This window comes from Felis catus, chromosome B4, assembly GCF_018350175.1.
Source record: "Felis catus isolate Fca126 chromosome B4, F.catus_Fca126_mat1.0, whole genome shotgun sequence".
In the NCBI taxonomy this organism is placed as follows: domain Eukaryota; kingdom Metazoa; phylum Chordata; class Mammalia; order Carnivora; family Felidae; genus Felis; species Felis catus.
In genome coordinates, this window is record NC_058374.1 from 86,362,044 (window position 1) to 86,650,401 (window position 288,358).

The window sequence follows — 288,358 nt, forward strand, 5'->3', positions numbered from 1 at the left end:
TGATTCTCTTTGGTTCATTCATGCCTGGAATATTCATAAAAGTGGAGAGTTCGAGGTACATGCTTCAGGAAGACTTATGCTTGGGACATAAGGATCTTTGTAAAGCTAAACGCACTTTGTTGGATACACCATGCATCACCTCCAACCTTGCAACGGAAAAAAACCTGGTAAAAAGCAAGTTCACAACTTATCTTGAACCCATCAGAGTTCTGGCTGACATACCAAAACAAGATGCGGTCAGGTACCAACAAGGTGAGAGGAGCTAGGATTACTGACATGTTGGTGAAGGATGGTCAAATGCAAGGGTAGAGGGGCATCCGGGAGGGTCAGTCAGTTAAGCGTCCAACTTCAGCTCAGGTCATGATCTTGCAGTTCGTGAGTTCAAGCCCTGCATTGAGCTCTGTGCTGACAGCTGAGTCTGGAGCCTACTTCAGATTCTGTGTCTCCCTCCCTCTCTGCCCTCCCACACTCATGCTCCCCCCCCCATCAAAAATAAATAAACATTAAAAAATACAAAAACAAAAAAACAAATGCAAGGGTAGAGCCTCTGGGGCTACAAATACACTCGGGAGTCTACCATCTTACAGCTTCTTACAGGCTCTTTCACCATAATCCTCCCTAGAAATACAAAGCGAGAAAATAGAACAAGTCTCTCCTGCAGTATAGAATTAGGGGAAGGGACGAAATGCAGATGCATAGGAACAAACACTTAAAAAATTCGTGGCACCCTTCCATCTTATTTCCTGTCTGGAACAAAACTTAATTTGGGAGGGAAGGTCAACAAACTCATGGCAGTTAGAAGGGAAGAGCAGGGGAAACAACTTCAAATGCTGGGGTAGCGTTAGTATGTTCAGAGGTCAGAAATATGCAAGAAACAGTGGCATGCTATCTCTAAAGCACCGAAAGAAATCAACTCAGAATTTTATGACCAGAAACAATATTCTGCAAAAATGAGGATAAACATTTAGTTTTTTCAGGCAAACACAAACTGCAGGAATAAATGTTACAAAAAGTTCTTTAGGAAGAAGACATATGGTATCAAGCTGAATCTTGGATCTACACAAAGAAGTAAGGAACACTGAAAATGAAACAAGTAAACATAAAATAAAATTCTTTTTCTTTTTTACAAGTTTTTGATTGATCGGAAAGATCATTATCAGTCTGTGATAACAACAAAAAAAACAGTAATGTGTGTTTGTCACATATGTGAAAGTGACAAGTATGACAACAATTATACAAATGATGAGAGGGAGGCAGTTGGGAATATGCTGTTGTAAAGCTTACACTACATATAAAGTAAGACAAAACTATTTGAAAGTACACTGAGTAATTAAATACATATAATCTAAATCCTAGAGCAGCTAACCGCCCTCCCCCTCAAATCGAGGAAACAAAATCACATCATAAAGAAAACTCAGTTAAAATCAGATAAGGCCAATGATGCCCGTGAAATGTATTTTTTTTTTCCAGGTTGGCAGGTGTGAATGCTTAGAAGTGTTCTATAATCTTTTCAAACACATTTCTTCCCCATTCATAGATAGTTTCCTCACATGCACGTGCTTCTAGCACTCTGGTGAATTCTCCCACAACTCCCTCTTCAGATTTCTGACCTGTCCCCTCCCATTGTGCATCTTTCTCCTCTCCAGTACTCTGTCTTGTAAACTCTAGCCTTATATTCCCCAAACTCTTAGCTCCGTTTCCTCAGCTCAAGGAGTCCCCCCTACCTCTATTTGCAGCAGGGAATAAGCTAGAGCAATCATAGTGCCTGTGATTAGTTTCTTTCTCAACTCTCAGAGATCATGATCCTTTGTTGCCTAATATCCAGTGTCTTGAAATCTGTTGTTTCATATATTTTTTTTTGTAAATTTTGATTGTTTCGGAAAGGAATGCATATTGATATATACCACCAATGAACAACCAGAAATTAGGGTGAACAGACATTTCACCAAAGAAGATACAAGTATAGCAAATAAGCACATGAAAACATTATCAACATCATTAGGTATTAGAGAAATGCAAATTAAAAACATAGTGGCTTACCTCTAAACACAAAGAGAATCATTAAAATTAAGAAGTGCACCAAGTATTGGCAAAGATGTGGAAGAAATGGAATACTTATACATTATTGTTGGGAATGTAAATTACACAAACACTTTGGAAAACATTCTTTTCAATTTTTAAATAGTGAAACATACACCTACCATAATATCCATTCATTACATTTAGCTATTTAAGGAGATACGACATGAATATCTAAATGTAATGTGAGGTCCTGGATTAAATCCTGGTGTTGAAAAAATTATTATTGGAAACTGGTGAAAACTGAAGAGCGTCTGTAGTTTAGTTAGTAGCATTATAGCAACGTTAATTTCTTCATTTTTATCATTGTACCATTGTTGTATAAGATGCTAACCTTAGGGTAAGTTAGATGAAGGGTAGGTGAGAATCTTCTGTACCTTCTTTGAAACTTTTCTATAAATCTACAAAAAATTTTAAATTAAAGTAAGTTTTAAAAACCTATTGAATAAACATCCTACAACAACACTTCTTTTGAGAAATTCAGTGAAACAAAAGTGTTGACATCATACTAGGAATGGCAGAAGAACATGAAATTCTAAGTGAACTGATCAGATTAGGGCATAAAATGTTAAGACCACATTTCTCCTGGGGACTCTAACTTATATGCAGGCAAAATTTCTGAAAAAATACCCAAATGTAATTAAAATCTGGCTTTCATTGTGTTCATGATTATAATTAGCCTACATATTGCAAAGAAAATATTAAGAACATTGGGTCAATATCAGTGTTACTTGGAATTTTCTGTTTTTGTTTCCTCTGTTGATAATGTTGATTTTGTTTATTCCTTTTTTCTCTTTCTGAGATAATATATCCCACAATTGCAATTTAATAATGAAACATTTTTACGTTTTAAACACTGTGTAATTAGTTAATAATGCATGCCATTACTAAGGAGAACATAATGTTTGTTACTTGGTTTGTACGTGTATGTGTTTATACATGTTTTGTTATGTTTGTACTGTTATTAATTATAAATACCTTATAGTGTGTTTTTAATGGTCACATAATTTTAATGTAATCTAATTCTAGGTCAGATATGTGAATTTCCAAATCTTTATAGGAATGTATGGGCCTTTGTAGTCCAGGATTTCCATGACTTGCTACTTGGATTTATCTCTTATAAACTTACACTGACAGTATAAGAAAAATACTCTAGTATAGAATAAATTTATTTCATTGATTCTCATTTTAAATTCTGAACACTAATATAGTTCAGTATTAGGGAAGAACCAACCTCATTTAAGACTAGAAACATTCTTGTAAAGCTGTTAATCACTTTCTTTGTTTTCTTTGAAGGGTAAAACTTTGGAAGTCTATTAAATGTAGAAAATGTTCCACTGTTGACTAAGATTAAATGCCAAATCGTGAATGTTCTTGTGATAAACATATTAAGAGAGTCTTATAGTTAATATTCTTGAAATCCACAGTTACCCATCGATTGTAGTCAGCCTAGTATAAATGAATCAGATTTTAATTTATAGCTATGAGAAACACTCACCAGGTTAGGAGCCACTGAACAAGATGATTTAAAAGAAAGAGCCTTTTGTTAAGTGTTATTGACCCTGAATTTGAAGGAAGAGAATTACCAACTTGTCATTTGACTCTGCACTTGAGAAGAAGCTCTAAATTTCCATTGTAGGACCAGTGAAACATAAGCCTGGATGTTAGAATTCAACATTACTCACTGTAGTAAGAGAGGCTTCATTAATTAAACATCCACAGTGTGCTAAGTGCTGCAGAGGGCAATAAAGACAGGTTCCTTGTCAGTGTGGAGAATGAAAGTCATTTCCTCTTGAGACCTCTGTTGCTGAGGTAAGTGCTACCCACCAAAGAAATAAACACGCCTCATCATGCATAAAAAAGAGTATAGTTTCCTCTGTTCTAATTCAAGGACCTTTCCTAGCTGCTTACCTATTCTTGAAGGACAGGGAATAGGCATGGACATCTTTGGAAGTCACACTCTGACTTATGATTTAATGTGTTTTATGACTTAATGATAGCAAAACCCCATGAACAAAGAATAGCCACCTAGCATGCCAAATGGGTTTATTCAGTTCTAGCATTGAGCTTCACCAACAGCACACTGCCACCTTACTGCCCACTTTGCTCTTCAACTCTGGCAAAATTCTACTCAACAGTCAAGTTCCAACTCACAAATCACTTCCTTTGTGAAGACTTCTCAATTCCCTTAAGAGCTGACTTGCTTTTGTCTGTAGTCTAAAAGAAAGTTTTCATACTCTACTAAGAGCTCTTTGTTGCTCTGGATTTTTATTTATCTGTTTACTCTTTTGCTCGCACGAAACTGTGAATTCCTTGAACAAAGTGACATTTCTTGTTTTCCAGCAGCCATCAACAGTACAATAGAGAAAGAAAATGAAGGAAAGAGCCAAATGGTGTCTAGGTAATAGAACATTTTAAAAGAGAAAGCAAGGAGAAAGGTTCTGTTTCATAGTATCAGTGTTTAAATTTTGGATCAAGACAATACCTGTACTCCCTAGTGCTATCCCTTAAAGGAGGTTTGGAACTTAAAGTGAGGTACAGCCTTATTCTATTTAATAATGGTTCTCACTATAGTACCTGGAAGAGAACATTTTTTGTCAGTTGCTGAATCACTGATTCTATCCACTTCTCTCATTTTTTAGTTTTTTTTTTAATTTCTAAATTTTGGATAGTGTGTGAGTGGGGACAGGGGCAGAGGGAGAGAGAGAGTCTTAAGCAGGCTCCATGCTCAGTGCAGAGCCCAATATGGGGCTCTTATCCCATGACCCTGATATCGTGACCTGAGCCGAAGTGAAGAGTTCAACACCCAACCAACTGACCCACCCTGGTGCCCCCTCTCATTTTTTAGTTTTGATCACAGTGTAGATTTGGAGACAGAGAACTAGTTCTTTCAAGCTCTGAAAGGAAACATTTATGTTTCCTATAGAAACAAATTTGGGGAAATGTTTTGTTTTGTTTTTTAATGTTTATTTTATTTATTTTGAGGGGGAGGGTCAGAGAGAGAGGGAAAGAGAGAATCTTAGGCAGGCTCCACACTCAGTGCAGAGCCCCACATGGGGCTTGATCTCAAGATCGTAAGATCATGACCTGAGCTGAAATCAAGAGCCAGAGGCTGACCTGACTGAATCACTCAGGCGCCTCTGGAAAAAAACTGCTTTTCTCTCTGTTTTAGTTCAGTTTCCATAAAACAAAGGGTTTAAATGTTTTTACTCTTGTTAAATCTCAGCTACTAGAAATCATTGTTCCAAGCTTCTCTTTTTTTTCTTCAAAATTCCATTTTTCTGCTTAAGCCAAGAGAACAGTAGAAGTCACCTAGAAGTATGGTTGATGAAGATAGCATTGAATACCAATGTGTGGTTTTTATACATGTGGGAAGGTGATCTCAAGAAATCACTTTCTTCTATTAGTGATAGCCCTTCTTCAGTGTAAGGTGGTATGGCATTTTATGGATTTAATTAGAGAGAGAAAACTTCAAACTTTGTGAGAGACACCTTTACAAAAATGTTTACCTATGTGTGAATGTTTGTGTATGTTTCCTTTCTTGGCATTTAAATGAAAACTGGTAGATTCTATAGTATTTAAAAATATCTGAGAGCTTTTTATTTATGTTCCATGATTCCTCACACATCAACTGAATATATTCTTCCTCACGGTAACATTTTATTACACATACAGTGATATAACATTAGTAGTGGTTGTTTAATGTGTTCAAGTCCAAAGTGAATTTATCATAAAAGTTAAAAATGGATAGGCTCTTGCTTACCTGGGATGTTAACATCACTCCTGGATAAATAATGCAATCTTATTAGCCTTGTTCAGAAACAAATCAATAAAAATTTCAGAAACCTTCTGGCTGAAGTAAGACCCTAGGCTTGCTTTTCTTGCAATGAATCTGCTTTATCATGAAGTGGTTGCAACTGGCATTCTTTCAAGTACTTGAAATTGTGTAGTGGATAGAATTCATACTAGACCCTAAGTACGAAAGCTGTTATGAGATAGGTTTGAGCTCATAAACAGCATTTGAAGTGTGGGAAGCTTAAAAAAAAAGTTGGAGGGAGAAAGGAAAAGGAAGAAAAAAGAAATAGCCTAGTATACTATAATTTTAGTTAGTGAAACAGAACTGAAATAAGATGATTTCAACTCTAGCTTTAAGTGCCGATTAGTTGTCTTCATATAAAAACAGATTTAAAAGAACCCTAAAACAAGCTCTTACCTATAGAGAACAAAGTGAGGGTTGCTGGAGGGGAGGTGGGCAGAGGGATGGGCTAAGTGGATGAACTGCTGGGATGAGCATTGTCTGTTCTATGTAGGTGATGAATCACTAAATCCTAATCCTGAAACTAATATCACACTATGTGTTACGTAACTAGTATTAAACTAAAAACTTGAAACAGATGAACAAGAAGAGATAATGTAAGAATGTCCTGCCCACACTATACTCTGAACATTACCCACAGGGTAAATATTTTCACTTTGCTTTTGTTGTATGATTAAAATTTTACTAACTATAAAATACACACGTTATTTTCCTCTTGTAAATGCAAATATACCAGAGTATTGAGGACATAGTAAGACTGGGCCATTCAGGTATTGAAATGAATTTGTTGAATGAAAATCTTGTTAATTTTATACCTGGGTGAACTCAGTTGTCATGAAAGAATGGGGATTTGATAGGGTAAAGAATTGGTCTCAAAAAGACATCGAAAAAATTAGCACTTTCCACCATGCTTACCACTCCCTTGTGATATGTGAGAAAGGAACTATGATGGTATAGATTTTATTGTAGAATTTTCCCAAATCATGCATTTTGTAAATAAACTAGGGATCAAATACTTGGCTCCAAGTGCCTGTCTTAATTACTACACATCAGTATAATAATCAGTCAGTTTTTCTCATTGATTATCTTATAAGGTCATGATTTATGTCATACATTTAATTTCAGGAAGGCTTCACCACAAAACAATTTCTTTTTTTTTATTTCCTTGCCATCAGTTAGTGTGTGCTTCAAGAATATAAACTGGTGTGTGTATAGATAGATAGATAGATAGATAGATAGATAGATAGATATAGATATATATATTAATGTTTATATTATTTTTGAGAGAGAGACAGAGCACAAGAGGGGGAAGTGTAGAGAGAGGGAAACACAGAATCTGAAACAGGCTACAGGCTCTGAACTGTCAGCACAGACCCCAACATTGGGCTCAAACCCACGAACTGTGGGATCATAACCTGAGTTGAAGTTGGACATTTAACTGACTGAGCCACCCAGGCTCCCCAAGAATATAAACTGGTTTTTAACACCCCCTTAAATGTAGAGTTCATAGCAAGCTATAAATGTAAACATAACTCATAACATTGAAAAGTCAGTGTATGTGGTTTTCATATTTCTTTTGTTTAGGGGCTATCTGTGCTACTTCTGGCTTCCATTCAGGCAGATAATTTTGATTTGACTAAATCCCTGCTAGGAAAATAATGCTTTCACCTACCTGTGAAAGAGAATATGGAAGAATTTATGAATATGTCTTTTTTATTTATATAAAAATATATTTACATATACTATGAAAAATGAAAAAAATTGTTCATGCATGATAAGGATCAAAGAATATATTTATGATGTGTTCATTTGTAATGCATTACAACTTTTTGGGAAACTAAGTGTCTATTCTATCAAAGAAACATAAAACACCAAATCTATTTATGCTTACATCCTCTTTAAAATGCTTTTTCTTTTATTTTGCATTGCTTCCTGAATGAATGCCACCATTATCACCATTATCATTATCGTATTATCATTGCTAGGCCATATTTGACAATAAGTCATTGGTTATTTTAAATAAAAATGAAATAACTATGTTGAGATTTAGGAAAATATTATTTTACCTTACTTAATTTATAATTTAATGGAAAGATCTATCAGGTGAAATATTTTATTGATAACAGCATGAAAATTGTGATAAAATTAAGAGGAAACCGATGTTCATAAATGATATAATGAAATTATACATACATAACTTCAATGTATCTCTCTTCTAGTGCTTCCCACATAGAAACTGATTTTTTCTGATATGAAACTCAGGAAATCTGAGTTTAGCTGCATCACCCTCAAAATCAGTGGATCCTAGGTTTGTCTTACACTGAGATTTTTTACTGGGATATCTGGAGACATAGAAATGTATGCCTTCAGAAACAACTCAACTCCTGATAAACAATTTTAGCTTACGCAAATAGGCTTTGAACAGATTACCCTCTTATCAGTCCACCTGGCTTTAATTATTATTTTACCCCTGATATAAGATCTAGATCTAGGTAGATATATGATAGTATGTGTGTGTGTGTGTGTATGTGTGTGCACGTGAGCACGTGTGTGTGTGTGTGTGTGTGTGTGAGTGTGTGTGTGAGGGAGAGAGAGGAGGGAGGGAGGGAGAGAGAGAGAGAGAGAGAGAGAGAGAGCGAGCACAGAATTTTGGATTTGCATTCTGGTAAATATGAACTCCTGGTCAGTGCTGATTCATTCTGGACCCAAAACTCTACTCATGAATGTGCCTTCATGATTTGTTTCTTGTCCATGGACAAGACAAGAGGTATGGACTTTTAATCTCATTTATATCATTTTGAGTATTTTTATTTTTTTAATATTTTATATGCCACAGTTACATGTTTAAAGGAGAAATTCAAATTGTTACCTTGATCAGAAGCCTAAAAGTTCTTATTTGGTTACATTTGTGATTGAGCCTGGCCACTAAGGCATTGTCTTGATAGTTATTAAAACTGTTCCACAAGAGATGAATTATATAAATATAGAAAAGGATAATTTTTAACATGGTTGTAGAGATATTGTATTTTATCTAGTGTTTATCATTTTGAGTGTTTATCATTTTTTCATAGCTTCTTCATTCTATTGTTTGGTTTTTAGAATGCCAGAGTCCTGGGGTACCTGCGTGGCTCAGTCGGTTAAGCATCTGACTTCAGCTTAAGTCATGATCTCATGGTTAGTGAGTTTGAACCCCACATTGGGCTCTGTGCTGACAGCTCAGAGCCTGGAGCCTGCTTCAGATTCTGTGTCTCCCTCTCTCTCTGCCCCTCCCCAGCTCACATTCTGTCTCTCTCTCTCTCTCAAAAATAAATAAATAAACATTGAAAAAGATTAGAATGCCAGAGTCCTAAACTATAGCTATGTGACCTTGGAAATGTCATATAATCCCTCTGATCCTTTGCTACCAAATCTGGACAAGGATCATTTAGAACACTTTATATACAATGCTGTCATGAAAAATAAATGAGAAACTTAAGTAAAAACCACCTGTAACCTTTCAAATATTAACTACAAGGTAACTAAAGTTGTTGTCATTACCAGCAAGCTCCCAGATTACAAGGGAAGAAAGTGACTTTTCTCATAGCACAGGCATGATCTTGTTTCTTTTCAATCAGTTGGTATGATTTACAGGGGTTTCAAACTCATATTCTTACAGAAAGTAGACACTGACATAAAATGTGTGAAACGGAAGGATGTTAAGATTATGGACAGCAGAGGAGTTTCACTCATGAAGATTGCGTGTTCCAGGAGGTATTTACTTTTCATTTTTAGTGGAACATGGCTAGGAAAGCCTGTCTTACAGACAACTAGTTTGAGATCTGGTTTACAGTGTGTTTATATAATATTTTGCCTTAAAACTATAGCGGTTGGGGTGCCTGGGTGGCTCCCTCAGCTGAGCATCTGACTTCATCTCTGGTCATGATCTCGTGGTTCGTGGGTTTGAATCCCGCATGGGGCTCTGTGCTGATAGCGCAGAGCCTGGAGGCTGCTTTGGATTCTGTGTCTCCCTCTCTCTCTGCCCTCCCCTTCTCTCTCTCTCTCTCTCCTCTCTCAAAAATAAACATTAAAATTCTTTTTTAAAACTATGGTGGTCTTAAGCTCACAAATAGGACTAGGAGAGATATCAGTTTCCTCATAACATTGATACTTATGTTTTCAAACCCTTTTGTACCTCTTTTGTACCTCGCTTTTATTCTAAACACTTGCTTTTCTACTCTAAAGATCCACGTAGTGTTCACTATGTATTTTTCCTGTTTAATACTTCTTGACCTACTCAAGCAACATAGTTTGAGGGCATATTTAGAAGGGTGAAGGGTCAATGCCAATAAACAACATAACAGAACAACAAATTAAAGGACTTGAAAATTTGGCATGGGCATATACAAAAGAATTCCTTCTGTGAACTCGAAAGCTAGAGAATTTAGTGAATGAGCCAATGGATTCAGTAGTCTGTAAAGGGTTTTAAATATTTGAAGTTAGAATATAATGACATGTACAAGAAATTTTCAACAGCCATTATTCTCATTCCCTGACAGAATAATGAGCCAACAGCTTCAGAAGCATTACATCTTTATTGTGAATTATTACTTAGCTATTATATATATGAAATAATCATGCTGAATTTGTTTTATTTATTCTCATTTGAATAAATGTGTTTTTATTCCAGTATTGATCTAATTAGTGAAGACCTAGCTTTGTGCTCTTAGGTAAATTGCAAATGCTTCAGAAAAATGTTAATTTTTCAATGGTGAATTGTAGGTGTTTTACAATTATTGGAACAGTGAAAAACCTTTTAATAAGTATGAACTATTTAGGCATATGCTTATGACTTTTATTAGAGGAATTAAACTGTACACATAAAATTTTGAAATGGTCTGTTTAATTTAATTAAAATCATTAATTACTACCAATTGATACAAGTGATCAAAGCAGATGAAATGCAACCAGTTGTAGTTTGTGACCAAATGAGATAATTGTGTCTATATGTTAATATTTTAAAATAATCATTTATGTAAATATTTAAATAATTTTTTTCTTAATTGACTATGGTATATTCACATATGCCTATGTTTTGTGATGGCTTCCTTTAACTCTAAATGTGATTGAAGAAACATTGGCTTAAAGATTAGAAACATGTTAAATTGAGGGGCGCATTCTGTTAAGGGTCCAACTCTTAATCTCTGCTCAGGTCATGGTCTCACAGTTTGTAAGTTAGAACCCCACATTGAGCTCTGCCCTCAGGGTGCAAAGCCTGGTTGGGATTTTGTCTTCCTTTCTCTCTGCCCCTCCCCAGCTTATTCTCTCTAAGTAAGTAAATAAACAAATACACTTAAAAAAAAAGAAATATGTTAAATTGATATCAAATAACATCTTAATAAATCTTAGTACTCATATCTTTCAAATTAATGCTTTTATAAATCCTGAGTATCCTTTGTCATGCTGCCATTTAGTGTAATTGCAGAATTATTCTGTAATTTAGTATAATTACAGAAGTTTTTAAAAACTTCTGTAATCTGGTTTGATTCTTCAGTATATTTAAGAGATCATTACGTAAGCTGAGAGAAATAATATCTCAGGAAGTAAGTAGAAAAGTAGATAAACATACAAGAAAATTGCAGTCACTAGCTTACTTAGAACAAATACACATATGCATACACATAAAATTTATGGACTGGAATATATATATATATATATATATATATATATGTATATATATATACACACACATACATACAGATATCTATGTCTATATTTATATCATGTGTCTCAATTTTGAATTGATATGAATGCATATATACACATTGAGTGACTTTTGAGATATTTGTAGAGACAGGTAATCACAACCATGACTGGAATACAGAAGAGTTCTTTCACCACAAAAAAAAATCTCTTTTCCTCAATTTCTCCCCCTATCTCTTTCCACCACTAATTATTTTCCTTCCTGATAGCTTTGACTTTCCCAGAATGTCGAATAAATGAAATCACACAGTGTGATACAGTATGTAACCTTTTCATTTTGGCTTCTTTCGGGAAGCATGATACATTTGAGACTTATCTACATTGCTGCTTGTAAGAGCATTTCCTTTTTATTACTGAGTGGCACACTATTGTACGAGAGCACACCCATAGGACATCTGTTTGTAGGTTTTGACAATTATAAATTACACGGCTACAAACATTCACATGCAGGTTAGTTTGTCAACAGAAGTTTTTATTTCTCTGAGAAAAACACCTGGGAATGGAGTTGCTGGAGTATATTTTAAGAGTATATTTAGGTTTGTAAAAAATATGATTTCGCATTCCCTCCCACAATGAATGAGACTTACATTTGCTCAGATCCTCAATACTTACTATTGTTATTAAAAAAATTAGCCGCTCAAATAGTTATCCAGTGGTTATATTTTTGTCAAGTTTTTGTTTAAATTCTAGTTAGTTAACATATATGGTAAAATTGGTTTCAGATGTAGAATTTAGTGATTCATCACTTACATATAAATACCCAGTGTTCATCACAAGTGCCCCCTTGATAGCCATCCCCCATTAAGGTTATTGCCTTGAGTTTTTAATTTCTACTTTTCCATGTCTAATGATGTTAAGCATCTTTTATTGTGCATATTTGCCATCAGTATATCTTCAGTGGTAAATTATTATGCAAATATTCAAATTAATTCAAATATTTTACACATTGCCCTTCAACAGATATGGAGAAAATGTTTTCTTCAGTCTTTAGCTTCTCTATGTATTCTATTAACAATATCTTTCTCACAGAAAAAATTTTTAATTTTGATGAAGCCCAATTACCAATTTTTTTAAAATCATGCTTTTGATGTTTTAACAAAGAGCAGTTGGGTTAATCTGAGGTCATGAGGATTTTCTCATAAGTTTTCTTGTAAAAATATCATTTTACATTTCCATTTAGATTTAGTATTCATTTTGAATTAACTTTTGTATGAAATATAAGGTGAGAGATACCAGAATATGGCATCCCCAAATATGCCTCTTTGGCATACAAATTATTTTGAGCTAAAGGCCACTGAGAACCACCAGACATGAGAAAAGCCCTGGAAACAGTGTGCAAATTTTCCTTTTTAGAGAAATTTACATTTATGAAATAAATGTTCACTTATAGAGATTCCTATCAGGAAAACTAAACAACCCCTGTTTATCATTATTGTCCTGGTGACTGTCCCATAACTTGCCTTTTTTTGTCCAGAAGCCCCAAATCTCAGTCTCTCTCTCTCTCTCTCTCTCTCTCTCTCTCTCTCTCTCTCTCCTCTCTCTCTTTTGTTTTTGTTTTAGCCTGAGATGATTTAAGCACCCAAGATCTAACCAAATTTTGTTACTCATCTCTAGGTACTCCCACTTGTTGGTGCTATGCACATGTTATTAACCTTCTGTTTATTTCTCTGCCGTTAATCTGTCTTTAGCCAGTCTCATGTAAAGGGCTCCAGCTGGGTAACCTAAGATGGGTAGAGGAAAAGATTTTTCTCCCCTACAAAGGCAGAGATCATGTTCAATTGTTTTTTGTATATTGATATTCAGTTGTTATGCCACAATTTGTTGCAGAGACTATCCTTTTTCCATTGAATTATCTTTGCACCTTTGTGAAAATCAATTGACTATGTTTCTACGTGTCTATTTCTGGACTCTATTCTATTTTGCATATCAGTATGTCTATCCTCTCACAAAGATTACACTAGTTTTGTTAGGTAGAAGCTAGACAAGAGCAGTGGAACAAGGCCCGAGTCAGTGTCCCAAGTCCATGAAGGGGAATTAGAGAGACAAGAGCTGGAGGCAATGCTGCTGCTGATAAATTAGCAAAACATTGTAAGTCCCTGAGCCCAACATCCTGACCTTCTGGCTTCCGAGACCTTGGGCCTGACAGACCAAGAGCTTCAGATGCAGAACATGCTCTCTCCTCTTCCACCTCTGCCCCATGGGAACCCCTAGAGTCACTATAATACATTTGCATTGCGGGAGCAGCCCAACCAGATGGAGAAAGGCTGCTTGACCCCCCTGCTACAAAGCTTGTAGCATCAAAAACTCCCCATCCCCACCTGTATGACAACTTTCCCAAAGGATTAGAGACCACCCCACTGTATGTCTTAGCCCAGAGAGACCCAATAATATCCAATTCCAAAACGACCTAGGGGCCTGTTCTGTATCACAGAACCTGCCGGCTCTCTGGCCTTGAAAGTGTACTTTCTCTTTAATAAGCTACTTTGTGCTTGCTACTTCCTTTGGCTGTCTTTATTCTGAGAGTGGATCTCACCTAAATCTTCTCGGTGGGGAATCCAAGGACCTCTATTCATACAATGCAGACTCTTTCTCACCCTTAACAGTTTGATTACTGTAGATAAATATAGTTTAGTTAAAATCAGATATAGAGATTTCCAGCTTTATTCTTTTTTAAAATCATTTTAGCTATAACAGTAACTTTGTGTTCCATAAACAACTTAGATCCAGATAGTAGATATCTACACAAAGTCCTGCTAGGATTTCATTGGGATTTCTTTAATCTATGGAACAATTTGAGAGAATTAGTATCATAATTACATCCAGGTTTCAAGTCCAAGAGCATGATATGTCTCTCCATTTACTTATGTATTTTATTTCTTTTATCAGCTTTGTATAATTTTCAATGTACTAATCCTACACATGTTAGAATTTTGACCAAAGTATCTAACTTTTGGAGCAATTTAAAGGTAACCCTTTATTTAAGCTTTCAATTCATCTTTGCTAATAAATACAACAAATATAATCAACATATAGACCTTGTATTCTGTTAATACAGAATTTATTAAGAGAATGTTATAAATGTCTGTTGGACGATGTTTTTTATTCCTAGGAACTTTGGGGTACATTTCTTAGTATTTTCTGTGTAAACAAGCATGTCTTTTGTGAATATAACAGTCTTAATTTTTCCTTTTAAATCTAAATGCATTTTAATTACTTAATTTATTTTGCTTATAGTATTGGCTAGGACTTCTAGTGAAATCTTAAATAAGAAGAGTGACACTAGGTGTCCATGAACTGTTTCAAATTACAAGGAAGAAGCTCTTTAGTCTTCTTTTAAGTGTGAAGTTAGGTGTAAGTTTTGTTGATGTTATTTGTCAGATTAAGGATGTTTTCTTCCATTCTGAAATTTCTGAGAGATTTTTATCATTAATGCATATTGAATTATCTTAAATGCCTTTTAAGCATATGTTGATATCATTTGCTTTTGCTTCTTTATTCTATAAATATGAAAGATTCTATTGACTCATTTTTAAAAATAGCTTTATTTAGGTATAATTTAACTACCATAATACTCATCTATTTAAGTGTACATTTTAGTTATTTCAGAAAATGTATATAGGTGTGCAACCATGATGAAAATTTGGTTTCAGAATATTATCACCACCCCAAAGTGTTGCCTTTATGTTCATTCACAATTATTTCCTTCTTCCATTTTTAGCAAGTGGGGCAGGGGCAGAGAGAGAGAGAGAGAGAGGGAGGGAGAGAGAGACTATCTCAAGAAGGCTCTGTACTGTCAGCACAGAGCCTGATGGGAGGTGGAGCTTGATCCCACAAATTTTGAGATCATGACCTGAGCCAAAATCAAGTCACCCACTCAATCAACTGAGCCACCCAGGTGTCCCAGATTAAAATTTTTAAGTTGAAAAGCTTTAGAAGTTTTAAAGGCATCCATGTAAAGAATATATTTGTGATTTCAGGGAAGGGGGATTTTTAAAACAAGAAGATAAAAAGCATAAGCCACCATGGAAAAGCTGATAAAGTTGATTTACTTATTATTAAAACCTTCTTTGTATCAAAATATGATAAAAAATATTTTTAATGCATACAAGCAATTAATATTCAAAATTTATGAAGATATTCAGTAAATCATTTAAAATAAAATAAAAATTAATACACAAATAATTATATAAGGTTACTTTCAATTATACTAGTAATCACCAAATTTCAAAATTATGATTTATCATTCTATTATTGTGACCAAAATTAAACACGCACAAACAACAAACAAACAAAACAAACAAAAGACTTAACACTATCAAGGCTGGCAAGAATACACAATATCAGAATCCCTTATCCACTAATCCTAGAAATGCAAACTAAATTGTTACAACTACTTTGAATAACTATTTGGCAAAATAGTTATTTAATAAAACTGAATAGACTTAAACCCTCACAGTTCCACTACCAAGGGCTTACAATATGACAGTTTTTACCTGAGTGTAGGAAAACATTACAATACTATCAGAATGGGATTAAAACAAAATGGAAGTAGAGTAAATGGTGATATTGAGTAAGAACAAATCTTTTATTTGTAAAAAGAGAGATGTATTCAACATTTTTTTTTTTTGAGAGAGAGTGTGTGAGGGAGAGGGGTAGGTGGAGAGAGAGAGAGAATCTTAAGCAGGCTCCATGCATGGAGCAGAACACGAGGCTCAATCTTCGACTGTGAGATCATGACCTAAGTTGAAATTAAGAGTGGGACACTTAACTGACTGAGCCACCCAGGCACCCCTCAGAATATTTTTCAGACTAGAGAAATACCTTCAGATTTATATGCTGAGTGCAATGATCCAGTTGACATGTATGAGATTCAAATGGTGGTAAGTAAGTAGATGTGGTGGTGAATGTCAATAGAAATTCTATGGAAATCCAGTGTTTTAGGAGATCATAGAATATCCTTATGGGAATAAAATAACCTCTCCTCCTGACTTCCTATCTCTATCTCCACGACACTTTACACTTTGCAAAAGATGTGCCTCCTCAAGCAATGGTTCTATAGTAAGTTAATAATGACAATAACATTGACCAACAGTATTCAAGCCTTTATTATTTGGCAAGGCCTGTGCCCTATAAGACATGTTGAGTGGCTAAATGATTTGCCCTAGATCATTCAGCTTAGGAACACAAGTGTAGAATTTAAAGCAGCATCTACTAACTACAACATTCAACTTAAACCACTGTCATACTGCCCATCTGACAATCTATACACCCGATCTTCAACATGCAACTACTGCTCAAGTATTCTCCATATCTTCATATAAGCTTTGTAATGTGGAATTTCCAATCATATCAACTCTTTGAGATAGCAACCCTCAAGATTTACATTTTCTATTAGATTGCAATAGACTGTTTGACAATAAAGCAAAGAGAAGGAATCTGAGCTGAGATAGTTTTGTTTCTTTTATGTTTCTAGATCCATCCTTGTCCAGACTATACTTAGTCTGATTTTTTTTATCTTTGCAGTTATATGAGCCAAGAGTATTTTTTTTCCTTAAAATAATTTGAGTTGGACTTCTTACACTTTCACCAAAAGGGACCAGTGTAATCCAAATCCCTTTCTTATATTTTCATTACAGTTTCTTCAGATATGACATTTAGGAAACTAGTATTGAACATTTTTGCATGCTTTTTCTATTTTTTTTAAACTGGAAGGTAAGGATTATGTCTTTTTCAGTTCTGGAGCATTGCTTTCCTTGATAATATGCTTTCTAAATACTTATTTTAGAAAAATTATTAATATACTAAAAATGAATAAAAATTGTGGCAGGAATTCTGGTGCTTCAATAATTGAGTTCTTCTAAGACTGATATACTATGTTTTAATTTTTCCACTGGCATAATAGAGATTAAATAGCCCTAAAGTGTTAATTAGAGTCTAATATTTTTAGCATATGCAGATTAATTATATTGAGGGTTGTACATATATGGCTTCTCCATTTCTGCATGAAAATGTATTTCTGTCTAAATATGGGGTAAAGGTTTTTGTTTTTTACATTAGTAATCAGAGTGATATATTAATTGCTAAAATCAATTACCATTCACAGAAATAATTTCCCAGTTTTTTAACCTACCAAAATATATTGTATTTCCATGTTATACACAATTTTAAGCAACAAGAATACCCATGCCATTTACTAATAAAATTCACATTTATTGAGGAAATATTTATGGTTATGCCAAAAATAAAATATGATTTTCTTCACAAATCAAGTTAATTTTTTTTTATTTAAAAAAATTTTTTTTCAACGTTTATTTATTTTTGGGACAGAGAGAGACAGAGCATGAACGGGGGAGGGGCAGAGAGAGAGGGAGACACAGAATCGGAAACAGGCTCCAGGCTCTGAGCCATCAGCTCAGAGCCCGACGCGGGGCTCGAACTCACAGACCGCGAGATCGTGACCTGGCTGAAGTCGGACGCTTAACTGACTGCGCCACCCAGGCGCCCCATCAAGTTAATTTTTTTTTAACTGGAAACAAATTTTTATTACCCAAGTATTGTCACATAATTGAATATTTCTCTACCTTGCACACAACTGTTATTCTCCACAGAAAGGCTGTTTCTTAACTTCTCATGTGATGGCAAGTGTTAAAATCCTGATTTTAACAGAAGAGTTAAGTGTAGTAAAAATGCCTCAGCAATTTCAATTGAAAGGGGTACATTGGAACATGGCTTTTTCACTCAGTTATTAGGAATGTATAAATGTCTTTTTATTAAAAATGCAAAATAAATTATTTTTCAGCATGGAAGATGACAGCAGCAAACCATTATTGACTGTCAATTGAAACCAGTAACTCATGGCTATAGAGATTTTCTTCAACATCAGCCAGCCTTTTCTTCAGTCATTTTCTTCAATTGACTTCCCTGAAGTTATTGGTGAGGGGCACTGCCTTGAGCTTTCTCTTTTAGTTCACTAATAGCAGCAATGAACTACTCTAGGAATTAGAACATGCTACCTGCTGTTCCACCCATTCCACCTACTCCAGGATCCTTCCCTTTGAGAATTTCTGTGACGACAATTTCTGCTATAGTTAACAGAGTGGCACTCCAGCAGCATCCACTAAAACAGTTTTTTCAACCACAGTTGGATCCATGATTCATTTTTCCATCATATTCACATCATCTCCAAACATGGTGTCATAACTAACTTCTGAGGAACGTTGAATAATTTTCTCAGTTATCAATGATCCTTCAACACCTATCTTCTTAGCAATGGTCATTGCAGGGATTTTGAGTGTTATTTTAGTAATTTCTATATTGATTTTTGATCTTCATTAGCTGGAGTTATTGCGTCCGAGGCTGGAATGTACCAGAGCGGAGAATAAAACCCTCCTAGAACTATGCCTTCAACAGCAGCTCATAGCATTAAGGGCATCTGTAACTTTCTTTTCATTCATTTCAACACCATCTGTCCCACCAACTTTCAGCATAGCCACTCCATCTGAGAATTTTGCCAGATGGTCATTTCGTTTTTCCTTTTCACATATACTAGTTGTGATATCTAACTGCTTAATGATTTATTGAATACAACTTTCAATTTGAGCCTTCCCACCTTTTCCTTTCACGAGCATAGCATCATCTTTGATCACAATGACTTCTCCAACTTTTCCTCAGTCCTGAGGCTTAATATCTTTAAGATTTAGTCAATCCTTCTCCAAACATAGTACTACCAGTAGCAGTAGCCATGTCTTTAATCTGGTTCTACTGTCACCCAAACCAAGAGCTTTGACCATTACACTCTGGAGACCAACTTTTAGCCTATTCAGAACTGATGTACTTAGACCTTCTCTATCAATATCTTTAGTGATTATGACCAAGGGCTTCTGGTGAGCATTGGCCATTTCAGAAGCAGATACAATTTACTGGATTCTAGAAATGTTCTATTCACTCAACAGAACATAGGCATCTTGGAATTCACATTTCTGATCTTTTGATGTATTCATAAAGTATGGAGAAATATAACCTCATGCCTTCAATAATCTCTACTCCACCATTTCGTACTTTCTCATCCTTTAATCTGGTAACACCCTTTCTTCTAGCCTTCTTCATGCATCAGAAATGTGTTATCAATTTCTTTGTCTCTGTTTTCAGGAATCATTGGAACTTGAGCAATTTCTTCCGGGGTCATCACAAGTTTAGACTGCTTCTTAAATTCAGCAATTACCACATCAAGAGATAACATCACACCTCTCTTTATTTACCCTAGATTGGCATCTTTGCTAACCTTCCAGAAGCTTTCCTTGGCAACCCAGCGTGTCAGTACACCAGCAGTAGTCGCGCCAGCCCCAGCCTCTTCATTTGCATTACTGGCAACATCTCAAACAAGTTTAGCACCAATATTTTTTATATTTAGCCTTTAAGTCAATGGATTTTGCGATGGTCACACCATCTTTTGCTGTTTGGGGACTTCCCCAGCTCTCTTCAATAATAGCTCATTATTTTACCTTTGGCTCACAGAAACAGCTGTAGCATGGGATAAAAGCTATACACTTTGAAGCATTATGAGTCGGGAATCTGCACCAAATTTTACATCCTTAGAATAAGCTGGAGTGAGATAAGGAGCTAGTGCCCTGGACTCTTGCCTTATCTGGCAAAGGTCTGCAGGTAATCAAAGTATTTCTGTGGTGTGCAGGCTGAGCTCAGGCCCTTTGTGGAGAGGGAAAAACTGCATTTTTTGCTATGTTATTCATTTAATCCTGAGCTATCCTGATTTAAATTTGAACACACTTAAAGAGAAGACCGAGATGAGTAAAATTCATCTCCTATTTATATTATAAACATTATTTCATGCCCTTAGAGTAGATCCATTTGAACACAATTTTCTATTGAGTAAAATAGGGTCAACGTTTACAGTTGCATATTAAGAACTGATGAAGCCTATAGATAAAATGTGCAAGTTATACTTTAGGCATTATTCCTGACTTATCAAGATGTCAGTAATTTATCTATCCTCAGTTTTCTGAGAACTGAATTGAAACTGACTTAATTTAAAAAATAGAGCAAAAAGTCTTCTGTGCACTCAACATTTGAGATATAAACTCACCCAAATAATATTCATTAAATTCACTAATCAGGAGATACTCTGACCTTAACTCAGACTACTGCTTTTTAGTGTATGAACAGTGTCCTTGTTCAAAAACCTTAAGAAGCCCTCTGTATTTTATTTCAAACAATATATTGTTAATAATTAATTTTGCTTTAACAAGTTTTTCCCATGGCAGAAAAGCATGCAATGCTTAACAATTTTAAGATGGCTTTATCTACCTTGTGTTATGGTAAAAGCTAGTTTCCTAATTAACTATTGTGTAAATGTTTCATATTTTTCTAATACCTATCTAACCCCAATGACGTTAAAACTTGTTTCCTAAAGTCCAAAGTGTCAATGTTTAATAAATGTGTTAATAAAGGTATGTATATGTACATGTAGGTGTAAATTATATATATATATATACACACACACACACACACACACACACATTTTAAACATCAAAGAAATTTTTCCATAATTTAAATTTTCTTTTTTCCCAAATCAAATGTAAGCATAAGAGAAAGATAGGAGTTGTGTTTTTTTGTTTGTTTTGTTTTTTTGGTTTTTTCACTGCTGCCTCCCCAGTGCTTACAGCCATAACTTCTACACAAAAGTTTGGTCAGAATCTATGTTACAGTGTATGAATAAAATGTTACCCACTAAAGATCATGCAATCTCTGCCAATGTAAGTGAGCAAACAAAAAAATACTTGGCTGAGAAATGCTCATTGCTCATTTATAGCCTTATACTCTATGAAGTTGGTTTTTGCTGTGGAATGTCAGCAGGGGCTTAAAAATCCATGCTTATCTCTTCATTCAGCTCTGGGCTAGAGGAACCCTCAGCTTTCGCAGCAATTAGCCAACAACAGGGGCAATTCGTCCAGATGCTACATGAGACCACTGGGGAGCCGGCAGATGTGGAGAGTGAAGTAGGTCCATAGACAAGGAGGCCCTGCAGATGAACTACCTCTAGGTGAAGCCACAGAAGGAAGCTATAAGGAGGTTGAAGGCCCTGGGCTTCTCAGGGAATCTGGTAATCCTGGTCTCTTTCTCTTGGGGGGTGGGGGGAAGGGAGGACTTGGCTGCCAATTTCCTCCTGAGTCAGAACTTTGATGAGGAGTGATGCTGGGAAGCCAGACTGCCCACAGATCAAGTGGATCTCCAACTCCACAAAAAAGTCGTGTGTGTGTGTGTGTGTGTGTGTGTGTTTATTTAAGAAGTGAAAGGAAATAAACTTTAAAACAAAGTTAAAAGTTAAAGTGGCCCCCATTCCCACCTTGGCCTGAGAAGATCCAGGCCAGACAGCTGTCCCCCATCTCTTGCCCCAGCCCAGCCACCTCAAGAAGCTGGCAGAACCAAAGGTGACAGATAGGCTCCTCTTGTCCTGTGTCCCTCCTCCCTGCAGCCAGATGGAGAAATGGGTGTTTGCTCCCTCTGCCCCCAAAGAGCAGCTGACACTTCCCTGCCCCTCTTTCAGGGTGAAGGAAAGCTGGAGAGGCCTAGACTTTGATCTTCCATTACAGTGAACCAAATCTTTTCTTCTGGGGTGAGCATTTGGAGGCCCAAGGTCCCCACCACAGTCAGGCCTTGACCTCCAGCTTGCAACTGGAGAAGGAGGTCTGGTTTGTCCTGCCTGAGGAAGGGATAAGATCAGAGCCACTCTGGATGTTGAGGGTTGAGGCCACCTTCTACCCCAGACTAGAACTGTCTCTAAGGTTTTGAAGTGACTATAAAGCTTGACAAGCCAGAAAAAAAAAAAAAAAGAAAGAAAGAAAGAAAGAAAGAAAAGGGAAGGAAGGAAAGAAAGAAAAGAAAGAAAGAAAGAAAGAAAGAAAGAAAGAAAGAAAGAAAGAAAGAAAGAAAGAAAGAAAGAAAGAAAGAAAGAAAAGGGAAGGAAGGAAAGAAAGAAAAGAAAGAAAGAAAAAGGAAGGAAGGAAAGAAAGAAGAAAGAAAGAAAGAAAGAAAGAAAGAAAGAAAGAAAGAAAGAAAGAAAGAAAGAAAAGAAAGAAAGAAAGAAAGAAAGAAAGAAAGAAAGAAAGAAAGAAAGAAAGAAAGAAGAAAGAAAAAGTGAAGGAGTCACCGCCCCCAGGTAAGACGCTGATGAGCTGATCCAGAAAGAGAGAATAATGCCCTGCAGCTGGTCTTCAAGGAAAAGGCTCCCATAACAGGCAATGGTGGTCTCGTGGGTCAAATTTTGGACACTTTACAGCTGCTGGGGAGAGCAAATGGCCCCGAAGACGTTCAGTTGGGAGGTTGCTGGTATTGCTACAGCTTTCGACCTCGGCAGGTGTCAAGTTGTCGCCCCAGGGTTGCACCCTGAAGCCCCTGCCCTCTCCCAATCCCCCTCCGGGCCCTGAGAGGGCCGCAGCTTTGCACTCCGGGCATGCGCAGTTCACCTCCTGGTTAAACCAGGTCAGGTGCTGCCTTTCCTGAAGGGGGCGCGGGCCTTGCTGGGCCTCTGGGGCGAGGAGCTGCTGCACTGTGAGTGTGATTGTGGGATTCTTTGTGGAGAGGTTGGGGGGGGGGGGGGGGACGGGCGGTGGTGGTTAGGTGTCGGGAGGATTGGTGTTTGCGGGATGGGTCGCGTGAGCCAGACTCCTTACAAATGAGCCTGGAAGGCAGGGACTCTGGAGCTAGGGGGCAAGCTGGCATTTCTGGGCCCAGGATTCTCCTCTGGATCCTGTAGAAATCCCGGCGTCCCTGGAGCTTCCTCTGGGAAGAGTGTTCAAGCTGTAGAGACTGGGGCCGGATTCTGCCGTTCTACGAGCTGCCTGCGAGGCTCAATGGGTCCCATCCTAAGCTTTCTGTGTGGGTCCATAGTACTTGCCTCACCCTGCCGCTCACACCGCTCACCCTGCGGGCTCCGACTGCGCCCTGTTTGCCTGCCTGGAAACTCCATCCACTGGCACCAGGCCTGGCCTTTGGCCCAGAGGATTAATTCAAACTACAGAAAATGGCATTCGAAACTTAAAAAATAAATTAAATAAATTAATTCTCATCTCTGGAAACAAATGAGTTAGAATTAAAAAGCCTTTTAGATGTTCATAGTTCAAAGGTTCATTCTGACTCTTAATTAAAAGGCGGATGGAGCTTGAAGAAAGAAAACAGGAAGGTTAGTGAAGGAAGGCAAAGGAGTGGGAATGCTAGGGGGAGAAAAAAAAGGTTTCTTCTGCTTTGATCAATAACCTGTGGTCTGGATCCAGTTTTATGGTATGGCACGAGGTAGGGAAGAAATTATTGCAGTTTTCATCATCAAATCATAGATGTGCTATGGCACACAGGAGGTTTGGTTATGCAGCCATCACTGGGTTTTCCAAACAAATCTACAAATTTGGAAACACCGGCCGGTTCTCCCACTGCATTGACTAATTAAACAGCCACTCCCAGAGACATACTTTCAAACTTTTGAAAAGAAATTGCTCTTGTAGATTTTGGATACCATTGTGTCCTAGGAACCCCAGGAAACAAGAATAGAATCCAAATGACACTACCTAGGATATAATAACTCAGGAGCGTACCTGCAGCAAATCATTTTCACCAAATTAAGGAGATGGATTTTTATTACTTTACAAGGTGGGGGTGGGGTGGTCAGAGGGAGTAGGTAACTCATTAGAACCTGTAGCACATAGCTGTTACCTGGAATGGGTCTTGAGTCATTTCTTCTTCTTCTTTTTTTTTTTTTTTTTTTTTTTTTTTTTTGTTAAATGAAATAGTGACCACAGGGTGCTGGGATACTCTGGGCTGTCTAGGCCACAGGTATTTACATTACACATGTCTCCTGATATAATAAAAATACCTTATTTTATCTCCCACCATCCCTTTAACATCTGTGTGGTGTGAGTCACTTGATGTTGCCCATGTGACAATTCAAGCAAGTGTGTGACTTTGATGGTTATAAAAACGTGTCATTCGTATCTCTTACTGTGGCAAACAGCTTTGTTTTCTGATGGTCCCCAGCTGTAGCCCTTTTGAATCCACCACTGATTTCCATAGGCTGCTCATAGCCAATGGCTGCATCCAACAGATATCCTATCTTTACGCAAGGTATAGGACTCCCCTAATAGGCAACTTTGACTCTAAGATGGTTCGTCTGTCTGGAAAAAACTTTCTTAGAGATGTTCTGCAGGCTGAGACACTTTCCACCCTGGTTCCTTCAGGGAGACCAGCATAACACCTTGCTTTCAAGTCTGAAAGCTCTCCCGGCCCTCTCTGGCCCCAACTCTTTTTCTTCATAGAAATTTGTCCAAATATGTATGTACAAGCTTAGTGTCTACTTCCTTGAGTCCCCAAACAATGTCTTTCCTAAAAATTACAAACATAATCTCAATTAAGAAATTGGAATTTTGAGGGGCACCTGGGTGGCTTAGGTCATGATCTCATGGTTTCTGAGTTAGAGCTCCGTGTCGGGCTTGCTATCAGTGCCGAGCCCACTTCAGATCCACGGTCTCTCTCTCTCTCTCTCGCTCTCTCTCGCTCTCTCTCTCTCTCTCTCTTTCCCTCTCTCCCTCTCTCTCTCTCTCTCCCTCCCCCTACCCTGCTAGCACTCTCTCTCTCAAAGATAAATAAAACATTAGAAAAAGATTTTTTTTTTTAGGAATTGGAATTTTGAGTACAAATTATTAGTCCAAACTCTGGACTCGTTTTATTAAAAAAATTTGTTTTGCAATGTTTATTTTTGAGACACAGACAGAATGTGAGCGGGGGAGGGGAGAGAGAGAGAGAGGGAGACACAGAATCTGAAGCAGGCTCCAGGCTCTGAGTTGTCAGCACAGAGCCCTACCCAGGGCTTGAACTCACAAACCATGAAATCATGACCTGAGCCGAAGTCAGCCACTTAACCAACTGAGCCACAGAGGTGTTCCTGAACTTTTTTTTTTTTTTTTCCCTGAACTTGTTTTAATGGCAAACCTCTCATCTAGCTCAAGCCTGCTGTCAATGGAGCCTTACTTGGAATGTTGTCTCTTTCTCTCCATTGTGCTTCTTCCTCCTTCTCCTGTTCTCTAATCTTATTAGCCAGTTTCTGTTTAGGGAATGTGGAAACGAAGTTTAAGAGAATAGCAAAGGAGCAGGAAAAGATTTTCCCCTGGAAGCTAGTTCTCAGTCTCTGGGACTGACAGATATTTAAGCTGACTGAGTTAAGGAGTTTTTCCTCCAGACATTCCTTATAGGCTCCTTTGTCTACAATTTCTATGACCTAGGCAGATGTTTATCCCCTGTCTTTAGAAATCTGCCATCATCCCAGCTCCTTTCTGTTGGAATTTGCCCAACCTTTGGTAGACACACACTGTGATAATGTGATTTATACTAAGAAATGCATATTTGGTCTTTGTTCCCATTTCTGGCATAGTGCTCCTGAAACCATTCTAATTCCCTAAGTGATAAGAGCAATGAAGATGTCTCAATATTCGTAACAAACTTCTTTCAACTACATCTTAGTTTATGTTAATGAGAATTTGGAAGGCCCCTAAGAATACCAAGGGGGACCCTAAGGATGGGGCTGGATGCCAGGGGAACCAACCATGTGATTAGAGGATTAGAACTTTCAGTCCAAGGAGGGGAGGGGCTAGAGTTTGATTCAGTTGCCAGGGGTCAGTGATTAATTAATCATGTCCATGTAGCCAAGCCTCCACAAAAAACCCCAAATGATGAGGCTCAGATAGAGGGGTTGGTGAACACAAGGAGATGCAGGGGGGATGGTGCTACCAGGAAGCAGGGAAGCTCTCTGCCCCTTATCACATACTTTCTCCTATGCATCTCTCCCATCTGGCTGTTCCCAAGTTATACTCTTTTATAATAAATTGGTAATCTAGTAAGTAAAATGTTTACCTCAGTTCTGTGAGTCACTCTGCAAATGAATCAAACCTGAGGAAGAGGTGGTGGGAACCTCCGATCTATACATTATTTCTCGTGTGGCTGAATCTGGTGTAGAGGAGATGCCGACCTGAGCTTTGTCCTGATGAATGTCAGAAATGCACTCCTCTCCTAATTCAGCCGTCTCTCTCAGGCTGGCACAGCCCACTTGAGCTTTTGCCGGCCTGAGTCAGGGACAGGTTCGCTTTGTCTTCCTGTGCAGAGTTACAGGGGAATCCTGTGAACCATTCCTCTGAGTTGGAGGTAAAGAGGCAGCCGACTGGACTCTGGGAGAGTTCTTGTCAATAAATCTTTCTTCCCAGTCGCGGCCTATTTCTGTGTGCATTAAACTGAGGGGTCTAATAATTGTGGAAATAGTTCCTTTGAAAATTTCCAAGAAGTGATTTCCCCCCCACATCTTCAAATTTAACATGTATCGTGTTTATATTTCTTTATAAGCACTTACAATAAATACACAATCATATTATTTGCAAATGATTTAAACTCACCTGGGGATAAAGGATAGGCAGGAGATTAGAGGCATGAGGTGGAGTTTCTTCTCTTATGTTCACAGAAAATTGCTAAAATTACTTAGCAATGTTTTGATGGGTAACCAGCCTTTCGAGATAAATGCATGGTGACAGATAAATACCTGAGTCAAATAGTTTTTTGGTAATTATATTATTATATTCCCATTGCAATGAATATTTTACCCATGATAGCTAATCATAATTAAAATTACACTTAATAATTTGGGAGTTTCACAAGCAGAGTATTTGGGGTTATTTGTATCCCAGTAGGTATTTGTATATTAATTAAGAAAAAAGGCAAAATGAGAGGAAAATAAAGTTGATTTAAAGGAAAGGATAATTAAGTAAGATGGGGAGAATGGTTGCAGATTATTAATAATAACATGGGAATTCCTGCATCTCAAGGAGTAATACTTTTGCTTTTGAATAAAACTGCTAAGTAAGTTTTTTAGCATCTCTTGTGATGCTATCATTTAAGCCTTATAAATCATATGATATATGGATATTTATTAGCCTAAGAATTCTGGAGTATACAACCCTCATCACTTCTCTAATGAATTGTTTTATATCAAAGAAAAAATTGAAATGTTGTGTTATGCGATATTTCCCAAGCTACATTTATATGTAAAAGTTGTGTTCTGAACGTGGTGAGAACCTTCCAATTATTGTTTGAAAATCCTCTGTACTTTCAGGTTGCATATTCTAGAAGCACTGTGCAGCATGCATATATGTATGATACAGTGAACTCAGCACAAGACTTTTCTTGGAAAACATTTCAGTTTTTTCTTAGTGTACTTGAGAGACTGGACAAATATTTTTCCAGTGTGTAGCTCCATCATGCCACTGAACCTGGTCTTGGCCTTCACTGAAATTAAACTCAGTTTTTCGTAGTCCTCATAATCCAACTGGTATAGGTTATTGACTTGACTTAGTAATGTTTACTCTCAGTCTCTAAGGCTCCTCTCCAAACATGTATCTTTTACACTGATTAATTGTACAAATTCTTACTCAACATTTTTTATGTTCTTGCTCTGGGTAAACAAGGGTCAATGTAACAACTCTTTTCCTAGAGGAGCATTTGTCTCATCACTAAGAGGAATGTCCAATACATCATTAATTATAATAAAGTATGATAAACATTCTACTGGGGAGGTCACCAACCCTTAGAGGAGTACATGAGAGGAGTGAGGATTCTCTCCTGTTGTTATATCTGAACAACATATATGCCAAGTATATATGGTAATAGTACTTACCATAATTTGTTATATACAGGTAATATATCTGAGGGGAAATTGCCATCTGAGGACAATTTCCCCTCAGAAATACTACCTGTATATAACAAATTTTGTTTCATAGGTACATATGTTGATTTGTGAGCTTGTTTGTCCTTAAGAAAACTCAAAAATTATTTGATCTATAGTATACCTTCAGTAGAATGAAAATAATGTAGTATGGTCTCAATAGTACCCATTAGTAGAAAGAAAGTAAAGTTGACTAATCTATTAAAATACATATAACATGTTTATCTTAAATGATAGCAAGTAAAATATAAAAAGGCCTAAAGGCAGAAGGATGGTTGGGGAATATAATTTAAAAAATAAACACATTGGACACCTGGCTGACTCAGTCAGTGGACCATGTGATTCTTGATCTTGGGGTTATTAATCTGAGCCCCATGTTGAGTGTAGAGATTACTTAAAAAATAAAATATTAAAGAAATAAAAAATAAAAATAAGCAAACACATAAAGAGGTAGTATGGGATAGTGTGTAAATATTCAGGCTCTGGAGATATTCTATAGCTTCAAATCCTATCGCTATAACTTACCAGCTTTTTTACTTTAGGGAAGTATCCTTTTTTTAATTTTATTTTTTTAAGTTTATTTATTTTGAGAGAGAGAGAGAGAGAGAGAGAGAGAGAGAGAGAGAGAGAGAGAATGAGAGAGAATATTCCAAGCAGGCTCTGCACTGTTGGCACAGAGCCCTATGAAGGGTTTGAATCCACGAAATGCGAGGTCATTACCTGAACCGAAATCAAGAGTTGATAGCTTAACCAACTGAGCCACTCAGGTGCCCCAAGAGAAGTACTTTATATCCCAGTCCTTTTGGTTCTTGTTCTGTGAAATGGAGATGGTAATAGGTTGAACCACATGAAATTGTTAGGTTTGGCTATTTTCTATAGCTTTATTGAAGTATAATTGATTTACAATAAACTGCATACATTTAAAGTGTACAACCTGATGAGTTTCCTAAGTAAATAAATACATGTAAGAAATGATTGCCATAATCAAGATATAAACTGAATACTCACTTCAAAGAGTTTTCTTGTGCCCCTTAAAAATCCATGTCTTCTTACCTCCCATCTCTAGGAAAGCACTGATTTGCTCTCTGTCTTTACAGTTTAGTTTGTCTTTTCAAGATTTTTTTTTTAATAAATGGAATCTATGCAGTATGTACCCTTTTAGTCCAACCTTCATTTCAGCATAATTATTTTTAGAGTCATTCATGTTTTTGAGTGTATCAAAAATAATTGCTGACTAGTATTTTATTGTATAGATATTCCATAATTTGTTTATTCATTCAACTCTTGGCAGACATTTGGATTGTCTTCTGTTTTAGGTGATTATATATAGTTGTTTTAAACTTTTGCATACAGAAAACAATAGAGAAAAATAAATGGTTGTTTCTTTGAAATGACCAATAAAATTAGGAAAGAGAGAAGACACAAATCTCCAGTATAAGGAACGACAGAGGTGACATTACTCCAGACCCTACATACATAATAAGAATAATAAGAGAATTATTAACACCCATCTACTAAGAAACCTGGTTAATTAAATACAGTGGCAAAAATCCTTGAAAGACAAAAATTACCAAAGCTCACTCAACCAAAAAAATAGATATATGAGTAGCCATATATCTGTTAAAGAAATTGCTTTCACAACAACCACAGAAACAGAACCTTCCATAAAAAGAAATTTGCCCCTAGATGGTTGATAAATAATAACCATACTACATAAACACTTCTAGAAAACTGAGGAGGAAAGAATACCGTGCAGTGTATTTTATGAGACTAGTATTACCCTGAAACCCTAACTAAATGAAGACATTACAAGAAAGAAGTCTGTGTAAGAACAAAATCTCCTATGGACCTAGACACAAAAGTTTTTTAACAAAAAACCATCAAATCCAGTGATATATTAAAAGATTAATGACAGTTGGGGATTATCCTGGTAATACAATAATTAGCTCCATATTAAAAATCAATCAGTGTAATTCACTGTGGCCATAGACTAAATAAAAAACATTATAATTGCCTTGGTAGAATGATTAAAAGCATTTGGCAAAACTTACCCTCCTTTCAGGATAAAAAACTCTCAACCTGATAAAAGATGTTTATGTAAAACTCACAACTAACTCATACTGGTAAAAGACTGCATGTGTTGACTTTGAGAGTGAGGCATGGATATCTATTCTAACCACATCTATTCAACATTTTACTGAAGGTCTTAGACCATGTGATACATTTAAAAAAATGACAGAAATACATATTGGAAAAGAAGGATTAAAACATTTTATTTGCAGGCAACCTGATTTTCTAAATACTAAATCTATAAAAAGGGCGTCATTTGACAGTTTTAGACTCCCAAAGAGCAATTCTCTTGTTTTATCTTAATAATAATAGAATATAATTAAAAGGTTATGGTGATTGACATGTTTGAATATGTTAATATACATATGGCATTTATCATTGTGTCTGTTTCAGAGGAAGTTATCTACAGCTGTTACCTAATGCTTTTTAAAATGCATAACATTGTCTTATTATCAGCAAAACTTGGAAACAGCAATACAATGGAATTTAAAATAAAAAAATAGAAGGGGCGCCTGGGTGGCGCAGTCGGTTAAGCGTCTGACTTCAGCCAGGTCACGATCTCGCGGTCTGTGAGTTCGAGCCCCGCGTCGGGCTCTGGGCTGATGGCTCAGAGCCTGGAGCCTGTTTCCGATTCTGTGTCTCCCTCTCTCTCTGCCCCTCCCCCGTTCATGCTCTGTCTCTCTCTGTCTGAAAAATAAATAAACGTTGAAAAAAAAATTTAAAATAAAAAAATAGAAATAATGAATAAGGACATCAATATCAGAAATGAAATATTCTAGCAGGTAAAGTGCTACCTTAAAAAAATGACCTCTGAGAGGAGTAAAAACTTTGGCTGTGAGTTGCCTAGCACTTAATACTAAAAAGTAAACACTCACTGTTATCACATGTTTATCAATATCCATACCATTTAAAAACATTTTTTAAAACAGATAAAGATGTTCATTAGAAGCGCATTTTGTTACTGTGACCAAATAGAACATTTTAGGTTATCGTATTAAGGACACAGTGCAACTTAGTGACCACAACCCAAGCATTTTTAATACTAAATAAAATGACAAAATTTTAAGTATATTACATGAAGCTTATAGGGTTTTTCCATTTTACAAAGTGAATCTCAGTAAGCTATTTCTACATTGAGTAATAATGTGTATGGACCAATAACGAGTGGTAATAATGTCAATAGTTATAATTCAGATAGTGCTACGTACCAGGCCCTGCTATATACCTTACATATATTAATTCATTTACTATTTATGATCATATCATGAGGTAGTTACTGTTATATTTTAAAGATAAACTGATGCACAGAGAGGTTGAGTGGTTTGGCTAAGGTCACACAATTTACAAATAGCAGAGAGAGAATTCAAACATGGGTTGTTTAGTTCCAAAGGCTGCAATCTATCTTTACTGCCTGACATTTTCTTCTTTTTCATGATTTAGTAACTGCCATAATAGTGCTATAGTGTTTTCATTGTTGATGCAATTGCATATGTCTAATATTCTCAGGTAGACTTTTTTGCTTATTCTGATCATGCTTGTTCTGATCATTCAGAATGGAAAAACCTGCTTCTCTGAGTTGTCTACCCTAAGTTGATGTAGGTAAAATTGATGAATCTGATGATTTGAGGGAAAGAAAGTGTAATGTTTAAAAATTTTTTTAATGTTTTTTATTTATTTTTGAGAGAGAGAGAGAGAGAGAGAGAGAGAGAGAGAGAGAGAGAGACAGAGCATGACCACAGGTGGTGGGAGGCAGGGGCAGGGCAGAGAGAGTGAGGGAGATACAGAATCTGAAGCTGGCTTCAGGCTCTGAGCAGTCCACACAGAATCCTACACGGGCCCCGAACTCAAGAATGGCGAGATCATGACCTGAGCCGAAGTTGGCCGCTTAACCAACTGAGTCACTGACATGCCCCAAGATAGTGTAATGTTAAACACACAGGATCTTGAGCTAGACTTTCTAAATATATGTTCTTATTCAACTACTTACTCACTCAGTAACATTATATGAAACACACAACCTCTGAATACTTTATTTTCTTCATTTGTAATTTTTGAAATAGTAACTATTCCATAAGATTTACATGAATCAAAACACAATTAAGATAATTAGGTACGTGTTAGTTGAAGTGGGTAGAGGGAAAGGGTGGCTGCTTAACTTTACTGGAGGTAAATACATAGAAAAAGAACTATAAAAATAATTTCTGCTCTCTTCTTATATTATTTCCCTCGGAATTAAGTAGCTTTATTTTTACATTCTTGTTTAGGGTAAGAGTTATTTTAAAATACTAATATTTTGTTTTTCAGTTTTCCATTACCAAATGATTCCTAAAATATATGCAATAGGGAATTTTTATGTAGGATAATCCATTTTATCAATGTGTTGTAATTCCTATACATTGGAAACCATTGAAAAACAGCAATTACTCCTGAATAGCAATTAACACGCTTTATTGTATTTTACCTGTTGTAGGGAAGTCACCTTAACTAGAACAATTGTTACAAATAAATTCCATGAGATATAACCTACAGAATTATACATGTGAAGAATTGGGAACCGTGTCTGGAACATAACTAAGTGTTGTGCGAGGAATAGTTTGTGGTAGTAGTAGCAGAATAGCAGTAAGGACAGTTTTTCCATTAGACTGCAGGGGGCATTCGAGACTAGAACAATGTGATTTACCCTGGAGTCTACAGGATCTAGTAGTTCCTTAAAAAGGTTGGTTAAATGAGTGGATACAGTATCTAATGAATGGACAAGAAATATTTAAATACGTAAAAAATGGTAGACCACCATTTTTCCATATCTCCTTCTGTGGAATATGCCAATTTTAAGAAAAACACAAATATGGTCAGGTTCAGTTTTCAACCTAATCTTCAAGAACATGATCATTTTTATGTCAAAAAACCGGAAGCAGTACAGATAATAGCATCCATGTCCATACATTCTGAGAGGTTATGGAAAATACAAAATAACTCAATATTGTCTTGTTAAAGGCTCAGAACTGGGAAAAGCTGTGAAAGTTCCCAGAATTACAATAGATATCAATTCTGATTCATCCTGTTTGTGATATAGGGACCCAAAACAAGGAAATGAACATTGTTTTTTTTTTAAAGATTCGTATCTATTCTGGTTATTAATTTATATTAAAAGTGGTCCTTAATATTTTTTCTATGAAACTGATATCACATGACTATCATTTAACTAAAATTCTCATTGATATGTGACTACTTCAGAATATATGTGGTGGCTGCCTTTGGATTTTCTCAGAATCTACATGGTGAAAAATGTGCTACATCTTTTCCCCTTTGTGGTTTTGCATAGATTAGTCAAGGAATAAAGAATATTTTAGTAATATGCTTTTCAAGTGATATGTATAGTAAAACATTCTAATAAGTTATAAAAAGCAGATTGAACTAGTTCTTGTGAGGTACCATTGAGGATCACTCTGATTAAAAAGTACTTTATCTACTGTTGTGTTTATATTATCAATGACAGAGCAACCAAACATTTGACGAAATGTAACCTGAAACCTCTTCAATGGTTTCTTTTGTAACACGCATGTCCAAATACTCTTGTAAAATTCTTGTAAGGGCAGTAAAATCTGGAAGGCCATTGTCAATGACTAAAAGTTCACAGAGGTAGTAATTTGTTACATTGCTGACTTAATCATAATGGGCACCTAGTGTTCATCTTTGGAGAAAACCTCTTTAAGGGTCAAAACATGGTCAGGTAATGGACTTTGTATAAGGACAAATCAATGAATAACTGTCTCTTAATATTTACAGATGGTTACAAAATGGTGGTTAAGTAGGAATCACAAATTCTATAATAAAAATCTCTCTACTAGTTTTTAATAGGGACAAAGAGGCCAAAATAGACACAGTGAAGAGCCTAACAATTTTAAGTATTTAGTTTATAAATTAAAGGAAGTATTTTCTTTGCTAATGTAGTACATACAGTTTTAGAAAGTTAATCAATATTGTGTAGAGTCACTCAAGATAAGGCACTTAGGAAGGCAGTTTCAAGGATATGGAGACGTAAATTCTTAAAATAGTATGTGCTTACATGACCTAAATATGCTTTTTAAAAATATAATTAAAAATAGGTAAACAACAATGATAAAACAATTGATTATTCATTGCATGCTTGGAATTGTATCATATTTAGATAGGCATCATTTTATCTAATCCTGATGAATTTCATTCATTAATTACTGTTTTTTAATTAGCAACCACTTAAATGTTTGATGAACTAAAAGAAGCTGGGACTTTTGAAAAAGAAGAGAAATAGCATGTGAAAAGATTGGGAAGGTAGATTATCGAAAGGATTTTCACATTGACCCTAAGTGCCAGAGGAAGTCCTTGGAGTGTTTTAAGAAGTTATATGATCTGATTTATGTTTTGAGATGATTACTCTGGCTATTGTGCTGAGTACTGAGACCTTCATTAATCCAGATCAGGAATAATGGTGGCTTGCAACAGGCAAATAGCAGTGGATATGGTGAGAAGGGATGGATGTTTTATTTTTCTAAAACAAAGGCAAAAGGATGTATAGAAACAGCACATGTAAGCTGTAAGAGAGACTGGAGTTGAGCATGTTGCTAAGGTTTTTGCTTGACAGGGTTTTTGTTAACTGAGAAGGGAAAAGTTGTGCAAAAAGCAGGTTAAAAGATGAAGAAGAATAGTTGTGTTCAAGGCATGTTGAGTTTCTGTCAGGTAGGAAATTGAATAAGTTTGGAAATATCTAGTGGGTAATTGGACAGATTAATCTGCTCAGAACTCAGAGGGGAGTCTGACTAGAGGTATAAATTTGAAATGTGCAAAAATAGACATAAAGATAGCACATAGATAAGGACATGTGACTGATGGAGCTCATCAAATAAGAGGTTATAAAGGTAAAAGAGAAGAAGTTAAGAGGCAGAGCCCTGGGGAATTGCAATGTTAAGGAAATGTTAAGGAAATAAAGAGAATCTATCAAAGGAGGCAAAGGAAAAGGCATTGCAGTAGGCAGATAATCAGGGGAGAAATCAAATTGAGAGCCATGTGAAGAACATGTTTCAAAAAGAAGAGAGTGATCAACTATTCAGGTAAATGGAATGTGAAATTTTGTGCCTACCTTTATCCAGAAATGATTTTAATCCTGTTCTCAAGTAATTAAAGATCTCTTTGGGGAGTCAAAGGTGATACACAGTCTGGATTATGGTAGACCAATAATGAGAGTCAACCATTCACTAGAAAAAGTATATGACACATATGCTTGGAGGCACCCGATACTTAACAAGAGAGTGGAGGGTTATAGGCCAAATCTGGACAGAAGTCCAGTGAGATGAGATTAGCAATTCATGCCCCTTTGCTCTGTCTTTGTTTTTTTTTTTTTTTTTTTTTTTTTTTTTTGTCAAAATTTTTAAGGAAAATGAGTAGGCTAAGAAGCCGAGCTGAAGTTTTAACTTTGTTGGGCCATGGCAGCAGAAATTGGTGTTAGGAACACAAGAGGGCACCCCAGTGAAGCCATTTGCCCAAATAATATCAATTCTTGAAATTGGATTAAGTGATTGCAGACTAAATGTGCCCCTTAGTACAGGGCAAAAGCAAAGATAAGTTCCTCGGAGATTAATATGATGTATTGCACATCAAGGTACTTCTACAATTTTGATGAATATTCTGTGCTCCATAAAAAACTAACCAGCCAGTAGGAGAGAAAGAACATGATCAAAACCAAAGAAAACTACCCAAAATAGAAATAGATTCATAGAAGCTTTAAATAATGGAGTCATCAGACTCATATATAAAATACCCATATTTAGTATTTTAGAAATATTAAAAAAGTTAAACATGTGGCAGAAAACTAGGAACTTCACAGCTGAAACGTATAATAACCAAATTTAAAAACTTAATGGATGGGTTGAATAGTCTGTTACTTACAACCAAAGAGATAATAATGAACAGGAAGACAGAGAAAGAGGAAGGAGGGAAAAGGACTCAAAAGAGACAGGCTGTATCCAGAGAATAGAGAGGAAAAGCAAACTCAACCCAAAAAAGCAGACAGAGGTAAGAGAAGAAATAGAAATTCATGAGAAAGAAAATACAATAACAAGAATAAAGATCAAATCCTAAGAATTTGGCAGGGGGTGGGGGAAGTTCTAGTAAAACTGATAAATCCAGCAAATTTTGGCAAGAAAATAAGAGAAAACTAATACAAAAAATGGACAAGGAACATCATTATGTATTATTATAAGAAAAGATATTAATAAATTTATGGAATTGCAGATTAAATAGATATTTTGGGGGGCACCTGGGTGGCTGAGTTGGTTAAGCATCCGACTTTGGCTCAGGTCATGATCTCACAATTCGTGAGTTCAGGATCCACATCGGGCTCTCTACTGTCAGCACAGAGCTTGCTTTAGATCCTCTCTCCCTGCCCCCTCTGCTACCCGCCCCCCCCCATTTTCTCTTTCTCTTTGTCTGCCCCTCCCCTGCTCACATGTACTCTCTCTCTCTCAAAAAAACATAAACATTAAAAAATGTTTTTTAAATAAAATTGCAGCTATGTGCTGTTTTAAATAGATAAATTTGAAGAAATTACCATTTATATAATCTTAAAGAATTAAAAAATATGTGTAGTTCTATAAATAATAAAGGAATTGAATTTATAATATATATTTTTCAATCCCACCACGTAAGATTTAGGCCACGAAAACTTCATTAATGAATTATACTAAGCACATAAGGAAAAATCAAGTCCAATCTCACATAAACCTTTCCGTATGCTTTTTTAAGGGAAAGTTCTATGAAGCCAGCCTAATTTTGACAATGAAAAGACAAGCATATTAAGAAAGAGAAACCCAGGTTAACTGATGAACATATAATTACAAATTGTAAACAAAATATTAACAAACCAAATTAAAGACTGCACTCAAGTGCATTACAAATTGCACTCAAGATTGGTTTTATTCTAGGAATGCAATATTGTTTTTACGTTTAGATACCAATTACTGTAATTCACCAGATTAGCAGAATGAGAAAATTTACACAATTATTTCAATAATGGAAGAAAAAGGACAGTTAAAGTACAAACTCAATTTTTGTTAAAATTTCTCAGCAAATTAAAAATACAAGAAAATTACATTAAGGTGTGAAATTTTATATAACAAATACTACATTAAAACTCCTACTAGAGGGGGCACCTGGGTGGCTCAATCGCTTAGGCATGCGTCTTTGGCTCAGATCATGATCTCATGGTTCGAGCCCCACTTCAGGCTCTCTGCTGTTGGTGCAGAACCCGCTTCTCATCCTCTGTTGTCCTTTCTCTCTGCACTTCCCCCTCTTTCTCTCTCTCTCTGTCTCAAAAATAAATAAAAAACAACTTGAAAAAAAAACAAAAACAAAAACTCCTACTAGATTGTGAAACGTTGAAAGGTTTCTCCTTGTTGGGACACTTGGGTGGCTTAGTCGGTTAAGCGTCCAACTTTAGTTCAGGTCATGAGCTCATAGTTCAGGAGTTCGAGCCCTATATCAGGCTTGCTGCTGTCAGCCTGTCAGTGCAGAGCCTCATTCTGATCCTCTGTCCCCCTCTCTCTGGCCCTCCTCCACTTGGGCTCTCTCAAAAATAAATATTAAAAAAATGATTTCTCTTTTTGATCATAAAAAAGGCATGAGGCTCAAAGTCAGTTTTATTATTGTACTGAAGATAGTAGCCAGCACAATAATAAAGACAAGTTAACAAAAATACAAAGACTAGATAGGAAGTAAAACTTTCATTGTTACCAGAATTTATTATTTTTATCTAGAAATATTTAAATGAATATAGGATTAAATAAAAGATTTCATAAGTTTGGTAGCTGCAAGTCTAAAATAATAATAATAATAATAATAATAATAATAATAATAATAATAAACAACTGATCAGAAACAACAAACTAACATATGAACAATTTTTACAATTACTCAAAATAACAAATATTTAGGAATAGATTCCGTACAGATTATTGCTCTACAGAGCAAACTGTAACATACTGTGAAGAGAAAACCCAAATAAATGGAGGAATATATCCTGCCCATTGGGGGAATATGTATATTGAGGAATTTATTGAAAGGACTTACCTACTTACCCGATTGTGAGGTCTGGCAAATACAAAATCTGCAGAGAGGATGGCAGGGTGGAAACTCTTGCAGGATTTTCTATTACAGCCTTGAAGCAGAATTTCTTCACTGGGGAAGCCCAGCTTTGGCCTTTTGACTGAATGAGGCCCACCAACATTATTAAAGGTAGACTGCTTTATTTAAAGTCAACTGATTGTAAATGTTAACCATATCTGCAAAATACCTCCACAGCAACCCCTACATTGTTGTTTGATGAAATTTACGGACTAGAACTAACCATATTGACACTTAAAAGTAACTGTAACCATATTGACACTTAAAAGTAACCAATCACAGAGCAATTCATAAAGTAGCTGTTATCTTTCCCATTTACCTATGAGAAAACAGAGAATCATTGATTTTATATAAGATCCCCAACTTCACTAAACTTACCTGTGGCTGAGCTAAGATTCTCATTCAGGTCTAGTAGGCTATCAAATTCAAAATCGTAACCATTATATTATAAAATCAAAAACAACAAAAATATTTTTAAAGCTAATTTGAAACAAAGTGGTATTTCTTTGGTTTACATTTGTGTCTCTTTCCCCACATGTGTGAGGTTGAGTAACAGAGTCAGATACAGTCAGAATTCTCCTGTGGAGAGCTAACTCTTCTGGTCACAGAGCAGGTAGAAGAAATGACTCTGGATGAGAATGTAAAGGTTGTCTTGTCAACATTCCATATCTGACAATCCTGTTTTCCTTTTGGTAATTGAAATCACTGGTTCAGTGCTATTAACATTTTTTTCTTGAAAGTATGAAATATAAATATTTGCTCTGAATTTGCTTTGATGAATGCTTAATATTTAGTGCCAATTGCATTTTAAGCTGCTAAATGTCAAGTTATTTGGAGATAATGAGATGACAAAAAGGTGTTTTACTTTATTGATAAAAAAGGTCGAAGGAAACAATTTTCATACTCTTTTTCACAAAGTAAACAACTCGTTGTGATTCAGCTTTTCAAATAAAATACATTTTTGTATTTTCAAATAAAATGCATTATCATATTGTAGGTAGTGAGGTCAATTAGTACATACCTCTGCAAAGTGTTCTCTTCTTAGCATCAAAGAAGATACTAGTAAAAGGTTGTGCTTATCAACTTCATTCATATTCAAGTCATCTAAATTATAGACATTCCATCTTAAAAGGTTTTATATTGTCTGAATTGCTCAATTATATTACATCTCTATCAAACTGTTGAATTTATATTACTTCAATCATACATTTTTTCCCTCAATCCGTCTTTGGCAACCCTTCTCAAACATGACTTAAAAAATATTTTAATCTATTTTAAATTTGTTAAGTGACACAGTGTATTACTTAAGTTTTGAATTATTTGAAAAGGTGCTTAAATTTCTTTTGACAACATTATGAAGCAGAGTTTGAGCGATGATATAGGATATGGGTAAATTCTTATTGTTATAAAGAAAATGATATTTCTTTGTTTTCTTCTAAAATATATTATTAAATAAATTATATATGGTATTTCCACATTATTTACCATTAGGTGAATATTACATGGAAGAGGTTGAGAATTAGGAACACATGAAAAGGAGAAAAGTCAGATTTTTTCCAGGAGCGTCCTTCCCTCCTGATCTAACTTCAATATTAGAAAACAGAAATGTTAAAAGTAAAAGGATAGGAAAACATAATTCATGCACTGTAAATATAATAAAGTCAATTTGGTAATACCAACATCACATAAAAGTTTCAGGCAAAAAATATTGCCCACTGCAAAATGTTATATCTATGTGTATGCATACATAGATATATATATATGCATTCATATATACATATACATATACATATACACATACATATACATATCCGAACACTGGTCCTATTTGTCAGTGATTAGTAGAGTTAGTGCAAAAATTTGCTAGATCACCAAATATGTGAGGAGCAATGACAATTTTGAATAACAGTTCTCAGTTCACCAGAGTTTTTTTGATTAATATTTTTTTTTCCTTGCAAGGGAGGGAAAAAAAATAGAAGATGAAAGAAGAATCAAGTGTTCTGTGGTAGTTCTAGAAATGCAGCTAAATTCTGTATTATCCTAGAAGCATAAGAGTGATACTTTCTTCTCTTCTTGGGTACTTAGGAGTTCAGAGTTCCAGACGTCAGGTGCAAGTGTAAGATATTCCTGTAGCAGTGATAGAAACATAATTGCTTGAGTTAGCCAATGCAGTCAAATGGCCAACTGTGAACAAGTGCTAACCAGCAGCTTAGCTAAGCTAATAAAGAATTTTTGTGGTGTGCTGTTATTTGTTTTGTTGTTGTTAAATCTTTAAAAAAGAAAAAAGTCATTTAGAGGCAGGGAGATTAGTGGTTTTGCTTTTGTTTTCAGCAACCGGTTGGGAGAAGTTCAGTTCTGCTCAAATCATTATGTTCAGAGAAGCATATTCTGCTTTGATTTAAGAGAGAGTTGCTTATTCAAGTTCTGATAGAGCCTGGTTGTATATCATGAGGCACCAGAGCATAGAGATTAAAGGAAGATGCTTAATAAACAGAAAGTCTTGATTTGAATTCTCAATTGTGACATGGGTTTGGAACAAAGCTCTCTGTATTGTAAGTTGATCATATATAGATGAAGATAATTAAAATGGCCTGTGGTGGTAGGAGGATTAAATGATACATGTATGGTGCTTAGGATGGTTCCTGGAATAGATACACAATGGATACAAGCTATCACTATATAGAGACTAGAATGACAGCAAAAGTTTCTGGGTAGAAGTGACTTTTTGCTGTCAGGCAGAGAGCCATGTGAGACTCTGGCGGGGGGGGGGGGGGCTCATAAAGAGCAAACATATTGTAAGCAGTGCCTTGAGGGTACAGTTAAATGGGTTCTAAATATGTAGGGAGAGACAATGTCAGTTACAGAAGGAGCCAGGTCCAGGCATTTCTTATTTTAAATTAGAGTTATTTCTGCTCCTTTTAGAATCTCACGCCCCCCCACCCCCGACAAAGTAAAGAGAATAGGTACAAATTAAAAAAAAATAGCAGGTATCTGTGACCCTAAATCAAAATATATGAGGGGGAACTACTAAATGAAGTTAACCACAAAATGGAGTGATTAAGATCAAGTTACCTACAGATAAAACTGATAGTAAAGTGTACTTCTCCAAAGCAGAACTTTGTTCTCTGAGGAATAAAGCTGACACTCCCTTATTGGGATCAATTAGGACTATTCATAGGTTGGTATTGTGAACTTCCTTAGACCATACATGTTATCACAAATTAGTTTGGGAAAGAATTCTGAACCAAGGATGCAAAAAAAAAAAAAGCCATATTTAGGTGAAAATACCCGTTTATGAGACAAATTGAGGAGAGTCTCAGTTACAAACAGCCCTCTAGTTTCTAATGCATGTATACTTGGAGAAAAAAAAAATATTTTTTTAAAGAAATAACATTTTGCAGTAGGTAGGCACCACCTTAACTGGGTCAAACTGATATTAGATATTTGTCAATATGATCCAATGAGAAGTAAGTAATATCACCTATGTAGTATTGTTCAGAACAGTTTTAAATTTACTCTAATCATGAAAATGATCAGACAAATTGGGGTTGTCAATAACCCGTAAGAAAACTGAACAATGTCAGTTCCACGAAAGACCAAAGTGTCAGGGGACTCTTCTGAGTTAAAGGAGATTAAACAAAAGACAGTCCAGGTTCAGTCACTGGATCCTGGAAAGAAAATAGCCACAAATGACATTTTGAGGAAATTGAAGCAATTTGAATATGGATTGAATAGTAGGTACTATTAGAGAATTCATGTGAAATTTATGTGTGGTAATGGTAGTTTTTCCAAAAATATATTGTGGTAAGAACAAGACCTCTACCCTATTAATGGATTTTTAAGTGTGTAATACAATATTGTCATCTATACGCACAGTGTGGTACAGCACATCCCTAGAACTTAAGCATCTTGCATAACTGGAATTGTATGCTCCTTGATTAGCAATTCTTGATTTCCACCTCTCCGAGCCTCTGGCAACCTCAATTCTATTCTTTGTTTCAATGAGTTTGACTATTTTAGATACCTTATATAAGAGGAAACATGTAGTATTTGTCTTTCTGTGACTGGCTTATTTCCCTTAGCATAATGGTCTCCAGGTTCGTCCATGTTGTTACATATTGCAGGATTTCCTCCCCCCCCCCTTTTTTTAAGACTGAGTAATAGTTCACTGAATGAATATTATATTTTTAAAAAATCCATTCATTCATCAATGGACATTTGGGTGGTTTCTTCATTTTGGCTATTATGAATAGTTGCACTGAACATAGGAGTGTTAATATCTCTTTGAGATTGTGATTTCAGGTCCTTTGGATAAATACCCAGAAGTGGTATTGATTGATTATATGGTAATTCTATTTTTAATTTTTTGAAGAACCTTTGGACGGGTTTCCATAGTAGCTGTACCATTTTGCATCCCCACTTCCACTGTACAAAAATTCTAATTTCTCTACAACCTTGCTAACACTGTTGTCCTTTGTTTTTTGATAATAAGAGGTGTGAAGTGATAATGTCATTGTGGTTTTGATTTACATTTCCTGATAATTAGGGATGTTGAGCATCCTGTTCATATACCTGTTAGCCATTTGTGTTTCTTCTTTACAAAAATTTCTGCTCAAGCCTTAGCCCATGTTTTAATTGGTCTATTAGTTATTTTTGCTATTGGGCTGTAGCAGTTCCTTACATAGTTTGGATATTAACCTGTAATCAGATGCATGGTTTGCAAATTTTTTCTCCCATTCCTTTATGCTCTGTTGATTTGTTTCCTTTTTAGTTTTATATAGACCCACTTGTCTATTTTTGCTTTTGTTGCCTGTGATATTCATGAAATCATTTCCAAGACCAATCTCCAGAAGATTTTCCTCTTTGTTTCCTTCTAGGAGTTTTATGGTTTCAGGTCTCACATTTAAATTTTTAATCCACTTTGAGTTGACTTTTGTGTGTGGCAGAAGATAAGGGTCCAACTTCATTCGTTTACGTGTGGATATCCAACATTCCCAGCACCAGTTGTTGAAGAGATTATTCTTTTCCCACTGTGTATTCAGACACTCTTGTTGACTATCCATTGACCATATATGTGTAGATTTATTTTGAGGCTCTACTCTCTGTTCACCAGTCTATTTTTCTGTCTTTATGCTAGGAATTGGTATTGTAGTTTATAAATATGTAAAACATTTAAATATTTAGCATGTAATGTGAAGATATAGGTGACATATTTTCTTGTGTTTGAACAAACGATAGCAATAATATGGAATGTGTGTGTGTGTGAGTGAGTGATATGTTATCACTGAAGTCTGGGAATTTTATCTCAGTGTCTACTATGGCATCTCTGTCTACTTAGCCTCATCTCTGTATCATGTTAGGACAACTGATTTATCATTGAGTCTCTCCCATCAATGGTCAGAAGTTTTGACTAGTATTAGCTGAATTGCCAGAAATCTGGATAGATCCATAATCCATCAGAGGTTACTGATATTTGAATAACTGTACCAAACCCAAAATTGGAGATGAGAGGCTGTATTTTGAATAAAATAAATTTGGACAGCAGAAACCCCTAATGAATAGTCATTTGATTCAGGAGTGACCAGAGGTATTGCATGAGAGGCTTTAACACTCCAGCCATCACCATCTTTTAAGTGGAAGATTTCAAGCAGTGCTTTGTTGGTTAACTGTTGACCATTTTCCAAGAGCTAATACAATTTTCTTTGCTTGTTTTATTCACTTTTATGATTAATGTATCCAAAAGTAGTTAGCACTTACTGTGCTGGAGACCCTGTTTTAAGAGCTTTACAAACAATAGATTATTTGGTTGAATTTCTATAATATTATGAAGTAGGTATGATTATTATCCCTGTTTTACAGAAGAGGAATCTGAGGCACAGAGAAATTAATTGTCTGGTGCAAGATCACACAGCTAGTAAGTGAGAAAACAAGGATTTAGCCTAAGTACTTTTGGACCTTATGGACAATATGGGCAGAATGCTTTGAATATGTATGCAATCTAGTTACTTTTGTAACAGATACCACATTACGGACAGTGTTCCCTTCCAGTTTAGTAACTCTCTTCAAACTCTCTTCAAACTTCAGACTTTCAAAAGCTTCTCAATGCTTACCATTCCTTAGCTTGGTCCTCAACGTCTTCAACATATATGCTTTAATTAATACTTAAGTCTTATCTCTAATCCTTCCTTACATTCTATGTCATAATCATTTCTTATTTTCTTTCATACACACACACATGCAGTTTTTATTAATTGTAATGCATTAAATCAATTATTTACTTGAGTAGTACTGAATATTGCTTTGATATTGAACTTCAAGTATCTCAGCTTCCTCTTTTCTATAGTTTTATGTACATGTGACTCTTGCATGTCTAACTTCTTTTTTTTTTTTAAGATTTAAAAAATTTATTTAATCTCTATACCCCACATGGGACTTGAACTCATGACCCCAAGATCAAGAGTTGCATTCTCTTCCAACTGAGCCAGCCTGGTGCCCCAAACTTATTTCTGACACATTATTCATATTCATATAGACCCTTTCTCTTTTCTTATCCCATGAACCTGGATTATCGTTAGTTAGCCTTCTGATTTAGTCTTGAATTTTACCCTAACCCTGTGTATTGTCAAGGTTAGTTTCTCTTTCTAGAGCATAACATCATCCTCAAGTTTCTGCTCTTCCTGTTCACTTTGCTGCAGAATGATGCAATTAGTGGTTTTTATTAGAGTGTAGCAAATATAATGAGAGACTATAGTAAAACTGTACTATCATTGGACTATACGAATAAAAGTAGTGCCATAGAGTAAATATTTGTGTATTCATTTACTAACCATTATCTATAATCACTAAGCAATAATGAAATAATCCCAGAAATGACACTTATTTTCTGTTAGAGACTTGTGTTTCTTTCGTTATCGCTTTTTTATTGTTGGTTTTGAAAGTAATGTACCATTAAAAATTTCAACTTTTGCTAAAGTGTTAACTGCTAACTAAAATTTGGTCAACTCTTATAATAAATGATTAAGTACATGGCAAATGATCCATTGTGTTGTATATCCAATGATATAAATCAACAATACTCAAATTATTTAAACTAGCATGTTTCATAGAGGGAAAATTGTATGCCTTGTGAGACTATTTATTTCAAATGCAAATTAGAAATGGTCAACCTGAAAATTAGTAATAAATGAATAATGATTAATAGTGTATAACTATTTTCTAATAAAAATATGCTGTTTTGTAGATACTATTTTTATTAAATTTGTATTTCAATTAAACCTTTTTTTCCTAATGGTATATATATGCTATATATATATAAGTATATATATATTTATATATAGTATATATATATTTATATAGTATAGTGTATATATCTATCTATCTATATATATATATGTCTCCCTCTCTGTCAAAAATAAATAAATATTTAAAAAAAAGTTTATTTATTTTTGACAGAGAGAGAGAGAGAGAGAGAGAGAGAGAAAAGAGTGTGAGTGGGGGAGAGGCAGAGAGAGAGGGAGACACAGGATCCGAAGTAGGCTCCAGGCTCTGAGCTGTCAGCACAGAGCGCGACACAGGGCTCAAACTCACAAACCGTGAGATTATGACCCAAGCCGAAGTTGGAGGCTCAACCGACTGAGCCACCACCTAGGCTCCCCAAGGAACTTTTATCATATATAATGTGATCTTGAAGAGGCCTATAGAAAGAAACACTTTACAAGAGTGTGTTTTGTGCGCTGGAGTCATAAATGTCCCTGGCAATCAGTATCAAGAAGTGTAATAATGCACAATATTCAAAAATTTTTGGTCAGTATACACAACATAATCCCTCTGCACATGATTTTTTTTCACTTACACACAAATACCACCTATTGCATAAATATTATATATTCACTCATAAAAATTATAAACCTTGACAAATATATTCATGTCAAATATTTCATTTTGAATTTTTGTTTCCAAGAGAATACTAAGAAACCCAGGGTAAACCAGAGGGGTGAAGCAACAGTGCGACTATGGACTGAATTGTTTGTGTCCTTGCATATTTCATGTTAAGTATGTCAGTCAGAGAAAGACAAATATCATATAATTTCACTCATATGTGGAATTTAAGACACAAAACATATGAACATAAGGGAAGGGAAGCAAAAATAATATATAAACAGACAGGGAGACCAACCATAAGAGATTTTTTTTTAACATTTATTTATTTTTGAGACAGAGAGAGATCAAGCATGAACAGGGGAGGCTCATAGAGAGAGGGAGACACAGAATCTGAAACAGGCTCCAGGCTCTGAACTGTCAGCACAGAGCCTGACACGGGGCTCAAACTCACGGACCGCGAGATCATGACCTGAGCCGAAGTCGGTTGCTTAACTGACTGAGCCACCCAGGCGCCCCATAAGAGATTCTTAAATACAGAGAACAAACTGAGGGTTGCGGGCAGGATGTTAGGTTGGTGGGGGAGGGGGACGGGCTATAAAGGGGTGATGGATATTAAGGAGGACACTTGTTGGGATGAGCACTGGATGTTATATGTAAGTGAGGAATCACTAAATTCTATTCCTGAAATTATTATTACACTATGTATTAACTAACTTGGATCTAAAAAAAAAAAATATCCTAACCATCAAGGTGATAGTATTAGAAGGTGGGGGCCCTTAATAGGTGGATCATGAGAGTGGAATCCATATGAATGGGATTAGTGCTCTTACAAAAGAGACTCTAGAGAGATCCTTCACTCTTTGTACCTGTTAGGATGTAGTGTAAAAGATGGCCATGACCAGGAAGCAGGTTCTCCCCAGACACTGAATTTGTTGATATCTTGGTCTTGGACTTCCCACCTTCAGAACTGTGACAAGTAAATGTTGCTTATAAGCCACCCAGTCTTTTGAATAGTAGCCTGAACAGACTAGGACATAGGAATAATGTAAGCCTCTTCCAAATGATTAAAAAAAACAAAGCAAAAACCAAAACCAAAACCAAAAAAACAAGTATTCCAATACATATTTTCTTCAAAAATAACTCAATATGTGGGGAAAAATGATGATGCATAACATTCTACTGTGACTTAATTTTTTTTTACTTTATTAGATGTAAATATGACTTTTAAGAAAGTTTATTTACTTATTGAGTGTAGTTGACACAAATGTTACATTAGTTTTAGGTGTACAGCATAGTGATTTGACAAGTTTATACGTTATGTTATACCCACCACAAGTATAGCTACCACGTGTCACCATTTAACACTATTACTGTATCATCGACTATATTTCTTGTGCTGTTCCATTCATCTCTGTGACTTACACATTCCATAACAGGAAGCCTGTACTTCCTATTCACCTTTACCCATCTTGCCCATCCCCCTACTCTCCTTCCCTCTGACATCCGTGGGTTTGTTCTGTATTTAGATCTGATTCTGCTTTTTGTTATTCATTTGTTTTAAATTCCACATACCAGTAAAATGGTATTTGTCTTAAGGAGATAAATTTAAATGCTTATATGTGTAGCTATACCTTATGACCTAATAGTACTACATTTACCAGAAATTCCATTCAAAGAAAATAATGTGATCTGCTTAATGGATTCCACATATGAGTAAAGTCCTATGTTATTTGTCTTAAGAAGGTAAATGTAAATGCTTAAATGTGTAGCTATGCCTTATGACCTAATAGTTATGAACTAGACTTACCAGAGATTCCATTCAAAAAAAAAAAAGTGATCTCCTTAATAGATTCCTTTGGGCAGAGTCTTGGAAATACCAATTAGAACAACATTTAAACGATAAATGCTTAATCTTTCAGATTTTGAATGAGTAGCTTAAAAAAGATTTTGCTGTCTCAAGTTTCAAAAACATATTATTTCTCTGCCGAGTGCATTTTAGAAATTAGGACACAATCTTTATCAATCAAGTGTTTTAACACATTTTGGTTTCATTAAAAATCAACCTAAGAATATATTCAAAATGTCTGATGTAATGTTTGGAGAGAAAAAGCAAAACTAAGCAACCGAAATATTAACAACAAAAACCTGTGTGACAGGTTGGTGGTATTAAATTTTGTCTTTGTTATCTTGGAATGATGTGAGAGAAATATCTCCATTTTCTAAAAAGAAGTGCCAGACCCATTCAGGAAAGATGTATGAAACAAACAAACAAACAAACAAAAAGGTCCTGATGCTATCTTCCTGATTACTCACTAACAGTCTATATAAGAAAAGAAAATAGAAAAGGACAAGTCTAGAATCTGTGATGTGTAGACATATCCATGGTCTTTTCTCCAGAAGATATTTCTGCCCCACTTTAAACAAAGTTGGTTAGGAGGAGAAGGTATTTTGCAAAGAAAAAACTAGTGTCTTATTGCCTGGCTAGATCTTTGCTGAAATGAGCAACTGAAAATTTTATAAGCACTTCAGTGTAACAGAGAGAGAGAGAGAGCGCGCATGCGCGAGAGAGAGAGTGTGAGAGAGCAGGCCTTAGTGAGTGAATTCTTTGGAGAAGTCACCATCTGTTCTCTGAAATTGAATGTCCTATGTAAAAAAACAAAAAAAAAAGGGGTGAATTTTGAGGGTAATGGCCAGCTGGAACTTCCGGTGATGGCTGGAGTGAAGAAGGAAATATTAGAGAAGTTTGTATCACCAGGAATTATTATGTCAAGAAAACATGAGCCTCTGGTAGGCAATGTGTGATCCAGAAAAGGAGCTGGGTGTCGGTTATCCTGATGGAGACCCAAATGAGGTGGTCTATTGGAACACAGTAACTGCAGCAGTGAGAGGTTGCAGCCTGTGTCATTGGATGGTGGCAGGCAAGAGCTGAGGAGGTTGAAGGAGTTCGGCGGAAAGTGTTTCAGAGTCTTGAAAGCTGGACTGTTCAGACGGTCCTGCAGGACCAATGAATGGCCCAACGTGACCTAAAGGAGGGCTACTGAGACTAGGCAGCATATGACCATGGAAAAATACAGAGAGCCACTTGGTGAAATGTGGTTGTACCAATATATGTAGTTGTTTTCTATATGTACCCTCACTGAATTCACTCACTCAAAAAGGTTACACTAGACATTAATCTGAGATATTTTCAGGCGAAAATAAATATATCTGCAGTGATAGGTCCATAAGATGCTTTCAGTGTTTCCCCCACAAACCTCCCTTGACTGGAAACAAATTTCATGGTTTGGAAAATAATCTGGAATACGCTTCATTACTAACACTAGGAATTTAAGTTAAATTATCTTTCTAGTTGCGCACATAAAGCATTTTTTAGCCTTTGTACATTAATATAACATAAATCTAGATCTATGAAAGTATAAAAGGATCCAATTACTTTGGCTCTTTTAACATGTTTTAATTCTTCATTTCCAATAAAATTGACTTCATTATGCTAATAGCCACAAAGACTACCATCCCCAGTCAGAATATTTTGGATCCCTCATATATTTGCATAATTGGTGGACTTGAAACATTTTTGAAGTGGGGAGATATTATTGAGTTTGTCCTAAAATGCAATATAACCAGATTATTTGGAAGTGGGAAATGTACACTCTTGCACAAACAAAATAATATATGTATACATATATTTCATACATAGGTATGTATAAATATTGAATGTTGTGTATTAAATCTGTTGTCACCAATTAGTCAAAACCCCACTGAATAATTATTCCCTGTGGTATGTACGATATGTGTGTGTGAATATATATATACATAATTTATACACGTGTATGTATAAAACATATTTACAAGCTTAATGACCTATTCAAGAAGAAGCTACTGTACTTGAGTGGGCTACTAGTATGCTGTCTTTGAGATTCATTTTACTTAAAATCATATTATTATTATGATATTTATACATATGTAAGATTTCTTTTCCCATGAAGGAAGTTGAGGATAGAAATTGAATTTCTTATCATGCTGAATCTTGTCATTTTACAGAGTGTGATTTCTTACTAAGCTTGCAGCATCCATTCTTTCTTCTTTTAGATAGGGGGTGAATACACTACAGTGACATTTAGTTTAAAGTCAGACTCCATACGGCAAGTGAGGCTTAAATGTCTACTTAATCCAACATATTTTAATGAAGTAAATAAATTACTGTAGTGAATGAATAAGCTGTTGTAGTATGAGATCACTTGGCACCATACTTTGTTAAAGGAAACATCACTTTAACTCCTAACCCAACTCTGTTGTGTACTCTAATTTATAAAATTTTTTTTTCAACGTTTATTTATTTTTGGGACAGAGAGAGACAGAGCATGAACGGGGGAGGGGCAGAGAGAGAGGGAGACACAGAATCGGAAACAGGCTCCAGGCTCTGAGCCATCAGCCCAGAGCCCGACGCGGGGCTCGAACTCACAGACCGCGAGATCGTGACCTGGCTGAAGTCGGACACTTAACCGACTGCGCCACCCAGGCGCCCCGTGTACTCTAATTTAAAAAGACCATAATTTGCAACTGCAAAAGTAGGTAAGAGACAAATGATCGAAATGCATATTTATGTGCTGTGTTCAGCTGAACATGCATCTGTTTTATTTACCTCTGGAATATTAGATACTAATTGGGACTGGGACGATCTCCTCTGTTCACTTATGAGGATAGTTTGGGGGAGGGTTAAAAGTAGAAATTGTTTTTATGGTGATTATCTTTTACAAAATGGTGACACTAATATAATTGGAGTCCAATTAATAATAAATTGAATACTTACAATAATTATCATTGTATTTTATATTAAACACTGGATTGTGGAGAGCTTGTCAAAATTACTCTTTTAGAGAGACCATTATTTTAATTACATTGTATTTAGATTGACCCAAATGAAATCGCCAATATTAAACCATCTTTTTCTTACATAAAAGGAAATTTCTTATGGTTCAATGTAATAAAGATAGTGAATTGAGGCAGTTTCAAATTTAGTAAATGACCCAAGCCTTTTACATTAGACAGTGAAATGAATGGGGGAATTGCATAATTTACTAATGATAGTTTAATGTTCATTTAGATTTTTAGATGTTGAATCACTTCTGGAAAACTTGATTCTGTAAAGATATGTAGAGTTGCATTGTGCTTTTATATATACTGTATGATCTACTAATAGTCTTACTCCCTTTTATATAAACTGAGTATTGTGGAAATTATATACTTTTATAATTTTAAAATTATACTACTTTTGTGGCCAGTTGATCATCATTCTCTCCCTCTCTGTCTCAGGTCCCTCTCACTCTCTTATATACGCACATGCACGCACACACATGTATGCATACATGCAAGACTGCAATAGCAAAGAGAGATCAGAATTCAGTCTGACCTTGACTCAGCTGAAACAAAGGATAGGAAGACTTTTAAGCAGTGGAATGAGAGGGGAAACACAGGGCATTTTTGTTTGCTAATTGGCTTTACCCAAAGGAAAAATCAAATTTCTCTTTGGGAAAGAAGGTGGTTTTACAACTTGGAACAAGGCACTACAAGTATGGCTCCTACCCTGTCACAGAGACTGGGAGACAGGGTGCTATTGCCCTTGAAGATTACGTTTCAAAGGGATAGTCCCAGCTCCTTAAGAAAAACATTTCTGGGTTGTAAAGCTAGCAAGAGGATTTTAAAATGATTTACATGTCTAAGGGAGAGAAGAAAATTTTACAGTGAGCTAAAGCAAAGTCTCTTTAAAAAAATGGAGGTCAGGGGACTAGAGTCAGAAAAAAGTCTATCAAAAGTTTGGTCAAGGGGAGGGGAACGTTAAGGCATATTGGTCACTAGTTCAAAAAAAAAATTTCTGGAGTTTTATTTAATAGTATACTAGACTTATATTCCAAACATGAATTTTGCAGACAATATTGATCTGTCTCTTCCTTCACCACATGCTCTTTCTTGTGAGTAGAGAGGAGGAAAATTGTTATTAAAACTACATTTGAAAGATTTCCAATTCCCACTCGAACATGTAAAGAACTTGTAAGGCATCACTTCAACCTTCACAACAGGAAGAAAGCTAAACAAACTGAAAATCAACAACATTTCTTAGATCCGTAAGAGAATTGGGGTCACAGTATAAACTGCCACCCTGGAAACTGGAGAGAAGTTAAATGCAGAGAATATAGAACAGTTTAGCAGAAGCAGAAGTCACTGCCGCCAGTGAAGAACACTTACAGAGGAACTTCCTAAACTGCTGGAGGCTGAATGTGGATCCAGTTTGTGGGTTAAAAGCTTCTGGGGATCCCCACCCCCATTTTGGGTGTTTTGCCTTCAGGAGCCCCACCAGGTTCCCATGGTAAAGATCAGAGAAAAATCCCCATGTGCTTGGCCAAGAGGAAGGGAAAGGTGATCATTCTGACGTACACCTAGAGGAAGTGTTTGGTGAAAAAAGGCTCTAGCAGCTTCTACAAAGGAAAAGACTTCCCTAAAGTCCTATCTGACTTAAGGGAGAGGAAATCATCTAATTCCAGCCCCTTTTAGACTTCCTGCCTCAAATAAGAGAGGAAAAATATTGAGAAGCTCTTGTGAAGCCATAACCCAGGTCCACTATAAGACTGGCACTTAAGCATAATAGAATGCTCCCTCTCCCACACATACTACACTTTGCCACCACTTAACAGGCCTCCTAAGGTATTTACTCAATTGAGATGGAAACTTTGCCACACAATATTCTGCACATGAATGTTTATAACAGCTTTACCCATAGTTACAACTGGAAACATGTCTTTCAGTAGCTGAAAGGGTAAACTGTGGTATGTATTCATAATGGGATACCATTCAGCCATAAAAAAGAGTGAGCGATCAAGCCATGAAAAGACATGGAGGAATGTTAAATGCATATTGATAAGTGAGAGAAGTCAATCTGATAAGGCTACATAATAAATGATTCCAACTATATACCATTATGGAAAAACCAAAACCATAGGGATAGTAAAAGGTACGTGATTACCAGCTGTTCTCTGGAAAGAAGTGGAGAGAAGGAAAAATAATTTTCTCTCTCCCCTCTAGCTTCTCGGTTAACTTCTCAACTAAGAAGACAGATTAACAGGAGAAAAACAAACAGGAGGTTAATAACATGTGTACCTCCTGTGTACATGGGGATACCCAGGAAAACTGAGTAACTACCTAAAATGCCCTAAACTATCACCTTATACACCATCTCGTTTATACCATCTAAAGACAAAAGGTGTTGGGCTGCGAAGGGAGGTGTAGCCAATTATGGGAGATTACTAAAAAAAGCACAGTGAATAAAGGTGAGGTTGTTATACAGATTCGAGTCTTTGTCTTCTCCATTGATAAGAGTTTCTAGAGACTTACAGTCATCCTCTTGTGGTATAGACAGGTGGACACCCTTACAAATAGAGATTTCCTTTATAAGTGTAAATGTCTTTTACAAATGGGTAACTTGCACTCAGTTTTCAGAGCTATTTTATCTGCAGTTCCGTAAAAATAATCAGCTAAGAATAATTAATATGCCAAAAAGACATATTTTTGGTTAGTATATTTCACTCCTCTTCAGAGGCAATTGCTGGGTGAGGCTCAGAGAATTTTTAGGGTGGTGACACCAGTCTTTACGAGACTGTAATGGTGGATACGTGGCAATATGCGTTTGCCAAAACTCAGAGAACTCTATAACACAGAGAGTGAGGTCTAATGTAAACTATAGATTATATTTAATAATAATGTTTCAATATGGATTCTGTAGTTGTAGCAGGTATACCACTATCTGGTCTATAATTCCATAAATCTAAAAGTATACTAAAATGTAAGAGTTATTAATTACAAAAATATACAAATACAAGAAAATTTGCTGTATATTTTATTTGGAAGTAACCACTTTTTAAGATATTTTAATTCCAGTTAGTTAACATACAGTATTATATTAGATTCAGGTGTACGATATAGTGATTCAATAATTCCATCCATCACTCTGTGCTCATCGTGTGCTTTGAGTATGCATAGCATTTCATTTTGAAAAAACCTTGATAATTGTGTTTGATTATAAAATCTATAGCTCATACAGCATAGCTTTACAGCGTAGCTTTTAAGAGAGCAGTAAAACAAAGCGATGGATAAAATGTTCTATATATGAAAAGAACAGAATTTGCAATATAACAGAAAAAAACATGCATGAATTTGAAAGATAAAGATAAAAAATGTGGGTGAACCTGTAAAATGACAGTTGAGGATAAAGAGGGTCTGCAGAGAAGCACTAGGGTGAGATTTGCAAAGGTATGAGTAAGTAAAAGAATCATGAAAACAGAGATGGTTAAGTTATTAGCGCCATGATGCTGTGAAGGACCACTTTGCATTCTCTTAAATTTTTAGCCAAATCTAGGCACAACTATACAGCCAATATTGGAGGCATATTTGAGTTACTTACCTATATTAGGCTATAGTTTATTTTATTGTTAAAACAAATCAGTTCCATTCCATTTAGTACGTCAACACTAAAGAGAATCCTGTTTGTTCTTTGATAGTTTATGGATACTGAAATAATCTGATATGAAAATTAAAGTTCCCAATATTATAAGGTTAACATTTTGTAAGTATAATGGCTTTTTTTATAAGGTGGCTTGCATTTGTAAACACTGCACACAGCTAACTTTTGGTACAAGGTGCATATTCTTTTTGTGCAATTTATTAATATTTCTATGTTTTATTATGGAGGAAAATCTAAATCTAGTTTCATTAAATTACAAGTGCAAAACTATTTGAGAATTTAATGAAATATTCTCAAATTATTCCAGAGATAACTGGTTTAGAAATAAACAAATATAAGTGGTTTATTTTCTCTTGAGGTGAACTAGAACATTTTGTTTCATTTGCTGGCTTCAAGAGTTACACATGGTTAAATGAAACTGGTGAGCGTCATGTGGGAAGGCAACATCAAGAACATTATTTATTCATTTAATACTTTGGGATTCTTTTTTCCCTAAAAAGAATAATTTTTTCCATTTTCATTTGTCACTAATCCTATGTTTTCTTTTTATTTAGACCCTGTTGTATATGAAACCAAATAAGAAATGAAACTGCAGACTTTAGGATTTAAAAAATAATTTCACTTATTTTATGTGGAATTTTCAACTCAGAGTAAAACCTCCTAAAAGATTTTCAGGTTTTGTAATTAGGTGACAGCTGGCTTATGAAGTATCCAATGCCAATTTTCAGATAAAACTTTCGTACTAGAACAGTTGTAATATATCTTGTAATTTCTAAGAGGATTTGATATACATACCTCCAAAAAGTGAAAAACAATTTTCTATCAAGTCAACTACAAGTTGATATGTTTACATACAATGAAGCTTCTTTCCCTGATGAAGCTTGAATTATTAATACCCCCATTAATGTGTGTGTATGTATTTATATGTATACATGCATGTATATGTATGCGTGTGGGGTTATTAAAAATTCAGGCTTAACTAGGGAAAGAAGCTTTCTTGTATTTTATATGTGTGCATGCATGTATGTGTATGTATATATTTATGTGTATGTGTTTGTAACCCCCTTTTAATTTCAAAATATGTACTATATGGCTGAGTTTCATTATTATGAGGCAGTCACATCTGCCATGTGGATGGATACAATATAAGTCATTTGTTCTTTTCTCAATAAAATTAAAATTTCTCTTGTGAGAGTATCTAAGTGAATATCAGGAAAAGAAGCGAAAGTCAGTGTATCTATGTCACAGAAAGAAATAGGGAGAGCAGTGGTACAAAATATATATGGCAAGATTGGCAGAACCTTCTAGGTCATGCTAAGGGTTAAGGACATGTGTCTTCCAAATACAACCTAAACCTACTAAAGGATTTTAAAATTTTTGATGCTTAGACTTTGAAAGATTGGTGAATTTTCCATGTAATGATATTTAATAGGAAGGTGGATAGAAAGATAAGTGCTCAGAAGGGATGACTTATCCATAATTATCTGGGTTCTTGGGAGTAATTAATGATACCCAAGGAGTAGTTTAAGTGTAAAACAAACAAACCCTCAGTGTAACTAGGCATGGTTTCCCTTCCCTTCCCTTCCCTTCCCTTCCCTTCCCTTCCCTTCCCTTCCCTTCCCTTCCCTTCCCTTCCCTTTCCTTTCCTTTCCTTTCCTTCACCCATTCATTCAAATTTTAGTTAACATTCAGTGCAATATTGGTTTCAGGAGTAGAATTCAGTGATTTATCACTTACATACAACACCTAGTGCTCATCATAACAAGTGGCCTCTTTAATACCCATCATCCATTGAACCCATCCCACACCCACCTCCCTTCGTCAGCCTTCAGTTCTCTGTAATAGTCTCTTGTGGTTTATTTCCCTCTCTCCTCTTATTTTCCTCCTTTCCCATATGTTCATCTGTTTTGTTTCTTAAATTCCACATGCGGTGAAATCATAGGGTATCTTTCTCTGATTGACTTATTTATCTTAACATAATATATTCTAGATCCATCCATGTTCTTGCAAATGGCAAAATTTCTTTTTTTTTTTTTTGATGGCTAATATTCCATTGTATGTATACCACACCTTGTATATCCATTCATCAGTCAATGGACATATGGACTCTTCCATAATTTGGCTAATGTTGATAATGTTATAAACAGCAGGGTGCATGTACCCCTTTGAATCTGTATTTTTGTATCTTTTGGGTAAATACTTAGTAGTGAAATTTCTGGATCATAGGGTAATTCTATTTTAGTTTTTTGAGGAACTTCCATACTGTTCTCCAGAGTGGCTGTACCAGTTTGCATTCCCAACAACAGTGCAGGAGGGTTCCCCTTTCTCTGCATCTTCTTCAATACCTATTGTTCCTTGTTTTGTTAATTTTAGCCATTTTGATGGATATGAGGTGGTATCTCATCATGGTTTTTATATGTATTTTCCCTGATGATGAGTAATGTTGAGCATCTTTTCATGTGTCTGTTAGCTCTCTGGATGTCATCTTTGGAAAAGTATCTATTCATGTCTTCTGCCTGTTTCTTAACTGGGTTGTTTGCTTTTTGAGTGCTTGGTAAGTACTTTATAGATATTAGGTACTAACCCTTTATCAGATATGTCATTTGAAAATATCTTCTCCCATTCTGTCAGTTGTCTTTTAGTTTTGTTGATTGTTTCCTTTACTGTGCAGAAGCTTTTTATCTTGATGAAGCCCCAATATTTCATTTTTGCTTTTATTTCCCTTGCCTCTGGCGATGTGTGTGGTAAGAAGTTGCTATAGTGGAGGTCAAAGAGGTTACTGCTTGTGTTATCCTCTAGGATTTTTTTGGTTTCCTGTTTCATATTTAGGTCTTTAATCCATTTTGAATTTATTTTTGGGTATGGTGTAAGACAGTGGTCCAGTTTCATTTTTCTACATGTTGCTGTCCAGTTTCCCAACATCATTTATTGAAGAGACTGTCTCCTCACTGAATATTCTTTCCTGCTTTTTTTTAAAAGATCAGTTGACCATATAGTTCATTTCTGGGTTTTCTATTCTGTTCCACTGATCTGTTTTTATGTCAGTACAGTATTGTCTTGATGACTACAGCTTTGTAATATAGCTTGAAATTCAGAATTGTGATGCCTACAGTTTTGTTTTTCTTTTTCAGGATTGCAACCTGGGGGTCTTTTAGGGTTCTGTAAACATTTTAGGATTATTTGTTCAAGCTCTGTGAAAAATGCTTGTGGTATTTTGATAGGGATTGCATTAAGTGTATAGATTTCTTTGGGTAGTATAGACATTTTAACAATGTTCTTCCAATCCATGATCATGGAATGCTTTTCTAAAGAATATCATCTACCATGCAAATTCTTATAGATGAGGAATGTTCAGGATATATGCAGTTTACTGCGTTAAATTTGTTAAGATCAAGATAGTACATTTTCTTTTAAGTTTTGAATATTGGGTTTAATTATTAAAAACTAGGTTTAAAGTTTTTTAATGATGGTAAGTAATAAGATGATAAGTAATACATTATGCTTTAAGGCACCTGCTTGAAACCAGTTAAGTACTGATTAGCCAAAAAGTGGGTCAAAGTCTAATAATGGTGTGGTAGACAGCCTCTGAAATGGCCCCCAGCAATTTCTACTTGCTGGTAATAACCTCCTTGTTTAATCCCCTCTTCTTAAATGTGGAGCAGACCTAATGATTGATGTCTAAAAAATAAAATACAGGGGCGCCTGGGTGGCACAGTCGGTTAAGCGTCCGACTTCAGCCAGGTCACGATCTCGCGCTCCGTGAGTTCGAGCCCCGCGTCGGGCTCTGGGCTGATGGCTCAGAGCCTGGAGCCTGTTTCCGATTCTGTGTCTCCCTCTCTCTCTGCCCCTCCCCCGTTCATGCTCTGTCTCTCTCTGTCCCAAAAATAAATAAACGTTGAAAAAAAATTAAAAAAAAATAAAATAAAATACAGCAAAAATATGTCACTTCTGTGATTAGGTTACAAAGCCTGTGACCTCTGCCTTACTTCTCTCATTGTCTTGCTTGCTTGCTCTGAAGGGAAGGCAGTTGCCATGTTGTGAGCTACCCTACAGAGAGGCCCATCAGGCAAGACACAGATGATCCTTGCCAACAGTCAACAAGGATTGACTGCAGTCTACAAACAGCGACATGAATTATCTTAGAGGTGGATCTTCCCAAGTCAAACCTTGAGAAGACCACAGCCCTTGATCAGAGCCCAGAGACAGAGGACACACTCCTGAATTCCTGGACCACAGACACTGTAAGGTAATATATTTTCACTATTTTAAATTGCTAAATTTTGGAGTTTGTTATGCAGCAATATATAACAGATACAATAGGAAAAACCCACTTGATTTCAAAAATATATTTCAGATGGTTATCAAAATATTCCATGAAGGAATGATTTCATCTGCTACAATTTATTTTTTAGGTTTATTTATTTATTTTGAGAGAGAGAGAGAGAGAGAGAGAGAGAGAGAGAGAGTCAGTCCATGAGTGTGACTGGAGGAGGGATAGAAAGAGGGAAAGAGAGAATCCCAAGTAGGCTCCATGCTATCAGCACAGAGCCCAATGTGGGGCTTTATCTCATGAACCATGAGATCATGACCTGAGCTGAAAGAGTTGGATGCTTAACCAACTGAGCAGCCTAGGTGCTCCCTCATCTGCTATAATTAAAAAAAAAAAAAAAAAAAAAAAAAAAACCTCAAACAAAGCACCGATGTATCTGTATTAAGAGAAATGGCTGTTTCCTTGACTTACTCTTGTATCATTCAGAATAGGCTAGGCATAGAGGTAGAAATGGAAACAGAGATCTAGAAATACAGAGATCTAGGCATAGTTAAGGATTTTCCTTCCATTATACCACTTGTACTGCAGGTTTGTGCAGACTGAGGGTTGGGTATCTGTGTATCATAGTCAGTAAGAAACCCAGGTTTTTAGAGGCGCCTGGGGGGCTCAGTCAGTTAAGTGTCCGACTTCGGCCCAGGTCATGATCCCACACTTCATGGGTTCAAGCCTCGTGTCAGGCTCTGTGCTGACAGCTCAGAGCCTGGAGCCTGCTTCAGATTCTGTGTCTTCTCCCTCACTCTGTCTGTCTCCCCAAAATCAATAAACATTAAAAAAAAAAAAGGAAACCCAGGTTTTTAATGAAACATCCACCAGTCTCAAACACACCTGGTCAGCATGTCAGAGAGAAAACACAGCTCTGGAAGCTGTTATGCTAGGAGTTGAGTATTTTAGCCCAGAAGTGGCACACAACTGATAAGAACTCACTGATGAGAAGTAGCAGTAGTAACTGCATTCAACCAGAAGGTGGACAAGATTCATAATTTTACCACAAACCAGGAATGGATTAGAGCTCCAAGTACTTCGCAGTATTATTGACTACCACTTTGTAAAAGCTTCTTGATCCTTTCCCATTGTACATTTTCTTTCTTTCTTTTAAAGATACATTGGAAGAAATCTGCCAGGCCTGTCTTGGAATACTATAAACATTAATTGAAATTAATTGAAAAGCTGTGGCACATTGAGCTGCACTATTCTTCACAGAATTTTTGTTGGTATTTTATATCATAGATGAGTAATCCTACAGTGCTGTCCAGCATGTACCTGTGTAGTTTAGTTTAATTTTTTTCTTAAGTAGTTCTGAAAGCAGTGAGTGTAGTGGGTAGAGGGGAGAGGGCATAGAGCATATCTGCAAAGTAGCCCTTTTTTTTTTCTTTTCATTTCATCTATGTAGATTTCCCAGAACTTAACATTATTATTTTTTTTTAATTTTTTTTCAACGTTTATTTATTTTTGGGACAGAGAGAGACAGAGCATGAACGGGGGAGGGGCAGAGAGAGAGGGAGACACAGAATCGGAAACAGGCTCCAGGCTCTGAGCCATCAGCCCAGAGCCCGACGCGGGGCTCGAACTCACAGAGCGCGAGATCGTGACCTGGCTGAAGTCGGACGCTTAACCGACTGCGCCACCCAGGTGCCCCTTGTCATTATTTTTATTCTTTGGTTGGTTTGGTTTGCTGATGGTCTCTGGACTTACCGTACTTGTTATTCCATCTGGATAGTGAAGACACCTGTTTATTTTGCTAATTAATTAATTCAACAAATATGTGTTGAGCCTTTCTGCTTTGGCAGCACTTTTATGGTATGTAACAGTGAATTTATGGTATATAACAGTGAACAGTGTAACTTTAAAAATTTCCTGCCCCCCATGGTGCACATCCTCATGAGGAAGATAGTAAACTGCTGAAAAGTAAAATGTACATGGTGTTAGGTAATGCTGAATCCAGTGAAGAAAAAATAAATAAGGAAGCATACAGGTAGCACTAAAGACTTCACTAATCTGCTGACATTTAAGCAGAAAGCTACAGAAGATGAAGCAATGAGTGGGGTCATGGAAATGAGAAGAAAGAACTTAGCCTGAGAGAATGGCAAATGCAAAGACCCTGTGGTGGGAACATCTTCACCATATTATTATTTTAAGGATATTTGGATACAAAAGAGTGTTTCAGGAAGAGAGTGGTAGTTGCTAAAATCTGACAGGCATAACATAAGACATTATATCTCACTGTATTCATCTTTATTCTACCATTTTATAAAAACTTTTGAGGATATTGAGAAGTTTGACATGCTTAACACTTACATTTTAAAAATAATAGTATGACTGTAACATTGAGAGTAGGTGGTGAGGATATGATGGTAGCTGGAACACATGGATAGAAGCAATGGAAAGTAGTATGTTGTTATATGATAGATTTATTTTGAAAGCAGATTTATTCTGAAAGATTGATGTAGACTGTGAGAGATAGGAAGAGACAAAGACTTCAATTTTTTTTTTTGCATATATTGAAAGAATTACAACTGACTGAAAAGGAAAACCAGGAGAATAGGTTTGGATTAAAAGTGAGAGTTTGAATTTGGTATGGTAGGTGTAAGAGGACAATTTGACATAAAAATAGAGATATTGAAAGCTTTGGATAAGTGCACCTGAAACAGAGGAGAGAGCTATAGCTGGAGACCTATATTTGAGAGTTACCTGTATATTAATGGTTTTTAAAGCCATAAGACTACTAAAGACTGAATTGAGTGAAGTCAGAGAAGTTAAGAACTCTAAAACCTGAGCCTCAGGGAATTCCAACATTTAAAGATCAAGGAGAAAAGAAGGAACTAAAAAAGGCACTGAGGAGAATGATTAATGAAGTTGGAATAAAATCAGAGTAGAATGTCCCTTAACCAAATAAAAAAAAAAATCAAGTAATCAATTGTGTTAATTGCTGCTGACCAAGTAAGATAAAGGCTGAGAATAGACAATTAGATGTAACATTGTTGAGATCACTGGTAACCTTGACAAGACTGATTTTGGGGAAGTTGTAGGTAGAGTCTGATTCAAATGGTGCAAGAGTGGGAAGAGATAAGGAGGGGTGAAGCATGTGGCTGGGAAAATACAGAATGATTATGATGGCCGTACTTAGGAAAACTCAAAGTGCTTATAAATCTACCGTGAGGATAGTTGGCATGTTCGTGAGTGCCAAAGCTTTTCTTTAGTGGCTGCGTTTTGATTTTGTTACTTCAATATAGGCACGTTATCCAATGTGATACACGTGCAGATGTCGTGCAGGAAGAGGATCGGAATTAATTGGTTTCGAGATTTTGCCAGGTAGATGTGATATGAGTAGACAGTTACAAAGAAGTTGAGGATATACTCAAAGGAGTGATTTAACAAAGGACTGTGGGATTTCAGCTTGCAAGGAAGGGAAGTCATGATATGAAACAGTGAAGCGATAGTTAAATTTTGGTATCATAAATGTTAATTTTGGTCCCAGAAGGTCACACACATTTTGAGACAGGATACTAGCAAGAGCAAGCTGTAAAGTTAAGAAGTACTATTTAGAGACTAGGATGCTTGCAATGAGAAGAGTGGAGTTATGGGTAAAGAGATCACTAGTGTATGAATATTGAAGCATGGCAGAGGGCATGATCCATGGAGCAGGAGAGGGGTTAGGGTACCAAGATGACATATCCAAATGTGACTACCAAAACAATGAGGGAAATCTGATGCATAATTTGTGTCCTTAACTGTAGGTTTTGTTTGAATATACCATAATGTTATAATGACCATGTGGACAGGCTTTTCTAAAATACATGGCATAGGTCTGAGGGACAACATGGGTCAGCCACTCAATCTTTCTGTATCTAACTTTTTTCGTCTATAAAACTGAGTTAAAAATAACACCTCAGGATGAGGGTGAGAAGTGTCAAAGCTAATGCCATTGCTCAGCACTTAGAAAGCTCTCAATAAATATTAATTATTATTTTTAGCATTGTTATGAGTTCTCAAATGAGCTCAGTTCATATAACAGACATTTTGAAAGGAAAGGATTTCTCCACAATGAGATAAAGCCTATTGGTGCTATTTTAAGTTCTCAAATTCAAACCCTTTCTAATGATCTTCAGTTTGAACAATTAGAAATATAACTTCAGAAAGATTTTAACGTTACTCTCATTGGCAAATGTTGAACAAATTAATTCTCTAGATTTGTTAATTTTTCCCATATGCCAAAGGCAACTCTAGAGCAAAGCTGAATAGCAAAAAAGGGAAAAGTTGGGTTTGGGTGTAAAGAATTATAGCTTTAAAACAAGAAAAAAAAAGAGAGTCTTCAGTGGGGATTAGGATAAAAGACAAACTTAGTGTCCAATTTGTGTGGGTTTCTTCAGTGTTCTAGTGATAAGGAATAACAATCCAGGGACACATCAAGGTGTGTTGTACATAGTTTATTATAGACTGCTTTATATAATAATAGATGAACATCCCATGTTTAGTAAATTTATGCATTTTCTATCATAGGCTTAATTTCTCTAAAATATTCTGTTGTGTTCATAAAGACAAAGTCTCTTTAGTTACATTAAAAGATGAGCACAGATTTAAAATGCTTCAGTATCCTAAATTGCATATTATTTAACAAAGGCGTCGCAATTCCAGAAATCCACTGGAGTCATCTAATTTGAATAAACAAGAAATTACATTTTATACAGTAAGTTTTAATATATGTTATGTTGATATATAAATTAGCAGCATGTAAGGAATTTTTTTCTGTAATATTTCCCTTGGGATCCAAGAACCGAAGCCCAGGATTGACACCAAAACCATATAAAGATTACTATTGTACTTTCTATTAATTGAAAAGTTTGAGTTGTTCCTAAAAATACATTTCATCCTCTCAAAGGGGAAAAAATTGTAATAATGAGAGTTTCCCTCCTGGAGAATCCCAAGCCTCCAGCATATTTTATATTAAATCTCAAGACCATGAAAAGGAAGGATCTGATTAATTTTAATTATTGTGAGCAGCAAAAAGATACGGATGATTCCTAAGGCAAACGGTGTTCTAATCAAACTGAAATAATCATATTAAATCTAATGCCTAGGAAACCAGAAAGCATGCAACACAGTTTGAGAAGTATGGAGGTAACTTTTGACAGTACCTCCAGGTATGATTTAGTAGAGGATACAAAGTAAATCAAGTTCTAAAAGTCTTTGAGTGGAAAAAACACAATCTGAGTTAAGATATGCAATTTATTGGCAACAGTAAATATTAAAGGTTTGGATTTCTTTAAGTACCAAAAAAAATGGAAGTCTTGAACATCTCAAAAGGTGTTGTATCTATTATCACCCAAGATAGTTGATGTTATAAATCAATATATGTATCAATCATTTGAACACTGTTTTCATTCCTATTAACCTGTTAACAGATCGATCAGCTGATATTAATGTTCTTGTTCCTGGGAAACTAAAACTAATCTCTTTACCTATGTATTGTTTTCATTTAGTAAGTATTAAGTCCAAAGCTTAACTCAGCACAGAGTTGGTTAGAAATAACAGAAGTCATTTTCATCATAATAATGTTGTTATTCATATCATCATCACCATGATCATATAAATCAGTAATCAGAGAATCACCTAGTCTTCTCCCATATTATAATGTATCATTTTTGTCTTCCTAAGTCTACTTCACATTTATTCTATACTGATAAACTCTTTATTTTTATATTACTTTGTTTTTATTTTCAGTTATTTAAGTACAGGTCATACGTATTCATATATAAAAGCTAAGTGATATTAAAAGGCAACGGTAAAAGGAACGATTCCTTTTATTTTTCCATTCCTACCCATAATTGTATTCTCCAAAGCAACAACTATCAATCCCTCTAGATATTTACTTTAGAATTAATCATATGGTTCTAAAATATTGTGCCTTTATACCTAACCAACCGTTGCCATTTTGGGGCATTTATTGTATTCCTAGTATGTTAAATGATGGATTAACTCAACTATACTACTATTATTACCTTTCCTCTCTCATTCCCTAGTAGACTTATTGAATAATATTTGGATAAATCAGTGGTGACTGCTTTATTTTCTAATTATGAAAATAGTGTATCATTTATGAGCCAGTTGGTGTTCTAAGTTAATAATTCCCCATTTTCTATATATTTCCATACTGTCAAGTACATTTTTTTGGTTGTATTACGCCTCTTCCATTTTGTATTCCAAACTGAACTAATTTATCAAAGCCTGTGGCATAGCTCTTGTCTTTCTGAGTTGGATTAACTTGCCAAAATCTTTGGTTTGTACCTTAATTTTGTTGAAGCTTATTTCTCAATTATTTCCTTTGAAATAATTTATGACTTTATATTTTGAGATTTTTGTGTGTCCAAGGATAATTTTATTGCATCCTTATTCTTGATTGATATTGGCTGCATATGGTTCACTCAGTTTTCTAGTATATAGTAGTGATACAGAGAAATCAGATACCTAACTGAATTCCATACCTTGAGATATTTATTCTTTCATGGCAATATACTCCACTATAGTTTTTATTTACTATGCAAGAACATTTTTGGAATTTTGAATAGTTTATGCTTCTCAGAATGCATTTATTAAATACTGGACTTTCTGGATTTATTTATTACATTATATATTTTGATCTTTTTTTATTTTTTTGGTGTATCGGTAATTTGACTTGTTTTCCAATAGCAAAACCAAACATGCACAGATATCTATGAGAAAACTATGTGAGACAAAAGTAGATAAGGGAACTGAGAACAGGGCATCTGATAGACTTGAGAACAGAATAGTAAATTTTCTAATAAGGGTTAACTGGAAAGTACCACAGGCCAATTTGAAAAAGCAGTGGAAACCGGGAGATGTTTTTGCAAACCACATTACATGTATGAGTGCAAAGGGTCTAAAGTGGTTTCCAGGAACTGGATCAGATCTAGCCCTGTAAACTCTTGAAATTAACAAATCAAAGTATCTTTCTGAAAAATGTCATTCTAAATGTCTAGAAATACACATTGAGCAGGACAGCAAAAATAAGAGCAAAGCAAAACAAAGATCTAGATAAAAGTAAGGTAACGGCAGGAGAAGATGCCATCTCAGAAAGTACAAGTGTATGTTATTTTTATCACTTTGTCAGGACATTAGAAAAAGGAGCATTCGAGTCAGGAAACTAGAAAAGCAATTCCCTATAGTGTGTCTTTTATTTCCATGACTTATTCATTAACTGGAATGCTATATCTCCCTCTCCCCTTCACCCATTTTTCTGATCCCCTCTTCCCTCTTGCAAATACCAGTTTGTTCTGTGTGCATAGATGTGATTCCACTTTTTTGTTTGTTTACTCATTTGTTTGTTTATTCATTTGTTGTGTTTTTAGATTCTATATAAGAGTGAAATCGTATAGTATTTGTCTTTCTCAGTCTGATTTATTTCACTTAGTATAATACCATCTAGGTCCATCCATTTTGTCACAAGTGGCAAGATCTCACCTTTTTTATGGCTGTGTAATATTACACACATACATATCACATCTTCCTTATCTGTCTATCGATGGACACGTTGCTTTCATATCTCGGCTACTGTAAATTATGCTGCAATAAACATAGGGGTGCACACACATTTTTGAATTAGTGTTTTTGTTTTCTTTGACTAAATACCCAGTAGTAGAATTATTAGATTATATGGCATTTCAATTTTTAATTTTTTGAGGAATCTCCATACTGTTTTCCACAGTGGCTGCACCAATTTATATCCCCACCAATAGTGCATGAGGGTTCCCTTTTCTCTACATCCTTGCCAACACTTGTTATTTCTCATCCTTTCAATTTTAGCCATTGTGATGGGTATAAGGTGACATCTCATTGTTTACTTCCCCAGTGATTAGTGATATTGACCATCTTCCAATGTACCTCTTGGCCATCTATATGTCTTCTGTGGAAAAATGTCTGTTCAAGTACTCTGCTCATTTTTTTAATTGCATCATTTTTTGTTGTTGAGTTATAGACGTTCTTTATATATTTTGCATGTCAACCCTTTATCAGATACATCATTTGTAAATATCTTCTCCCGTTTGGTAGGTTGCCTCTTTGTTTTGTTGATGGTTTCTTTTGCTGTGCAAAAGCTTTTTATTTTGGTGTAGTCCCAATAGCTTATTTTTGCTTTTGTTTCCCTTGCCTTAGGAGACATATAGACAAGAATTCTTACGTCAAAAGAAAATGCAGAAGTATATTTAAGATATACAAAATAAAAACTGTGTGTGAGCTAAAAATGCAATGAATTGGCTAAAAGTCAAGTGCAGGCTAGAATGACGTAGAAACCCTAGGACTCCCAGACACAAGGGAAGTTGCTCTTACTCTCAACTCTGATCCCTTTGGTGCCTACTCTAAGCATAAGGCAGTCCACTGCTAGAGGAATTGGAATGTTAGCGATGCAGCCTTAAACTGTTAGAAACTGTTAGTTACTGGTTTCATTAAGTCTTTATAGGCCCAAGTTCAGGCCTTGTCTAGAAAGGGCTCAGTGGAGCCTGGCTAAAGTTTGGTCAGAGAGAGAATCTTTGTTAGTATGTGTAGGAAATTCATATGTAAAAAAGAGAGCAAAATACAACAGTAAGGAAAGAATGGAAAATTCCATGAGAGGTGTTAGGAAGAGTGGAAATGTTTAAAACAAGAAAATAAGAGACTAACATCCTAATCTCCACTGAGAAAATTATAAACGTCCTAATCTAAATGAATGTATATAAAGTCAAAGCAAAATAGAGGAAAATATTTATTTGTAGGAATATAGAAAGATTTCTTAGAATAAATTCAAAGGAAAAATGCAAAATAAATGATGCATGAAGAAAAAAATAAAATATATAATTTATTATGCCAAAGAAAAAAATGAGTCAAAAATTATAAAAATATAAGAGAGTTAATTGATTTTTTACCATATAAGTAACAACTTTGGGAGATTAAAAAGATAAGTAACTTACAAAAAGTAAACCAACTAATAACATAATTAGTAATCAGAAAAATGAATAATTTTTTTTTGCCTTTTATATCAGCAACTATTTAAAGCAATAAAAAAAAAGTATTCAGTAATGATCAAAACTGGCTAAAATCCAGTGAAATGAAGAGCCAAACTGTGGTAGTAGAATTCTAAATTGTTTCAATTTTCTTTAAAACCTTTTTTTTTAATTTTAATTTTAATCTTTCCCCATTGATAGGGCAACTTTAACGTTTCATAATCTACTTCTCAAAATCTAGTTTGAGGAACTAATCATAGATAAGTTTTTCAAAGATGATCATTATAATCTTTACTGAGAAAATAGAAGCAATTTATCTATATTTTTATGTAACAAAATTGTCAAATGTATCACAATCATTTACTGCTGTGCTTTTTCTGTCATTGAAGACCATTCACTACCATTCTCTTCATGCCTTTCCTCTAGATAGTTACATGTCTAACTTTCAGTTCCTTTTTTTCTCTGCTAAAGACCACATTAGTAGAAAGACTTTTCTTGCTCACTCTCTGTATGAAAAACATAACCCTTTTCTAGTGCCCTTACCCCACTTTTTTTATAAAGAAAATGGAGGGGGCACCTGGATGGCTCAGTCGTTAAGTGGCCAGTTTTGGCTCAGGTCATGATCTCCTGGTTCAGGGGTTTGAACCCTGCATCAGGCTCTGCGCTGACAGCTCAGAGCCTGGAGTCTGCTTCAGATTCTGTGTCTCCCTCTCTCTCTACCCCTTCCCCACTCACGCTCCACCTCTCTCTCTCTCTCTCAGAAATGAATAAATGGTAAAAAATAAATAAATAAATAAATAAAAAGAAAATGGAATTTGGGGTGCCTGGGTGGCTCAGTCAGTTGTGTCTGACTTGGGCTCAGGTCATGATCTCACAGTTCATGGATTTGAGCCCCATATTGGGCTTTTCATGAAGCACAGAGAATCTGTCTCCCCACCCCACTCTCTCTCTGCCCCACCCCCACTTTCTCGCTCTCAAAAATAAACAATAAAAAAGACATCCTTATTAAAAAAAAAAGGAAATGGAACTTAACATTACATGTCAAGTTACTTTGTACGTTTAATTGTTTACTGTCTGTCTTCTCAAGCAGAATGTAAACCCCTTAAAAGTAGAGACAATTTGGGGCACCTGCATGGCTCAGTCATTTGAGTGTTGGACTCTTGATTTTGGCTCAGGTCATGATCCCAGGGTCATGGGATTGAGCTCCACGTCAGATTCTGTGCTGAGTATGGAGCGTGGTTAATATTCTTTCTCTCTCTCTCTCTCTCTCTCTCTCTCTCTCTCTCTCTGTCCCTATTCCCGAAGCAAGCACATGCAAGCATTTCCTCTCTCTCTAAAACAAAAAACAAAAAAACAAAAGCAGAGACCATTTTATTCAAAATTTTAATCCCATGCTGGTAATTATGCCCAATACCTGGTAGTTGCTCACTAAATATTAAGTGAATGGATACGGTAGAATTTCTTATTAATGGACATCCTTCCCCTTACTTTGTGCTTAAAAAAATCTGATAAATACTAAAAATATTATTATATCTCCAAGTTGAGATTAAAATCTCAAATATATTTTATTAACTAAAATTTAGGAAAATATATAAGTGGCTCTTGTTATAGTCTGCAAATAAACATGTTATCATATCCTGTATGTAGGGAAAACTGAAAAACAAAATATGTCATTACTACCTCAACTTCTAGGAAAATGGTGACTAACCCAGTCTTTTTTGATAGTTTTATTTCTCATTTAAGTGCAAGAAGTTGATATTCTGGATACTTTATCAGAGTTATGTTAAGTTTGGTTGATGTGAGTTATTCTTTCTGAATTTAGATCTCTCTAGGTATATTGAGAGAAACTTATCTGTTTTCAGATAAGGTACAACTGAGGCAAGGAGAGATAACTTCCAGGAAATAAGTTCATATTCACATACACATAGGGATAGGAATTACAAAGGGTTCTGAAAATGCATTATATTAATAACATATAGCACATGAATTTCAAGTAGTGTGCAACTCAAATATTTGTGCAAGATTTACATTTTAAATAAAGAATTTGTATTTTCATAGCATTAGTTCAGTGGTGCTATTGTATTTAACTTGAGAAGGAAGTTATAATCATTATTCATACTGTTTTGTGTGTGTGTGTGAATGCATTTTTTTAAGTATATTTACCTAATATATACACACATATTAGAAAAAACACAGTTGGATTCTTTCCCCTGAATTATAGTTATTCCTACAACCAACCCAAGAAATATATAGGTTTAAGATCCCTTGAATGAATAAATTTTATCTCCTGAATAGAGTCACCTGAAAACCAGGTATATTGGTTTTGACTAAATTGACTAAAGCATAGAGATACATTCCTCTTTTTTTAACTCCTTCAAGGTCAGCAAACATTGCATTCGCTTTTGGAAAATGTCATCTCTCAGAACAATCCTGCAAGTATATGAGGTTGACTTAATAGGGATATTATAACTGATTGATTCATAAATTGTCCTGTTGTATTCAGGTCAGTTTTGATTGCTCCGTACCTACTGTGTGAATCATGCAACCCTTCTTGTCAGTATGGCAGAATTATTGCTTCATGAAATTTACGGTAATAGAGAAGAGCTATACTCTTCATAACAATTTATAAATATTTTGACAGAAGCCATTCTTGTTTATTCTTCAAATCAATAGGTTCTGTATTCTTTTCTATGAAAACACCTGTGTACCAAGAATGCCTTTTAAAAAGCAGAAAACCAATTTACTAACCACTTAATTTACCAGCTTAAAGAAGACAGGTTTGGGTTTGTACCTCCATCAGTCTAAAAGGTTTGTGACCAGGCTCAGAGTAAGTTGCACAATAAACAAAGAACATCAGATGCCTGGATAATATTTTGATCTTTAATACAATTAGTCCTTGCTTTGAATATCTATAAATCCACATTTATTTAACATTAGGATAAACTTTGAGTGGGCGATACCATGTGTTTCCAATGGTGCAAATACCTGTTTGCGGAGTTGCCATGAGTCGGGGTCTCTGGGTCCTTTTGTAAAGTCCTTGCACTGGATATGCACCAGGAGTGCATCTGTTTGTCATGTAAACTGTTGAGATGAGAGGGTGAATTTGTGACTGCAGCATTTCCTAGCCTCTTCTGAAAAATATGAACATTTCAAGGACAAGTTGTCATCTACTCTTAAATGAATATGAAAGAGGGGTTAGTGGTACAAGCAATCCTCCTCATAAGACAGTCAAGATTTTATGATACATAAGGACATAAAGGAGTTTCTGCCATGCATTCCTGTTTGTATTGTCTGAATAAGTTTATCTAGCCTTCTTTTGTGAAGGACTTTCGATTTTGATTTCTGTGTCTAAAATACAGCCTCATCTTTGGAAATCTACTTATTATTGAAATTGTTTTAATAACACCATCTATCTTCCTTTTCCACTGAAAAATTAAATCTATATTCAATTACACGTGGTATTTTTCATTGTTTAACTGTGTCATTACCTATTTCCTCTTACTTATCTATTTGAAAATAAATATAGATCTTCTTATCTTAGGTCTATAGTGATCTCATCATGCTCAAATGAATTTCAGAAAGCTGATGGTTATCCTTTTCCTTTCATCAATAAACTGATACTTTAAAAAAATCACATTATTAAAGAATATAATTCACTTTAACTTTTCATTTCTCAAAGTTTTCATCCTATCCTCTTTCCATCTACTGATAACTTTTAATGTCCTGTAGCTATTTCTAAAGAGCTTAGAATTGAGGTTCTCTCTCTCTCTCTCTCTCTCTCTCTCTCTCTCTCTCTCTCTCTCTCCCCTATTTTTGTAGCATTGTTATACCACAGGAATGTAAGATCCTATATCTCCTAGAGTCATATTATTCAAGTCATAATATCATTTTTATGGGCATATCCATATGATAACTACATAATTATGGGAGTTATTCATCTCTTTCACATACATATTTGTTATAAAGTTTGTTTCTATACAAATATATTTACAGATATATATGTTAAATTTGTACATATATGTATGTGTGTGTGTGTGTGTGTGTGTATCTTGCTGTCTGCCCTAACACTGGACATAACACTAAATTCAGAACAAATTATTCATTAAAGTTGCTACATTATGTTTTTGTTTTTAAAATACACCAGAAATGTTTTTTATTAAGGTTACACTGCTATCTCTATAATAAAACTCAACATTCTGCTCAAGTGAGATTCTATTGTCTCCTTTACTACTTGGCATAATGGAACGTTTATTTAAGGTGGCATGTGAAGTATTTCAGAATTTCCCTTATTAGTTTCCTTGAATCTATCCATGTCTGTTCATAATTAGGACTGCTATACAGCTCTTCTAAAAACATAAATCATATCATGTCTCTACCTTGCTCAAATCATTTCAAGAGCTTTATATCATCCTTGGAATGAAATCCAAAACACTTATAATGGTTTTATATGGTAGGTTTTATATGATCTGATCTCTGCCAATTTTTCTAATTCCCAACTATGTTTCCCTGATGTATTTCAGATGCATTACATCTGAAATCTTTGCCAAATTTCTTTGTGCTACTTTTTAATTGGTTTCAAACATAGCTACCATTCATGCTTTATAACCTTGTCATTATTGTTTCCTCTACATGAAATTCTGCCTAGCTTCCCCTATCTCCTTACTTGCTCTTTTCTTCCCATAATTTTTATCGTTTTTTCATGTAAGCAGTAAACATAACGTTTTTTTTTGAGAGAGAGGTCTTCTTCACCACATGTCTTATCTGCTTGGGGTGCTATTACTGAATAAGTCTTATTATCATAAGACTGGGTGGGTTAACCAACAGAAATGCCTTTGTTCAATGTGCTGCTGGCAAATTTGGTTTCTGGTGATGAATCTTTTCATGGCTTATAGATGACTGCCTTCTTGCTATGTCTTTATATGGTCTTTCCTCAATTCCTTGGCACAGAGGAGGAGAGAGCAAACTCTGTTGTCTTTTTAATAAGGACACTAATTCTGTTGTATCAGGGCTCTGCACTTGTGAGTTCATTTAACCTTAATTAATTCCTTGGAGGCCCCATCTCCAAATATAGCCACACTGGAGGTTAAGATTTCAACATATGGATTTGGGAGAGATGCAAATATTCAGTCCATAAAACAACTAAAATAGTATACTTCATCTACAGTTCTGTACCCGTTATTCTTCTGTGATTCTCCTACTTAATTCAAAACTATTTAAATGGTACTGTTTATTAGTTTTCTTGTTTATGAAATCTCAGTGAAGGCAGGCATTTTGTCATATTTTAAACATTCATTTTCCTAGGATCTAGTACTTGACAAGCATTTTTATTGTAGAATAACTACAAGTTTCAAGGATAAATGAATCCATTACAGAATAATAAAGAGTCAATAAAATATAGGACCAGAGTGTCATGGTCTTTTTTGAACTTGGGTACCTCTTAAGCCTATGACTTTTCTCCTATTTCAAATTTGGAATAATAATATCTAAATCTCTGTTGGATTCCCCAAATAGAATGGAAGATTAGAGATATCATTATATAGTTTATGTTTAACAAAAAAAAAAACCTTTTTGTTTTGAAATAGTTGATATTTTAAAGCATTATGGAGATTTTACTCATTTTTTACTTATACATGAGACTTTATCAGAATAAGTGAGCCATGGAAGCTTCCCTCCCCTCACTCCTATTACAGACAATTTGTGTTACTCAAATTCCTATTAGGAAACTCTTCCAACTCTTTAAGCTATGTTTCTACATAATTCTATTTTGGGGAGTCAATAATATATCTGCCTAGATGATTATAGGATGCAAACATACTTTTATATAATTATAGAGTACTTAAAATGCAAGTACCCTTTGGAGAGAGGTAACTGAGTAAAATTAAATAAGAAGCCGTTTGTAAAACAGTTTCTGTCGAGTTTTATAGACCACAATATTAGTATATTCAAAGAATGCATTTTTATTTAGACCCATTTGACTGTTTCAGCACTGGGGTTACCTCTATTGCCATTGCTATGTATTGCCTACATGCCCAAGGAATAATGTTGTCTGTTGTTCACTTTTCTCCTCATGGAATGTAAACCAAATGAAGCAATGCAAAATATGCATATGTGAACCTATGTTTTCCTCCATGATCCTGCAGTGCACTCACTAGGGGGAGAAGTTGGTTGGGAAAAGGCGTTAGGATAGAATAATTAGTTCTGATATGATTATGTCATATCATTAAGGGTCACAAGATTAAGGGTAATCTTGTGACAGTTTTATCACTTAGTCCATTGATTTCAGGGAACAGCTTCTGGTACTTAAACAAAGCTACATTTTCAGTGGATATTGGAAATGATGTCAAGGAAAGCCACTCCTCTAAACATCACATCTAACCTTCAATACCTCATTATTGACCAGATGCTGGCTCATTCATTCAAATTACTTAATTGAACAATTCAAGTCCAAGCATGAAGTAGACAAATTAATTTAGTAACCGTCAATAAGCTGACATTCCCTGTGAAACTTTAGAAACTTTCCATACAATTTGCAATAGTATTCAGTTGACCCATTTTAAAAACTCATTATTTGAGTAAACATTACCTTAAATTCTGCTTTCAGATACCATTTGTATTTTGTGTTAGCTTATGTTTTCTTTTCCTTATTGATAAAGAGTTTTCCTCTTGTGTTCATATCTTGAATCAATTTATTTTATGAAAATTATTTTGCCTTTATTGTTTAGTAGTATGAGTTCAGCTTAACCTTCTAAACCAACAGTTTTACAGAAGTATTCAATTTAACCATAATATTAAAATTTCAGAGGATAGATAGGGCATAAAATACTTTCCATGTAAGAAATTTTGGAAAAAGAAAGAAAATTCTTTATTGCATATCTAACTGAAAGATAAAGTACCCTTCAGTTCCTCCCTATAAAAGGTCCAATCTGAACTACAGTAGTGGATTTACGAGCTCTTCCATACTGAAAACTGAGTACACAGGTTTATATCCCCCGTGTTGCTATCATCATCCATTTCTACATTTCTTTAATTTTTTTTACAAAGAATTCACAAAAATTCAAAACTTAAAAAAATTTCCTTCTTCAAAATAATTCATTCTTTAGAAAAGTGGTTAAAGCTAAAGGAAAATAATCCATTAAGGTTTTTTTCTTTTTTACATTTCAGTTTTATCTTAACTCTCAAAATCATTAAGTAATATGACCATGATAGGAAATAAAACCATTTCCTAAGAATATATACATGAATAAAATATTTTATATCAAGTATACATAGACCATATTTAAGAGAGTTCTTTGAGCTTTTAATAGGGCAATTATGGCATATGAATTAAGTTTGAAGTTATAAAATAAAAAATGTATTTAAATAATATGTTCATGAAACATCAATAAAAGAGAATCTAAGCAAATAACTGAAATTAAAATGACATCGTTTTAAGGTTGTTTGACTAAGTGAATTATAAACTGTGTTTAATAGTATATGAGAAATTTTATGTAAATCCCTGGCAATACAAAGAAATCTATAGTGGCAGAAATCTGTAGAGTGTCTGCTTGAACAACTAGAGTGGGGAGTTGGGGAAAGATAGGAGGGAGAAATTGCAAAGGGGCATGAGGAAACTTAGGAGTGAGCTACATGTTTATGATTTTGGTGATGGTTTTGTAGGTGCATGCATATGTCAAATTATCAAATTGTCCTCTAAAGTTAGTGCAGTTAATTGATATAAACTATATCTCAATGAAGTTGGAAAAATACATGTATAACAAAATTGACACGACTAAAAGGAGACATAAAGAAATCTATAAACAGATTGGGAGGCTTTAGCACCTCTCAGTAGTTAATAGAACAAGCAGATGATATATTAGTAAAGTATAATAAATTTAAAAAACATTTAACCAAAATAAGCTAATGGAAATACAAAAGGCATTGCACTTTAGGGGGAAAAAAGAATACATTTCCAATTACACATACAAGATTTATCAAAATTAAACATATATCTGTCCCATATTGCACCAACAGTGAACTCATTTAAGTATTTAAAAATTATTTTTCAATTTTACATAAATTATTTCAGAAAATAGAAGGTAAACACTTAACTAGTTATATGAAACAACTGTAACTTTAAATCAGCACCTGGCAATGATTTTTATCACAGAGGATTTTAAGACATCTATTTTTTCATGAATATAGTTCTTAAAATCCAGCCTTAAAAGTTACACAATCTAACTTCCATAGTATACTGTCAAAATATGTCAAAAGTTCAGCTTATATACAAGGAAAGAAGAAATATTCTCCTTCATTTGATGGGCTGGTTACATCTTGAGGTAGAATGTGAAATGAAAAATATTCTGACTACTCTAAACCTAGGTTGAGACCAAATCCGGTATGAGTAGTATCTTTGTAAGAAGAGACACAAGGAGAATACTATGCGACAATGGAAACAGAGATTGGCGAGTTATATCTAGAAGCAAAGAAATGCCAAGGACTGCCAGCAACTAAGAGAAGCTAGGAGAGGCATGGAAGTGATTCTTCTTGAGTGCCCAGAAAGAATCAACCCTGCTGACACCTTGATTTCAGCCCAATGGGCCAGGCAACTGTGAGAGCATAACTCATTGTTTTAAGCCACCAAATGTGTGGTGATGTGTTACAGTAGCTCTAGGAAACTAATAGCCCAATGCAGCCTCCCACCTGTTTTTATAGATAATGTTTTATTGCATGCAGCCAGTTCATTCATTTATGTACTCTCTGTGGCTGCTTTCATGCTATAATGGCAGAGGTGAATAGTTGCCACAGAAATCATATGACCTGCATAGGTGTCTGTGAGTGTGTATGTATATCACATATCATATCATGCATCTTCTCTGACCACACGGTATAAAACTAGAAATCAGTCATAAGAAAAAAAATCAGAAATAACATAGAAACATGGAGGTTAAATAGCATGATGGTAAACAGTAAATGGGTCAACCAGTAAATCGAAGAGAAAATAAAAAGTACATGGAGACAAATGAAAATGAAAACACAATAGTCCCAAATCTTTGGGATGCAGCAAAAACTGTTCTAAGAGGTAAATATATAGCAATACAGGCATATCTTAGAGGCAAGATAAAAGCAAAGCCCAAAGGCAGTAGAAGGAAGGAAATAATAGGGATTAGAGCAGAAATAAATGAAATAGTGACCAAAAAACAATAAAACATCAGTGAAACCAGGAGCTAGTTCTTTGAAAAGATCAACAAAATTGATAAACCTCTAGCAAGACTCATCAAGAAAAAGAGGACTTAAATAAATAAAATCAGAAATTATGGAGGAGAAATAACAACCAACACCAAAGAGTGTCAAAGGATTATAAGAGAATGTTATGAAAAATTATATGCTAATAAATTGGACAACTTAGAAGAAATTGATAAATTCCTAGAAACATAGAACCTTCCCACACCAAATCAGGAACAAATGGAAAATTTGAACAGACCAATTACCAGCAATGAAATTGAACAAGTAATCAAAAATGTCCATTAAACAAAAGCTCAGGACCACATGACTTCCCAAGTGAATTCTACCAAACACTTAAAGAAAAGTCAAAACATATTCTTCTCAAACTATTCCAAGAAACAGAAGAGGAAAAAACACTGCCAAGTTCATTCTACAAGTCCAGCATTAACCTGATACTAAAACCAAAGACACTACAAAAAAACAAAACAAAATTACAAGCCAATGACTTTTATGAATATTAGCAATATTAGCAAGCCAAATCAATTCCTCATGACCAAGTGGGATTTTTTTCCAGGGATACAAGAGTGGTTCAATATTCACAAACAAATGAACATGATAAGTATATCAATAAGAAGAAGGATAAAAAATATAATCATCTCAACAGATGCAAAAGAAAAGCACTTGACAAAGTACAGCATCCATTCATAATAAAAACTTTCAAGAAAGCAGATTTTGAAGGAACATACCTCAACATAATAAAGGCCATATATTAAAAACCCAGAGCTAACATCATCCTCAATGGTGAAAGACTGAGAGCTTTTCCTCTAAGACCAGGACAAGACAAGTGTACCCACTCTCACTTTTATTCAATATAGTACTGAAGTCCTAGGTGCAGCAATTAGACAAGAAAAAGAAATAAAAGGTATCTAAAGGTAAGGAAGAGTTAAAACTTCCAGTTTGCAGATGACATGCTACTATATATAGAAAACCCTAAAGACTTCACCAAAAACTAGAACTGATAAATGAATTCAGCAAAGTCACAGGATTCAAAATTAATGTACAGAAATATGTTGCATTTATGTACACTAATAATGAAGTGTTAGAGAAATTAAGGAAATCATACCATTTACATGAATGTATATAGATATACAGGTATATGCATTTATACATGCATGTAAACACATATACCTATATACCTATATAGATATGTAAAATTTAAAATTGTTTTTTGTGAAGATGTCGGAGATAAAAACAAAATATATTTGCAATATCTTCCTCTATAGCAAATACTACAGTAATAATACTGTTGTAATGGGGATACTTATCAATCATCTAGCAGTTAAATTATTTGCTTCCATAGAGATTCAGAGAGGAATAAATAGGATTTCTTAATATTACTTTGCTCTGAAAACATATTCAAATCATAGTCTTTATTCATGAGGATAATTTGAAGAAATTGTTTTGATTATTAAATAAGAGGATCAGTTGTTTTTATGGTTATCTCTCTACACATAGTGAAAAAAGAGCTAAAACCCTAGAGTGATTTTTAAATCATATTTGGAGTCAGTAAAATTTGAGTTAAACTTGTAAAATGGTGAATTTTGCTTGGTTCTGACTTAGTATCTCTAGATAATTAGAGAAAGTATTTTAACACAAATCTGTCGTTCCCACCAGAATTTCCTAAATATGTATATATTTAAAGAAATATGTTATATGACCTTAAAGTTAATCTTCATATGATTGAAATGGCCTCCACAGTAATGAAACATGGAAATTCTGATCAAACCATAAATTTTAGATCTTACAGAAGTTCATATCAACATATATAAGTTTTATATATTCTGCATATATATGCTCTGTGCACACCTCCAGATTTAAAAGTGTTCTTTTGAATTAATGCTTTCTTCCTAGTATGACTGATGTTAAAATATGTCCCTAGAGGAATCATCCTACAGAAATAGTTCTTTGACAGTGTGTTTTCCTTTCTGCCCTTTGACAGTAGTTTTTTGTCAAAAAAAAAGTAGAAAACAGCATCATCTCTGTATTTAGAATAAAGTGTGTATGTCTGTTGTGTGTGTGAGAAGAAATACAGACAGGTAACACAGAAAAAATAGGAAAGGAAAGGGAGGAAAATTCTGTAAGAGAAGTTTTGGCTATTATCTTTTAAAATGGTTATATTTTCCAAAATGCTATGATATTTACTCTATAAAGTAGTTTAATGAATGTCTGATAGCAATTGAGTTGCATACATATTGTCCATGGGCAATATTTAAAATAACTAATGGTGAATATTTGCAGATTATTCTATCAAAGAGTTTACACTTTCTTTATAAAGCAGGAATAAGATACTGGAGTGGGACTTTGACTGCCCAGCATTGGCAACTGGAAGTGCAAGTTTAAGGTTAAGAGGAATCAAGAAAGCTTCATTATAAAAGAATCTGGAAAAGAGGCAGCATATCAACAGGTGAATGAGCCAGCTCTGTTACCTCTAACTATCACCCTAGCCCCCTCTTCTCTTTTCTGCTGCCATAAACCTAGGACCAACAGGGAAAGTTTTCTTTGGATCACGAAGGAATACTGTTGTCTTCTTTTTCCGCCAGGAGGGAATTATGATGGTGCAGTCCTTTCAGGGAGGGTGATGATGTTTAAGAAATTAACTTCTAGAGATTGTGCCTCTCAGAGAAACGGGGTTTTACTTATGCAGTGCATTTAAGGAATATGGTTCTGTGGAAAGTGTCGGTATAACCTGTAAACAGTAAACAGTCTCAGTCTAAATAAAACAATGACAAAATAAGTAAATTATCTTTAGTGGATCAATGGAAACAAAGTTACCAAAATGTAAATATAGACTTGAGAGAATGTTGCATGTTATATAAACCGTAATTATTAAATACAAAAACAAGAAGCTCAAATTCAAGAAATAAAGCCAACAAGCTTTATTTGATTGATAATACTTCTACAACTCAAAGCAGTGGGTTATTCTTCAACCCTACTAATAGTCTACTATTAGACTAATAGGATTTTTCATTTTAGGAAGAACTGATCACTAAAATTCATGGTGAGCCTAATATATTTGAATCTTTGGAACAATTGACTTTCAAATGTTCCAGGACTGCACTGTCATAGACTAGTATTTTCAAACTGGATGGTTTTGGCTCAGCATCTTATTCCAAACCTTAATTGCAGTCTTAATCCTCTCTTACTGCTGCTCCTCTATTACTCTCATGGAGTTTTTTTCTTACTGTTTCCAAAAGCACATCTGAGTAAAAGCAAATATAAGTGTTTTGGATAAGAAAGGGTGAATACTTTCATAAAGAAAAAAAAAGAGTAAATTTTAGTGTCCCTTTTGGAAACAAAAGATGGTTGAACAGATTATCAATATTTAGTTTTAGCTAAGAATTCTCAGTTCTTAAAACACCTTGGAAAATAGTTTCAAGACAAATAAAAGTCTTGCACTTGTAGCCAGATGCCAGCTAGGGTGTCTTTGTCCCTTAATATTTAAAGTAAATCTTAAAATCCCTGGAGAGCAGAGCCCTGTCAAAGATTGTTATACATTCCCTGCAGCTAGCATTTTCACAATTATGGCTGGCTCTGAGCTCTTACGTTGCTAAATTTAGGAATCATATTGTATTTCAATTGTGTTGGCCTGCTTATACGTTAGTGAAATTCAGGCCTTTCTTTGTTTTAATGTTTGTTTATTTTCAGAGAGAGAAAGCACGTGCATGTGTACAAGCAGGGAAGGGGCAGAGAAAGAGGGAGAGAGAGAATCCCAAGCAGGCTTTGCACTTAAAGGGCAGAACCCAACGTAGGGCTTGAACTCATGAACCTTGAGATCATGACCTGGGACTAAGTCAAGAGTCAGACACTTAACCGACTGAGCCACCCAAGCACCCTGAGGTCTCTTTTTTCTCTTTGATACAACAAACAAAAACCACTCAACTTTCTCAAAAAGGGATAAGATATGAAAGACTTTCATCCAGGTTTTTAGTGTTGCCTTGAGTATATTCAGTTGAAATGCTTCTTTACTATTTTAGTTATTAACTTATGCACAGCAGTGGGAGGTCTAATCTTAACATACAGGCCAGGTTTCTCTGTCAGGGAAAGAGAATCTATTACAACACAGTGGTTTAGGAAGCCATATGAAAAGGACAGAAGGAAGCCAAAGGATTAAGAAGACTTGAGCAATGAACTTCGGGAGGAGATCAGTATTATTGTTGTATGAATATCAAACACATAAAGCTAAATTTATTTCTGTACTGAATTACATCATTTACCATTTAATGAAAGCATTATGATTGGATGTTTTAGGCAGATCTCTAGATAAATCCAGTATTCCTAATACTTTTATCATTGTCATGTATACTCACATTAAGTCATCTGAAACTTGCAAAACATGATAAACATAGGGAATGTTGGTTTTCTAAGGAAATTAAGAGGATATATATGCTCCAGTCCTCTTAGTATAAAATTAATAACTTAAACATAAATGATGACGTATCTTCAGCAAAACTACAGAGAAATGGCAAAGTTAGGAAGAGTCTTGATCATCTGCCACTGACCCTGGCAGTGACCCTAATACTACCTTAGTATTTTTTTTAGCTGAGGTTTAAAATAATATACAATTTGCTTATTTATACTGGAAAATGTATAATTTTTATTGATATTTATGTTTAGCACAAGTCATGTGTTGTCAGAAAGTTGCATGTCTGAGTTCTGGCTGCTATAGCAAAATATTATAGACAGAATGGCTTCAACAACAAATAGCTTCCCCACAATTCTGGAGGCTAGGAAGTCCAGGATGAAGGCACTGGAAGATGCTGTGTCTCATGAGACCTTGGGTTCTCCCTGTGTCCTCATGTGGCAGAAGGGGCAAGGGGGCTCTCTGACATCTCTTTCAATAAGTCATTAATCCCATTCATTGGGTCACCCTCATCCCTCAATCACCTCCTAACGACTCCACCTCCAAGTAACATCATATTGAGGATTGAGTTTGAACATAAGAGTTTTTTTTTTTTGGGGGGGGGTGGAAGGGAGGAAACACATATTTAGACCATAGCATTGTGTATGAAAGAAATATAAATACTTTAAGTTAAATCTGAAAAAACATTTGAAGGGATTTCTTTGTAAAACAAAGTATCTTTGGGCAAGGTGAAAAATTGTTTTAGCTTATCTGTTTAGTTGTTAAATATGATTATACCTACCTATCTGTGTTTAGATATAATTATATCCACCTATATAGGTATATTTTAGTATGCCCAAATAAAGTAATTCCTCTGAGTTAATTTTGTGTTCATTCAGCAGGAATGAAGTTTGAGGTATTCCTTAAAAAATATATAAACTTACTTTTTAAAAAATCTATTTTTGCAAACTCTGTATGGCAGATATTTAACAAGAAACTATATCAAATTAGTATGTTTCTCAACCCAAACAGATGTGTAAGAATAAATATTTAGATGTTGTTTAAAACCAAATTTCTGATCTTGTAAAGGCTTGTTTTTTTACCAAATTAAAATTAAGATGGTATCATTTTTTTGAAATGTATATCTAACATTTATACATATAGAAAATTTCTGTACACAAAATTACAATATGAATACTAATTATAATTTAAATAATTTTACTGCAAAATTTTAATATGCTGTCTTAATAAATGAATGATGTTAGGGGCATCTGGGTGGCTCAGTGGGTTAAGTGTCAGACTTCAGCTCAGGTCATGATCTCACGGTTCATGGGTTCAAGCCCCATGTCGGGATCTGTGCTGACGGCTCAGAGCCTGGAGCCTGCTTTGGATTCTGTGTCTCCCTCTCTGTTTGCCACTCCCCTGCTTGTGCTCTGTCTCTTTGTGTCTCTCAAAATTAAACAAATGGTAAAAAGAAAAATAAATAAATGATGTTAGATATGTTTGAAATGCATAAAAATAATATTTTCAGAGAAGACAAATAATAGACAATTTAAACAGTCAAAATTTATTTAATCACTATTAATCATACTAATAGACTGTAAACATGCAAAAACAGAATCTCACATCTTTTTGTTCAAATTTATCATAAAATTAAAATTTGGAAAGAAGTCTTAATCGTTTAGGTATTGAATTAGCTCAGTGTGAAAGATTAGTTTTTTTTTTGGTTTTTGTGTTTTGTTTTCCAGGTAGACTAGTACTGTGTCTGATCTGGGTATCAGTTTCAAGGCAGTGACTTTTCTCATACAAACCATAAGGAATTTAGGAAAATGAAATATTAGATGTCACTATATATGCATGAAAAACCAATTCAAGCATTAAGCATTCATCATTATTTTAAAATAAGTGTCCTTAAACATTTTAAGATTGAATTGTATTCATTCATTGATTTTTTAACTGACTGTATTTGGTGACCTTCATTTTGTGGACTTTTTTTCCTTCTGTGTTATAGTTTTAACATTGAATGCAAGAAGAAAATTGGAGAATTGGGTGATTATTTACATTTTATTTTCATAGAAGATAATTTATTTCAAACAAATATTCTACTTCCTAAGTAAAATTGGTCCTTTCAGTCAAAGAGAATGACATATCAGAGGAAATATAGAATATCATGTTTAAAAAGGAACAATGATGTATAACATGATTATAAGTGAATGAAAACCATGGTATGCAAGGAAGTAAAAAGAATTTAGTTTACTGTTTTAAGTAAGGTAATATATGGTTCTTCGTGTAACTAAATACTGAGGCACAAAAATGAGTAAGCTTAAGCCTACTGTAACTTTTGAGAAATAAATGGAAAATGGAAGTTGTGTCAGGATTTCGATGACAATTTTAGGTTTCGTCAAAAAGAGGAAAATAAAGTTTTAAACTGGAGAGCATGATAGTCATAGGTATAACACTAGGTTTTGTGATACTTTGAAATTTGTGCAATATTTTTATTTTCTTCTCATTAGATCTCTCCGGCCAGCCCTGTATACACTGTAAAGAATGCTTGTTACACGGTAGATTGGATGAAAATGTTTACCTCTGCTTCCATACTGAAATTTTGCTAATGTGATAGTATCAGAAAGAGAATGTACAAACTTGTATAAACAGATTCATGGGGAAAAAAGAGCCAATGATGAATAAATATTAACAGGTAGTAGAAATGAATAAAAAGATTTAGCAGACCTAAAGAAGCTAAACATCAAGAACCTTCAAAGGGGAATACTTATGACAAAAAAGATAATTCAAGCCTCATATTCCCAGAAAGCCTCAGGGAGCCAGCAGACAGGACAATAAAGGCAAAATGAGTGGATTGGCCAGAAACAAGGGAAACAGGTGAGAGCATTTATAAGAATTAGTGAGATCCTCACATCTTCTCCCTTGTTTGAATATTTGCATAAGATCTGTTGTTCCCACAAAGATTGTGTATTTTTTATACATAAATTGGAACATAAAGACTAAAGTCCTAGAGAAGTAAGACCGTGAAAAGCTGGGAGAGTGGTATGTGGAAACAGGAGAGTAAGTCTTGATTCCTGCACCCTCTTGCATTGTTAGGCTTCAAGAGTACTGAAATACAGCCAACCGTGTATTCCTCTGGAAGGGGTTGGGGAGATCCTTTGGAGAAATTGAGTAGCCTCAGAGGAAACACAGAAAATAAAAAACTGTAGATTCCAATGCATGAAGTTCTCCAATAATATGGTTGATGCTTTAGTTGATTACCATACAATGAAGCATATCAGGTGACTGGCTTTCCCCATTCACACTGCTTCCAAAGACTATATGACAGAACAACAAAGATTGCCAGACATCTGTACTCAACAGAAAAGTTACAGAAACCAAAAGCAAAATCAAAGAAAGAATATAGGTTACTTACCAAAGATCAGGAATTCAAATAGGAAAGAATCTCTCAATACCACTCATGCTAGAAGAAAATATAAAACTACTTTAAAATTCTCAGCAAAAATGTTAGCTAAAAATCTATACCCAGTCCTCCCCCCTAAGAGAAGTTGAATATAAAAGAAACAGGTAATTTATAAACAAAGAATTTCTTAAAACATCTAATTCTCTGTCTTAGGATACTTAGGAGAATGTGAAGCATTAAATAATAGTGTCAACCAGAAAAGGAATTAGCAAAGAACCTGGGAAACAGGATTTAATACAGAACTGGGACAGAGTCTCAGGAAGGTAACTGTCCATCAATTTAGACAGCAAACAGTACAGATTGGAGAAGGAAGATAATTTTGTGAGGGCTTCATGATTATAGAATGAGAAGGAAGAAATGACTTGAGTACCTCATGTGTAACATAATGTGGAGACTATTTTATAGAGAGGTTTGTAATTTCATTGGAAAAATTGTGATAGAGCATAGGAAACAAAAGATACGAAATCAGTTTCATTATTGACTCTAGAAAGTACAAAAAGTTACTGAATATAGGGAAAGTGATCATGAATCATTACTTGAATCAGCAGCAAACAACACATAAACGGTCAGAATAAGTATTAAATGGTGAGTTAATTATATGTATACACACACAGTTTTGAGAAAAATAGAGAAAAGAGAAGCAGGGACTTGGGTCATTTTTGAGGAAGAATTCAGGGATTTAGGCTCCAGCAATTATTTTTTCAATTTTTAAAGTGGCCCAAAACACTTAACATAAAATTTACCATATCAATTATTGTTTTCAATTTTTTAATGTTTGTTTATTTTTGAGAGAGAGAGAGAGAGAGACAGAGTGTGGGTGGGATAGGGGCAGGGAGAGAGAGGAAGACACAGAATCCAAAGCAGGCTCCAGGCTCTGAGCTGTCAGCGCAGAGCCTGACACGGGGCTTGAACCCACGACCTGCGAGATCATAACCTGAGCCAAGCCACCCAGGTGTCCCCTCTACCATCTCAATTATTTTTAAGTGTATAGTTCAGTAGTAGTTAAGTTCATTCACATTGTTGTGCAACCAACTTCCAGAACTCTTTCATCTTATGATTCCATATCCACTAAATAAACACCCATTTCTCCTTTTCCTCAGTCACTGGCAACCATGATTCTATTCTACTTTTTGTCCCTATGAATTTGACTTCTCTGTGTACTTCATGTAAGTTTAATCATAAAGTATTTGTCTTTTTGTGACTGGATTATTTCATTTAGCATAATGTCCTCAAGGTTTATCCGTGTTGTAGCATTCTTTAGAATTCCCTTTCTTTCTTAAAAGTAAGGCTATATAATTTGCATTGAATGTGTATAACATATTTTGCTTATTCATTTGTCTACCAGTGGACATTTAGATTATTTCTACCTTTTGGTTATTGGAAATGATGCTACTATGAAAGTAGCTGTACAAATAATTATTTTAGTGTCTTCTTTCATTTTTGGGGGGGGGGCACGTATCCCAACGTAGAATTGCTCGATCATGTGGTAATTCTTCAGTTTTTTGAGGGACTTGCATGCTGTTTTCCATAGTGGGTGCACCGTTTTATATTCCCATTAATAGTATGCAAGCATTCCAGTGTCTCCACATCCTCACCCAACACTTACTATTTTTTTAAATTTATTTCCTTATTTTGAGAGAGACAGTGTGCACATGAGCTTGGGAAGGGCAGAGAGAGAGGGAGAGACAGAACCCAAGCAGGCTCTTTGCTGTCAATCTGACACTGGGCTGGATCTCACAAACCATGAAATCATGACCTGAGCTGAAACCGAGTCAGACACTTAATGGACTGAGAGCCACCCGGGTGCACTTTTTGCTTTTTTGAAGGTATGTACCCTGATGGGTGTAAGGGTCTACTTCCTTCTTTTAAAACTTTAAATTTTATATGCTTTTATTATTGTTTGATTAAATATTTAAAAAAATTTAAAAGTAAGAGTTTTATATGGCACTATCTTATGCCAAAATCTAACAATTGGGAGTTTGAGTTACATGTATTTATAAATTGTTTAACAATGTTACATAGGATGTGCTGAATAATAAATTCCCAGGCTAAAGAATGTTTTTATAAGCATGCCATAAAGCTCTATTGTAATTCGTATATGGTTTAATATTGATAGTAGTTGCTTGGATTAAGACACAGGTGGCATATTACTATTTAGTATGCATTGTGCTTAATTGCAATAACAAAACACATTTCACTGTAGCTTAAAGAAATAGGAGTTTATTTTTCTTTTGAGAAATTTGGAGTTATGCATTTGCTAGAATGGTCTTTTTTTTTTTTTTTTGCTTTTTTTTTTGTCCTGTTTAAACTACTCATCTTTATTCGCATATCACAGAAAGGAAAATCCAGTAATTAATTTCTGCTGTAGGTAATACAGCATAAAATCAGAGATTGTACAGAAAATGATTTTGGCAACTGAGCATTCCAAAGTTTGCCTTATTTGTTCCCATTCTAAAGCTGAAAAGTTAATTTCTGGGTACAGACCCAGGAAGTCCGGTTCATACCCTATCCACTTCTGTATGTATAATTGAAACCATACGGCAGTGTATAAGGAAGAAACAGGCAGCTCTGGCTGTCTTTGCAACAGAGCAATGCAGATTTTGATGATCCCGGTGACTTTTGGCACTAATTCCCCCACAATAGCCTTTGGGTTTATTCTAAAAAATAATACAATAATACTAATTGCCATTAAGCTAGTGGCAAACAGGAGTAGTTTTTCAGCTTCGTTGGGATATAATTGACAAGATTGTGAGTTATCTAAAGTGTACGACATGATAATTGGTTATATGCATACATTGCAAAAGGATTCCCCTATCGAGTTAATACATTCTTCATCTTACATATTTACCTTAAGTTCTACTTTCTTAGCAGATTTCAATAATATAATATGGTGTTATCAATTACAGTCACCATATTATATATTACTGAGATCTTATTCAATCTTATAATTGAAACCTTGTACCCTTTTACTGACCTCTTTCAATTTCCTCTACCCCAGCTCCTGGCAAACACTTTTCTATTCTTTATTCATCTTCTATTCTTTCTTTCCTTTTTTCCCTTTTCCTTTCTCCCCTCCCCTCCTCTTCCTTTCCTTCTCTTCCTTCTTTTCTTTCTCATATAAGTGTTATCATGTGGTATCCATCTTTCTCTGTCTGGCTTCTTCCCTTCCCTTCCCTTCCCTTCCCTTCCCTTCCCTTCCCTCCCCTCCCCTCCCCTCCCCTCCCCTCCCCTCCCCTCCCCTCCCCTCCCCTTCCCTGTTTTCCTTCTCATATGAATATTACCATGTGGTATCTGTCTTTTTTTGTCTGGCTTATTTCACTTAGCATAACGCCCTCCAGGTTCATTCACGCTGTTGCAAATGACAGGATTTCCTTCTTTTTTAAGGCTGAATAATATTCCATATAAATATCACATTTTTATCCTTTCATCTATTGACAAATGCTTAGGTTGTTTCCATAACTTGCCTATTGTAAATGATGCCTATTGTAAATGATGCCTATTGTAAATGATGAAACATAGAAGTGTAGATATCTTTTCAAGATAATTATTTCATTTTCTTTGGGTATATAAATAGAAGTGGGATTACATGATTGTATGATATTTGTATTTTTAATTTGAGGAATTTCCATACTGTTTTCTATAGTGGCTACACCAGTTCAAGTGCAGTGCAAGAGGGTTCCCTTTTCTCTCCATCCATGCCAGCGCTTGTTATCTCTTATCTTTTTGGATGCTAGGGTTACCAGCAGGTGTGACGTGATACCCCATCATGGTCTTTTGTTTTTTGTTTTGTTTTTTGCTTTCTTTTGTATTTCCCTGATAATTAGTGATATTGAGTACCTTTAATCTACCTGTTGGCCATTTGTGTATCTTCTTTGGAAAAGTGTTTATTCAGGGCTTTTTTGCCAAGTTTTTAATTGACATATTACTAATTATTTTTATTTGCTATTGAGTTGTAGGAGTTCTCCTAAATTATGAATATTAATCTCCTGTCAAAAATGTGGCTTGCAAATCTTTTGTCCTATTGCATAGGTTGTCTTCATTTTGTTGGTGGTTTCTTCTGCTGACCAGAAGCTTGGTAAGTTTGGTGTAGGTCTACTTGTTTATTTTCTTTTGTTATCTTTGCTTTTGGTGTCAAATCCAAAAAAAAAATTTCAAAGACCAGTGTCTAGGAATTTATTCACTCTGTTTTCATCTAGGAGTGTTATGATTTCAGGTATTATATGCAAGTCTTTAATATATTTTGAGTTCATTTTTATGTGTAGTATAAGCTGGGACCCAATTTCATCCTTTTCCATCTGGCTATCCAGTTTTCCCACATGATTTACTCAAGAGACATTCCTTTCTCCATTGTATGTATATTCCTGGCTAATTTGGGAAAAACTTATTAATCCATGTATGCATGGATTTATTTCTGGGCTCTCTATTACATTTCATTGATTTGTGTGTTTTTATGCCAACACCATACTGTTTTGATTACTGTAGCTCTGTAATATAGTTTGACATCAGGAAGTGTGGTATATTTATTTAGCTTTGTTCTTTCTCAAGATTGATTTTGCTCTTTGGGTTCTTTTGTATTTCCATACAAATTTAGGACTTTGTTTTTTCTATATCTGTGAAAAGTGCACCAGAGTTTTTATAATTGTTCAGTTGGGTTACTAAGAACCGAGGCTCTGCCTTTCTCTATTCCATTTCCTGAAAATGTAATTTTGTTATCTATGCCATTATCAAAAGATGGCTGCTGCAGCTTCAGATATCAAATCTGTGTTCAATACAGGAATTAGAAATGGAAGGGGGGCAGGGGCGCCTGGGTGGCTCAGGTGGTTAAGCATCCGACTTCGGCTCAGGTCATGATCTCATGGTTTGTGAGTTCGAGCCTCGTGTAGGGCTCTGTGCTGATGGCTCGGAGCCTGGAACCTGCTTCACATTCTGTGTCTCCCTCTCTCTCTGCCCCTCCCGCACTCATGCTCTGTCTCTCTCACTCTCAAAAATGAATAAATGTTAAAAAAAAATTTAAAAAAAATGGAAGGGGGCCAACAGCAACAATAATCAGTGCCTCCTTTAATCAGGAAAGCAGAAGCTTTATCAAACACCCACACACCACTAATAAGGCTGCCCAGTGTCATGTGCTCATTCATTGCTGTAAGGGAGACTGGGAACACACATGTTAAGATGGGGCTGCCTTGAAACAATTTTAGTATTCCATCTTCAAGGGAAAATTAAAGAAATTAATAATGAGTAAACAAAACACTGATCATGTGCACTTATTTTATAGATTTAAAAGACCGATAACTAAAATAAAAACTCTCAAATATCTTGTGCTAATAAAGAATCAAATTTAAAATGGCCTGAAGAATGGAAAGGAGAAAGTAAAACAATATTTGTTTCATACAGAGTTGTCCAAGATAAGTTACATAATTTGCATAATATTTCTTTCTTTAAGTAACCAAGTGGGATTCAAACCCAGGTTTGTTGAATTCTAGTTCTCATGTGTTTTCCATGACATACCATGCAGGGGTTCTTTGTTTGTTCATTTTAATGGCCAGAGTGGGAAATATAAGCTCACATAATTATGTTTTTAAAAATATGCAAGTATGGATGCCTGAGTGGCTCAGTCAGTTGAGTGTCTTTTTTCGGCTCAGGTCATGATCCCAGGGTTGTGGGATTGAGCTCTGCACACGTACATATTGATCAATGAAACTGAATTGAGAGCCCAGAAAAAATCAGTGTGGAAACTGCTTAAGACTCTCTCTCTCTGCCCTTCTCCCTGGCTAGTGCTCTCTCTCTCTCTCTAAAAAAAATAAGCAAACAAACAAAAAATATATGAATACATGTAGAAGTTCTTGTTAAAAATCATTTGAAGAAAGTTTGGGGGATTAGCTTACTGTAAATTCACTAGAAGCCAAGGGCAGTAAGATTATTGGATATTCTATATGCACTCATGCTACCTCAGAATAACAGTTCAAAAGGTATTCATCATACTGCAACTAGCCAAGTCACATGCAGGGCTCAGTGTTTATAATTTTCATAAGCCACACATTCTGATGTGCAAAAATCAGAACTGTCTGCTTTGATTTATACTGGACTTCATATTTTTCTCACATTTGTTTCAACCTGCTGCCCAAAACTTTATTTAGTAATTTCCAGGAAAACTAAATCAAATTCCAGGATTCTTTTCAGTTTTTTTAGGTTTAAAAATTCCCAGCCCACTCTACCTTCTTCTCCCTGGGATCACTTCTGAGTGCCTGGCTTATACAATTCTCTGACACTGGGGGGCGGGGCGGGGGGTGGGGTGGGGGGGTACAGGGGGTTGTGAAATGGTTAGATTTAGATCAGTCTGTTCTCTGAGACATAAATTACTGGTTTGATTTTCAGGATTGCCTCCCCTTGTCTCTACTGAGAGAACAAATATCTTGCTGGCTTCTGATTTCGAATTCTAGTAAATTGTTGGCAGTGCTGTCCCTAGTCATTTTTGTGGACCAACCCTGTCACCTTCAGACCATGCCTTCTTTCTTTTAACTCCTTTCAAATAACTTCTCTGCCCTGTTTGGAGGAATAGGGAAGGTTGCCCCCCAATAAATCTTTAAATCTCAAGGGAAATTCAGAAATTCTCATCCTATGTAGGAATTCTTTGCTCATGACATTTATCTTCCACTGTAAGGTTGTTGATACCAGAGTATCAGATACTCTAGAATACATAACTACTTCTCTACTACTTGTAATGAATGAGAAATTGTTGCTGAAGGAACTCTTCAATGAATGTTAGGAAGCCATATCTTGGTGGATTCTCCAAACTGTCTACAATCGAAGGAAGGAAGGAAGGAAGGAAGGAAGGAAGGAAGGAAGGAAGGAAGGAAGGAAGGAAGGAAGGAAGGAAGGAAGGAAGGAAGGAAAAAGAAGGAAGGGAAAGGAAGGAAGAAAGAAAGAAAAAACAACAACAAAAACTTAGCAATGAGAATGGAGATATTTACCTTTGCAGGTGGGGGAGGTATTCGCAGACTTACCAAGTATGAATGTTTAATATTAATTAGCATATTAACCTTTTGGCATGTGAAAGCCAGCCAAAGCAGCCTTCAGGGTTTTGAGGAAGGAGAAAAAAGCAAAAGTAAGAACATTTGCACAAAATGGGTCAAGACAAACAAGGGTAGTAATCATGCTTTGGAGGACCTAAAATGTGGTTTTAGTAGATAACAGTGCTGAATGAAAGACAAACTTTTGTCTGCTTTTTGGCCCTTGCAATAAATTAATACTCTTTTAAAGGTTTTATTTTCAAATGAAAATGATAGGTAAGAAATTGAAATTCTTGTATCTCCTTTTAATGCTGAATTCTAGAGTGCTGAAGCTGAATTGTATGTATTCCTATGAATTAATTTAATGAAACTCCACCCATGTTTTGAAAAAGTACATTCAAGTCTGCACCATGTTTGCCTAAGGAAATGAGATTTGAAAATTTCTGTCCCCAAACTGTCTCTTTTGTGCTGATATAACACTCATGTCACCCACTTGCAAAAATATTCTATATAATGCCTTTTGTGAACATTGCTTGGGCTGGGAAGTTCTATTTACTCCAAGAAATCTCTTTAAGCTTTTGTAAATGCTGCATTCTACTATGCAAGAAGCAGTCCTCCAAGGAAACGATAAAATTTCTCTATTTGGGTGTCTAACAAAGACTAGGAACATGCATTCTTCGAAAGGAAATGTAATCATGGGATAGATCAGCTACAGCTGTAATGAACACCTGAGACCTGTAACTTTTAAGTCATGAAAGTTATTGATCTTTTCTTATAAGACTGTGAGAAATATGGCTTTCTTTGGATAAACTGTCTTGTACTTACTTGATAACTTCTAGGACATTTTAACCCACTAGAAGATACTATAAATTCTCTATTTTGTTTTCTTGCCATTTTAGAATATTTTTCTCACAATTCATAGGTTATTATTAAAAGATCACTTTAATCCACTTTGTCAATGCTCACCTCACCTCATCCACCAGTTTAAAGACCATATTAAATTTAGGCAATGTAGTGGGGTTCAAGGGTAAATGGTCATTTTCATGAATTGGGATATGTACTTTTCTGTATGCACAGTAGCAATATTTCTATTTTGAGGAGATAGTGTTGAATTTTAAGTTTCAGTCATTTAAACAAATTTTTAATGTTTATGTGTGAGAGAGAGCGTGAGTGAGGGAGGGGCAGAAAGAGAGGGAGACGCAGAATCCAAAGCAGGCTCCAGGCTCCGAGCTGTCAGCACAGAGCCCGACACAGGGCTCGAACTCACAAACCACGAGATTATGACCTGATCAAAGTCGGACGCTTAACAGACTGGGCCACTCAGGTGCCCCTTAAATTTTGGTCATATTTGTTCTTAAATTTTATTTTTTTTCAACTTAGGAGTTTTAAATATGTATTAAAAGAGATCTTTAGATTTAGACAGATTCTTGACATACCATTTTTATGCATGTATAAAAAGAAAAACATAGAGAAATCATTTTGGATAAGATATTTCTAAGGCAAAAACAACCACCTCACAACTGCTACATGCTAACAGTGATTGTAAGACCGTTCTGACTTTAGAGTTGTCAAAATGTGAACAAAAGTACAATAGTAAGTACCATCATCCCCATGACCTTGCTTCAGAAATAGAATAATTCCCAATAATGTTGGTATCCCTATTGCACACCTTCCTGATCACTTCTTCCTATTATCTATAAGAAATCAGTATCCTGAATTTTGTGTTGCTCATTCCCTTGTTTTTCTCTGCAAGTTTACCAAATACTTATCCTAAACAGCATGTTGTTTGGTTTTAACTGTTACATGGTTCTTTTGTGGCCTTTTTATTTAACCTAACATTATGTGATATTCATCCACACTAATGTGTATACCTACTATTAATTTTCAATGTTGTGTAGTATCCCACTATATGCATATGATAGAGTTTGTAAATTCTCCTCTTGATGGGCATTTGGGCAGTTTCTAGTATTTTCCCATTACAAACGCATCTGGTATAAACATTCTTATAGTTGTCTCTTGAATTATGTATGTGGGTTTCTCCAAGGTAGATGCCTGGGAATAGAATTGCTGTGTCTAGATGATAATGTTCAGTAGAACTTTCTGCAATGATATAAATATTCTGTACATCTGGGCTAACAGGTAGCCACTAGCTACATGTGCTGTTAAGTCCAGTTGACCCTTTAACAACTTGGGTTTGAATTATGTGGGTTCACTCATGCACAGATTTTTTTCCATAAATGTAGTATAGCACTGTAAATGTGTTTTCTCTTTCTTATGACTTTCTTAATAAGATTTTTTTCTGTAGCTTACATTCTTCATTGTAAGAATACAGTATATAATACATCTACAAAATATGTGTTAATTGATTGTTGATGCTATTGGTAAGCCTTCTGGCCAACTATAAGCCGTTAGTAATTAAGTTTTTGGGGAGTGAAGAAGCTGTATGTGGATTTTAGCTCAATAGGGGTCAGTGCCCCTAATGCTTACATTGTTCAAGAGTCAGCTGTTCAAGACTCAATTTTTAATTCTATAAAAATAATTAATTGAGGACTTCAATTTTTTATTCTATATGATTTCACTTAATGGAAATGTAAATAGCCACATGTGGTGTCAGGTGTCCTGTCCTTGCTTCCTTCCCTAAAGCGTTGGGGAACTAAGCCATAAAGTGGATGAGGCAAAAGCCAATTTTGTTGAATCTGTGGATTTCGAAGTCATTGTAGATGTGTTTCTACTTATTTATCCAGCTGCCCTAGACTCTTCAGGGGAAATTGGCTGGGACATTTTTAAGTGAAGGACCTATGTCTGTTGCTCCCTGAGCTGCTCTGCCTTTTATTTATTTTTTGTCAACCCTACGAGTTCCGTGTTTGGCTAAGGACTAAGGAAAGGATAATCTCCGTTTGTTGTGATGTCAGTTGATACTCTAGTCCCTTCCACTGCCTCTTCAGCAGGCTCTGGAGTTTTCATGACTGCAAACACAAAAGAATGTGTGTTTGGAGTGAACGCACTGGGATTTTATGAACACAGTAGATGTGGGGGGCAGGTTGGATTCTCTTGCCTCTTCTCTAAACCTAAGCAGAAAAGGTGAACTCAGATAGCTTGGAAATCACATAGAGGCTTTGATGCTAACTTTCTTACTTCCTTTTTCATGAAGCTCCATGTTCCCTGAGCTGTTCTTATTCTCTGCCACTAATACAGGGTGCCTGTTGTGTCCCCATCTGTTGCTCTTAAGAAATAGGTAAGTTTTTCCCATTAGATAAATTCATCTTTAGGCATGCTGCTCTCTCACAGAATTCTTAGATGGAGATGATTACAAACTTTAAAAGAAGTATCCTGGTTAGCTGTAAGATGTCTGCAGGCTTATACAACCTCTTTCCTTGGAGGCTTGACGACATCAAATAAAGAATCAGAAGAAGAGAACACTTAAGTAAACTGCCCAAGTGCACACAACTCAGAAGTGTCAAATCTGGGATTCAAATCTAGACCATATGGTTCCAGATTTTATGCTCTGTGAAGCTCACTATACTTTATACTAACGCTCTTTCAAGTCATTTGTCACGGTTTTACGTTTGTGCTTCGTTCAAGGTAAGCACTCAAGAAGGATTCATCGAATAAATAAATCACTAAATCTCTAAACAAGTAAGTGGAGTAAGGATGCAGGTGAATATAGTGGCAGATGGTATTTAAGGTGGGCAGGCAAGTGCATGTTGCTGTAATGGGTTGTCAAGTATAGAAGATATATAAAGATCCCAGTACCTAGGCAGTAAGTCAGTGTAAGTGAAACTGGGCAAAATATGATGCCATTTCAGCCATGGATCTGGAGTCTTGGGTAGAATTTCATTTTCTAGGAGGTCAGTAAGACTGACTGAAAATTGCAAGTAAGCCAATGTGGCTGGAAGCATTTGAAGATAAATACTTGGACTTAATGAAAACTATCAAGGATTGGGGCGCCTGGGTGGCGCAGTCGGTTGGGCGTCCGACTTCAGCCAGGTCACGATCTTGCGGTCCGTGAGTTCGAGCCCCGCGTCGGGCTCTGGGCTGATGGCTCAGAGCCTGGAGCCTGTTTCCGATTCTGTGTCTCCCTCTCTCTCTGCCCCTCCCCCATTCATGCTCTGTCTCTCTCTGTCCCAAAAATAAATAAACGTTGAAAAAAATTAAAAAAAAAAAAAAAAAAAGAAAACTATCAAGGATTTAATTGTGAAATGAGCTTATGAAGACAGAACCAGATAAAAAGGAATTTGTATTTGTTTCTGAGTTTCTAGTACTCTTAGTATTCACCTGCTAAGGAAATACATGTTCTGAAAGCCTAAGGGGCCAGGGAATTAGAGCAAGACATCAGTAATTTGTTAATGTATCATCTCAACTTTGCATTGCTGCTGAATTCTTACTTCAGTGCTTATGTAATGGAAAATTCTGGTGATTTGAGTTTCTGTTTAATTGCAAACACTTGCTTCAAACATTGTTGAACAGCTTTGTAGATTGTATCAAAAAATTTCATTCCTAATATCTCATGTTTTAAAAAATGAGTGCACTGTAATTTATTTCATTTTTTAAAAATACAGCTTATAAAAAATAACTGGGCTGAGTCCTCACTCATTGTTTAATTTATTTGATATTTAGCTTATTCACTGACCATTTAGTAAGCACGATGTTTTTAGCTTTTAGAATAAGATAATGAAAAATGTAGTTGCTATTGCTATCTTCACAGCGTGTATTACCTATTGAGAGAGATAGAATAGGATAGAATGTTGTAGTAATGTGTGACAATCACTGAAACAAGACCACATTGAGTGGTATAAGAATGTATACCAAGAGCACGTGACACAGTCAAAGGTGGTTATAAAAAAGTTCCAAAAGATATTAACACTTAGTGTATAATATGAAAGATGAGTAGGAATTTATTAAACAAAACTAGAGTATTTATGACAAGGAGGACAATATAAATCAGAGCCGAGGAATGAGTGTAATCTTCAGAAGTTTGGGAATCTAAAGGTCGTTCACCATGGGGACACCTGACTGGCTCAGTTGATAGAGCATGCAACCCTTGATCTCGGTGTCATAAGTTCAAGGCTCATGTTGGGTGTAGAGTTTACTTAAAACAAATCTTAACAGAATTAAAAGAAGTTCACTATGAAAAAATTATGGGTGACGAAGAAGCCAAGTTAAGGAGAAAGGGTGAAAGATGAGGCTGCATGAATAAGAAAAAACAGATGAAATTACTAATTAATTACGTATCAGCTTTACTGAAGATGATCTAAATGTCAAAGGATGCTACTAAAGGTGTTAAGCAAGGGAATGTTATCATTACATTTACCTTTTATAAAATTGATTCACACTTCTGTGTTGAAAAAACGTTAAAAGAGATAAACAAAATGTGCTATGTTCATATGATGGAATATTATTCAACCTTAAAAAGAAAGGACATGATATCACATTCTAAAATATGAATGACCCTTGAGGACATTATGTTAAGTGAAATAAGACAGTTACAAAAAGGTAAATACCATATGGTTCTACTTATCTGAAGTATCTAAAGTAGTCAGATTGATAGAAACAGTAGAGGAGGGGTTACCAGGGCCTGGGTTAGGGAGAAATGGAGAGTTGTTTAATGAGTAAGCAGAAGTTTCAATTTTCTAGGATGAAAAAGTTTTAGAGATCCTGTTGCACAACAATGTCACTGTATTTAACATTAATGAACTATGCACTTAAAAATAGTTAAGGATCATGAAGTTTATGTTATGTGATTTAAGGCTTTTATTTTTTAGAGCAGTTTTGTTTTCACAACAAAACTGAGAGGTAGAGAGATTTCCCATATATCCCCTGCCCACACATGTACATACCCTCCCCTTTTATCAACATCCCTTGTCAGAGAGAAGTATTTGTTACAATTCATGAATCTGCATGGATACATCATAATCACCCAAAGTCCATAGTTCACATTATGTTATACACTAGTGTTATACATCCTGTGAACTTGGACAAATGTATAATGACACATATCCATTGTCATATCATATAGAATATTTTCCCTATCCTAGAAATCCTCTATGCTCTGCCTATTCCCTATTCAATCCCTCACAACCATTGATCGTTTTACGGTTCCCATAGTTTTGCCATTTCAAGAATGTCATATAGTTATGATCATATAGTATGTAACCTTTTCAGATTGGCTTTTTTTCATTTAGTAATATGGATTTAAGTTTCCTCTATGTTTTTCTATGGCTTGATAGTTCATTTCTTTTTCGTGAGAAGCAATATTCCATTGTGTGAATGTAGCACAGTTTATTTATTTACCTAGCATAGGACATCTTGGTTACTTCCAAGTTTGGGCATTTATGAACAAGGCTGCTTTAAACTTCTGTGGGCAGTTTTCATGTGGAATGTTACATGTTTTTTTTTTTAGCATAATTAAACTAATTTAATATTTAAAGGATGATAGAACAATAAGACCTACAAAAATCCAAGTGAGCAACCTGACCTTGAGTAGCAGTGCTGCACGTGAAGATAGGTAATTATATGCAAAGTTTCTTAGGAAGTAGAATCAATTTGACCCAGTGCTATTCATTGTCCTAGGAATATAAGATGCAGAATTAATTTGGGTGAGAAAATACTATTTTTACTTCTGATATGTTGATTTTGAAGTATTTGTCAAATGTCCACAGACCAGTGGAAATCCATGTTTGGATGTCAGGAAAAGAGCTTTAGGCATAGAAACCCATTTGAGAGTCACCAGAATGCAACAGTTCCCAATGTTCTTTCTAAAATATCCCTTTCCATGGCTGTAACTCACAATAAAAATTATTCTCCATTAGAAAGAAAGAATCTGCTGTGGGTGAATATATTGAGTATTGGGCAGTGGGAAGGATCATGTAATTTGGAAATGCCCTTTGAAGGATTTGATGTAAGTTTACCCCTTCCCAGTAGAAGTTGTATCATCCTACCCCATTTAAAATAACTGATTGATAGTAACTGAAGGTACAGCAGTTTTGGTATGAAATAGTTTAGAGAGATTTTGTTGGGTGAGAAATGAGCCAAGGGAAGAATCCTGAGGCACAGAACACTTTGAAAAATGGGTAGAAGAAAAAATGTCCTTTGTTTTGAATAGAATTCCAGAGTCCCAATCATATTTCCTACCTTTCCTCTATAGCGGTTGGTTTTTTTTTTTTTAATTTTTTTTTTTCAACGTTTATTTTTTTGGGGACAGAGAGAGACAGAGCATGAACGGGGGAGGGGCAGAGAGAGAGGGAGACACAGAATCGGAAACAGGCTCCAGGCTCTGAGCCATCAGCCCAGAGCCTGACGCGGGGCTCGAACTCACGGACCGCGAGATCGTGACCTGGCTGAAGTCGGACGCTTAACCGACTGCGCCACCCAGGCGCCCCCTATAGCGGTTGGTTTTAAAACTGGGGTTAGGTGAGGTAAAATTTGAGAGAAAAGAGACAGGGAAGGGAATGGGAAGGGAGGTATTTTATGAAAATATTCTTATTTTTGTTTGTTTGTTTTACTATTCTTGCTTTTTCCTACTTCTTAGACCCATGATTAGATTAGAATGATGGTTTCCCAAGGTACACTGAGGTGTCCCCCAGGACACCTCATAGGTGTGCTGCCAAAGAGAAATGGCACCCAGTAAGTGTATAGAATACCACTGTAACAGGGGAGAGACTGAACTCAACTCTGCTGAAGCAAAATGCAGGAGAGTTTTTAACTGTTACGGTAAGCTAGTGGAAAGGTACTGAAGGACGTTAGTGGGGAGATTGGTCAATGTGATTAGGCCATCCATGTTTTCTAACTGATGGATAATGAAGTTAGGCTCTTCTCCCCCAGTGCAGCCTGGGAGATAGGGGTACTGTCTTTCTGATGATTACATTTTAAAAAGATGGCTTCCAGGTACTTGAGAAAGACATTCCTGGCTTATAAAACTGACAAGAGGCTGGGAGAAGATTTCTATCTTAAAGAGGCAGAAAAACCTTACCATTGCAAGTTTTCTAAAGTAAATGCTCCAAGTAAAGGGGAGTAAGACTCTATAGTCAGAAAGAAACCTGTCTTATGTCTAGTCAACCTGAGGGGAATGTTAAGACAGTCTTGGTCAGTACCTCCTAATATATTTTAGATATTCAAGAAAAGAACAGCAACATCTCTCATATACTACCCTGACTACTACTATTATATTGCTTTTACATAATTACTTTTGACTTAGGGCCTGCTGTGGAAAAATTACTAGGATTTTAAGGATACCATAAAATGAGAATTTGCGAATCTTTGGATTAGAGCAGATGATAAAAGGGTATATAGTCAGATGTTCTGTGTTTAGCAGGAGGGAACTCCAACTATCTTGGCAAAGTATCGGGATCACAGAGAGCTCTTTTAAAAGCTGGAGTTTAAAAAGTAATATATTTCTAGAACTAATTCTTTTTTTTATGAAATTTATTGTCAGATTAGTTTCCATACAACACCCAGCGCTCATCCCAAAAGATGCCTTCTTCAATGCCCATCACCTACCCTCCCCTCCCTCCCACCCCCCATCAACCCTCAGTTTGTTGTCAGTTTTTAAGAGTCTCTTATGCTTTGGCTCTCTCTCCCACTCTAACCTTTTTTTTGTTGTTGTTGTTGTTGTTTTCCTTCCCCTCTCTCATAGGTTTCTTTTAAGTTTCTCAGGATCCACGTAAGAGTGAAAACATATGAGGCAGAGTTGTATGAGAAGCTTTTCTGTCTTGGTTTTTGTTGACTCAGTCTTATAGCGAGGATATAAGGTAGTGATAGAAAGTTGGTCTGTCAGTCTACATAGATGAGTCAAGGGAGGATACTCTCTATTCACTTTCTCTCTATTTGTCATTTCCCTTGACTGATTTTTTAATTAAAGCATATGGATAATTTTACTAAGTGTCATCTCTGCTATCAAAGTATTCTTAGCTTCTTAACACTTTATAGAAATACTCTTTATGCTTGGGACACTGGATGGTTCAGGCGCATCTGACTGTGGCTCAGGTTATGATCTCATGGTTTGGTTCAAGAGTTTCAGCCCTGCATCGGGCTCTCTGCTCCCAGCACAGAGCCTGCTTCAGATCGTCTTTCCCCCCTCTGTCTCTGCCTCTCCCCTGCTCATGCTGTCTCTCTCAAAAATTAAATAAACATTTAAAAAACCTCCTTATGCCCAGGAAATATTCATTTCCTTACACTAACTAATGTAAATAACTTTTTAGTTTATGTTTTCAATAATAATCCATAGAAATCTATTTCTAAAGCACTTAAGGACTAGTAAAGTTGTCATAATTATGTTTTAATCACATACATAAAAGGATTTCAGCAAATGGAAATTTTCTACCAAGTATTTGTTTTATAAAAGGGATCAACAGCAACAACAAAAGAGACAGAATCCAAGTTCAGAGAATTAAATGGAAAAAAAAAAGAATATAGTATGGCATTATGGAATCAATGGAAGAAATCAAGCTAAATAAGATTATTTTACAAAGGATATATTCCTATCATTCATAAAAAATAACCAACTAATGATTGTGGTGAGAAGAATTTAATGGAATACTACGAACAGAAACGAAATTGCCATTGATGAGAAATAATGTGAAAAGAGGAAATAATGAGCGAAAAGTATGAATAATTCGTTCTGAAAGTTTGACTTGAAAGGTCAATTCTTAGCTAAAGCTTTAACTGAATAAAGAATTAGAATTAAGGGAAGCTGTGGGATATGAAGTGGGCATAATTAAATGTCAACTGGAAGAAACCAAAAGAAAAGAAAAAGTTGAAAGATAGTTACATACGTGTATGTAGCATATATTATATAATGTATCAATGTATCTTTAATAGCAGAAAATTGACTAGGGCTACATTTAATATATTTTATACATCTAACCAAGATTTATAAGATATTGGAATAGTCTAAGGTATTTAATTAAAGACATAGCAGAGGTAGAGTTTGGAAGTTTGATAAGAGTGCAGAAACTTAGGAAAATATACTCAATACACAATATTGAAACACAGAATGGAAAGTAAAGACACAAGAATTTAACACAAGTCTTTATAATTATCTATTTTTTCCCTAACAGGGCTCAGCAGCTCTATTATCTATTGCTATGTAACAAATTACCCTCACACTTACTGGCTTAAAGTAACAAGCTATTACTATGGATCGGTTATTTCTGAGCAGGTTAGCTTTATAGTTCTTGCTCAAGGTCTGTCATGAGGCTGCAATCAGGCTGTAATTTGTAAAGATGTCCTATGGGCTGAAGGATTCAACTCCAAGCTCACTGGCATGACTGTTAAAAGAGGCTCCAAAAAAAAAAAAAAAAAAAAAAAAAAAGAGGCTCCATATGGTTGCTCACAACATTGCTTCCCCTAGAGTAAGTCATGAGAGTGAGACACAGACAGAGAATCAGAAGTTAACAGTGTCTTCTATAACCTAATCTTGGAAGTTCCATACTACACCTTTACCATATTCTGTTTTGCACACTGGTCAATCCTGGTCCAGTGTAGGAGGCTGCATGCCAAAACCATGGATCATTGGAGGTCAGTTTGAGGCTGGCTGCTATAGTAACCTAGGGACAGAAAAGAGAACACAGTCAAATTCACAGATGAATGATATTTTTGTCCAAGTGGATGAATAGAAATATGTTGGAAAAGTGAGCTAAGAATATTGACAAGGTATTGGGTAAGCTGTTGGGTTATTAAATTTGATCTACAAATGAAAGAAATAAAGGGTCTGTTAGGTAAGAAGGAAGTAGAGGAATACTGGAAGTTGGATAATAACAGAGTTAGATAACTAAAAAGACAAGAGTCTGAAATTATTTCAAGTTATTATCAAGTCCCAGAATGAGAAGGAAGGAACACTGGTGGCCAAAATGTTATGAAGAGGAGATATTTGGAGATAATTGGAAAAGGAATTGCTGAGTCAGGATGGTAGGTGACATGTGTGGAAACACTATAAAAGCTAGAAAGTCTTTACTGTCTTAGAAGAAGTGACAGAGTTCAAGACAAAGATGGGGAAGGCGCATTGTCAGTACAGTGTACTAAGTCTCAGAAACCCAGCATTTAGCCACTTCCCACTATCAGTAAATAAGTGAAAGAGCTTGGAAGACATCAAAGTATAGAAATCTAGGTCACAAATTTAGTGTCCATTGGATGTAGGAGTTGAAAAGACTTCGTGGGAAGTCATTTCCTCATCAGCAAGCCATTTTTCAACTAAAAACAAGAATGAAGAGCCTGAGGATTTAGGGAAAATTGCTCTCCATAGAATGAAGTTTTCAGAGAGCATGAGTTATAGCGCAGGGAAAAAATAGGAGTAAGGGCAGAGGAGAGGAGCAAAGTGGAATATGATGATGACCTGAGGGCTGTCACATTGCAGGATGCTCAAAAAAGGCAAAGATGTAAGATAAATTGGCTATAAGATAACTGGCTATAAACTTAACAAGAAAATTAATTCCAGCATCCCACCAGTTCCCTGGTATCTGAGGGTGGGCTTTGTGGTAGCCTATGTAGGCTATAAATCTCTCTCTGAATTTCAACCCTCTTCTGATTTAACTATAACCCTGAAGTATTGGAGGATTCTTCTAAAGAGGATCAACCTGGTAGTGAATCAAAAGCCCTGACCTTTTAGGATATAAATGAAGTTACCATATAATGTTTGATAATTGACACAACTGACATTTCTGCAGCAATGGTTGAACCGGCATACTGTGACATTCTTCGAAATGGATGTGAAGCTTAGGAAAACAACATATTCTTTTTTTTTTTAATATATGAAATTTATTGACAAATTGGTTTCCATACAACACCCAGTGCTCATCCCAAAAGGTGCCCTCCTCAATACCCATCACCCACCCTCTCCTCCCTCCCACCCCCCATCAACCCTCAGTTTGAAAACAACATATTCTACAGAACAGGTGTTTGGGGTGGAGGCGTTTTGATATAGCATAGCAGTACCATGAAACGATAAGTCAGTTATGAAAAGTTAAAGATTTGTTGATTCTTCCATATGCAGTTCAAAGCAATTGCAGAATTTTTGGAAAGCCACTGGCTACTATTACACTTAATTTTTTACTCTCTGCTGTATTATTAAACCTTTGCTGAAGGTGGTGGTAAGGGAAAAATTAAGAGAAGAAATTGACTAATTATATTCATTTAAAGATAATTCAGTGTTCTATCTGTATTATAACACCCATTCTATAGAAAGCCATACAGTATTTAACATGTTTATAAACTGTGACTTTCTTAAGAACAGAAAATACATTCATATTTGCATTTTCAGTGCCTAATAAAGCACCTAGCCCATAGTAGGTGCAGAAGGGATATCATTTTTATTGTACAACTTAAGAAACAAAATTGAACTGAACCTTGCCCCAAGTTGCAATCGTCACTTTAAAAGCTGGAGAGAGAGAAGAGCTATTTATATGGTAGATTTTGCTGACTTGGTATTTATCCACTGTAGTTATATTTTTCTATGTATGGGTTTTTCTGTCAATTTAGCTTCATTATGCTTTGAAGATTAGATTCTACCAAAGCAATTGAGAACTGTTCCCACTTAATTAGGAAAGAGCTATTTGAATCCTGATCCCTACCTTGAAAATTGTCTCCTAATTTCTTTTAAGATAGATATAAAACACATCTGAAGATCTTATTACTACCATTTTGCTATTATCAGTAATTACTTACATTAGCAAAATAACCGAGTTCAGGTAAACTTGTATGCAAAAGGTTGGCAGTTTCCTAGGTTTATCTGTCTTCTATTAATTTTCCATGGTTCGTGAAAACTTCTAGTGTTGCAAATATAACAGTGATGTAAATTAAATGAAAATAGGTTGCTGAATGTTTGGGGACTTACATTTTTCAGTTCTTAATGGTCACAGAAACAAATGCACACTTATGCATTTCTCTTAACAAGCTGTTTTCAATGCATCAGTATTTCTATCCTTCCCACCACCCTCAATCCCCAGCTTGGAATTTCAATAGGAAAATAAAACCTACAAAATGAAAACGAAAATCAATCTTCTTTTATTTAGGAACAAATTAAATTCCCCTTCTAAAGTAATGATTTTTACCTTAAAGCAGTGATAACTATCTTGTTGCTCTGTCAAGGTTTCTCACCTCCTTATCTTACAACAGTTAACCTTAATAATCCCCTTACTTTCAAGCTCTTCCTGACTTATGGCTCTTTAAGCACTTCTGTTAAGCTTGATCCTTTACTTACACTTGGCCTCTAATGGAGTCAGTGTCACTTTGAGGATTGTAAATGGATTCTGCTGAAAATCAAGTTCTTCAGACACTCTAGAATTAATGTTTTGTTTTGTTTTTTTTCCTTCTGGTAATTGATATCTGTGTTAAATGGATTTTCACCCTGCGTTTGTAGCTTTCTCTGGCAAAATGAAAGGATACTAAATTCTGATTTTTTTTTTAGTCTTCCAATATTTGATAGCATCTAGTAAACATGTTGATAAATATATAAGTAAGAAGATATGGTATCATAATGCCAGACTTAAAACATATGTATTTCAATATGGAAATTACATTTTTAGGATCTCAAAGTAAGTTCTGTACTTAAATCATTTTATGTAAGTGGATGGGTCAGCTATTGCCCCAATTCTCTGTAATATTTCTAATATTCTGTAATAAACCCAAACATTAAAATTGTAGTACAATTTATGTGAATGACATTTATTTTAGAATACACATCTTTTTGTAAACAATAACACCCCTTCATTGTCATATGTGAAGATAAGAAAACCTCTAGACTAACTTTAAACTTTATAACTATCATTGGTTATTTATATTGTCATTAGCATAAGATAAAAAAAATACTTTTCTAGATTAACTTTAAACTTTATAACTATCATTGGTTATTTATTTATTTTGACTATATATTTATAAATGATTTCTTTGTCTTATTTTGGAAGGAAAATATCTTCCTCATTTTACCCAAAAGTTAGTGTCTGAGCAGGTTTTTAGATAGCCAAATCAAAAGAAGTATGATTGTAATAAGCTAAGAATTATTTTGTTTTTGTTTTTGATTTTGCCTTTGATTGGAGTAGCTGTTGATTAAAGTCATTTGAGACCTTACTGTGTCAAAAGCAAATAAAGTAGCATTTGCTGCCATATAAAATAGGGCAATATGTGCTAAGTACTCTACTAAATATTTTTAGTATTCTAACTTGTTTTCTTTTTGCAATTCTGTGAGGTAGGTAGTATAAATCTTATTACGAGAAGAGGAAATAAATTCTCAGAAATGTTAGATAATTTTCTCAGTATTACCATGACTAATAAATGTTAGAACAGGAATTTTGACTCAGATGCACTGCATGTTATATTTGTAAGTCTGTTCAAAAAGGGGAAGGTGATTATGAGGAAAAATACAAATCCTAAATAACAGAGAATCTTAGAAGAAGGCAAAGGCTTCTTTCCATCAAGCTCAAGGAGATTGTTACCTTGCTTTCAAATGATGAATTGGTGCAAGTTGAAAGCACAGCTTTTCTTAAATGTTGAATAAATATTTACTTTATAATTCATTCAGCATTCTTTGATGTTAGGAAAAAATATACTCTTATCAGTGCGTATATGACTTCTGGCTTTCGTTACATTGCACATTTCTTAAAAATACCAACTACTGCTACAGATTTATGAAAGGCATAGCAAAAGGGTGTATAACTGTTGTGCTGGAAATGGGATGGGAGAGAGGTCTGCCGTGAAAAATATCATATATAAACAAATGCCTATGCACTTATACAGGTACTGAAAAGGCACCCAACTTACCCTATCTGATTTCATAAATGATTTAAATAAGAGATCTTTAAGTATCTATAACATCAATTTTGATGTTACAAACGAAAAGGATTTTGAAGATATCAAGTGTATTCTAAGTCAAGGCTGGGAAATTAGAGTCAATGAAATATATTTAGAATCTGTTTCCTGTGGAGGGCAAAGTACAAAGGAGTGAAATTAAAGAATGAAAGTTTACTAAGCACTCTTTTGTTTCCTGTAACCTCACACACAGTCTGAATTACAGAGCCATACCATACTGTACAACAGAGCCTCATGTAAGGGAATAAGATAAGATTTACAATGAATAGAAATAGACGGAGTATTACCTTGTTTCACATTCTACAGTGTTGTCTGGTCTAGAGAATAACCTTCTTTGAAGTAAGGCTCATAAGCCGCTCTCGAAGATGTGAATTCTATCACAGTTCTCATCTCTGCTTTATGATGACAGAGCAAATAGGCCAAATGATATCAGTCTTTCAACTATGAATGAAAGTAACATTGACTTGCATCTCATTCATCTTTTTGCAAGACACAAAAAGAAGCTGCATAGAAGCTCAGCAGTGGCTTTTCCCATGACTAAGAGTGGGAAAAATTTCCTCAGAATTTGGAATTATTTTCAGTACTGACTATATGACAGTAAACTTTTATCTTTTCTAAGCTATTTAGCAAAAATGAATATAATAATGCTATAAATATATATATATATACACACACATATATAAATTATATCACTGATGTCATTGTAACTTCAGCTTCATTCAGCAGCTACGTATTCATCCTAAATTGAAGTTCATTAGGGATGATGAACATGAAACTTTATGTAAATTCCTCAATGTAGATATTAGTATTTTCATAGTTAATTGTTGTTTATGCCTAAAATATGTCTGCCATAGATCAGTGAAATGAGATTATATTTTCTAAATTATGCCATGGTATAGCATAACATTTAAGAGGACAAATGCTGGAGTCAAACTGCCTGAATTTGAATCTTAGCACCATAATTTATTTACTGAGAGACCTTGGCCAATTGACTTAATCTCCCTATTCTTAGATCTCCTCAGTTTTCATCCAGGTATGATAATAAGAATACTTGCCTTATAGAGTTTCTACTGCACTAAATTTCTGAATATATGTAAAGCACTTAAACCAAAGACCTGATTTAAAGAAAACACTCTTGAAGGTTTCTAATAATAATTCCATAATTAGGTCCATGTTACTCTACGCTACGTACATTTTTATGCATTTAACTATACACTGTACTCATTTATGCAATTCAGTTATATATTAGACATTTCTATATATCTGGTTATACTATCAATAGTCTATACTTTTACATATGTTGCTATATGATATGAGAGAGATTAAGTGTAGTATTTCTAAATCTGGCTTTACTATTGGAAAAGAGAACAGGAGCCAGAAGCATGCCTAGCATCCTTATGGTTATCATAGATTTAGGCTGATGTGATGATTCTATTATTAAATTAGTAAATTTCATTATTAAGACACACAGAAGATATTCAAAATTAATTTTTAAGCTGATTGACTATATGCGGTATTGGACTTTTGCATTTGTTAATCACAACCGTGTATCCCCATCCCCATAAACATGGGGAAACACAACCTTTATGCAGCAGATTAAAAGAGTAAACTACATGGAAAAGTTGAGATAGTTGCTACATAGAAATATATTTATTCCCAAACAAATAGATGTTAGATGAGTCTAGATTTTAAAGAGGTAAATGCAGGCCAGAAATCTAAGGAGAGATTGTAGGATTTATAAAATATTTATAAAAATAAATGAAACGTTGGAAAGAAATATGGACAGAACAGTAGTACAAAGATAAGAAGAAAACATAAAAGATTAAATTGAAAATTTGAACTGTTACAACAAATAACTAATTTAAAAACATTTAAAAAATAGATTTTTACTTGGCTAGAAAATAATTTTAACTGCAGACTGGCAATAAATAGTCTCTTCAGTATAAATGAGGTTCGTGGATTTAAATTCTGTACCTATGAATTCATCTATTAAATTAGAATTGAGAAATCAGGAATATCGGGGCACTTGGGTGGCTCAGTTGGTTGAGTATCCTATTTCAGCTCAAGTCATGATCCCAGGGTCATGGGATCAGCCCAGTGTCAGGCTCTGTGCTGAGCATGAAGCTTAAAATTCTCTCTTTTTCCCTCTGCCCCTTTCACCTGTGCTCTCTCTTTCCAAAAAAAAAAAAAAAAAAAAAAGAAAGAAATCAGGAATATCATTTAGCAAGTGTAGAATTCATATTTATTTAGTCAGTGACTTATTTACATACATAAGGTTTGTTGACCTTGAAAATAAAACAACCGTTTTACTAGCAAAATGGGTCTATTTAGGAATAGCAGAGGAATTGAAATTTGGGACAAACAAGCTATAGCAAAAGCCTTAGGCAAGTCCAGAGAACAAAGGACGGAAACACTCTTCTATAGAGGAAAGTGCAGTGTTGAGAGGGAAAGTTACAAACAGAAAGTCCATTGGAGAAAGTGGAAGTTCACAGAGTAGTGGTCTTTCATTGGCTGAGTTGTGACAATCTCTCATTGGCTGGGCAAAAAGAAAATCTCCCTTCCTTCTGCTGGAGTAGTAAATTAGGCCTCTTCCTGTTGGGTCTGCAAAGGACTGCAGTGAGTGCTACAAAGTGAGCACTCTCCCTTCTGGCCTCTGGGACTCCATTTTGTTATTTTTTTAATTTTACTTTTTGTTTGAGAGAGAGGAGGAGTATAGAGCAAGTGAGAGAGGGGCAGAGTGAGAGAGAGAGAAAGAATGAGAGGGAGGAAGGGGGGAAGAGAGAGAGAGAGGCGAGAGAGAGAGAATGAATCTTAAGTAGGCTCCATGCTAAGCTTGGTACTGGGCTTGATCCACATATTTTCTTTATTTGTTTTTATTAGTATATTTTTATGTTACTATATATAAATAAGAGCATCATTTGAGATGCAAAGCACTTTATAGAATAAGCATATGACATAATCTTTCATTTTGAAGATCTTATCTTTAAAAGCATTGAGTTCCAATATTTTGGAGTAGGGCAAAACGGTTTTAGAAGAGGAATAATAAGATTAAAACAGGTGATATAATCCACAGTGTGAAAAGATTATTAAAATGAGAGAGTTGGAAGTATACTGAAAATTATTCGGTATTTGTCATGTAGCATTTTCCAAGAATAAAACCATTGAAAATTTCAAAAAAAGTGAACTAACAAATATATGATTTTTCTTCTTCTTTTTTAATACTTAAAATTCAATTTATACCCTGGAATAAGTGTAATGACTTTAGAATGTGTTTTGTTGGTGGTTGGTGCACATGTGCCTGTGTGTGTGTGTGTTTGTGGGTGTGTGTGTAATTTAATTTCAGTAAAACATCAACCAAAAATGGAGTGCCTGTTTAGATTGTATGTCTTTTTTCATAAGTTTTTACTAATATATCAATAATCATGAGAATCTGCTGTTTACTTTGTGTTACTCTTTCAAAACATTTATTAAAACTCAAGAATAAGTATGTTTATTACCTACCTTACTTGCTAATGTGTAGTATTAACTTTTAAAAAATACTAAAATATTTTACATATCAGATTTCATACATATATAGGTATACAATACAATTTTTAGTTTTTAAAAATGTTTTTCTGTGAAGTAAAAAGCTTTTTGGTGGGCTATTTTTAGCAATATACTCAGTACCTTCATTGCCTTGCTTTTAACTCACAGAAAATTGACTTTTGCCTCTACTTTTTTAAAAATTAGGTGAAAACAAGTTATTGAGGTAATATATATTCAGAATAGCTCTAGGTACTGAGAAACAATGGAAGAAACATAGACAAGCTATGTTGTCACAGAATTATTATTTTAATAAACCAAGATAGATAATAAATAGGCAAAGAAATTGCCTACAACTAACAAAATGGTATGGAGTAATTAATGTTAATTTTGTTGACTATTTTGAGCAGGTGCCTCTGAAGTTGTAATTTTGTAATTTTTTTTTCACAGAAGCTAAAAACTCGATTATTGTGTGAAATATCCTGATTTTTAAATGTTGGATGCTATTTAGAAAGTTTTAAGAAACCATGCAGTTGAATACTTTAAAAGCCAAATGGAATGTGCATGTGGACATCTCCAACATGTGGCTCACTCTTTTTGTACCCACTTCTTCAAACCCTCTTTTGGAATGATAGATGCATTTGCTTATACTATCTAGATCCATAGATCCCCTTTACCTCTCTTAATTTGTACAGTATAATTGTCAAATGATTGATATGAATGTAATCCAGTGTGATACCGTGATTTATAATAAGCAGTATATATTTGGTCTTCATCCTTGTTCCTGGTGGACAGTTTTCTAAAATTCTTATAATTTCCTAAGTGGTAAGAGCAACAGGAGCATCTTTTCTTAATAATATTTGATCTGTTGTCCATGTTCCTGAAATAGCTCCAAAGCCATGAAGGTGAAAGTAGTGTCTCTTGTATACATAAAAAGCCTCTTTCAACCACACCTGTGTTTATGTTAATGAGATGATTTTTGGAAAGCCTCTAGACCATCATAGGATGTGGGCTGATTGCCCGAGGAAGTAACCTTGTGATTAGAGAGTTGTAATTTTCAGAACTTACCCCTGGCCTTTGGGGCCGGGTGAGGGCCAGGAGACTGAATCATCACTAATGGCTGATGATTTCATCGACTTTGCCTAAGTAATGAGGCCTCTGAAAAAATCCCTGAACTGTGAATTTGGAGAGCTTCTGGGTTGGGAAGCACATAGAGGCCCTAGAGGGTGATGAGCTGAGAAACGACAAGGAAGCCCAGTTTGCACCCTCCCATACCTGGCCTTGGGGATCTCTTTCATGTGGTTGTTAATAAGCTGAAGATGTAGTAAGTAAACTGTTTTCCTGAGTTCAGTAAACTGATCCCTCAAATCATCCAGCCTGAAAAGGAAATTTCTGATTTACACTTAAGCAGTCAGAGTCACAAATGACAGCCTGGTCTTGTGATTGGCATCTGAGACGGAGAGAATAGTCTTATGGGAATGCACCCTTAACCTGTAAGATCTGATGCTAACTCCAGGTAGATAGTTCAGAATTGAGTTATAGAGATGTCCATGGAGAACTACAGAGTTGTGTGTGGGGGAAAAAAAAAAAAAAATCCATGATCTGGTGTCAGAAATATTCTGTGAGTAGTGAGTGAAAGAAACAAGTGTTTTCCTTTCAGTTAGTGACCAGAAGTGTGGAGAGTAGAGTGGTAAGTAGAATAAAGAGAAAGAAAAATAGTGAGTTTTTCCTTTCATCGAGATACCTCGTAGATATCTGTAATTCAGTATGCCAAATATCTAGTTCACTCCTGCTTTTTTTACAAACAGCAGCTACAGATGTGGAACCAGATTGTTTCAGTTTGAAAAGTGATTCTATCAATTACTAGTTGTGTGAACTTAGGCAAATCAATTAACATTCCTGTGCCACAATTTACTCATAGTAAAATGGACCTATCAGTCAGAGTCCACTCAGGAGACAGAAGCCACATGTCAATATAAAGTTATGAACTATAACAGGAGGATTACCTGTAAAGGGTAAAGAGTGTTCTAAAGAACTAGGGCTGAGGAGAGTACCTAAGGAATGAATAAACTTGGAAGGAGTCTCCTTTGGACCCCACAGTTGTGATTCGGATCTCATTAGAAAAGGTATGGTTGTACGCAAATGGGCTCTAAAGAAGCTCTCTTAGTGGTCCCAGGCCAGAGTAGATCCACATTCTCTGGGAAGAAGCCAGGGAATGGAGAACTGCAGTTGGATCTAGCATGCAGTTAGTTCTATATTTACTAGAGAAGTGATCTTAAACTTGTTTCCCAATTTCTGAAATGGAGATATTTTATTTCATTTGACTTATACGCCAGGTAGTCCTATCCTGATTAGAGGTAAATTAAACCTTATAAACATTACATGACTTAGTCAATGTCACTTAATAAATGGTGGTGACATCATTAGTTTAGTCTTTGTTATATCGTTAAGTATTTCCACAACTAGCACTACTGTTTGTATTATTATCTTCATTAATTACATCATTGCCTTTAAAAAACACACATTAGAGATTTCTCTGTCTCTTTCATTTCCTTTATTCTCTCTTTTTAATTAATTAACAATTCTTGGAAACCTATCAATTACAAGAAACAGTTTCCTGAATTGGCTTTCTCTCCTAATTACCTCTGAAATTAGTGTTTTCTCTTTTTGTGCCTTTATAATACAATATGCTCTTAATTGGCCTCCCTAAATTTTGTGTCTCCTATCCCCATCTTTCTTCTACAAAGAAAAAATAATGTTTGTGAAACAGAGATTTATTGTGACTCTACTGTTACAAAGTTCCTTTGTGATTTTTATGTTTCTTCAGTATCTGGGGCCAAAGTATTTTGTAGCCTTATATTCTGACTACATAAAGTAAGCTGCTCCCACAGAGTAGTCCTAAATGATTTCTCCCAAAATATCATAAACACTGTGTATCTGTTCATAGAAGTTCCCCTTTCATATCATTTGGAGTTTAAATCCAGCTCAAATATCACCTCTTCTGTAAAATCTTATTCCAAAACTCAGACGTTAACTTTTATCTTATATGCTTAGACTAAGTGAGTGATCTTTGATTTCTCTACTAGCAACACCTGATTAATGAGATTATGAAACTAGAAACCTAGATTCTCTACTCTGGAGAGTATTTGGATGGTTCTCTATACTCTTCTATAAGATAGGAACATAAAAGAATGCTTTATGTTATGAAATGGCTAGATGACAAAGACTAAACAAAGTTTGCTTTTTTTTTTCAATTCAGAGTCCACAAGTTATAAATATTTATATGATTTATTGTATAAGAATAAAAGCACATGTAAGAAAACGTCAGTAGCTAATGCTAGTTAAAATTTAATTATTGTTATCCAGATATTAGAGCCTAAATTAGAGGGCCTAGAAATAGACATATTGAACAATTACATCAATTTAAACAAAAAAAAAACCCCATTAAATGGATATTAAAATAATACAAAATGACAGGCACTACATAAACTAATGCCCAGTATATTCATCACTTTGAACTCCCTGTTACTAAATCATACTCTTATTCTGGTATAGGGAAAACACAAAAAACAAAAAACTCAAAACACTGGAAGTGGATTTTGGGTATAATTATTCATTTCTGAGGTATGAGGCCCTATGGTTGTGAATATACATGTCTCTGAGATTTTCCTCCTTTGCTCCAAGGGCTGTCAGACTCACGGAAATGAATGGAAACCCAGGGCTGTTTGAGGGTTTTGCTAAAGAGAAATAAGGGATAGGGAGGAGGAATTGTACCACCCAGACTCAGAGAACTGACATTTCTCATAACTCTGTGGGAAACAAAGAAACAGCCAGTGAGAGACTGGCTGAGCTTGGCAAGGAAGATGATTGCCCAGCAGCAAAGCAGCAGGAAGGACATGGTTATATGTGAGATGGGCTTTACTGAAGAAAATTCCAATAAAAATGTATTGAGCACCTGCTCTGGAAAGTCATTGAGATGATATTGAGTGATCAGAATGAACAACTGCATGTGCATATGAGATGTTGATATGAGACTTTTAAAAGGATTCTTTTTAAAAGCATTCTTTATGTTCCATTATGTTATACAGACTGGATTATCTTGGTATGGAGAAGGTTTTACATAATATTGTTGATGGTATTATACACTTGGATAGAATAAGAAGTGTCATGTGATAAAATGTGTTATAAAAAGGTAAATGATAGACACTTTGCTAATCCCAGACACCTAGATAAAAGACTGTCTTTTTATTTAGCATTACAAAGTTGGGTTTTTTTGTTTGTTTTGCCAAAATGATCAACATAGCAATTGAGACAACTAAGTTCCTTTCTTCTCTGAATGGGCCATATGGGGAAGGAAGATAATAACATATAATAAATGTCATCCCTAATTCATTCCTCCTTTTTCTGATATGATGTGCTTGGCGAAAGTAGAGTTTTCTTGCTGTTGTGGCTAGAAAGCAACAGTGAGGAACACTGTAAAAAGCCGATAGTGCATTCCTTGAAGAATGGTTCCTTCTAAAATGATATCCTGAATTCCAAATACTTTTCTGTCTTATTCAGGACAAAGTTAAGTCTTAGTCTAAGTGACGAAGATACATTGCATCTTCAAATCTCCTCTTGCATTCTGAGAGAGGAAATTCCAATACTGTATTATATTCCTAGAGAAAATATGGAAGGTAGTTGCATGTTTTATTTCTTATCCTAAGTGGAAGTCTTTCCCCTTATAAGCGTTTTGGTTTTATGTCCTATTTCATTGTATACTTGTGGCTAAGTTAAAGAGATTTAAAATACATGATTTTTATTCCTCCAGCAGGAATACAGAGGGCATTTTGTCAAAACAACAGCACTGTTGCCAGCTTGGTTTTCTGGGACACAGACTTCTCTCACCTCGCACTACCAAGGAAGAAAAACCTTTTGAGTGAGACAGCTATATCCCAAAGTCAGGAATAGCTATAATGATGGCAGCAAAGCCTATAGTGGTTTGTAGGGCAGTTAGCCAAACATTAGTCTCCCCAGTAATCTGAAAGCCAAAAAATGAGAGACATAAAGAAGGTAGTTCTGGGTTGCCTCAATGTTCTGGGCATTTTGAACTAGAGGAGAATGGAACTGTAATTCTAGCAAAAAGCTCATGGGGACAGAACCACATGCTATTAATATTGTGTCAAAACTGGTGTAGCCCAGAGAAGTATATGTGCTGATGAGTCTTAGTCTTTAGTGTGTTAGTCTCTCATTTCCTCCAGTCTCTGTACAGAGATTATTGTATAATTCAAACCAAGAACCAATGCAACAAGTATGGGAAAGTCTGTTTATAATAAACTGTTAGATTCTTGTTTTTGTTTGTTTGCTTTGTGTTTTAACATCTCTCTCCTTTTCTCCTCCTCCTCCTCCTCCTCCTCCTCCTCCTCCTCCTCCTCCTCCTCCTTTTTTGGCTTTATCACAACACAGAATAATAGTGAAAATCAAAATTTACCATGATATTTCTATGTTGACCTAGGTATTAATGACTGAAAAATAAACAATGAATCATATTTTTATGCAAGCCCTTACACTCAACAATGTGTGAACTATAGAGTACAGAAGATAATGAAAAGCAGTTAGAATAACATTTCCCTTTTAACATACAGTGTTTGGGTGAAATGACATTGTAGGAAGTTAAATGGGAATTTAAGTAAAGGCCTTTTAAAGTTCTCCTTTAAATCCGTCCTGGGGGAAGAGAAGTGCCTGTCTTGAGACACAGTCTTCATTCATTACATGCTAACATTTCAATAGAAGAGGTATCATGGAGTTGCAGAAAGAGTTCTAAAGTAGCAACAGGAAATATCAGTTACAGTTTATGCTACAGTATTAATTAGTCTTTTGTGTTCCTAAAGAAAATTTACCTTATCTAAGCCACACCTTCCTAATTTATAAAAGTGAAAATGCTGGCCTAGATATGATTTGAATTCCCTTTCAAGTCTGGCATTCTGTGATTCTGAATGTAACAACATTTATATTTAAATGCATTGGCAACTGGGCTTGTGGCTCATCTCTGTTGAACATCCTGCAGAAAGAGATAGATATAAAAGATTTCAAAAATTAATTTTAAATTTGCCTTTGCCCCTTGGAAGAGTTCTGCTTCCATTGTATATTATTATAAAGGGACAATTTTTTTTTTCAAAGAAAGATCTTCTGTAATGTTTATTAATAACAAATGCTTATGAGTCACTCACAGATTTGTTCTATTTGTTGAGAGAAAACCTATCTAGAATTACTTATACATTAAAAATAAGCATTTTTAAAATGAGCAAGTTCAATAGAGGAGGGTTTTATCCTGAATTGTTAAAACTACGTTTAGTCCAGGTTCTTATAGAGGGCCCACCCACTTTGAAATTCATTTCCACCAACCAGCACCAGGTATTTCTGAGAAAGACTGGAGGCAGGACAAGAGACCAGAGAGAGCCTTCTATAGTGGAGCAAGTATACAGATGGGGAATGGCTGCCAACGAGTGAGTGACAGAAAAAACCTGGCCCAATTTTCTGGATTCTTCTCTGATACAAAGAAAATTTCTTAAACTGTTGGAGGAGGGACAGATAGATTTCCAGCCCCAGGGGAAGATCCAGTCCAGAGGGAGGACAGAAGCAAAGTACTCTGCCTCTAGTGTCTGCCTCAAGAATTCTTGCTTCAAACCCGCTGCTTCTAAGGAAAAGAGAGAGGTAAAAGTCATCTGTCCCAGGAAGATAACAAGATAATCCACTTGAACCCAAGATCCTGTAGAGAAAAGATGTGCTACTGTTGGGAGGGAGCAAGAAACTTTGTCTTACCTCAGAGTCCACAGATGTACAAGAGTCTAAAAGGCTCAGGCACACAGAGCCTGCCTAAAACTGAAGAGGGAATGAAACCCAGCTATCTGACTGGCCCATCATGAGCCTACCGTGGAGAAACCAGCAAGGGTAGTCTGCCTTTAAGGAACTGTAGAGAACCTGCAGAGAGACTGCCTCCTTGGAGCAGATAGGCACCAATAACTGGAGAAAGCTGCGTAAATGCTCACAATGACAGCAGCCCACCGATGAAAGAGGTTGAAGTTTCAGCAATAGGATCTTAGGTTTGAACCTGCAGAGTCCAGATTCTTAGGTTAGAAAGATCTGTAAATGCCCCCAAGACGACCGTAGAGTCAGCTTCAGCCAGCATTAAATTTTTCTGTTTCCACTTTATTTTACTTGAGGGGTTGGCACTGACTTTTCTAGAAAATCAGGTTTGGATCTGTATCAATTGGGGAGCTGGAACTGGGACTCCTACATAAACATGTGACTTTTAAACAGCCACATCAGTGTAAAAATAAAATATAAAATCTGACCTTAGGCATAGGAAGATAGCTCCTCCCAAAAATTTTTAGGAGAATTTATAAGAAAAGCTCTGCCTTCTTGAAATATTTTCATTTGGATTTAAATTCCCTATAAATGCAAGGAAATTAAGTTCAAAAAAGGAAGTTAACAAAAAAAATTAACAAAAAAAGGAATTAACAACAGATATTCCTGGATGCATGGTTCTTCAAGGAAGAAGCAACTTAAAGCACCTTGAAAAACACAATTTAAAACCAAAATTCTAACAGTTAAACCCTGCTGACTACAAATTAATAGTTTAACTTAAAACTCATAAGAAATAAGCAATCATGGAAGATGATAGGAAGGATCAAACAAAAATCCAGCAGCAAACTTTAAATCTTTAAGAACTTCAGATATTGGAAATCTCATATATAAAATATTAATGTCGTAAAATGGAAGTAGATATAAATAAATTAATCAAAATATGAGTAATAAAAATATATACTATACAATATCAGACAATTTGGAAAGAATAGATGAGAACTTCTAGAAATGAAAATAAATTGAATGCAATTAAAATCTATTTAAATAGATTAGATGTGGCTGAAAAAATGAGTTAACCACCTAGTAGATCTGAAGAAATTATTTGGAAACGCATTGTAATGACAAAGAGCTTTAAAAATATTTAAAAAGACAACTGAAAGGACATGGAGAAAGTTCTAGTTTCATGTAAATAGAATTCCAGAAAGAAAAACTTAAAGGGTGCCAGGAAATAAAGAAATAGAAAGTGAAAATTTTCAAAATTGATAAAAAATTTTGAGTTAGGATGCTAAAGAAAATATGGGCCCAATTAAGAAAAAAAAAATGATACCTAGACTTGTTACAATTAGACTACTGAACAGTTACCAAGGGAAGTTTTACAATTATCCAGACAGAAAAATGAGTCAGATTTCAGATTATCTAAGAATCAATTATAAATACAGTAACATTAGATTTATCAATACTAAAGATAGAAGCCTGAAATAAAGTGGAATGATCATTGTTAAAAGTTGTCTAATCAGAAAAGCTGCCTTTCTAGCATGAAAGCAAAATGAAACCATTTTCAGACAAACATATTTTCCATCCATAGAACCATACTGAAGAAATTTCTAAACATAACTGAGAAAGAAGGAATATGATCCCTGAAGAAATTGATGATATGCAAGAAGGGATGGTAGCAAATAAATTGATACACATGCTACATTGAAGTGAACTTTGAATTCATAACACATTAATAATATTGTCTTAATGTGAAAGTAAAAATAAATGGACAAAGATACTGAATAATAATAATGAATGAGGTAGGTAGGATTAATTGGAGTTAAGTGGTCCAAGATCTTTGCGTTGTTCTGGATGTAAGTAGAAATATTTATTTAGCTTTTTTAGATTTGATAAGTATACATGTAAACATTAAATTAAGAATGAAAGAATAAAATTAATTTTAAAGATTCTGAGATATATAGAAAAAAAGGAAGAAAAACTCAATTTAAAAGGTGACAGAGGGGCTCCTGGATGGCTCAGTCAGTTGAATGTCTGACTTTGGCTCAGGTTATGATCTCACGGTTCATGAGTTGGAACCCTGCGTCGGGCTCTGTGTTGACAGCTCAGAGCCTGGACCTGCTTCATATTCTTTCTGTGTCTCTGGTTCTCTCTACCACTCCCCTGCTCATGCTCTCTCTCTCTCTGTCTCTCTCGCTCACTCACTCTCTCTCACTCTCTCTCAAAAATAAATAAATATTAAAAAAAATTTTAAAAAGGTGATAGAAAAAAGGAGAAAGATAACTAAACTTAAATGGAAAGCAGCAAATAACACCTTAGAAATATTCCTTCATCAGCAACTGCATTAAGTGGTGTGGACTGACCATTTTAAAAGCAGAGATTTTTAAATTTGCTTTTGAATCAAAATATTTTATAATTTTAAGCTGTTAAATACTTTGATGCAGCATCATATTGTAACACAAAACTGATGATGAAATGATGAGAAATATTTTACTATTATATGAACAGATACCACATTTCTTAGCAAAATATAAAGGCAAAGGCATGTTTTTTTTCAAATTATTGAAAATGTGGAAAGAAATACTATTGACGAAATGCTTAAAACAAATAATGAATATTGCTTTCTGAGTTTAAAGAGTACTTATGCATGCCAAGCTTACATGATATATTCAGTGAAACTGACCCGACATTAGCCCTTAAAAGCATATCATATTATGGAAAGATATGCAATATAAAGTTCATATACTGCAGTCATAATGCAAGTTAATAACGAAAACAAAAAATGAAAAACTCGAAAGTGTGAAAATTAAAAGAAACACACTAATAGAGACTTCTAGGCAAGAGTAAGTAACAGGGACTAGATATACAACTAGAACAAGACAAAATACATATATAGGACTAAGGCTTTCAAAATTGGGTACCATGTAATACAGGATTATAATCTTTTAAAGAAGGGAGACAAATTACTTTGAGGATTGTGTCAGTTTATTACCTAGAGACCATTTTGGGGGTCCTAACATAGTAAAGATAGGCACAATTACAGCCATGTGGTCCTGCTGAATTATGTAGACAGAGATCAGTATCTGGGGATAAAAGATGGCTCTAATTCAGGGAAAAGAGGTTGTTACAGAGCAAGCCCTGGAGGTATATATAGGGAGTTCCTCTTGAGTCTTTGAGTACTGATAGCCACATGCATGTGAAGAAACTACACAAAACTGGGGAAAGAACAGAAACTCACCTGTATGTAGTAGGTAAAACAATTCTAGGAACTCACAGGAGTCTAGCTAGATTGTGTTCTCATGAGTCAGAAAGAGAGACATCATAAATAAATGGGACATGGGAAAGAATACGAAGAGTGTTGTCTTACTAGTGGTTTAAATTAGCCCTCATGACTGCTTTGGATTTACCATAACAAATCTTAAAATAAGCATCAAAAAAAAAAAAGATTCCATGAAACTTAACTGCATGCCAGAACAAAATGAAGCACCCCCAAATGTAAAACTCACAATGGCATGCTTCCAACACAAAATTAACAGGCATAAAAACAGGAAATTATAATGCATAACCAGAAGAAAAAAAACTGTGGAACTAGTAGAAGGTATTTTAAGGCAGTTATAAATATGCCCCAAAAGAATGTACAGGTGACTGAAACAAAGAGAAATAGATAATAAAATATGAGGGCATATGATTTAAAGTAGTTGGGACATGAGCAGTGGAGAGCCACTAGAGAAAGGGTTGCAAGACATGCACTGTCATTGAAGGGTAGCCACAATTTCCATAAAAATGAGGGAGTGAAGGAAATACTGAGAAAAGAGCTTAAGGGCTTAGATGGTATTGTTGATGATTGACAGTGTGTGAGTTACAGGGGGCATTGTGGAAAGGATTCATGAGATCCACTATGACAATGAGACTAGGCAAAACATCAGCATGCAGAGGCTGAAAAGAATAAAAGTGTTGGATTAGTGATGGAATATCAGGGAGACTTGGTTTTCTGGTTGTGAATGAGATAAAAATATATAAGACATGATAAAATTAGTTCTGACGGTCTTTTCAGAAAAGATGATTCATAATTTTGTGCTGTAAACTTTTCTCAGAAAAATGGTCAGCTAGGTACTTTTCCCTAGGTACAAGCTAGCATTTTAGCCTAGTGTGGGAAGTGAGGGGTAGGAATAATGTGTGGGTTCACCCCTGGGAACATGGAGGTTCCTTCAGCTTCCTTATCAGTGGGTGCTTTTGCATCTGGGAGAAGGACAGTGTTATAGAATACTGGGGAGTTGTATGAGCCTCCTTTAATTTCTCCTGCAGATATTCTTTCTGGTGAGAGTGGAGGAGTTTTCATAAGAAATACTTTAAATCAATGTGCAGGTGGTTGTATTTGGATGGTTCAGTCTCTTAATGTGAATAATATGAATAAACTCAAATTTAATATAAGAATGATCTAGAATATTTCCATGTATTCTCATATTAGAATAAAGGGTTTGGATTTGAAGATTTCTAAGTTCTTTTCCATCTCTCAGACTTTGTAGGATATATCTACTCTTTTTTCAGTGTTTGGGCAAAATGTTTCCTCCAATAACATAACACTGAAGATAATCTTCATTTGAGTAAGGAGATATTAAGATAAAATGTTGACTACACCAATGGTATGATTATTCTCCATACTGAAATGGGAACTGTATGTTCTCATGAATTGAGAAAATTTTAAAGTTTCCAAAGTTTTATACATATGCCATATACATAGAGATGTAATCCATTATCATTCTCAAAAATGTATTGATTTATTTTTTCCTTTGGTGCTTAACTGTATAATACTTATTGAGTACCAGCTATGTACTTGTCACTTGACTAATGCCATCAGTTAAAAAATCACATTACAATAGTGATGAAGAGGAAGCATGATAATAAATGACAAACTGCCTAATAGTACTGAAGATGACATTTCAGAGAGAGTGATTAATGAGTTTGATAATTGGATTACATGTCTAAGATGGACATGGAGGAAGGTATTTAACACAATGGAAAATTGCTGTTAAAAGCCATTGAGACATGAAAGGGACTAGTATGTACAGGAAGGTGGAAGTCTATTAGCAAAGGCCATTGTAATACAGAGTGCTTGTTGATGTGTGAGAGGGACAGAAGGTGTAGGAAAGAGGCAGACTATACAGAGATAGAACACTACTTCAGAAAGTTTAGATTTTATCTTATACCACTGGGAACTCACTGAATACTTTTAAGCAGAAAAAATGATGTGATCAAAATTCAGTTTTAATTTAGTTCCATGTAAATTATGGACTGCAAGTGATTAGACTGGAGAAATGCTGATGAGTAGAGCCATAACAGTATGTCAGGGGGAAAGGATGTGTTGAAATGACAAGTGATTGTAGGGTACAGAGGAATGAAGGAAAGAAATATTTATTTGAGTGTGGGGCATGGAAGAATTTTGGCAATGTGATGTGGGTAAAGGCAAGCTGTACAACTAGAATGGCATCAACATGTCAGGCTTCTCTAGAGTAGGGGGTAGCAGATTTGAAAGTGTTGTATATGAGGAATTCATTTGTTTATATTACTCAGTGTTTACTTTGTTCCTGCTAGATTTATGGAGCTGTGCTAGCCCTGGTGTTATACTCCAAGCCCTTGTAATGAGGGATTTTACAGTCCTGATAGGGCTGTAGGCAAAACCATACTCAACTAAATTACTGTATTATATGGGTCAGATTTCTCAGTTGCAAGCACTAGACACTAATTTTGATCCTTTTAATCCTAGAATAAATTTATCAGAAAGAATACTGAATAAACACTGAAGAATGAAAGAAAGGTGGAAATACAGGTTTGAGGTTACAAACACTGGAGGAGAAAAAAAAAAAGGCCCAGTAAGAGGGGGTTCTGCCTGAAGTCCTGTTACCTCCACATCTCTGCAAGAGCAAGTTGCTACCCTATATTGTGGCAACATCTGCAGGCTCCAGAGAGTTTTTATCAGCTCCCTATTTCTTTGTGTCACTAGCATCTGATGTCTTAGGAGGATGCTTCTGATTGTGAGAACCCCTGGGACACTACCTAATAAGCCTACAGTATTGCAAGAAGGACCTGGGAAAGTGAGAAACTGGCATTTACATTATATATGGTGCCAGTGGGCTGTTCCATACCAAGATTGATGATGGGAATAATGCCCCTACTCCCAATTAAAAAAATAATAATAAAGAAAAAGATATCTAGATTCTTGGTGGCCAACAATATGTATGCAAAATGGTAAGAAATTATAGGACTGGTACTTAATCTGGTTCTGTAGGATCACATATTGTTTGTGGAAGAAATGATGCCTGAATTGGTATGAAGGAAGAGTAAGTGAAAATAACAAGTCTTGGAGCTGAAGGATGTGGGAGGGGTCATTAAGCATTAGAACCGGAGATAACAGTAAAGTTTATGTTCAAAGAAAATTTTGTGTTTGCTTGTGTGTTTTGGACAGTTGACTACCAGAGTGCCAAGGGGCTGAGTTAAATCTGGGCAAAAGGTAAAGCTTCATAGTATGAGCAAAATTAGGAAGATTAGATATTTTTCATGAAAGCAGTGTGAAGTCAATGAAACATTTTATGCTGGAAAAGGGAGATAATATTGTTTTAATTTTACTTTAATTATGGATTCACCAAAAGTTGCAACAACAACATAAAAACCATAGAGAAGCTCCATGGGCTCTTCACCCATGGAGCTCTTGACGATTTCGCCGTTTTTATGTGTGTGTGTGTTTCTGGCAATTTTATCACATGTGTAGATTTATGTGATCACCACCACAGTCAAGATACAAAAGTGTTTCAACACACAGGTCCCCCAGTGCTATTCCTTTATAGCTACATCTGCCCCTTCTCCACCCCAACCATCCCTGAAATGTGACAACTACTAATCTGTTCTCCATTTTTATAATTTTGTTATTTTAAGAATGTTGCATAAATGGAATCGTATGTAATCTTTTAAATTTAAATTTTTTCAGTCATCATGCTTCCCTTAATATACATCTAAGTTGCTACTTTGGCCTTATTCATTCCTTATAATTGCTGATTAGTTTTCCATGGTGCAGATATACCAAAGTTTGTTTAACCTTTTACTCATTGAGGGGCATTTGGGTTATTTCCTATTTTGGCTGTTATGAATAAAGTTGCTATAAACATTTGTGCAAAGGTTTTTGCATGAATGTGATTGACTTTTCATTTTCTTGGGATAAATCCTGGGTCAGATGATACTTACCTGTGCAGTTTTAACAAAACTGCCTATTTTGCAGAATATCCACACCATTTTACATTCTCACCAACAATGTATGAGTTATCCAGTGTCTCTACATCCTTGCCAGCATTTGGTGTTGTCGCTGTTTTTTTTTTTTTTTTTTTTTAATTTTAGCTATTCTGTGATAGGTGTGTACTGATAATATATCAGTGTGATTTTAGCATTTCACTAATGGCTAATGGTATTGGATATCTTAAAAAAATTTTTTTAATGTTTATTTTTTTTGAGAGAGACAGAGCACAAATAGGGGGGGGGGAGCAGAGAGAGAGGGAGACACAGAATATGAAGTAGGCTCCAGGCTCTAAGTTGTCTGCACAGAGCCTGAAGTGGGGCGTGAACTCACGAGCTGTGAGATCATGACCTGAACTGAAGTCGGATATTTTACTGACTGAGCCACCCAGGTGCCCTGGAATTGGATATCTTTAAATGTGCTTATTTTGTATTTGTGTATATTTTGGTGAAGTGTCTGTTCATGTATTTTGCCCATTTTCTAATTGATGTGTTATATTTTTACTGTTGAACTTTGAAAGTTCTTTTTATATTCTGGATACTAACTTTTTGTCAGATACATGGTTTTCACATTTTTTCTCCAAGTCTGTAACTTGTCTTTTCATGCTCTTTAAATTACCTTTGACAAGAAGTTTTTAATTTTTGGACAGGTTCAAGGAATCAATATTTTTCCTTTTATAGGTAATGTTTTTAATGTTAAGTCTAAGAACTCTTCACCTAATTCTAGATCCTAAGGGTTATTTTCTATTTTTGACTCTAAATTCTTACAGTTTTATGTTTTACATTTAAGGCTATGATGGATATTGAATTAATTTTGTATAAAATGTAAGGTGAGATGTTTTTAACCTTTGGATGTCCAGTTGCTTTAGCATTATTTGATGAAAAAGTTATCTATCCTACATTGAATTGCTTTTACATCTTTATCAGAAATCAGTTTGGGCATATTGTGTGGACCTATTTCTATTTTGTTTCACTGATCTAGAGTAAAGTGGGAGGAATAATTCTTACTGATATTAAGGCTTACTATGTAGCTAACCAATACAGTGTGGTATTGGTAGAAGGAAACACATAGGCATAGGTCCTTTGCTTTTCCATATAAGTTTTAGAATAAACTAAAACAATTTTGAAAAAGAAGAGTGAAGTGAGAGGAGTCATTCTTACTGATGTTAAGGTTTACTATAGAAGACTAAATCTATAAATCAACTTGGGGATAATTGATATCTTTAGTGCACTGAGTTTCCAATACATGTACAGGTTATGACTCTTTCTATTAAATCTTCTTTAATTTCTTTCATAGTATTTTATTGTTTCTAGAATACAGATTCCATACAAGTCTTTGTGGATTTATACCAAGTATTTCATTTGCTTTGACATTATTATAAATTTTATTGTGTGAAAGAAATATTTTTGGCTTTAAGTTTTAGATAGGTTCTATTATATATAATGCAAAGAGAACATAAAGAAAAAGGTAGGGAATGGGAAACACTGGAGTTGGAAGGTCAGTAATAAGATACTTGAAATAGCCTAAGTGAGATTATTTGGCCTGAGTTACATTAGTAGTAGTAGAAGTAGAGATAAATTAATTTCACTGTCAGCATGTGAAATATCTAGGTAATTAAAATTGTTTACAATTAGGGGAGACAAGAGAAGTGAAGATAAAACTTTAAGTATCATTGGCACTTACAGAGGAGGTGAAACTATGGGCATACTTTTGCTTGTGGAGAATACATACAGTGGAGAGAGACAAGAACTAAGAAATGAATCATAGGAATATCTGTATTCAAAAACAGGCTGAAAGAGAAACAAGTCAAGATTAAACAGGAGTGGTATGAGGGAAGAACCAAGGAAGAATGATGTCACAAAAGCCAAGGAAAGGAATTTTAATAAGAAAGGTAGTGAACAAAGTCAACTCTTCCAGTGTAATGTAACATGCCACAGAATTTTTAGTTTTCAAGATGGTAGCCTTGGTGTTTGTAGCATTCAGAAGACTGCAGGTCCAGTTCTGTCACTTAATAGCTGTATGACCTTGGGCAAATTGCTTGTTCCTCTTCTATCTCATCTTCTCCATTTGTAAACTAGAATAATAGCTATACTTACCTTATAGGTTATTGTGAAGATCAAAGTACTTAACACAGTAAAGTGCTCAGAATGATGCTAGCAATATAGTAAATAGCTGGAAAACTTTATTAGTAATTATTGAGAAACTGTCAGGTGATAATTGGAGAAAATAAATCTTTCTCAGTGGAAGATGTAGACAAGGTCACTCTGTGACCTTGAAAGGAATAAGAGACATGGCCCTTCATATCTCTATAACAAGCCCTTCTAACCAAAATGAGTGATTACTGCTTCTTTACTGGTGATAACTCTAATCCCTTTTTAGTTATTTCCACCTCCTGGATAATTGTTAAAATACAAAATATCCAAATTGGCCACACTTCTTAACAGATCTTAACAGAATTCCCTAATTTCTCTTTATAACCATTGGAGAAAATCTCAAACCCTGTAAGAAGTCGCTTCAGACTCCCCCTTACGGGGAAATTTCCACATTTCCTTGAATTAAGTTCTTAACAGTACCAAGTGAAATGAAACTTAATTTGTTTGACTTCAAGTGTATTCCTAAAGATTTTGGGTAGATAACATCAACATTATCGTAATTATCATCATTATTATTCAACAATGCATATCCTTTACCTAACATAGTATTTTGCAACAAAATGTGCTCAAAATACTTGATGAATAGGTGAAAAAGGAACTGACAATTTGGAAGCACTTGGCTTCAAGTAGGGCAGTTTCAGTAGTGGAAAGGCAAATCAAGCTGCAGTGGGCTGAGATGTGACCAGAGGAAAAGATAATGAAGACTTCCAGCCCCCAACTGCCCATAGGCTAACCTCATGTACAGCTCCAGTACCCTATCTCAAAAACTCGGTTGTGCAAGGTAAGAGTATAATATAGAGACAGCTAATTGAAGTATGCCCTGTTGAGATATGTTAGGCAATTAACTTTCAAATAAAAGGACTTCAAAATCTCATGCCTTTTGAGATTATTGACTTGTTTTTCTCAAAAGTTAATTTTCTTCTATTAATGTAAGACTGTGTAACTTTTGGGTACCCAGTTATTGTGAGTCCTCCACCCTTTCATAATATGTAGCATCTAAGTTAATCTTCTCATGGAAATCAGAAAATCAAATTTGGCTGGCATGTATGTGAACTTGAGTGTATGCTGAAGGTAACTTTCTTTGAGGAAAATGCATGAGTATTAATGCATGATTGTATAGTTTTGATTCAAGCTCATGTTTAAACTCCTTGGATCTTGAAAGAGTTCCAAATAAAAATTCATTCTACATATCCAGCAGTTAAACGATTTGAAAAGAACAGATTGAGCAAACTTAAGGGACTAATCAAAACTCAGAATAATGAAATAATTAAAATAGATTTAATTAATCCAAATTAATTAATCCTAATAGTTGCCTTACATTTAGGGATTTTCTTACCCTCTCTTATTTCTGTTTCATCATCTGTAAAATACATATATACATATCTATTTCATATTGTTAACATAAGAATTAAAAGCAATAGTATACATTGAATATACTATATGTGGTATGTTCTTGCCAGTTAAGAGGCTCTCATTACATGCTAGTTAGCAGCATTCCATTTCCTGCCTAAAAAGTTACCAGGCTATGGTTATAGAGTCAAGTTTTAGCTCATTAAGCTGTGTTAACATTATACATTAAATATTTAAGTTGATAACTTTCTTTAATGCAATAAAATCTAGATTTCCACAAGCATTTAGACCGATTATTATTTAAAACTCAATTCTATCTCCAAATACTGTTACTGTGTTTAAGAAAATTTGTGCTGTATTTTTTCCTGATCTCCAGCAATTAGATGTTAATTGAGTACATATATGTGCATAATACTGGAAAATAAACTTTTTATTATAGACAGTAAAATAAATTTAGCATATATTTGTAATCTAAGCAAATTTCTTAAAACATGGGTCAACAAAAAGTCTAGTTTTTATAAAAGTGATGGTTTACATATTTTTTAATGTTTTTTTATGACTAGTATAGCATTTTCAATTTGATTCAGGCATATATATCATATTTTTTCACATAAAGCCAACAGTTTTAAAGGATTTTTTTTTAGCAAAGGCAACATAATAAACTATTTTTATTCTTTAGCTTGAAGGCAGGTTATTCTGTTTGCTTAAATTGTTCAATCACTCTTTAGAACTATCCAGCATTCTGCCTGTTTCTTCTGCCTAAAACAAGCAGTCAATTTTAATTAACTTGGTGCACAGAAGTCTTTGGCATTTGTGGAAACTGGGCACACAGCCAATCCTCAAAACACCACTGATCAATTTGCCTAGAACGAAGTAAAGAAATGGAAGATAGTGGCTTTGAAGAGCTATTGAGTGTTATCCTAAAATTGAACATATATAAATCCAAAATTAAAATTTAAAAACAATTTTGACTCAGGTAAAATGTAATGGAATGTTTAAAAATTACAGATTTAGCAATTATTTGGAAGTTTTTCATGTGAGCGAATGATGAGTGGTTAAAGGCCTAATTTTATTTTTTTATTTTTAGCATTTACTTAAACAGTGTCCCATGGGTATTAAGGCAACAGTTTAGGAGGAAGGTTGATGAGATTCTTGGACTGATTCTGTGAGGAGTCATTAAGGTGATAAAGTTATATATTGCGTTTCAAAGAATAGCAACACTTGCTATGATACAATCTCTGAAAAACAAACCTCCTGGTCTTTAAAATATTCAGCTTCTGTTATAAAGCAGGAAGCATACAACTAATAAGCCTGGTGTACATGCATAAATGTAAATTACCTTACCATTGCTCCCAAAATCACAGTTACATTTAGCTTTTTAAATACTTTACATGATAGCGTCTTAGAAATGGGAGATTTTCTCCATCTTTCCAAAATATATTCCTTTAGTCAACAAGAACCTTTCATTTTAAGGAGGAAATTTATTCTATTATATAAGAAGAAATCTTGTGATTCTCAAACAGATATATCATATACTAAGAATGGAAAAGTCAAAATTTCAACCTAAACAATGTTTTACGAAATAAAAATAACTTTGGTTTTCTTTTCCCTGTGAGTAAACTACACTGGAAGCTAGTGGATTTTGTTTTGTTTTGTTTCAGATTGCTTCTCCTTTTGTTATACATGCTTTCCAGTTTTATTGAGAAATAATTGACATATATCACTATGTAAGTTTAAGGCACACAGCATGATGGTTTGATTTATGTATATTGTGAAAAGATTACCATAATAAGTTCAGCCAACATCCATCTTCTCATACGGATAAAGTAAAAAGAAAAGAAAGAGAAAAACTATCTTTGAGATGAGAACTCTTGGGATCTACTCTCTTAATTACTTTCCTATATATTACACAGCAGTGTTAGCTATAGTTACCATGTTTTACATTACATCCCTAGTACTTGTTTATCTTGCAACTCGAACTTTGTACCTTTTGACCACCTTCCTTGAAATCTTCCCCCAACCTCTGATAACCACAGGTCTGATCTCCTTTCCTATGAGGTTTATAATTAGATGCCACATATAACTGAGATTATACAGTATCTGTCTTCCTCTGACTTATTTAGCACAATGCCTTTAAGTTCTATCCATGTTGTTGTTTGTGGTAGGATTTCTTCATTTTAATGGCTATATAATGTTTCATTTTATACACACATATACACATACACATCCCTCACAACTTCTTTATTTATTCATCCATTGATGGACACTTTTCTTGTTTCTGTATCTTTGCTATTGTAAATGATGGTGCTATGAACATGCGGTTACAAATATCTTTGTGAGTTGGAGTTTTCATTTCATTTAGATATATTCCCAGAAGGAGAATTGCTAACAATATTCTGATTTTAATTTTTTGAGAATCCTCCATACTGTTTTCCACAGTGGCTGTATCAATTTACAATCCCACCAGTAGTGCACAAAGTTCCCTGTTCTCCACATCTGTGCCAACATTTGTTATCTCTTGTTTTTTTCAGACTGATCATTCAAATAGGGATGAGGTGATGTTTCACTGTAGTTTTAATTGCATTTCCCCAATGACTAATGATGTTGAGCATCTTTTTACGTACCTATAAGACTCTTGTGCCTCCTATGGAGAAATGTCTGTTCAAGTCTTTTGCCCATTTTTTAGTTGGGTTATTTGTTTTTTATTACTGCATTGTATGAGGGTTTTTTATTTTTATTTTTTGATGTTAACCCTTATCAGATATATGGTTAGAAAATACTTATTTCTATTCTGTAGGCTATTGTTTTACTTTGTTGATGTTTTCTTTTGCTGTGCAGTGCTATATATTTTTGATAGTTCTATTAAATAAAAACAATTAAAAGCACATTAATAGTATAACATTGACTACTAATGAGAAAACTACATTTTCCCCTACAATTATTGCATAATATGACCTGATATTTCTCTGAGATTTCACAAATTAGAAAATGTGTGTCATCATGCATTTCATTCTTTCTGACCAAGTGCCAAGTTATACTACATGGTCAGAATTGAATGGAAAGAATTGAATTAAATTTGGTTTATTTGCTGTTACAACTGGTATGTAGCATGTGGAAAAGTGACGTGTCAGCATATTATAGAATAATTGGAATACAACAGAAACAAACATGGGAGTTACTTTAGCATTATACACAAACACATATTTGAGGTCCTATTATTGTCACTACTTAATTACTCAAAGGTAGTTAACAAAGTTCATTATAAAGTCCATATTCCTTGCTTGTATGTTAGTGTTAGAAATATTTTCAGTAATGTGTAATAATGGAGGAGGGTCCTCTCTGAAGACTAAAGCAAGTTCAAGCTTTGGAGATCATTGAATATTTATTTTTATGAAATCTTAAAAAGTGATATTAAAATGTAGAAGATAGATAAGAGGAGGGAGCACTTAAGTCAAAGATGAGGAGGCCAGAACTTACCAGCTCTCCCTGCCACCAATTATTCTCAGCATTGACTTTCCAAACACACTTGATAATTGTCTAGACTTGCAAAGATTAGTTTGAAGAGCAGTGGTCTAATCTATCGTATAGAATTTATATGAGCCATTTTTAAGAGAAATTAATTATTTTAGATTTAGTAGATGTTCAGATTTAAACAAATCATTAAACCTTAGGGCATTTTTCTTTCTTTTTTAGGTCAGTTATAATTCCTACTGCGTCCTTTCTCCCTCCCACCACATACACATTTGTAAGAACTACAAAGATAAAATAGATTTGAACATGCATTTGAACATGCGTGTCCTCCATTGAACTGGAGGACAAGAAGGGGTTAAAGGGATTGTAATTATTTGTGAATGGAGTCTCTAGTGGAGAACGGAATATATTTAGGTAAAAACTTGTGTCGGTGGACAGATCAGGTCAGCTTAAAACAGATGTTTTCTGTTGTGAGAACAGCGACGCATCGTCAGCATGATCTTATGTGGAAGCCTTTTCTGATCCACCAGGATGCACTGGTACCACTTTTCTTTACCCATATCCTATTCATTGTCCAACATACGGTATTATTACTGTTTGCTTTTGTGTCTTTCTAATCCAATAGACTTTGGAATAATTCATGACTGGAACTATTTTACTTATCTCTGTATAATCACATAGTATAACCCCTTTATATCAGCTCATAGCACAGAGTAGCTGCCCAATCTACGTTTGCTAAAAGACTTGCTAATTGAAAAAAAAAAAATGAATGACTTATGTAATGTAATCATGTCATTAAGAAAATCTCCTGCATTGCAAAACCTGATCAGTGACTCATGAAGCAAGAAAATGTAGTAACTTAATATTCCTTTTCTGCCTTGGCCTTTATCTTTTTGCATTTCCTTTCAACCAATAGTTGAAAGGTTTAAAAATTACTATCATTAATTAATAATTTTTAAGTAATAATCAAATAAATACTACTAAAATATTGCTAAATTATTGTTCAATCAATAGTTTAAAAACTATTAAAATTTTTAACTCTAACTCTGGGGTTACAGGAAGCTTATTAAGCTTGGAGTTTATAGGAAACAGCTGCTTCCTAGTTTTCTACATTTAACATCTTTACTGGCAATAGATAATCCTTTCCATTGTTCACATTCTCTCTCATAATTTACTTTCTTTTTTGATTCTTTTTTTATGTATTTCACTTACTGTTAATCACTAACTCAATCATTAATTCATTAAACATTTAGGAGCTATTATATGACAAGCACTGAAATGAGGTCTGGGAAAATGGAAACAGCTAAGACATTGACCCCATTCTTAAAGGCTCATAATCAACTGGAGAAGGCAGGAAAAACCACAGATGTGACTCCTTGTTTCTCGAACTCCTGGAACTAAGCACTAAAACTACAGTCATAATGAGAGTAGCAAGATTCTATTTCTGTTTTTAATCTATCCAACAATTATGGAAAGGTCAGGACCTCAGAGAGGTATTTTAGGGAAGGGAACCTGGGTGGCTCACTTGGTTGAGCTTCGGACTCTTGAATTCGGTTCAGGTCATGATCCCAGGGCCGTGGGTTCGAGCCCTGCATCACGCTTGGCACTGAGCATGGAGCTTGCTTAAGGTTCTCTCTCTCTTTCCCTTGCCCCTTTCCCCAGCTTGTGTGTGCTCTCTCTCTCTCTAAAGTAAATATTTTTAGGGACTCCTGGGTGGCTTAGTTGGTTAAGCCTCTGACTCTTGCTTTTGGCTCAGGTCATGATCTCACGGTTAGGTTTGTGAGTTTAAGCCCCGCATTGGGCTCTGCGCTGACAGTGCAGAGCCTACCTGGGATTCTCTCTCTGTCTCTCCCCCATTCACTCTCTCTGTTTCTCTCTCTGAAAAATAATTTTTTTTAAAAATTAAAAAATAAAATAAATACATATGTTTAAAGTATTTTAAGGAGTCCCTGGAACATTAAGTATGCTTATGAGGTCCGCTATTTAGCCTACAATACTGAAATGGACATTTTACTTCTTGATATATGATTTTTGTGGAGGAGCCAGGTGCCCACATGCAGGACTTTGCATATGTTGATATTGAATGTACCTGTGAGGCTGTGAGACAGCTGCTGTTGCCAGTGCAACACTGCCTTGGATCTGGCAAAAAGCCTTCTGAATCAGCCACTGCTGCCCTCTGCTCTCACTCTTCTTATAGAGAGAAGTGTTCAGTGGTGGCAAGATGCATGATAATTGAGGTGCAACTGAACTGAGGCCACACCTTGTCCCCTTCATTCAGAAAATTTTAAAAAGCCTTAAACATGTCTCCTTAACCTGTCTGAGTCTCAACTTGGTCATTTACGAAATTGATATGTCTACCTTGCTGTATTAGTATGCAGACTCAGTATGATACAGGACTACAAATGTTTAATTATAAAATTTTCTAAACTCCAGGATTACAAGGGTGTAATTTTCCTGTCAGGTTGGGTGCAGAAATTGTGTAGTATCTCAATAAATAAGCCTGATAAATCTAAATGAACTACTACTAAGTCACCACTGCTTTTCCTTGTATATCTTCCCTTAAAGTAGAGACAGCAGGTTTCTCTTCTATAGCCTTTGTCTTAATATCATGTTTTTTTTCTTTTTTTTAATGTTTATTAATTTTTGAGAGAGAGAGAGAGACAGAGCATGAACGGGGGAGGGTCAGAGAGAGAGGGAGACACAGAATCTGAAACAGGCTCCAGGCTCTGAGCAGTCAGCACAGAGCCCGATGCGGGGCTCGAACTCATGGACTGCGAAATCATGACCTGAGCCAAAGTCGGATGCTCAACTGACTGAGCCACCCAGGCACCCCATTTTTTTCTAATTCTAAAAAGTTACAGGGCTAAAGACAAAGTGAACTTCTATTGATTTCATTTTGGCTATTAGAGGACTTGGGACTATTCTGCTTAGAGGGTTAACATGGAAAAGGTAAAATGCAATAAAATATGTACTTAAAAGAATCACTAGCACATATGTATTTTCTTATGAACAAATATGATTTAGCTAGACATAGCTCACCCATACTAAGCTAATAATATCTCCATGGTGTCCCCCAAATCCAAAATGTGATACAATCATACCTCCTGTTTGTAACCCTAATGGTAAACTTTCCCTCCTTCTGGGCATTGACTGTCAAAACTATGAAGGTTCTGAAATGTTACTCTATTTTCTTTTTCAACATTTATTTTTTTTTTTGGGACAGAGAGAGACAGAGCATGAACGGGGGAGGGGCAGAGAGAGAGGGAGACACAGAATCGGAAACAGGCTCCAGGCTCTGAGATTTCAGCCCAGAGCCTGACGTGGGGCTCGAACTCATGGACCGCGAGATCGTATGTTACTCTATTTTCAAGCTGCCAAGTCAGACTGCCACATTCTCATAGGTGTGGATGGAAGATGTAGGACTCTTGGATCAAAGATGAAATCAAGTTTATTTACATAAATAACAATGGCCAAAATATCAGTGCTTTTGCATTGATTCTCTAAATTCTACTTCTTACAGCATAACCTGAAAAGGACCATGTGATGTCTGCATATATGATATGTTTCATTATAGGAGAGGAACACTAAGCTTAGAGAACCCAGAAATTATAATGGGCAGTAAGCCCTTTGGTCCAGAGGGGAAACATTGCTTTTAATACACTGTGCAGTAAGTAGCCTGTCCTTGGCTTGGAGAGGGACACTATCTCTATCTCCCAATGATGGTTGCTATATAAACATTCTTTGTTATTTATTTTATTTTTTATTTTATTTTTATTTTTGGGACAGAGAGAGACAGAGCATGAACGGGGGAGGGGCAGAGAGAGAGGGAGACACAGAATCGGAAACAGGCTCCAGGCTCTGAGCCATCAGCCCAGAGCCTGACGCGGGGCTCGAATTCCCGGACCGCGAGATCAGATCGTGACCTGGCTGAAGTCGGACGCTTAACCGACTGCGCCACCCAGGCGCCCCTATAAACATTCTTAAAGAGATAGTGAAGGACAAAATGTTTTGCTATAAAACATGGAGAAACACAGGAGACCAGTGAAGACTGGCCCAGTCCTTGAACCTTGTCTAGCCCTTTAACTTCTTTAATAATTTTAATAATTATAATAATATATTTGTCTATCAGTACACAAATACAAAGCAATACATCACAGCACGTTTTCTAGAGTCTTTAGGAAACCATAATTTTAAAATGTTCTATTGAAGTCAAAACAAATTTTACATACATGGTGAACAATCTGTTTTATGTCCTTTCCCCCCATTTTCCCTCCTTACGGATTTAAAAAAAATAAAGGAATTTTATCTCCTCTCTGAAAATGTATAGAGTTTATTTCTTTTACTTTCATTTTACCATGGTTCAACATAAACTATCCTATAATTATGAGGCAATATTTCCCATGTCTCAAGTAATCTTTTGGTAGTTGATTCATGTTTGTTTACATACTTCGGGCATCCTTTTACTAGATGCTCCTATATAATAGTGTATTGATTTTATTTCTAATCCATGATGCAGCTGCAAATAAGGATCAACAATTTAAATATCTGTTCATTTTCTTGTTTTAACCAAGCAATATTTTCAGGAGATTGCATCATAAAAAATAACTGTTGTGAATAACATAACCAGTTGCTGGAGGGAATGGGCATAGTATTCTTGTTAGGGAACAGAATGCCCATGATTATAACTAGAACAGATTGCTTACAGGAGCAGAATCTGCACAATGGCTCATTGGTAATAATGGATCAAGGGCTGTAGGGGAGGCAAAGGTATTGTCCAAGGTTGGTATTTTTTCTTACATGCACGGTGCTTCTAATAAGTGAGAACAGCTGTAGAGTAACACCCCTGTCCTTGCTTATCATAAATCATTCACACTTTGGCATTAGAAATATGAGTAGCCCCTACAGGAAAGAATGGATTCCAGTTCAACAATAGAGACCATTTGCAAATGAAGAAAAAAAATGTATGAAGCTATATTATTTCCAGGATTGGACTGTGTCACCAATTGGAAATGAGGAAAACATCTGCTACTGGTTTGTTTGGAAATTGTATTTTTTAAAAAAAATTTTTTATTAATGTTTATTCACTTTTCAGAGGCAGAGAGAGACAGAGTATGAGTGGGATAGGGGCAGAGAGAGAGGGAGACACAGAATCTGAAGCAGGCTCCACGCTCTGAGCTGTTAGCACAGAGCCCGAAGTGGGTCTCGAACCCATGAACCCTGAGATCATGACCTGAGCCAAAGTTGGATGCTTAACCTACTGAGCCACCCAAGTGCCCCAAATATAGCTGTTTCCTGATCAGATCTGTGGGTGCTTAAATTTGACATCCCAGTTAATCCAGTAACAATCATTTAATGTCATATTTAATATTAAATACAAGTTAGAGCATAGTGCAATGCACTTGATTTCAATTAAAAATATTATAGTATTTGAGAAATTACTTGAAAATAAAGTAGATTTTAAGCCCAATATAAACTTTCATGTCATATTGTATGTGTATGCATGCATGAGAGGAAAGGCAGCTGAACACATTTGAAATATTTATGTAACAGACATGTTTACTTCCTTCACCTTTACATGACTTCAGATAAACTATGTGTATCAGAATATCTGTAAGAATTTAAGATCATTGTTGGGCTATCTAGAAAGCCCATAGGATCTTTTTACAGGACAAAGAAACTTTAGGAAAGTGTTTTGTTTTGTTTTGTTCTTGTATATGATACCCTCTCACTACAATGTTGTTCTCATTTAGTGATTGTGGCAGATTCCAGTAGAGGCCATAAAATGTAAGAAAATTTTACTAAAAGCTCTCCAACCTTAGAAGCACAAAGAAATATTCTTTGACCCTTGCACGATAGGAAACGTTATGACTACAGCCAGGAAGTCAGTAGCCTGATCAATTGGCTCTGTATCATCACTGTGGCAACATCAGCAAACATTGTATGAAGGATAGCCTTGGTTTTCTTCTGCAAATTTGCTCCCAATCCTTTCTCAAAAGAGACTGACCTCTATTGACTGAATCATACAAGTTCCCTAGCCCCGCCCCCCCTTTTTCTTTTTGATTTGCTTTGGAATACCAGTTTCATACTGATAGACTACAATGCTAGCTAGAAATGTAGGCCCATGATTATGAGAATATGGATAAAAATTAAGACAATTCTATATATACCTATAAAATAATTTAGTAAGTTTTAAGCTTAGGAATAAAAACTAGAACATTTGAATTAGTACCTATGAAGTAAAATAGAATTTCAGCTAATCTTTTTGGGTTGAACATGACTTACATTTGAAGAACTATAGAAACAGAGCAATTGTGATTTTTTTTTTTTTGCTTGAAGGAAATAGCTTAACTGTTAAATGTCTATTTTAAATAACAGCAAAAATGTAAATTGCAAATACATACATATTTTTTCTCTAGTATCCAAAGTTTCATTTCAAACAGAATTGCAAAAATAATACTACCCCACTGTGTAATGGAAATGAGAAATGCAAAGGCCATTAAAGAGGATGGTGAATTTATACAGTGTATTAGCACCAGAGAATATAGCATGGATATTCCTTAAAAATTCAGTGTTTAATGACACTTGGATTTACACTACTATCTGTCTGAGCTGTTAAATCCATGATGAGATAATAGTGTACCTTATCTTGCCAAAGAATTGTGAGATGATTTTGTCCATAGTAGTGTCTCAATTTGTTTATTTAACAATGAAGAAATAGTTCACATTAAACACCCCGAACACAGGAAAAACAATAACACATTAGTTCTTGTCTAACTAAAACAGAGCAAAATCAGATAAAGCTCATCTATGTTGTTTGTGGGTGCTGGTTCCTGATGTTTTTGTTCAGCATTTAGTACTGAGGAGTCAATGAAGGCAATAGAGCTCTGTCCTCTGTACCCCTTCCCCATTCATATCACCTTGCCTCCTCCCCACCCCCGAAAAGAGGAGCCTGAACCGGTGCACTAATGAATATATACGCATATTCAAATGTATATTTTATATACATCTCTGTGAATTTTAAGCATATAAATATATGACCTATATTCAAATGTGAGTTTTATACCTCTTTTCAAGCTTTATTATGAAAATGATGCTTTTTTGTGTGTGTTTGTGTTTGAAGCTTTCAGTATTCAGTTATTAGGATTTCAAATATTAGTAAAACATGGCCTTCAGTAGATTTTTCAAAGTAAATGATATTTTGTGAATAGCAGCTCTAAATTCAAATAAAAATGTCAGATCTTATTCATAAATTTCTTTCACTTTCCTTTTTTTTTTTTTCAACGTTTATTTATTTTTTTGGGGACAGAGAGAGACAGAGCATGAACGGGGGAGGGGCAGAGAGAGAGGGAGACACAGAATCGGAAACAGGCTCCAGGCTCTGAGCCATCAGCCCAGAGCCTGACGCGGGGCTCGAACTCCCGGACCGCGAGATCGTGACGTGGCTGAAGTCGGACGCTTAACCGACTGCACCACCCAGGCGCCCCTCTTTCACTTTTCTTAATATGACGGTTAGGGGCGCCTGGGTGGCTCAGTCGGTTGAGCGTCCCACTTTGGCTCAGGTCATGATCTCATGGTCTGTGAGTTCAAGCCCCGCGTCGGGCTCTGTTCTGACAGCTCAGAGCCTGCAACCTGCTTCAGATTCTGTGTCTCCCTCTCTCTCTGCCCCTCCCCCACTCATGCCCTGTCTGTCAAAAGTAAATAAACATTTAAAAAAAAAAAAAAAAATATATATATATATATATATATATATATATATATATATATGTATGATGGTGAAACTCTGTTTTTTACTGTGTGTGAGGTGACTGGTGCTCAGGATTTTTCCATTTTTACTTCTTTTTTCATTTTTAAGGAAGTATATTGGTATTTACATCCATTATAAGGGGGGAAGTTACCTATTTCCAAAAGTTTTCATTAAAGTGCTGGTTTTAAACTGGTCCTGTGTGCATTTTTACCCCTTACATAATTAACAGTAATTTCATCAGGTTTTATGGCAAAAACCAATAAAGATCTCCTTGTAACTCTGGCAAGAGAATAAGAAAAGCATATCTTGTTGAAACCTGGAGAAGACATATAAGGTAGTAGGAACTGAGATAAAGAGACACTTAGTATGAGGTTTTATGTTGATCAGGCCAGGATTTGGGTTATGTTCAATTTTTTTTTGGTTTTGTAGCTGCTGGAGGCTTGAAATTCTTCTAATGTCTTTCTGTCTTTTCTTTTGACCTTCAGATTTTCTAATAACTCCTCTGCAGATGTAATCTTGAACTCTTTTATCGGCAACCCACTCTTTATTCTGGAATTCTGTTGATGTGCTGATAAGGTGTGTGGAGAGAGAAGTGTTCTCTAATCTTTTGATTAAATATCAGCCGTTTCATGGGCCTCAGTATATGTACTGTGCCCTTTGCAAATGTTTCTTAGCTTTATTTCCTTCCCTTCCTGAGGTGAGATTGGAAAGTGAGAGGGGCTAGCATAAGAGAAATGTCTTCCCCAGAAGGGATAAGAATCTGTGAGGTATTTTTCCTGGAGTGTAGCCCTTTGCTATAGAGGACAGTCTGGGTATATTTAATAATGGAATAATTAATGCAATTCATAAAAAGAAGTGAGATATCCACGAAGACATAACAATCCCAAACAGGTATCAGTGCTTTATATATTAAATAATTTTTATTTTTCTTTTGCTGTGATTGTCATGTATTATAAATAAGCTTATTGCAGCACATAACATAACCTAGGAACTTGAGATTTCATAAGTGATCTCTTGACAAAGAGGAGCTTCAAGTGCTGCTGGGATGTAGAGAACTTGGAAGCCTTATGCATTTCTGGTGGGAATTTAAAATGGTGCAGCCACCTTGGAAAACAGTTTGTCCGTTCCTCTATATGTTAAACATAGGCTTTCCATATGACCCATCAATTCTACTCCTAGGTATATAACCAAAATACATGAAAACAGGTGTTCAATTAAAATGTTAAAAGATGTTCATAGCAACACTATTTACAATAGCCAAAAGATGGCAACCCAAATTCCATAAACTGGTGAATGGATCAATAATAGATAGTATATCCATGTAATAGAATATTATTTAACCATACAAATGAATGAAGTACTGGTGAATGTAAACATAGATAAACCTTCAAAACATCATGGCAAGTGAAAGAAGGCAGACACAAAAGTTCACATACTATATAATTTAACTTACATGAAGCATATAAAATACGCAGATCCCCAAGACAGAAATGAATCAGGACTTGCCGGATGCTAGGGGATAGGGGAATAGATAGAGCGTGACTGCTTAATAACAGATTTTTTTTTTGGAGTGAAGAAAAATTTCTTAATGAGATAGTGGTGAAGCTTGGAGAGCATAGCGAATGTCCTAAACACCACTGAATTTAACTCTTTAAAATGACTAACTTTATATTATGTGTTTTTATTACAGTGTAAAAAGCAATTGCATTTATGAAGAAAATACAGTTCAGTATGAAATATTTTACGGGTCTCCATTCTCCATATGATCCAGTAGTATGCTTTATTTTATTTATTTATTTATTTATTTTGTGAGAGACAGAGACAGCACGAGTGGGGAGGGGCAGAGAGAGAGAGATTCCCAAGAAGGCTCCACATTGCCAGCATGGAGCCTGACGTGGGGCTTGAACCCATGAAACCATGAGATAATGACCTGAGCTGAAAACAAGAGTCGGATGGCTCAGCCACCCAGGTGCACACAGTAGTATGTTTTAAAGTCCTGTTTAGATTCAACACTAAACAACAATTGACTATACACTAATTAACCTAAATTATTATCTTTTTTCTTGCCTTCATGTTATATGTGAACACAGTGCTTACATACAATATCCCTTTTGAAGCAGGCTTAATTAGTATAGGCTTATAAAGTCAAACCCAATTATGTATTCTAACTATTTTGTTCAGAAACACACACACACACACACACACACACACACACATTTGGCTTCATAGTTGTTCAGATTTCATGAAACAAAGATATTTAAAGGGGCAAGTGAAAAAAATCAACAACTTTCCTCCAGTTCTCTTCAATAAGGGCCATAACTTTTTGTGGTATAGGGTTTTAAAAGAATTGTCGTTTGGCTGGTTATGTGATTATCAGGATCACTTTTTTAACTTACCCTTTGAATGTAGCTTTCCACAGTGATCATGATGGGAAGGCCAGTCCCCACAGTCAGACGACCTCCTAAAATAGGGCAAATGAAATAAACGAATAGCCTGTAATGGAATGAAAAGCTGTACTCATTCTGGGTCCAAAGAGAGTTTAGTTAATTATATTCAACCCACTGTGTAATTTTTCAGTGTCTGTAATACTAGTCCCAACATTTATTTACAAAGGTAAATAAAATGCATTTTGATTAGGGATTTGTATTCCTCTAGAAATTGGTTTTCCTTATAAATATTCACATTTGTTAAGTATTTCCATATATTTTTATGAAATGTTGGTCATTTCAGTTCACGCATTTCACATTTACATACCTCTCTTACCTCCCCTTTTTAAACTTGGCTTCTACGTTTGGTACAATTTCCAATTGTTACCTACATCTAATTTTTTTTTAAAAAAGATTTTTTTAATGTTTATTTTTGAGAGAGAGACAGAGGGAGAGAGACAGAGCATGAGCAGGGGAGGGGCAGAGAGGGAGACACAGAATCTGAAACAGGTTCCAGGCTCTGAGCCGTCAGCCCAGAGCCCGAGGCGGGGCTCCAACTCAGGAGCTATGAGATCATGACGTGAGCTGAAGTTGGACACTTAACCAACTGAGCCACCCAGCGCCCCTACCTAGGTCTAATCTTAAAGTCAGGAATATTTTCCACAGTATTCACTTGCCCCAAGGCCTTTACAAACCATCTGGATGTTCCCTAGTACAAAAGGGCATCTCTCCCTGGCTCCACCTTAGAAGAGGGATTGGAACACCACAACCAGTCAAAATGGATTCTAAATATCTTCTGAGGTATCACTATTTTCTTTTTTCTAACGTCACACCATACATGCTTTCTTCAGAATATTGCAGTGACATCTTTACGGACAACTTTCCCTTACGGAACCAGCATCCTGCAATTTATCCTCCTCACTAAAAGTGTTCTTTAGGATGAAAAATTTGATAATACCACACTCCTGACAAAATTTCTGTAATGGCTCCACAAAGTCTACATAAATTCCACATCATTAAGTCTGGCGTTGATCTTTCAAAATCTCTACCTGTGTATATTCTAGGAATCATCTCACGGTCTCTTTTCTGTTGTCTGATCACCATCCACATGATAGAGATATCAGACTGCTCTACATTTTTAAACACACACTGTTGCCCTCTTCCATTTAGAAATTAGGAAATTAGGTTCTTTCTGCCTAGATTATTCTTTCTAATCTTATCTGCCTGGCAAACATTCATTCAAACTTCAGTACATTTTAGTTTCAACTTTGAGAAGTTTTCTCCATTCTTTAAAGGTAAAAATAAGACCTTTCTTTTTCTTCCTTTCCATAGCATTTTGTAAATGTCTGCATTGTCAATGTGCTATCATAATTAATTACTTGATTACACATCTGTCTCACCAAGTAGACATGGTTTTCTTCTATGTCTTTGATCTTTTCCTCTCTACTTATAGGCTCCAGGGTCTGATATCTGTTCCTTTGCATTTCCGTGAATATTTGTCTTTAAAATGTGGTGTCACTGATGCTGATAAAACCTATGACAAAAAAGCTAATTATATTAAATGTGTGCTATCTGACAGTGCCTGGGACAAGTGCTTTATGTGTTTTAGTTACCTTAACTTCTTGGAAATTTCTTATTTTCTTTCAAATCTACAAGGTTACTTTAATTCACATTTTTTATATAAATCATAAAGATGGTATTCAGAGAGCATACTTAACTCTTTAAGATCATATAGCTATAAATGGTGGTTCTAGGTTTTCTCCTTAATCAGGCAAAGTGACAAATGGTCAAGACGAGACTTACTGGATTTGACTCCCAGCTTTACCACCTCTTGGTTGTGTGATATGGACATGCTCTATTTTCTCTATTTCAGTTTTCCCATTTCTAAAATGGACCAATGCTAGTAAATACCTCATAAGTTATAATAAGTCTTCAATGAATCAATAGTTATAGAAAATATTTAGAATAGCCTTTAGTGTGAAGTGAGAATAATGAACATATCTTATTTTTATCACCTCCCAGAATTACCTGACCTGTTTTTTTTTTCTTTATTCTCACTCTTTATTATTTTAAATTTGTCCTCTCCATACCCAGTTGCCTCATTGGCCTTCCTTCCTAGATATACAGTAACATACGAACAATGAAGGTAAGTTTTTATTATACCTTGACTTGAGTATACAGGTAGAGCAGAGTTCTGGAGTCTATCAAATACATTTTCATGATACATCATAGTGAATTGAGAATATATTTGGCACAATTAAAAGAGAGTGGATGTGAAGAGTTTACACCAGAGGTTGACCACTTTTTTCTGTAAATATCCAGGTAGTAAATACTTTAGGCTTTGCAAGCCATATAGCCTCTGTTGCAAATGCAGCCTTGAAGTGCAAAAGGAGTCATAGACACCATATAAATGAGTGCCCTTGGTTTTGTTCCAATAAAACTTTATTTTTGAACAGTGAAAGTTGAAGTTCACATATTTTTTATATGTCAAAAATATTCAACTTTTTCAACCATCAAAAAGATAAATAGGTATATATAGCATATATATCAGCATATGAACTATACAAAAGCAGGTGTTAGACTGGATTTTTCCTGTGACCATAGTTTGTTGACTATGATTTAGACAAAGAGGCCCACTCCAGAGATTTTTATGTTTAGTTCTCCTCCCATAGGTTGCTGTGTTAGTTGCTATTCAGATGTTCTTCTAAAGATTTTTTTGTTTTTGTTTTGTTTTTTATAAATCACCAGTCAGCTTAAGGTCTTCTCTGATGCGTGGACAGCCATGGTCTAGGGAGCTAAGACACCATAAATACTAAGATGGCAGGCACACACATGCACTTATATTGAAATTGCAAAGCATGTTCTTACCATGTGTGTATCAGTGAAGAAATCTGATGAGTGCTAACTCTTGACTTGGGATGAAGTGATTTCTAAGTGAATTGAATAGAGTGAGCATGTAGACAATGCTTCCTTTATTTCTTTCCAACTGATATGGTCATTTACCACTGTAGGTCAGTGTGAAATATCAAATGTTATTTGAAACTTAAAGTTCTTGAGATCTACCTTTCGTTCCTCTTAGCACAAATTACTCCCTTTGGAAAATCATGCATTTGAGAGGTCAAGCAAGAGAGGACCCTTCTGACATAATGCATTTCCTTTGGAGATGTCCTGACAAAGAGAAGAACAAATGTAGAAAGTAAATATCTGACAAAAGCAGAAAAATTAGACAGGTTCAGTTTTTCATTTTACTCCCTACCTTGCAGTTCAGTTCCTTTGAAATCAATGAGAATCTTTAATGCAGGGGAGATCTGCACAAGGCCAAAAGAAATGAAAGTCTGATCCACAAAGACCGGTATTCAATAAAAGATTAAATAAAGTGCTGCTGGTTTTTTTTTTCTTTTCTTTTTTTTCTTCCTGACTATCAAAGCAAATGATTTTAGAGATAGTCATTTGTAATTATAGTAGTAATCTGGTTAATTGTTACATGGCACTACTTTACCTAGGTTTTAATTCAAAATTGCTATGGTTTAAAATATATTAGGGATGCCTGGGTGGCTCAGTCCGTTAAGTGTCTGACTTCAGCTCAGGTCATGATCTCGCATTCCCTAGTTCGAGCAATGCATCGGGCTCTGTGCTGACAGTTCAGAGCCTAGAGCCTGCTTTGGATTCTGTGTTTTCCTCTCTGCCCCTTCTCTGCTCACACTAGGTCTCTCTGTCTCTCTCTCAAAAATAAATAAATAATAAATAAATAAATAAATAAATAAATAAATAAATAAATAAATAAAATATATTGGAGGGGCTGGGTGGCTAAGTCAGTTAAGTGTCTCTCTCTTGATTTCGGCTCAGGTCACAATCTTATGGTACATGGAATGGAGCCCTGTGCTGACAGTGCAGAGCCTGCTTGGGATTCTCTCTCTCTTGCTCTCTGCCCTTTCCCCTCACGTGTGCTCGCACTCTTTCTCTCTCAAAATAAATAAACATTTATACCAAGTAAAATATAATGGAGATTTTAACAAAAATAATTTGGTAATTGTAAATGTTAAACATACAATTAATAGGGAGAAAGTTTATAATTTAATCAGTAGAGTGAAGTATGTAGGTTTTTATCTGTAGCTCTATAGAATAGTTTACTAACTATAACAAAATGTTTTTATGAAAAGCAATACTTACATCTTTGCACATCCCGATTTGCCCACTTTGCTTTTCAGTTACTCCACTTCAACCCACTCAGGTCAGTCTCTGTCTTTTTGGAAAACCTGATAGAATTAAAATCTCCAAAGAGAAAAATCAAAGTATAAATTCTTTAAAGATTCTTACAGTTTAGCAAGTATTAAGCCTTGTGATTACATATTAAAAATTCATTTAAGTGAAATGAAATTATAGAAAAAACTTTGAGTATATTAATTCTAAAGCAAGTATAGAAAAATTAGGAAATCTTTCTACATGTCAGACTTTCTTGTCTATCACTTCTCATAGCTGTTATTGTAGAAGAGGAAATGTATGTCTATAACCCACAGGAAAGTGTATTTTTGTTTGTGTCTCATACTCACCCAATGCCCATGTTACTCCGTCATTTCATCAAGTAAGCTGACTGTTTAGCAAATGTCATATACTTATTTCTTCGATTTTGAACAGTGTCTAGATTCAAAAAAGATAAAAAAGAATCAACCATCACTGTTGTTGTCTACTCTTCTAAAAGCTTTGCCTTATGACAGTGCATTGGAAAGTGTAGAAGGAAATTAGTTTTTGACAACCATAAATTTTCCATTCTTCAGATATTATACACAAGGAAATGCATAGTACTCTTTTTTTCTTATGATGAAAGAAAAGCCTACTTTTATCATCCACAAAGGCTGGTAGTTTTCTCATTTCTCATTTTATAAATATTAATTGGTCAACTTAGTCTTTGTATAGGCCATGCTGGTGCCAGGAGAAGGTCTTCATATATTGACCTCAAGGAACTTACAGTCCAGTTGAGAAAATTTACTTTCTTGTTAAAAATACCTTTTATACAAAAGAATTTAAGTACATTATGTAGTTGCACTGCCCTCTTTAAAATATTGGAACATAATTACGAATCCATTAAGTGTAGTTTACTTTTAGTGACTTGCTTTTGAAGGATAAAGTAATGGAAGGGAGAAAAAAAGTAACTTTACAGTGGAGAAACCTGACCAAAAAAAAAAAAAAAAAAAGCCTGCCATATACTTCCCATATGATAAAAGTATACGTTAGTGAAAAGTTTTATTGATCGCGTATACTCTTGATATGATGTGTTCACAGTTTTGCTGTACCTCTGTTGTCTTCCTCCAAAACACACATAACCCCAGTCTAATCATGAGGAAACATCAGACAAATCCCAATAGAATGGCATTTAGCAAAATATGTCATCAGTACTTCTGAAAACTATCAAGGTCATGAAAAGCAAGGAAATTCTCAGAAACCATCCCAGCCAAGAAAAACCAAAGGATACATGACAACTAAATGTAATGTGGTATCCTAGATGGTCTCCTGGACCAGAAACAGGATATTGAGTAAAAACTAACAAAATCTGAAGGAAGTATGGACTTTAGTTAACCACAAGGTACTACCATTGGTTCATTAATTATAATTAATGTACCATACTAATATTAGAGAAAATTAAATATAAGGTATATAGGAAATCTGTACTATCTTTGCAATTTTTTGTAAATCTAAAATAATTCTAAAATAAAAAAGTTCATCAAATGATTTTAAATCATCATTTTTAAGAATAAAATCAACAGGGAAATAAGAGATCACATATTTAATATGTATTTAGAGAAAAATTGGGGGAACCTAAGAAACTCAGAATCAAAGGACACATTTTTGACCAGTTAGAAATTTCTTCTAAAATATTTGCATGTGAAGTTTTTGTGCTATATCATCTGTCATAAAAGTAGTACAGGCATATTATACAACAAATAAATTTACTTACCTATTTATATTGGCACAATTAAAGAGAATATAAGACTATATGTATTCTTAACATCCCTTCTAAAGAGACGTGTGGTAGAAAATTTCTGTTTTAAAACATTTGGTTTAAAAATCGTCTTTTAAACTCAGACCCTGGTACTTTTATGTAGTGATTCACATTGGATAAGCAGTTATAAACACACATATAATTTTATTGCTGGTACTCACCACAATAAATCACAGGGTTTTATTTTTCAATGTTTATTTTGAGAGAGAGATAGCGAGCAAGCAGGGGAGGGGCAGAGAGAGAGAGGCATAGAGAAAATCCCAAGCAGGCTCCGCACTGTCAGCAGTGCACAATCTCATGAACTGTGAGATCATGACTTGAGCCAAAGTCAAGAAGAGTTGGGCATTTAACTGACTGAGCCACCCAGGCACCCCCACAGGGTTTTAAGTGGGGCCACAGTAGTTAGAATATCTATAAATTACTTAAAATATTTCTGTAGAGACAGTAATATTTGTACATGTGTGTTAGTTTAAACTATAGGAGCATGAGTTATACAAGTCAGAAATTCTGATTCCAGAGATTATTAGCATTTCATAGGAAGACCACATGGGTAGATGCTATTAATAGTTCCCACCCATACTTTAACCATCCTGATTTCCTTCGGCACCTGACTTTGGTGGTAAGTGAAATAAATGTTAGAAATGATTTTCACTGGTGAAATGAATAGCTTGTGAATTAGCAGTGTGATATAGGCTATCATTGGGGATAGTTTGTTTTCAAATTATATACATGAATCAAAATACTTCACAGACACATTCTGTCTCTGACCAGACAAAATAATCAACAGTAGTGGTGTTCAGTAGAAATATAATGAAAACCACATGAGTGTTTAATGTGAGTGTAGTTTCATTATCAAAACTAAAAGAAGAAAAAAATACACGTGAATTAATTTTAATAATATATTTTATTTAAAACAATACAAAATGTTGACATTTCAACTTATAATAAATATTAAAAACATCAATGAGATATTTTGCAGTTCTTTTTATACTTAGGAATTGAAGATGTATTTGAAACAACACCTATCAGTTCAGAAGGTATATTTAAATGAGAAAAATTGATCTGTATTTAGCGTTAATATAATTTATGGTTGAAAAAGTAGATTTACATACTCAGATATTTCAAAACATGCCTAAAAGTTGGCCAAAACTTGGATAGAGCATAAAAATAATTTTTCTTTAAAACTCATTTTTATAAAACCTAAACTAGTTAATTTTTTAGAGTAATTGATTTGACTTTAAAGCAAACTGTATTGGTTTCGAAACTATGTCCATGTTAAGTAAATACACTAACTCATGTCAACTCACAATTACTGAATTTGAATTCTAATGGGTACTATATAAACTTGAAAGCATTGCTAAATTTATCAATATCAAGAACATGTTCTTTGAAAAATGTTATATTTTTTTGTAGCTTTCCATCATGAAATGCTATCAGTTATAATTACAACCTTTTCTATGTTGAGTCATTTTAGAAAAAAATGTGTAAAATTATTAGTGATCTATATTATGAAAAGTTTGAATTTTAATATAAACTTTTGCATTGTTTAGCTAAATAACAAACTTTTTACCCTTATATCTTCAAATTCAATCTTTTATGTGCAGCAGAAGATTGAAGAGAAAAAGTAAATGACATGACAGTATATTTTGACAATATATTTGTTTTTGATTATTGAATATTTGGCAACCATTCCTTTTAAGAATATCTTGAATAAGAATTGATGGTGAGTAGGAGTGTTGTCACCAAGATGGCAGAGTAGGAGACCCCAGCCTTCTTCCCCCCACAAAAGATCAACAACTAGACAGCTGTTTGTGAACAAAACAGCTCTCTGGGAGAGGTCTGGAGTCTACTTAAGGAACCTCAGTAACATAGTGGGACACAAACCTGAAAATCATTATGCCCAAAAGGAAAGAAGAACAGCTTCATTTTGTCTGTATCATCTAACCCCTGAAGCCAGCATAGCTCAGCACCAACAGGAAACTCCAGCTAAAAAGAGATTTCTTCATCAGGAAAGGCAGAACAGGGTGAGTTACCAGCTTTCCTAGCCTTTGGTGGCACCACAGGAAGGACAATTCAGCTTCATCTCACCCAGAGCCCAGAAAAGCTGAGATATATAGAAATGGCTGAGAACAAGGAAGAAAAACAGGAATTATCAGTATCAGCCACATAGTAAGGCTGACAGTGGTTGCTAGTGGCCTGCTTTGCAGGTGACCTCACCAGCTTTTGCCACTGAAGAAACCAAGGGCTGGCACAGCTGCTGTGGATCCCTTGCAAATTTCATGGTTTTTGCAGGTATCTGTTAGCAGAGGCTAGCTACTTGAGACCCTCCCTGTTTACTCCTGCACATATCCCCCACTGTGGAGCCTCGGACCCATACTGGGAGCCAGCAGAGGCCTCTGTGGCTGTGCAAGTACAAAATGCCAGCCAAGATCCCCTGCAGCAGATCCCCACCACCAAATGGACTCTTGGGTCTAGCCACTACCCCTCTTTTGGCTGTCTGCATGCCCATGCCCAGTGGCTCAGCATTAGCTACCACCACCATGTACATGCCAGTAGGAGGACCATGCCACAGCCATAGAAGTGGCATAGAAGACCATGTCAACAGCCGGGACCCTGAAGCCACTTATGGGCCCAGAATTGGTCCTTTATCCTGTCACTTGCCTGCACTCCTGGACTTGAACTTAACTATAACTGGCCCCTCCAGCCTTGAACCTGTACATGTCCAGCCCAATGCCCCAACATTGACCTTTCTTGCTATATACCCATGGTGAGAATCAACAGTCCCAACACTGTATTAACTCTGGGAGGTATATCAAGAGAATTTATGATCCTTTCCTGTTGGAATAACCTTTTTACTATTATGAAGTGTTCCTCTTTATTTGTGCTAAAGAAGCCTTACCTAAAATTGACCTGGTATAATATAAATACACCAGTTTCTTTTTATTAACATTTGCACACATGTTTCTTTAAGTCATTCTGAGTACCCTTATAGAAGTGTCTAACTAAGCTATTGAAATTGAAATAACTTTTTATTTGATTTTGGCAATCTTAAACTTTTACTTGGTGCATTTTTCTTTTTGATTTGGATAATACGGGTTTTTTTTTTTTAAGATCTACCATCATACTATTCATTTTCTATTTGTCTCATGTTTTTTAAGTTATATTATCTGTTTGTCTTGTCCTGATGACTTTTAGATCATACAAATATTATCATTTCCTTTTTTTCTACCTCCAACTTGTAGGTGACACATATTTAACCATATTTTAGTGATTATACTAGAGATTTACAATATGCATCATTGCCATCAATGTTAAAGAGCCCTAATAACCAATTAGTGAAGTGAACCTTCTTAAGAAGTCATACTTTAAACCATTAATTGAATTTACTATTTTTAAGGGCACTTCTATCAAGAAAATAATGGAAAATTATCATCTTGATTTTGTCTTAGTAAACATTTTGCTTTTTAAAATCTACAACTAGAGGAAAATTGATTCAAAATAGCAAAGCCCTCTTTTCCAGTTACTAGGACTGTAATTGAGAATGGACACTAAAATTAAATAGCTGTCAGAGTTTGCTTGGCTACTGATTTGAAAATTTCAGAGATATAAGTTATAATTTATCTGATCCCTCCTGCCATTATACTGAAAAAATGCTTGGCTTTTGTGAATGATTCAGCTTGCCAATTAATCCTACAGCTCTGTTGAGGGAACAAAGATATTAAACAAAGGGTGCTCTTTAATCTATGAGATTCCCCACAGTGAATTCATGTACTGCCAAATTTCACAGATTGACATCTTATTGTAATCCTACATAGCAAAGCAGTAATATTCACCAGAGGGAGATATTTTGACCTGGAAAAGAAATGAGAGCATAAATACAATCTGTCTACTGTAGTGAATATTGGTATTTTTTGACCTGTGGTAAAAATAAAAGGCATGGTAGATAACTATTCTACATGCAACTTTATGCCAAAATTAATGCAGAAATGGAACAAAACAAAAACCCTCCTACAATTTTGAAAGAATAAATGGAAATAGTTGTGACAGAATATCTTCTTTGTTTATTTAAAATAAGTGTACAATACTAATTTATGGGCCATTAATTAGTATATAATATTTAGAACTGGGATAGTTCTTTAATATAATCAAAAATTAATTTTACAAATGAGGAAATCGAGGCTGGGGATAAGTATTTGGAAGGTCTATCAAGCTTGCACTCAAACCCACTGCCTTGAATACATCTACAGCATAGTAATTATCATATATTAATGCAAATGGCATTTTTTTCTCTGAATGACACTTTATAATCTCAGTTCTTCAAGACTAGATATGGTTGGTTAATTTTTTGAATTCTTAATACCTTTTATCATTTTTAGTACACTGTAAGTGTTAAATATTACTGAGTAAAAGAGAATATTATCACAAAAGTTTCATATTTATAATTTAATTACTTAAGAAGAAACATAGTAATATTTAAAAAAATATTTAAATGCCAGTTATTTTCTATATTCTCACAAAATATAATGTAATTAAAAATTAGTAATTAATACAAATTCCAATGATAGTGTGGCCATTAACTAAACAGTCATATATCGCATACTATTTGCATGATGATTTACATGGTTTAGCTCACTGAATGTTTAGAGTTTTCATAGTAATAGGTACACAGGAGTAATTACAATTAATTTATTCACTCATCCAACAAATACTAAGAACCTGCTGTGTGTTAGATATTGTTTTAGATGTTGGAGGATTTATCAGCTTGTAAAAAGATAGTTTCTTCGTTCACGTGTCATATGTTCTGGTGGGGCAAGATATTAACACAAATGTAAATAAAAAATGAAATTAGAATTTCAGATACTGAGAAGGTCTAAAAGAAAAAAAAACAGGAGAATGCAATAGGGAGTTGTAGTAAGTAGATGAATGGAAACTAATATATCAAAAACAGAAAGAGCTTTCTTTAATGGGTGACATCTGAGGTAGACTGGATGATAACAGGTGAGCCATGGAAATACCAGTTACAATAAGAGAGACAGAATGGCCAGAGGTAACTTAATGTGGAGTTGATTTTAGTGGGTGAATTTAGGCACACAGTTGAGGTAATATAAAGTTATATTATCGTATTATGTGTACAAGGTACAGTAGAGTGTTTTGTAGGCCTGAATAAGGGGTTTATGCTGTGCTCCATATACTATGAAAAGTCATAGAAAGGGTTGAAGTAGGAAGAGGGCGATCTGATGCATACTTCAGAAAAAGGAATGTGGTTTTTATGTGGAAAATAGATTATTGTAAGAAAAAAAGTGAAACAAAGCTAGAGAGAAGACTCTTAAAATAGCTCAGGTGAGAGAAGATGATAAGTTAGTCTAGTAATGAAACAGGAAATGGTGAGAAGTTACTAGATTATGAACTTATTTTGGAGGTAAAACCAGCAGCAGTGGTAATGGATTGAATATTGATCTTAAGGGATCCAAACTAATTAGGAATGGCACCTGAGGGGCGCCTGGGTGGCTCAGTCAGTTGGGTGTCCGACTTCGGCTTGGGTCATGATCTCACAGTTTGTGAGTTCAAGCCCTGCGTCGGGCTCTGTGCTGACAACTCAGAGCCTGGAGCCTGCTTCAGATTCTGTGTCTCCCTCTCTCTCTGCCCCTCCCCTACTTGTGTGCTCTCTCTCTCTCTCTCAAAAATAAATAAACATTAAAACGTTTTTTAAAAAAGGAATGACACCTGGAGTTTTGGTCTGAGCAGTGGGGTAGATGATGCTGTCATGTACTGAGATGTGCAAAATGAGGGAAGGAACTGGCTTGTGAAGGGGGTCCAGGAGGAGTGATATAGCATGCTTTCCAACCCCTTTCTATTCTTTGTCACTATGGTGAGCTTGAATGAATCCATTAGAAGCCTGGAGGATCCATTTTACTTTGTATAGAATGGATTACAGAGTAGAGAGGGGCGGGGAGATAAAGGAGGGATTTTAAGGATGGGAAGATTGATCATGTTTAATGACTGAAGGAAGGGAGCTAGAAGCGATACCAAGAGTGATGGAAAGGAAATGACTGATGAGCAAAATCCCAGAAAAGGCACATACTTAAGAACAGGTTATGTACAAAGTATTTTGTGATAAGATACTTGAAGGTGTCTAAGGATTGGTTTGGATGAAGTAACAGGAGTGGTGAAGGATAAAGGTTATCTACTGAAAATAAGAAAGGATTTGGGAGGAGATTTAAAGTCTAAAATCATTGTTAAAGGAAATGTCAATGAAAAGATAGGGAGAACTGAAGACTAAAACTAAAATGGAAGTTCCAAAGTTGAAAATGATGCACGTTTTTATGGAAGGTAAATCTCTATAGTTGTTTCCAGCCACGTAAATGTGTAATTGTAGATGTTATGCTATAGTAAGAACTACTGTTCTAATTGGTTTGGACTGTGCACGACTAAACCACAGTGATGCAAGGGAAAACAATGCCTCATGGTGAGTGAGCATATGGACTTCAGAATCAAATCTGAGTTTGAATCATGGCTCTTACAGTTGCAAGTTTTGCAAGCCCAGAAATGTTACTTAAACTATAAATCCTCAGTGTTCTCATAAGTAAGATGGACTAGAAATATCCACTTCATAATATTACTTTCCTTGTTCTGATATTAGAGTAACAGCATCCAGTCTTTCATAATTTCCTGTGATGTTGGCCTGGATTTTCCGTTGATACCCATAATCAAGTTAAACAAATCTCCTTCTATGCCCAGTATGTTGAGGCTTTTTATTAAAAATAGGTGTTGGATTTTTCAAACAAGGGTTTTCTTTCCTTTTTTTTTTTTTTGTGCATCTATTAAAATGCTTATGTGGGTTAGGTCTTCTATTAAAATAATGTATTACATTAATTGGTTTCTGGGTGTCACACCAGCTTTGGAATAGATACCACTTGGTGATGATGTGTTATTTTTTTCTACATGACTAGATGTGGTTAGCTAATGTTTTGTTAAAGATTTGGGAGTTTATGTTCATGCGTGATATTGAGCCATAGTTTTCTTTCTTTCTTGCAATGTTTTTATCTTACTTTGGTATCAGAATAATACTGGGCTCATAAAAAGAGTTGGAACAAATTCCCTTCTACTCTGTTTTCTTGATGTTTCTTTAGTTTTTAAGGTTCTGTTACTTACCTTCTCTCCTTTTTCTCTGTGACTTTAAGAATGTGTAGTTTCTGGGGCGCCTGGGTGGCTCAGTCGGTTGAGCGTCTGACTTCAGCCAGGTCACGATCTCGCGGTCCATGAGTTGGAGCCCCGCGTCAGGCTCTGGGTTGATGGCTCGGAGCCTGGAGCCTGCTTCCGATTCTGTGTCTCCCTCTCTCTCTGCCCCTCGCCCATTCATGCTCTGTCTCTCTCTCTGTCTCAAAACTAAACATTAAAAAAAAAAAATTAAAAAAAAAAAGAATGTGTAGTTTCTGTTAATATCTTTTTAATGTCACTGATTCTTTTCCTGCTATCCTAATCTGATACTGAGTCTAGTGAATTTTTTTTCACTTTAGGTATTGTCCTTTCAACTGTAATTTTTATGTGTTTTTTAATAGTTTCCATCTGTTAAGTCCCTTTTAATGTCACTGTAATTTTATTTTTCTTCAGTTATTTAAATATGGTTTAATTCCTTGAACATGTTTATAGTAGCTGCTCAGAGGTTTTTGCATGATAAATTTAACCTCTAGGCCCACTTATGATTGTTTTTGATTGACTAATATATTTTTAAATTTTTTTTTCAACGTTTATTTATTTTTGGGACAGAGAGAGACAGAGCATGAACGGGGGAGAGGCAGAGAGAGAGGGAGACACAGAATCGGAAACAGGCTCCAGGCTGTGAGCCATCAGCCCAGAGCCCGACGTGGGGCTCGAACTCGCGGACCGTGAGATCGTGACCTGGCTGAAGTCGGACGCTTAACCGACTGCGCCACCCAGGCGCCCCATTGACTAATATATTTTTAAACTGAGTATTCATTAGACTGCTTTGTTTCTTTGCATGTCTCATAAACATTTATTGAAATCTGGACATTTTGAATAGTATGTCTCAGTGATTTTATATCACTTTTTAAAAATTTTTAACCTGTCTAGACTTAATGTAATTGACAGAGCCCTAAAATAGTTTTAAGCATACTGTCCAATAAAATTCTTATTTCTTATGGAGACGTTAAGTTCATTTCTTTGCACCTTAAAAGCTAGAACTCCTGTCTAACTGTGAAATGTATTTAAAAAGACACCTTTTATGTGTTTCTCTCTTTTTTTTACAATAAAATGAATAAGAGCACCTTAGACTAAGAGAGGGTTAAGAAGATTAAATAAGATATTATGAAATACTTTAAGAATTGTCTGGAACACTATAGGTCTAACTTAAGTATTGGATTTTATTATCTATATTCTTTTTTGTTAAGTACCATAAAATCTATACAGAGAATTATTTATCTTTAATGTAATTGTGTCTCAATTGATAACCTTTTTTTTTTCCGTAAAAATGAGTCAGTGATTATTTCTGCAAAACATATAATTTATTAAAGGCCTTTCTCTGTACTGGAAATATGTTCCAATGGTCAAGGAGATAAAAATCAATTTTAAAGTCTCATAAATGTCCCAGTAAAGAATAGTGCAGGTTTTGTAAAGCTGAAAATAATTAAAGGAAACACTACCAAAAAATTCACATGCTGCAATAAAATAAAATATGCCTTAAAAACTTTGCCTTGGTAAGATTTAAAAAAAATTTTTTTAATATTTATTTATTTTTGAGAGACAGAGACAGAGCACCAGCAGGGGAGGAACAGAGAGAGGGGAACACAATCCAAAGCAGGTTCCAGGCTTTGAACTATCAGAACAGAGCCCGACACAGGGCTCGAACCCATGAACCATGAGATCATGATCTGAGCCAAAGTCAGGCGTCAACCAACTGAGCCACCCAGTGTCCCTTCTTGCCTTGGTAAGATTAAACTAACAGGATAGGAAAATACTTTTTATATTATCGGAATATTTAAATTCATTATAAAGTTTATTTTCTGTTTAAAAATTAGTATGGAAAAACAAACTTTTGCTTTTTTATGCTTGTATATCTTTAAACATAAGCCTGATATCTTTGATAATATATTTCAACTAATTGTTCATATTTTATGATTTTCTGAAAGGAGAATTAGGTAGCAGCCATTGATAAAGGGCAGTTTGAGAGACATATACAGATGCTACTTGTTCCCAAAGAATTTCCTTTTTTAAACCAGGATGTTATTAGAAACTATCCCAATCAACTGGCACTTCCTGTGGTTGAAGGCAATAAAATCTAGTTCAACCTTAATCAGTACATATTGTTTCAGGAGCTATACTATGCAAAATACTCTGCTGGAGCTTGACACACACACACAGGGTGATAAATGATGGATGGATGGACAGATGGGTGGATGGATGATATTTTAGAATTATTCCCTCTAGAAAGTAAAAGGTAAATTGCATTTTTTTGTTTGTTTGATAAGCCATCTCTTAGGGTTTGGATGAAATAGGACAGTTGGGTGAATAATAATATAGAATAACATGGAGGTAAAAAGAAAGTACATGATTCTGGTCTGAGTGAGATAACCAGAAGAAATTCGGTGGATTATTTTAGGTGCATGCCAGTCCCCAGTGACTATTGGTGGAAAAAACATTATGTTCGTTTCATGATCAGCATTAGAAACTATCCTGCCACATACTGATGGCTTAAGTCTGAAAAAAATCCACCAAATCCTTTGAACTTCCGTTACTCAATTTGTAAGATAAATATGACATTGTTCTTCTCACAATGCTGTGAAAATTAAATAAGATAACATATAGAAAAGGAATAAGCTCATTATTTGGTGAGTAGAAGATATTGAACATAGTAGTTGAATATGAATTTCCTTCATTATTTTGGCTAATTTCATGTTATCACCACCGCCATCATTATTATCATCATCGTCATCGTCATATAGCCCTTATCATAAGAGCTTGCACTTTATGTAAGTTACATATACTTTTATTACTTATCTGTCCCTTTATTTATTCACTCCTTCCTTTATTCATTCTTTTGATAAATAATATCAAAGACTTGTTATGCATCAAGCATAATGATGAAAATATCATCATGATTTCTTTCTTCTGAACATTTAAAGTATTATTTCATTTAATCTACACACAGTCCCGTGTAGTTGGGAGTCATTTTGTGTATTGGTTTTGCATATAAAAAATAGTTTGCACAAGTTAAGTAACATCCACAAGATCAGAAAGCCAGTAAAATGAAGAATTTTTATTACAATCTTGTTCCAAAATCCAGAATTCGTGCTCTGTGATACCTTCCAGTGGTTCTCAAATTGATGTGACTATGACAGCAAAGAAATGATTGTTAAAAATCCACACATCACAAATCCTCTTTCTTGAAGTTTGACTGGTATCCCAGCAGTCTGCATTTGTTAGAATTACTCCAGGATATTCTGATCCAGATAGTCTTGGAGCCACATTTGAAGAAGCACTTGCATAGACATTTTCTTAAACCATTCTAATTACCCTCATAATGGAAGACTATGGAAACCTTTTTGAAAGGCTTACCTTAAATGATTTTAGTGCTCTAAGTGGTTTTGTCTACTTCCCCAGGGGTCATGTAGGTATAGCTTTGTGTGTTGTTCTTCCTTCTGACATTAAAGGAGAGAACTGAACATAGATCACCTGATGATACACACATTTCCTTTGTGCAAAAACTACAATGGAGATGCGCCATTCCTTCCTGTCTGGGCTGTGGATTTACATTTCAGATTGATTTCCTTTGCCTAGACATTTAATATTTCTAAAAGTCAACTGTAGGGGCGCCTGGGTGGCGCAGTCGGTTAAGCGTCCGACTTCAGCCAGGTCACAATCTCGCGGTCCGTGAGTTCGAGCCCCGCGTCGGGCTCTGGGCTGATGGCTCAGAGCCTGGAGCCTGTTTCCGATTCTGTGTCTCCCTCTCTCTCTGCCCCTCCCCCGTTCATGCTATGTCTCTCTCTGTCCCAAAAATAAATAAACGTTGAAAAAAAAATAAAAAAAAAAAAGTCAACTGTAAACTTACCTCAAAACAGTTTGCTTTATGTGTTTGTATTTCATTTAACAGCTTCCCCACCTACTGCATCAGTGTAAGACATTTTACACTCTTCATTTTTGCTGCCATCTACTTCCAGTTTCCATGGCCATTCAAATCTATGTCTATTGTCTCAGACTGTTTTTCCAGTCACACTGATGCCAACTTAATTCAGGCTCTCGTTATATTTTCCTGGATTTGGGCCATGTTTTCATATATTTCCTTCTTGATTCCAATTTCAGCTCTTTCCTATATAACCTACATAGCTTCTGAATCTTTTTCCAAAACACATACCTTAAATATTGTCATTTCTCTCTCCACTAAGTCATCAGTGTCTCATAAAGGCTCCTGGACCCTAGTAAAATTTTTTTAACTTGTTGCTCAGTGTTTTCCTTAGTCTGACTCTGTAATTTATTTTTTCTAACCTGTACTACTTACTGCTTCCTAACATAATCTCTAACGTAGTTTTTATCACAGTGTTATGTTCTATTTTATATTTTAGCTACTATATTGTAAGCTCCTTAAGGGCAAGGCACTTTTTTTTTAAACATTTTTTATGATCCACTGAACACTGGTTTATTTATAGGATACAGTCAGTAAGTACTATGTGATTGAATGGTATTGTCATTCATTTGTGTAAAACTTAATTTTTAAGGTAAATGAGAATTTGTTTTAAATTTAGACTTGTTGAAGCCTTTAAGCAAAATGTAATATAGTTGACCTTCATCTCAAGAATGTTGGCAAAATATCTCCCTCTAGGTAGACTTTCTCTGCAGGTGCTTGTTCAGTGCTTTTAACCTTTTGTACAAAATGCACGTATTTAATGTCTTGTTTCATTGCATGTTTTCCTGGATTTTTTTAAATTTGAATATATCCTTTGAAATAGAATGCCTTAAAATAAATGTGCTTTGTTCAGCTATGGCCTCCTTAGTATAGTATTGAAGCAAATACATTTCAAGCTAGTTCCGAACAAGCAGCAATTTTAAACCTTTTATTCCTATGCTGGTCAGCTCCATGTGAAACATTGAAATGTTTAAGAAAGAAAATCATAGGTTTAAAAAAAAAAGATGTTTGAGTTTCAAGTTGTATATTCAAATGACTAAACTCCTGTGGTTCAATTGCTATCAAGTAAGACCTTTTTAATATTTTACTTTAAATTTTCTGTCGTAGGCCTGGAGAATTTTAAAAAAGTCATTAACCTCAAAGTTTGCATTCGAGTTCAAAAAGGACTTAAGTACTTATTATTAACATTTTTATTTTTACGCAAACATTTATTTTACAAGTTTATCAAAGATTGTAATCTCTGCTTTTAATTTAAATTTCTCTGAAGTAAGTTCTTTGTCTACAGTCAGAGGAGTGATGATGTGCAGCTTAGATAGCTGGTAAAATTAACCTCTCTTCCTTTCAGTTAGCCAATATGTGGAACAAAATGTACAAACTGCAGTAGTTTCTAGGAAAAGAGAAACAGTTTAGTGACTCTGATCTTTGATCTTGATGAAGGGACTGTCACTCTTAATTTTTATGAGAAGGCTTTGCTTGATTTAGCCCTAGGAAACAACTACACGAAGCATTAAAAAAAGAAAAAAAAACTGTTGAAAGAAGGAATGAGAGAAGGAAGGAAGGAAGGACAGGAGGGAGGGAGAGAGGAAGGAAGGAAGTGAATGGAAGAAAGGAAAAAAGAAAGAAAAGAAAGGTGGAAGACAGGTGTTTGAAGTAAAAACTCAGGAGGCAAACAAGAGCCAGTACTCAGTATGGGGAGGCTGTCATAGTCCTGAAGAATGCAGGTTGAGTATAGACAGACTAAATCAAATTCATATAAGTTAAGGCTCTTGGTTTCCAAACACAAATAATGGCTCTGCTTTCCTTATATCATAAAATCAAAGGACATTCTTAAGAATCGGTCTCAGAAAATATAGAAATCATAGAAATTTAGAGAATCTAGGTGCTAGACCTAATTGGGCAAGGAATTATTTTAATAATTTTTATCTGTTCTTTGGTCAGATTTCAAAATTTCAAAAGCATTCAAATTTCGAAAGCATAATTATATAAACAATGTCTCTGAAACATTTGGAATAAAATCATTTAAAAGGTCTTTATGTGTTTAAGGAAATAAGTTTATTAGCTTAAGGGGAATTCTTTTATTTTTTATTTTTTATGTCAGAAGCCTGAGAACCAAAGAGTCATTAAAAGCAAATTATATTTACTTCCTGTTTGTGTCTCCTCCCTTCTGACAGATCTGTGCTTGACCTAAAAGCTTACCAACCAACTTACATTTTTAAGAATGCTAACACAGGGAATACCATCCACAGAAAGCACAGTCTTTACTTCAGATTGTGATCTCTATCTTGATGCTAAGTTGCTTGTTTTGTTTTGTTGTTATGTTGTGTTATACTGTGGATTTTTCCCCCTTCTGAATAAACTGAGGTAGCGAATATAAATGGAACTTCAGGTCTCCATTAGCCATTATTGCTTAAAGCCTAGAGCTAAAGGCTGTCCTGATCTGCTGGTGTCTTTTCTCCTTTCACCTGGACACCAGCCTCTCCAGGCTAGGTCCTGCTGAGTGTGCGATACATCCAAATCCAGCCTGACTTGGGAACATTGGGTCAGCCTGAACAAAATGCTGCCTCCGGGTATATGAAGCACCCCATCTCGTACAACAGGTCCCTGCCTCTGACAGTGATGAAACAACATAGAAGGGAGAAATAGTCATTTTAGGGTGAGAAGACAGATTCTCACATGTACACCAATGAATTTCATCATGAGCTTTTGAACTATATGTATGTAAAATTCCTGTAAATACATGACCTGATTAAGGTTGGAAATAAGCTCATATTTAAAAACCAGCCCAATAGGAAAAATAAAACAGGCCCATATATCATTGGCATAAAAAAGACAATGTATCACATGTGTTTTGCAACAACATGTATGTCCCAGGTGTAATGTGAGGACAGTTTAGTGGAGAAAGACTGATGAAAAGGAAGATTGTGTTTTTCTCTCTTGGAGTGTACAGGATGATGCTGCATGTGGAGGTAAATGTGGATATGGAGAGCCACTATTGGCTGAGAAAATTCTCCAAATATCTGAACTACAGACGCTTAGTATGCACATGTGTATGTAGGTGGTTTAAGTAGATCAATACTTTGTTAAATATAGTATCAGTTCATTTATTTTTTGTAAAATACTATCCAACCTAAAGCAGTTCAGAGTTTTCTTACTTTGCAAATGAGCTGAGTAAAAGGGGTGGGTGAAGATTTACTTGGGACATTTATCAGGATACCTGTAATTCCTCAAATTTGCAACAATCCACAACGCATCACATTTCGGGATACCTTCACCTAGGTAAGTCATATGCAGACCAGAATTTTTAGAATAAGGCAATCTTCAAAAAACACATTTGGCTGAAACAATAACGTGAACGCAATACGTATAGGATATTAGTCACAATGAATTTTCCATATGCTCAGTCTACAGAAGGGCAAATCTTGTTTCAGCTACTTAATGACATATGCACTACAATATGTGATTTATTAATAAGGTCAGTACTATGACTGACATATTTACCTAGAAGATTCCTGAGGTCAACATGTGCCTAAAAAAGAGAAATTATCCAACCTGCTGAAATATGTGCAGAAGGAAACTATTCTCCCTGCATTCATTTATCATCTGTCTGAGTACATTTTCTAAGCCACTTCAAGTCTGGCACTTTTAGTGACTTCAAAGACAGTTTGGCACCACACTGGTTTTGTGGGAGCATGCATCCAGGCTAAGACATGGTACCTGTTGGTATTAAAAGAGTCTATGATCCGTATTTTAAAATAACAGACCAGGGGTGCCTGGGTAACATAGTTTGTTGAGCCCATAACTCGTGGTTTCAGCTCAGGTCACGATGTCAAGGTTTCATGGGTTTGAACCCCATGTCGGGCTCTGTACTGGCAGTGCAGAGCCTGCTTGGAATTCTCTCTGTCCCTCTCTATCTGCCTCTCCCCTGCTCATGCTGCCTGTGTCTCTCTCAAGATAAATAAATAAACCTTAAAAATAAATACATACATACATACATACATACATACGTACATAAATACATAAAGACAACTGCCCATAAAGATATAGCCATTTGTAGAAAGGAGCAAGGCCCTGAACAAGGAAAGTATGTTAGATAGCTGATGAGTTATAGAAGATAAGCATTGCACATAATGAGAAACAAAAAAAGGAACTATACCATTTAATTTGAAACAGAAAAAGGAACTATACCATTTAATTTGTAATAGTAGCTCCATGAGAGTTTCAGCATAACTGCATTCCTTATGAGGTATATGACATAACTATGAATATGAGATAATTTGTTCTCATAATGTCATTGGCTTTTATTGTGTGTCTATGACCATCTCTATATAGGCACTTTCCCCTCCAGAGTAGTATAGTGATAGTGTTGCTTTCTGGGTAAAGTGTATGTGCTGGAAGTTTCAGTGTTTACATAGAAGAAAGGTGAAGGATAGACATAATGGTTAGGTAAAGGAACTCTGCACTATGTTATGATATGCTTTGGAGGGGGAAAGAAAAAAGATTTCTTTGACCAAAATAATGTTGTCAAAACCTTATTCCCTTGGTGGTAATGCTTTCATTCTCCTATCAAAACCACGGTGAAGACAGTCTGTTATCCTGGAGATCCGTCTATGAAAATTTAAAAGTGCAGAACAGCTAAGAACCTTCCTTTTTTAAATTTTTCTTTTTTTCATTTTGAGACAAGAGAGAGAAAACACATTCATGAGCAGGAAAGGGGCAGAGAGACAGAATCCTGAGCAGGACCCGTGCTGTCAGTGCCAAGCCTGACACTTGGGGCTCGATTTCACTAACCGTGAGATCATGACCTGAGCCGAAGTCAAGTGTCAGCCACTTAACCTACTGAACCAGCCAGCTGAGAACCTTCTTATTCATTAAGAAATTAGTAAAACAAAAGAATGGATACAGAGATAGCAATGAACCAAAATATAATTGAGTGAAGGCAGCTAACCCTTACCTCGCTGTTCAACAGCAACGAGGCCACTGCTCCTGGAGACCACTACTCGTATCTGAGGGACTCCCTTGACATTCCTCATTGTTGATACTGTAAAAAATATTTAAAATAACCTCAAATCAGGCAGGAAACCTAAAATCTGGGATCTTTGTTGAAATTAATTTCTTTATTGTTGATTTCTATGTTCTCCGTTACGGAAGGCACAATAAGAATAATTACCTTAGAGCCTTTCTGAACAAAAAGGCAGCCCTCAGCAGCAATTGTTCAGGCAGTTACTTTCCTGAGTAATTATAATCATCTTTGTCAGAAGTGAAATTCAGGAAGGTTGAATCCTATTACAGTCTCCACCCTAGGTTTTAACTAATAAGAGGAATTATAGCTTTATATAATATAACCGTTGCTTGAAAACATGACTAGGAATCAGTTTTGAGTAACTGAGTTATATGTTAAAATACAGAAGTCGCTTCTAATAAAGTGCCAGAAAATGCAAATTTCAGACATTTATTCTTATTTAGTTACTTACATAAGTCATATATGTTTTCCTAGGAGTAAATTAATTAAATGAGAACAGCTGTATCTTACTGCAATTACAGAGAAATGAAATATACAGACAAAAATATTAAGAGAAACCAATGAAATTTCTTGTTCTCTCAAGTAAAATTAGAAGCGTTTTAATTAAAATGAGATGTTATAAATCCACATTTTAAAAGTTCTTGATAGATATTTAATATTTAGTCAATATATTTTAAATGCTTTATTAAAGACACAGGTCCATTTAAAAAGTAAATCCAGCAACTATCTAATAAGATGTATTTCCCTGTCAGCATATTTAAAAAGCAATCAATATTTCACTTGACACTGCTCATTTTGTCTCAATTAAAATGAAATATAAATCCACAAAAGCAATTTCAGAAATTGCTTGAGCAAAATAAATTCAGACAAACCAAAATGATCACTGGTGTTTGTCTTAAATCTTGCTGCTCTGCAAACCTTTCTGCTGTAGAAAAGAATAAAAGTATGTATAGCACTCCTTATAGAAGAAAAAGCCCTTCTAAAATTAACTCTAAAGCAGTTTTATTAAAAATTCCACTAAATGTTTTTTTTTTTCTAGTAGTGATTTTAACTCAGGAAACTGACATTAAAAGCAGGGAAGTAAGGAAAAAGATACCAGTAATCATGTTTCACAAAATAGGATATTCTTTTATATTCTTAAATAAGTTCATAGATTTTTTTTGTTGCTTAGTTCATGTGTCCAAAAATATGTTTTATAAAGTTCTTGCTCTGTAACTCCAAAATTTACTTGGTAGTGGGAAATGGGTCATTATCACAGTTTCTTTGTGATTCAACAAAGTAAAATGAAAATGAAAAAGTGTTCATTTTGAATGGAAATATATGTATGTGGTTTATTGTTATATTTAACTGGAAATAACAGAGATTAGATTTTGTATATTTTATGGTTTTGGGATACTGACAAACATCTCTAATCATCTATATGCTTGTTTTTTTTTTTATCACATCCTAGTTTTAGACATATATCAAGTAACTTGAAATTTTATTAATTGAAGTACTGGCCATAAACCTTTTTAAAAAAATTTTTAATGGTTATTTATTTTTGACAGAGATAGAGACAGAGCATGAGTGGGGGAGGGGCAGAGAGAGAGAGAGAGAGAGGGAGACACAGAATCCAAAACAGGCTCCAGGCTCTGAGCTGTCAGCACAGAGCCCGACATGGGGCTCAAACTCACAGACCATGAGATCAGGACCTGAGCTGAAGTCTGACGCTCAGTCGACTGAGCCACCCAGGCACCCCTTTAAGCCTTTTTTAAAAGAGGGTATTAGAAAGGGCAGACACAACTGGAGAGAGAGGATGAAGCACTGAAGAGGCATCATTTGCTGAGCCCATATTATCTATATGGTTCATTAACATATGCTAATTTATAAGACTACAAAATAGTCCTATAACAAATCCTATTACTACACAATATTTCATAAAGTTAAGTAATTGCTGCATGTGGTAAATAATGAGCAGTCTCTAGAGTGGCTCAAATATAGACTAAATTCTGAATTGTCCTACTATTGATTTTATTGTTTTGACAAACCATTCAATTTCTCTTAAGTTTTATCCTCATTAGATATACACTCAGAAAAATAATATTTGCTTTACAAATGTATGTTCAAGATGAAATATAGTATATATAACTATATACTATACCTATTAACACAATACCTACCACATAGTAAATGTTCCATACATAAATTCACCTCCTTTTCCAATGCCACAGAGCTAACCTATGGAATATAGAATAAATTTGAATTCAGAACTGTTCCACTCCCTTACCTGTGCTTACGCTGTCTATAAACATGGAACATTTCAGGGAGAAGCTACAAATATTTGATGAAAAACACTTATAATTGCCTTGGGTTTCAGAATTAAAACTGTGGTAATTTTAAGAAAACAAAAGTAGTAATATGAATATGTGGATATTGAGAAGGCTTAAATGGGCAAGTTTATTATCAGTCTTCTATAAATTAGAAATTAGTTATGATTTTAATGAGAAAATGACAATCAGTGAATCTGTTATTCATCTTGGAATTGTAATGTGTGTTTGAATATAAAATATTTGAAAGTATAAGAAATAGCACCTCTCTAGGGGTGCCTGGGTCACTCTCAGTTGGCTAAGCATTCTACTGATTTTGGCTCTCGTCATGAGGTCAGGCCATACATCTGGCTCTGTGCTGAGGTGCAGAGCTTGCATAGGATTCCCGCTCTCTCGCGGCCCTCCCCATTTCTCTCTCTCTCTCTCTCTCTCTCTCTCTCTCTCTCTCTCTCATAAATAAATAAATAAATAAATAAATAAATAAATAAATAAATGGATAGATAGATAGATACCATCTCTCTAAGCCTCTTAACCAAAGCAACTCTCTTCTCATCTGTTTCACAAATTGGTAAATGTCCTCTTGAAACTCATTTTGGACAAAGAGTTCTACAGGTAGAATGAGAAATCATAGCAAAATTGCAGGTTACAAGGTTAATATGTAAAAGTCAGTTGCTTTCCTATATACCAATAATAAACAAGTGGAATTTGAAATTAAAAACACTGTTTATATTAGCACCTCCCAAAATGAAATACTTAGGTATGAATCTAACAAAATATGTATAAAATCTATATGGGGAAAAACAACAAGACTTTGATGAAAGAAATAGAAGAACTGGATAAACAGATACTCCACGTTCACAGATAGGAAGGTTCAATATTGTCAAGATGTCAGTTTTTTCCAACTTGATCCATAGATTCAGTGCATAGTCAGTCAAAATCCCAGAAAGTAGATAGACTGACACTATCCTACTTAAAGACTTACTATAAAGCTACAGGAATGAAGACAATATGGTATTAGCAAAGAACAGACAAATAAATTAATGGAAGAGAATAGAAAGCCCAGAAATGGACCCCCGAAAATGTAATCAACCGATCTTTGCCAAAGGAGCAAAGGCAATACAATGGAGTGGCTCAGTCGGTTAAGCATCTGTCTTTGGCTCAGGTAATGATCTCGCAATTTGTGGGTTCAAGCCCCGTGTTGGTTCTGTACTGACAGCTCAGAGCCTGGAGCCTGCTTCGGATTCTGTTACCCCCTCTCTCTCTCTGCCCTTCCCCCACTTGTGCTCTCTCTCTGTCTCTCAAGAATAAATAAACATTAAAAAAAGATTTTTAAAAAGTACTCTCTTTAGTAAATGGTGCCAAAACAACTTCATATTTTCATGCAAGAATGAACTTGAAGACCCTACAACTTTCACAAAAATTAACTCAAAACAGATCATAGAGCTAAATTTAAATATAAAGCTCCTAGAAGATAAATTGGAAAAAACCCGCATCAGCTTAGGTATGGTGATGTCTTTTAAATATAACACAAAAGACACAATCCATGAAAGAAGTAATTGATAAAATGGATGTTATCAAAATTCAAAACTCTGCTTTACAAAAGTCCGTATATAGACATTTAGCATACAACCCACAGACTGGGAGAAAATATTTGCAAAATACATACCTGATATAAGGCTATTATTTGAACTATACAAGTATCTTGTAAAACTCAACAATTAGAAAACAAACAACCTGAGGGTCACCTGGGTGGCTCAGTTGGTTGAGCGTCCGACTCCAGTTCAGATCATGATCTTGATGGCCTCACTGTTGTCAGCACAGAGCCCACTGAGGATCCTCTGTGCCCCCCTGCTGTTCCCCTGCTCATGCTGTCTCTCAAAAATAAGAAACATGTAAAAAAAAAAAGAAAATCTGAATTTAAAAAAATAGGCCATAATACCATAGTACCAATATTGAACCAAATTAAACTATGGACTTTGGGCGATTATGATGTGTCTGTATAGGTTCATCCTTGGTAAAAAGTACCATTCTGGTTGTTGATGTTTATAAGGAGAGGATATGCATGTGTGAGAAATCTCTTTCTCCTAACTTTGTAGTAAACCTAAAGCTGCTCTTAGAAAGTAGTCTTTTTAGAAAAAAAAATATACTGATTAATGCAGGCAAAGAGTGTGGCATATCATAAATGCTCAGTTCATATTAATCAATGGTATGTTAGTTTTCAGGTAACATACTCTTTTTTTTTTTCTATTTGAGACAGAGAGTTCCTGTGAGGGTTGGGGAGAGGTACTGAGTGGGAGAGAGAGAGAGGGAAGGAGGGGGAAAGAAAGAAGGAAAGAAAAGAAAGAAAGAGAGAGAGAGAGAGAGAGAGAGAGAGAGAAAGAGAGAAAGAGAGAAAGAGAAAGAGAATCTTAAGCAGGCTCCACGTGCAACACAGAAACCAACATGGGTTTGATCCCACAAACCTGGGATCATGACCTGAGCCGAAATCAAGGGTTAGACACTCAACCAACTGAACCACCCAGGTGCCCTTCAGATAACATATTCTTATTTACTATCCATTCATTCTCAAAAATGAACCTCAATAAATTATTGTTAGACATTTCTTATACATCATTTTTGAAAATATGTAGTTATTTTCATAAAAGCAGTGATCTTTTATAATTCATGTTTGTATACTGTTAGGTCATTGAGTATTATATATTGTACATGTTCAATAGATGTTGAAAGGATGAATTAATATGCTCCATTGGCCTCAATGACAATAATAGAGTAAACACAACATGAGATTTAAGCCTTCTTCATGTTCTTCCCATTGTTTAACTTTTACATAAATATTTTATATCACAAGTATAAAACTAAATCCTCTATCTAGTTAACTCATAATTTCTCTGTACCTATCTCAGGTCTAAAGAAATGGGATTTGCAAAAAGATAGGTTTTAATATGGGGTGGGCATATGGAAAAGGAAGTAAAAAATCATCAGTTTACCCTTTTTAAGCAATGATGTCAATCTCCAAAAAATGAAATGAAAAGTGGTACTGTGTAGGTTGGCCACCAATAGAATTTTTTAAGTGATGTTCCCAATTTATGTATACCAGTTTTTAAGTTGAACATAGATATTACCTTATATTATAACCCATTGGAATATCAAAGCAGAATATGATCTAAATTGTTCTTTCAGTTCTACAGTACCAGCTGTGGAAATTACATTTGAAATCCTACATAGAAGCAAAGATCCTAGGATGGCAATGACAAAGTAATCTGAGAAGAGCAAATAGCAACATGTTGTAATATTTTCACTTGTCTAAATAAAATGAGAATGTGTTAAAAATCCTATGTAGACAAAGAAAGGAAGCAAAGAGTTTTAAGATTATTCACTGAGTTCATGTTCTCTTAATAGACAATTCAGATTGTCCAGGAAAAGCAAATGCCAATATATGGTGTGGAGATAGCACGGTGCAGGTAAGCAATAGCTGTAGGCTTGCAGGTACAGATGAGTTTTACAGTAATACGAATGTGAGGTGGCTGCTCATAATGTTGCAAAATGTAGGCTGTTAAGGATTCTGAAACGTTGAATTAGGCAAGAAATATTTAGAAAAGTACGTCTACCTATATTTTTTAATTGCACTTGGGAAAGTTGTTCATAATATAGGCAAAACGATGTGAAGGAAAGAACAGTGGAGTGGAATGAGGTACCTTGTTTTCTAGAAAAGCCCTATTGGAAAGCACGGTGGGCATATCACATTCACCCTCTGGGGCTCAACTTCTTAAATAGTAAAATTAAGAGATTGGGGTAGATTATCTGTAGGTCAAGTTCTGATTGTCTAGTGTGACATGTGGTTTGTGAATTAGAAACTTCCTGTCACTTACAAGTACCTCAAGTTGACATGCTCTATTAGTTACCAGTGTAGGGAATAAAAATTTAAAAAAAAATTATTGCTATTATAGATAAAGGTATGTTGACAGAATTTTGACCTTAAGTCTTTTATAGTAGAAGGAAGGTTGCTAAAAATAAGTTATCTCAGAACTGGTATCTTTCTAATCCACTTCTAAAAAGAATTGTTATTTTTGATATTAAAAAAATACATTACAAATATGACACATGAAAGAATGCGTAGTAGAGTTATGATCTTATAGAAACTTTAAAATGAAATGGTTTGCTGTCACTGAACAGAATACTTTCTAGTTGAAGATTTTCAATCAAAGTTACAAAGCTATGGATGACTTAGCAGAGTTCTTTATCTCCTCCATCATCCAATTTTCATGAGATTTGTGTGTACTTCTCTGGAAGTCATTATTAATACTTTTGCCAATTATTGTCAAAGTTAATATTCTAAAGGGAGATGAGAGTAGTAGTGTAATTTAGAAACTGAAAATATCAGACTAAATCTGAGTCTAATCTGATAACCTTTTTCACTAAAGAACTAGAAAACAAGTTGTGCATAAAATTAATTATATTTTTATTAGATTCCAAAAGACGCTTGCTTGTTGAGAGTTGATATAATGATATGGTATGCAGAAGGGAAAACTGAGAAAACACAGGTGCAACCGAAACATTCACAGTAGTGAGCCTGTTGATTAGAGATGATTCCGGTTGACTCTTGACTCAAAAATAATGAGAAGAGACATGTTTTATTAGAAGTAAAATTTCAGTACTTCCGATTAGTTCAGAGACTCCTATTTAGAGTTTCCCAATTTAAAGAAAGTATTAAGGACTTGAAAAATGTATATACATTATTTGATATTAAGACAACAAACCATCCAGTTAGGTTTAAAGATGAAGATGAAAACAACGAATCTGATATATGTCTCACTTTAGGTCTTTTGACTAGTATTTCTGTCATATTTATTGGATTTTCTTAAACTAGAAGCATTTCCCTGATTGAGGAAATTATCAATAAATTTAAATACTATCTCAGTTTTTGTGATATATAGTTGAGGATGATAAGATACAATATGAAAAAAATAAACAACAAAAATTTTTATGTATGATTGTCACAGGTTGATTCAATGCCTCCTCTAAACTTCCCATTCTAACACCTCATATGTGTACTCTTTACTATTGAGGTATTTTCAAAATACAAGTTATGACTTAAAAGTTTTATCATTTTTTCATTTTATCATTTTTCATTTTATCATTCTTTCTCAGTGTTACAATGCAGCATAAAAATTATAATTGAAAAATTCAACACCATAGATTACAAATACAGAACATAAAACTTCAAGTGCTATGTATATTTAAAAGACATGTAGAGTAGGGACAGTTGTACCATGTACTTTATGCTATTTTTAACAGCTTGTATAGGTCTGTATCCACCTTAAACTTGACTTTATGTGAAACTCAAAGATTTATTTCATTTTCTTATTGATGGCTTGCTTTCCTTCACTTGAGTTTCCATATAATTTGTATTTAAGAAGCAAGGAACTTGCTGGAATGGTAGTATGACAAGCTCCAGAAACCTGCTCCTCAGAAATACAATGAAAACTGAAGAACGTTGTATTTTTTTAATTGTGGAAATTGTCCTGAGAGCACAGAGCACATGGAAATACATGTATTTAACACTTACACCTTCTCATAGGAACACAGAACCTATGGCATTTGAGCCACAACCCTCTCTCTCTCTCCTCAGTTCAGTATGATGGAAGTTCTACTCCAGATATGTATGGTGAGAATATGGACTGCTTCTCCAGCTCCAAATCTTGGGTGGTGTTTTGTTTGTTTGTTTGTTTGTTTGTTTGTTTTCTGAGAGGCAGCCCAATGACATGAGAATTAATTCTTCTGCTCTCTATCATTTAATGTTTTTAGATTCCACATAATAAGTGAGATTATACAGTATTTGTCTTTCTCTGACTTATTTCATGTAGCATATTGCCCTCATGGTCCATCTGTGTTGTCACAAATGGCAAAATTTCCTTCTTTTTATGGCTGAATAATATTCTCTTCTGTATATGTACCACATTTTATTTATTCATCCATCAGTTAGCACTTAGGTTGTTTCTGTGTCTTGGTTATTGTGAATAATACTGTAATGAACATGGTAATCCCTCAACAGAGTGATTTCAGTTCCTCTAGATATATACGCAGTGCAATTGCTGGGTCATATGGTAGTTTTATTTTTAATTTTTTGGGAAACTTTCAGACTGTTTTTTTACAGTGGCTGTACCAATTTATATTCCCCCCAGTGGTGTGCAAGTGTTCTTTTTCTCTTTATCTTCAGCATTTTTGTCGCTTTTATTTCATTATAGGTGTGAGGTCATATCTCATTATTGTTTTGATTTGCATTTCCCCAATAATTAGTGATGTTGAACACTTATTTATGTGCCTATTGGTTATTAGTTATGTCATCTTTTGGAAAATATCTATTTAAGTCTTCTGCCCTTTTTTAAACTAGATTGTTTCTTTGCCATTAACAAACATTTTTGCAGTTTTTATCAGTTTTTAAAAGTATATTTTGGATATTAATCTTACCAGATATATGGTTACAATTTTTTTTCCCATTCTGTAGGTTGCCTTTCATTTTGTGAATTTAGTTTGATGTGATCCTACTTGTTGATTTTTGGTTTTGTTGCTTGCTCCTTTCATGTCATACACAAAAATTCATGAAGCTCTTTACCTATGTTTTCTTCTAGGAGTATACATTTTCAGGTCTTATGTTTAAGTCCTTATTCTACTTTGAGTTCATTTTTGTGAGTGGTGTGAGATATGGGTTCAATTTTATTCTTTTGCATGTGGATATATTCAGTTTTCCCATTTATTGAATAGACTATCCTTTCCCCACTGAGTATTCTTGGCTCATTTGACAAATATCAGTTGACCATATATGTATGAGTTAATTTCTGGACTCTGTTTTCTGTTCCTTCGGGTTATGTATCTATTTTATACCAGTGCCATATTGTTTTGATTATTATAACTTTGTAATATAGTTTGAAATCAGGAAGCATGATGCCTCCATGTTTGTTTCTTCTCAGAATTCTGTTGGCTATTCAGAGTCTCTGTGGTTCCATAGGAATTTTAGAATTGCTTTTTCTATTCATTGAAAAATGCCATTGGAATTTTGGTAGGGATTGCATTGAATCTATAGATTGCCTTGGATAATATGGATATTTTAACAATATTAATTTTTCCAGTCCATGAACATAGAATATCTTTCCATGTATTTGTGTCCTCAATTTTTTTCAGCAATATCTTATAGTTTTCAGTCTGTAGACCTTTCACTTTCTTGATTAAACTTATTCCTAATATTTTATTGTTTTTGATGCTACTGTGAATGGGATAGTTTTTTAATTTCTTATTTACATAGTTTACTGTTAGTGTATACAATATGCAGCTAATTTTTGTATCCTGACTTTGTATCCTTATACATTATTGAATTTGTTGATTAGGTCAAAGAATGTTTTGATGGAGTCATTAGAGGGCATCTATATAGAAGATCATGTCATCATAATATAGAGACAGTTTTACTTTTTTTTTCTGATTTGTATGCCTTTTATTTCTTTTTCTTGCCTAATTAGGACTTATAGCACGATGTTGAATGGAAATTATGAGAATAGGTTCTCTTGTCTTTTTCCTGATCTTAGATGGAAAGTTATCAGCTCTCTACCATTGAGTATGACATTACCTGTGGGCTTCTCATATATGGCCCTTCTTATGTTGAGGTATATTTCTCCTATACATAGTTTGTTGAGAGTTTATATCATGAAAGGATGTTGAATTTTGTCAAATTTCTTTTCTGCATCTCTTGAGATGATCATATGATTTTTGTCTTTCATTCCATTAATGTCATGTGTCACATTTGTTGACTGTCCTATGTTGAAACATCCTTGCATCCCAGGGATGAATTCCAGTTGATATATTGTCCTTTTAACGTGCTATTGAATTTGGTTTGCTAGTATTTTGTTAAGAATGTTTACATCCTATACCTCTCTATAAAGATACTGTCCTCAAGTTTCCTTTACTTACAGTATTCTTTTCTGGGTTTGGTATCTGCATAATACTGGCCTTGTAAAATGAGTTGGTGGGGGATGCTTCTTCAATTTTTTGTAAGTGTAAGTAGAATTGATGTTAATTCTTCCGTGAGTGTTTGGTAAAATTTATCTATGAAGCCATCTGATCCTGGGCCTTTCTTTGTTAGGAGATTTTTGATTACTGTTACTATCTGCTCACTTATTATTTCTCTGTTAAGATTTTTCTATTTTTTTCATGATTTTACTTGTTCTATTCTATGTTTCTAGGAACTTAAAGATTTCTTCTAGGTTTTCCAATTTATAGGCATGTAATTATTCACAGTAGTTTCAAATGATCCTTTATATTTCTGTAGTGTCAGTTGTAATGTTTCCTTTTTAAAATAATTTTATATATTTGATTCTTCTTTCTTTTTTTCTTGGTAAATCTAGCAAAACATGTATCAGTTTTGTTAATCTTTTCAAAAAACCAATTCAGTTTTGTTGATGTTATTATTGATTTTCTAATCTCTATTTTGTTTATTTCTGCTCTGTTACTTCCTCTCTTTCTCTAAATTTAGGCTTGGTTTGTTCTTTTTCTACTTCCTTGAGGTGTATAGTTAGGTTGTTTGAGATCTTTTGTTCTTAATGTAGGCATTTATTCTCATAATCTTCCTTCATTGTTTTCATGCATCCTGTAAAGTTTGATATGCTCTGCTTCCATTTATATATATATATATATGTATATATATATATATATACATATATATATATATATGTGTGTGTGTGTGTGTGTATTTTGTTTTTGTCTTGATTTCATCTTTAAATCAGTTGTTCAGGAGTGTGTTCTTTAATTTCCACATATTTGTGAATTTTATAGTTTTCCTCCTGCTACTAATTTCTAGCTTCATACCATTGTGATGAAAAGATACTTGGTTTGATTTCAGTCTTTTTTTAATGTTTATTTATTTATTTTGAGAGAGAGAGAGAGAGAGCGAGCAGGTGTAAGCAGGGGAGGGGCAGAGAGAGAGGGAGAGAGAGAATCCCAAGCAGACTCTGCACTGTCAGCACAGAGAATGACTGGGGCTCAGAATCACTAACCATGAGGTCATGACCTGAGCCTAAATCAGGAGTTGGATGCTTAACTGATTGAGCCACCCAGTTGCCCCTGATTTCAGTCTTTAAAATTTGCTGAGACGTGTCTTGTGACTTAATATATAACGTATCCTGGAGAAGGTATCCATATGCAGAGAAGAACATGCATTCTACTGGCGTTGGATGCTGCTGTGATGGCTGAATGAAGGTATCTTATGTGGTAGAAAGGGCCAGTATAGACACACACATAGTGTCAATGGCTGGACCCAACAACAGAGGTCAGAATCAACTGCAGGCACACAAGCAGCTGTGGGGTTTCTGTATGTTGGCATATACTTGTATGACTGCAGGGGCTAGCCACAGGCACATGCATGATGGTTGGGACCAGTGAGGAGAGTTAGATCAGGCAGCATGTAGGTGCATGGCCCCTGGGGTTAGCTGCAAGCATGCATATTAGTGCAGTCCACTGAAGGAGTCAGGGTTGGCCTGGGAACCCAAGCAGCTGCGGGGTGTGGACTGTCTGCATGCGTCTGAGTAGCTGGAGGTGCTATCTTCTGGTGTGCACATAGAATTTGATGCTGGTGATAGAAGTGAGGGCCAGTGGCTTGTACGTACATTGCTTTAGGGACTAGCTGCAGACACACACATTGGTACTGGCCAGTGACAGGAGTCAGGGCTGGTACCAGGTCCACAAGAAGCTGTGTGGAGTGAGGAAGGTCTCAGGCAGCTGGTGTCTACAAACAGGAAAGCCTGTGGTGAAAAACTTCAGTAGCAAAATCTGCAAGGGGTCCATGGTGGCTATGTTGGCTGTTGGTTTTCTCAGTGGAGAAAGCAGTGAGGGTCCTCTGTGGGTCAGTCTGGGGTCTATGAAGAGAAGTCCTCAGTGATGAAAGCTGGGTGTTGCAACTGTCCACAAGGGCTGTTGAGCTCCTCAAGTGACAAAGGTTGCCATGATCCTCTGCAGTACAGGCTACTGGGACCATTGTCACTCCTGCCATATGGCTGATACTGTTTGCCCCTGTGTTCGTTCCTTGTTTCCAGCTGTTTAGTTTTCCTGGTCTTTGAGAGGGTTGAGACCAAAGCAGATACTTTGTGCAGAGCACTGAAAAGTTGAGGAAACCATTTTCTCAAGTTGATCTCCTTTTCCTGCTGAGGGAAGCCCTCTCAGTCTTGGGAGTTCTGTTTTGGTGAAAAATAGAGCTGGCCTGGGGCAGGAGATGATGAAGGCAAATGAAACTGTTCATCCTACCCTTGTGAACTTATCCTCAGGTGTTTTTGCTTTACTGTGTTGTTAAAACTTTTTAAGTGGACCCCTGAGTCTCTCCCAGAACTTTGCTCATGGATAGCTGTCTAATTATGCTCTGTAGGGAGATGGAAGCTGACATCTTCTACTGTACCATTTTGGTGATGTCACTGTCTTCACTGAATTATTTTTTATAGAATCTAGTTCTCTGTTGAAGTTGTCCAATCTTTCACCTATTTTGACCGTATGTTTCCCATTTAACACATTAATCAATAATTGCAACCTCTCCTACATTATACTCAGAAGGTACACGTAGGAAAATAAGAAATTTATTTAAGGAAAATTTTATATTTCACATAATATATATACGTTATGGGAAAAACAGAAGCATAAAATTGGGAGCTCTCAGAAATAGCAATTGTCATCAAGTGGCAAGAAAGAGAATATTGGTCATATTTTGAAATTTGACTAAGGTAAATTTTGATAGAAAAACATATGAGAGCCCTTAATTCATAGCATGAATACTACAAAGATTATTCATGAAGGTTGCTATCTCTCAAAAATAAAATTTTGATATATGATCAAGCTGAGAAAAACAGAAGTTATTTAATTGAATATGTTTATACATGCAGCAATCTAATCCAATGAAATGGTGTTTAAAAATTATATATAAGGTAGAAGGGGAAGGGAAAAAAAAAGTTACAGAGAGGGAAAGAGGCAAACCATAAGAGACTCTTAAAAACTGAGAACAGGGGCGCCTGGGTGGCGCAGTCGGTTAAGCGTCCGACTTCAACCAGGTCACGATCTCGCGGTCCGTGAGTTCGAGCCCCGCGTCAGGCTCTGGGCTGATGGCTCAGAGCCTGGAGCCTGTTTCCGATTCTGTGTCTCCCTCTCTCTCTGCCCCTCCCCCGTTCATGCTCTGTCTCTCTCTGTCCCAAAAAAAATAAATAAATGTTGAAAAAAAAATTAAAAAAAAATTAAAAAAAACAACTGAGAACAAACTGAGGGTTGATGGGTGTGGGAGGGAGGGGAAAGTGGGTGATGGGCATTGAGGAGGGCACCTGTTGGCATGAGCACTGGGTGTTATATGGAAACCAATTTGGCAATAAATTTCATATTAAATAAATAAAAAACTAATAATAAAATAAAAAATAATAAAATATCCTATCCAAAAGTAAAAGAAAATACAAATAAAAATAAAAATTATATATAAAATATGAATTTATTGAGAAACCCAAAACCAATATATTTTAAAAATGTCATAGACATAAACTATACGTGTGTTTGTGTGTGTGTGTGTGTGTATATATATGTATATGTATGTATGTATATATATATATATATATATATATATATATATATATATATATATACATTCATTCCTTGATTAAAATGGCAGCAAGACAACCTTGCCTAATATACTCTATGATAACTTCCTATTAGAATAACTTCACTGAAGGTGTAAGAAAAGATGAAAAACATCATCTCAGTGTTAGAAAATTCTTAACCACGTGTTATGTATAAGAGTACCTAGTTGCTGAGAATAAGATTGATATATAAGAAAAAGAAATGGTAACTGAGAAAAAATAGGTTACAGGGAATATTTGAGGAACTTGCCTTTAAAGTAGGAGCCTTGAAGGGTACCTGGGTACCTCAGTCAGTTGAGCATCTGACTCTTAATTTCAGCTTAGGTCATGATTCTAGGGTAGCGGGATCAAGCCCTGCATCGGGCTCAGGGCTGAGTGTAGAGCCTGCTTAAGGTTCTCTCCCTCTTCCTCTAACCCTCTCCCCTGCTTGTGCACTCTCTCCCTAAATAAATAAATAAATAAATAAATAAATAAATAAAGTAGGAGACTTGAGTTTTCTATAGTAATTTGAATTAAAAGAATATACAGTGGGTATAAAATCTGTGAATGTTTTAAGTTTTTCTATTAAAGTATGAAAGCGTACATATATCTAACAAAATCTGTGTTCCTGAAAAATAGAATAGAATGTCATCCTCTGAACCTGAGGAGAGAAACATGATATCATAAGAGGATAAAGAAAATATTTTTAATATACTCATAGACTTCTTTCCCCATTGGACTTCTGGTGCTGGAACTCCCACCCAGGAGATTACAAGTCATTACTCTGGAATCTGACCAGCCCAAGAGGCAGCATGGGCTTCAAGAAAAGAGGTAAATAATATTGAGACAGAGTGAGAGAGAGAGAGAGAGAGAGACATCGGATAATGAAACTGTAACTCTAATGCAGGAAATAAACAAAGGAGACCTTGAAAATGTTAAAACTACCAATACTGATTAAAACAGTATGCCAAATGAGGATTTCCATTGCCATGTATTTTTGGTCTTTACCATTATGATCTTTTAAACATAATAATAACTTCATGAGTCTGATCCAGAATATTTTTAACGTAAATTAACTTCAAAACTCTGATCCAGAATATGATTTGTAGTTAGCTTGCATTGTCTGTGAGTTAATAGAATTTCTCTTCTATTTTCTGTTACCTGTGGCCTGTGAAGGCTAGAGATTAACCATGAAGAACGTAGAGGTAGAAAATAAAAAGAAACCTATGCATCTGATCACATTTCTGCTTGATATAGAAATATCAATATTCCTTATTATATTGGACATATACAGTATTATGTGATAAGATGATTATACATACTTTCCTGTATTATGTAATTTTTTGTTCACAATTACCTATTATATGACTAGTTTTATAACAGCTAGGTTTATATTTGCTAATTTATTTTTATTTATTTGCCTTAATTTAACATTTTCACCATTTTTTAAATATTTGTTTATTTTTGAGAGAAAGGGAGAGAGCATAATGGGGGAGGGCAGAGGGATACAGAATATTCAAAGTGGACTGTGGGACTGCCAACAACAGCAAGCCCAGCAAGGGGCTTGAACTCACAAAGGGTGAGATCATGACGATAACCGAGGTCAGATGCTTAAGTGACTGAGCCACCCAGGCGCTCCATCTACTATATTTTTTTTTAAAAAATCACTTTTCATGTAAGTCAACAGATGTTTATTTAAAAAAAAATGCACACTTAATTGAAAAAGAAATAACCAAAGAAAATACTTTGGTTGGATTTACAAATTACTTGATGGCTGATTGCTCAATGGCAACAGTAAAAAAACAGAAATTATTATATGATTAAATGATGAATAGATATAACCTGTAATTCTATAAAACACAAAAAATGTAAAGAAAAAAGTCAGCTGGATATAATGGAATAGCATGTAACATACTAAATTAATGGTTTCTTGATGAAATTAATATTATGTGGGGACTGTAATTCTTTAGTTAAAATGTCCTTTATTCAATATAAAATTAACAGATATACCACTATACAAGCCCAAATGAGAGGGAAGGAATGAAAAGGCAATAATTAAAATATACAAGACAAATAGACCATTGGTGTGACCAATTATAGAATTAGTACACATAGACTGTCAAATTACTGTGATTACTAGTTCCAGAGAACAGATAGCAACTTGAAGAATTTTAACAGAGAATGATATATTAAGATAAACTCATTTGTTTCTTTCCTGTAGTAGATTTACTGTTTCTACAACAATAAAACAACAATAACAATAAAATCAACAATGGGAATTAAAAATTCTTATTTTGGCTTAACGATGGATAAAGCAGAAGGAAAAATATTGTAGGGAGTAGGTAAGTGGGTAAAAAAAAATATTCAGACAGAAGTACAGAAAAGGAAAAAAAAGAAATGAAAAATACATACATAAAAATAAGAGAGAAGGTATTTCTGTCAAACGTCAATGAATCCAGAATGGCTGTTGTAGTGCTTAAAATAGTAAACAAATGAAACCCAAAACAAGAAAAAGTGTATATGAACAAGAAATACAATTTAAGACATAATGCTGGCAGGGGATAGGCATCTAGACTAAGATGCATGTCTGCTTTCTTGACCTGAAACCCAGAGCCCTGTGCCACTAACCTGCAGTCACCCTCACACGGAAACTGCACTTTGAAACAAAGCTGGTTCTTAGCCTAGCCTGGAGCTGCAGAGGCTAAGTTGGCATTCTGTTGGCACAGCTCCTGTAAATAGTAAATGTTCATCCTCATGTGGTCTTCCTGTAGGGTGTGGTGTGTGGGATATTGCAGTGTTGAATTTAAACACAATTATATTACGTAATTATCATCCAGTAATTACTTTGTTATTTACTTGGATAATAAGGTAATTACTTTAATTTAAAATGGGCTAAATGATCCACTTAAAAAAATTGTCCAACTTAAAAAAAAAAACTACATTGCTCACAAGAGACACGCTTTATTAAAATATTTTATTGCATTATTTTCCCCCCTGTATTGCCCCATTCAATCTTGACTGCCACACTCAGACAGACACAAAGCACGAGGACACTTTTTTCTTGCATCTCTAGTGGAAGCCTTAGCAGCAGAAAGTGACTACTCCAGATCTGTCAAATAGATGCATAAGAGGCATACTTTAAACATAAGAACTCTGAGGAGGAATTAAAATGATGGAGTAGTAGAGCACCATATGCTTGCCCCATCCCCCAATCCCAGCTAGATAAATAAACATAAGAACTCTGAACTTTAAAAGACTATAGCATGGAAATATGAGTAATAAAGGTGTCACTGTGCTAAAAGCAGGTAAAAGCTATGAATTACTATTAGACCCAGAGAAATACTTTATTTGATAAATCTGTTAATACCTATTGGATACATACAACAATTCTAAACGTGCATGCATCTAAAAACATAGCCAGTAGAATACATAAGATATAATTTAGGTATAACTAGAAGAACAAATTTACAGACTTAATGGATGTTTCTAACACATCCCTTGCTGTGATTATTAGAACAATCAGAACATCAATAAAAATACAGATTTGGAAGGCACAGAACCAGTAAATCTAACAATTTAAGAAAACATGGAAAGCACTGAGTCAAAGAACAGCAGCATACAGTTTTATTTGAGTGCACGTGGAATGGTTACCAAAATTGACCATACATTGGGCTCCTAAGCGGGTATCAAGATAACTAAAGCTATTTAAATCATGACAGTGCTCTCTAAGCACAGTGTGATTAAGCTAGAAATCAATAAAGCAAAGATAATTAGAAACATCCTTAAATATTTATAAATTAAATGATATACTTTTAAACAACCAGGGGGGAAAAAAAAAAGAAAAAGAAATCATGGGAAAATAGTAAATACTTTAAGACAAATAAAAAGGAAAACACAGCATACCAAAATTCATGGGATGCGGTGAAAGCAATGGGTAGAGGAACATTTATAGTAACAAAAAATAAAAAGAAGAAAAATTTCAAATTGACAATCCAACTTTACATCTTCAGTAGCTAAAAAAGAACAAACCAAATCCAAAGCTAGGAGAAGAAAGGAAATAATGAAGATTGGAGCATAGATACACAATAAAAAAAAAAAAACACAAAAAAGAGAATCAACAAAACCAAGAGTTGATTCTTCGAAAACGTAAAAAAAGAGTAACAAACCTTTAGCTAGACTAACAAAGGAAAAAAAAAAGATACAAGTAAGTAAAATCAGAATATAAGGTGGGGGAATTACCATCAATGTTACAGATACAAATACAGTTTCAAGACAACTGTAGGAATAATTATATACCAAAAATTAGATAACCTATATGAAATGGGGAAGTTTTCACAAACACACAAATTACCAAACTGACTCAAAAAACATATATATACAAATCAGAACACAACTATAACAATTAAAGAGATTAGATCAGTAATTTAAAAAATAATAATAAAGCAAAAACACCTTTCAGTAAAAGATATCGGGACCAGATTACTTCACTGGTGAATCCTACCAAACCTTTTAAGTAAAAGTAACCCACTCCTATTCAAAGTTTTTTCAAAATTAGGAGAACTTCCTAACTCATTCTTTGAGGCCAGTATTACCCTGATACCAAAGCAAGATAAGGACACCGTAAGAATATTATAGATGAATAGATCAATATCTTTATAAATATAGATGCAAATATCCACAACAAAATACTTGAAAAAAATTAGTCCAACAGCATATTACCTGAATTATATATTATGACAAGGTGGAATTTATACCAAGAATGCAGGTTATTCAACATAAGAAAAGCAATTATTAATAGACTGAAGGGTTAAAAAAAACTACATGGCATCACAATTGATGCAGAAAAACATTTCACAAAATCTGACACTGATAAAGGAGAACTTGGAAAATTGGGAAAAAATCACAGCTAACATCATATTTAGTGGTGAAAACTGAATGCTTTTCCTCTAATATCAGGAGCAAGATGGGGATGCCTTGCTTTCACTGCTTCTATTTAACCTTCTAATGAGTCTAGGCAGAGCAATAAGCCACTATATATATATATATATATATATATATATATATATATATATATATATAAATCAAATTAGAAAGGGAGAGCTAAAACTATCTTCATTTGCAGGTGACATAGTCCTATATGTAGAAAATCCCCAAAATAATCCACAAAAAAAAAGCTGCTAGAACTAATAAATGAATTCAGCAAAGTTGCAGATTATAAGATCAACACAGTCCATTCACAAAGGAAACCTAAAGAATAAAATGCCTTAACCAAGAAGGTGAAGGCATACACACTGCAAATTATAAAACATTATTGAAATAAATTAAGGAAGATCTAAATGAATGAAAAGCATCTCATGTTCATGGATTGGAAGATTTATTGTTAGGAAGACAGTATTCCCCCAAAGCAATCTACAGATACAGTATAACATCCATCAACATTTCAAGAACCTTTTTTGCAGACATGGAAAAGGTGACACTCAAATTCAGGTGGAATCACATGGAGTTCCAAATAGCCACACAGTACTGAAAAAGAGGAGCAAAGCTGCAAGATTCAAACCTCCTGATTTTAAATTACTACTAAAGATACACTAATCAAAATAGTGTAGTATGAAGAGGATAGACATATACTCTAATGGAACAGAATCGAGAGTCCAGAAATAAAGCCATATGTCTACAGCCAATTATTTTCAAGAGTACCATGGCCTTCAATGGGGAAAGTGTACTTTCTTCAAGAAATGGTGTTGGGACAACTGGACTTTCACATGCAAGATGATGAAAACAAACCATTGATGCCACATACAATTTTGTTAAAGTTTTTATTTATTTTGAGAGAGAGAGTGGTCGGAGGTACAGAGAGAGAGAGAGGGAGAGAAAGTCTCCCAAGCAAACTCTGCACTGGTAGCACAGAGACTAACATGGGGCTCAGTCTCACAAACCACGAGATAATGACCTGAGCTGAAATCAAGATGCTTAACCAACTGAGCCACCCAGGCGCCCCCCAAAATTGTTTTAAAAAGTGTCAATGACCTAAATATGACCACTAAACCTATTAAGCTTTTTTTTTTAATGTTCATTTTATTTTGAGAGACAGAGAGTGACTAGGAGTGGGGGGAGGAGCCAAGAGAGGGGGAGAGAGAAAGAATCCCAGGCAGGCTCTGTGCTCCATGCTGAGATCCATGCGGGGTCAGTCTTAAAACTGTGAGATCATGACCTGAGTCAAAATCAAGACTTAACCGACTGAGCCACACAGATGCCCCTAAACCTATTAAACTGTTAGAAAGAAAACACAGAAGTAAGTCTTCATAACCATGGATTTGACTATGGATTCTTAATTATGACACCAAAAGCACAAGGAACAAAAGAAAAAAATACATTGAACTTCATCAAAATGATACGTTTTTGTGCATCAAAGAACATTAAAGAAAGTGAAAAGAAAATCTATAGAACAGAAGAAAATATTTACAAATCATACATTTGATAAGGGTGTAGTTACAACATATGTAAAGAATACTTACCACTCAGCAACACAAATATCCCAATTAACACAAAAGAAAAAGATGAGCAAAGGACCTGAATACATGTTTCTCTAAAGAAGATAAATAAATTGTCAATAAACATGTGAAAATGTTTGACATAATTATGGAAATGAAAATGACAAATAACCCTTCATATCTGCTAGGATGGGTATATAACAACAACAACAAAACAGGAAAGTGTTAGATGTTGGCAAGGATATGGAGAATGTGTAAGCATCATAATTTCCTGGTGTGAATGTAGAATAGTTCATCCCCTGAGGAAAAAGTTTAATGGTTCTTCAAGAACTACCTGGGTGGCTCAGTCGGTTAAGCTTCCGACTTTGGCTTGGGTCATGATCTCACAGTTTGTGAGTTCGAGCCCCACATCAGGCTCTGTGCTGACAGCTCAGAGCCTGGAGCCTGCTTTGGATACTGTGTCTCCCTCTCTCTCTGTTCCTCCCCCACTCGCACTCCCTCTCAAAAATGAATAAACATTAAAAGATTTTAAATGAAGTTAAATATAGAATTAACATATAATCCAGAACTTCCACTTCTATTTGAATACCCAAAAGAACTGAAAATAGGTACTCAAATATATGTACATGCATGTCACAGAAGCACTATTCATAATAGCCTAGAAGTGGAAACAACCCAAATGTTTTTCAACAGTGAAATGATAAATAAATGGGATATGTATGTACAATATGATAATAATCAGTGATAAAAAAGAATGAAGTCCTGATAACTATTACAACATCAGTGAACCTCAAAACCTAAGTGAAAGAAGCTAGCTGTAACAGTTCATATATTGTATAATTCTTTTTATATGAAATACACAGACAATGTGAATCCTTAGAGACAAAAAGCGAATTGGTGGTTACCAGGTTATAGGAGAAGGACGAATGTAGAGTAGGTGCTTACTATGTAAGGTATTTCCTTTTGGGGTGAAGAGAATGTTTACATAAAAATGGTGGTTGGACAACATTGTGATTGTACTTAATGCCACTGAGTTGTTCATTGAAAAATGGTTAGTTTTACAAAATGTAAATTTCAACTCCATAATAAAAGGAATGAGAGCTCTCAGAAACAAACCATATGTAACTCAGGTGACTTGGCAAATGAGTGGTGAGAAGTTGTACTGTGTTTAAAGTGCTAATGTGAGAAGAGGCTAGATTACCCAAATAAAGAGAAAAAAAGAGCCATGAGGACAAGAGCACAACTGTCTTGAGGTATAGGAGGCATCTGGGTGTCCTCACAACAAGATGGAAATACCTAAACTTCTGTTATTACACCAACTACACGTAAAGAAAAGTCTTGCCTTGTAGCTGTGATAGTCATTAAAAACATGTTTATGGACTGAATTGTGTCCCCTCAAAGTTCATATGTTGACATTCTAACCCCTAGTACCTATTTACCGGTGGTGGAGACAGGGCCTTTTAAGAAGTAATTAAGGATAAATGAGGTCATATGGGTGGGTCCTAATTCAATATGAGGAAGAGACCCCAGGGATGTGCAGGCACAGAAAAATGGCCGCATATATGGGTGGCTATCTGCAAGCTAAGCAAAGAGAGACTAAGGAAGAAACCAAACCTAATGACCCTTTGAGCCTACACTTCCAGCCTCTAAAATTGTGAGAAAATGAATTTTTGTGTTTAAGCCACCAGACTGGCATTGTGTTATGGCAGTCCTAGCAAACTGATACAAAACATGTTAGTCTCTATTTCATCTTTCATATGTCTGCATGAAATTATTTTGAAATGCTTCATGCACATTGAATATAAAATAAAGTTCTCCCTGAAAGGGTGTTTTCTAAACTATAATGTTTTCACAAGTGCAAATCATTGTAATTAATATTTAGGATCTTCAGTACATTGCAATGCTTTGATTTCTATGATTCATAGGAATATTCTGGAAGCACAAGAAAATGTAACATTTCTAACTGTGTCTATTTCATAAACAAATGTAACTTCACACCTGTTGTTTATATGTCCTATGAAATCTAACATATAGCGTTGTCACAACTTCCTGTATGCATATTATGTATGAGAATAGGATGGCTTCAGTACATACACCAACTTCACTCAGATAAACCAGATAGGACATAAGGGAAATCTGGTTTGTCTTTTTTCCATATTTAGAAGAATAATGGAGAAAACTTCTGAGTCTAAATGTACAAAACATTCAGAGAAGAGATTATTTTACTTGGATTATTTTGCTTCAAGGAGGAAAAAAGCTAGAGCAAACATTTGGTAATTGAGATTGTGACTTTCTTTTTTTTTTAATTTTTTTTTTAACATTTATTTATTTTTGAGACAGAGAGAGACAGAGCATGAGCAGGGGAGGGTCAGAGAGAGAGGGAGACACAGAATCCTAAACAGGCTCCAGGCTCTGAGCTGTCAGCCCAGAGCCCGATGCGGGGTTCGAACTCACGGACTGCGAGATCATGACCTGAGCTGAAGTCGGACGCCCAACCGACTGAGCCACCCAGGCACCCCGAGATTGTGACTTTCAAAAGGTTACTTTTAAAACTCTTTGGCTATTCAATTGTGTGATTTACTTTTTCTATTTATAATGGACACTGTACCAATAATTGTATCTAAATAATTGTACATACACATAAAGCAGTGATAAAAAATTATTCACTTAGATTTTGGTAGAAATTTATTTAAATTAAGTAATTTTTCATTGGCATCTAGTTTCAGTAATGGATAAAAGTAGCAAATTCAAGAAGGTAACTGGAATTTTAAAGATGAAAGATGATTTTATGGCCAAAGTCATTTGCAGTTGTCTCTGTGAAGAATGAGAGTGATTAAACTCTATAATAACGAGTAATTTCTAAATCTCATGGAAGCTAGAAAAAATATTTTCCACTGTGTTCTGTAGAATTTCCTAAATGTCTTATTCACTCTAATGGTTATTCATTCCTTTAATATGGAGCTAAATGGAGTGCTCTAACCTAGTGTATTTCCATGGGTTGTGTGGTAGGCCTTGCTTAGAATTTAACCCACTCTTAAAACAATGAAACCCCTGGGGCACCTGGGTGGCGCAGTCGGTTAAGCGTCCGACTTCAGCCAGGTCACGATCTCGCGGTCTGTGAGTTCGAGCCCCACGTCAGGCTCTGGGCTGATGGCTCAGAGCCTGGAGCCTGTTTCCGATTCTGTGTCTCCCTCTCTCTCTGCCCCTCCCCCGTTCATGCTCTCTCTCTCTCTCTCTGTCCCAAAAATAAATAAAAGTTGAAAAAAAAATTAAAAAAACAAAAAAAAACAATGAAACCCTTCAGAAATTGCTATCCATAGCTACTGCTGAGTGTATTTTACATTCAACACTTCAGATGAAAGTCCTCCCAATTAACAAAGCTTGATAATGTGTTACTGTTAGAGAAAAATTTTAAGCAAAGCAAACCATGAAGAAAGTTATGCAAATTCTTTATAACAGTATTTCTTTTTCTTTTTTTTTTTATAAATGCTTTTTAATGTTTACTCTTGAGAGAAAAACAGAGACGGAATGTGAGTGGGGGAGGGCAGAGAGAGAGAGGGAGATACAGAATCTGAAGCAGGCTCCAGGCTCTGAGCTGTTAGCACAGAGCCGAACGCGGGGGCTTGAACTCCTAAACCACGAGATGTTGACTTGAGTTGAAGTCAGATGCCCAGCTGACTGAGCCACCCAGGCGCCCCATAACAGTATTTCTTAGTATTAAAATAAGTACATGGGTAGCTCTGTTCGATGTAAATACAATGATGTTAGGGCCCTTGGAAGAACTTGATGTTCAGTTTATCAAATTAACCAATTATCAAATTATCAAAGGAGAAATAATTACTGCTGTATAAACACACTTAAAATATTGATTTCAAGAAGGGAAAAGCAAAATGGCTTTTATTTGATATATGCAGCCTTTGAATGGTTAGCAATAGAAAACACGTGGTCAAGTGCAACATTTTATAATAAAAGTTAAAACTGAAGTTGAACCAAAGTCAGAAAGCCTTAAGCAAAGGCAAGCCGTACTTAACTTCACTGGATAGTAACGAAATTACAGGAACATACTATGTAGCCTAATCCTGAGTGAATCTCAAAGAGTGTAATGTTTAAGCAACAAAAGCAACAAATTAACAAACAAAAATACTAACTTTTTAGGAAATAGGATACTTTTAAGGAGAGAACATGAAATTCTAGCACATTATTCTATAAACCACTGTTGAACTTGTTAATAATTCTTGATACAAAGAAAAAGTCTTAAAGTCTCATTTGGTTCACCCTCATGCTACTTTGCATATATCTGTTTTATCATCTCAGGTTTTTCAAAGAATAGTTATTACCCTTAATCTCATTTTTTATGCATGAATTTGTATAACTGCACCAAGCTTTTATGTTCTCAATTGAGTTGTTAGGTTAACCAGGAAAGGAAAAATTAACTCAAAGTAATAGATGAATGAAGGTAGTGGTTTTCTTGTATTTATCAATAGAATGAAAGTAAAGTATTACATGAAATCAAACTCTATATCTTTTGGTGTTTTTTTAAAGTTTATTTATTTATTTTGAGAGAGAGAGAGAGAGAGAGAGAGAGTGTGTGTGTGTGTAAGCAGGAAAGGGACAGAGGGAGAGACAGAATCCCAAGCAGGCTCCGTGCTGTCAGCGCAGAGCCTAATTCAGGGCTCAAATTCACGAACTGTGAGATCATGACCCGAGCTGAGGTCACGAGTTGGACACTTAACTGACTGAGCTACGGGATGCCCCCTGAACTATATACCTTCTGAATTAAAAGAGCCCTTAGATATTGTCTAAAAATTCAACTTTCTAGTTTTATAATGAAGCAATTAAGAATAAAATCAATCATTGAATGTAATTGGTCAGGTAATTTATTCTGCCTATATACCTTCCTCCATTGTTTCAAAAAACTAAATCAAATCCTTTTTTCACTTTTAGGCTTCTGTTACAATGGTCTTACATTTTACCTTTTGACACACATAGCCTTATGTATTAAAATTTACATAAAACCATATGATCCTTCATTCCTTAAGTTTAGGTGGAGGTGATTTTCTGAACCAAACTCTAATTCCATTTTGAAGAGTATAATAAAATTGATAATTGATAGCTGGAACTTATTGTTTTAAATCTGCAATCTTACACACTATTCAAGCAATCTACTTGTCGGAAAAGAAAGAGAGCTTCATTTATGTCCTGCAAAGTCACTGTGACAGGACTAACATGAGTAAGGGTGTTATCCAAGGCAAAGAATGTTGTGTGAAAATACAAACAAAGGGAGAAATAAATGATTAGGCAAAGAAAGTATATGAGATGTCACCTTGAGAATAAAAGGTTGTTGAGTCAAACTAAGAATATATGAGATAATTCCAGGAGATCTAAGGGGAAAACACAGGCTCAAAATCTGCTGGAGCTGTAGGATCTAACTTGCAATTCACCTGTGCCATAGGATTACATAACTGCCTTTAATCGTCTAACTGATTTATTTCTAGGCTAACCACAACTACTTATGTCAGCCAACATAAAGTGTTCTGGATTTTATGTCAAAAGTATTAGGCAGCATGTGTTATTTTCTTATTATTGATTATGTTTGGCTGTTGAGAACAATTTTTCTTTTTTCTTTTAATTTTATGTTTATTTTATTTTTTTGAGAGCGAGAGAGAAATCGAGCGAGCATGAGTGGGGAAGGGGCAGAGAGAGAGGGAGACACAGAATCCAAAGCAGGCTCCAGGCTCTGAGCTGTCAGCACAGAGCCCAACGTGGGGCTCGAACCCATGAACCGTGAGATCATGACCTGAGCCGAAGTCGGACGTTCAACCAACTGAGCCACCCAGGTGCCCCGAGTATGATTTTTTTATTGGAAGTAAAAGTTTATGTTTTACCTTCTCCAATTGTCCCTCAATTTTTCTCAAACCCAGGATCTTCTGCTTACTACTTCTCTGAATTTGGTCCAAGCAAGCTTGTGAGAAACTATTGCTTAATCCATTAAAGCAGTACTTAAGTTGTTATAGATGTCAAGTAAGAAGTAAGAATGAACATGCCTTTGTAAATTATAGAACATGGTGATATTATGTAGGCTTTGTATGTCATGGCTCAGCAATTCATGTCTCTGGTCGGAGTATATTAGGTATGTTTGGCAAGGTGTGGTAGGGGAGGTGATAGAGAGGGAGTATTAACAGATCAGAAAAATGTTAAGAAGCATTCATGGAAATGAAACATTAAGTTTTTCTTGTCCCAGAGATGTTATGGAAGGAAAGGGAAGGAAGATAACTGGAAGAGATCTCAGTGTGATAATACATGATTGATACTGGAAAAAAATGGCACGAAAGCATGAATTTAAATATGAAACTCCATGGCTCCCTTCTCACATTCAGCAAGGGGGGAGCTGAAAGGAGGAAAATACCTAACACAAAGCACTATCCACCATCACCTCAAAGAAACAAAGAGGCAGAGGGTGGGTCTTTGAGCAGTATTCTCCAGGACAAATGTTTCTAAATCTAGAGGAGAAATGAAATTACTCCAGCTTGCCTAGAAGTCCAGGTCAGCCACAGGAATTAGTATAATTTCTAGTGATATAATTTTCCATGTTAAAAAAATTATGATTACATACAATAAAATGCACAGATATTAAATATATAGCCCAAAAGATTTTGGACAAATGCTATACCAGTGTAACCCATCCCCCATTAACAAATATTTAATAAAGGAAAGGCCTTTGTGATTATCACCAGAAAGCCCTCTTTCTTATCACCTGAAGGAAACCATTTTTCTTACTATCAAAATATATGTGTGTGTGTGTGTGTGTGTGTGTGTGTGTGTGTGTGTGTGTGTGTGTGTATGTGTATGCGCCTGGCTTCTTTCTCTCTGCATATCTTTGTGATTCCTTCATGATGTTTTATGTATCTATAGTTCATTCCTTTTCACCAACAAATAATATTCATTTTAAAAGTCCACAATTTTTTTATCATGCTCCTTATACATACTGAGTTGTGTCATTGCCAGATTGTGACTATGATGAATAGAAATGATATTATTTAATTTTTGTACATATTAGAACCTTGTATTTGAATTTTCTTGGATAAGTACCTGGAAGCAAATGGTTGTGTTATAGAGTATATGTATTTGTAACTTATAAAAATCTGCCAAATTCTTTTCCCAAGTGGGAACATGTGCATACATCAGCGGTGTATCAAAGTTCTGGATGTTCTGTATCATCACCAACATTTAGTGTTGTCTGTTATTTTTTAAATAATTATAGCCATTCTCTGGGTATATAACAATATCTCATTGCATTTTTAGTTGGTACTCCCTGATGATGTACACACTGTAAAACACTATTTCATGTGCTTATTCCCCATTCATATATCTGCCTTGAGGGAGTACCTATCACAACCAGATACTCTAGGTGTTAGTTTCTGATAGAAGTACAATAAACATTTTTCCCAAGGTGTGCCATTTATTGACACACTTTTAATGACACACTTGTAAAGAATGCGACTTCCTTTTAATTTTTTAAATGTTTATTTATTTTTGAGAGAGAGAGAGTGTGAGCAGGGGAGGGGCAGACAGAAAGGGAGACCCAGAATCCGAAGCAGGCTCCAGGCTCTGAGCAGTCAGCATGGAGCTCGACGGGGGCTCAAACTCATGAACCGTGAGATCGTGACCTGAGTCAAAGTCGGATGCTCAACCGACTGAGCCACCCAGGCACCCCGAGAATGTGACTTTTAATGAGGAGAAGCTTCAAAATACTATATAATATGATTTGAAATTTTTTTGTTGTTTTATATTATTGTTCATACTTTTTGTGTTCTGTCTTGCAAATGATTCTATAAATGCTGATCTATCCTTGGATTGTCAATTCAGCTTCATTAGCTCCATTAACCTATTTTGTTTTTCTTATGTCAGTACCACACTATGTGATTACTCTAGCATTACAATAATTTTTGAAATAAGCCCATGTAAAACCTCAGATGTTGTGTTAGGTTCTTTGCATGTCCAAATAAACTTTAAAATCACCTTGGTGATATGTATTTTAAAACTTCCTTGTGTTTTGATTGGGATTTTGTTGAATCTATAGATTATTTCATAGAAAATAGATACCTTAGCAATATTGAGGCTTTTAATCAGAGAATATGATATAGCTTACCACTTACTTTGGTATTTTCTTTTTTAAAAAACATTTTTTTACATTTTATTTATTTCTGAGAGAGAGAGAGAGAGAGAGAGGAGAGACAGAGCACAAGTGGGGGAGGGGCAGAGAGAGGGAAACACAGAATCTGAAGCAGGCTCCAGGCTCTGAGCTGTCAGCACAGAACCTGATGCGGGGCTCAAACCCACGAACCGTGAGATCATGACCTGAGCCGAATCCAGTGGCTTAACAGACTGAGCCACCCAGGCACCCCTACTTTGGTATTTTCAATATCTCTCAGCAATATCTTGTCACTTTAATGTATAGATCTTAAGTATATTTCACTAAATATATCCCTAATTATGTCAGGTTATGTGATATTGTCAATGATGATGTTACTTTCACTTACTCAGCTGCTTCCTTTATATAAAAATTAAATTCATTTTGAATGTTGAACTTTTCTAAATTCACTTATTGTCTCCTACTGTGTCTGGTAGTTTGGGGGGAAGTTTGAGACAAAAGGCTATGTAGACAATCGTCATATGAAAATGATGTTTCCTCTTTCCAAATTATGCATGTTACTCCTTTCCCTTGCCTTTGGGCAATGAATATGGAATTTAGTAAAATGATGGATAGAAGTGGTGAGTAGACAAATCCTTGCTTTTTTTTTTTTTTTAGAACACAGGGAAAAGACTGGCCACTGTTAACATTTATGGATTATGAGTATAGTCATTTTCTCATGCTGCCATAACAAGTTATCATAAATTTTCGTGGCTTATAACTGTACAAATTTATTACCTTACAGTTCTGTAGGTTAAAAACCCAACACAAGTCTCATTGGTTTAAAATCAGTGTCAATATACTGTATTCTTTTCTTGAGGCTCTAGGGAAAAATCCATGTCCTTGCATTATTCGGGTCCTGGAGGCAATCCATATTTTGGCGTCTTTCTTATAGCTTCCAAGTTTGCAATGGCATGTTGCATCTCTCTGGTTCTCTTTCTGACTACAACTAGGAAATACTCTCTACTTTTAAGGACTTGTATTCTTAGATTTACCCTACTCAGTTTATCAAGGACAATCTTCCAGTCTCAAAGTTTTAATTATTATTAATTATATTTGTAAACTCTCTTTTGCTATACAAGGTAATGTATTCACAGGGTTGAAGAATTAGGACATGAGGCAATATTCTGTCTACCATAATAATACTTGTAGGTTTTTTTTATGGATGCCCTTTTGTATATTGAAGAATCCCCTTCTCTTGCTAGTTGCAGAGAGATTTTTATCATAAATGATTGTTTAATGTGTTTAATGCTATCTCTGTATCTGTTGAGATGATCATGTGGCTTTTTCCTTTATTCCATTCATGTTATGAATATATTGAACATTTAAAATATATTTAAAGTAATATATTTTAAATTTAGAACCAACATTGCTTTCCTAGGATAAATGCCTCTTGTTCATGATGTGTTATTTATGTTATATTAATGAATTAATGCCAATATTTGATGAATATTTTTTGTACATTCATAAGAGACTTTACTCATTTTCTCTTTTTGAAATGTCATTGTCATTATTATTACTATCAGAATTTCACTGATGAAAAACAAGTTGAGGAGTTTATTTTCCTATAAATATGAAAGAGTTTTGTGAGCTTAGTATTATATTTTTCTTGCATATTTAGCAAATATGAGTAAAACTCACCAGTGAAGCCATTAGACTGACATTTTCTTTGTGAGAAGCTTTTTAAATGAAAAATTTTGGAGCAGACATGGTACTATTTATATTTTTTTATTTCTGATTGTATATATTCTGTAAGTTTTTATTTTAAGGAATTTTTAAATTTAAATTTTTTACTTTTTTATGTTTATTTATTTATTTTTGAAAGAAAGAGTACAAGGGGAAGAGGGCCAAAGAGAGAGGGAGAAAGAATCCCAAACAGGCTCTGCACTGTCAGCACAGAGCCCAATGTGGGGCTAAAACTCACAAACTGTGAGATCATAACCTAAGCCTAGACCAAGAAGATTCTGATGCTTAACGGCCTGAGCCACCTAGGCACCCCAAGGAAATTTTCAATTCTATCTACCAATGTGTTACTGAATTTTCAAATATTTGGGGGCTTACCTAAAGACATTATGTTACTGATTTTAATTTTAGTTCAGTCGTGGTAAAAGAATATACTCTGTAATGAAATCCTGTGACATCTATTAAGACTGTATGATCAAGCATATATTCCGTCTTGGTTAATGTTTAACACGCTCTTTAAAAAGTATATGCTGCAAGTGTTGGCAGTGTGTCTGTAAGTTTCAATTAATTAAGATGATTGATAGTATTTTTCAAATCTTCTTCATCCTTACTTGTCTGCACATTCTATCAATTACTAAAGGAAGAAATTCCAAAATAGTTAACTAAAATAGTGATTGTATCTCTCCCTTTAGTTCTTTTAGGTTTTGTTTCACATATCTGAATTGCTACTATATACATTTCTAGACTTGCATTGTCTTCTTGATAACTCACCCTTTTTATTATTAGGGCTTTCCTCTTATCACTGGTATTAAACTGTCGGTCGAAGCGTATTTGGTGTAGAGTTACACAGCCTTCTTATGTTTAGTGTTTCCATAGTTTGAATATTTTACCCTTTTAATATAAATAAATCTGATTGTGACTTTAATACTTAAAAAATGTGTCTCTTATATTTGCTTTTGTTGCCTGTGCTTTTGTTGTCATTTCCAAGAATCATGGCTTATGTCAATGTCATGAAGCTTTTCCCTTGTTTCCTTCTAGGAGTTATACAGTTGTATGCCTTACATTTAAGTCTTTAATCTATTTTGTGGTAATATTTGTGCACGGTGTAAAATAAGGGTCCAGTTTCATTCTTCTGCATAGCAAGTGTGATTACATCAACTAAAAACCTTTGGCAAACCAAAGGGTATCATTAACAGAATGAAAAGATGACCTATTGGACTGTGAGAAAATATTTGCAAGCCATGTATCTGATGTAAGGGCTAATATTGAAAATATATAATTAAATCTTACTACTCAGAAAAAAAAAATAACCTCATTAAAACATGAACAAGAGACTTGAATAGACATTTTTTTCAAAGAAGACCTACAAATGGCCAGCAGGTATATGAAAAGATACTCCATATCACTGTTCATCAAAGGAATGCAAATCAAAATCATGAGATATCACCTCATACCTATTAGGATGAGTGTTATAAAAAATAAATCCAAAGATAACAAATTTGTTGAAGGTACAGAGAAGTTGGAACCCTTGCACACTGGTAGGAATGGTGCAATCACTGTGGCAAAGAGGATAGTCAGAACACTTTTTTTAAAGGAACTACCATATGATCCAGTAATCTCACTTCTGGGTATGTATCCAGAGAAATTAAAATCAGGATTTTGAAGAAATATTTGCATTCCCATGTTCACTGCTGCACCGTTCACAATAGCTAGGATTTGGAAACCACCTAAATGTCCATCGATGGATATGTGAATTAATAAAATGTGCCATATGTATAGAATGGTGTATTATTATACAGTCTTAAAAAAAGGGAATCTTGTCATATGTGACATGATACATAAATCTTGAGGATGCTAAGTGAAATAAGCCAATCTCAGAAGAGCAAATGCTGCGTGATTTCACTTATATATCTAAAATAGTTAAATTATTTACAGAATATAATAGTGATTGTCATGGGTTGGAGGGAGGGGGTTAGAGGGAGGAGGGATCAACAGGGGTTGGTGTTCTATGAATATAAAATGTCATTATACAAGATTAGTAGGTTCTAGAGATCGGCTGTACAACATCATACCTACACTTATGCATTATCATACATTTAAAAATCTATTAAGGTAGATGTCATGTTAGATATTCTTACCACAGTTAAAAAAGTAGTATTCTTTTTAAACATTTTTAGTGACTTTTAATTTGAGTGTTTAGTCAATTTACATTTATCATCTTCATTTATATGTTTGTAGTTTCTTCTGTTTCTGCATTCCTGTCTTATTGCTATTTATTTTTCATATTCCCATTATCTTTGCTGTTGATATTTTAGCTATACAGCTTTTGTGTGTATGTGTGTGATTGCTTTAGGGATTTCAGTATATATCATGATCGTATCATAGACAAATATTCAAATTATATTTTATCATTTTACAAGCCACACAAGAGCCATAAAACTGTGTGTTTCCACATAGCCCTTTCTTATCTTTGTACTATTAAAGTTATATGTTGTAATTTGGGGTCATTATTTCTTTCAGTGATTTTTCTGCATCAATCTCTCTCTCCTGTGGAACTCAAATTACAAGATATTTGACATCTGGGTATAATCCCGTAGGTCAATGAGGCAGCTTCTCTTCCCTTCCCTTCCCTTCCCTTCCCTTCCCTTCCCTTCCCTTCCCTTCCCTTCCCTTATTTTTCTTCTTTCTTTCGGTTTCTTTCTTTCGGTTTCTTTCTTTCTTTCTTTCTTTCTTTCTTTCTTTCTTTCTTTCTTTCTTTCTTTCTTTCTTTCTTTCAATCCTTCAAATCTTTGACCTTCAGTTTGAATACCATATATTAACCAGTTTTCTTTTTTTTTTAATTTTTATTTATTTTTGAGAGAGACAGACACAGAATGCCAGAGGGTTAGGGGCAGAGAGGGAGAGGGAGACACAGAATCCGAAGCAGGCTCCAGGCTCTGAGCTGTCAGCACAGAGACCGACACGGGGCTCGAACTCACGAACTGTGAGATCATGACCTGAGCCGAAGTCGGATGCTCAACCGACTGAGCCACCTGGGTGCCCCTTAACCAGTTTTCAAATTAACTGTTCATTTCTCATGAGTTTCTGATTTTTCACTGAGTTCATTCATCTATCTATTGACATTTTTATTGTGTTTTTTTTCCATGTAGAATTTTCATTCAATGCCTTTTAATAGTTTCTGTTTCACTGTTAATATTTCCTATATTTTTATTCATAATCTCCACCTTCCCCTTAATTCATTAAACCTATTTATAATGCTGTGGCACTTGGGTGGCTCAGTTGGTTGAGCCTCTTGATTTCAGTTCAGGTCATGATCCTAGGGTCATGGGATCAAGTCCCGGGTCAGGCTCCATGCTGAGCCCCCTCTCCCCATCCTTCTCCCCCACTCATGCTCTCTCAGTCTCAAAAAAATAAATAAAATAAATTTAAAGAAATAAACAATTAAAATCCAAAAGCCTATTTATAATGCTGTTTTAATTATGTACCTGCTGATTCTAACATCCGTGTCATCCTTCATTTTGTTTGTCTCACTGTTTTCCTGATTATTGTCACTTTTTGGTTTCATTTTGTTTTGTCTTGTTTTGTTTTTGTATAGAGTATAAACTTTGATTTTATGCTTGACATAGTAGATGCCATATTGCTGAGAGTCTGGATTGTGTTATCTTCCTTTAAAAAGTACTGAATTTTGTTACTGTTGGCACAGCTAGACACGTTTGCTTTATATAGTTCAGCTATCTTTCGTGCCCAATGGCCAGTCCACTGTTTCCTCCACCACTGCTGTTCTTTAGGTTTACTTCCCTGCACTACTCTGTGGAAAGGGTTTCTAAGGCAGAAGGCTGGTGTTGATATAGTGCTTCTCTGATTTGTAAGACCCTAGGGAAACAGCCTCATGCTGTCTCTTGTACAATGCCTGAGAGCAGCTGGTTTGTAAATTTTTCTAGTTTTCTTGTTTGTTTTTTGTGTAGTTTTATGGTGGGAGGATAATTTCAGTACCCACTAATTTGTCCTGGATAAAATTGTAGGCTCCCTACAATTATTTTAGATGGATAAAAAACTATTACAGCTGGGAAGGGAAATTTGGATCCACTAACTAGTCATATCTGTGCTAACTTTTAATTTTATTAATTTTTAATATATATAAAATAGCCTCTCTTGGGGCGCCTGGGTGGCGCAGTCGGTTAAGCGTCCGACTTCAGCCAGGTCACGATCTCGCGGTCCGGGAGTTCGAGCCCCGCGTCAGGCTCTGGGCTGATGGCTCAGAGCCTGGAGCCTGTTTCAGATTCTGTGTCTCCCTCTCTCTCTGCCCCTCCCCCATTCATGCTCTGTCTCCCTCTGTCCCAAAAATAAATAAACGTTGAAAAAAAAATTAAAAAAAAATAATAAAATAAAATAAAATAGCCTCTCTTTTTTAGGGTTGAATTTTTAAATTCCATGTATCCTGTTATGCTGTGGATTTAATGTTGTGGTAACAGGAGAAAAATGTAGATTTTCCTTTCATTTACTCATATTTAGTGTATTTTTTTATGCATGACATGGTAGTTTTAATGTAAGTGGAAGAGACTAAGTGACAATTAACCTGTCTTTTGAAAATAGACTGGCAGGAATTAAAATGCCGAGATGATGTGTTATAGATACGGTGTGAATGAAATTAAGATTCTTTTATCATTATGAGTGAGATGAAATATATTTCAGTATTAAAGAATTAAGGGGATTGGAGAGTGCCTGTGTGCCTCTGTTAGTTAAGCATCTGACTCTTGATTTTGGCTCAGTTCCCACTCTCCTGCTTTGTGAGATAAAGGCCCACATCAGGCTCTAGGCTGACAACTTGGATGCTGCTTAGAATTCTCTCTCTCCCTCTCTCTCTGCTCCTGGCCTGCTCATGCATGAACTCTCTCAAAATAAATAAATATTTAAAAATATAACCAAGTGGATTGGAATGGCAATTTGTCATTTTAAATACCCATAGAGACTTAATTATGTATGTTTATGTGAGCTTAAATATAATGAAATTGATAAATATATGAAGTAGAATAGATGATTAAAAATATTATTTCTGATACCAAGTTTTCCACAAGGAAATTATATTTCTCTGTTCACTAAATTTGAAATCCCTCCACCTTTTTTCTTCCTATCATAACATATCTGAATGTATGTTCAGTCTGTCAGTTTCCACACATGTGCTCCAACATAAAGTCAGATTATCTTGAAAATGTAAAGTAGGAGCATTTTCCCTTTTGGAATAGGGAAATTGGGAAAATAATATTTTGTATATTCTGGGGAAAATTAATAATCTGAGGACAGACTTTTTACATTGATGATATATTAACCTTTTAACCAGAAAATTCAATATTATTTTTACATCAATGTTTACATGAAATGATTAGCCTTTATTCCAGACATTTCAGTTTTTGATTAACATTATAGAAACTATATAATTATGACATCATTAATATGATCAACATTTGATCATATTAGGCTAAAAATATTTGTGGATTAACTAACTCTTAAGCTAGTTTAACATTGTCTTTTGAGAGAGAGTGTGGCCATATACACATGAGTGAGAGAGGGGCAGAGAGAGAGAGAGAGAGAGAGAGAGAGAGAGAGAGAGAGAGAGAATCACAGGCAGACTCTGAGCTGTCAGGAAAGAGCCCAAGAGGGGCTTGATCTCACAAGCTGTAAGATCATGGACCTGAGCCGAAATCAGGAGCCAGATGCTTAACTAACTGAGACATTCAGATGACTCGAAGCTAGTTTAACATTTTTATTGTTTGATTTTTTTTGAGCCTCTTAATTAGAAAATTATTTTATCCCAGCGTGTTTTCAATATTGAACTTTTTACATGGGAGATGTTTGCAATGAAACATACCAATGACATGAACTTTTTAAACAGAAAAGTCCTCTTTTCGTTTGAACTCAACTTTTTATGAGCCCTTTTTTTTATATCCTTGAAATTTCTATCATAGAAGTTAGTAAAATTGTCATCTCAATTATCCAATACCAACCAGACATTTTGCAATTGAAATAAGGATTCTCTTCCTATTATTTTTCCTGGATAAGAGTTCACCAGTTATTCTGTTTCTTCTTTTCCTTAAGTGTTTTGGTGGGGAGTTTGAATTTTCATTTTTATTATAGATCATGTGTTCAAGAAGCTTAATAGCTAGACATTATTAATGCAGTGAAATAATTAGATGAAAACTAGGTGACTAAAAAGTAGATGACTTAAAAGTCAGGATTACAAAACTTCCCAGAAAATTGGACATAGGTAGTGAAGGAAGGTTTCATGAAGGAAACTAAATTTAAGTTAATATTTATTAATAAAAATGAATATTTAATGAGTATTTACTGAGTGTCAGGCATTTGTGTAATGTTTTTACATGGGTATTTTAATTTAGTTTTTACCAAGACCATATAACTAAATACTATAAGTTTTTCTTCAGTTTCAAATGATGAATCAAATTTAAAAAATAGTAATAATTTGACCAGGTAATATGGCAACACTTGCTGAGTTAGAATTTATCAGTTACTGTGACTAAGGACCTGCTCTATTAACCACAGTACTTTGAAACAGAGGTAAAAATTGGCCCTGTGGAGTGAGAGAATCAATATTGATGCAATAATACATAGCAGAGGTTGGCAAACTTTATCTGTAAAGAGCCAGGGAGTATATATAAATATTTTTGACTTTTCAATCCATGCATTCTCTGTGGTAACTATTCAGCTCTGTGGTTATATCCCAGAAACAGACTCAGACAATACACAAACAAATGGGCGTGTCTGTGTTCTATTAAACCTTTAATTATAAAACTAGGCAGTGACCCAAATTAAACATGTGGTGGTCCACAGATTGCCAACCCCTGATATATAGTCCCAGATGATTATCGTTTTATTCTGCCAAGGGAAAACAAGCGATACTATTCTGGTTTTAAAAATACAATAGAGTTGTTTATACCTTACATCACAGAAACAAGTTTTATAACACAACTAAGGTTACATATCTTAAATGCACAGACACAACACCTAAAGATATATAATGCACCTGTGTGATACATACAGAAAATGTTCAATACATAATTTAAAGAATAACATTGAGGATCCGATGTATTTTCCTTGCCTCTTGATACCATTCTTTCATTCAACAAATGCTTCTGGCATCATAAAATCCTATCTGTTTTATACAGATGGTCATATACAGATGTCATCATTAGCTACCAGTAATTAAATTGTTTTGGAAGCCTCTCTATATAAATTTTCAGCTCTGCTTATGGGCATGATGGATATTGTTGATTTTAACTCACTGGAGACAAGGAAGAAACCAGTATTATTTTCTAAGATGAGTGCAGATTTAGTATATATTAGGGTAACCAAGTCAAATTAGGCATTAAAGCTCTATCACATGAACTTTACAAGGTGGTGGTAGGGTTAAGGATACATTGTAATTTAGCAGTAATACTGATGCTCTAAGTATTTGGGATACTGGGGCTGTTCAACAACTCTCCTTTCGGAACAGACTTCCTGATACTGTCTCTAAATCTACTCTGTGTCCTGGTCAGCCGTGGCTCAGGAACAGAGCGAGGCTGAAAACATCTGTGTTAGTTTGCTAGGGTTGTTGTAACAGACTGCCTCAAATTGGGTGGCTTAAATGATAGAAATGTATTTTCTCAGACTTCTGGAGCCTAGAAGTTTGAGATTTAATGTCAACAGGGTTGCTGCCTGTTGTTGCAGCACAGGACAGATGTTGTCCTGGCATCTGGTGGTGTGCTGGCAGTCTTTGGCATTTCTTAACCGCCCTGTAGATCCCTGAGATCGGCCTTCATCTTCACATGGCATTTTCTCTGTATGCATGACTATGTCCAAATTCCCCTTTTTATGAGGACATTAGCCATATTGGGTTAGATGCTCATCCAGCATGCTCTAGTATGACCTCGTCTTAACTCATTACATTTGCCACAATCCTGTTTCCACATAATCCACATTCTGAGGTACTATGGATTAGGATTTCAATATATGTAATTAGGGAAATACAATTCAACCCCTTAGAATGTCTATGAAGGGGTTTCAAGTAAATAATATTCCGTTCTGTGAGTCAGAAAGATAAGGAAGATTCAGTTCTCTAAGACAGACTGACCTATCCTTTGCCACCAAATAAATATTGAGTACGTATTTGTAGTTCTCTAATTCTACTTACTTTAATTTTAAATATAACGTTGCAGGAATGTTTTATCTTTAATATGAAATATTAGAGAACAACATAAATATACCAGTCCAAGGTATCTGAAAATATTCGAGAAATTAGTATGTCATCCTCACCATAGAAAGAAAAAACAAAAGTGCATGATTTTTAAAAAAATTTTTTTTCAACGTTTATTTATTTTTGGGACAGAGAGAGACAGAGCATGAACGGGGGAGGGGCAGAGAGAGATGGAGACACAGAATCGGAAACAGGCTCCAGGCTCTGAGCCATCAGCCCAGAGCCTGATGCGGGGCTCGAACTCCCGGACCGCGAGATCGTGACCTGGCTGAAGTCGGACGCTCAACCGACTGCGCCACACAGGTGCCCCATAAAAGGTCATGATTAATAAAAACAGGTCATTATTTATCTCCTGTAGAAAATTAACTAGGTTGTACACACATTTATATATGTTTTTACTGGTGAAAATTTAATAAAAATCATTCTCCCACCAGTATTTATATACCATGGTGTTTTAAAGTATTATTATCTAAGCTTTAAACTATATTTCTAGTCCTTTAAAAACTGTTTAACATAAATTATTTACAATTTTTCCATTGTTAGAGTAGTTGTGATTGTGTCTCAGTTTAAAAATATTCAGTAAAATATTTTATAAATTAGACAAGATATTTTAGTTTTAAAATTATCTTCTGTGAGTATGGTGTGCACTCAAGATGGCCATCACAGATTGTAATTATTATACTCTCCCTGTAATATTTTTATCTATTTAAAACCTGTTTAGCTGTGAAAATAGGCCAACAGATTTTTTTTTGCATGTCAGTGACCTAATCTTACTTTTTCTCAACATTTAAAGAGGTGATGATCATATGAATATAAATGAATTGACCCTGTCAAATCTATTACACCATATAGTCTGATAACACTGAAGATACATGTATTTTTTAATGCAATATTAGTCTTCTCTTATACGAAATTAAAATCTTCTGCATGCTTACTATTATTGCGGCAATAGTTGGTTTAGCATTGTGATGAGGTTATACTTTTAATTGCCTAGGACAAGTATTTATGACTTTGGTTTGTTATTTTGATAATATTATTTCTCTTTACACATGAATGTCATCATAGACTATCTGAAACCACTTTTTCTTTTTAATTTTATGTTGGAAGAATTTTAAATTTAATTTTTTAATGTTTATTTTTGAGAGAGAGAGAGAGAGAGAGATTGAGAAAACACGTGAGTGGGGGAGGGGAGAAAGGGAGACACAGAATCCTAAGCAGGCTCCAGGCTTTGAGCTGTCAGCACAGAGCCCGATGTGGTGCTGGAACTCACAAACTGCTAGATCATGACCTGAGCCGAAGTCAGACCCTTAACCAGCTGAGCCACCAAGGCACCCCTATGTTGGAAGAATTTTAGATATGCAGTAGACTTCCTAAGATAGTACAAGGTTTCCTATGTACATTTTACCCAACCTGCCAGAATGTCAAAATCTTCTATAACAATGGTACTTTTCTCAAAACTAAGAAATTAATATTGATTAAATACTATGAACTCAGACTGTATTTCGATTTCACCAGTTTTCCACTGATGTTTTTTGTATTCCAGGGGGATTTTTTTCTATGTTTATTTGTCACCCCTTCTCCAATTTGTGACAGCTCTATCTTTCTTTGTTTTCCTTACTTTTAACACATAGGGTTAAGAGGTTATGTAGAATGTCCCTCAATTTGAGTTTGTCTAATGTTTTCACATGATTGGACTAAGGCTATGGATTTTGGAGAAAAATACCACATAAGAGAAATTCCCTTCTTATCACATCCTATCAGGGAGTACATGATATGAACATGAGTTATTACTCAAGATATTGAAGTAAACCTCATGGTTAAAGTGGTCTATGCCAGGTTTCTCCAATGAAAAGTTAATATTTTCCTTTCCATTCTATGTTCTTTAGAAGTGAATAACTAAGTCCAGCCTGTATACAAAGGGAGGAAAATTAAGTTTCACCTCTTAGTGGGAAGTATATAAAAGATTTTGTGGATATGTATAAAGCAAGCACAGTAAGCATGTTAGCTCATTTCCAAACAAATGATTGCATGCATTTCTGTATTTACCTATAATCTATAAGGTACACGTTAGTTTGTATTGACATCTCCATCTCTAACCCAAAACTACAGTGTGCATTAAAGAATTCCTCCTTAGTTATTTATAACTCTTTCTCTGAGAGAGAGAGAGAGAGAGAGAGAGAGAGAGAGAGAGAGAGAGAGAGAAATGGGGCTCTCATTATATATAACCTATTTACTCATTTGTTCAACCTTAATATACATATGTTACTTTAAGAATTGAGAAATTATAGCCTTATGAGAAAAAAATTATCATCCAGAGTATACATTTGTCTTTACCTTATATTATCTAGACAAAACATTACTCCAAAATGATTTTGGTCAATTACTTTCTTCCTCATCTACTTCAGTGACGTTATATCATACATTTGTAACCCATTTAATCCGTTTTGCAAAATCTCCATCGCGACTTGTCTTCCCCTGAAATTTTGATTGATTTTTTTGAGGTATAATTGACATACAATATTATATTAGCTTTAGCTATATGATATAATGATTCAATATTTATATATATTGCAAAATGATCACCACATAACTCTAGTTACATCCTTTACTGTACACAGTAACAGAATATTTTTCTTTTGAAGGGAACTTTTAAAATATATTCACTTAGAAGCTTTCAAATGTACAATCAATATTATTAACTATAGTTTTCATGCTATACATTATGCCCCTATGACTTATTTATTTTATAACTGGAAATTTCTCCTTTTTGATTTATTTTACCCATTTGGCCCACCCCCAATCTCTACCTCTACCAAGCCCTGTTCCTCAAATATAGGAGCTTGTTTTTTGGAAGAACTTTTGGTTTTCTGTTTTTGTTTGTTTGCTTTCTTGGTTTTTTATTTGGAGGGATTCAGTTTTTTTTGTTTTTTTAGATTCTGCATATAAATGAGGTCATATGGTATTTTTTTCATTCTCTTACTTCATTTAGCATCATACAGACTGTAGTGCTATCCCAATTTTCATTCCAATATTGGCAATTTGTGTCTTCTTATTTTAACTTGGTCAGTGTCACTATGGCTCTACCCACTTTATTCATTGTTATGTCCACTTTAATCATCTTTTCAAAGATGAATCTTCATTTTTTTAAAATAAGCTTTGTTTTGATTGGTGTTGTTGGTTGTTTTGGTTTTAATTTTAATAATTTCTGTAGTGATTTTTATTATTTATTTTTGTTTTGTTTTATTGCTCTTCTTTAGTTTCTTAAGGTACACATTAAGGTAACCAACCTAATCTCTTTTTTTTTTCATCATATAAACATTGAATGCTATAAATTTCCCTCTAAGTATGTCAGCTTTATTAAAATTTTTGAAATGTTTTATTTTAATTTTTTATTTAAAAATCTTTTTTTTAATTTTCTTTCAATCTTTCTCATTTATTCATGTTGTTTTTTAAAAAATTCTATATTTCCAAATATTTTTGCTGATTGTCCAAACTTATTTCTGTAACTGATCTATAACTGATAATTTGTTATGATAACATAGTTGGCATGATTTTTATTCTTTTAAATATATGAAGATTTGGATTTTTGCCTTATTTTGGTGAATATACATCTGTCGTGATAGAAAACATATTTTCTGGTGGTGTTGAGTTTTCCATAACTGTCAATTAGGTAGAGTAGGTAAGCAGGATTGCTCAGGTCACCTATATCCTTACTGATTTTCCTTTTCCTGGTTCTATCAATTACTGAGAGTGTTGAATCCTGCAACTATAGTTGTGAATTTGTCTATTTTTTTTTCTTTCAGATGTATCAATTTTGCCTAATTTGTTTTATGGTGCTATTGTCAGGTGCAAACACACTTAATGGTTGCCATGTCTGCTTAGAAAATTTGTATATTACTATGGAATCCCCTCTTTTTCTCTGATTATATTCCTTGTTCTGAAATCTACTCCCTCTTAATTTTAGATGCCTTGTTCTGCTTTTGTTTTGTTTCTCTGTATGGCACATCTTTTCATTCTTTATTTTAATTCAGATATGTCTTTATCTTTAAAAACATTTCTCAAAAACAACATTCAGTTCCAAGGGGTTTCCACCAGCCTTCTAAGGTGGCAGATTTTGTTCTTCCTCCTTCACATTAACTTTTTCCTTCCCTAGCAGAGATAGGGGTTTTGGATCTTGGCAGAATTTCATCACTGGCTGCTTTTCCCTTTCAATAGCCAGTACTACAAGAACAAGTTTCTTGGTGTTCTTTTTGATCTTCCATGTGACTGCCTGTAAAGCTTGTGGGGAAAGGGGAGGGGGGGGGAGGCCTGCAGGTAGGTACAAATCCCTGTGTGTCTGTAGCAGCTTGGGGCTTCAGATTTCCATGCTGTCCCACACTCGGCCTTGAGTAATGTGTTTAACAAAATACAGCTGAAATTGTTGCCACCTTAGATAGGCTCCAGTGGCATCTACCTGGTGAGTTGATGCTTGAGTGAGTTGATGCTTGAACTCCTGCTCCTTGCAGGTGTCTGCCACTCCCCTGGTTCCAGGTCAGTTCTTTGACTTGTGTATTAATTTATTATGACTGCTGTAACATTTCCACACATTTGTGGCTTAGACAACACAGTCTATTATTTTACAGCTGTGTGAGTTAAAAGTCCAATACAGATCTTACTGAGCTAAAATCAAGGTGTTTGCCAGTGTGTTTCCTCTCTGTGGGATCCGGGTATGATTTATTTCCTCATATTTTCCAGCTTCTAGAGGATGCCTGTAGTTCTTTATCTTCAAAGTTAACAAAGGTGAGCTGAGTCCTTCTCATATCCCATTACTCCTAAGCCTCACTTTTCCACTTTTATGGACCTTCGCGGCTACATTAAACCCATCCAAATAATTGTGGATAATATCCCTATCTTAAGTTCAGCAGATCAGCACCTGTAATTTTCCTTTTCCAAGTAACATAACATATTTGCTGGTTCTGGGATTAAGGCACGGACATCTTTAAGGGGGGCATTATTGTGACTACCACAGTCTGTCTTCTGGCTCCTTAAGATTCACATCTGTTCCGTATACAGGATACTTTCATCCTCTTTTGAGGTCTCTAAAATTCTCAACACATTATACTGTGTAGACTTGGGTCACTGACAGACTCAAGAAAATTAACCAATTTGTACTCTCCAGCTCTTGTTCAATTTATGTTAGAGTTTTTACTTTTGGAAAGACATAAGATGCAAAATAAGATACAAAATACCTAACAGTGCATTCATATATGAATAAGAAGTTGACTTAAAATATTAGTAAATAATTTGTAACTACATTTGAACCAATTATATTTTTATGTTCTAAAATTGAGTGTATTTTGTTATAGAATGTACCAATTCTTACATATCTAGTGAATTTAGTAATATCACAAGGTCCCTTTGTAAACATCAGTTTTACCAGATGTGAGGATAGGATATTCAAAACTATGTAAGATATCAAACAGCTTGACATTTCTAAAATATGCCTGTGGCTGTATATAACTCAATATCTCTATTATTCATAAAAGTCTTATGCTTTATTTAGATACTTGGAGTTATGGTCGTGTTATCAGAGAATACATTCCATGCAGCATTTAGGTAACTATTTAGATCATACCCGGTTGCACAACTGTCACGTTCACGATTTTCAAATGATGCATGTAAGGTGTCTACAGACTAGTAGACCTTAAAGTACCTTAAGTACTTTAAGGTATACATTAGAGAAAGATATGTTGCCTTTCCCCCACCCCCGACGAGTTTCAAGTATTAAGACCAGAAAGAACATCATACCTGAAGATAATTAAGCATCATAATAATCATATTTCATCATATTTCACATAAGTGGAGTGAAAATGGAAAGGATAGTAATGTACTTGCAGAGTAAACAAAATGGAAGGTTATCAAGAAAAATTTTTAGAGAAGGTGGCATTAGATATATATAAGAGGTTTTATGGCTCTTAGCTCATATTTCTGTACTTGTAGCTGGAGCTGATAAATCCTAAAGAATGCATCCAGAAACTGCTGGCCAGGAACATAAATTTATTCATATATATCCAAGAAGCAAAGTATATCATAGTCATCTATCAGGGTAGAAATGATACATAAAAAAATCCAGAAATCTAGCTGGCCAAATCTGAATCTGTATTCCCTGGATGTACTAAAAACACAATGAATCTCTCTTGTTTTTTTCTACATCCCCCAAACTGTTAGATCTGTAAGAACCAAAGTTCACATGATAGAACAAACAGTATAATATGGGAAAAGCTATTTATACTACACTATTTTCTTTATAATAATGTTCACTGTTAGAAGTATCTCGTCAGTCTGCTGTAGGTACATGATGTCACATCATCATATTTTTCTATTTGACATTGCAATCGAATACTGTGTTCAAGGAAGAATAGTTTCTTGCTCAAGGTAGTCAGTATCATAATTTTCTAATCTCTAAACTCTCTGGTGACTCTTTAGAAACCATTTCATGGTATTCTGATACTTCAAGACCATTAACATATTTGATCCCTCAATAAAATTCTTGACAAAGCCTAGTATTATCACAGAATTCTAGCCATATACATTTTTATAAATCAGATGCAGAAACTTGCTTTATTTTGTTCCCAGATGCTGAATTTCTTCCTGGATCATCCACAGAAAACAAAGGATTATAATACATTGACAGAAATCTAAAATCCAACAGTTTCTGCCCGTTTCTTTTCTGACTGCTTAATTTGGCCAAGAACAGCAACCCCTGGATCATAATGAAATTGATTAGGAAACCCTACAATTCAGTGATCAACTAGGACTGGTCTTTTGTTCAATTTACTCATGAATTTCTTTAGAAAGAAAGCTTTCTAGACCAGGTAGGTGCATCCTTTCATCCAATGGCATGTGGACCCCACACACTTCGTGATACTTGCCTCAACATGATTCTACGAGCATTCTCATCTTACATGAGAGAAAATTGGCACAAATTTTGTCTGACTTATATGACCCACCTCTTCTCTCCCGGTATTTTTGTATACTTTACTTGGTCTTATTTTGATTATTCTCATTGTATGTATTATCAAGATCTGACAGCATCAGAATTATACTTTTCTCTTCAGTATTTCACTTTTTTAATCTTATCTGTATTCATTGTGGTATAAGATATCACAGTTACACACTTGTTATTTTTGATTGGTGAATGTAATGACACAAACTATAATCTATTTTTTTAAATTTTTTTTCAACGTTTATTTTTTTGGGGACAGAGAGAGACAGAGCATGAATGGGGAAGGGGCAGAGAGAGGGAGACACAGAATCGGAAACAGGCTCCAGGCTCCAGGCTCCAAGCCATCAGCCCAGAGCCTGACGCGGGGCTCGAACTCACGGACTGCGAGATCGTGACCTGGCTGAAGTCGGATGCTTAACCGCCTGCACCACCCAAGCGCCCCTCTCCCGGTATTTTTGTACCAACTTATTATTTCAAAGCTCTTCTGGCCAGGGCGGGTCTTCCACAGGGGCAAATTTAATGAATAAAAATGTATTGGGGTCTAGATTAAATTCTGTGCATTATGTAATGTCACTCCAGTTTTTTGGTTGTTTGTTCCAGGGTATTCTTTAAATTTATTTATGTATTTTGAGAGAGACAAAGAGAATGTGAGTTGGGGAGGGACAGAGAGAGAGAGGGAGAGAGAGAATCCCAAGCAGGCTCTGTGCTCAGTGCAGAGCCAGGCACAGGGCTTGATCTTACAACAGTGAGATCATTACCTGAGCTAAAATCAAGAGTCGGATGCTTAACCAACTGAGCCACGCAGGTGCCCCTGCTATAGGGTATTTTGATATGTCCTCCATGTGTTGGTGTTACTTGCTTTCAAAATAGGATCTCTAACACAGTAATTGACAACATGTAGTATAACCCTAAATAGAAAGTAACTTATCATCCACTGCATGTTTGTCAATGAGTGCGTTGCTAAAACTTTGGAAGTATGCCATTTCTACTCAACACTTAAAATAGCATAGAAAGTGATAAACATATTGCTTGAACCATAGATCTTTTAAATACTTTGAAACTGCTTGTGCTATAATACCGTTTGATGGCATAGAAATGTTGGCTGCATAGAAGTTTCATAAGCAAGGAACATTTAGTCTCTGTTGGTACCTATGCAGGGTTTTGTCAGTCTCTTCCAATTTTTTTTGGTGCTTGGCTCACTTCTAAGTATTATTAAATTTGAATTTTATTTGAAATAATTTGCAAATTCAAATATTATTTATGAATCTTGACACATTGCTATGTAGTTACAGTTTGAATCTTTAACTTTTACTGAATCAAATCCTCTTTCCTGCAATGCTCTGAATACTTCTGATTAAGTTTTTGAGCCCCACTGAAGTTCGTTCTAACAAAATTGACAACTTTTCAATTATTGTGCTTTAAGTGAACTTTGGGCTATTTTTATCCTTAGTTTCCGTAGAAACATTGTATTATATGCCTATTTGGTGAATTGCAGCATGTGAATATTATTATCAACCTCCAGATTATTTTTTAAAGTCCTTCAAAAATTATGGTACTTATATCAAGCACAGCATTGCAGATATAGTCTGATTATCCAACGGTATCCTTCAAAGAACAAGAGACAGCTGCATACAAAGAGGCAATAATAGATTAGAGGGAGAAATTAAGAGAGAATACATGATAAACAGATATTGATTTATTCCAGCAGGACAGTTGCTATGGCATAATCGATATATGGTAAATAGATACATATTGACGGATAGATCAGTTTTGGGATATCTTGGTAATTATTCCCTAAGACAATTAAAAATGGTTCTAGAAACTTACAGTTACAGAAGTACAGGCATGTCCTTGAATGAATAGAAAGTTAAGGCTAAATCCAAATGGCTTAATAGGCTCTGGTAGCTACAAAATAAGAGTTCTAGTGGATAGAAACTAACCAACTTGATGGTTTATAATTAAAATATTAATTCAATTTATACAAAATAGTACTGACACGGGCATTTTCACTACCTAAATTCTTGGCTTTGATTATATAGGCACTTTGGAAATGCTAAAAGCTTAAAAGTAACATTTTTGGTATTGTCATATTTTTTCAAAATTTTCTGACCTATAGGTCTGAGAAGATCTTAATCATTGGTCTCTACAAATTGCAAATAATTTAAAGAGCAAAGTAAATCAAGAATATGATGACCTTTATAGTATGACAGAAGCAAGTACATAAGGATTTTGAGTAGCTTTAGGAATTTAAATTGTTAGTAATTGAGAAATTTATCATAAGTCTCATAAATAGAGTCATACAGTAATAGTAAAGGATTATAGTAACTTTCACATAGTATTTCTTTATGAAAAGAGAGAAGTGATTCCTTTGGGATATGCCAGGTATTTAGTTGATTCAGTAGCAACGTACAGGAGTAGCTGGCTGATTTTTATCTCTTCATTGGTTTGTCATGTAATGATGTGCTTGGTAGAGGTAAGTTAGTTTAACAAGCTGACCTGCTTACATAGAACCATGAATATTGCATTAGTGGAAGCATTAATTGGGTCTTTTGATTACACAGACTAAAATGAAGGGCTTCTCAGAGGAGTTTTGTACCCTTTATACCATTTGTCAGTTTAACCCTACTCAGTGAAAGGTCACTGGCTTGATATACCTTCTGAGCATATTTCAAGTTTACTTCCTAGGCAGACTTCTAGGTTCCTGTGCTTAATTCAGGAAAATTGCTAACCAGTGATGGAACTGGTGCCTACATTAATCACTGAGGTCTCAGGTTCTTTACTTCTAGTGAAATGAAAGAAAGTGGTTTCAAGAAAGTGGAAAGTATTTCTCTTTAAATAATTATGAATATAGATAGCAAAGGAAATTGTTTCCTTAGGTTTTATCATATGAAAAGAAAACTTTTTTCCTCATATATAACCTGGATTTATGCAATGCGTAGCAGAGAATAATTCACGTTTATAAATAAACTTGTAGAAATTATAAAAGCTGTCAGTGAATATTTGAATAAAGTTCACATTTTAAACTTTGAAAGTTTGATGCAAAATAAATCCTAATCAAATATCCTATCAGTTTCCTGCATCTCAATGAAATAGATTTCAAAATTGGTGGTGGAAAATTATGGATTTTTAATTATGTATTTGTCTCTGTAAACAATATTGTCTTGCAAAAATAGTGGCATGTCTTAGTTTATAATAGCAAATACAAACCATAATTTCCTTGAAGTTTCTTAGTACAGACTATAACACTACATTTAGGTAAATTTGTTTCTTAACTACTTAGAAAGGTATGTTTTCAGGGTACAGATAAGACATAGAGAACATTTTTGTTTCCACGTTTTGAAATGGACCTTGAAACCACTTCTGAGACAGCTCAGATGTCTAAATGTTCTCTGGAAAACATTAAAATGCCATCTCAGACCTTGTTTAGACATTATTGATTTTATATTACAAGTAGATGAAAGGTCCTCTTGGGGAATACTGTTGTATAATTGCTGCACTGACCTAGCCATCTAATACTACCCAGGGCAAAAGCCATTTGATCAAAATCAATGTCAAATATACATTTATCCTCCTGAGACCTCAAGGGTGTAGAGGAGTGGAGGGGGAAGACACTAAATATGAAGAACAATATTTAATAATGTGATATCAGAAGTAAAAACAATTACATCTTGACTAATTCTCAAATGCAAATGACCCTACATGACTCTGAATTCCTGAGCTGTCTTGCTTATCAACAACAATAAGCAAATCAATAACGTCTGCAAAAACGCAGTGTTTTGAAAGAAGGAATCTTGTACTAGTGCCAGGAATGTAGCTCCACAAACAACCCAAATGCCATGCCCTTTGTTTGTTAAAGCACACATGGTTGGATAAAAATATATTCAGGGCAAGGCTTATATCACATCTTCCTTAACTCTTTCTTTAGTCAGCACTGCATATCTACATGAAAACTCTTCTCAACCTCAGGAATATTGGTCAGATTTATAGAACTCATGTTCTGTATCTATTCCAACCTCTCATCTGATCCCAAGAACAGAAGAATGTGTTTGGACATTGTTGATGGATATCTTTTATTGAGAGGGGTGCATTTACCATGAGCAAATAAAGCTTAAATTCAGGCCATCCTTGGCAGGACACTTTATGTGGCCCTGGAAAGGATGCTTGCATTGTCCATGTACTCATACATATTTATGAAACTTATGTTTGTAAAAAAGGTAGCATACTTATAATTTTCTAATTGACTTTCTAATTCTATATAATGTAAATGCCATTATATTCATGATTTTGTTTTTCTTTTTTCATAGTATTCTTTTATTCATTCATTCATTCATTCATTCACATTCCAGTTAGGGATGTGTGGGTGCCTCATTTGGTTAAGTGTCTGACCCTTGGTTTTGGCTCAGGTCATGATCTCATGGTTTGTGAGATCGAGCCTATCTGTGGTGATAGCGCTGAGCCTGCTTGGGATTCTCTCCCTCTTTCTCTCTGTCCGTCCCCTGTTTGCTTGCACTTGTGTGTTCTCTCTCTCTCTCTCTCTCTCTCTCTCTCTCTCTCTCTCTCTCAAAATAAATAAATGTGAAAAAAAGAAATAAAAAATATAAATTCCAGTTATATGACACACAGTATAATATTAGTTTCACTTACATCATCACAACAAGTGTACTTCTTAATCCCCATCACTTATTTAATCCATCCCCCTACTCACTTCCCTCTGGTAACCATCAGTTTGCTCTTTACAGTGAAGAGTCTATCTCTTGGTGTGTTTCTCTCTCTCTCCTTTTTCCTTTGCTTGTTTTGTTAAGTTCCATACGATATTTGTCTTTCTCTGGCTGACTTATTTTGCTTAGCAAAATACTTTCTAGCTCCATCCACATCATTGCAAATGGCAAGATTCCATTCCTTTTATAGCCGAGTAACATTCCATTGTATATATATATACCACATCTGTGTCCATTCATCAGTTGATGGACTCTTTGGCTGTTTCCATCATTTGGTTGTTGGAGATAATGTTGCTATAAACATCAGCGTGCATGTATCCCTTTGAATTAGTGTTTTTGTATTCTTTAGGTAAATACCTAATAGTGAAATTGCTGGATTGTAGGGTAGTTCTATTTTTAACTTTTTGAGTAACCCCCATACTGTTTTCCAGAGTGGCTGCACCAGTTTGCATTCCCACCAATAGTGCAAGAAGGTTTCATTTTCTCCACATGCTTGTCAGCACTTGTTGTTTCTCATGTTGTTGATTTTAGCCATTCTGACTAGTATGATGTGATATCTCATTGTAGTTTTGATTTACATTTCCCTGAATATCAGTGATGTTGAACATCTTTTCATCTCTCGGCCATCTGGTTATCTTCTTTGGAGAAATGTCTATTTGTGTCTTCTGGCTATTTCTTAACTGAATTATTCGTTTTTTGAGTGTTGAGTTGTGTGAGTTCTTTATATATTTTTGATATTAACCCCTCATTGAATATATCATTTGCAAATATCTTCTCCCATTCCATATGTTACCTTTTTGTTTTGTTGATTGTATCTTTTGCTGTGCAGAAGCTTTTTATCTTGATGAAGTCCCAATGGTTCATTTTTGTTTTTGTTCCCCTTGCCTCCAGTGATGTATCTAGTAAGAAGTTGCAATTGGGGTGCCTGGATGGCTTAGTTGGTTGAGCACCCAACTCTTGATTTTGGCTGCAGTCATGATCTCACAGTTTCGTGAGTTAAAGCCTCATGTTGGTCTCTGTGCAGACAATGTGGAGCCTGCTTGAGGTTCTCCATCTCTCTCTCTCTCTCTGCCTCTCTGCCCCTCCCTTGCTCTGTCTCTTTCTGTCTCTGTCACTCTCAAAGTAAATAAATAAAACTAAAAAAAAAAAGAAGTTGCTATGGCTGAGTTTAAAGAGGTTGCTTCCTGTGTTCTCTAGAATTTTGATGGTTTCTTATGTTACATTTAGATCTTTCATCTATTTTGAATTTATTTTTGTGTATGGTATAAGAAAGTGGTTCAGTTTCATTCTTTTGCACATTGCTGTCCAATTTTCCCAACACCATTTGTTGAAGAGACTGTTTTTTTTTTTCCATTGGATATTCTTTCCTTCTTTGTTGAAGGTTAGTTGACCTTATAGTTGTGGGTCTATTTCTGGGTTTCTGTTCTGTTCCATTGATCTATGTGTCTGTTTTTGTGCCAGCACCATACTGTCTCAATCAGTACAACTTTGTAATATAACTTGAAGTTCAGCACTGTGATGACTCCAGCTTTGCTTTTCCTTTTCAGGATTGCCTCGGCTCTTCGAGGTTTTTTTGTGGTTCCATACAAATTTTAGGATTGTTTGTTCTAGCTCTGTGAAAAATACTTTTTGGTATTTTGATAGGAACTGCATTAAATGTGTAGATTGCTTTGAGTAATATAGACATTTCAACAATATTTGTTCTTCCAATCCATGAGCATGGAATGTCTTTCCTTTTGTTTGTGTCGTCTCCAATTCATTTCATCAGTGTTGTACAGTTTTCAAAGTACGGATCTTTCACCTATTTGGTTAGGTTTATTCCTAGGTATCTTATGGTTTTTGGTGCAATTATAAATAGGATTGATTCCTTGATTCCTCTTTCTGCTGCTTCATTTTTGGTGTATAGAAATGCAACAGGTTGATCTTGATTTCATATCCTGAAACTTTACTGAATTTGTGTATTAGTTTCAGCAGTTTTTTTTGGTGGAGTCCTTTGGGTTTTCTAGTATCATGTCATATACAAATAGTTTAAGTTTTATTTCTTCCTTGCCAATTTGTCTACCTTTTATTTCTTTTTGTTGTCTTATTGTTGTGTCTTTATTTTTCTCAAAGAAGAGTCAAAATCATATTAGCTTGAGACACCACAAATCCAGGATATCTTCCTGGACCCATGAAATTATCCAAATTTAAGATGTTACTAAGTTGATACTTATCCCTAAATGTAATGCCAACAGTGTGTCCTTACTCTAGATGATATTTTTCAAGGTATCCATATCCTTTTTCATCCATGATTGACCAAATGCCAACTTAAAAGGATCAAACAAGTGTGAAAATAATACTCCAGTGTTGTTTTCTAGCATGAACACAACTTATATTTTAACTCACCTTAGTATAAATTTATTTTAATAACATGCTATAACTTTCTAAATAGGGCATCATCATTTCTAGCAATTATACCTTCCATTTGCACTCTTTCTTACACCTACCCGTGCATACAATGGCATCAAAACTTTCTCAGTTGATTATTATCTATAAGAGATAAATTTGGGCAGAATGATCTCTAGTGTATGCTCTGACATCAGAGGAATATATACAATGTAAGAATCGATCTGTAGTCTATATGGCAATTCAAAAGAGTAAAAATCCTTACTGGAGTTGGAAGCAGGAAAACACCTTCTTCAGACCATTTGAGACATCAAAGCTGCTCACTTTCAGATAGACCATTCTGCTTTCTGCCTGTGTTTACTACATTTTTCCACCCAAAGAATAAATAAATGTATAACCTACACATAAGTCAACTGATCTTATACCTGCAAAATTAAAGCCTAAGGTTTTATTCATTCCTTAACTCATCTATTTAAGTAATATTTATTGAGCACATTCCTGAGCAGATACGGGTAAATAAGTTTTGTGGATCTGCATTTGTGTGTGTGTGTGTGTGTGTGTGTGTGTGTGTGTGTGTGTGTGTGTGTTCTGTCTTCTTTTGTGACTATCTGCTTGTAATAGATATATAGCATAAAGCTGTAGAAAGAACCCTGGACTTCAATTCTGCTTATACTAAAGTTAAATCAAAGGTCTGCACTTATAAACTGTGATCCTAAGCCCATTTCGTCAGCTTTTCAGACCTCAAGTTTGTATTCCTCACATAGAGTTAATAATACCTGTATGACCAAGATTAGATGTCTTTTCTTTTTTAATTTATGTTTTAAATATGCTCCATATATTACCCCCTTGCCTCATTTAAATTTGAAAATTCACTGAGGTCAGGGATTATGATTTTCAAATCATCACTTTCCTTTCTTAAATATTAATAATGATAACATTTATTTAGTATTTACTCTGTGGTATGCACTCAATTAACCACTTTATATACTTCACTTATTTAATGTTTCCAATATCCCTAACTAGTTGTTACAACTTTGAGTTCTACAGAGGCTGCCTGACTTTAAAATTTAGCTCTTCTGCTTATAAGCTATAATATTGGAAAAACCACCTAGCCTCTCTAAATCTCAATTTTCAAATCTAATCATAGGTAGTTTTGAGAGTCAGATGAATTAGTAAAATTAAAGTACATAAATATTGCCTGGATATAGTAAATTATTAAATATTAGGTAACATTGCTTTCAAATATGCCCATTTTTTACCATAACACCTCTAACTTGAATTATTACGGTAGATTTATTACTGTTCATTTTTGCTCTTTTGCAGAATTTGAATTTTTTTTTTTGGTAAATATTATAAGCAACAAAACGTAGCTTTACCTAGATAAGCCCAGCATTTGGACTCCCTCATTTCCTACCCCTCTTCTGTGGATCGAGTGTACTTTCCTACACCATGGATGTTGGCCTTGTCCATGTGATGTTCCTCGGCTAATGGGATATAGTATGAAATGAGCTGGTGCAGGTTGCAAGCCTATGCCTTAAGTAGAATCAGTTGTTTCTGATTACCTCTGTGGGAACTTCTGGGCCCACCATGGGAAATGCATGCCCCATATACCTGATGTTCCCATACATACACCCCAAGAGTATGAGATGTGTAGATCTTAACTCAGTAGGCAGGAAGACTCAGAACTGCTCCAGCTGTCCTGCTGACAGAGATCCATTAGTGAGTAATAAATGCTTACTGTTTGCCACTGAAGTTGTGGGTGTTTGTATCTTATAATGTGATAAAGACTGGCCAGCATACCCTTTCTGCCCATCAAATTCTTTGATATATTACTCCAAGTAGTTTTAAAAAAATCCAAAGATAACATTTCCTTCTGCTTAGGTACCTCTTAATGGCCATTGCATTTTTTTTTTCTAGAACATCGCAAGTTCGTTACCTCCTGAGGTCTTTCTCAGATGTTATTTTTCCTTCTAAGAGGATATTCCACACTTTTCTTTCCATGCTCCTCACCCTTCAGGTTCTGACCTAAAAATCATCTCCTCAGAATGCAATTTTAATTATATATTTATGCATTTACTTATTTTTTTTGTCTCTTGCTTTTATATTCTAAGTCCTGTGAGGTTAACACAAGAGTTAGATTTATTTATTATTGATTACCCAAAACTTAGCACAATATCAAAAGCTTACATATACTAACAAATTCTACTGGATAGATTGGTTTTGATAAGGAAATTGAGGTATATAATGAGATATATTTCACCGTATTATGCAAGTGATAACCAGTTCCTAGTTCTGTAGGACTCATACCCAGCTATATATTTTGTTTATAAAGCTCCAGATATTAGGGGGAAATCACTAAAATATATACATTTTATCTGCAATACATCTAGCCTTGACTTATTTCCAATTTTGGTAATTCATATCAAATGTTGATGAACCAATCATTGAATTATCCCATAGTAAATTGTTCAATAATTGAGTAATGCAAAATTATAAGGGTGGTATTTATACAACCTAAGATAATAGATTTCACCTAGCCTTAAGTACTTTATAAATACTTATAATAAAAATTTACAACCCAAAAATATCACTTGCTTGCTTGCTTTAGAGAGATACTCTCAAGCCTGTCTATTATACAATTTGATCTACTTTAATGGATCTCTAGTAAATACTTAATGGTATCTAAATTTCAGTTCTTTAAAATTATTTCATATTTCATATTTTATACTCATTTCATGTTTTATTCTAATTTCTATCACATCTTTGTGTTAGTAGGAATAGTTTAGATTGCTCTATGTTTGAACACCAACCTTTATATAGTAAAGAACTAGAGCAACAAATGTTTATTTCCTATTATATGTCTGTCATTGACTGGCTTATGGTCTGTTCCATATCTTCTTCTCTGCAGAACCCAGCACAAATGAATAGCTTCCTTCTGGAATTTTGTTGATGGTCATTGCAGAGGAAACCTAAAATGCGAAACATGAGCTAGCTTTTAAATCTCCTGCTCAAGATACACGTTACTTCGATTCTTATTTCATTGGGCAAATTAAGTCATTTTATGAAGTCTGAAATCATTGGGACAAATACAATTGATTCTCACTGAGGAGGTGGCAGTGCATGTAGGCAAAAGTAATATATGTCATTGACACTTTGCCACCTCATTTCCCTGGTGTGATCACTGTTTAATTGTTAGGTTTGTTGTATTTTAGTCTCTGAGACTAGCGTTTTGTTGTTGTTCTTTTTCTTTTCTTTTCTTTTCTTTTCTTTTCTTTTCTTTTCTTTTCTTTTCTTTTCTTTTCTTTTCTTTCTTTTCTTTTCTTTCTTTTCTTTTCAGAATGCCCATCACCACTCTTTCTCAGTCAATTCTGAAATGTCAACTAATTGTTTGAAGTTTAAAGTAAGGCTTGATAACCATAAGGTAAAGTATTTGCTCAAGGATTTTTTTTTTTTTTTTGAGATGAAATAGTGTATGAAAAAATATGTAAGAATTGCTTTAATAAAATCGTTTGGGGCAGATAAACATGAAATAAGTTTGTAAATTGTGTTAATTACCACTAACTTTAAAGTTACTTTGAAGTGTCTTAAATATTGTTGGAAGCCATTAAAATCCAAAAATCTATGATCCTTTCTTGGGATCCTTTCTTGGGATCCTTTCTTGGGATCCTTTCTTGGGATCCTTTCTTGACCATTCAAGGGGAAATGGTCATTTCTAAGCAATTGCCTTTCCCAGAGGTTGAATTAACTTTCTTAATGTTTTGGAAAAGTAAGGGGCAGTTAGACTCAAATAAAAGGCAAATTAACATTAAGTATCTGGTCATACTTTTTCTGCATGAAGACAAATTTCGATAGGAAAATCACACTGTTTTCCATTAGATTTTTAAAAATGGGCAAAAAATAATGCTGATTTCTTACTATGTATGGGTATCTATATATATATTTTTAAATCCTTAATATAATCTTTTTCTTTAATCCTTAGTATAATCTTTGAATGTAGGTTTTTTAATTATCATTCTATTAAGAAATTGAAGCTTCAGAAGATTGAATGAGGTGCCCTATAGCACATAGCTGATAGTGAATATCATGGATTAAAAATTCATATAATTTTGCTTTAAAAAGTCTACACTTTCCATTTGCATGATGCAATTTTACTTTCCACTTGCACTATCAAAAATGGTATTAGTGTGTATTTGAAACATGAAAATGAGATGGTACATCTGAAAATGGCACTTCTATCTCTATTCTTAAATTGTTTAGAATGAGTCTAGAGTAGCTTTTTTCCCATTCGTCCTTCACTCTAGATAAATGTGCATGCACCTCTGCAAATAACTTGATAAATATTAATATTTGACAGAATTGTGCTATGTTCAGACCATATAATGTGTATAATTGGTCCTGGAAAGTAATATGTTTAAATAATAATTTCTGAATGTGTGTGGATTCAGGTCTTTGGGACACACTGAGGATGGAAAAAAATGGATTGAGTATAAAAATCTCCTAAAATGCACAAAAAGTGACCTTGTCTAGTCATGAAGAGCACTTTCTGGCATCAGACTTATCTAGTAGTAGTATCTCTCAGTTCTGCTGCAAGTTATTTAACTTATTTGAAATTTTATTTCCTTATATGAAAAATGAGGATGATAGAAACACTTGATTCAAATGTTTGTTCTGGGGATTAAATAACATAATGCTCTTAAAGTGCTCATAACTAGTGTTTACAAAGTAAACAACAGCAACAACAACAAAACACCTACATTTTTTTAAATGTTTATTTTTTGAGAGAGAGACAGAGGGAGTGCAAACTGGAGAGGCAGAGAGACATGGAGACACAGAACCTGAAGCAGGCTCCAGGCTGTGAGCTGTCAGCATAGAGCCGGACATGGGGCTCAAACCCACGAACCGTGAGATCATGACCTGAGCTAAAGTTGGATTCTTAACTGACTGAGCCACCCAGGTGTCCCCAAAGACCTACATTTTGATCTTATATAATGACTATACATACCCACTGCTCTGGTCTGAATGTGTTTCAAATTCATATACTGAAATTCTAATATCCAACGTAATGGTATTAGAAGGTGTGGCCTTTGTGAGGTGATTAGATCATGAGGGCAAGCCTTCATGAATAGGCTTTTTAGGATACAGCTAGAAGTCTGCAAACCAGAAGAGCATACTCACTGGACCATCTTAGCACCGTCATAGTAACTTCTAACTTCAAGAAATGTGAAAATAAATTTCTGTTGTTTATAAGCCACTCAGTCTGTGTTGTTCTGTTAGAGCAGCCTGAAGAGACTAAGACATCTTCCGTGCCCAAATATGAGTTTTTAGAAACAATATGTAAAAGATAAATAATAGTATGATCAGTGATAGATGCATAGCTTAACTAAAATAGAAAATGATCTGTAAAAGGTATCATTTTATATTGATTCTTCTAAGAAAAAATGGATTTTTGAGGCCAGTTAGGAAGAAGGATGATGTAGTTGCTACTTATATTAAGAGGCAGAGGGTGATTAAGGTTAGTGGTGTATGTGTATTTCCATAAATAACATATAATTAAAAATCAAGAAAAATTATAAATGATAAAATTTCAGGTAAATGTTTCTGTTACTCCTAGTGTGAATTTCAAGCAAGTGTTGGTTTCACAAATAATGATGTAGATGAGGGGCTGTTTACTCATCCATAGTGGTAACATTCACATAGATTAAAATTTTCTATTAAAAAATGGTAATAAGTACATTAACCTTCCCCCTAAGTTTCTACATTTTCTAAGATTATCAAAATGTGCACAATCAAAAATTCTAAAGCTAGTAAGCTGTTAGTCTAAGGAAGAATTAGAGATGTTGGGATTCAATGACATAATAAAACAGTGACTGTCGAGATAGAATCTGAGCTATATCATTGGTCAACCAGTTAGCCTAAACCTGCCACTGACCAGCTAGTCTAAGTCTTTGGTTGTACATCAAAGGAATTCACATATTCTTGTCTAAAATTTGTATTTATCTTCCTAGAAATCAAGGAAAGATAACTATAGCACAATATCTAAGTAGCCCAGCCCAAGTTATTTCTTTAGTAGGATAACATACACTGGCTAGATTGCTGTCATATCCAGATTGTACACTTTTTTTTAACCTTTATGTGAGTACAGTTGACACACAATGTTACATTAGTTTCAGGTGTAGGACATAATGATTCAACTTCTCTATATGCTATGTTGTGATCACCACTTCTTTATTCTACATGATACGCAGCTTCTCAGTCTTCAGTTGCCAGTTTCTTTCTTTTAGGTTGTCTATATTGCGTTAGAAATTGTTGGCACAACTAGACATAGACTTTGCTTGTCAGGAACATGATCACTGTGTGGAAATGTATAGTTCAGAGGCTCATGTGAGGGAAAATTAGTACTATATCTGGGTGTTGAGTACTAACTTTCTTATGTTTGCCTAAGCTAGTAATAGTTGAAAAGAGGTAACATTCTTCATGGATCCTGATTCAGCTGAGTAGAGTTTCCTTCAAGGCTTCTGTTTGGGGAGTGCTGAAAAAGTATGTTTGGTATCAGAACATTCTTTAAGTAGAATGTGATGAACAACCACCTTAGACCTAACTTAGAGGTCTTAATCATCTTGCAATTCATTTTTTAACAGCCTTATCTCTTCCCATCAGAAGTAGGGCAACATTCTTACTTTCTTCCTCTTCTAGTGTTCTTTTCTCAGTAGTGAAATACTTCTCACATTCACTTACTACTTAGGAGGACTAAAAGGGTCATTGGCTCAAATGAGATTTATATTACTTAAGAAGTCAGATATATTAGAACTAGGAAATTTTGTGTATATATCACATAATTATATGTATACATATATCTATGGTATGTGTATGTATATGTGTGTGTTAACAAATATGTGGGTCTCTATTTGGTTTATTACTTTAAAAAAACTAATTTATTTAATCAAAGCAGGAATTCCATATAAAAATATTGTTAATATGACTCTCATTTATTTTCCAATGAAATATAACTGCAATATATTTTTGTGAAAATTCCCAATTTAGATACATATCACAGAAGAAACTTCAGCAGGGCTCTCTTAATTACTAATTCCATTCAGTTTATCTGTTTGATAAGCTGTCAACCATTGGATCAAAATTCCATTTATCTAAATGAGTTGGGCACTGAAGTAAATAATAGTAGAGAAAGTTTTCTTCAGATTCTATGAACTACATGTACTAGATTATGGTATTGTCAAAATATTTACTGTTTATTCTATTTGAACCTTCCCTATGGGAGATTTATATTTACAGGTTCATAGATGTGAGGCTTAGACAAATTACTAACTTTGGGTGTGAATGTGTGGACAAGTGTCATGTGAAAATGTCAAGTAGCCTTTAGAGTCTTTGCATGGTATCATTATGTCTCTCTTTTTTTCAGTTATAAGCCTGACAATATTCCAAATTTGGGCCTCCCTCTAGCCAAGCTCTGGGTGAAGTAGATATTGAATAGACTTAGCAGAAGTAAATATTATTGCATAAGCCATCAGGTTTGGAGCTCAATGTTTTTTTCATGATAGCATAACTTAGTCTAAGATTTATGGAAAAATGTTTCCCAAAATAATGTAATACAAAGATGTGATTTGGTTGTTTCTGTTATACAATTACACAGGCACTCGGGATATAGCAAATATAGTAATTGTGTTAATGCTAATGTCATGGAATATAGTAACAGAAATTACTGTTAGACATAAAATTAATGACTAGTATTTACAGCTCTGGCCTTTCATACAATGTTATGGGAGTATACATTGGTACATTTCCAAAGGGTAATTTTAAATATGTGTTAAAATTATTAAAATACAATCTTTGATACAGTAGTCCTGCCTCAAGGAAAAAAAATAACAGTGCACATAAAACATATGCAGAGGAATAGTGATTTTTTTAAGAGTAAAAACATTTTGAAACAGCCTAATATGCAAAAGTAGAAGATTGGTAATATCATCACCTGTAAAATTAAGTTTTATGCAGCTTTAAAATAATATTGTGGAGGCATACTCAATGGCATCAATGTTTTTGACAAAGGGCAAAAAGCAAGATAGAATTGTGAATAATACATGACCTTAATTCTTTTAAATCATAATAAACATGTACATAGAGATTGGAAAAAATGAATGAACATTTAATAGTGATTAGTAGTACATGATATAATTTTCAAAATTAATATACATTATTTTTAGACCTGGGAAACTGTTCTGAATTTCATTAAAAATAAAACAAAGGGAAACTGAAGTAAGACTCTATCTTTTTCATATACATAAAATTTCAAATTATGTTGTAAGTAGGGAGAGCTTTTTCCTTGGCTATTCTTGCCCAATTTGTCTATTCGTATATGAAATGTTAGGTGCTGTGACCTCACCTCATCCCGACATGCTATTTTAATACCATTTTCACCGGTTTTGAAGTTGGGCTATTGGTGGTGTTAAATCAAACAATCCCAGATCTTTAAAATTAGAAGGTCTCCGTCAGCTGGCAGAAGCAAACACATCCTCTGCAAAGCAGTAATGACACTGGGGAGTCTTGGGGAAGGCAGGAGCTGTCCTATGCATATGTGATGTCAAGCAACATCCCTGGCTTCTATCCACCCACTCACTTATGACCACTAAAATGCCTCAAGATATTGCCAAATGTCCCGAGGGGTAGTCGTGGCAGAAACATTGTCCCTGATTGAGAATCATTGCTCTGAAGGAATGTACCTTCACCTGGTCTCAAGGATTTCATACAGGTCAAGTTCTAAGGAAAATGAGCAACTCCAAGTTAAAATTTTTTTTTTTCACGGACACCACATAGAAAGCATCCACCATGACAGCCAGCATAAACAACAGAGTCCATTGATATTTCAGGTACTAGAATTATCAGGGAATATAAAGTAACTTTTATATGTCTAAAGAAATAAAGGAAATTCTTGAAAATATGAAAAAAAATTAAAAAGAAAAAAATAAAATTCGACTAAATGCAAGTCTGTTTACATTACTACTATTTCTATTTCTAACTATTATAGAGATAGAGATTCATGGTAATTAAATATTATTTAGTCATTAATTCCAGCTGGGACTGCTGATAATTATGTCCCAATATGATTTCCTCTAAGATATCTCACAGGCCATTGATAAACAGCTGAGAAGAAAAAAATCAGGGGATTAGCAGTAATTATCGCAAAGTGGTTTGCTATTAAATTAATTGAATAAAAAGTAATTGGATTATGTATGATCTTCAACAGCTATTAGAGTTTAAACTTTAATTAAATTGTCATAGTCCTCATTCAGAAATGAATGTTTGAGCATAAACTATTTTTAAACAACAAGAATAGCAGAATACTAATCAGGACAGCCTATACCACCAACCTTAAGTTGAAAGCTCTATCAGACTGATTACCAACCAATTTCCACACATTAAAATTATCGGAAAATGTGTTGAGATATAGTAATCATTTGCATGCTTTTCAAATATTATTACTTGATAGGAATTCAATTAGCATCGACTAAGAAAACTCATTCTTAAACAATTATCTCAGTTGTGTGCATTAAAGAAAATCTAGGCTTTTAATTTTGGCTGGAAATTGTTAGGGTCAGAATTCCCCAGCTAAGTCCAAAATGACAGTTTATCAACTTTCTGTATCTACTATGAAAACCATTTTAAACATATTGATACAACTTTACATGCCCAGCTCACTCTATTAGGTTCTAAAGTTAAAATGAGTAAATAAATAAGATATTGTCTATGAAATAGGTTTTATAATATATATTTATATACATATATGCATGCACACATGTTCATTCATATGTACATGTAGATAGGTACACTTATATACATGTAATCTGGGACATATTCAGACAGCTACTTAATGGCTGTGTGGTAAATTGCTAAAGCTTTCTTTGAAGGAAAGATGAGCTGTTACTTTTTGCTTTTGATTCTTGTTCCACTCTTCCTAAAGATGGTAAAAATAGGAAATTGTTTCATTCAAACATACAGATTTTCAGTGGGAACAAAAGGTGAGAATTGAGTTTTCTGACTTTTAAGATTTTTTTTTTTTTTATTAGAGCATCTGAACTGTTCTCAGAGAAACGTCCTGTTTTAATCTTTTGGAGGAATGCTTGATGAAATGACTCTCAAGATGTACTACTTTGGATTTCTGGAAACAAAATTATTTTTGAGTTACTTTTAATTTAAACCAAAGGCTTTCTTTAACTCTCTGTGGTAGATTTGGATCATTTGCCTTTTATATTAATATTTTAGATATAGATTTTTAGGTTTTTTAAGTGTTTATTTTTGAAAATTGATTTTTGGGTTTTTTTTAAGTGTTTATTTCTGAGAGAGCAAGCGAGCAAGAGCGAGCACACTTGAGCAAGGGAAGGGCAGAGAGAGAGAGAGAGAGAGAGAGAGAGAGAGAGAGAGACAGAGGAGCCCAAGTGAGCTCTGTGCTGACAGCAGAGAGTGAGGGGCTCAAACTCACCAACCTTAGAGATCATGAACTGATCCGAAGTTGGATGCTTCACCAACTGAGACACCCAGGCACCCATAGATTTTTTAAAGTTTTAATCTTTTATCCATAATTTATCTTATCTCTTTTAGGAATATTTAACTTGTACTCTTAAAGGAAGTCAAACAAAATTAAGAAACTACATTTCTATTTTTTGAGTGCCATTTTATACAGTGTATGTTATATGCTCTATTTACTTCATTTCTCAAAACAAAACAAAACAAAACAAAACAAAACAAAACAAAAAAACTATGGGAAGTTATTTGCTTTTAAAAAGTGGTAACTGAAGTTCAGAAGGTCTCAATACTTTGTTTAAGGTCACACAACCAGCAGTTGCTAGAACAGAGTGTAAGTCTCAAAGCCCTGCTCATTACACTATCCATGAAAGACTTCAGGATGCCCCAAGCCTAACATGGAGTGGGGTGGAGGATGAGGGGAGATGAGGTTGAAATTCTTCTTTTCTTTAATTAGTTCCCCACAGGCAGTTCCTCTACCTCAAAGCAAATCCACTGGATTGACCCTTCCCACTCTCCTTGATCCTAAACTTAATTTAGAAAGATTGACAGATCTGTGTTTAAAATTAACTTGTCACATAATTTAGGATACCTGGCAGCAAAGTTATTGCCACTGGTTAAATAAAACTAATTCTAAAAGCAACTTCTCTGAATATTTAAAATAATGCTATCAACTAAAGATTTTTAAACACAGTAACAAAAAAATGCCAAGTAGTGTGTAATCATTTTGTGCATCCAGAGAGCAAATGAAGTTCTCACTGGTCGTTATTAAGGTATTACTGAATAGTCAGGAAATAATATATCGGTAAGCTGCTACATAATATCAGGTTACCCTTAGGTATATGCAAATCACTTTCATAATCAGTTTTATTCATTAGTTCTGTACTTTTTTATTAATGAATTGCTTTGTGTTAGGCATTGAACAAGGCACTGGAAATACAAAGTTGCCTATGATACAGCATCTGATCTTGAGGAACTCCTAGATGAAAAAAAGATCCATGTCATTAAATTCTTGTGATTTAACATGATAAATGCTCTAATAGTGCTACAATCAGATTCTTATGGTATTTGATAAATGAAATAGACTAAAGGAACTTGAATAGACATTTTCAAAGAAAACATGCTAATAGCCAAAATATGTATGAAAAGATACTTAACTTCACTATTCATCAGGGGAATGAAAAACAAAATCATGGTAACATATTACCTCACAACTGTTAGGATGGCCATTTAAAAACAGAGAGAGGCAGAGACAGCAGGTGTTGGTGAGGATGTGGAGAAAAGAGAACACTTGTGCACTGTTGGTAGAAATGCAAAATGGTGCTGCCACCGTGGAAAACAATATGGAGGGTTCTCAAAAATTTTAAAATAGAGCCATTGTATGATGCAGCAATCCTACTTCTGGGTATACCCAAATAATTGAAATCAGGATCTTGAAGAGATATCTGCACTCCCATGTTCATTATTGTATTAATCACAATAGCCAAGATGTGGAAATAATCTGTACGTCTGTTGATGGATGAATAAAGAGAATGTGGTCTATAAATACAATGGAATGTTATTTGGTTTTAATAAAGAAACCTCGTCATTTGCAACAACTGGGTGAACCTTAAGAACATTTTGCTAAGTAAAATAAACCAGTCACAGAAGCTAAATATCCATGATTCCACTTACATGAGATATTTAAAATATTCAAACTCATGGAAACACAAAGTGGAATGGTGGGTGCCAGGGGCTGGGGAGAGGAAGAAATAGGAAGTACTGTTCAATACTGTGTAGTTTTCTTCATGATCTCCTTGCTTTGGTTTGATGAGCTTCTTGGTTTGGTAGGTGTATAGTTTTCTTGAATTCTAAAAAAAAAAAAATGGTTATCATTTCTTTAAATTTTTTTCACTACCTCCTCCTTCTCAGGACTCCAATTCACAAATATTTGACCACTTACTACACTGAAGCTCTTTTAATTTTTTCTAAAAAGTTTCCTTCTGTACTATTTTGGGTAGCATTTTTTTGCTATGTTTTCAATATCACTACTAATCTTTTATTCTGCAGTGTCTAATATCTCAGTCTTTTACAGCACATTTTTAAATAACATGTAACACTTTTATAGAAATGAGATTTTTAAAATATTTTCCACATGGCTTTACACATTCAAAATATATTCAACCTTCTTGAAAATGTGGAATGAAGTGATCAAAGTGTTTTGTAGTGTCCTTGTCTAAAAATTCTATCTGTTTTATTTTTTGGCCAGTTTCAAATGATTGTCATTTCTCCTCCTAATAGAGTTATGAAGTTTTCCAGTCTGGCTTATGGAACCTGGTAATATTCTCATTTCTTTGTGAGCTTCAGACGTTGTTCCCTTCAGTTTTTTTCATGAGGTTCTTTCATTGTCTTCTAATAGTTCATGCACTGAACAGTACTCAACTGAATACTTGAGATGGACTCTTTGAAGATGTCTAGATTTTTCTCTCTCTGTATAGTCTGTTCTTCTCTCGTACTCTTTCAATGAAATCTTCCCTGTGTCCTAAGGGAAACTATTTCTATCTTCCCAAGTTGTCTGCTATACAGATATATTTGAAAAGAAAATCCAGAACAAAAGCCAATACAAGGTGTGCAGCAATAGGAGAGGTCCAGGGAGAATTGTATCTCAACAGATACCCTCTTCTTACCATCTGGCACCATTCTAAGCCAGGCCACCACTTGGACTGTCCTAATCCCCTTGTAAATTATCTCTACATCCATCTTTCCCATTCCAATACTATTTGTATATGGAAGTTAGCATGAACTTTTAAAAATATGACTTCATATTTTTTTTATAAACTCTTTGTGGACTCCCAAATATATGTAACATCAAATCAGTTACCTGCTGACCTCTATACTTTTCAAATCTTCTCTTCCCTCTATGTTTCATACTGTCATTTGAAATGTCTTTATAAAAGACTCTAAATATTCCATGTATTTCTCATATTGGGTCCTTCATAGATGCTACTGCATTGACCTATAATGCTCTTTCCCCAACATAGCTGTATCCTTCACATCATTTTGATTTCTAGTCATTGTACTTTAAAAAGAGCCAACTCCAGGGCCGCCTGGGTGGCGCAGTCGGTTAAGCGTCTGACTTCAGCCAGGTCACGATCTCGCGGTCCGGGAGTTCGAGCCCCGCGTCAGGCTCTGGGCTGATGGCTCAGAGCCTGGAGCCTGTTTCCGATTCTGTGTCTCCCTCTCTCTCTGCCCCTCCCCCATTCATGCTCTGTCTCTCTCTGTCCCAAAAATAAATAAACGTTGAAAAAAAAATTAAAAAATAATAATAAAAAGAGCCAACTCCAGTAGTGCCTGGGTGGCTCAGTTAGTTGGGTGTCCAACTCTTGATTTCAGCTCAGGTCAGTATCCCAAGGTCCATGGGATGAAGCCCCACAATGAGCTCTGGACTGACTATGAGTGTGCTTCAGATATTCTCTCTCCTTCCCTGTGCCACTCGCCCCCACTTTCTCTCTTTAAAATAATAAAAAAGAGAAAACTCTAACTACTATTACTATATTAATTTCAATACCACCCGTTTCTATATTTTTAACCATCTGTTTCCTTGATTGCATTGTTTATTTATTTATTTATTATTTAGACTTTGTACATCTCCACTTATAATCTATATACAGTGGGAAGGACTCATGTCAGTATTGTTCAGAGCTCATCACAGGGTTACACACAATGATGCTTGATACTTCTTAAATATATTGATAAGTACTTAAAACCCCTGGTTAAATTATGTTATCAGTATTTGTGTATGGGATTTTCCCATAGTTCCCAAGGTACACTATTGAATTGTATGAGCTACACTTTATCCATCTTTATAGTCTCCGCTGGTTTGCCTGACCTAAAATGTTTTGTTCGATAGTGACCTTGGTTTTGGGGGTTTTTTTCTTTTCAAAATTTTATTTAAATTCTAGTTAGTTGACCTACACTGCAATAGTGCTTTTAGGAGTAGGATTCAGTGATTCATCACTTACATACAACACCCAGTGCTCAACATTGTAAGTGTCCTCCTTAATATCCATCACCCATCTAGCCCATCCCCTACCCACCTCGCTCCATCAACTCTTAGTTTGTTTTCTATGTTTAAGAGTCACTTATGGTTTGTTTTCCTCTCTTTCTTTTTTTTTTCCTCCCTCCCATATGTTTATCTGTTTTGTTTCTTAAATTCCTCATTTGAGTGAAATCATGGTATTTGTCTTTCTCTGACAATAGTAACTTTGAACGTGATATAACAGTACACTCATGTATTCTGTTCTACGTCCTGCAAATACAGCACTGAACAAAATAGGAAATGTTTCTTCTTTCTTTGGATTTACTACTTACTGGAAGGAAACAAATTCTAAGTTAACAAATATTTCACATTTAGGCTGATGATAGGTACAATTTTTAAAAAGTTGGACATGGGGGGCATTGGAGTGGCCCAGTCGGTTAAAGCGTTGGACTCTTGATTTTGGTTCAGGTCATGATCTCATTGTTCTTGTGATCAAGCTGCATGTTGGGCTCTGTGCTGATAGCATGGAGCCTGCTTGGGGTTCTCTCTCTCTCCCTCTCTCTGTCTGCTCCTCCCCCACTCACATTCTTGCTCTCTCTTAAATAAAAAGTTGGACTTGTTAAGGTGACAGTCAGTGATGGTGGGTGGCTAATGATGGATTTAGAATGGTCAGAAAAAGCTTTTGAATAAAATAACATTTAGTGGAATTACATAAATTCAGAGGGAGCAACGTGGTTTCCTTGCATTAGGCATCCCTGGACATAAAATGGTGCACACAGACACAACAATAAACATGACACAAACAAAGGCAGTCCACCTAGAACCAGGAAAAAAATATTTTTATGTCATTTATTGCTCTAAGTAGAAAAATGATTTATCCATATTGTACTTTTTAACTACAAGTTTTTTTTTAACTTTTATGAGAATTTTCATCTCTTTGTATAGTTTTTTAAGTTGTATTCATGTATATGTACCCTGTCGGTACAGAATGTGATTTCTCAGACTTACAAACTACACTGTATGTATATAAAATGAAATACGGAACTATTCTGAACCCTTAGGTAATTGGAATGTGAGTGGTAATCTATATTGTACATATAAGACAGTCAACTTTTTAATATGGATTTCTCAATTGCATAGAAAACAAACTCTTCCAAGCATGCTATGTCACATTATTTAATGAATATATAAAGTGATTTATATGCAAAGGCATATTAAGTGACCATTTTTCTTCCCACTGTAGGTAAAACAAAACCAGAGGTTAAGATAGGGCATGAGATTTCTTTCAAGCATGAGACACTGAACAGCAAGGTAGAGTTCTTAAGTTTTATAGATGTTAAAAATGGGGATGGAAATGAAAGTGCTGATGCAACTTTTACTCCAAAAGTGCTTCCCTAATAAAATTTACAAGGTTCAATAAAATTTCTATGATGTCTTAGCTCATGTCAATCTTCTCACGTAACTCTGAGGTTTTAAATGCACCAAGACATTGAAAAGAGTGACAACTTTGAAAACTACATTAATGTATTAAGTAAGCAAAATATTTCTGGAAAAAAAAACTTTGGGGAACTTTGAGGTAAATATGTTTTTCAGATATGGTATTTTTATTGTGGGGAGAACACTTAACCTGAAATTTGTCTGTGTGCCATACAGTACCGTTAAATTCAGCAATACATTTTACAGCGAATATCTAGAATTTATTCATCTTGCATAACTGGAACTTTATACCTATTGGTATAAAGGCATAAATTTCACATTTCCTCTTTCATGTAGTCCCTGGAAACCATCATTCTCCTCTCTGCATTTATGAGTTTGATTATTTCAGATACCTCATATAAGTAAAATCATGTAATATTTGCCCTTCTGTGACTGGCTTATTTCACTGAGCATACTGTCCTCTAGGTTCATCCAGGTTGTTGCAAATGACAAGATTTCCCTTTTTCTAGGACTGAAATATATTCCATTGTATGCACCATATTCGCTTTCTCTATTCATCCATCAATGGATATTTAGGTTGCTTTCTTATCTCCAGTTACAGATAATGCTTCAGTGAACATGGGAGTGCAGATATGTCTTCAACATCCTGATTTCAGTTACTTTGAGTACATCCAGAAGTGGGGTTGCTGGATCATATAATAGTTCTTTTTTTTTTTTTAAATTTTTTGATGAACTTCCACACTGTTTTCCATCCTGGCTGTACCATCTTGTTTTCCCACTAATAGTTTTAGTTTCTCTACATCCTCTGTAACAGTTGTTATTTTTTAAAATAATATCCATCCTAGCAGATATGAGGTAATATTTATTTTTTTTAAAAATGTTTTTTTATTTGGAGAGAGACAGAGCACAAGTGGTGGAAGGGGAGAGAGGGAGGGAGGGAGAGAGAGAGAGAGAGAGAAAGGAGAGAGAGAGGAGAGAGACAGAGAAAGAGATAATTCCAAGCCGGCTCTGGAATGTCAGTGTAGAGCTCGACATGGGGCTCTATCTCACAAACCATGAGAATCATGCATGACCTGAGCTGAAGTCAAGAGTCAGACTCTTAACCAAGTGAGTGACCCAGGTGTCCCTGAGGTAATATTTCATTGTGGCTTTGATTTGCAAATATCAGAATACATTTTGGACATTAAAATCAAGTTAAATTGACTAAAAATAATTATTTAAATTTGGAATTTTAAGAACCAAAGCTCTATCTTTTCAGTATCCATAAAAACGAATTCATTTTTATAGAAAAGTTAGAATCCCAAATTCAGTACACTGTAATATTCCTTTTTTGTTTATATTTAATATGTTTGTTTTTATATATGAAGTAAAAGCCTCCTATTGCCTTCTCTAACTATCCCTTTAAAGCCTATTATTATTTACATGTCTGATTTATCACCTTATAAGCCTTTTACTAAGGTTGTAATCATGAAGAAACTTGTCTTAAAACTTGTGGAAAGTTGGTTTAGATAGTCTGCTCATGAAAAAATTTGGTTTTTGTTCTGAAATAAAACTAGTTTTGGAGTCGTCTTTTTCAGAGATTTTTGCTTTGCAAAGAATATATATCTATGGGAGAACTTTCTGCAACCAATGAACATTCTTGCTATTTTCCAAATTTTGGTAATGATGTTATGCATCAAATATCACACCATCTTACACTGTTCCCCAGGTCTGTGCAGTCAGAAACTTCACCAAGATTTCTCAAGCAATACAAGCTATTTCTTATACATATGTTCAGTACTTTTCTACATTACCTTAATTATTATTGGAATATCACATTTGTCGCACACACATACATCAGTGACCAAGACATAGCCTGTGCAAGTGTCCTGTATATTCCTTGCCCCCATTTTAAAAGATTCTTGCCTACTATGCATACACATACATTAAAAAAATATTTTCTAAAAAATTTCAAAACTGAATGGCTTTGAAATGAAATTTTAATTAAATTGTTAAGACAGATATAACTACCAAATGAAAGTAACTGTATTTTAAATTTGTAGCTTATGGTAATCTGATGTTCACACACAGAAACTGATTTGGGTAATTAAAATAATATGCAAATGCAATGACTACAAAAACCTCTTGTAACACTAGTCAGGATTAATGAGAAGGTCTGCCTTTAGCTAGAAGGGGTGTCAAACAGTGGCTATGAGAATAGTATTTTAACTATTACTGGAATTTTTATGTTTAATGTTAAAATAAACCAATATTTGATTTTTGTGTCATTCGGAGTGTCTCGTAAGTCACAGTTCTTATAATATGAAACTCCAGTAATGAGAATAAGGTTTATGTGGCAAACTTTTTAAATGAGAATTTAAATGAAAAATAATTCCTTTTAAGAAAATATTTGAGTATAAAGTCACGATTTTCAGTTGCTAGGACCATTCAATCCATGTGGAATTATAGATAACAGCAGGATCTAACAACAACAAAAAAAGATTGTATTCATCACATGTTAATTAGTCACGTGATAAGAAGAGGTACGCCAGTGAGGTGAGAAAATAGGGTAAGAGTTCACAATATATCAGAAAAAATGAGTGTGAAAAGTCAGTACTTAATTTAGAATCCATATTAAATATTCATGGCTTAGATTCATTGCAGCGTTTTAGTGTGCTAGTAAATATTTTGATGTAATTGAATCAGTGACTTGTTTTGTGGTGTGGCTGTTGCTTTATTTGTTTTGTTTTGGTTTTAGAAATATATTGAACTACCTGAAAAAAAACAGATATTTATTCAACAGCCTTGCCAGATGTTTTATGGGCACTGTGAGCAATTTTCTAACATTCTACACTTGGAAGAAAATTTTGCTTTATTAAATTTCCTTCAAATTGCATCACATTAAAAAAAATGGTTCCAAATCATCAGATTGAATGTAAACTTGCTGCATACAGCTTGGATTGGAATATTTAAAATTTTACTTAAAATGTAAACAGCAAAATTGTCAACCAGTAATTATTGCTTTAACACACACACACACACACACACACACACACACACACACACATTTTCATAAATGTAAATGACAATCTGAGGGTTATATTTGTCCCACATCAATTATGTATGTAAAACATGTTAATATTTAGATTCAAGAAGATGCATTTTTGTGTCATGTGTGTGTGACTGTGTGTATTCACTAAAAACAAATTAAACAATTTTCTATGGACATTAAGGATCACATACATTAATCACTGACATCTTATACCACATGATATTACTTTAGTCTACAATTAAATATCGCCCAATCTCATGTTCATGAAGGACTATTTAGTAAGGTAACCACAGTATTTTATTTTATTTTTTAAAGTATAGAACTTTTTTTTTTTACATGTGAGCTTTAGGTGGGAAAATTTGCAAATAGCAATTAAATCTTGTCCTAACTTTTTAACTTTCTTGTTAATACAAATAACAGGAGTTGATATATTCAACAGTGTGTATTCAATGATAAATGTATTTTGCAGTTACCATATTATGAATCTGAAAAGTAAAAGAAAAAAAATAGACAAATCAACAAAAGAAAAAAGGGTATTCTAAAAATAATGGTGCCCAAATGTGGTACAGCTCAGAGCCTGGAGCCTACTTCTGGTTCTGTGCCTCCCACTCTGTCTGCCCCTCCCCTGCCCATGCTCTGTCTCTCTCACTCTCAAAAATGAATAACTGTTAAAAGATGTGTTAAAAAAGTCTCTCTACCAATAACTGGATTGCCTGATAATCTTTTCTTTTGAACCCTCTTTTAGGATTTCGAAGCATTTTAGTTTTGAGAAGTTCCATTTTGGGAAGAATGTAAGATGTTAGAGAGACCAAGAGGGATTTTGCTGAAAGAAGCAGTAAAAAACAGGTAAGTCACCCATTTAAGCATTTTGCATTCAAATCACTTTGATTACAAATTCTACATAGTTCAAATAGCGTTTGATCATGTATTAAGAATTTTTGGTACACAATTTATGCTATCACATGAGCCCTTAGAATATGCAATTGATACTCATTATTTACAAAGTCTGTATTTGCTAATCGTTTTGCTAGCTAAAATGGGTCTGTAAACCCAAAGTCTCAATACATGCAGCTCTTTTATAGTCATTTGTAGATATGTGCACAGCAGTGCTAAATTTGAGTTTTCTGACGTGAGCATTCCCAGCTCAGGTCAAACATGGCACAAATTTTTGCCTTTTTATTTCAGCTTTTATGTTATAAACAAATGTCTTTCCATTCTATTAAGTGCCACTAAATTGTTTTCTTAATTTCTTCTTTGTGTGGTTTTTAGTGTAGAGGAGCACAATAATATTATTGTTTTTAATGTTTATTTATTTTTGAGAGACAGAGAGAGACAGAGCATGAGTGGGGGAGGAGAGAGAAAGAGAGAGAGAGAGGGAGACACAGAATCTGAAGCAGCCTCCAGGCTCTGAGCTTATGGGGTACCTTAGTGGCTCAGTTGGTTAAACGTCTGACTCTTGATTTCAACTCAGGTCATAATCTCACGGTTTGTGGGATAGAGCCTCACATTGATTTCTGTGCTAACACCATGCAGCCTGCTTGGGATTCTTTCTCTTTTCCTCTGTCTCTGCTCCTCCCCTGCTCATGCTCGATCGCGCTCTCTCTCTCTCTCACTCTCAGCATAAATAAATAAAGTTTAAAAAATGAATTTATGTATTAGTTCTAAATAAGTGTGTGTTTGTTTTCTTTAGGACTTTCTAAATACAAAATTATATCATCCACAAACATGTAATTTTACTTCTGCCTTTTTTATTGGACTTTTTACATTTCTTTTTCTTATTAATTTCTCTGGCTAGGACTTCAAGTAGTATGTTAAATAGAAGTGGGAAGAGTGGTCATCCTTGTTTTTCCTGATCTTAAAGGAAAAGCTTTTTAGCTTTTCACTGTTGAGTATAATGTTAGCTGTGAGTTTGTTATACATGTTTTTTTATTATGTTGAGCTACTTTTATCCTATACACAATGGGTAAAGGATAGTCTCTTCAACAAATAGTGTTGTAAAACTGGATATAGACATGTGGGAAAAACAAATTAAATTGGACCCCTACCTTACACCACACACAAAAACAAACTCAAAATGGATTAAAGATTCAAACATAAGTCCCCAAACTGTAAGACTCCTAGAAGAAAACAGAGGAAAAGCTTCTTGAGATTGGTCTTTCCAGTGATTTCTTGGGTAGGACACCAAAAGCATAGACAACAAAAGCAAAAAGTTGATAAGTAGGACTTGATCAAACCGGAAAAATCTACACAAAGAAAACAAGAGAATGAAAAAGCAACCTGCAGAATAGGATAAAATATTTGCAAGCCATATATCTGGCAAGGGGTCAATATCCAAAATATATAAGTAATGTCTACCATTCAAAAGTAAACAAAACAAAACAAATTAGCTCAATTAAAAACTGGGCAAAGGCCTCGAACACACCATTCTCTGAAGAAAACATACAGATGACCAAGAGGTATATGAAAAGATGCTGAAAATCATTAATTATCAGGAAAAATACAAATCAAAATTCCAATGAAATATGACATCATATATCATATGAAATGTTAGTGTGGGTATTTAAAAACAAGATAATAAGTTTGGCAAAGATGTGGACACATTGAGATCCTTGTACGCTATTGGTGGGAATGTAAAATGTATAGCCACTATGGATTATAGTATGGAGGTTTCTTAAAACATTAAAAATTAAATTACCCTATGATCTAACAATCTAAGTTCTGGGTATATATTCAAAAAATTAAAATCCAGATCTTAAAAAGATATGTTCTCTCATGTTCATAGCAGCATTATTCACACTTTTTAAGATATGGAAGCAACCTAAATGTCCATCTACAGATTATTAGATAAAGAGAATGTGGCATATACATACATTGGAATATTATTCAGCCTTAAGAACAAGGAATTCCTGCCACATATGATAATATGCATGAACATGGCAGAATTATGATAACTAAAATCAGCTTGTCAGAGAAGGACAGATACTGCATGATTTCACTTATATGAGATATGTGATTTAATCAAAGTCAGAGAAACAGAGAAAACAACTGCTGCTATGGGGAGCTAAGGGATGGGAGAAACAGGAAATTGTTTTTCGGTGGGTCAAATGTTCTAGTTATGCCAGGTGAATACTGTAAGTTCTAGATATCTGCTGTATAATGTAGACCTATAGTTAGCAATATGGTTTTTGCACTTCAAAATTTGTTTAGAGTGTAGATATGTTAAATGTTCTTAGTGCACGCAGCACACACACACCACACCACACCAAAAATAAGAGAAACAAAGAGACACAAGAAAACTAAGTTATGTAGTAGTACATCCATTTACTTGACTGTGGTAATGGTATACCAGGTATTTGCATATGTCCAAACTCACCAAATGGTGTACCTTGAATATGTGTAGTTCTCTATACATCAATTTGTTCTTTGTAAATACCTAAATAAAGCTGTTTTTACAAAAATAATCCCAAATACAGTGCTGAAGTGCTCTCCAGTGCTCCTCCAAGTCCGGTTGTGCCTTTTAGAGAAAATGTATGTGTTAAGTAAGCTTTATGCAGGCAAGAGTTAATAAACTATTGACTGTGAGTTTAATGCAAGTGAATCAACAATATGGTCCATCCAGATAAAAGAAAAAGAAATTCATCAATCTGTGTGCAAGTCCACCCTAGAAGGTGCTAAAGTAACATCTATAATGTGTTATGAAACTATGGAAGAGATGAAAAAGAGGCTAATTTTGAATTTTCATGAGGTGACAACCAATTTAAAAAAGCATGTCATTAGGAAATTGTGAACCTAAGTAACCATGAGATACCACTGCACACCTATTAGAATAGCTAAATCTAAAACACTGACAATACCAAGTAATGGTGAGGATGTAAAGAAACAGGTACTCTCATTTCTTGCTGGTGGGGATACAGAATAATGCAACGACTTCTGCCAATTTCCTATAAAACTAAGTACACTCTTCCATATGATCCTACAAGATATGGAAGCAGACAAGGTGTGCTTCCGTAAGTGCATGGGTAAACAAACTGTGATACATCCAGGCAATAGAATATTATTCAGTAATACAAATAAAACAACAATCAAACAAACAAAGCAAGAGCTTATAAGCCATGAAAAAAACATGAATGCAACTTAAATGCATATTGCTAAGTGAAAGAAGTCAATATGGAAAGGTTATATACTACATGATTACAGGACCATGACATTCTGGAAAAAGAAAAACTGGAGACAGTAAATTAATCAGTAGTTGTTAGAGGTTTGGAAAGATGAAAAGAGGGATGGATAGGTAAAGGAGGGGGAATTTGTAGGCCAGGAAACTACTCTATTTGATACTGTAATAGTCGATACATGTCATTAGATACTTGTCAAAACTCTTAGGATGTACAACACAGAGTGAATCCTAATGTAAACTGTAGACAAATAGGAACTCAGTGTACATTTCACTTATTTTTCTGTAAACCTAAAATTAGTCCAAAAAAACAAGGCCTATTAAGGAAAAAACAAAACAAACAAACAAACAAACAAAAACAGAAAACACTGTGGACAGCATTCCGGATATAGAAGCCTAAGAACTTTTTCACTTTACCCAGGTTCAGGAAAATATTAAACTGTCATGGCCAATGCTGTCTGCCTCTTATGTTGCAAAAAGCAATATGGCATGCAAAGGAGGCAGATTTTGCAGATCAGGAGATACCTTCATGTTATAGAGGAAAACAGGTACAACAGTGGATTTTCAATACTGGTGAGACTGCCTTGTTTTACAAGGAAGTTGAAAAATCTATATAATGCAAGTGGCATTTCAGTTGACAAAAATGTTGTGACCTGAGGCTCCCAGAAATTTAACCCTGTACTTCCACTTGGAAAAAATAGTTCAGTGTTTGCTAATTGTTTATGGCATTCAATTTATGTTTGGAGAGCATGTGAATAACACATGCTATTAGTGAATAATTATAACTGTGTGAATAACAAATAACTGACAAATGATACAATAAATAAGCCTCAAATTTTAACATAGGTCACGTCTTTTGAGTAAATAGTATGCAAAGCAGCATAATGTAGATCGTGCTGTGCTGTTTTGATCCATGTCAAGAAAGAATTCTTCCTTACAATCTTTTCAGCATTTATTGTTTGTATACAGTGTTTGATATTACATGACAGAAACATTTTATATAATAGAATTAGATTAATTTCCTACCAAACATTGAATTAAATGAATTCATCAATGGTATGTTTAAAAAGCTATAGTTAGTGTAATTAGCTTTTCTGTTGTTTTTGGTTCAAATTATTATGAGGATAGGTAAGTTATATATAAAATATCCTGATAAAAGTCTCAAAAGAAAGAAGGACAGAGGGTCCCAAATGAATGACAGATAGATATACATGTCTCATTTAACTTATTATAAATTAGGTATTATGAAACTCCTTTTGAGAAAAGTGAACATTGAATTATATATGTCCTGAGCTTTTCATAAATAAGAACAGGAGTAAAGCTAAAATGACATATTTGTCAGCAAAAATGCCAGAAGTAGACTTTTAGGAACTCAACTCCTCATTTAAAGCTCTTTAAGAGTTTAAATAATTCTATTTTCAAAGGGAGAAGGAGCTTTCTCTTAAAATCGTTTACTTTCTCTACTCTTTAGCCATGTGTCTCTCTTGTTTCCTTTGACTTAGCTTTAGTTATATAGAGTATGCAAGATTATTGACTATGTGACATTTGTTCTAAAGATTTAAAAAAGGTAACATTAATTTGCAACATACATTACTTTATTATGAAGAATCTTTTTAACTTATAACATTCTAGGCTTTGTTTTGATAGCTGTAAAATAAGCATGAAATGATTCAATCATTTTAAACCAGCTGGCAAAATGAACAAACCATTAATAGAAAAGACTTACATGACTTATAAAATATTAAGAGGAGTAGAAATTACATTCTCTTTATCCTAATGTGCAGAAACATTTGAAAAAGAGAAGAGAATGATGAACATACTTTTGGAACTCTTGAGAACAGAAGAATTATTTGGAAAATAACCAAATAGCTGGGTGCTATTGGAAGAAATTATTTAATTCTTAGGATGCAGTAGAGGCTATATTGAAAAGTAGCATGTGCATGTTGAGAAGAGATGAATGAAGCTTCAGATGCTCTCCATTTTTCCTCTGATTTTTTTCAGAAGTAACTTGCAATGAATATTTTAGTGTTTATAATTATAAAATAAAAGTAATCAATTGCTAACTTGCTGTTAAATATTATGGTAGTGGATAGTCCTTTATTAATTTTTCAGCTATAAATCTGATTTCTCTTGACACATTTAGCAAGTGCAAGGTAGAGAAAGACAAATGAGACTTTGAGTATGCCTCCAGGTAGGATTTAGTTTAGTGGATATATAGATAGAAAACTTAATTGACACTGACCATAGAATATATCAAAGTGAACCATATAAAGTTGTTATTTTGTAAATCAAAAATGTTTGCCTATTGGCAGCTTCACATGGCTTAATATGGTGCTGAGGTCTGCATGTTTGTGTCCCCTTAAAATTCATATGTTGAAGTCTGAACTCCCCAACATGATTATATTAGGAGTTGGAGACTTTGGGAGATCCTTACAGGTGGGATTAGTGCCTTGTGAAAAACACCCCACAGAGCTTCCTGGCCCATCTGTCACGTGAGGACACAGCAAGATATCAGCAGTCTGCCACCTGGAAAAGAGTCCCTCACCTGACCACGCTGACACTCTGATTTTGGACTTCCAGCCTCCAGAACTATGAGAAATACATTTCTGTTATTTATAAGCTACCCAATCTTGATATTTTGTTATAGGAGCCCAAATGGACCAAGACACATAGCATTATAATAATTGTTACAATGGAAGAATACATAGAGTGAGTGCAATGAAAGCAAAAGTACATTAATTTCAGATTGGCAAAAAGGAGTTGGCTTTCAGAAATCATGGACACAAATTATATTTTATCTAGTAGGCATTAGAAGGTGATGGAAGGGGGGCACCTGGGTGGCGCATTCGGTTAAGCGTCCGACTTCAGCCAGGTCACGAGCTCGCGGTCCGTGAGTTCGAGCCCCGCGTCAGGCTCTGGGCTGATGGCTCAGAGCCTGGAGCCTGTTTCCGATTCTGTGTCTCCCTCTCTCTCTGCCCCTCCCCCGTTCATGCTCTGTCTCTCTCTGTCCCAAAAATAAATAAACGTTGAAAAAAAATTAAAAAAAAAAAGAAGGTGATGGAAGGGCAGGTGGGCTGGTTTATAAAAAGCACAGGCAGTTAGGCCATTTGGCATGTAGCGAGTTCTCTTTCAAATCTCCAAGTCTGAATTACTTATTCTACCACAACAATAATTTGACCCTATTCTTAGAGTGACCACTTCTAGTAAAACTAAAATAGTATCCTAACTGGACTTCAAAAGTCTAAAACTAAATATCTATAAGACTTGCACTGTATTTTCAGTGTTGTGTGACACTACATTGGAACATAAACTTTAAAAGTATTTATTCAGAATTGGTAACATTAGTTTAAAAGAAGTGTAGTCTTTAGTTAGCCATTCTCTCTGATAGAATATCTTGAGGGATACTACTTGTCAAAGAACTTGCATTTAAAACAGTTATATTCAATGATTATATCAACGGGCAAAGATACTCCATTATGCATGATGCATAACAGAGGTTTAGTTATAGAACCCATCTTGTTGCCTTATATTTCTGTTTATTTTACAAGAATATAGTTTATTGTCTCTTCAAGGGGATAACATGTCTCTTTATTTTTCTTCTTAGATGTTCGTTTTTTAATTTCCTGAACTTTTTATTATGTAATAAATCCAACACAGAAATGAGAATTAGTAATAAAATATAACAAAACTGTGCAAAAGAGAAAATTTTGCAAATATGCAAATCTTGTCAATAAATGACAAATTACAAGTTTAAGTAGCTGCTTGTCAAAAGCAATCTACTAGAAATGCTAAATTGGATCTTAATAAAAGTGAAGGCAAACCACAAACCATTGCCTTCCCTTGGAGTATAAAACCCTCTCTTTTAAACACAATATGCTGAAACAAAATAAAACAAAAGAAAAATGGCACTGAAAGTGCTAGTAATGTTTCTTCCCTAGCAGGCAAACGAGTATTTCTAGTATTTCTAATGTTTGGCTCAGAGCAAGGTCAATTTCATCTTTTGGAATGTCAGAAAAGTGAAATAAATAGTAACAAATCTCACTACTTCCATCTCCAGAGTGATTAATATATTACCTAACTTCACTGAAATATATTTGATTTTTAATTCTAGCTAAGCTTTCCTTATGTACACATGTAATTTTAAAATGTTTTACATGATGACTTGACTTGAATTATATGCCATTTGGATTGTGTTGCTGTTTTTAACTTGTTTTCATTAATTTTAATTTTTGAACTATGATAACTTTGTAGCTTTTCCCTTTGAGAGTGTTTGTAGATTAAACTTTTATATTCTCTTTTCAATTTCCATTTCTTTCATATTCTCATTCCCAAGCAATTGAAGCAAGGCAAATGGGATGCTGTAAACCCTTTTACAAATTATTATTTGTATTCTTAGTTGATAGTATTGCAAATATAAGAATAATATATGGACTATGACTGAATGCAGATTTATGGGTCTGCACTTTCAAAGAATGCCATTATTTAATCTTTTTATGTGCTATGTGATCTCTTTCTTACTTATCTGGTGTGTATCTTCTTTTGGTCCTATGTTAACAAAATCTATTTTCTTTTTGATTCTTTTGTTGAGTTACTTTGCATTTCCCTATGCTGTACAATATTATTAGCAGAAACAAATTCAGTTTTTTTTTTTAGTAAGCAAGTTAAGTCTCTATTTCATAGTATATTTCACAAGGGTGTAAGCATTTTTTGTCTTATTACTGACTTGAAAATAAGTTTGCTTCTCATTTAAATCCTTTCTATCTTAACAGTATTTATTAAACATTTTGTGCACTGTTGTCTCCATAAATCTAACACTCTTTGTTTTATAGATCTTATGTTGTTCTTAGAGAACTATCAAAAGTGAATTATAATACTTAATATGAATCTGTTCTTAAGAATAATGAGTTATAAAATAAGTAGCAGTTTTCATGTTACTTAGAGCTGTTTTCTCCTGCTACCTCATTTTCTGGTACAAAATGTGTGCCATATTTTGTATTCCATATTCTAATTGTATTTGACAAGGCTATGTGTGATTTCCCAGCTTTTGGAATCTCACTAGGGAACTAGACAAGAAAACAAATGTCATGATGGACCAATCTTGAATTATGCAAATAAGAATACAAGGAAATCTGTGATAAAAGAGCATATATTCATAAAAATAATTCCATTCATTGGTCACTTCATGTATGGTAGTACCTTGCGCATCACTTCTTATAATTTCATGGTTAAGGTGTTGGGCCACCCAGAATGGGTGAACAGCGATAAATGGAAAGCAGCAATTACCTCAGAATTTTGTTCTATAAGGTTGCCAGTCCAAACTGACATTTCCATCACTAGACGTAAGTTGAATAGAAGTTGACACAGACATGTAAGCATTGTGTCTTCATTGGAAGTTGATCAATACTAAGCTTCAAATTGAGTGTAAGAGTCCAGCTTAGTGTCCTCCACCCACTGAAGTGAAGACAGAAAGAAAAAAAGAACATTTTTGAAAGGTGAGAAGAACTTGTATCTGAGTCTCTTTTGCAACTCATACCAATTCTTATGCATTCTATATGTTTGCTTTGAAGTCTAATTTTTACTGGTTAGTAAAAAAGGTTTCATTTTCTTAGCACTAAGTCTCATAAAACATAGGCGAGCTCTAATTCTCAGTTACTTGCCATTTTCAAAGTGACTGTGATCACTTTCTCAAATCCATATTTATTATAAAATTTGGGGACACTCTTGTGTGTCTCTGATCTCTTGTGAAACCATAGCTAGAGAATTAGAAATCGTATGGCTACCCTGAAAGTGTGCCTCATAAATAGTATAATGAGGCTGGAGAGTACTTGGCACAATTAGATTCAAATCCCCTGTTATTAAAAACTTTTAAGCAAATTCTTTCAAGTATTTTTAAGTAGACAACATAGTGTAGTGCTTAAATTCATGGATTTTAGAACCAGACTGATTGGATTCACATCCTGTCTTTAGCTGTGTACCTCTCAGCCCTAGGTACTCTCCTCCCAGGAAAGGGGAAAGAGAGTTGTCCAAAGTACTGCAGGTACCAGCCTACAGCTGGCTAGAGCTAATGGAGGAGGGAAGAAACTTGCTCTTAAATTACCTGTATAGTTTGATTACCAGTATCTAGACTTCAGAAATATTGAACATACACTGTGCCTCAGGAATTAAACAGATTTTTGTTTCCTTTAGTTGCTTATTTGCTTTTTAAAATAAAAGGGATCAGAAAAGTCTTGAGGATGGCACTTATTATCATTGAAATCAAGTTAAAACCAGACAAATTAATGCCTTAAAGGAACAGTGGAAGCAAAAATAAAATTGTTTTCTGATTACTGCCCTATGTCCTGGGTTTTTGCAATAACAGTTATACACAGAATTGCAAGGATAGAGCCTCTATATTGAGAACTCTTCTAATCCACTGTAGACCCTGAACTTTACTGAATGCAACTTAATAAGTACATATAAAGGGACCCTATACCCTAACTTGAAGAATTCTTCCTGACATTCTCTTATTTTATTTACTTCTGCCTAACCCTGATCATATTAAGATTCTCTTAAGAGTCTTCTAAATTTATGGAGTATTGTATTCCTATATTGAAAAAAATGATATTAATATTAATAACATTAGATATAATAAATATGGTTAAAATACCTCAGGGATCTGCATGAAATAAATCTTACTTTTCAGACTAGTTGAAAGAATTCTCTGTGGTTCACTAGTTTAATTAGTCCAGCGCAGTTTACCACAGGAAGTTACAGTTCCATATTAGTTTTTGTGGTCCTCTACTTATTCTGTGTGTAGAAAAAGGGCATGTGGATAAAAATAAATGGTAGCAATATCTTCACCTTCAATGAGTCTCAAACACTGTACATAATAAGGACAATTGGGGGATATATGCTGAACAATCAATAACAAAGTATATTACTTTTTTGCATTTGGTGATGAACTTACCTAACTATTTGGTTGAAATTATCATTTACTGAGGAAATATTCCACTATAGGCAACATATCCATGTTGTTTTTTTTTTATGGGAAACATAACATAATAAGAGATAATATGTCATTTTAAGCTAGTGTAAATGTTGGGGGCATTATAAAAACTAACTTATATAAAGCTTTAGGCATAGAACTTCACATATTGAATGTGAATTGTTCCCTCATTCTTACTATTCTAGCTTGGATTTCTATGGAAGATTCTTCTCTTTGTGAACTTACAGCATCTTCTAGTATATATCACCTACCTGAAGTATACCATGTCAGCAATATTTGAAAAATATTATTCAAACTATAAAAGTCATAGTGGTGAATGTCACATCTAGAATGAGTTTTTCTCTTCTTATAGATAATTCCCTTGCACTCATGCTTTTTTAAGGTCCTTATTACATTATAATTTCTGATTTATCTTAGTTATCCACAGAGATCTCTAAAAGCAAAGGAAGAGAAATTCAAATAAGTATAGTTATCAAGACCATGGGAGAATGTGGACTAAAAGCTATTACCTTGGCTTTCAGAAATTCAGGACAACTGCCTAAATGTTGAATATCTTCTTCAAGATTCATCTATGCTTTCTCTTTAAAACCCTCCATAAGTCAATAAAATTTAGAAAACTAGATACCTGACCATAAGCTTATCTGTACAAATTACCTCTGTATATCTGTCATCACAAAATGACTTTTCATATTCCAACTATGCATTTTTCTCATGTTTGCTAATTATTGATTATGTACACTGACATCTTACTCCTGTGGTAGCTTCTGTGTAGCATATACAATTGTGAAAACAACTCAAGGGGAATGAGGGAATAGAAACAAAAAAAAAAACCACTAATGTTTTCACAGCTCATTTTGTGAAACATGAATACATTCAAATGTATATAATCAATTTATTGCTTTTTCAAAAGTTGTACTTCTCTATCAGCCTGTGAGAAAACACACATGATAATACCAATAATTGAAATTTTTAAGAATAGTTATTTTAGGGGCGCCTGGGTGGCACAGTCGGTTAAGCGGCCGACTTCAGCCAGGTCACGATCTCGCGGTCTGTGAGTTCGAGCCCCGCATCAGGCTCTGGGCTGATGGCTCGGAGCCTGGAGCCTGTTTCTGATTCTGTGTCTCCCTCTCTCTCTGCCCCTCCCCCGTTCATGCTCTGTCTCTCTCTGTCCCAAAAATAAATAAAAAACGTTGAAAAAAAATTAAAAAAAAAAGAATAGTTATTTTAATAGAAGAACTTGAAAAAACAACATTACTGTATCCTTTAGGGACCAGTGAAACAATATTTACTAATCACAATGCTTAAAGGTACAGATCTATTAAATGTCTCCTGATAAAAATATATGCATATTATCTAATAGAAGAATTTCCCCAGTGTCCTTGTTCACAGATCATAGATTTACACTTTGAATTGCATTCAGACCAGCACTATAAAACAGAATGTTTATGGGGGGCCTGGGTGGTTCAGTCGGTTAAGCATCCAACTTTGGCTCAGGTCATGATCTCACAGTTCATGAGTTTGAGCACCGCATGGGGCTCTGTGCTGGCAGCTCAGGGCCTGGAGCCTGCTTTAGATTCTGTGTCTCCCTCTCTCTCTGCCACTTGTCTCACTCATGCTGTGTCTTCCTCTCTCTCAAAAATGAATAAACATTAAAAAAAAACAGAAATTTTAGGAAATATAGTTAACCTCCAAGTATTTCTGTCTTTCCAGATTTTTTCTTGTGGTTGATTTTGAGTTTCATAGTGTTGTGGTCTGAAAATATGCAAGGTATGATCTCGATCTTTTTGTATTTGTTGAGGGCTGATTTGTGTCCCAGAGTGTGATCTATTCTAGAGAATGTTCCGTGTGAACTCAAGAAAAATGTTTATTCTGCTGCTTTAGGATGAAATGTTAATGTATCTGTTAAGTCCACCTGGTGCAGTGTGTCATTCAGAGCCCTTAATTCCTTATTGATTTTCTGCTTAGATGATCTGTCTTTTGTCGTAGGTCAGGTATTGAAGTCTCCTACTATTATGGTATTATTATCAATGAATTTCTATATGTTTGTGATTAATTGATTTATATATTTGGGTTCACTCACGTTGGTATCATAAGTGTTTACAATTATTAGATCTTCTTGGTGGCTAGACCCCTTAATTATGATATAATGCCCTTCCTCATCTCTTATTATATATAGTCTTTATTTTAAAATCTAGTTTGTCTAATATAAGTATGGCTATTCCAGCTTTCTTTTGACAACCATTAGCATGATAGATGGTTCTCCATCCCCTTACTTTCAATCTGAAAGTGTCTTTAGGTCTAAAATGAGTCTCTTGTAAGCAGCACATAGATTGGTCTTGTTTTCTTATCCAATCTCACACCCTATATTTTTTGATTGGAGCATTTAGTCCATTGACATTTAGAGTGTGTACTGAAAGATGAATTTAGTGTCATTGTATTGCCTGTAGAATTGGAGTTTCTGGTGGTGTTCTCTGGTCCTTTCTAGTCTTTGTTCCTTTTAGTCTCTATTTTTTTTTTCTTTTTCTTTTTTTTTTTCTTCATCTTTTCTCCCCTCAGAGAGTCCCCTTTAAAATTTCTTGCAGTGCTGGTTTAGTGGTCACAAACTCCTTAGTTTTTGATTATCTGGGAAACGTTTATATCTCCTTCTATTTTGAATGACAGCCTTATTGGATAGAGAATTCTTGGCTGCATATTTTTCCAATTCAGCACACTGAATATATCCTGCCACTGCTTTCTGGCTTGCCAAGTTTCTGTGGATAGGTCTGCTGCGAACAGACCTATCCCTTATAGGTTATGGATTTTTTTTTCTTTTGCTGCTTTCATAATCCCTTCTTTGTGTATTTTGTGAAATTGATTATGATATGCCTTGGTGATGGTTGTTTTTTGTTGAATCTAATTGGAGTTCTCTTTGCTTCTTGGATTTTGATGTCTGTGTCCTTCCCACATGAGGAAAGTTTTCTGCTCTAATTTGCTCACATAACACTTCTCTTTTTTATATCTCTCTTCCTCTTCTGGGACTCCTGTGATTCATATGTTATTCCTTTTTAATAAGTCACTGCATACTCTAAGTCTTCTCTCATGATCTTTTGCCTTTGTTTCCTTCTTTTTTTTCTGCTTCAGTATTCTCCATAATTTTGTCTTCTAATCACTGATTCAGTGCTGTGCTTTGTCCATCCTTGCTGTCATGGAATCTATTCTAGATTGTATCTTATAGCATTTTTAATTTCGACTGACCAGATTTTATTTATTTTATCTCTGCAGATATTGATTCTCTGGTGTTTTTTATGCTTTCTTCAACCCCAGCTAGTATTCTTGTTATTGTGCTTCTAAATTCTTGTTCAGACATCTTACTTATATCTGTGTTAAGTCCCTGGCTGTCATTTCTTCCTGTTCTTTCTTTTGAGGTGAATTCCTTCATTTTGTCATTTTGGAAGAAGAAAAAAATTAATAAAATAAAAATTTAAAAAATTAAAATAAAACAAAAAGGATCAAATTGGAAGCTAGATCCTAGGTGTGTTTCGGTCTGTTTGTTGAAAGTAGCTTGATAGCATAGAGGGAAAGAAAGGAAATGAAAGAAAAAAAATGTAAGAAAAACTTTTAAAATTTATATATATATATATATATATATATGTATATATGTATATATATGTATATGTGTATATATATATATACATATAATAGAATAATATAGAAAATGAAATAGAAATAAACATTTTAAAAAGAAAATAACAAAAAAATAAATGTTTCTCTGTGTCCAAGAAAGAAAGAAAAAAATAAAATAATTTAAGCAAAAACAGAAGCAAAAAACAAAACAAACCAAACAAACAAAAAACCCAACAATGAATAAATGAACCAGCAAACAGAATGACACCTGAATGAAGTTACATCCATTTTCCCTTAGAACTGAAACTATGAAGCCCTCTATAGTCCATATGCTAAACAAGTGGAGTGACTTGTGCTGGTCTTCTGGGGGATATGCTTGGAGCGCACAGTTGGGCAGGGCTTGGTGTAATGTCTCCACTCTCCACTAGGTGGCACTGCTTAGCTTACTGGGTTGGATCAGTGTGCTCATGTGCATGCGCATGTGTGGGAGAGGTGGAAAGGGCTTTTACTCAGCTCCCCAGTGTCCTTTGCCCTCTCACCAATCAGCAATCAAGCACACCTCGTTCATCTCAGGTCTCCATCCACTCCCTTCATTTACCCTCGGTCCAGATTTTCCACCTGCTAGGTGGCACCTCTCTCCATAGTTTTGTCTCAGATGGGGTGGTGTTTCAACACCCCAGATTTCAGAGACCCTTGTGGTTTGGACCTGCACCAACTCTCTGGGGGAGGATATTGTGAGCAATAACCAGGTGCCAGCTTGCTCCAGAAAGTGTTCGTGCAATCTCCCACCAGCAGAGGTTCAGAGAGTATGTCAAATCACAACACACAGCCAACACCAGGTTTCACCACACTCTGGCATGTTTGTCCTAATACCCGCAAACATGGCTGCTCTCCGGGTCTGCTGGGACCTTTGCCTGTGGGCAGGCTGTATGGCCTCCGATGAGTGTTTTCATTCTTTCTCCCTCTTTCTCTCCAGCTACTTTGGGGGGAGTGCTTTTCTTGCATGACCCCAATGTGCCGCACTCTCCCCCATTCTCTTTCTCTGTCCTCTCTCCGTGAAAAGAACTCTCTACCCTCCACAGATTTTCTCTCATAGAGTTCACATCTCCATACCGCATACCTGTCATATTCTGTGGCTCAAGTTATGCGATTGTGGTGTTAATCTTCAGATCAATTTCCTAGGTGCTCAAAATGGTTTGGTGCTGATCTAGCTGCATTTTAGGAATGAGACAAGCTCAGGGTCTTCTTGCTGCTCTGTAATCTTAACTTTTCTCCTAGGAAATAAATTTAGAAAACATTGTTTGCCAATCTAAGTCAGGTTAATAATGGTTATTGGCAAAGAACTAAATAAAACTCCTATTTTTTATGTTTAAAAATACAACTGCTATTTTAAAATCTCTAAGTATCTGAGTGATTTATTGGATTTATTGTAATCACCTGTTTTATTTCATCAAAACCTAACATTTCAGAAAGTTTATTTTGTTTTCCAGTAGTCACATAACACTGTTTTTTTGTTTTTCTTATGTTTTCCAAAACTGACCTGAAGTAGATAAATGGACAGATTATAAGACAAGTTATAATATAGCTAAATTAAAATTACCAAGTTTTCTTTCTCATATTGAGAAAAATATGATTCAGAAAACACAATAAATATCACCTGTTTTCTCCTAGTAAATAACTTTTATTATAAACATTAAAGACTAAAATTTAGGCTGTATCCGTATAACACAAAAATAACTTCTGCTGTCTTCAGACTAAAAATTTGGTAAAAAGCTTTTTATAAAGCTGGTTAAATTCTATAAAATGTAACACTTTTAATTTTTAAAAAATCATTGGCATTATATAAAATTTGCAGCCACAAATAGAGTGATTCAATCATAAATATAAGTTTCTCTTCTTTTAAATTGAATCTGAAATTAGAGTAGTTGCCACCAAACTAGCCTTTATTTATATTAGTGTCCATAGTAATATACCCAGCATCTCTACTTAGTTAATAAAAAATTTAGTTAAAAAAATAAATTGATGTTAGAATAGTTATAAAGGTAAGGTTGTTTGAATAAGGCTAGCATTTCTTCAGATGATAATTTTAAAGTCTTGACAGAGTTTCACATTTGAATTTTAAACATATAGAAATACTTAAAAGTACTAAAGAGTGAATAAAATTAAGCTGAAAAGGGAGGGGGTTTAACCTCTAAATGAAGGAAAATGCATTGGTTGAAATTAACATGCATATGTTTTCCCCTGAGGGTACTATCCTCTGTTTATAGCAGAGGGCAGGAAGCCACAGACTAATTGGTTTAAGTTATAATATGATGGATGATATAGCTATCAAAGCAACTGGAGATTGAGGTAGGAAATACTAGAAAGGGGCAAGTAAATAGAGAATGATGAATAAAATGTGAAAGAAAAGCCAAAGTGAGCAAAATGAAGAATGAAAAAGGGTATGTTCAGAGGTAGAATGAAAGAAAGATAGGAAGGTAGAATGTGGAGGGCATATATTTAAAAAGTAGTACAAGCTGGGTGCCTGGGTGGCTCATTTGGTTGAGTGTCCAACTCTTGATTTCGGCTCAAGTTGTGATCCAATGGGTCATGGGATAGAGCCGTGCACTGGGCTCCATGCTGAACATTAAGCCTGCTTAAGATTCTTTCTCTCACTCCCTCTGCCTCTCTCCCCTTCCTACATTCTCTCTAAAATTAAATAACAATAATAATAATAACAAAAAATAAAAATGAGTTAGAAGCAAATAAATATACACATCAAAACATGGAGTCATCTTAAAGCCAGTGTTTAGTGAATCGAATTTAGAACCCAGAGGTATTCTATAGCTTAGTAATTGCTAGATGGAAAACACACAGACAAGCAGTGTGGATGGATGGATGGATGGATGGATGGATGGATTTTAGGGATCATATATCAAATATATTATAGAAAATCCTTGTTTTAAAGAGCATGAAAAGAAGTAAAAGTTAAAACAAGCATAAAATAAAACCAGGAGGAGGGCTAACATGATTATAATCCCTGTGCACTGATGCATAGGAGTAGCCCAAATCCCAGATCATGAGACTATAGTATAAAATAAATGATATTTCAAATCAAATTTAAATTATTATTTCACTGGGCAGTAACCCTATGTTTTCCCCGAACCCTTACAACAACACTGTAAGGTAATTATTGTACGTAGTCTCGCCAGGGTGTTTTTTTAGACATCCATGTGTTAGAAGGTGGAGAAGGGACAGTAAAGTATTCTCCCCCACCCCCGCCCATCCCCTGTGCCACTGAGGAGGCATTTTAAGATTAGAAAACAAAGATGTGACTCCACACAATTTACTCAGGGTAATTTACTGATAGGATCAGGTGGACAGTGATTCAGCTGTGCATTTATTCTTCACAAATCTAGAACACAGTCCACAGATTTTACAGAGCAAGGGGACACATGGAGGGGTACTGTAGTGAGATCAAAGGATTCACATGCATTTCAAAGGGCTTGCATGTGACTAATTGACAGCTAACCTGTAATTAGATCTTGTGGAACCACCTCCTATGCATCAGGAAGGGGAAAGACTATGTTTTCTCTCACAGATTTATGGGAGGCCAAAACATGCCTCTCATATATTTCAAGCACTGTCACATTACCTACTTCTATAGACTGCAAACCTCAAGACCTAAGTGTACAAAATTCTACAATAATTCCTACAATAGTAGGGATAGTAATAAATGTATACCAGTGGTATGCACGAAAAATATAATACTCAAACTGCATGTTAAAATGCTGAAGTATGTGAAAATACTTAAAAATTAAGTACGAACATGACATACGTACCTATATTATTCAAATTAGCAAAACACATCAAAAAAGTTAAAGATATATAATTATAGTTCTAAGTATTTTGTTGGGTAGCCATTCACAAAGATCACATTCTTTTCGATATAGTAAAACAAGCAGCATTAGATCTATAAATATTCACAATTATTTTTAAAATACAGTTAATTTTTACAAGGTTTGTGTTCCTTCTTTATTTATGAAACCATTCCATAAATTCACTTTCCACTTGCACCTTACTTGCTACTTCACTAAGGCATATTAATAAGCAACTATTGTTTTTTTTTTTGTTAAGTACCTGCCTTTTTTAAAATTAAGGCTAATTTTTAGAGCATGTTTAGGTTCTCAACAAAACTGAGAGGAAGGTACAGAGATTTCCCATATATCTCCTGTTCCCACATACGCATATCCTCCCCATATTCAACATCCCCCACGACAGTGGTACATTTTGTAAACCTACATTGACTCATCACAGTCACCCAAAGGCCAAAGCTTACATTACAGTTCACTCATGGTGGCATATATTCTGTGGGTTTAGACAAATGAATAATGAGATATATCCATCATTATAGAATCATACAGAGTACTTCATTGCCCTAAAAATCCTCTGTGCTCTGCCTATTCATTCACCCTCCCCAAGAGCCTGCCTTTTAAAATGTTTCATTTTTTTTTCAGAGCCAGGAATGTCCTAGTAATCAACAATATAACTACTATTTATTAGCTAGTAATTTGTCTCAAACAGTATGCTCAGTAAATTCCATGCAATAACTTTTTTTTTCATAATATCCCTGTGAGGCTGGTTGTCATTGCCATCATCATCGTCGTCATCGTCATCATCATCATCACCATTATCACTTACATTTATTTAATTTAAAATCAAGATAGTTAATATTCAGTGTAGTCTTGGTTTCAGGACTAGAACCTAGTGATTCATCTCTTACATGTGACATCCAGTGTTCAGCCCCAGATATACCCTTCTTAATGCCCATCACTCATTTGAAACATTCCCCTACCCATCTCCCCTCTAGCAATGCTATTTGTTCTCTGTATTTAAAAATCTGTTATGGTTTGCCTCCTTCTCTTGTTTTGTATCTTATTTTTCCTTCCATTCCTCCATACTCATCTGTTGTGTTTCTCAAATTCCACATATGAATGAAATCATGTATCTGTCTTTCTCTAACTGATGAAATGGAGCCATTTGAAGATTTTTTTTTATAACATGAACAAAACCAAATTAGCCTAAAAGCAACTGAGCCAAGATTTGAATTAATTTTCTCAATTCCAATGTTAAGCTTTTAGCCATTACACCTACTTCCATGCCAAAGCACATTATAAACATTTATCTTGCCTAGACAGTGAGGCAAAGTCTGATGCTGTAGTAACTACTCATCCATTTCTAAGGTTAGAAGACAAAAGGGATTTATTAATTAAGAGCTTTTTACCTAGCAGGAGTACCCTATCTTCATGGAAGCCTTTGAGTTTAACTTTTGATGTAATATTCCTAACCCACTCTAGCTAATAATGCATATATTTGCCAAGTACTGTGAAGTTACATTTAAGTAAAGTACTTTCAGAAACTTTCCATCCAGTTTGTTTTATAAATTTTTTTAATATATTGAATGGACAGTGTTGGGGGAACAACCTACAGAATGGAGTTATTAGTAGCCTCTCCATCCAGTTTTTAAGAAACTGGAAAATTAAATAAACTTAATTTGAGCATAAACACGTTCTTTTTAAAGCTATGTTACAAGAAGGTATTAATAAAACTCTCAAGAAAACTTAATTTCATATCTTGTAGGTTGTGATAAAGTTTGTACATTTAGCACTGTTCTAGGAATAAATTAGAGATTCCACTTCTTTTGTAATTGCCAAAAAATTGAAGAGGAAACTGGAAAGAAACATCAATGCTGTAACAGTATAATCTTAAGGAATCAGAGTAAAAACTAAACAAAGGAAGGGCAGTAGTTGAGGAGTTTGCGTAAAGTCTGTGGGCCATTTCATATTGAAATGAATTATTAAAGATATGATGGAAATAACTTTTTAAAAATTATATAGAGATAGTATGTGTGTGTGTGTGTGTGTGTGTGTGTGTGTGTGTGTGTGTGTATATATTTCTTTACCAACCAAAGGACACTTTTGAGAATGAAAGGGGGCACTATTAAGAATTACATTGGAATGACAGGCATGCAGTGAGAGTGGTCCTAGGTAACCCTGGATCTTTGATCATTCTACTTGAATGTAAACGTACCTCTCTTGTATAGTTGGAGGTCTCTATCTGGAGTCTCTTCTGTGTTCTGGTTGTGTGGAGTATTTGAAGTGCACCACACCAGTGATCTTTACATTTCTGTAAATGTTTTTTTCTTTGTAATCCATGCATTGTAAGGATAAGCCTTCTAAGAATTCCCAACATAATTCCAAAATTAAGCCTCTTTGTTGTAAGTTACAGAGAAAAGCAACAATTTCATGCTCCATATAAAATCCCATGTGTTTACCCTAGGCGCAGAGGAGAACTAATTAACCACTTGGTATGTCTATTGTTGGGGTAACCAAGAGGAAGCTTATATGCATTTGCACTGAATTGTCACCTAAATAATATGCACTTGAAAGATTATTTATAGCAGTGAAAAAAAAATCAAGTCAGTAGTGTCAAATGTTTATGATAAATTTTTAACAAGGGGCCTAGAATTTCAGAGTAAAAATGTATCTTAAAGCCAGGCTAACAGTATTAATTTATAAGTAAGTAAACTAAAGTGTTTTTTTTAAGTTTACTTTATTTAAGAGAGAGAAAGCAAGTGTGTGAGAGAGTGAGAGAAGGGCAGAGAGAGAGGGAGAGACAGAATCCCAGGCAGGATCCACAATGTCAGTGTGGAGCCTGATGCAGGGCTCAATCTCACACATCGTGAGATCATGGCCTGAGTCAAAATCGAGAGATGGATGCTTGTCCAACTAGGTCACCAGGCATCCCAAACAAACTAAAGTTTTAGTCAGTTAAGCGATGTACCAAAATGAAGCAAAAAATTGGTGAAGAGCCTACTAATCTTGACATTGCACATTCAGTGCTTTTTCTACTACAGAAGATTATTCCTAATTAAGTGTATTGGCTATAGTCTTAATTTGCTTTTGTCTTATTTCATCATGAGGAAGTATTAAATATCTAAGGATCTGAATGTTCCATACTGTATATTTTGTTAGTCCCTTCCACGTCCTTTTGTAAATAAAGGGGCATTAGCTCACTATGATCCAAAACAGAATTTCCTTCCATTTTATGGTCTCTATAAGTAGAAAGGGTTAACTTTTAAAATTCTACAAGGATCTGAATAACATTGGTCTGTTTCCAGAATTAATAATTCCACAAATTATAATGATAGAATACAGAGTACAATACAGCAGAATTAAAGGTTAAAGCTCAAATGCTGTAATTTCAAGGTATTGATCAATGGTAATTTTTGGCACCTTTGGGTTGGTTTACTGGCATATGGCAAACAAGCACGGTAGGTTAAATATGAATGATTAATATTAAAGTAACTCAGTTACATAAAAAAGTAACTCAATTATTTTAATTTTCATAGATTTACTAAGCCAATATTTTCTTATTCCCCCATGGTTGGTTTATACTTCTAAGCAACCCATTCATTTGTTTGTTTTTGGAAAATGATATTGCCTCTAATTAGGGCAGAACTAGAAGAAGATTTAATTAGGACAGAGCTAGAAAAAGAACTATCTTTAAATGAACCACTTGCTGAAAAAAAAATAGATCAAATTTCATTTTTCCAAAGGTTTGATTAACCATCAAAAAATACTATTTTAATAATCTTTAATAAGACATTATAATGAAAACAGTATATTTTGACCACTTTTCAATTCTCAAAGACAAGTATGTTGTACTTTCACCTGCCACTTTGAAACATTGTAAAATAAAGTTAACAATGAATTAAAATATATTCATATTCTTCAGTTCAAATGTCATAGTCTTTTGCATGTAAAAGTCTATATTTACACTGGGTGTGTGTGTGTGTGTGTGTGTGTGTGTGTGTATGAATACAAAATAAAATGACCTAATATTTGAAAAGTGATTTGGGAGCATTTTAAAGATAATTTCCTTATAGCTTTAAAAATTGTCAGTTACATTGGTGTTTGATATATTTTTCATGATAGTTCAGCAGTATTGGATATTGCATATTTTATTTCTAACTGTAGTGAGATAAAAACGTCAGTATTGAAATTGAACTTACGGGAATGCTTGGGGCACTTGGGTGGCTCAGTCAGTTAAGCATCATACTCTTGATTTTGGCTCAGGTTATGGTCTCATGGTTCATGAGTTCAAGCCCTGCATAGGGCTCTGCACTGAAGGCACAGAAACTGCTTGGGATTCTCTGTCTCCCTGCCTCTCCCTCATGCTTGTGCACACTATCTCTCTCTCAAAATAAATAAATAAACTTACAACATTTTTTTAAATAAAAAACTTAAGGGAATACAAATATGGGTTAACAAATGAATCCATTTATTTTGAAGTTGGAAATGAAGGCAAAAATCTTTTTTTTTTCACCTAACCTGGCCCTGTTTATGAAGTCCAAGGTAACTTAAACAGGTTTCATGTAAGTATGAGGGACTCACCCAACTGCTACTTTATTTCAAATCCACAGTTGTGGGCCACCTAGATGGCTCAGTTGGTTGAGCATCTAACTCTTGATTTCAGCTCAGGTCATGATCCCATGGTGGTGGGATCAGGTTCCTCCTGTGCTCGCTCACTCTCTCCTCTAAAAAAAAAACAAAAACAAACGGGGGGTGGGGGGTGCCTGGGGGGCTCAGTAGGTTAAGCATCTGACTACAGCTCAGGTCATGATCTCGTGGTCTGTGAGTTCAAGCCCCTCATTGGGCTCTGTGCTGACAGCTCTGAGCCTGGAGCCTGCTTCTGATTCTGTGTCTCCCTCTCTCTCTGCCCCTTCCCTGCTTGCTCTCTGTATCTCTCTCTCTCTCTCTCTCTCAAATATAATAAACATTAAAAAATAAATTAAAAAAAAAGTGTTTCACATCCAGAGTGGAGGCTTCACTGAAGATTTTAGTGCTTCTGTTCTTCCTTTTACTACCTTTGTTGTTGTTGTTGTTGTTGTTGTTGTTGTTGTTGTTTTTTCCTGGAGATGTCCCTGGAGGAAAGTTATCTGCAAGAGTAGGGAATTAGACAAGCCCTTTCCAAATGGACCTCTTGGGAAACAAAGTCTTTGACCTTCAGGAATATTCTATGATCACAAATCCACCACACTTCAAGGTAAATCTTTTTTTGCATTTGATAGATTTGTAAATTTATTGAAACAAATCACATGTTAAGAAGTAATCAGACTTCATTAGGATTCTTCACTAGGATTCACAATGCTCTGAATGTGTAACCCCTTTTATAAAGATTTTGACATTTTAAACAAAGGGATAATCAGATATCTTGGTGAGAAATGTTTTCTTGTTTTATGTGTTGAATAGTTGTTACCAGTACCAATTTCCATTCTGTCATTACTTCCCTAAACCTTTACATGTAAATACATACATGCACACATACACAAATGGATAACCCGCAAACATGGTTGTGTATCATTTGACCCTTCCCTAGGTTCCTGGGAGAAAGAGTATTGACAAAGAGAAGATTTAGTTCACAGTAACTAATTTTTTTTAAAGATCTCATCATCTAAAGTTCAGCTCAAAGAAAGAACAATTACAATGATGTACTACAGGGGCCACTGTTTATATGTTGATTCCTTCTTCAGTAACTAACCAAATTCATCCATCACCATAAATAGCACATATCCCACAAAATAAGATATTAGAAAGAATAGATTTGAATACTTATCTTTTGAAGCATATCATATTTAAATCAATATCTTCATCTTAAAGTGTTTGAGTTTCCCTGATCTTCAAAACTTTCAGTTAAGAAGCACCGGTGTAAGTGTCCAGTCATTCCTGATTCAGTTGAAAAGGGGCATATATCCTTTCTCCACAGTGCCCATCTTATGTATGTCAGAGTTCCCAGAACACTTATATTGTGTTGGATAAATTTGGATAATTACAGCTTTATATTTAATTATAAATGTGGACTATAACCTGATAAAATGAAATTACATAGTAAGAGTGGGGGTTAATTTTTATCACAAAATGGCATGATTAGAGAAGCAGAAGTACCCAAAAAGGACTAAATACCAAAAACAAAACAAAACAAAAACAAAAAACAACCAAACAATAAAAACCCTGCCTTATTGGGTCTTGGTAAATCACTATTTATTATGCAACCCTCTGATCATTCTAAAAAGAAAATAGCTAAAATAAGAAAATTCAGAATTCAAAAGTCTTCTATATTACTTCTATATAAATTATATATATGGTCATAGTCTTTTGTTCAAACGTCATAGTTGAGAGAGAGACAGAGAAAGAGAGAGAGAGAGAGAGAGAAAGAGAGAGAGAACTGTATTTCTCCTACTGATAAACTTGATAAATTCTCCACACATGGGAATTTTGCCACAGAATCTTCAAGTAGGTATCCTTGAGTCTCTATTTTAGCATCTGTTTTCCTAAGTGGCCATGGCTAGTAATTTTAATTCTATCCTGAAGAACGCAGGTACTATATTTTAATTTTGTTGCATCCATCTAAAAATTGTATCAAGTTTTATTCTAGCAAAAGTCAGATCAGCTGATGCCAGCAAACCTTGGTTTCAGGCATTGTTAGGCAGGATCAAGTCTATTCTTAAGGGCTAGAGATGCCCTACTTCTAAAACCCCCTTCTCAGGTTCCAGTAGAATGTCCTGATGTTCAATGAGGTGTCTCCACTTTGGCTATTCCCATGTCCATAATCTCCCCACAAGATGATGCCTCCAGAATAAGCATTAATCACACTGCCCTCGTTAGCTCTTCGCTGCCTGGCCTCCCAAATCTCCCTCAGTGCACGCACAGGTTAGTATCTAGGCAGAGCCTTAAAGGAGACCCTGTGCAGTGCTCTAGATCTGCTTATCTGCCCAACTCTTTCACCTCTGGTGTCCTTTCTTCCAAATTCCAGCACAGTCAGCAGCCCCAGCCCCTGAGCATCTACTAGTTAGACTTGACTTTTAGGTTCCAATCCCCATGTCACAATTTGGGTGGTGACCCCCCACAGAAAGCAAGGGTGTTGTCCAATGCCTGATAAACAGGTGGTTCATGTGTGCTTACAGTCTTTGCTTTTCAGATATTATGGCAGAAGGATATGTGTAATACCTGCCACTCTATCAAATCTCCACCTGAAGTTGTCTGCCTTTGAGGCTTCTTGGCTTCCTTTTATCCTCCTCTTATTTGTGTCTTTAGCAAAAATTTGGAAACCATGCATGTGTTTGTATTATTAAAATCTGTGATTTTATAACCATGATTTCCCAAACCACTTTAAAAAGTGCATCACTCCTGATAACTTCCATTTTAGATAAAATATTTAACATGATTTTACTTTTTCTTTTTCTCTTCACCAATGGAAGAGTTTGTTTTACAAGCAAAACTAATATAGCTTTTATTAATGGAATTAGTGGAATTTCCTCCAGGGATTATCTATAGCATTTGTATTGTCTCACTTTTTAAGAGTTTTAGATATTGTTTTATCTTCATAATCAAAATCATTCCTTCCTACCATATTTTCCCATTGGTGAATGGTCTGTCATATGAGATAAAGTATGAGAAAGCCTGGCCTAGCACAAGCATTTCTTGAACAATATCCATTGTTACTGTCATCATAATCATTGTCATCATCATTAAATGGCACCACAATCATCAACATCAAACTTTCTCGAGCTGAAAATTGCCTTTTGAATTCATTTATCAATTACAAAGATGATAGATCTAACTCTTTTAGAAGAAACTGATTTTTCTCTCCCCTTGTCTTTCTCTCTGTCTCTCTGTCTCTCAGAACATTTTGACAATTAGTTGGCTATACAAATAAATAATAGTAGTAGAGGAACAGACAAGTCGTATATATATTTTTTGCAATGTGATTCTAAGGACTAAAAGTTTCTGTAAGGTTATCTGATTTATGACCTACTTTAGAAAATTTAAGAAGCATCAAGTGTCACTATAAAGTCACTATCTAATTCTGTTGCAGAGATAATTCACAGCATCTATAAATCACTGTGATTAGTTTAAAATAAAAACACAGGTCTTCTATTCAAAGAGAAATACTGCCTAAAATAGGAAGCAATCTTATATACTTATAGTGACTTTGACCATAACACCAAGGACTTTGAACCTAAATTATCATTAAGAACTTTTCCTGACCCAATTCTCTCAAAAAGCGTTGCAGTTATGAGTGTGTAAGTGATTTACAGCTGGATTCCAATCTGGTTTTATGTCAAATACCAACCTTAATTAATGGGAATAATGAGTTTCAAGATTCCTAGAATTGGAATGCCATGTCCTACCTACCTTTCCGTAGTACTCATTCCATGTATAGGCTGGAGGAAACAAGGAATAAGTTTTAGACTTGGTATCAGTGATATGAGGAAGACTAAGACAAAAAAGTACGTTGATAACCATTTGTCTTTTCATTGTTCTTCTATAAAGATTTTATTATATGTCAAAGATGATTTACTAAGCTCTTTTCCCATATATGTAAGTTTCCTGGAGATGCAGTTGTGTATCCAACAACAAAACTGTACCACTTATATAAAATAAGTATGGAAATTCCATAAATAAAGGTTCAAAAGAAAATAGAAACAGTTTAGAAGTCCAAGTCAGGGGTGGAATATATGTGCAGACTTAAAGTTATGAATGCATTTACATTTTTAAAGAAGCTTAAATCAATTCTCTTTATACCTACCTGTCACAATTTGGGTTTAAGGTTTCTAAAATATGGTGTGAGGAGTGCTGGCCATGTATCCCTTGTAATACATGTTGTTGTTCCCATCTTAGTGATGACATAATGAATCATGTTCATAATAAATCATCAAAATAGCTTTCTCTGGTGGAGCTCAGGTTCACACTTTAGCATTTGATTCTTTAAACAGCCTATGGATTCATGGGCGGAGAAGACCCTTTTGAGGTTGGTGTTGTAGTTCTCAATATAACCTGATAATAGAATATAAACAAATATGGACACCAAAGAAAAGTAGATTTTTGAATGTGAAAACTTATCCCAAAATCTTTCCTCAAATTGGAAAAAACTAAAGCTTACATGTACAATACAAATTGTACCCTCTGCACCCTCATATATAACTTTAAAGAGATGATTATGATTATCTTCAAGTTTGCCTCTAGCTCAAACATTCTGTAATTTTATGAAAAATTTAATTATACAAAATTGAAATCCTTTTTTACTGATATGTAAGATTTTTTTCTTCTTTTTTTTAAGTTTTATTTATTTATTTTGAGAGGGAGAGAGAGAGAGAAAGAGAATGAAAGGGAGGGTGGGGGTCAGAGAGAGGGAGAGAGAGAGAGATGATCCCAAGCAGGTACCACACTGTCAGTGCAGAGCCCGATGTGGAGCTCGAACTCACGAGCTGTGAGATATGACCTGAGCTGAAATCAAGAGTTGGATGTTTAACCAACTGAGCCACCTAGGCACTCCTCTTCTTCTTTTTTAATGTTTGTTTATTTATTTTGAGAGAGAAAGAAAGAGAGAGAGAGAGAGAATCCCAAGCAGATACCACACTGTCTGCACACAACCCCAAGTAGGCCTCAATCTCATGAACCATGAAATCATGACCTGAACTAAAATCAAGCGTCGGAAGCCTAACCGACTGAGCCACCCAGGGGCCCCCAGACTTAAGCTTTTCTAATAAGAATTTTATCTCCTAGAATATATTAGTTGACACAGAGTTGGAATCTGTTTTCCAAAGAGTCTTAAAAATCATGAATACTTGTCATTCTGGGATTTTTCAGATGTAACTGCCATTTTCCAGCTATGTTATATGTAAAAATCTCTCCTAACATATCTAAGATATAATACTTTACCAATAGAAGGGACACAGGGGTGCCTGGGTGGCTCAGTCGGTTAAGCGTCTGACTTTGGCTCAGGTCATGATCTCATGGTTCGTGAGTTTGAGCCCCACATTGAGCTCTGTGCTGACAGCTCAGATTCTGTGTCTCCCTCTCTCTCCTCCTCCCCCACTCGCACTCTGTCTCTGTCTCTCTCCCTCTCTAAATAAATAAATAAATAAATAAATAAATAAACATTAAAAAATTTAGAAGGGACACATAATTTGCTTGTGTAGGTACAGAGATTCTTTTCAAATGATGTATTAGTTTTGTGTTGCTGCCATAATAAATTATCACCAATTCAGGGGCTTAAAACAATGCAATTTTTTTTTTTTAATAATTGTTTAGGTCAGAAGTCAGACATCGGTTAAAAGCAAATGTGTTAGATGGCTACATTCCTTTCTGGAAGCTCTAGGGGAAGATGTGTTTCTTTGTTCATTCAAATTATTGGCAGAATTCAGTTCTTTGCTGTTACAGAACTGAAGTCCCTGTTTCCTTGTGGAAGCATCGTTCTCTGTTTCCACCGGTTGCCTTTGCTTGTGCCCTCCTTCCACCATCTTCAAGGCCAGCAAACCCTGTCCAAATTCATCTCCAGCTTTGAATCTCTACAGTTTCTTGTCTTATCATCTCTTTCTGACTCTATATGTGAAAGTTTTTCTCATTTTAAGGGTTCAAGAGATTAGACTGGGCACACTTGGATAATCCAGGATATATCCCTATCTCAATATCTAAATGCTTAATCACACATCTACAGCGTCCCTTTTGGCAAGTAATATAATATATTGACAGGTTCCAGGAATAAGGGCATGGGCAGCTTTGAAAGGCCATTTTTGTACCTACTACAGGTAGTCTTTCAAAGATCTTACAGTTCTAATAACTGTGATCGTACAATACTGCTCCCTTAATAATCTCTCAACTTGCTAAGGAAACTTATTCTGTACCCCAACTTCTTGAAGCTCCTTTCAGTAATGTTCAAAGAGATGTTTTCTTCTTGCTCTAAATTCCATTTGGACTAAACTTTTAATGCCCGTTTTTCACTTATTGCATTAAACTTTTTTTGTTTTTTTTCTTACATCTCCACACAAGTATACTAACACCTATGTTTTTTTTTTCACATTTCATACAGAATAAATATTGTAGCTATGTAGTGATTAAGTCTTTCAGCTGTGATAGTTGTCTATGTTCAAATCTAGCTCGCTCAGGTGACTTAGCTTCTCTTGACCCCAGTTCACTCATCTGTCATATGAGGGTAATAATCATATTTATCTTATAAATAATGCTTTTGGTTAATAATAAATAAAATTAAGTGTAATAGACAATTAGCAAGATTTGGAAGAAACTTGGGGAAATCCTTATACCTAATGAAAGCAAATTAATTGTTAATTTATTAGCATATGCAATTAACTGAAAAGTTATATAAAATATATACATTCCATTTGATAAAATAGGTTTTTATAATTTGTGGCTTAGAGAGGTCATGCTCTTTAAATTATTACATATAAAACCAGTGAAAGAGAAATAATTAAATCACAGTCCTCTTAACTTCTGTGGTGATAGAGCTTTCTATCATAAATCATCCTGCATCTTTGATTTAAATATATATTCATGTAGTTTCAAAATGTTAATGCCTAAGGTTATGAGAAGTCTAAATTTTCAGTAGTTTTTATTTAGTTTGATTCTCCAATATTGCTCACACTGATTTTTGTTTGTATATTTTAGTTCACCTTGTTTCATAAAGAATTTAAACAGTCCACAATATACAAGAAGCATTTTAAGATAATATTGCTTACAATGGTGTTAATAATAAAGAGAAATAGGAATGAAAAATGTTTAGAACTAGTAGAAATATCAACTTATGTATAATAATCTGTTTTCCATAGTCGAAATGAGACAATAAATCCATAACCTTATGTAATTGTCCATGTACGTGAAAAATAGTTATTACATCTTCTAGAATGTAACTCTCTAAAGGCAGGGTTGGGTGTCTGTTTTGCTCTTAGTTGAGCATCCTGCACTTCAAACAGTTCTTGACACATAATATGTGCTCAATATACGTTTGTTGAATAAATGTTTGAAAAGGTTTTTCTTCTCTGAAAAACACCTATAAGAAAGAACAAATCTTAAATTGATATGTGTGGCTTAGGCCAAATACACAGTGGAAAGTTTTCTAATACCTGAGAAAGTGTGTTACCTGTCATCTCTTGATAAATAACATCCACAAATGCTATTTATCTCAATTGAATTTCTGAGGAATTTTGTGTTGCAGTTAGCTTAAGTTTGTTTTCTTGGTCAGTTACATACAAGGCAGTTACTTTTTGGTGTCCTTCTCTCCCATTCTGGTTTTACTGAGCTTTATTCCCTGATGGCTCTGGAGTACAGGATTGGAAAAATCGACTGTTAAATTTAAGGTATCGTTTATGACATATGGTAATATTGTTATTAGCAGTAAAATTATATCCCTTAGGTTTATTAATAAACGATGTTGCCTCTTCACTTTAGGAATTTTCTAACCAGAAATAAAATGAGTTTTTATACAGAGTTTAAAAAATTGTTTTAAAAGAGGACATACCTCTCTAGGCATAATATTTGAGTGAATTATGAGTTACTACTTATTTATTTATTAACGATCTTTCTCTTCAATCATGATGGTACAATTTATTTGTTCCTACAGGTGCTAAAACTCTAGACTTGCAAAAATTTGGGAATAAAAATAGTTGTGGTGAGGAAGGAAGATACGGTGAGAAACATAGAACATGAGGCAATAATGTTTCAATCATTCTGAGCAAAGCCATTAACTTTTCTTTTTATTTTACCAGCCCAATTAAAGGAATCAAAGGGTTGGGTTGTTGTACCAGAACTCTTACAGAAAATGGACAGTATCTTCTCTGTTGCAAGTGCAGGAAGCTTGTGTGGTTCATTTTGGTTTTCTGGTCTCTATAGATAAGTTGCCTTGTAATACTAGCTCAACTAGTGCAAAGAGAAGAAAAGAATATAAAAACAGAAGCAACAGGAAACCCTCTGTCTTGCCTGTTTAGTCTCCCAGTAAAAAATCATCACATCTATTCATAAACTAACGCCGTCCCTGGGCCTAAACCACTTGTAACTTCACCACTAGATGAGATTACAGTGTAAATCATACCAATTTGAATCCCACAATTTAATCGCAATCTCTCAGAAAGGCCCCTGTCTGAGGAGAAGGGCCTAAAATCTAGAAGTCTGAAGTAAGGGCATATTTGGAGTCTCCAGGTAGACCGTGGTTAAGAAACAAACAAACTTTACTATCTCTGTTTTTCTTTTCTGAAAAGCAAGAGGCCTCCAAGGAGTACAATGGGAGTAATTCTGTCTATGATAGTTTACAGTCATCCAGAAGCCTAAGGTTTTACAATAAAAGATGACTCCCTCGCCTTCATTGATGAATGGCTATAATTTTCTATCGGACACTCTGAATCGGCTACCCTGCCAGAACAGGGAAAAAAGCTCTCTAACTCTGAATTGAAGGTATAATTCTAAAATATAAGACTTTACTGTGCAACAATAACGTATTTTCTAGGAACCCTTGACATACAAGGAGCTGTAGAGAAAAATAACAAGATAGGTATTTACAGAGCGCAGGCATTTAGATAAATTTATAAACCCCATTATAAAGAACAAAATGATAACGAGATAAGGAAATAAATATTCAAAACACAGTAGTAAGAAATTCAGTAAGAAATGACCTCCAAACAAAGCTGTGGTGTCCTGAGACACAGTCAAAGCATCTTAAGTGTCCATTGTTTTCTCAATCTTGTAATAAAAAAATATGGTGACGGAGGGCATGCTCCAACTTCTACACAGACCCAAATCTCACATTCTATTTTAAAGATCGTACAGCATACAGTAGGTAGATATTTGATAAATGCCTAAGTATGAGCATGGTTATTTTACCATAGGATAAATAATACCTCTTATTTTGGTGCTAATAAATTGTCTTTTTGGTTATTGTTGTTCCTTCTCCATGTCATGGTGCCCCTGAGTGTAGTTATTTCTCCCTATTTTAAGGCATCCCAACTTAATTTATTCATTCCTTTTATTCTGAGAGGTCAGCAGCAAAGCTGTTTTTTAAAGTAACATAGCATGAACATTAGTAACTGCATTGCATTTAAGAGATCTATATTAATTTTTTTAATTCAAAAGTTAGAAATTTGGTCTAATTAATGTCATCATCTTGCAATTTGGATATGACTATTACATTGTAATGCATCAATATTGGCAGCTACTGAATAATTTGCCCATTCAGTGAACAGAAAGAAGCAATATTAACTCCATTTGATAATATACATATTTCCAAGACAGTTCTAATGCTGAATAAACAGTAATATAACTGAGATGAGTAATCAAGAAAAATGACTGAGTTTCTGTCCATAAATTGTTTTTTTTTAATAGTACTTTTGTGTAGAAAGTGTCAAGGCTTCTATGTTTCTGCTCAATGAATCCTTTCAACTTGGATTCCAGTAAAAAAAAATATTTTTCCCAGAAAAATCGGAAGTGACGGAAACGAGCTAACGCATTGAACATACCTCTATGGTTTTCCTCCTGTGCTTGAGTTGGGAAATGGCCACTGTGTAGTTACAGTGGAGATAAGGCCCCGGGAACCATGCTTTAGGTGTTTCAGGAATTTGAATTCAGAGTTTAATTTCTCAGAACGTTTTCTCCAGGAAGAATTTTAACATCTCAAAGACTTCACCTGAGTGCTTAATCCTGCATAAAACCCAAGGAGAAAAGAAAGTGTCACTCCAAATCTAGATCATATTCTTCGAGATCAAAGTCTAGATCACGTTCTAGTTCTCGATAAGATCAAGATCACATTCTAGAAAGAAGAGATACAGTTCTAGGTCTCGTTCCAGGACATACTCAAGATCTCATAGTAGAGATTGTATTTATTCTAGAGATTATCGTTGAGATTACAGAAATAATAGAGGAATGAGACGGTACCTTATAGGTACAGAGGAAGGGGCAGAGGGTATTATCAAGGAGGAGTTAGATACCATCGAGGTGGTTATAGACCTGTCTGGAATAGAAGACACTCCAGGAGTACTAGATGAGGTCATTCACGTTCCAGAAGTCCAAAAAAAGATCCGTTTCTTCTCAAAGATCCTGAAGTATATCTCACCAGTCATATAGATCTTCTAGGTCTCCAAGATCATCCTCTTCTTGTTCTTCATCCCCATATAGCAAATCTCCTATCTCTAAAAGAGAAGGGTCTCGGGAAAAACAAACCAAAAAAGCTGAAGGGGAGCCCCAAGATGAAAATCCTTTGAAAAGTAAATCACAGGAGGAACCGAAAAATACATTTGAACATGATCCATCTGAATCTATTGATAAGTTTCGCAAATCATCAGCCACATCTGGTGATATTTGGCTTGGCCTTTCAGCTTATGATAATAGTCCCAGATCTCCTCATAATCCTTCAACGATCACTACACCACCTAGTCAGAGTTCATCTTGCTCTGATGCTCCCATGTTCAGTACAGTTCACTCTACAAAAAAAAAAAAAAAAAAAAAAAACCACCCCCTCTCAGCATCCACATTCCATTCAGCATAGTCCTGAAAGGTCTGGGTCTGGTTCTGTTGGAAATGGATCTAGTTGGTGCAGTCCTTCTCAGAATAGTCCAGTTCATCATATCCCTTCACGAAGAAGCCCTGCAAGGACAATCACACCACAGAATGCTCTAAGAGATGAAGCTAGGGGACGTTCTTCATTTTATTCTGATGGTGTAGATCAGGAAACTGCAAAGACAGGAAAATTCTTAAAAAGGTTCACAGATGAAGAGTCTAGAGTATTCCTTCTTGATAGGGGTAATACCAGGGATAAAGAGGCTCCAAAGGAGAAAGGATCAGAGAAAGGGAGGACAGAGGGAGAATGGGAAGATCAGGAAGCTCTAGATTACTTTAGTGGTAAAGAGTCTGGAAAACAAAAGTTTAATGATTCAGAAGGGGATGACATAGAGGAGACAGAGGACTATAGACAGTTGAGGACGTCAGTCCTTGCAGATCAGGGTAAAAAAATTGCTACTACATCTCACCAGAATACTGAAGAGGAAGGACCCAAGTACAAGTCCACAGTTTCACTGAAAGGCAATAGAGAAAGTGATGGATTTAGAGAAGAAAAAAAACTATAAACTTAAAGAGACTGGCTGCGTAGTGGAAAGGCCTAGAGCTGCAAAAGATAAGCACAAGGAAGAAGACAAAAATGCTGAGAGAACAACAGTAAAAGAAAGAAACTCAGTCACTTGAGCAGGTAAAGTCTGAAAAGCTCAAAGACCTCTTTGATTACAATCCCCCTGTACACAAAAATCTGGATGCATGAGAAAAGTCTACCTTCAGAGAGGAGAGCCCACTTAGGATCAAAATGATAGCCACTGATTCTCATTGACCTGAAGTCAAACTCAAAACGGCACCCGTTCCACTTGATGATTCTAACAGACCTGCTTCCTTGACTAAAGACAGACTACTTGCTAGTACATTTGTGCATTCTGTCAAGAAAGAACAAGAATTCCAAACCATCTTTGACCACATTAAGTTGCCACAGGCTATCAAAGGCACTTCAGAGTCATTTATTCAACACATTGTGTCCTTGGTTCATCATGTTAAAGAGCAATACTTCAAATCAGCTGCAGTGACTCTAAACGAGAGGTTCACTTCATATCAGAAAGCCACTGAAGAATATAGTGCCAGGCAAAAGAGCCCTGAGATACACAGGAGAATTGACATCTCTCCAAGTGCCCTGAGGAAGCATACTCATTTAGCAGGAGAAGATAGAGTTTTTAAAGAAGAAAATCAAAAGGGAGATAAAAAATTAAGGTGTGATTCTACTGATCTTTGGCATGACATTGATCGTTGGAGAAAAGAAAGAAGTAAAGAATGGGGGATTCCAAGGACTCCAGGGAATCCAGTGGATCAAGAAAGCAGGAAAAAATTCCAAAAGATTACAAGGAATACAAATCTTACAAAGATGACAGTAAACATAAACATAGAAAGCAATATCATTCTCGATCCTCATCATCTTCAGCATTACCTTCTCCCAGTTTTCAAGAAGAAAAGGAGAGTAAGAAGGAAAGAGAAGAAGAGTTTAAAACTCACCACGAACTGAAAGAATACTCAGATTTTGGAGGAGTTAGCCGACCACGAGGAACCTTTCATGATGACAGAGATGATGGTGTGGATTATTGGGCCAAAAGAGGAAGAGGTAATGGTACTTTTCAACATGGCAGAGGGTGCTTTAACTTCAAAAAATCAGGTAGCAGTCCAAAGTGGACTCATGACAAATACCAAGGGGATGGGATTGTTGAAGATGAAGAAGAGACTATGGAAAATAATGAAGAAAAGAAGGACAGATGCAAAGAAGAAAAGGAATAGTAAATCTGAAGTGAGATTGCAACAGAGAGCAGAACTTGCACCCACCATTTTTTTTACCTGATTTTTGTTTTCAAATAAGAATGTAAGCATTTTACTTAAATTTTACTGTTTGCAAGGAGTCAATAGAAATTTTGTTTTAAGTCTTCAAATATCTTGAAAAGTAGTAGACTGTATGTTGAAAGTTGTACTGAAATAAAGTAGAAAATTGTTACGTACCATAAAAAAAATTATTTTTCCCCCGAACAAAAGCAGAATATTACTATACCAGTGGATAAAACACATGGTTCTTTAATAAAATAGATGAACAGTTGAGCCCATATACAGGATTTATGGGAGTTTATATGGGGCACATAGGGAGATCCTATGTTTATATAGAGAAACAGGCTGGTGATAGATAGCCAGGGACACTCACTGCAATCAGAGGTATTTGCTTCGATTGTGTGCTTATGAGGAGTAGCTTGTGGTACAAGACAGATTATTCCCAAGATATGCTTTGATGTCCACTTACCACATCACCACATCACCACATAAAGAAGGCAGGCAATTTGTTCCTAATGTAACTAATAAAAAAGGCATCAAAATTTTAAGATTTTTGAATAAGCACTACTTAACAATGTAATAGTGCAGTGTACTTAAATTCACCTTTGAACAAATTCATTGAGAAAAATTAAGAATGTGAACCCTAACAAGGAGACATGAAAGTATAAATTCTTAGAATAGAAAATCTCTATCAAACATAGATAAAAATCATATTAACCATATTTAGTTTGCGTCTCTATTGTTGTGTTAAGAGATTATATTTTATCCTTGGGGTTAGGTGATTTACTCACTTTACCAGTCATTGACAGGAAATTAAGACCTTACAACAAAATCTTAATCTTTAGTATTTAAAAACAGATATTTATACTTAAAGCAAATTTACAATAGTTAAATGTAGTTTTCATTCAATAAAGTTAATTCATTGTCAAAAACATTTTTTTTTTCATAAAATTATCACTTGATCTGACCTAAGCAAACATCTATTTCATCCTGGTTCCTATCACAGGATGGATCCTGTATGGAATATGTAACAGGAATGTCAAATTGTTCAGTGACCCAGCTTAATTAGACTCAGTTTTTAAGCCACTGTGGTGCTGTTTCACATGTCAGTGCCTTCAATTTGCTATTCCTTCTCTTGGAACTTTCTCCTTGTTTTGTTCCATGTTTACAACTCAGTTCATCCTCACAAATTTTATTAAAACTCGTGTTTATTTTTTTGCTACTCTGCTCTCCTATGTATAATTGACCAACATTCAGCCTCTGTATTTCTGTTCTTCAAAAGTGCTACCTATTATTTCAGATTTCAAGCATTAATATATGTGTGTTCGATATATAACAAATGCAACATATGCTATATTACAATATTTGTATTATGTTTTGTATTATTTGTTGCATATTATACATTTTATGTTTAAACATCATGTATTCTATATTGCATGAACATTTACATATGAATTTCTAATATTTAGAAAGAGTCATAAGTAAATACCAGAAAGTAAACACCAGAAACAGACAATTTCAAAGTGGGACACTTTGGTGGGACACTTTGATTTTTTTGTCTTGCTCGGATGAAAAATTTGAAATCCAAATGTAAATGGAAGTACTAAATATGGAGAAAAAAATGAATTTATCTTTTATCTTCTATGTTGAAGTTAGTATCCAGTGCTGGTCAGATGCATTTGTTTTGGAACACATGTAATGTGCACAAGAATAGAAGGAAATCACATGGAGAACTGCCACAATTACAGTGATTGTTCATTCGCTATCGAAGCACCTTGAGAGTTTTGTGTTAAGCCCAAATACTAAAATGACTCCTGTATCCAAAATACATATCCAAAGCAAGAAGAAAGAAAAAGGCATTCTTCAATAAGGAATGAAAAATGGGGCCTGGGGCTCTCTTTGAGGGAAGGATAATTTCTTCTCTAAAATACTGCTCAACTACCAGATAGATCACATAGTAGGATTACCTAAAAGCTACTGAAAACCGGACTCACATCAGTGAGGCTCAGGAACTAAAGCTCCTGAGATTGATAGGTAATCAAGCACAGCAAGCCTTAGACTTGGAGTGGAGGGACATTTTTCTTTTCTTGTTGTGCTAAAAATTACCCCAGGGAAGAATAGGGCCTCCTGAGAAACAGTATAGGAAAGTAAAAACAAAACACCACATTCCACAATCAAGTGGAAATATTATGTACCTAGAACTACAGAATATTTCGGGATTGTACTTTTTCTGTTGCCTTGGATTTATATAGCCACTATTTGCAGTAAATTTTTACAAAATGAATAACTTTGTTTTAATGGGAAAACTATATTCTTAAAAGTATAATACAATGCTTGGGGCCTACTCTTTATAGCCAGTATACTTTAAAAATAAAATGTTCCTGCAAAAATACGTTAAGTTATAAATCATTATGCAAATTTAGAGAATTCAAAGCTGTTACACCCAAAACTGCATGTGAAGAGCAATGAGTGATGGGGGGATTTGGGGAGGAATACATAAACCTAAATTCTTCCTCTACCCTTACTGTGTTAGAGGCATACAGACTATGATAAGCCACTGGTGAAAACTGGAAAAAAACCAGGATAGTGCTGAAGTTCTGACTCTTTAGGTGATAAATGATGGTCTTGGGGACAAATGTGGATATAAAGGGTAGAGAGGCCAGAGAGGAGAAACAAAGCTGAATATAGATAAAAGTCCTGAATGGAGCCAGATGGGTAAAGCACTAATCCCTCCATTGGGGAAATAACTCAGATGACTATGGTTATGCCGTTGGGTTGGGCTGGGCTGGCACTGCTAACTTGTTTATGTCCTCCTGTACTATTTCTACGAATGCTGACAGGATTGGAGATGGGTATAGTTTGTACTGAGAAGTCTTTCTCCCTTCTTATTTCTGTGTATATCCATGTTGTCCCCTATGAGCCTCAAACCAGAGGTCAGAGCTTCCCAAGCTGAATTCTATAAAATTTAAGAACAAAGAAGGCTCCCTCCTCTTCTACTACTGCTTACTAATCCACAACTAACTATAGATCTCATCAGGCAGACTCACCTGATGATGGAGCAATCCCTCACTGAACTTAAATAGTCAAAAAATGAATACAAGACATTTATGAAGGAGGATCAAGAAACACAGTCCAGAGACTGAGTATCGCTGTGGTCAAGGAACACAGACTCCAAAACCTGATAAATAACATGTTTAAATTTCTTTTCCTACTGTTTACTAATTTAGGAGCTTTAGAAAATTACTTAATGTCTCAGTGTCTCAATTTTTTATCTATAAAAAATGAATTGCTATGACTAGCTGAGAGAGCATTTTTAAAGAATTAAATGAATTGATTTTTATAGAAAGCCTTTATAACACTCTGTGCATACAAAGTATTCTATATGCTAGATTTTGTGGTGCCCTAGCAAAATAGTTGAAGTGGAGAATCAATAAAAATAAAAGCCAAAGCCTCTAGATAGACAACAACATGATATACTCAGGAAAGAGAATTAGAAAATCATCAGTCTTTTCAGATGCAATATTGAAAATAACAAAAATCACTGAACCAATATTGGACTATTGTAACAAATTGCCATTGATTTAAAAATAAATTACCTAGCTGTGATGTCATTCAAAAGAGGGTAAAATACATTTTTGGAAACTCAAGTATTCAGAAAACAAAGCATTCTTGTAGTATTTTTGAGAATAATCTCAATAAATGATTTTTTTCAATAAATGCTTTTTAAAAAATAAATTTAAATTTATAAAAATGTTATTCCAGAAATTGTGGAAATAAAGTAGATGAATAACATGAAAGAACAATATATAGTGGAAAATATTACAACATAGTAAAATGATGAAATTTGAACTCTAATATATGCTAAAGGTTGGATTATTAAAATTTTTTTGAAGATTCATGGAAGACACAAGACACAATAACAACAACAACTCACTAAAAATATCTTGATGAGGTTAAAGATGCAAGTTAAAATATATTAGGGAGGGTCATAGTCATATTTTCAATGTTATCAAGTTAATAAAAAAATATTTTCATTGACAGGAGCACCATTGACTGATAATTTCCAGCTGCAGCTCCTTTTAGTCCACCATGGAGTTCTAGCTGAGACCACTCTAGCCTTGACCCAATTCTAAGAGATTAGAGACCTCTTTAGTAGGTGACTTTGCTTCGTGACTTCCAGTAGCCTTCTCCACCAAAACATGCTCAGGACTCTGAATAACTGAAGACTGGAGAAAGATAGGCATCTAGACAGTTTGGGAACGTCAGCACCAGGTATTGGCACTCCCGCACAAGCTAGCCTCAGAGTGCAGACCTCTGAAGTTCAAATTCTGAGAAGAAATAATCGAATTACTGGGCCTGGGTGTGATGTATAACCCTAGGTCTGATATTCATCCCTGAATCAATCAGCCATGCTTGGGATGAAGCCCCTGGCAGGGGTAATGAGAAGATTATGCTTTGTTATCCACTATAAATATGATTGTCACACATCTATGCATAGAGGGTTGTTTATTTAAAAAAAAAGGAGACTCTCATTTCTTATTATTTCTGTTTACATTTTTTAATGGGTCTTAGAGAAAAATAAGCCATACATATGAAAAATTTCAAGGGGAAGGGTAAAAGTATAATAAGCAGGGAGAGCACTGATTGAGTTTGTGGCTAATAGGTTACACATCTTCCCCAGTGATATGTTGGATTCTACAAATTTTCTGAGAAATGTACAGAAGAAGCAAGCAGAAGTCAGGTCATAGTCTTGGTAAAAATGGATCTTTAATTATGTAGCTGCTGTCCCCTCTACCCTTTGGAATGGAGAATGTCTGAGTCAAAATCGTCTTTGGGTGCAGACATGAGAAGAGACTTGAAGGATCAGCATTCATGTCATTTACTTTCTTTCCTTCTTTGTCCCAACATATATGCTTCCTTTACCATGGCTATTTTTTTTTAATTTTTTAATGTTTATTTATTATTGAGAGGCAGAGACAGAGCATGAGCACAGGAGGCGCAGAGAGAGAGAGGGAGTCACAGAATCCGAAGCAGGCTCCAGGCTCTGAGCTGTCAGCACAGAGCCTGATGCAGGGCTCAAACTCACAAACCATGAGATCATGACTTGAGCCAAAGTCAGATGCTTAACCGACTGAGCCACCCAGGTGCCCCACCGTAGCTATATTTTTAAACTAGCATTTTAAGGTGCCATTCCAGTGAAGGGACATGAATATGTTGAAAAGAATTAGAGTAGATTTTAATTCCTCTGCCTGGTTCAGAAGCCAGATTTGATGGTCAATAGAAAACAGTTTCTAGCAAAACAAGGCAATGGGTAAAGTTTGATTTTATTACATCTTTTAAAAATCTTAATCTTTCCTTCCTATCTCCTCTCACCTCCAGGGAGCCCATCAACTCATTTTATCCACAGTGAAAATTTTCCCTGTACTGTTCTCAGAGGGGATTACTTCAAAATTGCACAATTGTCACATCAAATGGTCCAATTCCCTGAGGGTCCAAGTTTCAGCTACCTGCCCCAGGAAATAATCACATGAATCATGCTGAGACCATGGCTGATACCCCTGAATGTTATGTAATTTCAGTTTGTGGTAGCTATGAGAAAGCATGTGTGTGGAGTCAGTTTTCTAATAAGTAGATAGAGCATGAGTATTATTAGATAACAAAACAATGATAAGAAGCAAAAGTGTGTAATATTGTATTTTGTAAAAGGAAGAAAAAATCCCCAGCTTCACTATTAACATTTTGTGCCACTCTTGTTTTGAACTTTTGGTTCTTAAGATTATGCTTGTCTTTTGTTTGTTTTTCAAATGTACTGTTTTCTCTCTCTGTCTCTGCCTCTGTGTGTGTGTATGTGTGTGTGTGTTTGTGTATGTGTGTGTAATTTTGGATATTTTCCCAATGAAAAGTGATTAAGTGGGGTTATTTTCATATTACAAACTCCAGAGTAAATTGTTTCTTACAACCTGTTTTTTATTAATTATATCATATTTTCTTTCAGTATTATATTTCAAGCATTTTTAACATGACTGAAAACATAGTGTCTATAAAATTTTGTTATCATCTAGTGTAATTTTTATAGAGAAATAATCATGCAGAGAGTGCATAACACATATATACATATAGTCAAAGAATATTTATAAAATGAACACCTAGTTAATTGCATTCAGTTACATCCCTCTGTCTTTAGTTAATCACCATCTTGACTTTGTGATGATCTTTGTCTTGATTTTTAAAAGCTTTTCCCAATAACCCCAAAATGATTTCATTTTTACCTATTTAAACTTTATATAAATGAATATCAAATTCCATTTCCTTTTTCTTTTTTTTTTTTTTGGTTTCAGGAGTAGAATTTAGTGATTCAATAGCTTACATGAAATACTCGGTGCTCAACACAGCAAATGTTCTCCTTAATACCCATCACCCTTTTAGTCCATCCCTCACAGCAACCCTCAGTTCCCTATAGTTAAGAGGCTTTTATGGTTTGCTTCCTTCTCTTTTTTCCCTTCTTCTATATGTTTTGCTTCTTAAATTACATATATCAGTGAAATCATACATTATTTGTATTTCTCTTACTGACTTATTTCATAGCATAATACTCTAGATCCTTCCATGTCACTGAAAATGGCAAGATTTTGTTCTTTGTGATGGCTGAGAAATATTCCATTGTATGTATATATGTATGTATGTATGTATGTATGTGTGTATATGTGTATGGAAAAAACTCATAGTTTTTTTATCTGGTTTGTCCACATCTTCTTTTCAAATTATATGTGCCACTTACAGCTCTGCCCACTAGGAAACTTTTTCATCTTAGTTATCTTTTAGGGCCTCCCCTGAATATGACAGCAATACAGCTGCCATCTATTTTGGGCTTGTACCCCAGGTAATTCAACAACAAACCAATCTCGTGTTGCAGACTTTGAATCTGGAGTTCTCTCTTGTACAGCAAGAAGCAGATGCAGAATTGAATAGAAGAGAGGCTAATGTCTGGGAGGAGACAAGAGCCCAAACAGGGGTTTCATTTCTTTTTATTGAGTTTGCAGGGTTTTACATACGTGGTGAATGTGCAGAAGAAAACAATAAGATAATGGCCATTAATTTGTGTGTGTAAGAAGCAAAGGGCTTACAGGGTGAGTGGCGTTTGAAGTTGAGATTAAAGCACAATGATATACTGATGTGCCCCATGCCAGAAGGACAGTGTTTCTCTGTAGGCGATACAGCCAAGTAGCTGTTATCTCCATAGTTTAAGGTGGCTGGAGCATGCTGCCTCAAGGCTAACAAGGCACCCTTTTCACTAGCTAACCTTGGGCACTTTCGCCCCCATAGTGGCTTGCCTCCTCTTACTGTTCTGGGATGTTTCATCCTGTGGAGGTGGCTTTCTGCCCTAAGCCTTGTTTCACTTGATGACTAACCTTGGGTATTTTTGCCCTATGGCAGCTTCTGGCCTCTTTGCTTTGTCTTAATGATTGGCCTTGGTTGCTTTGGCCCTGTGGTGGCTTTCCACCCTAAGCCTTGTTAACCCATTGATGCAAGCATACAGAACTCTTAAACTTATTTCCCACAATCTCGGGCTTTTTCTAACTTTTTCCTATGGTCCTATGAGACCTCCCATTCAGCCATAGGTACAAGTGGAGGCGGGTAAAACCATGGTAGGTGCCATGGTCTTCTGGGCTATTCATGATCTACTTCTGCCTCCTACTCATAGTTTTTGTGTTTTGTTTTTATCTGGTTTGTCCCTGACCCTGGATCTATAGACTGCCATGGGGCCCTTGCAAATATGAAACTTGATAGGCCCGATAAAAACCGCCTAAAAACTAGAAGTTCTGAATACAGGACCTTTTGGTGTACCGTGAGTTATGCAAATAATTATCCACTGCAGATGAAATGGCCTTGCCCTCTAACTCTAGAGGATTTAAGTATAATTCTCCCACTGGGGCTTGCTGTTGAACACATTATCCTTTCCTAATTCTGTCACGTCCCACACAGCAGGGACGTGGTTAGTATGTTCCAAGTATTGTACTGTGTTCTATACTTAAATTGTACATTTTTTTTCCTATTCTAAGCCTTTCTCACATGTGGCCAACTTTTTTAGCTGGTATATTCCAAAGTGTGGACTCTATTGTGTCCAGAACCCAAAGAGTTGCCTAAGACACAATTATTATTTCCTTGTAATGAAGATATTAAATGAAGCAGTGCTTTGTTGTCGTTATTGTTGATGATTTTAGAAGGAATATCTAGGCATACTCCTCACCACTAAACATCTAAAAATTTGCTATAGTAGCAGGTACTTGAAATTTCATAGGATTAACCTTCCACCATCTGTTCTTAAGAAGACTTCTAGGATACTTGCCTTGCTTGCTGGACTTGCCCAGTCAGCCTAACGTGTTGTTTTATTGTTATGTTATAATCAGTGTTATGGTTTGTGAGGTTTCTAAGTGACCATTATCTCTTTGTACCATATTCAGAGAAGATGGGGTGGGGAGTAGGGAAGTGACATAGCTGCACAACAGAACTGTAAGTGAAAATTGCTGTCTCTTCCAACTGAATGCACCATTTCTGATCCCCCTCCATTTTTTGTTAGAATATAAATAATAACGTATTTGCCAAATCAGTGGCTAAATCATGTAGCTCAGGCCCATTAGTCTGCTTTGGCAAAAATGCCATTTCTTGGCACAGTGACTGAGACCAAAACTTACTATAGTCAATTCCTGATATGCATAGCAGTTAAGGTCTATAAAGTCACCATGAACACTGAATAAGTGATGCTAAACCATCACTCCTAGGAGAAATATAGGGTTAAGTTTCTGTGAGCTTCTGGTCATGATATTTTTATCAACCAATAAATACATATATTATTTTATGTGTATTTCTTTTTAAAGATAATTTATTTAGTATATACTATTGACACATTTATCTTGAACTCATAGCCAACAGCACTATAGTTCATACTTGAATGAAACTTATCTAGCACATATATCTTCTCCATAAAGCATATCATTACATAGTCTTCTTTGTAGCTAGGAACATTAGATACTATAGTGTCTACTATAGTCTTCTTTGTAGCTAGGAACACTAGACACTACCCCTATGCTTAGGGATTATTTTAAACAATGAAATCAAAAATTAAAAATATATATACAATACTAAATAAACCACAAAAAGAATACTTATTACAGTATGAAAGCTAAAACAAGATAGTGTCATCTTATTAATTGTTTTAGGTTGATTAATTTATTTTGAAAGAGAGCACACATATGCAAACGGGAGGGGCACAGAGTGAGGGAGAGAAGGAATCCCAAGCAGACTCCATGCTGTCAGTGCAGGATCCAACACGGGGCTCGATCTCACAAACTCTGAAATCATGACCTGAGCTGAAATCAGGATTTGGACACTTAACTGACTGAGCCACCCAGGTGCCCTGAGTGTCAACTTGCTTAAACTCAGTAACACATTTGTTGGCTGACGCAAATTTTTCACCATTCTGTGCATGTCCATAAATGACTACAAAAATGCCACAAGTATGAATTTTGGGGTTACAAATACATTTTAATGAAAAGACAAATTTGCAAATATGGAATGAATCCATGAATAATAAGAATCAACTGCCCCTTGTTGAGCTAAAAATATTCTTTACGAGGTAGGAGCCAACCATTTTTTCAGGGACCAGAAAGCCAAGTTAAACAGATATACAATAGGAACCACCTTTTCTCCATTCTTCAAATCAGTAATAATAGCACTACTCTTGTCACTCATCTGATAGAATGTTAGTTTTTTATTTATTGATGAAAATGGATTCTCAGATCTGAAAGTGGGCTTAGGTTGAGGAATTGAGAAACAGATGTTCACTTTTTTTTTTCAACGTTTATTTATTTTTGGGGCAGAGAGAGACAGAGCATGAACGGGGGAGGGGCAGAGAGAGAGGGAGACACAGAATCGGAAACAGGCTCCAGGCTCTGAGCCATCAGCCCGGAGCCTGACGCAGGGCTCGAACTCCCGGACCGCGAGATCGTGACCTGGCTGAAGTCGGTCGCTTAACTGACTGCGCCACCCAGGCGCCCACAGATGTTCACTTTTTACAAGGATGATTTCTCACATTCTTTTGTAATTCCATTCTTGCTTTGTATGGTTTATAGATTTTAGGCAATAACCTGGTTGCTTGCTTATCTATTTTCCCTCTCTGAACTTCAAGCTATTCTAACCATCTCTACAACTCTTTGTGAGTCAGGCATCTTGGGTGTTGTTCTGATCATGCACATTGTTACAGTCATTGTAGTCCCCTGACTTGTGGAAGTAAAATGCCACCACCTGGACCAAAACTTTGGAGTCTCATTATCCTTGTGACTTCCATTATGTTAAGCTCAATCAATGCGTATTATTAGCTCTGGTTTTACTGAAGAGCCATCACTGGTATTCTTAGTGATGTGCTGTTCCTCTGATTAGCATATTCCTGATATCCTTGAAGAATAGTTTGACTCCTGGTCCCTCCTGTGGAGCATAATCTGGTTAATCTACTGGCCTCACACATTATTAAAAACAAACAAACAAAACCTAATCATATAATAAAATTGAGTCTTTTAAAATGTAAAACCTCTGAAGTTTATTTGTAATTAATGTCAGGAGAAAATAGTATTGGTCTCATAAACATTTAAATACATTTATTCTCCTCTAAAGAACATAAGTAATAAAACTCAAAACAAAAATGTATCTGGGTTAAGTGCAAATTTTCTTAGAAGCTGGGATTTATGGCTCACAACAGATTGCATGAGAAATGCCTTGATCCTGTTCTTCACCCTTAGAAAGACCTTGGGAACGGGCAAAGGAGACCAGCTCTTTGATCTGGCTGAAAGCTCCATGAAGAAGCTGCTATGAAGTGACCACCTCCCACACTGATGCCCAATAAAGTAATCACCTGTGATGTGGCTTGACCTAGGAAGAAATTAGAGATTGATACACAGAGAGCAGAGCATCTTGGGCAACCAGTGAAGGACTCCTAGTGGTCACTAGAGTGGAACCCACCTTCTGGGTACATCAGAAGGGTAGACACGGAATGAGGCAGGGATGGGCTTTAGTTGAGGGGTGAAAGAAGAGAAGATGTTTTGTCTCATATAATAATCCTACATTTCTTTTATGTTGACCACCACCAGTCAATAGATATGGTTCCTTTGAGGAAAGACATTTTTCTCTAGTAACTTCCTGTTAAATTACAAATATCTCTTTAAAAGGAACTATTCCATTAGCAACTTCACATGAGATAGTTAAAAAAAAAATTATTTCCCAAAAGAATTTGCCTGAGTATTAATAAAGCAGCCATGCATTTTGGGGTAGTAATGGAAAAAAAAGACATTTATATTGTCAACCCCCTTCAATATTACAATACGATATACCATCATCTGCAACACAATAAGTAGATATCCTTGTCATGGAATCTAAAATATTCCCTAATCTAGACCTTGCTTACTCGTATGTTCTTTTTTTTATCACCTGTTCCCCATTTATATGTCATTTAATTTTTATTTTTACTGTTTCCATTGCTTCAATCTGTCCCATCAGTTAACTGATATTGAGAGTCCTAATACTGCAAAAGAGATGCAAAATTACAAGGGCTGCCTCCATCAGATATTTTGCTGAGAATCACCCTAACGAAAATATATATATTATTTATAGTTAATGTCATGTAAATAATAAATAAGTATACACATACACACTCATCTATATATTGCTGCATAGACCCTGCACCCCATAGGAAAATGAAGTTAGCTCTAGAGTTCTCTTGGAAAATTACTTTTATAAATCATCAGAGAAAAAGATCCAGAAATTTTAACTGTTTGAGGTATTAACAATAAGCAGTAATACAAAAATAGAGTAAACTAAGTGATACACATTGTTAAAAATATTTTTTTCTTTTTTAAATTTTAAATTATTTAATTGCATGTAAATATTTAAAGATTAGACTGGAGGAAATGGAGGCACCATTGATGTCTCCAGTGATGCTTCCTTCCAGTGCTCCTGAATCAATGTCAATATTTAAATGTGTGAAAAGTCATCTTTGAACAGAAAAAATTCTTCATCTTAAAATAGTTTGCCTTTGGTGCAGCCTAAGAAACTACAGATATTTATTTCAGAATCTGCATACTAAAAACACCTCTTCATTTATAATGCAAGTTAATTTGCCACAAAGTCACTTAAGTAAAATTCAACTTCCATTTTCCACATACTTTGCTTCTAATAATTAAGATAGTAACTATTTATTTAATGCCTTCTTTATTCTGAGACTTTATGTAAATTATCCCTAATTTTCACCCCTAGTTAAATATGATATCTTTATAAAAGAGGTGAGGGAACCCATGATAAAAAAGGCTAACTGACTCAGTTAGTAGCTACAAATATCTTCGGGTATATTGTTACAGGAAGAAGCTTTTCTGGGGAGTCAGTTGTCAAAGACTATACTAAAAGTAAACTTTAAGTATTTGCAAGGCATAATACTTAAAAGCAACGTTAAAAAAAAGACCTAAAAATAAACACACAACTCCAGTAAAAGAGTACTGAGCAAGAATGTGTGTGATATGTAGGAAAGGATGAACAAAAAGCAGATGTTAAAAGATACTATTGTGAAAGATGTTATTCTCTTATCCCAAGAATTTTCACACTTTCCTTTCTGAGAAAAACTAGAAATTTATATCAAAATCTCACATTACATTAATCATTAATTTTCCTCTTTAGTTTATTTGCTTTCGAGAAAGAGAATGATTATTAAGCAGTTTTACATATTTTAAATTAAAGGTACAAAAATACTTTAGACCATATAGGAATAAGTTAGATTATGGTAGGAATACTATAATCATATCTCAGTTTATTTATTGTTTCAGCTGAGTCACTGTACAGGAGAACAATGAAGGTATGACTATAAAAGGAATGTTACTTTAAAAATTAATAGTTAATCTGAGTGCTTATATATTTATGAGACATATTTGGGAAATCAGCTTATTCCACCAATAATAACTTTATAAATTATCATTTATAATACTAGGTTTAGAAATGTAAAAGGATTGCCTTGACCCCCAAATACACTGTTAAATTAATGTGTCATAGAAAAATAAAACATAAAATGTTACCTAGAAAGCTAATACACCCTTGCCAAGGCTAATAAACAGAATACTTTATCATGAGTGTAACTATCACTGGCCAAGAAATGATCTGCAGGTGAAAGATGCATCACCATTAGTAGTTTGCTGTTTGAAGTTGTATTAATGCCACAGAGAAGTTTCATCCATGATTCTCATATAGCATATACCACATTACACAGTCAGTTAAAGCTCTCAAAATTATAAATACTACAACCGGGCCCACTGGAGTGGTTATTTTGAAAAGCATAGATGTTAAGAAAAAAAAAATTAGGTGCTCAGTAATGTCTTATGAGACTCTCATAGTGCTGGTCAAAGAAATAACTTTGCTCTGTCCCCGGAGGATAATTCCTTTTGTAAATGTCCACGTTCTGCAGGGGTTTTTGAGAGAAAAACTATACAACGCATATAATGTGAAACAAAAGAAACAACAACAAAATCTATTGCAAAGAGCTGAGATTGGAGAACCAAGGTCATTAGTACATAATTGTGGAAATCTAAAATAAATCCTTTCACATGAGCAGAAAAAGTAATGGCCTCCTTGCCAGAGCATTCTGTGGTTGCAAAATACTGCTTATTCCAAATTATGACTTACCAACACTTTGGGGCTTAAATGGCCACTATAATTTTCATTCTATTCTATATCAGTGAATAGCCATCTGTAATAAAAAATTACATTAATGGTAGTAATGCCACAGATCTTGACATCACCATTAAAGTCTCACTTCAAATGTCACCATATCAAAGATGCCTTCTAAGATTGCTTAAACATACATAGTTCTCATTATTTTTAGTTTTTGTCTAGCTCATTAGTCTCAGTGATTCACCACATAGTACCTAATCCTCTCTGAAATTACTATATTAATTTGATTATTTATTATCTAATCTCTGCTCTTAAATGCAAGATTAATGGGTACCTAGGGCTTTTAGTTCCAGTGTTTATAGGGGTTAATAAAGGCAGGTGCTCAAGAAATTGTTCAATCAATAAATTACTCTTCATATTTATTTAGGTTGTGCTGTACTATAAATGCAAAGTTAAGCATGTTATATAGCTTCTGTATTTCATCAGAGACCATTTTAAGAATGCAAAAGTACCTGCATAAGACAATATTTTAGTTAAATCAGCTAATATCTTTCATGATAGCAAAGAGAAGTTTGAAAAAAAATTACACTTAGCACTCATTCAATGACTGTATGACAAAATGTGTTAATTGTCTTCTACATAGTACTAGCTATACAAAGTTTTCATTTTACAGGTATTTTCTGACTCAATCCTCAGAACATCCGTGTAAGGCCATTATTATGTCATTAATGTAGGGTAAGGGAAACAGAATTTAAAAAAAGATGCAACTAGTGAATGCACCAGTACAAGGCAAGAATCAATATTTAACAATTGTGAGACATCGTTCTATGTTTTGCTCTATATTTTATTTATTTATTTATTTTTAATCCCTGTATAATCAATGTACATGGTTGTATTACCTTCAGGCATATAATATAGTGATTCAACAGTTGTATACATTACTCAGTGCTCATCACAGTAAGTGTGCTCTTAATTGCCTTAACCTATTTTACCCATCACTCCAACCACCTCCCATCTGGTTGCCACCAGTTTGTTCTCAGTAGTTAAGATCTGTTTTTGTTTTATGGGTTTATCTCTTTTCTTCATTGTTTGTTTTGTTTCTTAAATTCCAAATATGAGTGAGATCTTTTGGTATTTGTCTTTCTCTGACTGACTGATTTCACACAGCATTTACTCTCTAGATTCATTCATGTTGTTGCAAATGGAACAATTCCATTCTTTTTCATAGCTGAGTAATATTCCAGTATGTCCACACGTGTGTGTGTGTGTGTGTGTGTGTGTGTGTGTGTGTGTGTGTGTATCACATCTTATTTAAACATTCATCTATTTGTGGACTTTTAGGTTGCTTCCATATTTTCATGGTTATAAATAATGCTACAATAAGCATAGGCTTGTATATATCTTCTGAAATTAGTGTTTTCATATTCTTTGGATAAATACCCAGTAGTGGAATTACTGGATCATATGGTAATTCTTGTTTTAATTTTTGAGGAACCTCCATACTGTTTTCTTCAGTGGCTGCATAAGTTTTTATTCCCACCAAGAGGGCACAAGGGTTGCTTTTTCTCCACATCCTCACCAACACTTGTTTCTTATGTTTTGATTTTAGCCATTCTGACAGGTGTGAGGTGATAATGTCAATGTAGTTTTGTTTGCATTTTCCTGATAATCAGTGATGTTGAGCATATTTTCATGTCTGCTGGCCATCTGTGTGTTTTCTTTGGAGAAACGTCTATTCATGTCTTCTGCCCATTTTTCTAATTGGATTATTCAGGGGGTAGGGTTGAGTTGTGTAAGTTCTTTATATATTTTGGATACTAATCCCTTATCAGATATATTATTTGCAAATAACTTCTCCCATTCGGTAAGTTGTCTTTTAGCTTTGTTGATTGTTTCCTTTGCTGTGCAGAATCTTTTTACTTTGATGTAGTCCCAATAGCTTCTTTTTGCTTGTGATTCCCTTGCCTTAGGAGACATATCTAGAAAAATGTTGCTATGGCTGAAGTCAGAAAAATTACTGCCTGTGCCGTCTTCTAGGATTTTAATGATTTCATTTGTCACATTTAGGTCTTTAATCTATTTGAATTTATTTTTGTGTATGGCATAAGGAAGTGTTCCCATTTCATTCTTTTGCTTGTTGCCATCCATTTTCTCAAACTTACTCAAACTTGTTGAAGAGACTGTCATTTTCTCAGTGCATATTCTTGCCTCCTTTCTCATAGATTAATTGACCATATAATTATAGGTTTATTTCTGGGCACCTTCTGTTGATCTAGGTGTCCTTTTTTTGTCAGTACCATACTGTTTTGATTACTAGAGCTTTGTGGTATATTCTGAAATCTGGATTGTGATAGCTCCACTTTGGTTCTTCTGTTTCAAGATTGCTTTGGCTATTGGTATCTTGTGTGGTTCCATACAAATGTAGGGTTATTCCAATTCTATAAAAAAAGCTATTGGTATTTGATAGGGAATTCATGAAATCTGTGGATTGCTTTGAGTAGTATGGAGATTTTAACAATATTGGTTCTCCCAGTCTGTGAGCATTTGTTTGTATCATCTTCAATTTATTTTATCACTGTTTGATAGTTTTCAGAGTGCAGGTCTTTAACCTCCTTGGTTAAGTTTATTCCTCAGTATTTTGTTATTGTTGATGCAATTGTAAATGGGGTTATTATCTTAATTTCTCTTTCTGATAATTCATTATTACAGTATAGAAATGCAACAGATTTCTGTATACTGATTTTGTATCCTGAGACTTTACTGGATTAATTTATCAGTTGTAGTAGTTTTTGGTGGAATATTAGGGTTTTCTCTATATAATATTTTTTCATCTACAAATAGTGAATGTTTTACTTCTTACCAATTTGGATGTCTTATCTTT

At 35.0% G+C, this 288,358-nt stretch overlaps 1 long non-coding RNA gene, 1 other non-coding gene and 2 pseudogenes across 2 annotated transcripts; 2 read left to right on the plus strand and 2 right to left on the minus strand.

Moving 5' to 3' along the window:
• Window positions 1-18,634: 18,634 nt before the first annotated feature.
• On the minus strand, window positions 18,635-20,363 carry LOC101084637 (annotated as a pseudogene).
• A 2,705-nt stretch (window positions 20,364-23,068) lies between these two features.
• On the plus strand, window positions 23,069-237,201 carry LOC123386623. The gene is made up of 3 exons (XR_006600818.1): window positions 23,069-23,200; window positions 59,036-59,263; window positions 236,542-237,201. It is a non-coding gene; the product is annotated as an uncharacterized LOC123386623 (long non-coding RNA).
• Window positions 181,072-181,205, minus strand: LOC111561569. The gene has a single exon (XR_002744211.1). It is a non-coding gene; the product is annotated as a small nucleolar RNA SNORA31 (small nucleolar RNA).
• Window positions 237,202-251,436: 14,235 nt separating the features above from the next.
• Window positions 251,437-272,157, plus strand: LOC101084890 (annotated as a pseudogene).
• Window positions 272,158-288,358: the final 16,201 nt, after the last annotated feature.